At 42.6% G+C, this 288,358-nt stretch overlaps 15 protein-coding genes across 28 annotated transcripts in view; 8 read left to right on the forward strand and 7 right to left on the reverse strand.

Moving 5' to 3' along the window:
* Window positions 1-5,604: 5,604 nt before the first annotated feature.
* laptm4a (lysosomal protein transmembrane 4 alpha) lies at window positions 5,605-24,292 on the forward strand. Its single transcript, XM_079527007.1, has 7 exons — window positions 5,605-5,813; window positions 8,195-8,315; window positions 12,099-12,175; window positions 18,030-18,152; window positions 18,494-18,589; window positions 19,730-19,828; window positions 23,414-24,292. Exons 1-7 carry the CDS (start codon window positions 5,685-5,687, stop codon window positions 23,486-23,488), a joined length of 720 nt encoding a protein of 239 aa, XP_079383133.1. The 5' UTR covers window positions 5,605-5,684; the 3' UTR covers window positions 23,489-24,292.
* Window positions 24,293-25,310: 1,018 nt separating this feature from the next.
* On the forward strand, window positions 25,311-31,745 carry LOC306940702 (uncharacterized protein). The gene is made up of 7 exons (XM_079525829.1): window positions 25,311-25,674; window positions 26,512-27,015; window positions 27,745-28,320; window positions 29,695-29,826; window positions 30,499-30,591; window positions 30,993-31,062; window positions 31,165-31,745. Exons 1-6 carry the CDS (start codon window positions 25,377-25,379, stop codon window positions 31,046-31,048), a joined length of 1,659 nt encoding a protein of 552 aa, XP_079381955.1. The 5' UTR covers window positions 25,311-25,376; the 3' UTR covers window positions 31,049-31,062; window positions 31,165-31,745.
* Window positions 31,746-38,021: 6,276 nt separating this feature from the next.
* On the forward strand, window positions 38,022-38,950 carry ttc32 (tetratricopeptide repeat domain 32). The gene is made up of 3 exons (XM_079526810.1): window positions 38,022-38,176; window positions 38,359-38,525; window positions 38,742-38,950. The coding sequence occupies exons 1-3, from the start codon at window positions 38,058-38,060 to the stop codon at window positions 38,867-38,869; spliced, it is 414 nt and encodes a 137-aa protein (XP_079382936.1). The 5' UTR covers window positions 38,022-38,057; the 3' UTR covers window positions 38,870-38,950.
* A 1,268-nt stretch (window positions 38,951-40,218) lies between these two features.
* On the forward strand, window positions 40,219-231,019 carry zpax1 (zona pellucida protein AX 1). 2 transcript variants are annotated; one of them, XM_079526634.1, is made up of 22 exons: window positions 40,219-40,357; window positions 40,444-40,520; window positions 40,703-40,798; window positions 40,887-41,011; window positions 41,158-41,301; window positions 41,406-41,498; window positions 41,632-41,796; window positions 41,885-41,981; window positions 42,059-42,276; window positions 42,366-42,522; window positions 43,212-43,432; window positions 43,840-43,957; window positions 44,305-44,504; window positions 44,585-44,699; window positions 44,775-44,944; window positions 45,583-45,695; window positions 45,779-45,909; window positions 46,153-46,339; window positions 46,486-46,624; window positions 46,745-46,868; window positions 47,450-47,527; window positions 231,009-231,019. In XM_079526634.1, coding segments are annotated over exons 1-22 (2,790 nt in total). In that variant the 5' UTR covers window positions 40,219-40,337; the 3' UTR covers window positions 231,011-231,019. The 2 variants fall into 2 exon arrangements, with proteins under 2 accessions (XP_079382760.1, XP_079382759.1); XM_079526633.1 differs by lacking the exon at window positions 231,009-231,019 and having other exon boundaries at window positions 47,450-47,572.
* LOC306941373 (uncharacterized protein) lies at window positions 117,699-123,893 on the reverse strand. Its single transcript, XM_079526807.1, has 21 exons — window positions 123,744-123,893; window positions 123,600-123,658; window positions 123,407-123,493; window positions 123,201-123,322; window positions 122,939-123,082; window positions 122,697-122,801; window positions 122,433-122,612; window positions 121,941-122,040; window positions 121,627-121,850; window positions 121,231-121,393; window positions 120,919-121,124; window positions 120,698-120,812; window positions 120,172-120,371; window positions 119,965-120,082; window positions 119,712-119,881; window positions 119,533-119,639; window positions 119,315-119,445; window positions 118,765-118,951; window positions 118,282-118,426; window positions 117,869-117,965; window positions 117,699-117,793 (listed from the first exon to the last, which is right to left on the reverse strand). The coding sequence occupies exons 1-21, from the start codon at window positions 123,764-123,766 to the stop codon at window positions 117,717-117,719; spliced, it is 2,760 nt and encodes a 919-aa protein (XP_079382933.1). The 5' UTR covers window positions 123,767-123,893; the 3' UTR covers window positions 117,699-117,716.
* Window positions 126,260-127,762, forward strand: LOC306940500 (delayed-rectifier potassium channel regulatory subunit KCNS3-like; the record flags this gene model as incomplete). The annotated part of the gene is made up of 1 exon (XM_079525598.1): window positions 126,260-127,762. One exon carries the CDS (start codon window positions 126,260-126,262, stop codon window positions 127,760-127,762), a length of 1,503 nt encoding a protein of 500 aa, XP_079381724.1.
* Window positions 149,889-163,738, reverse strand: mideasa (mitotic deacetylase associated SANT domain protein a). 2 transcript variants are annotated; one of them, XM_079526902.1, is made up of 13 exons: window positions 163,220-163,738; window positions 160,972-162,718; window positions 158,535-158,696; window positions 157,783-158,101; window positions 157,509-157,575; window positions 156,863-157,005; window positions 156,439-156,542; window positions 156,270-156,345; window positions 155,206-155,282; window positions 154,127-154,270; window positions 153,561-153,683; window positions 151,437-151,606; window positions 149,889-151,015 (listed from the first exon to the last, which is right to left on the reverse strand). In XM_079526902.1, the coding sequence occupies exons 2-13, from the start codon at window positions 162,457-162,459 to the stop codon at window positions 150,742-150,744; spliced, it is 3,147 nt and encodes a 1,048-aa protein (XP_079383028.1). In that variant the 5' UTR covers window positions 162,460-162,718; window positions 163,220-163,738; the 3' UTR covers window positions 149,889-150,741. The 2 variants fall into 2 exon arrangements, with proteins under 2 accessions (XP_079383028.1, XP_079383027.1); XM_079526901.1 differs by having other exon boundaries at window positions 155,194-155,282.
* On the reverse strand, window positions 168,868-176,782 carry LOC306941196 (uncharacterized protein). 2 transcript variants are annotated; one of them, XR_013792106.1, is made up of 9 exons: window positions 176,527-176,782; window positions 173,989-174,174; window positions 173,812-173,895; window positions 173,380-173,477; window positions 172,285-172,562; window positions 171,782-171,865; window positions 170,416-170,523; window positions 169,716-170,171; window positions 168,868-169,242 (listed from the first exon to the last, which is right to left on the reverse strand). XR_013792106.1 is itself a non-coding variant. In XM_079526511.1 (8 exons), exons 1-8 carry the CDS (start codon window positions 176,699-176,701, stop codon window positions 169,772-169,774), a joined length of 1,413 nt encoding a protein of 470 aa, XP_079382637.1. In that variant the 5' UTR covers window positions 176,702-176,782; the 3' UTR covers window positions 169,595-169,771. The 2 variants fall into 2 exon arrangements, 1 of the variants encoding a protein (XP_079382637.1); XM_079526511.1 differs by lacking the exon at window positions 168,868-169,242 and having other exon boundaries at window positions 169,595-170,171.
* LOC306941268 (tyrosine-protein phosphatase non-receptor type 14-like) lies at window positions 177,664-230,619 on the reverse strand. 3 transcript variants are annotated; one of them, XM_079526622.1, is made up of 20 exons: window positions 230,206-230,619; window positions 214,702-215,173; window positions 209,456-209,604; window positions 197,682-197,779; window positions 196,556-196,623; window positions 195,403-195,473; window positions 195,013-195,100; window positions 194,539-194,627; window positions 194,308-194,395; window positions 193,937-194,019; window positions 193,450-193,510; window positions 192,484-192,562; window positions 191,346-191,821; window positions 189,251-190,540; window positions 186,805-186,945; window positions 185,648-185,866; window positions 183,040-183,180; window positions 181,534-181,768; window positions 180,167-180,330; window positions 177,664-179,637 (listed from the first exon to the last, which is right to left on the reverse strand). In XM_079526622.1, exons 2-20 carry the CDS (start codon window positions 214,873-214,875, stop codon window positions 179,509-179,511), a joined length of 3,843 nt encoding a protein of 1,280 aa, XP_079382748.1. In that variant the 5' UTR covers window positions 214,876-215,173; window positions 230,206-230,619; the 3' UTR covers window positions 177,664-179,508. The 3 variants fall into 3 exon arrangements, with proteins under 3 accessions (XP_079382748.1, XP_079382746.1, XP_079382747.1); XM_079526620.1 differs by having other exon boundaries at window positions 209,456-209,631; window positions 230,206-230,618; XM_079526621.1 differs by having other exon boundaries at window positions 183,052-183,180; window positions 209,456-209,631; window positions 230,206-230,617.
* A 1,297-nt stretch (window positions 231,020-232,316) lies between the features above and the next one.
* On the forward strand, window positions 232,317-233,345 carry LOC306940995 (outer mitochondrial transmembrane helix translocase-like; the record flags this gene model as incomplete). The annotated part of the gene is made up of 1 exon (XM_079526299.1): window positions 232,317-233,345. One exon carries the CDS (start codon window positions 232,317-232,319, stop codon window positions 233,343-233,345), a length of 1,029 nt encoding a protein of 342 aa, XP_079382425.1.
* A 12,848-nt stretch (window positions 233,346-246,193) lies between these two features.
* LOC306941287 (eukaryotic translation initiation factor 2 subunit 1) lies at window positions 246,194-251,888 on the reverse strand. Of its 2 annotated transcripts, none has more exons than XM_079526664.1 (8): window positions 251,708-251,888; window positions 250,856-251,098; window positions 249,264-249,343; window positions 248,738-248,889; window positions 247,939-248,045; window positions 247,603-247,700; window positions 247,369-247,512; window positions 246,194-246,826 (listed from the first exon to the last, which is right to left on the reverse strand). In XM_079526664.1, the coding sequence occupies exons 2-8, from the start codon at window positions 251,094-251,096 to the stop codon at window positions 246,701-246,703; spliced, it is 948 nt and encodes a 315-aa protein (XP_079382790.1). In that variant the 5' UTR covers window positions 251,097-251,098; window positions 251,708-251,888; the 3' UTR covers window positions 246,194-246,700. The 2 variants fall into 2 exon arrangements, with proteins under 2 accessions (XP_079382790.1, XP_079382791.1); XM_079526665.1 differs by lacking the exon at window positions 251,708-251,888 and adding an exon at window positions 251,553-251,631.
* Window positions 251,889-252,415: 527 nt separating this feature from the next.
* On the forward strand, window positions 252,416-257,699 carry atp6v1d (ATPase H+ transporting V1 subunit D). Its single transcript, XM_079526669.1, has 9 exons — window positions 252,416-252,683; window positions 253,442-253,559; window positions 253,659-253,738; window positions 255,729-255,796; window positions 255,887-255,931; window positions 256,122-256,225; window positions 256,491-256,557; window positions 256,682-256,760; window positions 257,058-257,699. The coding sequence occupies exons 1-9, from the start codon at window positions 252,643-252,645 to the stop codon at window positions 257,200-257,202; spliced, it is 747 nt and encodes a 248-aa protein (XP_079382795.1). The 5' UTR covers window positions 252,416-252,642; the 3' UTR covers window positions 257,203-257,699.
* Window positions 257,700-258,342: 643 nt separating this feature from the next.
* Window positions 258,343-277,346, reverse strand: rbm25b (RNA binding motif protein 25b). Of its 7 annotated transcripts, none has more exons than XM_079526636.1 (18): window positions 277,083-277,346; window positions 274,071-274,170; window positions 273,765-273,982; window positions 273,132-273,189; window positions 272,102-272,262; window positions 271,282-271,458; window positions 270,869-270,955; window positions 267,882-268,156; window positions 267,165-267,282; window positions 265,724-265,813; window positions 265,228-265,301; window positions 264,651-264,801; window positions 263,992-264,445; window positions 263,248-263,543; window positions 262,641-262,739; window positions 262,496-262,543; window positions 260,426-260,523; window positions 258,343-258,618 (listed from the first exon to the last, which is right to left on the reverse strand). In XM_079526636.1, exons 1-17 carry the CDS (start codon window positions 277,167-277,169, stop codon window positions 260,431-260,433), a joined length of 2,586 nt encoding a protein of 861 aa, XP_079382762.1. In that variant the 5' UTR covers window positions 277,170-277,346; the 3' UTR covers window positions 258,343-258,618; window positions 260,426-260,430. The 7 variants fall into 7 exon arrangements, with proteins under 7 accessions (XP_079382762.1, XP_079382761.1, XP_079382765.1 ...); XM_079526635.1 differs by having other exon boundaries at window positions 271,282-271,461; window positions 277,083-277,343; XM_079526639.1 differs by lacking the exon at window positions 277,083-277,346 and adding an exon at window positions 274,804-274,912 and having other exon boundaries at window positions 271,282-271,461.
* Window positions 276,260-284,136, forward strand: hsp90ab1 (heat shock protein 90, alpha (cytosolic), class B member 1). The gene is made up of 12 exons (XM_079526647.1): window positions 276,260-276,419; window positions 277,694-277,837; window positions 278,036-278,242; window positions 278,423-278,582; window positions 279,269-279,402; window positions 279,511-279,816; window positions 280,142-280,307; window positions 280,802-280,992; window positions 281,180-281,327; window positions 281,491-281,759; window positions 282,982-283,315; window positions 283,552-284,136. The coding sequence occupies exons 2-12, from the start codon at window positions 277,694-277,696 to the stop codon at window positions 283,665-283,667; spliced, it is 2,175 nt and encodes a 724-aa protein (XP_079382773.1). The 5' UTR covers window positions 276,260-276,419; the 3' UTR covers window positions 283,668-284,136.
* A 3,092-nt stretch (window positions 284,137-287,228) lies between these two features.
* Window positions 287,229-288,358, reverse strand: part of slc35b2 (solute carrier family 35 member B2) — an 8,353-nt gene continuing 7,223 nt past the window's right edge. The window contains exon 5 of one of the 2 annotated variants that reach the window (XR_013792120.1): window positions 287,229-287,389. The gene's annotated coding sequence lies outside the window, so the exon portion shown is untranslated. Of the gene's footprint in view, window positions 287,390-287,731 lie in introns of those variants that run through there. The other variant, XM_079526660.1, reaches the window with a different exon arrangement.

Here is a 288,358-nt window from a genome sequence, read left to right on the forward strand (position 1 = left end):
AAATCTAACCCTATTCTATCCTAAACTTAAACTATGCCTAACCTTAAACTTATGTCTAATCGTTAAAAAAAAAAAAAAAAAAGGGGTGAGCGCGTTTTGGGGTGATCTTATTATTTACACAGGGCATTTTATTGGTAGACAAAGGCTTATGTGTGCCAACCTGTCAGTCCATGTCACACAATGGTTCTATTAAGTACTCTTGTATTGGCCTATAATAGTTTCCATAGAAATGGACTTTGTACCTTGAGTCAGGAATGATTCTACAATTTACAATTTAGGCATTTAGTATAATATGTAGAGAAACTATTACTGCATACCACTTATGCCAGGCAGGGACGCCATACAAGATTTGTGGTGTTAAAACGTTTAAAATATATTCCACTTTATTCACATTTTCTTCAAAAAATTGTTTTGAAAATAAGCAGAACTACAAGCTCACAACGTGTTGCGATGTGATGCGTTGTGAGCTTGAAGGTTGGCTATTCTCAAATATTTAAAAGAAATCTGACTTGAAGGGCTCATGTGGCCCTAGTCGCTTATTTTGGGCTTGTTTTCATAGACCTCTTTCTCTCGCAAAACCTGGCAACACTGATAAGATACAGAACCTTGCCATGGAAAAAGGTCCGTTTTAGTAGGAGCTTTGTCCCCTCAGCCATCGGGGCTTTAAACAAACTGCCCCGCCGATAGGATGGTTATGTACATAGTGGGGACCTCATGTTTTGTTTTTGTATTGTCTTGGTGTTATGTGCTCTGTGTTGTTTTTGATGTGGGTGTTGAACAGATTGTGAAGACAAATATCCTTCGGGACAATAAAGATTATTATTATTATTATTATACCCACAAAACTGCACTGTAGTGATGCTGTCCAACTGTTATTTTTCTCTCCTTTTTATCAGTCTATCACTATAAATCCAGAGCACTTGGATGGATCAGGAGTCTCAGGACATTATCTCCCAGATAGTTCTGGTTCTGGATCGGGGGACTGGTCAGGAGAAGGTAACAGACATTGTGTTTATATGTATGTTTGTGGCTTGATCAAATTTCTCATGGTGCCAAACATGGGCTACATGGACGTACACTCATACGTCTCATTTCATCTCTATAAGGCAGCGGTTCCACAGTGAGATTCAACTCGAATACAATTAAAATGACCAAGGAAGGCAACAGGAAGAGTGAAGAAGTGGAAGGTGCAAACGGGAATACGTTTCATGTATGGCATATCACATTTTCCTGGAGTCTCAAGTCGCAACTATATTTTCCTATATTCCTTGTATCCTAAATAAGGGGGACAGTTAAGATAATGATATGCAAGTGTCCCTGCTTATGTCTTAATTAGGATGACACAGACCTCATCTTTGACATTACACCTTGGCCAGCAGATGACACTGGATCAACTGTTGAAGATGCTATGAAAAGCAAAGGTTTCCTGGAGAACAAAGAAATTATTGCAGGTGGTGTGCATACTGTATATACACGTGCATAAATAACACTGAATCTGAAAATGGAATGCATTGTTACTGTTGTGTTCTAACTTTGTGTCCTATATCCTGTTTTCAGGCATCATTGCAGGAGGAAGTGTAGGACTCATATTTGCAGTTGCACTGGCAGCAATTATTATCTATAACAGGAAGCGGAAACATGGAGCATATATATATTAGGCCAAAGGACGGTTTCCATGGAGTATGTCGGAAAAACCTGCTGCAATATTCTAAAATGATTAGACCTATCATTGCTTAAACTAAGTAGAATGTAATTGTGCATTCGTAATTTTCCCACAAACATTTTGAAGTAAGTCTGGTGCATAGGAACTAATTATTTAAGTGCTGTCGCCCAGTACCAACGTCTCAACACCCACATTGCACCCTACCACCCAATACCCCCTTCTAATTATCCATACCAAGCAATCCCTACCTAAAAGCCCCTACACACACCACCCCATTTACGGGGGCCAGTTTCAAATTGCAGCCATCCGTAGGTGCTCTTTGAGAGCGGTTTTGAAGGAGTCGAGGGATTCACATGTCTTAATGCCTGTTGGTAGGGCGTTCCACATTTTTGTGGCATAGGAGCTAAATCAATTTAATCCCTTGTCTACTAGTTTGTTGAACTCCCTCTGGTGTTGTGAGTGTGGACTTTGTTGACATTAAGAAAGACAGGTGCATGGGTGGTGGTGTAGCAAATCTTGTAGACCAGACCCATTGCAAGATGCTGTACTCTGTCATGAATGATGCACTTGGATGGAAGGAACTGGGTGGTTTATTGTGTTGTTTATGTTGTTTGACTATAGGAATGCGCTGGGAGATTATGTTGAGGGACTTTATTTGTAGTGTTGTTGAATGTGATGTGTATCTGTTCTGAACAAACCCTATTGTGTGCATTTGCCACAACAAAGACTTTATTTATGCTTTGACATAGGATGAGGATGGTATTGTGTGATGGGAGTAGCTGATCTACAAGCTCACACATGATGTGTTGTGTAAAAATACACTAAATTAACAAATAGCAGCTAGGAGACATGGTTTTATTTGTGATGTATGTGCCCCAAATGTATCCATCCACGGCGAATTTGACAAACTGCAACGATCTGTGCTAAATATCTTGTGCATGCTGCAGTATGTCAAGGAAATCCCCAAAATGTCTTAAACATTTTATGAATATTTGTGTGAATATTTTATCTAAATTTATAAATGCACAAAATCCATGTCTCCCACATACCCAAAAACCGGTTGACCGATTAAATTAAAATTTGCTGCATGTCTCACCAAGGACTAGAGGAAGTGATGAGCCGACTGGGAAGTCGGTCAGATCGGCTGTCTAGAAATGTCTTTGAATCCACAAATCGATGTATTTTTTCTGTCTGTGTACCTGATGAAGCCCTAAACGGGCAAAACGTTCTGATTATTGATTGAATTAAAACAAGTAGTAAATCATGTGTGAATTTTCGAATATTTTATTTATATACTGTATTTAATAAATATCCTTTTTTTTCTCCCCTAGTTTTCAAATAGGTTTTTTTAAAAGAACCAAATGTTTTATGGTCATGATTCACAAAGAGCCCGGCTTGGTTCCAGGCTTGAATAGCAGAAAAAAGGGAGAGTTCCACACACTGTCTTCACTTACAAAAATGTTTCGGTCATTCGATCGGACCTTCATCACGTACGTGTTTTTAGGAGTATTAAATCCAAATCTGCTGTAAGGCTAGATAAAACATGGCTGCTAAATGCCTCAAAATTGATCATTTGAACTTTAAAGATGGCAGCCACCACTACGCTTATATTAAAAACACATATTTTGACTAAACAAGGTAGAAACTTGATTGAATTTAGCTTATATTGGTTTTTATTCTGAGTTGAGATCAAATGTGAGGAAAGTGCTTAAAATTCATCTATATTGTGAAAAGTATACACATTCCTTTAACACAAAATGTCTTCACCAATGTGTTCCTAAAGGTGTCTAGCAAGAAAGGAAGGAATTCAACTCCCCTAAGTCAGTGTTTCGACTGTTTCTTAAACAATGGGTTGACTTGAGACACATTTTGGGTCACTTGCAGACCCATTTTATGAGTCTCAAGTAAAGATTTGCAATTATTTCACAAGATAAAAAGTTTTCAGATTTTTCAAAATAATTTCAGTTACAAAATGATGCATGGAAAGATTTTCAGACTCTGAAAATAGCAGATTTAAAAGGTCACAATGCATCATGATGTGACGCATTTTCCACTTTTCCTGCTCATCACAAACCATTTTTTGTGAAATATTATATATATATATATATGCTCTCTAGGTCGTCCTCAGACGAGCCCTCCATTGCTGCTTCCGGTCATCCCAGTTTTCCATACATCTGGCCAGCTCGTTGGTGCTTTACGCTCCTGCGTCGTTCTTGAGTACATCCACATATGTTCATGTAGGACATGATCCTAGTGACCGGTGCCCGTGTGTTGGTTCCCACAGCACCAGTTTGGCTGTCTGGCAGTGTCTTTGGGAGTGTCCTGCTAGTCTCATTCTCCTGGCTGCTATTTGGCATTCCATCATACAGATTGTTGGTAATGTGTACTCTTGCTGACGTTTAGTACTGCATGCAGCATTTTGGTGTAGCACCCATCTAGAGACTTCTGTAGGGTTGGCTTCAGGGTCCAGCATTCACTGCCGTATAGGAAAACAGACTCAGGAGGACTAATGTGGGGTGTCGTCTCGTCTTTGTGTAGAGTAAGGCTGGGTGCATGTAAAAGTAGCTTTATTAGTTTATTTAAATGGAGAAACGAGATACTACTACTACCTCTGTAGGTGAGGGGTGGGTGCTGGTGTGGAGGTCAGGCCGTATTCTGCATAAGTGTTGTAGGGCTGGGGTGGCCCTCAGGTGGGTAGAGGGGAGTTGGACAGTGTAGAACTGTCCTCTCCCTATAATGCTAAGTCTCTTGTGACCCCTGTTAATATTATATTCTAAAAATACCAAATGGAAACAGGCTCTTCTTTGAGAAAGTCTGACACAGGAATATCCCTGTTTGCCTGACACCACCTAGGGGACCGATTCTGTTTGTCTACGAGCACCTATATCTTGGGCATAGGAGGAAGCAGACTGGTGTGTGTGGAGGTCCACTTGGGACCAGCGAGAGCAGTGAGACATACAGTAGGGACACACCGCTGTTGTTCAAATGCATAGCCATGCAAGATCTTAGAACCACCATCACTGGAGACTGACTCTCCACACACTCTCTAACATATGCACTCCACCTGGGCTCAGAAGTGCCCCACATAGCCTTGATGGGACATGGCTATACCAGGGTTTCATGTCAGACATGGGATTGATTGATTGATTGATTGATTGATTGATTGATTGATTGATTGATTGATTGATTGATTGATTAACAGTTTGCAGAATTACAAGTGCAACTCAATACAAAAACTGTTAACTGTGAGTGGACGACACCAGCATTACACTTGTTTACAATAGGGTCCACCATTTTCAATCCATCAAAACATTTAGAGACTACAAATATACACAACTATATAGTCAAAACAGAAAATCATAGAAGGCTAGAAGGATTTTCTTGAAATTCTTGGTCCCCATAACTTTGCTCTACCATGCTCCAAGTGCCCAAGGAGCTAGTATCCAGTAGCAGTGAGTAGTGACCCTCATACCCCATACTCCCCTCTTCCCACCTGAGGGGCATCTTAGGCAAACTCTAGTCTAGATAAAGCTCTTACTCACTCACCCACTGCCCATACCCCCTCTACCCACCTCCATAGCCCTGCTACAGACGTCCTTCTCCACCTCTGCCCACCAGGTACCCAGTAAGTAGACATTTAGGTTCTGACTTTTGATCAGCTCTTCCGTCTGCAGTGCACTGTCCTCCAAAAGTAATACCAAACTTGCATGTCATTGATTTATTTGGTAATGGTAAGCTATAGCAGGTTTCTGAATTGGGACACAGACCAAAAGACTAGAAAAAGCATTCTATTTTCATTTACCAAGCAAGCTGTTTGTCAGAATGTAATGTGATATTATTATTATTACTGTATAATAAATTAATAATCCTTATGTTAAAAAACAAATGCGGACTGGTCCTTTAACAGCCGTCGTGGTCAGGTTGGGTGGGGGGGATCCAAAGTGGGCGTGGCGTTCAGTTCGTGGTGGTTGTTGTCGATCGTGAGAGCTTTTCCTCCTCGCGCAGCGCACCTCATCTCCTAATGTTTGTGCCAACGACATTAGAGGACATGCATCATTTCAAACCCAGCCGAGACAGGCTGTACACCACACGATGCTGTGGATGTTGCCATGTGCGGACAGGCACCATCATACTGGGAACATGGTACATGGTACGTTACGTACATGTTCGCTGCTGCTGCTGGCTAGCTTAGCCAACGACCTCGGTTACTTGCATACAGCGCTGAGTTGGCTAGGTTAGGTTGGGTTGCGCTAGTAAAAAAGCAGAAGCTAAGTTCTCGAACGTCACCTACGATAGAATTACAAATAAATGTCGTATGTTCGGCTGAATAAAGTGTCGACACGACGCGCATTGGCACTTTATTCTGTTGTCGAAAAGACGTCATTTTTGTCGAGCCAAAGAGTCGCGCGATGAATTGTAAATTAGCTTTAAGTTACAAACGGCCCACATACATTGCATACACACACACACACGCACACACACACAACCATAACACTATCGTTTGCCACTGTATTGCCAGCATCATACAGCTGGCGTCCAGCACCTGGATTAATAATATGGAATCTCTCAATGCTTGTCACATTGAGAGATGCATGCATATTGCTGTGCGGGAACCCTTTAAGTTGCGTGGCTAACGGTTTGTATGTGGCAGAGGTGATTCATTCATGGTAGATTTCGATAACTGTGATGTTGCTTTGCTGCTCTTTCGTTATGAATCCCCTCCCTGGAAATTGTGTCTATCCCTCATGCAGTTGCGTTAATCCCTTCTCGCTGTCTCACATTACGTAACAATTCTTGTTTTATTTAGTCGTAATATTGAAACCCATGCCAGACCAACTATCAGGCTAACCTCATGTCTCATCTCATGACTCATGAGCCACGCGATGCTCTTGCCAATGATGTGGTATCAAAGTACAAATCACCAAACTAAAAGTGTAATTGTATTTGTAATCAATTATAGGTTAAGGTTTTTGACCTATCCCAGTATCTGTACATACTCTTATTTTATAGCACTACTTATACAAATCGTTAAGCTGTGTATTTATATAGTTAAATTGGCTTGCTTATGTACTTTCTCTTTATCACTTACTTCCTGTCATGTCATGTCTAGTTTACCCCTATCGATGAGTCAAGTGCACAATCTTCTGCCTGGGGCTGCACGATTATGGCCAAAATGGTTATCCATTGACTTTAGTGACAAAAATATTTGTATTGGACACAATGGACAGTGCTGCTGTCACATAAACATAACACTGCTTTCACTTTCATTTAGTGCTACTCCTGACCTCCTTATTCACCTACTGTAAATGATGTGCATCTTGGAATCAATACCAAAACTTTTCTCTATAAATGGTAAATGGTGCATTTATATAGCGCCTTTATCCAAGGCGCTTTACAGAGATTGTGCATTACATTCACCCATTCACACGCCGATGGCGGCGGAAACCATGCAAGGCACCAACCAGCACATCAGGAGCAATTAGGGGTTCAGTGTCTTGCTCAAGGACACTTCGACACCAACTCTGGGGGAGCCCGGGTTCGAACTGGCAACCTTGCGGTTACCATCCAGCCACTCTACCCCTGAGCCACCGCCGCCCCCGTCTATAAATTAAACAGAGCACTGCTTTCACTTTTACATTGTGCTAAGTTGCTACACATCAATACTTGTCCATCAGACTATAATTTGTATTTAGTTGTGGGAAGTCAAAATCATGATCATGATTGAAACGTGTTTAATTTTGCAGCCGTACTTCCGACCGGCGGCCACACGTATGTTACCTCTGCAGTCTGCAAATGCATATTCTCTGTATGTGCTTATTGGTTAATAAACTTAAGAACATGTCATGTGACAATGTTGCTGTCATCTGCTTGCGCTTGCCTGAGGGGTCAACTGACAAGTCACCAGTCACTACGCCCTCACTAGAGGATATCTTTTAGAATCACAACATAGCAGATGTCTACAATGGTAGCTAAATAGTTGTCTTCCCAATCGGTGTGTACACCGTGGTAGTTTGAATGCATCAAGAAAGACTCAAATTGATTAGTTTGTATTTGACATTTAATAGAATAATTGAGCTCTTGTACTTTCTTATTTTGCATTCTGACTCTGGGTCAAGTATCACACCAATGCCTTCAAGGCATCCAACAACAGGTGGTGTGAGAGCTAGCTAGTCTTCCTGAGACAATTTTAATTCTATTTTTGCACATTCTTTTTCACACCTTAAGCTAAGTAGAGTAGTCTTACATGAATGACAGAACCATACTGATTCCTGTTTGGTGTATTATAATCTGCATTATAATTCCACCCTATAGGACTAACACTGGACATGCTTTACTGAACTGAGTTCTAGGCGTGTTCATTATTTAAAGTACAGTTCACCTACAGTACATAACAACAAGCTTAACAATATCTACAAAACGTGTTCCTTCTTATTCCAGTCCTATATTCCATTGCATTAAGCCTTGATATCTAAAACATTGCCATTTCATCTTGGCTCAAAGGTATCCATGCTTGTGTTCCATCTATTCCAGGTAGTGAACCTGTTGATGGGCATCCTGCTGACGGTGGCCGTGACCCATCCAGAGAATGTGCCCACCATTGATCTGCAGTATGAGGTCATTGATAATTGCTTTGCCTCAGACCGGATGTCTGGTAAGCATTGGCACTTGTTATTTGGCATCTATGTCTTAAATTTCTTTCCAGGGGCGGACGGGGGGGGGGGTAAACCCAGTAAATGGTATTATCACTGAATGTATTGAAATTACCTGTAAAGTTGCTGTTATTACTAAAACACAGAGTAGTCCAAATCATTTGCACACTCAACTCAAAAGACTTGGATTAATGACGGGTGCAGATTATAAAGCCCTACCCTAACCCCACCAAAGGGTCAAGAGAGACGGTTTTAGCTTTGTCCCTGCGGTGTGATATGTCTTGTTGCACGTTGACCCAAGTTGACACTAGTGATTCAACGCATGGAATTCAATGGCCCAAACCACACAAAGGGTCGAGATGGTTTTAGCGTTGACTCCTTGCAACCGGTTTGACCCAAGGAGTTGCATGGTGAACCTTTGGTGTGGTTAGGGCTTAAAAAAGGCCCTATAGCGTTTCATGAAATACTAGGCAAAACGGCCAAATGTGTTCAACTTATTGAATGCCATAACGGATTGTTTTGTGCCATAATTGTCATTTTGCTTCATTATGCAAGGTTTGCTTTTTTGGCCTTTCTATGGTAATGCTGAGTGTCCTCTAACAGTGTGGAGAATAAGTTTGTGAAGACAGCAGATCTGTGCTGCACTGTGTTAATGCTGGTGTCTGAAAAAGGTTTCTTATTTTTTAATTCACTGCACTGACTGCAGTGAAACTGGCCCACTTGGCCAGTTGGATGGTGAGGCTTGACAGGCGATACTAGGCTTTCTCATGTTGTCCTCCCAGAGCCAAACACTAACTCACTGATAACAAAGCCCCAAATGCCACATTCCACCGTTGTATTATTCGGACACATTAAGTGCATTTAAGGCAGGGGCTGCTTTAACCTAGGATTAAGATGCCAGGGGGGCTTCTAAAGACAGCGGCTGTGTTGCTCTTCGTTTTCTGACCTTGTGCTTTGTTGGCTGAGACTTGCTCTTCATTTTCTGTGAGAGATAGGGCTGGATACCGAAATTCGATACCTTTATGTTACCGACCGAACTGCTTCGATACCATGGAGTACTGGAAAATAGTGTCATTTGGTACCATCTTTCAAAATCCAGTTTGCAAATGGAGAGCTCCGTCGTTGTGGTGGGGAGCGTTTTTTTTAAAACATCCATGATGAGTGTAAAATGTTTTGTTTTTTTTCTTGGATAAGACCACATCATTTAATAATTCAATTATTAAAACTATGGCAGTGCATGTTTGGACTAACGGGACTTCGGATCTATGGGCAGTTCCCTTCTACTCTAGGTGCAACCACAATAAGAGACGCATGCTTCAATGTTCTTAATAATAGTATCCTACTGTTATGTATTATGTATTCTATAATATTAAATTATTGGAAACACTTCATAATAATGACCCATTATAAAACATTTATAGAAGTTATCAGATGATGTTAAATATTGCCTTTTGTTTAAATCAAAATGGTTTAAATCAGGCAAGTCGTGGGAATGCTTGCCAGTGAAGCAGCAGAAATATGTTCGGGCAGATTCACACTGAGTCCATTTGATTCAAACTGTTCCCGAATACGAATGCCTGGTCCCCGCTGGCCATGATTCACATTGGCCTTGATTCTTCTGCACCCGGGTATACTTTCACATTGCAGCGATCTGTATCCGACTAATCCGAGTACACTTCAACCGGTCCCGAGACTACCTCAATGTGGTTCCGGGAACGGTTGGGTGATCCGCTCCTGGGAACGGTACGCAGCATTCACACTACCACAACATCTGCCAGGTGGTCCCGAGTGTGCATCCAGAACCATTGTGTGAATCTGCCCTTAAAGTCCAAACCGCCAACTAGTCGCACTTGCAACTGAACTCCTTGCAACAAAACCGTTTTAAGGCCACTCCACACGATGCAATAAGGGCCTTTCTCGGCCCCACCCCTTTCCAATTTTTCTATATTGTGTTTAGTTTCCCAGATGGCTGCAGCACCAGGAGGGGGTGGGCTGAGGTGAGTGTTTGTCTTGTAACACCTCCGCCCCACCCCCTCCTGGTGTTGCGGCCATCTTGAAATCTAACCACAATATAAACTGTGAGAGAGGTGTGGGGCCGAGAAAGGCCCTTTTTCCTTGCAACTGCCATTGGAGATAATGGTTGCAAGTAGTTGCATTGGTGTGGACTGGCCTTTAGGGAATGGATGTTGTTTGTATTTAATCCTGTTTACCGCCTGGAGTCTGGAGCTCTCTGGTGGAGCTGTTGCCCCGCGACCTGACTACGGATAAGCGGTCGAAGATGGATGGATGGACCCGATGGATACCCTGAATGTTTTCCTAAACTAAAATTAATATACAGTTACTAGTTCATTTTTAATATATAACATACTGTGTAATGCAATTTTGGAAATGTATCACTCCGGAACCGGTATCGAAGTCCATGTATCTGCATCGGTATCAAACAGTTTTTGAACAATGCTCAGCCCTAGTGGGGGAGAAGAGAACAAAGGTTGTGGTCATCTGACCACAACACTGTTGTGGTCACACAACAGACCGATGCCAACAGACAGGACTGGATGTTGTCTACAGCCAACTGAGACAATGTCGGCATTCACAGAGACTGTTTGGGCTGACATTATGGCCAACAATTAGTGTAGCTCTATTTGATGTGGGTTGTATTTATCTTCACGATTAAGGCCATGTTCAAATTACATTAGTGACAGATAAAACATGGGATTGATGTTTGAACCCTGGCCTCTTTTAATACAGATGACATCTGAGATCTCAAATTAATGAAAAGGGTAAATTTCCAACAAGATGTCTCCTACCACCTGATGAAGAGATGATAAACGACATGTAGTTATATAAAGTACATGATTCAGATGTTAATTGCCTCAAAGTGCAGGGTTTATTTTTTCACAGCTCAGTCAATTACCCCACTTACATGACAACTTAATTATCTGGGCAATACACTTTAAATAGTGGCTGAACTATTAAGTACTCAAATAATAATTATGTTATTATATTATGTTAATATTATGTTCAAAATAGAGAAGAGAAATGAAAATCAATACAAATGCTGAAACCTCAAACCTTGTTCAGTAAATCAATATCGACACAATACTGTATGTCCATGTCATAATCTTTCAGATTGGTAGTAGCAAATGGCTCTTTTCACTATAGTGCAACATTGCTCTATAACATCCTTTTTGCACACCGACTCAGAAACTCCTTTGATGACGTGATGAATGGCATAACCACAAGCCTACGGAATGGTACTATATAGGATCCACAATTTACGTCACAACTCCAGCCTGCAGATTACGCCTGTAGTTAGCATCGTACTGTATGATGTAAAGTAGAACAGCATCCTGCTCATACCCATAAATAATGTAAGGCTCCCCAGCATTGTCCAACATTCCTCCATTAACTCACTCATGTGCGAACCTCGACAGTGCAACAGGCAGAACAGTCGGAAGCATTTGGCTGAAACACGAGGAGGGTGCAAAAAGGCAGGCCTTTTAATTATCCCAGCCTGTGTTTCAGTGTGTCTTTTACTTGATGCTGAGACAGAGCAGCTAAAGGGCTCCCTTGAGCAGGCCTTTAAAAGAGCTAGCAAAGCAGCACTGTAACGCTGGAGTCTCTCCAGTACTCCTACGTGCAAATCAATGCTCCCTCTCAGAGATGAGGCCAACACTCATTGTCCTGCAGTCCTGCAATTGCATACATTACATTAATTGTCAAATATCCAATTGACTATTCTTCTTATTTGTTTTTCGTATTTGTTCTCATTTTGTTGCACACAGAGAATGCCTATGTTGGATTTGCCATCTCTCTACTGATGCTCACAATCAGTGCCATGATGGTCTATGGAGCCATTACAGTAAGTGTGTGTGTGTGTGTGTGTGTGTGTGTGTGTGTGGGGGGGGGGGGGGGGGGTTGCGTGCGCGCATGTGTGTTGTATACTACAGATTTGTTGACTCGACCGTGTGTGTGTGTGTGTGTGTGTGTGTGTGTGTGTGTGTGTGTGTGTGTGTGTGTGTGTGTGTGTGTGTGTGTGTGTGTGTGTGTGTGTGTGTGTGTGTGTGTGTGTGTGTGTGTGTGTGTGTGTGTGTGTGTGTGTGTGTGTGTGTGTGTGTGTGTGTGTGTGTGTGTGTGTGTGTGTGTGTGTGTGTGTGTGTCTAAAATTTGGAGACTGCCAAGAATATTCAGAAATTAGAATTTTGGATGGCATCCCTAATATGTATCGGATGCCATTTCCTTGACAGCAAGCATAAGGTGCTCTGAAATGCATCTCTGTAGTGTTTGTTATGCAAATGTATGGTCTAAAAAACTCCTGTTCAGTCTCTAGCCTAATAATAGCACTATTTATCCACAGAGACCTAGATAGAAGAAGAGTAAAACAGAGTAAAAAGAAACTGCCACTTCAAAATCTGCCACTTCAAAAGAAATTCGAATTCATAGGATTTCATTTTTTTCTATGTGAAAGTTTGGTACATAATGTTTTGTTCTTACTCCTATCATCTTCACCTCACAGACTTGCCTCATTGCATCAGGATGAAAAGGTTTGTTAGCCTTTTGATGTGGACCCGAGTTAAGACCCTAGTTTGGAGGACTGTGTGCACAGCTAAAGTGTGAGCTGCAGCTGTAGCACACTGTAGCTGTGCACATCAGCGGTCTGTAGAATATGCTTTAGCTGTGCAAGAACATGGTCATAGACGGCCCTGGTACTGTAGATGCCCTGTTTTAGTACAGTGTTGCAGTGCATCATATCTGTTGTCATCTTATCCTGCTGTAACCTGGCGTCACCACACTTTCCACCTCGGAGGAAAGACTGGTATTCGTTCTAAAACTAGCCGTGTGATCCAGTTTAGAAAAAAGACGAAATAAATAAAACATTGTAGTTCCGGTTGGTGTCGCTTTTTTTCTCTCCACATAATGCGAAATAATTTGTTTATTCTCGCTAATCACACTACGAGTTAGAATAAAATATGAACATACCAAGTGATTATTATATCAAAAGAAACAAAACGATTATACCAATTTAATCCAATTTTAAACTAGGGGAATCATTTTGGAGGTGCACGGCACTGGAGGTTCCCGTCGTTGGTTCCGGCTGCCTGATGGAGTAAAGCTCCGACTGGATCAGAAACCCGAAAATGGTATTGATCCCAGGCTAATCCTGCTGTCATTCTTGCTGATATTGAACACTTTGGTCATGTTACAGAAATATATTCCCTATATTCTGCAATATTGTTAAATCAGTTTTTATAACTGCAGTCTCTCTACTGATATTCAGTTGAGAGTACCCTGTGCCTAATATTATCCCTTGTGATCTGACGGTGTAAAGATTTTGCTCGCTAATGTTATAAGTTTCACTGTCGTAAACCACCGGCGAAGATGTCACCGTTGTCAGTTGACTGCATAGGTTGTCATTCCACGCCCACTCAACTGTCAGACAAAGCTACAGTAGCTATATGGAACAAACACTGAACCTAAGATACTTGTGCTGCCACTATTCAATTTAGTGGAGCAGATTAAGTCAATATATCATAAGAATCGTTCACTTGATCATACAAGCACCAAAATTGGCACACAAGTGCTTCGGAACCTACTCTCTCAGAAAAGTACGTTGTCCACTTGAAAAAACAAAATGGACACCATTTTTCAAGATGGCCGCCATTTGAGGTGGTTTTAAACAGTGTTTGAGCTATATTGAGCTTTAAAATCCTATTTTGATGGCCTATACATCAAAATATATGTTTCTGAGTATGAGAAATCCAATTCTTAATTTAGAACATCAAAATTATTATATTATGATGATACAATGGGAATTAAACGATAAGGTGGGGCAGATTAAGTCCATATTCCATTATAAACCTTCACTTGGTGGTACAAGCACCATATTTGGCACAAATGATGTCCAGGATGTACTTTATAAGAAAAGTACATTATACAGCTGAAAATCCAAGATGGCTGCCAGTTTTCAAGATGGCCACCTCGTCAAATGAATAAGTAAAACTTTAATGAACAGAAATGTGTGATCCACACATTGATCCAAACATCAAAATGAATGTATTCTGACTGTAAGAACTGTAAGAATGGTGTCAATTTAATTCCAATATGGCCGCCAGTTTTCAAGATGGCGGCTATTACGCAACTCAAAATTAGCGTTTTCGGAAGCTGTCTGATCGAAGATATTGTTGAAGGGCAACATCAATGCTGTGATCAAGCTCTATTGTAATTTTGTATATAAGAGTGATGTCAAAGCACAACCAGGACACACTGGTGACATCACTGCTGTGAGACTCAGCATGGGGTTCAGTGTCTGCTTGTAGCGTACTAGCTGTAGTTGTGGTTTACTATCTGTTGTAGTGGTGTACTCACTGTAGTTTGTTGTATACTTTAGTGTCCTAAATGCTATCTAATAAGCCCCTGTATATATCTCAACTAGAAGTTTAGTTAGTTGTAGCATTGTTGTTGATAGCTGCACCTGAATTGACAGGATGTGTCAGCGTGGGAGAACTGAGACAAGGGTAACAGGGATTCAGTTACTTGGATGTTGTACAGATCGCACAGGACTTGCAATGGATGAATGGTCGGGCTAGGTGTAGGGCACCAGATGCTTGAACATATTTCAATGTGCTTTGATGTTTTGTATGGTTGGGTGGTAAAAGGATATAGCCCTTGGCCTTTAACCGTATAACACAAGATGTTCTGCTACTAAAACTGATTGGAGGAAGTGTTTCCTCTGTCAAACAGATACGAAAGAGGAGTTGAAGTCTCCCCGTATTTGAGGCAATGCACCTGTTGCCCATCATGTTAGACTCATCCAGATTGGATGATGGAGGTGGCAGTGAGGATACATTGAGGCAAAACAGTACAAAGTATCACCAAAATTGTCGGGCAAATGTTTAGCAACTGAAACTCCAGCGTTCCACGATGATGATGATCCTGGTGAAGGACACGCACAAATTCAAAGAGTGCAGTGCAGCGGATGTGATCTCCCCCCCATCAAAGCCCTGTATGACGATCGTTGTGTCGGCAAAGCTCGTGGAATTATGAGGGACCCAAGCCATCCCAACCACAGACTGTTTGAGATGCTGCCACATCTGGAAAACGTTTTCACAGTCTCAAAGCCACTGGAAACAGACAGCTTCTTTCCCCAAACAATCAGATACATGAACGAACTGATAAGAACCAGCTAGGGCGAAAGTTTACCTAACTTTGCTACTACAGGGAAACATGCACATGTGTTACTATTTTTCTAGTATTCTTTATTCTATCCCTTTGTTTGCTGTGCTTGCAGTGTTTTTTGTTGTTTGAATATTATGCTATCTATGCTGCTGCATCGTCTGTAAGGAGGCCAAACAAAAATAGGTTTTACTCGTATGTACCTGTACACAAGATGTAACAATAAAGTCCAACCTTGAACCTTGATCTAGGTTCAAGCATCTGGTGCCCTACACCTAGCACGACCGTTCATCCAGTGCCATTTAAGTCCTGTGCGATCTGTACACCATCCAGGTAACTGAATCCCTGTTACCCTTGTCTCAGCTCTCCCACGCTGGCACATCTTGTCAATTCAGGTGCGGCTATCAACTACAATGCTACAACTAACTAAACTTCTAGTGGAGATATATACAGGGGCTAATTAGCATAGTATACTACAAACTACAATGAGTAAACCACTACAACAGTTAGTAAACCACAACTACAGCTATACGCTACAAGCAGACACTGAACCCCATGCTGAGTCTCACAGCAGTGATGTAACCAGTGTGTCCTGGTTGTGCTTTGACATCACTCTTATATACAAAATTACAAACCAATAGAGCTTGATCACAGCATTTCAATGCATGATGATGTTGCCCTTCAACAATATCTGTGGTCAGACAGCTTCCGAAAACGCAAATTTTGAGTCACGTAATAGCTGCATCTTGCAAACTGGCGGCCATATTGGAACACCATTGAGTTCTTACAGTCAGAATAAATTCATTTTGATGTTTGAATCATTAACACATTTAAATTCTACTTTGAAAACCTTTTTGTTTTGTTTTTTGCATTTGACGAGGCAGCCATCTTGAAAACTGGCAGCCATCTTGGATTATCAGCTGGATAATGTGCTTTTCATAGAAAGTACATCCTGGACATAATGGGCAGTATTATGCGTGTCTTAAGTACCAGGTCTTATTACTTAACTTAAGACCTGGAGCGTGATCAATGCCATTTGGCTATTCTGAGTGGCCAAACAGCATTGACCACGCCTCCAGGTCTTAAGTTAAGTCATAAGACCTGGTACTTAAGACACGCATAATACTGCCCAATGTGTGCCAATTCTGGTGCTTGTACCACCAAGTGAAAGATTCTTATGAAATATTGACTTAATCTGCCCCAGCTTTTCGTTTAATTCCCATTGTATCATCATAATATTCAATAATTTTGATTTGCTAAATGCGGAATTGGATTTCTCATACTCAGAAACATACATTTCGATGTATAGGCCATCACAATAGGATTATTCAATCAAACTATAGTTCAAACACTGTTTAAAACCATTTTGAAAGGCGGCCATCTTGAAAAATTGTGGCCATTTTGTTTTTTCAAGTGGACAACGTACTTTTCTGAGAGAGTAGGTTCTGAAGCACTTGTGTGCCAAATTTGGTGCTTGTATGATCAAGTGAACGATCGTTTCAGTAATCTGCTCCACTAATTGGGGGGAGTACAAAATTAAAAATAAACAGGTAAATGGTAAATGGTGCATTTATATAGCGCCTTTATCCAAGGCAGGCTTAGACAGGCTACTAACCACATGATTTCACCAGCATATTTTAACACCATATAAGGCTTATTGTTATAATCCTCATCTTGTAGCAGGGTAGCCATCAGAAAATTGCAATCTCCCAAGTGACCACAAGATAAGACAGCACTGAGCACTGTTATATTGTTAACATAATTAGCAAAAAGGAGTACATTTAATTAGCATTACTTCAAAATGTTGTCCTGCGTGATTGATCATGTGAGCAGATCCATGCCGTCCTGCAATATTCCTCAAAGCTTTTCATCTTGAGTTGAGTCGCAACCATAAGCTGAATTCCAATACCAAAACTCTCGGCCACTCGCTCACATACTCGCTCACTCCAGCATGGCGGTGTTAGGGTGAACTTGAACTGCTGAAATGTGTGACACTCGTGTGTAGAGTAGACCTCACATGACGTCAATGTCCGAACGTAATCATTGATCATTGATTGGTTTGTTTGTTTGTTTGTTTAGCTTCAACCTAGCGGTATTTAAGACCTCCATGTCAGATCTGGAGGTCACATATTTCGGTGGGTCACCAATTGGTCACCTTAACACCGCCATGCTGGAGTGACTGAGTGTGAGTGAGGGAGTGGCTGAGATTTTGGGTATTGGAATTTGGCTGTTGTGTTAGAATTCTATGGTAAGTATGGCTAAGATGTGGTCGCCATACAGGCCACTGAATGGCCTACATGAATGTTGAAACCTTGTAATCGTGATTCGTGATGCAACTAACCATATGATTTGGTACAATATTGAGAGGGGGCGTCATCTGGAAGCCTGAGCAGAGCACACCACACCAGGAGAAGGCAAAATACTGTATTTTTGCTCTTTAGTGTTCTAAATGTTCTAATACTTGTTATTGAGTATAATACGGTCCTCAGTCCTAATATTGACCTTGCAATACCTGTTTCCTCCTTCCTTCCAACCCATCTCAGCATCGTGACGGCTGGCTCATTCCATTCTTCTGCTACCAGCTGTTTGACTTTGCCCTGAGCTGTCTGGTTGCCATCAGTTCCCTCACCTACCTGCCAAGGATTAAGGACTACCTGGACCAGTTGGTTAGTCTTATTCTTAAAACGATTTCTTAAAATGAAAGAAAGGAAAAGAACCTGGTCAAACTTTCTGTTCGCCAGCTATGAATATCCACCTGCACATATTTAAGTGTGTGAATTGAGTGTTGCAGAACATGGTCGTATGTAACTAGTGGGGCTGTAAAGTGGTGTTCTGTATACAGTACGTGTTGATGTAGACAAATAAATCAAACAAACAAACATAGAAACCGAAAAAATGTCTTAATACAATTATAAGAAAAATAAATGCATGGAAGGAGAGGCGATGGATTTTGGTTAACTTGTTTCTCATTTGAAAAATGTATTAAGCTCAATCTGTTACTTCTCAGCCGGATTTCCCCTACAAGGACAACCTACTGTCCCTGGATTCCAGCTGTCTGCTGCTGTTTGTGCTGGTCTTCTTTGCTTTCCTAATCATCCTCAAGGTAATGCTGTCTGTCATGTCTAAATATATAAGACTAAGGTCGCCTTCGTTTGGCAGGTGTGAAGGCTCATTCGAGTTCTGGTGCGCATCAAACAAGCACATTCTAGTAAAAAAAACTGGGATTTCGCTTCGCTTCCAAGCGCACCTGACTTTGATTCACTGCAGGTGTGAATGCAATCCGCATCAAATAAAGGAAATGAAGCAAACAATGTGGCGGATGTCTGTCTGTCTGCGTCTGTGCCGTGCGTAAACATGGATGTCACTGTGTGTCGGGAATGGGGATATCGTTTAAATATAAATACTTCACGTTTAGCTCAGCATGATCTATGTAACTGTAGCTAACATGTAATCTGCATAATAATTGTATGATGATGATGGGAGTACATATTGTAAACGTCGGGTTTGTTTTGCGCTGCCGTCTCCGCTGTGCCTCCACCATATGGAAAATAGGGGAGGGTTATTATGCCTTTCTAATCTCAGTCACTTTGAGTCCAATGGAGCGTCATACATATTTGAATTCATAAAATAGTCAAACAATCTCCGCCACAGGAGTCAACCCGCCCCAATCTGCCCGCAAAACAATATGAAATCAACCACCTGCCCTACTGACCGGCTTTTCAACACCCAGCAACTCCTGTCAATTCAATTGCTTTCGAGAGAGAGAGGGGGTGGACTGGGCCATTTTCCCAAAAGATTACATCTGTGCAGCATTTCGTTCATAATATTCTGATTGTTATTAGGCCTACTCACACTATGGGCCCTTACGGAAGCATTGCAGGTAAAATCCAAGTTCATGTTCAATACCATCTGTTTCCAAGTCATATTAGTATAGGCTACAGTCAACAGTATAGCCTGCTTCCCTGTGAAACGATCGATTGTGCCCTGCTGTGATTTTTGATCCAGGGCATCCTTTAGTCATTTGAGTTTATTTATTGGTTATTTCATTGTTTTGAACATAGTTCATCTTTTTTTATCCTATTAATGATTAATCAGGCCCATCCCTAATAATTTCCAATGTATTCTATGTATTGCGCTTTAGGCGCTGGATAAACTGCCAGCCTACATGAAACATGTCTGAATGAAGCATTACAGTGTGGTCTTGGCAGTTGGCACTGAACTTCCTTTTCGTTTTTTGGTCCAGGCTTACCTGATCAACTGTGTGTGGAACTGCTACAAGTACATCAACAACAGGAACATGCCCGAGATTGCAATCTACCCTGCTTTCGAGGCTCCACCCCAGGTATGTCGGCTAACAGGATTCGGCTAGAAAGTCCTGGGTTCAATTCCCGCTGGGGATGCTGTGGGCGCTGGGGGTATGTTCTCTGCTCCGTGTCATCAGTGCCCATACCCGAGGCAGGGTTCGCGAAACGGCCTTTTTGTGTGTAGTTTGCATGTTCTTCCCGTGTCCCCTAGGGTAGGTACCCTCACAAAAAACATGCAGTAATCCTGGTCTGGATCCTGGAACTGGTCGGAATAACGTGTTCCTACCACACGCTATGTCCGACTGGGGAAACTCCCCCCTGTCAGGTGAAAAGAAGCAGCTTGGACACGTCCAGAATTACATTCGATAATTGACACTGGGTGAAAACTTGGGTTGCAAAATTCTCAGCTAAAAATATATATATAAACAAAAAGGATAATCTAGTTCCCCATAATTTAATACGATTTAATTTCTTTGAAAGCACCATTCATTTATTATGTATGTTAAAGGAGCATTCAGTGATTTGGGTGATTTGGAAAACCACCCAGTCCGCCCCGGTAACAAAATGTGCACATGCACACGCTCTACAGTGGGGGGTGGTGCAACAGGCCAACAGGATGTGCCCCCACTCGATCATGATTGGAGGAAGGCCCCTCTCATCCTGATTGGATGAAGGCTTTGCCACCAAAACTGAAACTAGGGTTTTTTGACCCCAGGGGCTCACTGGGGACAGGGAGGAACTCCTTATATGGTCAGCACACTCTATGGTAGGGAGGATTATTCAAAAAAAGTGATATTTGAATGAAGTGAAATCACTGAATATACCTTTAAACTGTTGTGATATGTAGTGTTGTCTGTCATAACAAGACTATCAAATTAACTCAACATAAACAACTCAGGCAAGGAGAGGATGCTAACTGATGCTATAGTGAACGTACACAAACTTCAGGAAAAAGGGTTGCACATGAGGGCGCATTTAATCGACTAAAATCATATCATATTTCGTCGACTAAAACTAAACCTTTTCAGATATGACTTACACTAAATGAAGTTTTATTCAAAAGACTGACAAACAAAATCAAGATTTGCTGTCAAAATCAACACTGCAGTATAGTTGTTAGGGTGTTTAAATTGTATTGCCTTTACATTTGCCCATTGTATTATTTTTGTATGGGATCATGTTATTTTGAATGGAAAGCATGTCAACTTCTGTTGTTTTTTTAAATGTGGTATACATGTAAATGTGACAGTATTGCACCAGTTCCTATTCAATGAGTCTCGGATATTTCGGCGCTTGAGCGGTTCAGTATGCCCCCTGGTGCTTCAAAGCAGACATTACAGGCAACAGAGCCTATAACTGCACCACACAAACAACACTGCTCTCTAACAGCAGGAATGTAGACTACCATAGCTTGTTAGCTTAAAACACGGTTAACACCAGAACATGCAACATGTACAACAAGGGGGGACACGGGATCAAGTTTATTGAAGCATCTAGCAATGTATGGAACACACTAAAATTGTGATTGATGCACAAATTATGCCATGCAAAGTTTTTCTCTGCTAAAGAATTGCTGAAGTTTGAAGCTGGAGTTATCCAATCCAAACTACTTTATTTATAAATTACATTTAATACAACAGAGTTGAAACAAAGTGCTGTACAGAAAAAATACTAAAGTACCAAGGGCAAAAACAACAGCAGCAAAAACAGGGCAACATAATGCAGGGGAAACAGCATCTCTTAATCAGCATGTTCAAACTCCAGGGAGTACAAGTGAGTTTTTAGACGGGTTTAAACACAGGCAAGGTTTGAGAAGCTCTAACATGAGGTGGAAGTTCATTCCAAAGTGTTGGCGCTACAACGGAAAATTACCTATCCCCCCAGTATTTCAGCTTTGATTTAGGACTCTTAAGACGTGACTGGTCAGTCGAACTGACCCTTGTCGATTCTTTGGGAGCTACAAGGTCCGATATGTAGACTGGTGCCAACCCATTTACAGACTTAAAATCAAACATTAAAATCTTAAACTGGATCCTGTAGCGCACAGGGAGCCAGTGTATAGGGAGGCGAGAATCAGGGAGATGTGGTCATACTGCCGTGCCCCTGTTAAAGGGATAGTTCAGATTTTTTTAACTTAAGTTGTATGAAATACTTGCCATTAATATAGTGGTTGCAACTGTATTAATTGATTGCCCGAGTCCCGTGGTGGGAGTTCTGCTCTGGTTTTGGTGAAATATCAAGTAGTTCCGGTCATTTTGTGGGGGGCACTGGGGGCCACGCAGTAAAAGTAAATTAATCCACAAAACTAACATAATTTGTATTGTTGACCTATTTCTAAAATATTAGTGCAACTTCCGTTCTTTTTTTACCCCTCTATCACACAGAACTATGTTTTTTGTGTCCATATCACTACGCCCAAAAAATAGTTCCATGTGATGGAGGGGTTAAAGTTGAACGAAAGTCGCGCTAATATTTTAGAAATAGGTCAACAATACAAATTACGTTCGTTTTGTGGATTCATTTACTTTTACTGCGTGGCCCCAGTGCCCCCCACAAAATGACCGGAACTACTTAATATTGACCAAAACCAGAGCAGAACTCCCACCATGGGACTCGGGCAATCAATTAATACAGTTACAACCACTATATTAATGGCAAGTATTTCATACAACTTAAGTTAAAAAAATCTGAACTATCCCTTTAACACTCAGATTGCCCAGGGTTATTTAATCTATTAAATCATAGCGCCCAAGCAATTTATAGCAACTGAGCACTTTTACCGACGGACCGGAAGTTATACCGGATGTGGCTGGAGCAGCTAAATGTAGCCAAAATAACAGCGATCGACAAAGGGAGGCATGATTAAATATACCGCGACTAGCGACTGGACAGCGGGGGACCGTCTAACACAGGATCTTTTCTTAGAATTGGATGGGATGATTTAGATCGCGAGTTATTAACACTTTGACGCCATACCCCGCGGAACCCACATTTTAATCAAATATCCAACGCTGCCGACATTGTTTTATTACCTTTGGAGCATACGCTGAAGTATTTGCAGCTTTCAACCACGAAAATCCGGTAAAGAATGGTCGTTCGTCTTGTTATGATCAGATGCACCAGCGGCCATGACAATGCGAAACGAAACCAAAGTGCAGAGCAAGTTGTAGTCCAAACAAACCCCCCGTGCATTGGGCTCAATTTCCCAGAAGCCCTAGCAGCCCAGATGATGACTTGATTTCCGGTTTCGTCATCATAACGCGACGGCCTCGTCATCAGGTCCCGGATAAATGCGCTGTTATTTTTAATTATTTTAAAACAGAATTAAACACATTAAACAAATAGCGGGAATAGCGTATTATGCAGCGGCGGAACACTGGATCAAACAATTAGCGGCACTAGAACTGTTAACGTTTTAAGATTTTCGTTGTCTTCTGCTAAACGAGGGGAACATTTTCGATGATGTCCCACTGTCCCACATCGCGCAACAGGCGCTCTTAGGCTGTGGCGAGTGGCCGCGTTTAGGATTAACTACAGTCGCATAATAACTGTATAGGAAGCAGAATTCAACCTCAGAATTTATACTGTGATTATGTATTGATATTCTTTTCTGTTCCCTCTAGTACATCCTGCCCACCTACGAGATGGCAATGAAGATGCCAGAGAAGGAACCGCCCCCACCCTACATGCCAGCTTAAATAACCCCTAGTCACTTGTGCAGTCCTTGATTAACATTTCCCAGCATCATTACCACCACCACACACCCTTCATCCCCACTGTGTTAGTGAATGACCACTCAAACGTCATATTTGGCCCTACTCCATGCAATTTTGTAGATAAATTAAAGGATTAAGGAGGGACAGGTTGAGTGCTCTGTAGAAAAAATATTTAAGGTTTTTAACAAGGTGGCGAAAGACGTCAACCTATCTTCCCTGTGTCTTTAATGTCTTAGCAAAATGGGATAATTGTGAAACATTTTCATCGCTTGACATTGCTCATCAATCCAACATCATCCTCTACCTACAGACTGATATATGAAATGTAAATTGATTAACATGGGGGGGGGGGGGGGGGGGGACTCTGACAATCCACTGATGACACTTCTCTTATTCATTGTTGAACTGTGTTCCCCCCCCTTAGTACTTATTCCATCTTAAATCTTTGATGGGGAAGCTTGTAGAACATTTGTCTCCTGTTATTTATTTAGCCTTGCTGTGGGTCAGTACAACACCCAGTGTGCCATGCTCATCAATCTCCTTTGTGATACTGCCTTGTATTTAGCAAAACTAGGAATTGGTTTTCCAGCAGAGACCATGAAGTTGAAGGAGAGAAAGACGGGGCAATGTTGAGACGTTTCTGATATTTTCTCACCTGGCGTCTCTTGTGAACATTAGTAGATGCATGTTACCTTTCCTTTATCCCTCTCCTTAATTTTCAGAATGTTTCAAACCTAGTGTTAAGCATATTGACTTAAATAAAAGTTTCAAAACATTTTTATCCACTATTTGACTCAGTTTGGTTTTTATTATGTTTTTGCATGTTTTAAGAAAACACTGACAATCCCATCCCATAATTAGGGCGTTTTGTTTTCACACTGCATTGTTTTGTTGCAATTGCAACACTAATCCTACTTTATCTCCCAAAATGTAACATTCTACTCTATAAATGGATTGTTATTTTTGAGGGGCGCTAGCTAGTAATTTGTGCCAGCCAAGTCTATGGACTTTACTGTTTGTTTAGGCCGTAAATATGGTATAAGACGTCAGCTATAAATACACCTTGTAATACATTTATTTCATTTTTCATGGACATGAGAACATCATGCCTCTTGCTCAGTTATTTCTGATTACTTTGGCATGCTGTAGCCTATTTTAAAGTTTTACTCATTTGCAAGTCTGCTGAAATACGCTGATATAGGGGACGTCTCAATCGGATAGTCAGAACTGTACAGCTTTGCAGGTGCGTGCTTAATTTAATTGGTTAATCTATGTTCCGCCGTATGAAGGTGTCGCGCGCCGAAAATAGCGGATCTAAAAGCTGCGAACACTTCGCATCAGCAATTGGAGCTTGTACATCCCCTAATCTATGCGGACTGTGGGTAGTAACATTTTTAAATCACATGGGTCAAATAGAAAATATGTAGGCTGTAGCCTAAATATCATACAAAAAGGAGTATTTTATTTGTACCCACTCCCACGGATCGAGTTCCTGCTCCGAAAGAGCCACAACCCTGCACGGTATCTCTCGTAGGCTTCCATTAACAAACGATAAAACTAAGGTACATACAATTTAAATATACATGATATTCACGTGAAACATAAACGGTTGGAAAAAGGTGTAGGCTACATATTTGATATTATAGATTAAACCACTCAAAGGAGAACGGATACCTAGATTCGGAGTGATCCGTGATTCACTTCCAACTGTAGGCCTAGAGTGGGTATGTTATTGACATGACATCGTGGAATGACAGGCTATTCGCTCCGCCTTTGGATTGGACAAAATGTTGACGTAGCCAATTTGAGTCAAGTCTCGAGACAGACTGTTGACTCGAAAAAGAGGGCGCTGTTTTTCCTTTATTTGCCGATGGGTTCTCAGATTGATGTTCCTCAAATGTGGCTCCGCTCCGCGGTTCAAGCTGAGAGCATTATAGACTTTGTCAGGCGAAGGCTGGTTGTGCTGAACAGATTAGGCTACTATACTGCCATAATGAAGTCTATATTCTGGAGTCTGTGCTACTGCGTCTCGCTCCTGTTGCCTGATGTATTGGCAACATACATGCTTAACGGAATGGACCATCAGCAGCAGCAACTATCTGCTCAAAGCTTTGCACAAACCAGAAATATTGCAAAACCACCGCACCGGACTCTGAACCCTGCATCCAGTAAGTTTTACTGTAGGCTGGCTCTCCCTACAGATTTATACTTTTCTATCACTTTTTCAGCTGTAACCTTTTTCATTTTCAAGCTATTGCATGCTTTATGTCAAAGCGAAGCAAATATAATTTCCATGAAATATTTGTAGCATTTACAGTATTTTGACCTTTAACCACTTTTAGGACTGAGGCCGATTCTACAAATGCCTTCTAAATCCTAATAAATACTTATACTAAATACTAATAAATAATTTGTACATAGCAACAAGAACCCCAAAATGGGTTCCCGCTTGAATGGTAAAACCTCCAAAAGGGGTTCCCCCTAAATGGGTTAAACCTGCTGTTACCCTATAGTCTTTGTAAAACGGACCAGAGACGCAAGTGTAGGCTATACTTGCTTTTTTCCATCTACACAAAATAAATGTGCCTCTTCCCTCCCAGAATATGGATGCTGGGGTTCAAGTGGTTAATGGTTTTTGAAGAAGTTGCAAAGCTATGGAAATTACTAAAAACTATGGAAGTTTGAAAATTGCCCAAAATCTAAGGCTGGCCTAACATCTTTCAGAATTTTTGGCTAACTTAACTATTGATTCGGGCATTCGGCTTTAATATAAGTTCACAATACTTTTACCAAGAATACGCATGAAATCAGCTTGTATTAAACGACACACAGGTGGCTCAAATATACTAATGCTTCGACCTAATCATTTGTCTCTGCCCTTAAAAATGTGCACAGACCACTTACTAAAATTGAGTAAGCTGTAGTATATTATACACAAAAGACAACTTACACTCCTTTCAACATACTAATGTGCTCATTCGCTTCTCCTCCCTGGTGGCCCATAGTTCATGGCAGTGATTACAGGTATAGAGGGTATCATTTCCACCACCACCAGCAACCAAGGATGCCACCACTGCTGGCGTATCAACCCATCCCTCTATCTCCACCAGCAACTTACCACAGACCTTTAGTCCCTATGCCACCATACCACCATCAGTTCAAGGGGCCACTGCAGCCACATATGTACAACGTATTTAAAGGGCCATCTCCACCAGTAGCCCACCACCAAAGAGTCAAAGGCCCATTTCCTGCAGTGGGTCATTACAAATTTAAAGGTCCATGCCTATCTACACCACTGGTTAAGCCAGAAGTGCCAACTACCCCTGTGGTATACCTCCCCACCATCTTATCAAGTCTACCAACAACAACTGAGGTATACCAGTCCACTGTTCCACCAACTCTACCAGTGACTACATTGGCACCCACCACTGTGCCACCAGTGGATACCACCACTCCCCTGATGCTACCGGTCAGTACCCAAAGCGGCATCATCACCACCATCAGTCCAGGTAGAATATCCCTAGTCAGGTTTATTTTGCAACCCAACTGATGTACCTCACTGCTTTCAAGTTCAGCTTTATTGACTTAATTTGACAAACGATAGTGATGTGCAATCAACATTATTGAAGAGAGCACATTAATTCGGTCGATTAAATGCTTTCAACTTTGACAGGGAGGTGACATTAAAATTAAGAAAACCACCAGGAATAGCCTACACTTAAAACTATAACAATGCTCAATGGGCCTGAGAAATAGGACATATAGTTCAAAATAACAACCTAAAAAAAGAACAGAATAGTCTAACTTGCTGATGTATGAAGCTGTGAGGAAAGTAGAGAAGGGAACCAGAGGAGAGATCATTGGGGGATCTCACCTGAGGCTAGCCGGTCATCTTTTGCTTTTGCTTTTAAATGAGAAACAAACTTGATCTATGAAAAGTCTGTGGTGAACTGTTTACCGCAGAAGATACAGTATGTACAGTTCTCTTGTATGACATACTATATCATTTCACTAGAAGTTAACCTGTCTGTCATTTTACCACTGCAGCGATGCACAACCGTATGTTATGCATCCCAAATCAATTTGAACAAACTTTCACAAAATTCAGCTCTGGATTTTATAACAGAACCATTCTAACTGAAAGATGTCAACAAATAAACTAAAATAATATTGTTCATTGAATAACACGTTTGGCTTTTAGTGTGAAAGGAACTAAAGTGCCTTTCATTGATCATCAGAACCAGACTCTCAGTGCATGAGCCGCCCACTGGATCTGGTATTCATCATTGACAGTTCTCGGAGTGTGCGTCCCGGTGAGTTCGAGAAGGTGAAGATATTCCTGGCTGACATGGTCGACACACTGGATGTTGGAGCAGATGCCACTAGAGTGGCTGTAGTCAACTACGCCAGCACGGTCAAGATAGAGTTCCTGCTTAAAGACCACCTGAATGTGCTCGACATGAAGAAAGCCATCTCCAACATTGAGCCCCTAGCAGCCGGCACCATGACAGGACTTGCCATTAAGACGGCCATGAATGACGCCTTCACAGTGCCGTCTGGCGCCCGGCCCCGTACCAGAAACATCTCTAAGGTGGCGATCATCGTGACTGATGGAAGACCTCAAGACCAGGTGGAGGAAGTGTCTGCTGCTGCCCGTGGTTCAGGCATTGAGATCTATGCTGTTGGGGTAGACCGCGCAGACATGCGCTCCCTGCAGCAGATGGCGAGCATTCCTCTAGAGGATCATGTCTTCTACGTGGAGACCTATGGCGTTATTGAGAAGCTCACCTCCAAGTTTCGGGAGACCCTGTGTGGTAGGCCTAAGAGGAGCCGAGGAGACCTTTCTCCTGCTAACATAGGTTCTAGGTCCTCAGTATAGTGGACATCTTCAGTCTACAGGGGGCGATGAACATCATTTTTTTTTAAATAAAAAAAAAACAATCATTTTTCAAATGATTTAGTGATTAAAAACAAAAGTATGTGGTCAAGTGTATACCACATTCTGTATGTATGTATGTAAAATGTGGACAAATATAAAACTAAATAGAATTATAATAAATAATACAATAATAAGATCCCCCACCCCCACATGGACTGCAGATGTGTTAATAGTATAGCTTCTAGTAGCTAATTTAAGCCCATTGTAATGTATACAGTTCACAAAGCATCATCAATGCTTTGAACTTGTTATATTTATTGTTTTTAATGTGATATTATGAAATAATTCCAGTGATAATCATGCAGTAGAGCCTCACCAATAATCACTCAGGAGTCAGGAATGCAAGTTGACTGAAATAAATTGAAATAGCTGACTATAGCTTATTACTTATACTACGGATTTGATGCTGCGCCATTTATCTGATTGTAGAAGTTCACACAAATGAGGCTCAACTACATTTTTCCACGTGTGTCTGAAGTTTGACTTGCCCTGTCCTTATTTGTTCATGTAACATTGTTATGTTGTAGTTGGTAGTTTCATTTAGTTTCGTTTATTCGTCGTACAACCCATGGTGCATTAATGACTAATCCATATGCAAATGACCATGGCTGAGTTGGCGTGAGCCATGAAGGTGTATGATTGCATCAGATTGACTACCTGACATCATGTGACATGAAATGCAAAGCTGTCAACATGGCCCACGTCTGAGTACATACACCTTTACACAATATTGCCCACCAAACTCAGACAAAAGTGTCCTTTGTATCTACAATTTCATCGAAACTGGCTATGGAAAAATGTTAGGTAAATAAATCAGTAATAATCCAAATAGGGTTCTTTGTCTTTTGCCAGGGCCGGCCCTCCCATCAGGCAGAACAGGCAGTTGCCTAGGGCATCACGAGGGGAGGGGGGGCATCCACCAAGCAAAAACAAGAAAACACAGTGCTTTAGAACACAAGGGGACCATGGTCATTTTTCAAGGTGGCATCACGAAAAATTCTGCCTAGGGCACCAAATTGCTCAGGGCCGGCAGTCTTTTGCCATCCATTGAAAGTGAGAATTTAAACAAATCATAATCCAATTTTAAACATATATATATGTTTGAAACATTGTGGTTCTATAAGTGCAGAAGCCTTTAATATTGTCAATTATTTTAGTGTTCCACCTAGAGATGCCTAACAACATGCCATCCTATGAAATTGTACCCATGCTTCCGGCTTTGCTATCCCTTAACCTTGGCTTGTTCTAGGTTTGGACCCCTGTGCCAGGGGACATGACTGCGAGCACATATGTGTCAACAGCAACGCTTCGTATTACTGCAAGTGCCGGAATGGTTATATCTTGAACGAGGACAAGAAAACATGTTCCCTGAAACCTAAAGGTTAGAACATAAAGGTTACTGTGGTTCTGACTTTGACTTTTGCTACTCTGACCAGTGTGCAACAAATAACAGTTTGGGGAGATATAATGGCTGGTCAGAAGATGTCTTTTGTAGAGAGTTGTGAAGAAATATACGTAGTATGTATTTGGCTTTTAAGCGGTGCACCAATGACAATGTTTGTCACAAACATCTGAACCAACTGTTGCATAATCCTTGACTCTTACATTCACTGTTGGTTTGTTGGACAATGAGCTGGTAACACTGGCGGAGTTGCTTCAACGTTGTTGCAACGTTGTCACAGCATGTGTTACTTATCACAGCCTTTCCACGTGGTACATACCTCATTATTTGTTTCACCAATCAGAGAACATAGTGAAACGGTAAGATGTCGGTGGTATGTATCAGTATGGCTGCTCCTTCAAGGCCAATGGCAGAACTTTCATAATAATGAATGTGTTTGTGGATCTGGTTTGTAAATGAGTAGAGTAGAACATTCCCATCTATCTATCTATTAACATCGTCAGTGTTAATTTAACTTTGAGAGTGTAATAATGGGTCAAGTTTTTGAGTCAAATTAACAGTGATGATGTATTCTTCATAGTTTATTTTTTCCCCATGTGATCTGCTGCACTAAATGTGAATTTCACTTTCATGCCGGTGAAGAGGTGAAAGTGGTGGTGGTGGTGGAGGACCCCTGCAAATGCGAGGCCCGCTTGGCTTTCCAGAAGCAGACACAAGCTGCCATCCTGCAACTCACAGCAAAATATATCCTTTCTGTTGTCATATCAATGAAGCATTCCCTTAGGACGGCATACAGTAGCCAGCGCATATAGCATTTTGGATAATCTCTGTTGTGCACGCGCACGCACACACACACACACACACACACACACACACACACACACACACACACACACACACACACACACACACACACACACACACACACACACTTAACGTTAACGTGTGTTACACTTGATAACAAATCCGTTTGTAACATGATGCCAAAGACAATGAGTTTTTACAGATGTCCAGAATTACCTTCACATAGTGAAGATGACAGGGCAAACATTTAAAATGTTGAAACGAGTTAACATGAGCAATAATTTCTCCATAAATGTTTAAGCAAACTGCCTCATTAAATGAATTTCCTTCACTGTTCTCACTAGCTGATGTGACAAGCAGAGTGGAGCAGATTGAGAACATGGTGGGTCGTGCGTAAAGGCAGACACAGTGGTAAGGATTGATACATCCTCTTACAGATGATTGGTGTTAAAATGCTTCCACACGCCGTCGCCATAGATTGACATTGACTTCTTGTTTATTTATCCTCTGCAGAGCCTTTCAGTGTCAGCTTCGGAGCTTCCTGTCAGCGTCACAGCCACGGACTACTGCAAAACAGGCCTTCTACCTCTAATGGTGTTCAACCACAGATCATCTGGAGCTGTGACGCACAAAATCTATGTGGCACAATTTGGTAACACTCCATGAAAAATAAACTCCCTGGAACATCAGATCAGTTTGAATATATAGCCTAATGACTGAAAGCGCACCATTGTCTGATATTGTTCAATCGGCTGTCAGATATACAGTATTTACAATATATCCTCCAAATACCTAATATCAATTGTAATAAGCAATGATGATGTATGTTTCTATTGGTTTGCCGCAAGCCTCTTAGATAAGTGTATCATGAAGAAATTAAAGTCCTGTATTGACAGGTTTATATTTGTATTTTGTTTACTATGTGAAAATGTGTGTTGTATTAAAATGTCTCAAAGTGAACCTCTCTGCATGAGATGTCATAAAAAAATGCTAAATTATTTTCGTATTCTTTTTGTATAAGCTCTTGCAATCAATTTGTATGTACTTTATCCCATGCTCTTCCTAAATACATGGATAATTGGAATTAATTTGGTAATCATGTACAGAACTGAATAAATTTGAACAACAGAAAAGTCACAGACATGCTTCTTGTGTATGTTTATTAGCCCACAGAGGTGAGTTACCGTGAGGCGTGAGCTTTTCTCTATGACTGGAGAAATGAGGAAATATTCTAAATATTGCACACAGTGGAGAATATTAAATTTTCACACATTGTAAAGACCCAACCTGTATTTTTATTATCCAATGATAATAAAAATGAAATGCATTGCCCAACATGTATTGTTGGGCTGCCAACATTTTCTTTTCAACATCTGCAATGTTTTTAACCCTGACAAGTACTGTTTTGAAGTACTGCGTTTTACTGTTCACAAACATAGCTTAATCCATCTACAGGATTCTGAGGATATTTCAGTTATGTCAAACTCCCCATAACCTACAGTAGATGTATGGGATGCATACTGTAATGTCACAGGGGTCATTTCCCCTTAGAAGAAATGTACAGTAGTGCCAACAGCATTAGCTTACTATCAGGGCTTTGGGAGATTCAACACATTGGTCCAAAAAAATGTATGTGATGATACAAAAGAGATATTATATCCATGTATTTTATATAACTCTGAAATCCTATGACTCTGTGCCAGTATAGAAAAGTAAATATCTTAGTGAGGCACTGACATTTCTATTAACAATGTGTTAAAGCAGGGATGTCCAAACTTAGAAAAAATATATGAAAACATCAAAGGGCCAACTACCTACCTACAGTACATATCATAATGTACTTTCAGACCATATTAAAGTCATGTACAAATGCATTGCATTTCATCAAGCTGTGAATAAAACACAAATAATTTTCAGCCTTATTTAATATTACCAAATATTATGAGATGTGCAAGGCATTTGTAATGCAGCTACCAACAATCCTGATACAGTAGTATCAGGATTGATAGTATGAGGTAGGCTACATCTCTCTTTCCTTTGCATTACAATGACAGTCATTTATGACTGGGCCCATATTAAACCAGAGATCTCAAATCCTGCCATAAATAAATAAACAATCTGCGTTTAATGGCCATTATCAAGATGTTTGGGCCATTAGCCTATCTCTGGAACAGAATCAATCAATCTGCTCAGTTTAAAGCTTGTAGGACGCGTGACTTTGAGAACATTAAGCACATTGATTGGGGGCCAGTCGAAATTGTGCCGTGGACCGCAATTGGCGAGCAGGCCGGACTTTGGAGTACCATGACTTTACAGAAATAGTGAACGTTTGAGAGATCGAAATAACATTTTATTAAAACCACCATATCCATAGATGAGGATGAATAACTTTCAAATCTGTGTGAGTGGCAAGCACCCGGACCTGATTTACTAATGTAGGTACTACAGAATGCTACTGGTTTTACCACAACTTCCTTTTCGCCCCTCAATTATTGTCCAAAAAAACATAAATCCAAAGGAAGAAAGAAAAGCACTGTGTTTGCCCTGGAATGAGTTTACTCTTTTATCTGAAACACCACTGACAACCTGTCTGCTATGCCTGTGTGAGGTAGTCAGTCAACAGTCCAACATTTACTTCTAGTCTGGTTTGGATCCTCTCCCTTCCTTTTACCACCCAGCTGTTTTCTGGTTGTTTGCCATTCCACTGGCTTTCATGGATACCACACACAGGCACACACACACACGCACACACACACGCGTGCGCGCACCCACCCATACACGCACGCACTCACGCACGCACGCACGCACGCACGCACACAAGCACGCACGCACGCACGCACGCACGCACGCACGCACGCACGCACGCACGCACACACACACACACACACACACACAAACACAGACACAGGCATTTGAAAAGGGACAGTATGTCCTGGTATATGCATGGTACTGACATAGCATTGGTATGTTACTACTAAAAGTTATTGAGGAGTTGGAGGAAAGGATTTGTGAGGCTGTTGCTAAATGTGCTTTTTTTGGAGGGAGGTGGAAATATATATTTGCCTTTGGATATTGTGTTTTTATTTATTTTGATTTACTTTCTGTTTTGTCTTCTACAAACTATTTAAAGGCCACACATTACATCAATAAGAATTTGTATATTATCACTGAGGCATCTGCCTTTGATTTTTTTTCTTTAAAAAAAATAAAACAGAGTTGAAACATTATAGTTTCATTATTATATGGGCATGGCCACGTAGCCTTTGGTGTGGTCAATTTGTTAGAGCTATGGAAAAGAAAATGTTTAGGGTAAATTACGATGTCAATAATTCTTGCCAGCCAAGTCTATGGACTTTAATGTTTGTTTAGGGTAAATAATGATGAAATTTGTGCCAGCCAAGTCTATGGACTTTAATGTTTGTTTAGGGTGAATTATGATGTAATTCGTCTTTTTAAACAAACAAACTTAAATCTTTAGGTTTTTTTTAAAGGTTACACTTTTTATTCTGACAGCAGCCATTGCTATAGACTAGAGTGTTTGTTCAGTAACATCCCATCTCTCCAGTTCTTTAGTAAACAGAAAATACATTTTCAGTTCGGAATTCCAATTTTGTCCACTCAGGAGAGAGAATGCCACAAACATAATCTATCAACTTTAATAGTGGTCCAGTTCCAATATTGTCTGCCCATTTGTTTTTATTATGATCATTATTGCATTTCATCACTTCCAATATATCCAGCTATATATGCACTTAGAGTCAGAAAGTCAATCAGTTTATGAAATCCCAAAATCGATCAGTGAATAAATCAGTTTATGAAATCCCAGCATCGATCAGTGAATAAATCATGACAAATGAGAACCCCCCAACCCCCCCATACATTTACACCATTAAAAGGTTTACAACAAACATGCTATTATTTGTGTGAAATAATTAATATTATTACACTTTACTGATATTATTATAAAAGCCTTCTGAAAATGTCTTTCTCAATGTTGAAACATTCATTATCTGAAAATAAAAGTGACCTTTTAAGGATTAGCACAACACTGTGGTTTCGCTGGCGGTTTACTGTCATTGAAGAGGTTACATGAGGTGGCTTTGATGGATGTTTGGCCTGTTTCTGCCAGACCACGAGTGGATTTTGATACTCTCTGGTAATTCTCTCAGCAAACAGCAATATTTGGGGTGCTAGAAGAAACACCAACTCCTGGGTCACTGAACACAAGCTTTTTTATGTACGTCAGCGGTGCCAAAGAAAGCCTTCCCAGTCATTGCTCCTAAACTCTGGAACCAGCTACCTAGCCCTGTCAGGCTTGCTACAACACTACCTGTTTTAAAACACATCTTAAAACTATTTTTTATTCATTGGCTTTTAAACTGTGATTGATCTTTGTACTCTTGTTTAACTGCATTGTGTGTTCTTTTTGTATTGCATTTTGTTTTTATTATTGTTATTATGCCTAACCTTACAGCACTTTGGTCAGCAACTCTGTTGTTTTTAAATGTGCTTTATAAATAAAGTTAGATTGGATACATTATTTTGACCCTCGGTTAGGGTTCGGGTTCTTGGTAAATGAAATAGTAATAATAATAATTATATTAATAATACAGTTACAAAATGATCTACGAGACTAATCAGAATAATAGAAAATCACACCCGTGTGAAGTGACTGGTGCAACTCCGTGTGGGGGTCCCGGGGGGGTCCCCGGAAGTTCCAGACCCACAGGAACGTGTCCAGGGTGCCGGCCCTGTTTCGGTGAGCCGCGCCGCATCCGAAACGGTAGAGAAATGAGAGAGTTACCATGTAGGGGTCCCCGGGGAGGGGGGGGGGGTCCCTGGCTGGGGGAGGTCCCCGGAAGGCCGGCCCGGTTCCGGCAAGCCACCCCGCGTCCGAAATGGTTGAGAAATGTCCGCCCCACGTCCGATACGGTTGAGAAATGAGTTACTGTGTGGGACTGAGTTAGCCTGGCTAATAAGCCAGACCGAATCAGCCTAATACCACACGACAGTGTGATTTGAGTCTGGACTGAGTTACCGTGTGGGGGTCCCCAGGGGATCCCTCTACTGTACTGTATACTCACACCCGAATTCATCATACAGTTAATGTGTGTGTGTGTGTGTGTGTGTGTGTGTGTGTGTGTGTGTGTGTGTGTGTGTGTGTGTGTGTGTGTGTGTGTGTGTGTGTGTGTGTGTGTGTGTGTGTGTGTGTGTGTGTGTGTGTGTGTGTGTGTTAGGCTGCACAACAGTGACACTTGGTTGTGTAAACCAACCAAACGGACGGACACACATAGCTCCTTAATGGAGTGGTTGCACCACTCAAAAAAACAAGTAGTAAATGAAAACAGTAAAGAATTAAGTATAGAACCTACATAAAGTGTGTTTGGAGGAAAACGCAAAAGGGGGACCCCAGCCCTCCTATAGATCCTGTAAACAGATCTCTATTATGTGCTTTCTTGACCCACAAATGCCTTACAACCTGAGTGCTGTGTTTGCATGCCCACCGACTGCCCATTCTGGGTGGTGTGGGGGGGACCTCAAAGATAATTGGCCCAGTGGCCCCTGCTAGTCTTATTCCGTTCCTGGGTTTCGTGCAAGATTGAAATACTGCATGTGTATAGTGATTTAGACCCAGGCTGGGATCAAACCCCAGTCTCCCACTCGACATAACCAACGCACAACCTACCGTGTCAATAGACCTGACCCGAGTTGTTGTGCCGGGTCTTGTCTGGGGCACTCCACACGGTTGGAATGTAATTTGTGCAAAGTACAGATTAATTGCGATAGGAAAGCAAAGACAGAGAAGATGGGATGACATGCAGGTCCCAAGCCAGGAATCAGATCGGGGACATCACGTTGTAAACGACAAAATCCATAATGGTAATTTCAGAGTTAAATTACAGTAACCCTCCAGGTTTTACTGTGTGGTTATATGGTCAGTGCTTTTATTGGCTGAGCCACTGACTACTAGACTGTTGAAATGTCTACACTCGAATACCAACCCCTACATATAGTCTACTTTATTTTGTTACTTACTGTTATTTTGCACCATTTTACACGACTTGTGGACGTCTTCATGTGAGTCCTGAACTTGTGATGTACTATGACACGCTCAAGAGTTCTAACCACTTGTGCATCATTGTGCATGGCTGCGTTGTCTGTGTGCCTCGCCTTCAACTGCTTCCTCCTCCACTGGGTCAGAGGGTTTGACCTGCTAGAACCTGACCACACAGTCCAGAGATGAATGGGGCATAAAGGAAGTGTCTAATTCCTTGAGGTGTCATTTTCCACCAGGGCAACTGACCCCTCGCTTGGGAGGTCACCCATGAAGGAATTTCTCACCACTTTGCTCACTGGATTTCTTTTTGTTTTCCTGCAACACACAAGTCACTGAGAATATTGAAGCATTCCCTCTCAAATTGAGAAACATCTGTAGCCTATAATTAAGGTTGCCACCTTTGAGATCTTGAAAGGGACACTCTTTACGCCTGTGTGGCAAAGCCACACAGGCGTTTTGGGGTTATGCATTCTGAAATGCATAGACATTTATGCATTTCGGAACACATAGGCCTATGAGCGTCGCAGACCCGGAAAAGAATTCCCCGTTCATTTTCCTCATAGACTTAAGTATTTATTTAAAGACATTTACACCGCGGACAAAGCCAACTCTTGTCGTGACAAATCATGACAATAAAAACAATGTTTTGGGCCGAACAAATAATTAGAAAGAAGAAAAAAACGGAAGGTTACAACACTTTTTTTGTTGTTTTTCTTCTTTGTAATTATTTGTTTGGTCCAAAATATTGTGTTTGTTGTCATGATTTGTCACGACTCGAGTTGGCTTCTTACGACGCTTAAAAGGTCTTTAAATAAATACTTTTTGAAATGTCTATGGGAAAAATGCATTGGGAATTATTTCCTGGGCCTGGCATCATTATGAAAGGGGGCAGGACTGCATTGTCTGCATATGTCTGTTTTGCAGTTTGAAATTAGAAACGGTTACATGAATAAAGTAAAGTAAATACAATTATGCTTTGGAAAGTTTTATGAAATAATATAAATTATGTATGATTTGAACCTTGATTTAATACATTAATAAACAATCAACCATATTTGTCTACTGAAATAGTCTAGGCTATATGTCCACATCAGAAGCCAGGTAAACACATCTTGTATAAACACAGATAAATGCCGATAATAATACTGTAAGTTTAGGGAACTTTACAAATGAGCGCTTTTTTTTAACCAAGGCTCTGTCCGGACTTGTATAACGGTACGATCCCTCTAATGAGCGCATTAAAACCTGATTGGATAGTCTTTCCAATGTCACTCGATCATGACATGTCGTCATTTCCTTCCTGGGTTAAAGACAGAAAGTAAACAAACATACCGCAACACTTAAGTTCATGGAAGGAGAAGATCTTTCTAAAACTATCGAAAAGGCTCACGCCGAGTTTAAGAAACAGAATTTCCAACCGGCAGAAGAACTTTACACAACATTTATCTCATCCTGCTTGCACATGGGGTATATACCGTATATGCGTTGCTACTTGCGCAGCTTTATCACTCTGCAGTGGGGTTATAGTTAGCCACTAGTAGCCACCAGCTAACTGGACAGAAAGCTGCTGCACAGTATAGTTTTAACTTTTATATTGTATGGCATTTACACTATAGTTGTATTAACCTCAGGCTCTCCCTTATTTACAGAAAATGTCAAGCTAGCAAGCTGGCTCATGCTTTCAACAATCGCGGGCAAATAAAATACTTCAGGGTGGATTTCTACGAGGCAATGGAAGACTATACTAAAGCAATGCAGGCTGATGGTCAATTCGAGGTGCCATACTACAACAGAGGACTAATTCGTTATAGATTGGGTATGGGTAATGTCTGACACACTGTGACTTTGACATTTGAAAGGGCATTTATTACAGACTGGAGTGACATAAGCTGCTATCCTTTTTTTTAGACACTAGATGGAGCTGTATACACACCCAATTAATTCAAATGCTCACAGTATCTTAAACAGTGAAGTCAACACACTGTGTTGAAGACAGTACTGTATATTCACATTTAAATTGTGTCTTTTGCAGGTTTTTTCGAAGATGCCAAGAGCGACTTTCAGCAGGCCCTACAGCTTGATCCAGATTTCCAAGATGCCAAAATTAGCCTACAGCAAACATTGCTGGACCAGCAGCACAAGATCAATAGAGGATACTGAATGTAATAGAAATAGACCAAAGACTTAACTTTTCAATGTTTTCAATCTAAAAATGAGCAAATTAAATGTTTAATATCTGTTCGTCATGGGGCGCTGATACAAATTAATATATTTCAGCTGCACAGAAATGTAAGAATTTATTTTAAAAATGACTTGAACAATAATCATGACAAAAAGGTTCCATGCTAATAACACGCAAAAAATATACATAAGCAATAATTAATTGAAACCTATTTATTCTCGAAAATCATTGAGATTGATCCTTGTTTGCAGTGCTGTTGAGAATACACACGGCTAATAATTCTTACAAGAATTATATTTAATAATGAAAACACAAGATCTACAGTATACTATTATAGGCTACGTATGCACATTGCAGTATCATCACACCCTTTAATAGTTTGTGGCCAAGTGTAGACCGTTCCTTGTCACATAACTCACCAGCTTCAGTTTTCAAAATCTACCCACAGAACTCATCTCTGCAGTAAAACCTAGTAAATGTGGTACCGTAACAATAAGGTGTGGGCTATTTCTTGAGTTTGTAAATAAATGGTAAATGGTGCATTTATATAGCGCCTTAATCCAAGGCGCTTTACATAGATGTCTTGCTCAAGGACACTTCGACACTAACTCTGGGGGAGCCTGGGTTCAAACTGGCAACCTTGCAGTTACCATCCGGCCACTCTACCCCTGAGCCACCGCCGGCGCCTAAATACAGCAATAAAAGTGTTTTTGATGACAGTGTCCTATTTATTTGCATGGGTTTATAAGACGCCAAAAGTACAGTTTCAGTGGTCAGACCTTAAGTAATTTTACAAGTCTTAAACAAAATATTCTGTCTTAATATCTCTAGATGCAAAGTATGCATAACATCTGCAAAAGCCTAAAGCATTCCTAAAGCATTTAATAATTTACAGTAGACTTCAATAGAATCAATCATCTAGAAATAGGACACTTCACTAAAGAGTTGATCCCTTACAATCTTACATACATTACATACTTGCATAATAAAACAAAAAATAACCTAATCTCAATTTCTCTTAAGTAGCATACTAGCATTATTCATGCAGTTTCTTGGGCTAATGATTATGTTGACGAAGTATGCACATATAGCCAGGGATGTTTATCCTTTGTAAATAATTATACTTCCCATACCCGGCCGGTAGGTACACCGGTACACACCTTAGTGTGTATATACTCTAAGGTACACACACATACAAACTGTCCCAATTAAGTAGACTTGCAGTGATAGGGCTACTCAAGGAGTAACCTTGCGTCACCAGGCTTCCCACCTCTCAGAGGAGGCTTGTGTAGCGGCTAGCCTATCACTGATCTTTGTCACCTGTGCATTGTGAATCACTGAAACATAAAACAGCTGTTGAGGAATTAGCGATTTCACCAAGCACTGTGTAAGGCTCTGCCAGTGCTTTTTATTCACTTTGTGGGACTAGGCCTACTTATCTTTATTATGAGGAGAATTGGGAGTGTGTAAGTGTTTGTGAAGAATTTAGCATACGTTTTTCCACAAGCCATTGTAACATCATTGTAGACTTGATGTGTCTTTTTTATTTTAGCATGTCGTGGATTTTGATTGCTGCAGTAGTCCTCTTGCTTCAAGCAAGGCCAAGTATAAGTTCAAAATCACAGCCAAGTAAGTGCTTAATTCATACTAAACATGTATTTTAATACCTCAAGTCATTTTATGTATGAGCTAATAAATCACTTGAATCATACCTCAAGTTTAATATGAGCTAACAAATCACTCCTATCATACCTTTTTTGATGGGAGTGTTTTCATGGTATCTGAGTTAATCATCCGTTTCCTCAAAACAGGCAGTGGTTTAAAGTCTGACTGTGTGGGAAATGTCATGAGGTTGACATTAGACAAGGCTCTTGCTGCGGGGAACCAATTAGAAGTTGGAGCCGTCAGTGAGTGTCTTCATTCTTAATATCTGGGTCACCAAAACCAATCCTTGTAATGTTTATTAATGCTTTCCAATTCCCCACTCCCTCCCAGATGGTTCTCAACGCATGCATTTAACACCAATCATGGCTGCTCAATGTGGATATAGCATGGAATCTGACCCATGGGGTAACACCAGAATCTATGCATCCTTGATGGGCTGTTATGTGGACAATCATGTATGTAAAAAAACCAAGAATACAAGTTTTGTATAATTTTATATCACTGACTCATGGAGGGGTGTGTGTCGGGGTGGAAGGGTGGAGTAACGCACCTGAAGAGCTAAACCTGCTGCATTTTGTTTTCTGCATTTCTGTTTTCCTAGGAAGATGAGACATTTAATGTTCGCTTGAGACTCCAAATGTACAACACAACTACATCAGATGTCGTTACTCATAACATTTCTAAAATTTGTAAAGAACCGCGTTGGCGCTCGGAGGAGATTCTTTGTGATAGAAATTATATGGAAGTAAGTCACTCAACAATGGGATCAGATATTAAGATGCAAAACCATATTTAAAATATCTAAAATGGTGAGTTTAATGATTTATTTTTTGTTTTTGTTTTTTTAAGGTGTCAAACCTCGTGCCTGACATTACAGATGAGGGCCAGGAAGCCCAGGATATGAAACTTCAAGATGACTCTAAACTCAAAGCAGTTCCTGGTGTAGGCTACTAGTTTGAGGCTTTGTATTATTTAGATATCTTTATTTATTTTGTGTCTCAAAGGAGTCAAAAACCACTGATTTGGGGGTTGTAAAATATATATATATATATATATATAATTTTTTCTCCTGCAGACAACTGGTGCTGCTCATGGTATCTGGAAGATGACATTTCACACTCCTGAGCCAGTGGGGATGTTGCTGAAGGACGCTCAAGAAGCTGGCGTTGGCGCCATGACCACCCCTAGCCGCTTGGTTTTACGAAGCGCATACAACACAGCAAGGACTTACACTGAGACTGTAAGCATTGAGCAACCAAGCCTCCTCCCTGCACTCAGTCTCTGCATGTTTTCTTTTCTTATAAAGTCACTTTAAATGTACTCTTTAGGTGGCTGGAGTTCCCATGGAGGTTTTCAAAGTGAGCACATATTATAAATTGCCAAATGATATCATAGTTATCAACTCGGCAGCTGCATGTCCTGTAGGTGAGTCTTTTACAATAAACTGAGTTTTATCAATTTAACAAGGTGTACTGCAGTACTAACCTTTTTTTCTGCAATAGGTGGTGTGCTCTTTACTGAGAATATGATCTCCTGGCATGTACCTCGGAGTATAACACCACTAATCAATGGTCTCATCAAAATCGTTGAAATGCACATGGGAATTAATGGTCAGAGACTCGCTAAAACTCAGATGGCTGCCCGCCGCTACACGCTGTCTGCTACAGAATCTCACATCATCACAGAGCTTCCAATTGGATCACCGGATGGTTACTACAAGGTTCAGACACTGTGGATAGACTGTTGATGTGGCTCATTCTAGGGTATGTCTATTTGCATGTTTTATTAATGTGACATGAATTATTGCAGAGTCATGCCCCAGATAACCAGTACCACATCACCTACACGGTTGAACCAATGCTGGAGTTGCTCTGGTGGTCGGAAGACACCCAGGCTGATACCAAATATAAGGTGCTGTACCCCATTACCACCCCTATGATGCCCCGGCCTCTGCACTTCTATGACAGTAAGTCTCTTGGTAGAGAAATACCCATTTTTAATCGCATGAATGCTAGCATCCCACTAATGACAGATTTGCAAACTAGCAATGCATCTGGAGATTGTAGGTCTGCTATTTTCTGCAGATTTGGTGTAGAGGGGAAATGCTAGCAGACCTAGTATAGAGCCATGGGGGTCCTCGGTCGTATATAAGGTTTAAGTGGTTAAGCTCAACCCTTGGCAAATGGTATAAACAAATGTTCAATTTTACAAATGTAGTCTTTAATAAAAAAAAAATGTGGCCATATCGTGATAAACATTCACTTTTACTCAAAGTAATAGTTTACTTACAAATTGGCTTTGATTTCAACCCACCACTTTGCTGCTGTTAGTCTACTGGAAGCTCCCATAAGTCCCATGTTAGACCCAGAAATGTTGGTTAGTATAAACTTGTATGATTCAAATGTCATCTATAGGCTTAGAAAATGAGATTAAGCTTGGTTGCTAAAAGGTGCATGTTGAGTAATTAGCATAATATGTGACTTGCCCATTAGCCACTTTCCAAAATGTGCTGACCTCATCACATTTGTGATGACGGCTATGGCAGTTTTTAGCCCAAGGAGTTTCTTTTTATTATCGATTAAGCCTATACATAACATTTAAGTTATTTATTCAAGTTTATACTAATCACCATTTCTGGGTTTATGAAAATTCCAGTAGACTATGTTCCAGATACCATCCCTGAGGGAGTGTTTAGGATCACCTTGGGGAACTTTCTCCATGATGTGGAGCTGGTGAACATCACCTTTTCCAGTGGGTTGCTCACTGTTGATGAGTGCAATGACAAGGGTTTCCATGTCCATTACCACACACACTCCAATGGCTCCAAGACCTTCTCTCTTCAAGTGCCCTTCTCTGACCATGCCGTCCTGAAACATGTATGTACAGTTGATGACTTGTGTAACTGTGTATAAGACCCTTAATTAGAGAACAACTTCCCCCATTTTCAACTTATGTTCATATAATTGGTCCTCATTAATGCTCATATGGTACACTTTTCTTCTACTCGTTCTGTCAAGAGTAGGGCTGTGGACAGTTCAGAAACCTTCATAGCAGTGACCTCATCAACAAGATTTTGAGGGGTGCCAGCCCCTCCTATATCCAGCTTTTAGTATATGTTCACAAACTTTGTCATACACAAACATTAGATTCCCATTGACAATGAATGGAGAATTTTACGTCATACGTTAAAGTACAACATCACTTTTATTTAATTTATTTTTAATCTGAGGATTTTACTCTTATGTATGGTTACATTTTGTATACATTTTTATTTCTCTCACAGAACCCTGAACCCTGGTTTACAGTCTACTTCCTGTCGCTGACATACGGGCTTGTCATTCAGCCTGAGCAAACTCCCTTCTCTTACACAGTAGAGGTGGAGCGATCTCTGCGGGATGTTGGTGAGCTCATGTGGCTTCTGTCTACCTTTTGGGAATTACTAATGTGATATGTATGTATTTCTCATGCAGCTAATGCCATGAGTTTTCATGAGTGTTCCTGATGACCTCCCAATATTGATTTCTTTAAATTGTATATTTCTGTGTAGCAGTGTACATCTCTTCATCAAAGTGTTAATTTAGCTCATTTAGAGTTTGGGCTTATTAGTGCTTATTGCCATTTCTTTAGTGAGCTGCACTGTAATAACTATTGTGGTTGATGACAAATATTAACTTAAAAAACAACCGTGAAGAGCAGGTCTTTGGTTAACATGATTATGTACAATGCAATGTGTCCTACTTGTTTTTAGTTCTACCTAGCGTCACTGGCACCTGTGACCAGAACATGTTTTACATCAGTGTGAAATATGGGAGTCAGGGCCACAACTTCCAGGCCATTCTTGGCAATCGGGAGCTGACTCTTGAGCTGGCAGAGATCTACAAACGCACTGAAAATGGCACACACTTCAGTCTTGTGGTGCCATACAACTCCTCTGACATAGCATTTGAGGTAGGTTGAGGCTATAGCGCAGTGTGAGAGATTATAACATGACCTTGATGATGGCACTGGCTATAAATCTTTGTTTACAGCTGATCGAGTCCTCATCAGTCAAAGCCAGAGTTGACTTGCTTCTGTGGGAGCCCAACAAGGAGTGGAATCTTGCTGATTTCTCTCTGGCCTGCAACTTCCCTTTGACCACAACTGGTAATGTGTCAAATCAAATTTGTTGCATTTTTGTTTGCTGGTCTAGGAAATTGCTGACTAATAGACTCTTTTCAGAGTGTCACGCTAATGGAACTGTGACTGCGCTGGCTGTGAAAGTGGAATCTGCCCATACGCTAATCCCTAGTTGGCTGACATTGAAGGACCCATCCTGCAAACCAGTTTTCAGTGATGACCGCTTTGCATATTTCTCTTTCACTGTTGATTCCTGTAGGACCACTAGAAAGGTACGAGTCCCCCAAATAGTTTTTACTTTTCATTTTGGTTTATCCGGTACACGATTCATATAAACTCTAAATATGGGAGTTTAGGTCACTCATTATCATTGTAAGATCTTACCAGATCTTACTGACTAACTACTGCAAACCTTACCAGATCTTACTGACCTTAACCACTGCAAACCATACCTATCGTTAACCATTTATCTAATCCCTAACTAAAACGCTACCTTTTTTTATTAATATATTTAACCATCTCTGACCTAATTCCTACATTGAATCATATCTAACCCCACTTGATGCCTACATTTAACCCAACTGAATGGCTGGACAATGGAAAGTAAGAGTTTACATAGTACACGTAGTGCATGCATAAACGTTCCTTAATGATTATATCTGTTTTCAGTATTTATTTATGATGTATTTTCTCTATTATGGTTATTGTAGAGGTCAATTTGTATTGGTGGTGGGGTGGGGGTCGCGAGACATGGCCAAAGCATTTCCGGGGGTCCCCAGCCAAAAACGTTGAGAACCCCTGCGCTAAACCACAACGTCACTTTGGCTCTGGCTGTTGCACATGTATTATGAATACTGTTGGTTCAGGAGACAATACCTTATTTTTTTCATTTTATTCCTCTCACGTGTAGTTCTCTGACAACTACGTACTGTATGAGAATGAAATTGGCCTTGATGAGAAGAGCATGCATCGTTCATCCAAATCTCAATCCAAATCTCAAACGTTTCCACCAGTTGAGTACAGGTATAAAGACTCCTATCCTGTTTGTAATCTGTGTCAATCTGTGAGTTCCTGCTGTAGACCTTAAATACCCTTTGCACTTACAGGCACACAATTTCCTGCTTCTATTTGGTCCATGATACGAAGACGATGGCATTCCACTATAGACCACGGGATACTGAACCTACAGCAGAGCCTGGGTCAGGACAGCTGTCGGTACAAATGAGACTTGCTCAGGGTAAGAACTTGAAACTATAGTATACAAATTGACCTCATATCCAGCTGTTTTGTATACTCTGGATGTAAAGGTCCAAGTGATCTTGTCCCAATGTAGTTATGAACTACAAAATGTAGATGCATGTAAGTCCAAGTTACTGAGCAAATGCATTTTACTTGGTAAATATTCTACACCACTTTACCAGTGATCCAACTTTATTTACTCTTGCCACTATATCAGTGATTATCTTTATTTTGACCTCAGATTCATCATATGAACACTTCTACCAAACACATGATTACCCAGTAGTGAAGTACCTAAGGGAGTCATTGTATTTTGAGGTGGAACTGGAGTCTGCTGAACCTCAGTTAGAGCTCATCTTGGAGAACTGCTGGGCTACTCTACATGAAAACAGGACTTCTTTACCAAGTTGGGACATCATTGTAGATGGGTAAAGCAATAACTATTGATATGAATACTTGGAAGACATGGCATGCTACTATTGCTTTCTGATCATAATGTTGAATGTTTTTAAACTTGTAAACCTCTCTACATTTTATATACATGCTTGTGTTCATGATTTTCTCAATTAACTAGGTGTGGGAACCTTGACGACAGCTATGTGACAGTCTTTCACCCCATTAAGAGTCACACAAGGGCTGCATTCCCTGGCCATGTAAAACGCTTCTCTATGAAGATGTTTACCTTTACTAAGAGTGATGTTCTGGAAGACCAGGTATACTGAACAGCTGTTTTGTTTTCTCGTGCAACATAAAATCCAAGCCAGGTTAATCTGTAGATGCTCACAAGAGTCTAACAGCTTGAGATGCCTGTGTATTCAATTCTCGAACTGCAGATTTATGTTCACTGTGACGCAGTGATTTGTGAGACTAACAACCGGGTAGATGGCATCTGCAGTGGCCAGTGTGGAAGCCTTGCAAACGTGAGAAACGCCAAGTCGCAAAGTGGACTAAAAAGGGGTAAGGACAAGAAACTGCAGCATAACTGTTACTATGATGCATGCCCCAGCTGATCCTAATCCTGTATGCCACAATGCTCAAAGGCACATTCCTTTATGATTATGTAGATTTGTGGTCTAATATAGCATGACAAGCACAGCATTTATGCATGCTAGTACCAGTGGTCATCAATACTGTATGTCCGTACAAGGACAAATGTGTCCGTGGCAAAGACTTGGTCTTGTCTGTGGCAAATTTTGGATATTTTTTTAATTTTTGCATATTGGGAGTCAAACTAGTTCTAGTGGTTCTCAAATGTCATTTGCAAGGACCCCATAACTCAAATGGAACCAAATGGGTCAATTTGGTTCCATTTTACAGTTATGTAGCCATTCAGGGCTAGCTCTTTGTGTTTCTGCTGATATTATTGTTCACTCTTTGTATGTTTACAATTAAATGTTGACAAATGTCCACCACAAGCCAGCATGGCGATAAACCCTGGCTAGTACTTGTGAAACACTATCCGTTTGTCTGTGCAAAGAACTCTGCTAATTGTATTACTTTTATTGCGTACAGTGAGTGACCAAAGTACTTTGTTCCAGGGCGCAGAAGTAACCGCTCAACCCAGCATCAAACGGAGCAGATCTCTTCTGGACCAATTCACTGGACCAATTCCCTGTTCAAAAAATAGAATCTTCTTAATAAATGTCTTGATCTTAATTTTTTTTCTTTGTCTGCCTGAAGTTTATTGTAATGAAAGGCTGGCCCAAAATCCTGTGTCTGAATTCTAAAAGGCTGCTGTGTTTACCAGAAGGCACAATGGGTTATGAATTTGTCTTAGAAACTTGTGGCGGAAAGCATTTCCACATGCTTGGAGTAGGCTAATGGTAGTGTCTAACATGACTTGAGAAGCATTCCATTTCCTTTTATGGGGAAGTGTTGCCCATTCCCAAATGATTAACGAACGGCTGGTTTTTGTATACAGAAGGAAATGCATGTGGAACTACTAGGCCAATTGTAAACTGTGAGGTTCAATGTTGCCATGAAATGCATTCCCTGAGCTTAGAGCCTCAACAGAATCAAAGATTTGGCCTGATATGTACATTTGCCATTATGTGCTGCAAAACGAAACATTGGAAGTCAAGATTTTTTTAAGTAAGAAGGTGAAATTCAATATTGATGTTAACCCATTTAGACCTGTTTTTAAAGGACAACTTTGGGGGGGTTTTTTTCAACCAAGGTTCATGTTTTAGGTTATTAGAGAATGTAAAAGGTGAAGTTTTCATTTTAGTGATTTGACAGGGTGGGGGCATTCAAACATGGGGCTAAATATGCATTTCTTTACTACAATTTATAGTTTCTTTTTTTTAATTATTTACTATAATCCTCCTAGACCCCAGGAAATTATATCTGGCCACAAAAGATCATGGGATCTACTGGTGTAGAGGTACCTGGGGCTCCCATACTGTGTTGTAGGCTCAATTTGTCAGTTTGTCATCTCCTTCACACCAGTAGTTCCCGTGATCTTTTGTGGCCAGATGGGGGTCTAGTAGGACTATTCAATAAAAAAAGAAATGCATATTTAGCCTCATGTTCGAATGCCCCCTACCCCCTGTCAATCGCCAAAACTAAAGAAGGCAGCAAATGGAAAAAAAATGAACACCCATCTTTTACTTTCTCTAAAACATGACCCTTGGTTGAAAAAAAAAACAAAGTTATCCTAACTATACGTTGTTCAATCCGGGAGCTACCTCTGACTCATTAGTTGTTGCTAGACATGTAGCAACATAATTCTTTTTAATTATATTTAATTTTTAAAATAATTTGAAGGTTCCTGTTTTGTTTGAGGATCTGCCTCGGGTCTAAATGGGTTAAAATATTGTACTTTCAGCTTGCAGAGCTGATCAATGATCGGACTGTAGTCACATGATCTAATGGTGAGATTTTCATGATTGGCTGGCCTCTAAGCCAATGGGCGACTAGTCCTATACGGCCAATGGGACACTAAGCCTGCTCTCATCTCCTCCACCGCACCATGACTAGAGACTGCAAACGTGACTACAGAAAGCCCCACTAAGGTACAATATGCAAGCTGATATAATGATTTGAGTCTACAGCTGCAGTTTCATACTTGGACTTTAGTTATAGCAAGGCTTGGTTTAACCCATTAAGACCATGACGCCTATTCTACAAATGCTTACTAAATCAGTATTTCTCACTTTTCAAAATGTTAAACTTGTTGATCTGCAATTTTTGAGTGGTGTAAACCACTCCTACAACTGGCTTTGTTAGTTTACTTGTCTGTCTGTCTGTCTGTTCGTACCAAAAAATGAGCATGGTTGCTATGGTCACCCAGTTCACACGGGTGTGATTTCATTACGTCAGACCACAGCTGATCAGTCTATATAAGACCTTACACCACTCAGTTCACACGGGTGTGATTTTTTTAATAGCCAAAGCAATAGTCTAAAATGTAACGGCTGCTTTCCCAGTTTAATGAGTTTCAATCACCTTTATCTCCAAAGGTGTCCCAAGTGGCATTTCTGGTCAAAACAAGCTTTATTCCTCGAGCCACGGCCCATAGTCGCTGCGGTAGTCCTTTCTGATCGTCCAGCGGGAGACCAGAAATGATGTGATATAATGGATTGCATTTGTATAGCACCTTTCTATGCACTACAGTACGTGCTTACTCAAAGCACTTCACAATGGTGTTGTGTTGTGGCAGCGGTGGCCGAACGGATAGCGGCGCGGTCTAGATACCGGAAGGTTCCCAGTTCGAACCAGCCGTCCGACACGTTAAAATTACCACCGCTGAAATGCCCTTGAACAAGGCATCAACCACTACGATGAAATGTGTTCTATGAGCAGGGCCTGGCTGGAAACAAGTTCTTGAGCTTAGCCCAGATACCCTGGGTAAATATAGATTTCATTTCATTTCATTTCATGTTAAAGGGGGTACAGTACATGCTCAGAAGGACAATACATTAATGAGGCAAGACAAGAATTTAGACTGAGCGTTTTTACTCTGGTAAGGAGCCAAACTTACATGACCTGTCATTGTGAATTTAATTGAATTGTAATAGAAAACCCAGGCTGACTCAAGGAACAGTACAAGTAGGAGAGCTTATAGGCCTATAGCCTACACTGCTACCACCACCACGGATATACGACACTTTCAGCCCATCCCCAGGAACCACAGGTCAAATGTCAAAAGAGATAACAATGGGACAGAAAACAGCTGCTCATAGAGTGATTTGATGTCCTTAAATGTAAAACAGCTTAGTACATTCCAAACTTCCTCAACATTTCCCCCATTTATTCATTTAAAAACTCAAACACCCATAACATCACAGAACAAAGAAGGTCCATTCATTGGGAGGTGAAATGGCAAACAGTCAACGCCAGCCACTTCACCAGTCACTTTCCACATTCACAGTATGTCGTTTTTTTTCATGATTTCCATCACTGGGGAAGCACTGGGAGGGCACTGGGGAGGCCCCCCAGTGTCCCCCCAGTGCATCCACAGTGTCCCCCCAGTGCATTCCCAGTGTCCCTCCAGTGCTCCAACAGTGTCCCCCCAGTGCCTCCCCAGTATCCCCCAAGTGCCTCCCCAGTGTCCCCCCCAGTGTCCCCCCAGTGCCTCCCCAGTGCCTACCCAGTGTCTGCCCAGTGTCCCCAGCCCCTTGTAATGTTAGAAATTAATAAAATAAATAAAGAAAATAACATATTGGTTAAATAAATGTGCTGTGTTTCTTTTATTCTATTACAGTGTTCATAGAACAATATCTAAAGTCAGTGCAGTATATGAATGTGGTGAGCCTGAACAGTCTGCCAAACACATAATTAACACCTGTCCCCTGTGCAGACCATCTAAAAAACAATCTATTTTGAGAGATGATACCCAAAACCAGGACACACGTGATTGTTATTAAAAACACTGAATGATGTTGCTGTTTACAACTGATTGTGTCCAGATAGCTCAGCTGTTAGAGCTCTTGCCTTTGTACCACAAGGTCATGGGTTCAGATCTTTTTAAAAAAAAAAGACGAAAATGACTCCGAGACGATGGGCTATAGCCCATGGTCTCGGAGTGATTTTCGTCTTTTTTTCAAATCCTCAAAAATGATGCAAAACGGCATGCTATAGTATGCCGTTCGAGACCATGGGCTATAGCCCATCGTCTCGGAGTGATTTTCGTCTTTTTTTCAAATCCTCAAAAATGATGAAAAACTGCATGCTATAGTATGCCGTCCGATATGGGCTATAGCCCATGGTCATAAATGATGAAAAACGAGGATTTGAAAAAAAGACGAAAATGACTCCGAGACAATGGGCTATAGCCCATGGACTCGGAGTGATTTTCGTCTTTTTTTCAAATCCTCAAAAATGATGAAAAACGGCATGCTATAGTATGCCGTTCGAGACCATGGGCTATAGCCCATCGTCTCGGAGTGATTTTCGTCTTTTTTTCAAATCCTCAAAAATGATGAAATACGGCATGCTAAAACTATGAAACATTTAAAAGATTCCTTTTCAGGCAAACATGTCCACCGTAAGATGAACCTAAATAGGTTTGAATGGGGTTTCTAGGTGTAAGTATGTAGGACTAGTAGCATGCCAAAGTTATAATTTTTTTCGGACGGCATACTATAGCATGTCGTTTTTCGTGATTTTGGAGGATTTGAAAAAAATATGAAAATCATGAAAAAACTACATACTATAGTCCATGGTTTGGAACGGCATAATATAATATGTCAAATTTTCATGATTTTGGGACACCATGTCAGAGCCAGGACTTGAACCTGCAGCCTCCTGATTCCCAGGCAGGCTCTGTACCCAGTGAGCCACTGTGCATGCTGGTCTTAAAAGGCTGAATAGCTGACAGAAGAGCCAGAGAGACTTGTTTTCATTGTGGTGCATAAACATTCGAATGTCTAGAGATAAACAACAGCAAAAGAAACAATAGACAAATCTCCTGTTATTTTATTTTTTGTATTTTATTTTTGTATCAATGTTGTACTCAAAGGGAACAGCAGACTGCATTGTGGCAGGTAGCAAGTAGATCAGTAGTAGATCAGTGACTTAGCACACTGGCTGCATGATCTGGAGATTGTGGGTTCAAACCCCACTCAAATCTTTACTTGCCAAAATATGCCATTGACCCCCATTCTGAATTTCTCAAATTTAAAAGCACTATATTTCTAAAACGATGAAACATTTCAAAGATTCCTTTTCAGGCAAACATGTCCACCGTAAGATGAACCTAAATAGGTTTGAATGGGGTTTCTAGGTGTAAGTATGTAGGACTAGTAGCATGCCAAAGTTATAATTTTTTTCGGACGGCATACTATAGCATGTCGTTTTTCGTGATTTTGGAGGATTTGAAAAAAATATGAAAATCATGAAAAAACTACATACTCTAGTCCATGGTTTGGAACGGCATAATATAATATGTCAAATTTTCATGATTTTGGGACACCATGTCAGAGCCAGGACTTGAACCTGCAGCCTCCTGATTCCCAGGCAGGCTCTGTACCCAGTGAGCCACTGTGCATGCTGGTCTTAAAAGGCTGAATAGCTGACAGAAGAGCCAGAGAGACTTGTTTTCATTGTGGTGCATAAACATTCGAATGTCTAGAGATAAACAACAGCAAAAGAAACAATAGACAAATCTCCTGTTATTTTATTTTTTGTATTTTATTTTTGTATCAATGTTGTACTCAAAGGGAACAGCAGACTGCATTGTGGCAGGTAGCAAGTAGATCAGTAGTAGATCAGTGACTTAGCACACTGGCTGCATGATCTGGAGATTGTGGGTTCAAACCCCACTCAAATCTTTACTTGCCAAAATATGCCATTGACCCCCATTCTGAATTTCTCAAATTTAAAAGCACTATATTTCTAAAACGATGAAACATTTCAAAGATTCCTTTTCAGGCAAACATGTCCACCGTAAGATGAACCTAAATAGGTTTGAATGGGGTTTCTAGGTGTAAGTATGTAGGACTAGTAGCATGCCAAAGTTTGTGCTATTGCCATTGAGAATGCATTGGGCGTTTAAGTTAAATAACTCAGAAACTACAAAACATTTCAAAGTAAAAAGTTCCAGCATGTGTCTCCACAGTAAGCTGAATTTGAAACAGTGTGAATGCAGTTTCTAGGTGAAAGTGCTTTTTTGAGTGCCAATGTCTGCCATTGAGCCCCATTGTAGATTTCTCAAATTTGAAAGCACTATATTTCTAAAACTATGAAACATTTCAAAGATTCCTTTTCAGGCAAACATGTCCACCGTAAGATGAACCTAAGTAGGTTTGAATGGGCTTTCTAGGTGTAAGTATGTAGGACTAGTAGCGTGACGACGAGTATAATGAACTGGAAGAAAAGTAACGAGTGTGTGTTCTGGTCCTGTTGATTGAGCAGAGCAGGACCTATAAACCTTGAAGGTTTATAGGTCCTTCTCAGCTCAATCAACAGGACCAGAACACACCTGGGCTGGCTGCCAGGATCACATCCACCAATGGGGAGGCTGTCTGTGTCCTGTCATGGTTTCTCCTCTGTATTATCTGATTAACATCCACGATAACACTTAAAAGCACTAAAGACACCTTTGATGCACAGCACCATTCAAATGCTCTGTACATGATCCCAAGGCCCCATTTGAAAAGTGAAACCAAGAAGAACAACTTACAACCTGAAAATCACCCTTGTTAAGATGACGTCCATGCGAGCCAGAGGTTGTGAGTTCAAATCCAGCTGAGTTCCTCCTACTTTCGCTCTGCAGCATGTTTTGGAGAATAACTTCCAGAAGAGAACTGGAAAGAGATGGAAAGCTGATGAGATTCTCAGAGAGCATGGTGGCACTCTGTGATAAGCTGCTGTCTATGTGAGCCACAGGTCGTCGGTTCAAGTTCAGCCCATGGACTCAGACGGCATACTATAGCATGCAATTTTTCATCATTTTTGAGGATTAAAAAAAAATAGACAAAAATCACTCTGAGACCATGGGCTATAGACCATGGTCTCGGAGTGATTTTCGTCTTTTTTTGTCAAATCCTCAAAAATTATGGAAAACGGCATGCTATAGTATGCCGTCCGATATGGGCTATAGCCCATGGTCATAAATGATGAAAAACGAGGATTTGAAAAAAAGACGAAAATGACTCCGAGACGATGGGCTATAGCCCATGGTCTCGGAGTGATTTTCGTCTTTTTTTCAAATCCTCAAAAATGATGAAAAACGGCATGCTATAGTATGCCGTCCGATATGGGCTATAGCCCATGGTCATAAATGATGAATAACGAGGATTTGAAAAAAAGACGAAAATGACTCCTAGACGATGGGCTATAGCCCATGGTCTCGGAGTGATTTTCGTCTTTTTTTCAAATCCTCAAAAATGATGGAAAACGGCATGCTATAGTATGCCGTCCGATATGGGCTATAGCCCATGGTCATAAATGATGAAAAACGAGGATTTGAAAAAAAGACGAAAATGACTCCGAGACGATGGGCTATAGCCCATGGTCTCGGAGTGATTTTCGTCTTTTTTTCAAATCCTCAAAAATTATGAAAAACGGCATGCTATAGTATGCCGTCCGATATGGGCTATAGCCCATGGTCATAAATGATGAAAAACTAGGATTTGAAAAAAAGACGAAAATGACTCCGAGACGATGGGCTATAGCCCATGGTCTCGGAGTGATTTTCGTCTTTTTTTCAAATCCTCAAAAATGATGGAAAACGGCATGCTATAGTATGCCGTTCGAGACCATGGGTTATAGCCCATCGTCTCAGAGTGATTTTCGTCTTTTTTTCAAATCCTCAAAAATGATGAAAAACGGCATGCTATAGTATGCCGTCCGATATGGGCTATAGCCCATGGTCATAAATGATGAAAAACGAGGATTTGAAAAAAAGACGAAAATGACTCCGAGACGATGGGCTATAGCCCATCGTCTTGGAGTGATTTTCGTCATTTTTTCAAATCCTCGTTTTCGTCTTTTTTTCAAATCCTCAAAAATGATGAAATACGGCATGCTAAAACTATGAAACATTTCAAAGATTCCTTTTCAGGCAAACATGTCCACCGTAAGATGAACCTAAATAGGTTTGAATGGGGTTTCTAGGTGTAAGTATGTAGGACTAGTAACATGCCAAAGTTTGTGCTATTGCCATTGAGAATGCATTGGGCGTTTAAGTTAAATAACTCAGAAACTACAAAACATTTCAAAGTAAAAAGTTCCAGCATGTGTCTCCACAGTAAGCTGAATTTGAAACAGTGTGAATGCAGTTTCTAGGTGAAAGTGCTTTTTGGTGCCAATATCTGCTATTGAGCCCCATTGTAGATTTCTCAAATTTGAAAGCACTATATTTCTAAAACTATGAAACATTTCAAAGATTCCTTTTCAGGCAAACATGTCCACCGTAAGATGAACCTAAGTAGGTTTGAATGGGCTTTCTAGGTGTAAGTATGTAGGACTAGTAGCGTGACGACGAGTATAATAAACTGGAAGAAAAGTAACGAGTGTGTGTTCTGGTCCTGTTGATTGAGCAGAGCAGGACCTATAAACCTTGAAGGTTTATAGGTCCTTCTCAGCTCAATCAACAGGACCAGAACACACCTGGGCTGGCTGCCAGGATCACATCCACCAATGGGGAGGCTGTCTGTGTCCTGTCATGGTTTCTCCTCTGTATTATCTGATTAACATCCACGATAACACTTAAAAGCACTAAAGACACCTTTGATGCACAGCACCATTCAAATGCTCTGTACATGATCCCAAGGCCCCATTTGAAAAGTGAAACCAAGAAGAACAACTTACAACCTGAAAATCACTGAGAGCTCAGTGGCACCCTTGTTAAGATGACGTCCATGCGAGCCAGAGGTTGTGAGTTCAAATCCAGCTGAGTTCCTCCTACTTTCACTCTGCAGCATGTTTTGGAGAATAACTTCCAGAAGAGAACTGGAAAGAGATGGAAAGCTGATGAGATTCTCAGAGAGCATGGTGGCACTCTGTGATAAGCTGCTGTCTATGTGAGCCACAGGTCGTCGGTTCAAGTTCAGCCCATGGACTCAGACGGCATACTATAGCATGCAATTTTTCATCATTTTTGAGGATTAAAAAAAAAAGACAAAAATCACTCTGAGACCATGGGCTATAGCCCATCGTCTCGGAGTCATTTTCGTCTTTTTTTCAAATCCTCAAAAATGATGCAAAACGACATGCTATAGTATGCCATTCGAGACCATGGGCTATAGCCCATCGTCTCGGAGTCATTTTCGTCTTTTTTTCAAATCCTCAAAAATGATGCAAAACGACATGCTATAGTATGCCATTCGAGACCATGGGCTATAGCCCATGGTCTCGGAGTGATTTTCGTCTTTTTTTCAAATCCTCAAAAATGATGAAAAACGGCATGCTATAGTATGCCGTCCGATATGGGCTATAGCCCATGGTCATAAATGATGAAAAACGAGGATTTGAAAAAAAGACGAAAATGACTCCGAGACGATGGGCTATAGCCCATGGTCTCGGAGTGATTTTCGGTTTTTTTCAAATCTTCAAAAATGATGAAAAACGGCATGCTATAGTATGCCGTCCGATATGGGCTATAGCCCATGGTCATAAATGATGAAAAACGAGGATTTGAAAAAAATACGAAAATGACTCCGAGACGATGGGCTATAGCCCATGGTCTCGGAGTGATTTTCGTATTTTTTTCAAATCCTCAAAAATGATGGAAAACGGCATGCTATAGTATGCCGTTCGAGACCATGGGCTATAGCCCATCGTCTCGGAGTGATTTTCGTCTTTTTTTCAAATCCTCGTTTTCGTCTTTTTTTCAAATCCTCGTTTTCGTCTTTTTTTCAAATCCTCAAAAATGATGAAATACGGCATGCTAAAACTATGAAACATTTCAAAGATACCTTTTCAGGCAAACATGTCCACCGTAAGATGAACCTAAATAGGTTTGAATGGGGTTTCTAGGTGTAAGTATGTAGGACTAGTAACATGCCAAAGTTTGTGCTATTGCCATTGAGAATGCATTGGGCGTTTAAGTTAAATAACTCAGAAACTACAAAACATTTCAAAGTAAAAAGTTCCAGCATGTGGCTCCACAGTAAGCTGAATTTGAAACAGTGTGAATGCAGTTTCTAGGTGAAAGTGCTTTTTGGTGCCAATATCTGCTATTGAGCCCCATTGTAGATTTCTCAAATTTGAAAGCACTATATTTCTAAAACTATGAAACATTTCAAAGATTCCTTTTCAGGCAAACATGTCCACCGTAAGATGAACCTAAGTAGGTTTGAATGGGCTTTCTAGGTGTAAGTATGTAGGACTAGTAGCGTGACGACGAGTATAATAAACTGGAAGAAAAGTAACGAGTGTGTGTTCTGGTCCTGTTGATTGAGCTGAGAAGGACCTATAAACAAGGTTTATAGGTCCTTCTCAGCTCAATCAACAGGACCAGAACACACCTGGGCTGGCTGCCAGGATCACATCCACCAATGGGGAGGCTGTCTGTGTCCTGTCATGGTTTCTCCTCTGTATTATCTGATTAACATCCACGATAACACTTAAAAGCACTAAAGACACCTTTGATGCACAGCACCATTCAAATGCTCTGTACATGATCCCAAGGCCCCATTTGAAAAGTGAAACCAAGAAGAACAACTTACAACCTGAAAATCACTGAGAGCTCAGTGGCACCCTTGTTAAGATGACGTCCATGCGAGCCAGAGGTTGTGAGTTCAAATCCAGCTGAGTTCCTCCTACTTTCACTCTGCAGCATGTTTTGGAGAATAACTTCCAGAAGAGAACTGGAAAGAGATGGAAAGCTGATGAGATTCTCAGAGAGCATGGTGGCACTCTGTGATAAGCTGCTGTCTATGTGAGCCACAGGTCGTCGGTTCAAGTTCAGCCCATGGACTCAGACGGCATACTATAGCATGCAATTTTTCATCATTTTTGAGGATTAAAAAAAAAAGACAAAAATCACTCTGAGACCATGGGCTATAGCCCATCGTCTCGGAGTCATTTTCGTCTTTTTTTCAAATCCTCAAAAATGATGCAAAACGACATGCTATAGTATGCCATTCGAGACCATGGGCTATAGCCCATCGTCTCGGAGTCATTTTCGTCTTTTTTTCAAATCCTCAAAAATGATGCAAAACGACATGCTATAGTATGCCATTCGAGACCATGGGCTATAGCCCATGGTCTCGGAGTGATTTTCGTCTTTTTTTCAAATCCTCAAAAATGATGAAAAACGGCATGCTATAGTATGCCGTCCGATATGGGCTATAGCCCATGGTCATAAATGATGAAAAACGAGGATTTGAAAAAAAGACGAAAATGACTCCGAGACGATGGGCTATAGCCCATGGTCTCGGAGTGATTTTCGGTTTTTTTCAAATCCTCAAAAATGATGAAAAACGGCATGCTATAGTATGCCGTCCGATATGGGCTATAGCCCATGGTCATAAATGATGAAAAACGAGGATTTGAAAAAAATACGAAAATGACTCCGAGACGATGGGCTATAGCCCATGGTCTCGGAGTGATTTTCGTATTTTTTTCAAATCCTCAAAAATGATGGAAAACGGCATGCTATAGTATGCCGTTCGAGACCATGGGCTATAGCCCATCGTCTCGGAGTGATTTTCGTCTTTTTTTCAAATCCTCGTTTTCGTCTTTTTTTCAAATCCTCGTTTTCGTCTTTTTTTCAAATCCTCAAAAATGATGAAATACGGCATGCTAAAACTATGAAACATTTCAAAGATACCTTTTCAGGCAAACATGTCCACCGTAAGATGAACCTAAATAGGTTTGAATGGGGTTTCTAGGTGTAAGTATGTAGGACTAGTAACATGCCAAAGTTTGTGCTATTGCCATTGAGAATGCATTGGGCGTTTAAGTTAAATAACTCAGAAACTACAAAACATTTCAAAGTAAAAAGTTCCAGCATGTGGCTCCACAGTAAGCTGAATTTGAAACAGTGTGAATGCAGTTTCTAGGTGAAAGTGCTTTTTGGTGCCAATATCTGCTATTGAGCCCCATTGTAGATTTCTCAAATTTGAAAGCACTATATTTCTAAAACTATGAAACATTTCAAAGATTCCTTTTCAGGCAAACATGTCCACCGTAAGATGAACCTAAGTAGGTTTGAATGGGCTTTCTAGGTGTAAGTATGTAGGACTAGTAGCGTGACGACGAGTATAATAAACTGGAAGAAAAGTAACGAGTGTGTGTTCTGGTCCTGTTGATTGAGCTGAGAAGGACCTATAAACAAGGTTTATAGGTCCTTCTCAGCTCAATCAACAGGACCAGAACACACCTGGGCTGGCTGCCAGGATCACATCCACCAATGGGGAGGCTGTCTGTGTCCTGTCATGGTTTCTCCTCTGTATTATCTGATTAACATCCACGATAACACTTAAAAGCACTAAAGACACCTTTGATGCACAGCACCATTCAAATGCTCTGTACATGATCCCAAGGCCCCATTTGAAAAGTGAAACCAAGAAGAACAACTTACAACCTGAAAATCACTGAGAGCTCAGTGGCACCCTTGTTAAGATGACGTCCATGCGAGCCAGAGGTTGTGAGTTCAAATCCAGCTGAGTTCCTCCTACTTTCACTCTGCAGCATGTTTTGGAGAATAACTTCCAGAAGAGAACTGGAAAGAGATGGAAAGCTGATGAGCTTCTCAGAGAGCATGGTGGCACTCTGTGATAAGCTGCTGTCTATGTGAGCCACAGGTCGTCGGTTCAAGTTCAGCCCATGGACTCAGACGGCATACTATAGCATGCAATTTTTCATCATTTTTGAGGATTAAAAAAAAAAGACAAAAATCACTCTGAGACCATGGGCTATAGCCCATCGTCTCGGAGTCATTTTCGTCTTTTTTTCAAATCCTCAAAAATGATGCAAAACGACATGCTATAGTATGCCATTCGAGACCATGGGCTATAGCCCATCGTCTCGGAGTCATTTTCGTCTTTTTTTCAAATCCTCAAAAATGATGCAAAACGACATGCTATAGTATGCCATTCGAGACCATGGGCTATAGCCCATGGTCTCGGAGTGATTTTCGTCTTTTTTTCAAATCCTCAAAAGTGATGAAAAACGGCATGCTATAGTATGCCGTCCGATATGGGCTATAGCCCATGGTCATAAATGATGAAAAACGAGGATTTGAAAAAAATACGAAAATGACTCCGAGACGATGGGCTATAGCCCATGGTCTCGGAGTGATTTTCGTATTTTTTTCAAATCCTCAAAAATGATGGAAAACGGCATGCTATAGTATGCCGTTCGAGACCATGGGCTATAGCCCATCGTCTCGGAGTGATTTTCGTCTTTTTTTCAAATCCTCGTTTTCGTCTTTTTTTCAAATCCTCGTTTTCGTCTTTTTTTCAAATCCTCAAAAATGATGAAATACGGCATGCTAAAACTATGAAACATTTCAAAGATACCTTTTCAGGCAAACATGTCCACCGTAAGATGAACCTCTAGGTGTAAGTATGTAGGACTAGTAACATGCCAAAGTTTGTGCTATTGCCATTGAGAATGCATTGGGCGTTTAAGTTAAATAACTCAGAAACTACAAAACATTTCAAAGTAAAAAGTTCCAGCATGTGTCTCCACAGTAAGCTGAATTTGAAACAGTGTGAATGCAGTTTCTAGGTGAAAGTGCTTTTTGGTGCCAATATCTGCTATTGAGCCCCATTGTAGATTTCTCAAATTTGAAAGCACTATATTTCTAAAACTATGAAACATTTCAAAGATTCCTTTTCAGGCAAACATGTCCACCGTAAGATGAACCTAAGTAGGTTTGAATGGGCTTTCTAGGTGTAAGTATGTAGGACTAGTAGCGTGACGATGAGTATAATATAATAAACTTGAAGAAAAGTAACGAGTGTGTGTTCTGGTCCTGTTGATTGAGCAGAGCAGGACCTATAAACCTTCAGGTTTATAGGTCCTTCTCAGCTCAATCAACAGGACCAGAACACACCTGGGCTGGCTGCCAGGATCACATCCACCAATGGGGAGGCTGTCTGTGTCCTGTCATGGTTTCCCCTCTGTATTATCTGATTAACATCCACGATAACACTTAAAAGCACTAAAGACACCTTTGATGCACAGCACCATTCAAATGCTCTGTACATGATCCCAAGGCCCCATTTGAAAAGTGAAACCAAGAAGAACAACTTACAACCTGAAAGTCACTGAGAGCTCAGTGGCACCCTTGTTAAGATGACGTCCATGCGAGCCAGAGGTTGTGAGTTCAAATCCAGCTGAGTTCCTCCTACTTTCACTCTGCAGCATGTTTTGGAGAATAACATCCAGAAGAGAACTGGAAAGAGATGGAAAGCTGATGAGATTCTCAGAGAGCATGGTGGCACTCTGTGATAAGCTGCTGTCTATGTGAGCCACAGCTCGTGGGTTCAAGTTCAGCCCATGGACTCAGACGGCATACTATAGCATGCAATTTTTCATCATTTTTGAGGATTAAAAAAAAAAGACGAAAATGACTCCGAGACCATGGGCTATAGCCCATGGTCTCGGAGTGATTTTCGTCTTTTTTTCAAATCCTCAAAAATGATGAAAAACTGCATGCTATAGTATGCCGTCCGATATGGGCTATAGCCCATGGTCATAAATGATGAAAAACGAGGATTTAAAAAAAGACGAAAATTACTCCGAGACGATGGGCTATAGCCCATGGTCTCGGAGTTATTTTCGTCTTTTTTTCAAATCCTCAAAAATGATGAAAAACGGCATGCTATAGTATGCCGTTCGAGACCATGGGCTATAGCCCATCGTCTCGGAGTGATTTTCGTCTTTTTTTCAAATCCTCAAAAATGATGAAAAACGGCATGCTATAGTATGCCGTCCGATATGGGCTATAGCCCATGGTCATAAATGATGAATAACGAGGATTTGAAAAAAAGACGAAAATGACTCCGAGACGATGGGCTATAGCCCATGGTCTCGGAGTGATTTTCGTCTTTTTTTCAAATCCTCAAAAATGATGGAAAACGGCATGCTATAGTATGCCGTCCGATATGGGCTATAGCCCATGGTCATAAATGATGAAAAACGAGGATTTGAAAAAAAGACGAAAATCACTCCGAGACGATGGGCTATAGCCCATGGTCTCGGAGTGATTTTCGTCTTTTTTTCAAATCCTCAAAAATGATGAAAAACGGCATGCTATAGTATGCCGTCCGATATGGGCTATAGCCCATGGTCATAAATGATGAAAAACGAGGATTTGAAAATAAGACGAAAATGACTCCGAGACGATGGGCTATAGCCCATGGTCTCGGAGTGATTTTCGTCTTTTTTCAAATCCTCAAAAATGATGGAAAACGGCATGCTATAGTATGCCGTTCGAGACCATGGGCTATAGCCCATCGTTTCAGAGTGATTTTCGTCTTTTTTTCAAATCCTCAAAAATGATGGAAAACGGCATGCTATAGTATGCCGTTCGAGACCATGGGCTATAGCCCATCGTCTCGGAGTGATTTTCGTCTTTTTTTCAAATCCTCGTTTTCGTCTTTTTTTCAAATCCTCAAAAATGATGAAATACGGCATGCTAAAACTATGAAACATTTCAAAGATTCCTTTTCAGGCAAACATGTCCACCGTAAGATGAACCTAAATAGGTTTGAATGGGGTTTCTAGGTGTAAGTATGTAGGACTAGTAGCATGCCAAAGTTTGTGCTATTGCCATTGAGAATGCATTGGGCGTTTAAGTTAAATAACTCAGAAACTACAAAACATTTCAAAGTAAAAAGTTCCAGCATGTGTCTCCACAGTAAGCTGAATTTGAAACAGTGTGAATGCAGTTTCTAGGTGAAAGTGCTTTTTTGAGTGCCAATATCTGCCATTGAGCCCCATTGTAGATTTCTCAAATTTGAAAGCACTATATTTCTAAAACTATGAAACATTTCAAAGATTCCTTTTCAGGCAAACATGTCCACCGTAAGATGAACCTAAGTAGGTTTGAATGGGCTTTCTAGGTGTAAGTATGTAGGACTAGTAGCGTGACGACGAGTATAATAAACTGGAAGAAAAGTAACGAGTGTGTGTTCTGGTCCTGTTGATTGAGCAGAGCAGGACCTATAAACCTTGAAGGTTTATAGGTCCTTCTCAGCTCAATCAACAGGACCAGAACACACCTGGGCTGGCTGCCAGGATCACATCCACCAATGGGGAGGCTGTCTGTGTCCTGTCATGGTTTCTCCTCTGTATTATCTGATTAACATCCACGATAACACTTAAAAGCACTAAAGACACCTTTGATGCACAGCACCATTCAAATGCTCTGTACATGATCCCAAGGCCCCATTTGAAAAGTGAAACCAAGAAGAACAACTTACAACCTGAAAATCACTGAGAGCTCAGTGGCACCCTTGTTAAGATGACGTCCATGCGAGCCAGAGGTTGTGAGTTCAAATCCAGCTGAGTTCCTCCTACTTTCACTCTGCAGCATGTTTTGGAGAATAACTTCCAGAAGAGAACTGGAAAGAGATGGAAAGCTGATGAGATTCTCAGAGAGCATGGTGGCACTCTGTGATAAGCTGCTGTCTATGTGAGCCACAGGTCGTCGGTTCAAGTTCAGCCCATGGACTCAGACGGCATACTATAGCATGCAATTTTTCATCATTTTTGAGGATTAAAAAAAAATAGACAAAAATCACTCTGAGACCATGGGCTATAGCCCATCGTCTCGGAGTCATTTTCGTCTTTTTTTCAAATCCTCAAAAATGATGCAAAACGACATGCTATAGTATGCCATTCGAGACCATGGGCTATAGCCCATCGTCTCGGAGTGATTTTCGTCTTTTTTTCAAATCCTCAAAAATGATGAAAAACGGCATGCTATAGTATGCCGTCCGATATGGGCTATAGCCCATGGTCATAAATGATGAAAAACGAGGATTTGAAAAAAAGACGAAAATGACTCCGAGACAATGGGCTATAGCCCATGGTCTCGGAGTGATTTTCGTCTTTTTTTCAAATCCTCAAAAATGATGAAAAACGGCATGCTATAGTATGCCGTCCGATATGGGCTATAGCCCATGGTCATAAATGATGAAAAACGAGGATTTGAAAAAAAGACGAAAATGACTCCGAGACGATGGGCTATAGCCCATGGTCTCGGAGTGATTTTCGTCTTTTTTCAAATCCTCAAAAATGATGAAAAACGGCATGCTATAGTATGCCGTCCGATATGGGCTATAGCCCATGGTCATAAATGATGAAAAACGAGGATTTGAAAAAAAGACGAAAATGACTCCGAGACAATGGGCTATAGCCCATGGTCTCGGAGTGATTTTCGTATTTTTTTCAAATCCTCAAAAATGATGGAAAACGGCATGCTATAGTATGCCGTTCGAGACCATGGGCTATAGCCCATCGTCTCGGAGTGATTTTCGTCTTTTTTTCAAATCCTCGTTTTCGTCTTTTTTTCAAATCCTCGTTTTCGTCTTTTTTTCAAATCCTCAAAAATGATGAAATACGGCATGCTAAAACTATGAAACATTTCAAAGATACCTTTTCAGGCAAACATGTCCACCGTAAGATGAACCTAAATAGGTTTGAATGGGGTTTCTAGGTGTAAGTATGTAGGACTAGTAACATGCCAAAGTTTGTGCTATTGCCATTGAGAATGCATTGGGCGTTTAAGTTAAATAACTCAGAAACTACAAAACATTTCAAAGTAAAAAGTTCCAGCATGTGTCTCCACAGTAAGCTGAATTTGAAACAGTGTGAATGCAGTTTCTAGGTGAAAGTGCTTTTTGGTGCCAATATCTGCTATTGAGCCCCATTGTAGATTTCTCAAATTTGAAAGCACTATATTTCTAAAACTATGAAACATTTCAAAGATTCCTTTTCAGGCAAACATGTCCACCGTAAGATGAACCTAAGTAGGTTTGAATGGGCTTTCTAGGTGTAAGTATGTAGGACTAGTAGCGTGACGACGAGTATAATAAACTGGAAGAAAAGTAACGAGTGTGTGTTCTGGTCCTGTTGATTGAGCAGAGCAGGACCTATAAACCTTGAAGGTTTATAGGTCCTTCTCAGCTCAATCAACAGGACCAGAACACACCTGGGCTGGCTGCCAGGATCACATCCACCAATGGGGAGGCTGTCTGTGTCCTGTCATGGTTTCTCCTCTGTATTATCTGATTAACATCCACGATAACACTTAAAAGCACTAAAGACACCTTTGATGCACAGCACCATTCAAATGCTCTGTACATGATCCCAAGGCCCCATTTGAAAAGTGAAACCAAGAAGAACAACTTACAACCTGAAAATCACTGAGAGCTCAGTGGCACCCTTGTTAAGATGACGTCCATGCGAGCCAGAGGTTGTGAGTTCAAATCCAGCTGAGTTCCTCCTACTTTCACTCTGCAGCATGTTTTGGAGAATAACTTCCAGAAGAGAACTGGAAAGAGATGGAAAGCTGATGAGATTCTCAGAGAGCATGGTGGCACTCTGTGATAAGCTGCTGTCTATGTGAGCCACAGGTCGTCGGTTCAAGTTCAGCCCATGGACTCAGACGGCATACTATAGCATGCAATTTTTCATCATTTTTGAGGATTAAAAAAAAAAGACAAAAATCACTCTGAGACCATGGGCTATAGCCCATCGTCTCGGAGTCATTTTCGTCTTTTTTTCAAATCCTCAAAAATGATGCAAAACGACATGCTATAGTATGCCATTCGAGACCATGGGCTATAGCCCATCGTCTCGGAGTCATTTTCGTCTTTTTTTCAAATCCTCAAAAATGATGCAAAACGACATGCTATAGTATGCCATTCGAGACCATGGGCTATAGCCCATGGTCTCGGAGTGATTTTCGTCTTTTTTTCAAATCCTCAAAAATGATGAAAAACGGCATGCTATAGTATGCCGTCCGATATGGGCTATAGCCCATGGTCATAAATGATGAAAAACGAGGATTTGAAAAAAAGACGAAAATGACTCCGAGACGATGGGCTATAGCCCATGGTCTCGGAGTGATTTTCGTCTTTTTTTCAAATCCTCAAAAATGATGAAAAACGGCATGCTATAGTATGCCGTCCGATATGGGCTATAGCCCATGGTCATAAATGATGAAAAACGAGGATTTGAAAAAAAGACGAAAATGACTCCGAGACGATGGGCTATAGCCCATGGTCTCGGAGTGATTTTCGTCTTTTTTCAAATCCTCAAAAATGATGAAAAACGGCATGCTATAGTATGCCGTCCGATATGGGCTATAGCCCATGGTCATAAATGATGAAAAACGAGGATTTGAAAAAAATACGAAAATGACTCCGAGACGATGGGCTATAGCCCATGGTCTCGGAGTGATTTTCGTATTTTTTTTCAAATCCTCAAAAATGATGGAAAACGGCATGCTATAGTATGCCGTTCGAGACCATGGGCTATAGCCCATCGTCTCGGAGTGATTTTCGTCTTTTTTTCAAATCCTCGCTTTCGTCTTTTTTTCAAATCCTCGTTTTCGTCTTTTTTTCAAATCCTCAAAAATGATGAAATACGGCATGCTAAAACTATGAAACATTTCAAAGATACCTTTTCAGGCAAACATGTCCACCGTAAGATGAACCTAAATAGGTTTGAATGGGGTTTCTAGGTGTAAGTATGTAGGACTAGTAACATGCCAAAGTTTGTGCTATTGCCATTGAGAATGCATTGGGCGTTTAAGTTAAATAACTCAGAAACTACAAAACATTTCAAAGTAAAAAGTTCCAGCATGTGTCTCCACAGTAAGCTGAATTTGAAACAGTGTGAATGCAGTTTCTAGGTGAAAGTGCTTTTTGGTGCCAATATCTGCTATTGAGCCCCATTGTAGATTTCTCAAATTTGAAAGCACTATATTTCTAAAACTATGAAACATTTCAAAGATTCCTTTTCAGGCAAACATGTCCACCGTAAGATGAACCTAAGTAGGTTTGAATGGGCTTTCTAGGTGTAAGTATGTAGGACTAGTAGCGTGACGACGAGTATAATAAACTGGAAGAAAAGTAACGAGTGTGTGTTCTGGTCCTGTTGATTGAGCTGAGAAGGACCTATAAACAAGGTTTATAGGTCCTTCTCAGCTCAATCAACAGGACCAGAACACACCTGGGCTGGCTGCCAGGATCACATCCACCAATGGGGAGGCTGTCTGTGTCCTGTCATGGTTTCTCCTCTGTATTATCTGATTAACATCCACGATAACACTTAAAAGCACTAAAGACACCTTTGATGCACAGCACCATTCAAATGCTCTGTACATGATCCCAAGGCCCCATTTGAAAAGTGAAACCAAGAAGAACAACTTACAACCTGAAAATCACTGAGAGCTCAGTGGCACCCTTGTTAAGATGACGTCCATGCGAGCCAGAGGTTGTGAGTTCAAATCCAGCTGAGTTCCTCCTACTTTCACTCTGCAGCATGTTTTGGAGAATAACTTCCAGAAGAGAACTGGAAAGAGATGGAAAGCTGATGAGATTCTCAGAGAGCATGGTGGCACTCTGTGATAAGCTGCTGTCTATGTGAGCCACAGGTCGTCGGTTCAAGTTCAGCCCATGGACTCAGACGGCATACTATAGCATGCAATTTTTCATCATTTTTGAGGATTAAAAAAAAAAGACAAAAATCACTCTGAGACCATGGGCTATAGCCCATCGTCTCGGAGTCATTTTCGTCTTTTTTTCAAATCCTCAAAAATGATGCAAAACGACATGCTATAGTATGCCATTCGAGACCATGGGCTATAGCCCATCGTCTCGGAGTCATTTTCGTCTTTTTTTCAAATCCTCAAAAATGATGCAAAACGACATGCTATAGTATGCCATTCGAGACCATGGGCTATAGCCCATGGTCTCGGAGTGATTTTCGTCTTTTTTTCAAATCCTCAAAAGTGATGAAAAACGGCATGCTATAGTATGCCGTCCGATATGGGCTATAGCCCATGGTCATAAATGATGAAAAACGAGGATTTGAAAAAAATACGAAAATGACTCCGAGACGATGGGCTATAGCCCATGGTCTCGGAGTGATTTTCGTATTTTTTTCAAATCCTCAAAAATGATGGAAAACGGCATGCTATAGTATGCCGTTCGAGACCATGGGCTATAGCCCATCGTCTCGGAGTGATTTTCGTCTTTTTTTCAAATCCTCGTTTTCGTCTTTTTTTCAAATCCTCGTTTTCGTCTTTTTTTCAAATCCTCAAAAATGATGAAATACGGCATGCTAAAACTATGAAACATTTCAAAGATACCTTTTCAGGCAAACATGTCCACCGTAAGATGAACCTAAATAGGTTTGAATGGGGTTTCTAGGTGTAAGTATGTAGGACTAGTAACATGCCAAAGTTTGTGCTATTGCCATTGAGAATGCATTGGGCGTTTAAGTTAAATAACTCAGAAACTACAAAACATTTCAAAGTAAAAAGTTCCAGCATGTGTCTCCACAGTAAGCTGAATTTGAAACAGTGTGAATGCAGTTTCTAGGTGAAAGTGCTTTTTGGTGCCAATATCTGCTATTGAGCCCCATTGTAGATTTCTCAAATTTGAAAGCACTATATTTCTAAAACTATGAAACATTTCAAAGATTCCTTTTCAGGCAAACATGTCCACCGTAAGATGAACCTAAGTAGGTTTGAATGGGCTTTCTAGGTGTAAGTATGTAGGACTAGTAGCGTGACGATGAGTATAATATAATAAACTTGAAGAAAAGTAACGAGTGTGTGTTCTGGTCCTGTTGATTGAGCAGAGCAGGACCTATAAACCTTCAGGTTTATAGGTCCTTCTCAGCTCAATCAACAGGACCAGAACACACCTGGGCTGGCTGCCAGGATCACATCCACCAATGGGGAGGCTGTCTGTGTCCTGTCATGGATTATCTGATTAACATCCACGATAACACTTAAAAGCACTAAAGACACCTTTGATGCACAGCACCATTCAAATGCTCTGTACATGATCCCAAGGCCCCATTTGAAAAGTGAAACCAAGAAGAACAACTTACAACCTGAAAATCACTGAGAGCTCAGTGGCACCCTTGTTAAGATGACGTCCATGCGAGCCAGAGGTTGTGAGTTCAAATCCAGCTGAGTTCCTCCTACTTTCACTCTGCAGCATGTTTTGGAGAATAACTTCCAGAAGAGAACTGGAAAGAGATGGAAAGCTGATGAGATTCTCAGAGAGCATGGTGGCACTCTGTGATAAGCTGCTGTCTATGTGAGCCACAGGTCGTCGGTTCAAGTTCAGCCCATGGACTCAGACGGCATACTATAGCATGCAATTTTTCATCATTTTTGAGGATTAAAAAAAAAAGACAAAAATCACTCTGAGACCATGGGCTATAGCCCATCGTCTCGGAGTCATTTTCGTCTTTTTTTCAAATCCTCAAAAATGATGCAAAACGACATGCTATAGTATGCCATTCGAGACCATGGGCTATAGCCCATCGTCTCGGAGTCATTTTCGTCTTTTTTTCAAATCCTCAAAAATGATGCAAAACGACATGCTATAGTATGCCATTCGAGACCATGGGCTATAGCCCATGGTCTCGGAGTGATTTTCGTCTTTTTTTCAAATCCTCAAAAATGATGAAAAACGGCATGCTATAGTATGCCGTCCGATATGGGCTATAGCCCATGGTCATAAATGATGAAAAACGAGGATTTGAAAAAAAGATGAAAATGACTCCGAGACGATGGGCTATAGCCCATGGTCTCGGAGTGATTTTCGTCTTTTTTCAAATCCTCAAAAATGATGAAAAACGGCATGCTATAGTATGCCGTCCGATATGGGCTATAGCCCATGGTCATAAATGATGAAAAACGAGGATTTGAAAAAAATACGAAAATGACTCCGAGACGATGGGCTATAGCCCATGGTCTCGGAGTGATTTTCGTATTTTTTTCAAATCCTCAAAAATGATGGAAAACGGCATGCTATATATAGTATGCCGTTCGAGACCATGGGCTATAGCCCATCGTCTCGGAGTGATTTTCGTCTTTTTTTCAAATCCTCGTTTTCGTCTTTTTTTCAAATCCTCGTTTTCGTCTTTTTTTCAAATCCTCAAAAATGATGAAATACGGCATGCTAAAACTATGAAACATTTCAAAGATACCTTTTCAGGCAAACATGTCCACCGTAAGATGAACCTAAATAGGTTTGAATGGGGTTTCTAGGTGTAAGTATGTAGGACTAGTAACATGCCAAAGTTTGTGCTATTGCCATTGAGAATGCATTGGGCGTTTAAGTTAAATAACTCAGAAACTACAAAACATTTCAAAGTAAAAAGTTCCAGCATGTGTCTCCACAGTAAGCTGAATTTGAAACAGTGTGAATGCAGTTTCTAGGTGAAAGTGCTTTTTGGTGCCAATATCTGCTATTGAGCCCCATTGTAGATTTCTCAAATTTGAAAGCACTATATTTCTAAAACTATGAAACATTTCAAAGATTCCTTTTCAGGCAAACATGTCCACCGTAAGATGAACCTAAGTAGGTTTGAATGGGCTTTCTAGGTGTAAGTATGTAGGACTAGTAGCGTGACGATGAGTATAATATAATAAACTTGAAGAAAAGTAACGAGTGTGTGTTCTGGTCCTGTTGATTGAGCAGAGCAGGACCTATAAACCTTGAAGGTTTATAGGTCCTTCTCAGCTCAATCAACAGGACCAGAACACACCTGGGCTGGCTGCCAGGATCACATCCACCAATGGGGAGGCTGTCTGTGTCCTGTCATGGTTTCTCCTCTGTATTATCTGATTAACATCCACGATAACACTTAAAAGCACTAAAGACACCTTTGATGCACAGCACCATTCAAATGCTCTGTACATGATCCCAAGGCCCCATTTGAAAAGTGAAACCAAGAAGAACAACTTACAACCTGAAAATCACTGAGAGCTCAGTGGCACCCTTGTTAAGATGACGTCCATGCGAGCCAGAGGTTGTGAGTTCAAATCCAGCTGAGTTCCTCCTACTTTCACTCTGCAGCATGTTTTGGAGAATAACTTCCAGAAGAGAACTGGAAAGAGATGGAAAGCTGATGAGATTCTCAGAGAGCATGGTGGCACTCTGTGATAAGCTGCTGTCTATGTGAGCCACAGGTCGTCGGTTCAAGTTCAGCCCATGGACTCAGACGGCATACTATAGCATGCAATTTTTCATCATTTTTGAGGATTAAAAAAAAATAGACAAAAATCACTCTGAGACCATGGGCTATAGCCCATCGTCTCGGAGTCATTTTCGTCTTTTTTTCAAATCCTCAAAAATGATGCAAAACGACATGCTATAGTATGCCATTCGAGACCATGGGCTATAGCCCATCGTCTCGGAGTGATTTTCGTCTTTTTTTCAAATCCTCAAAAATGATGAAAAACGGCATGCTATAGTATGCCGTCCGATATGGGCTATAGCCCATGGTCATAAATGATGAAAAACGAGGATTTGAAAAAAAGACGAAAATGACTCCGAGACAATGGGCTATAGCCCATGGTCTCGGAGTGATTTTCGTCTTTTTTTCAAATCCTCAAAAATGATGAAAAACGGCATGCTATAGTATGCCGTCCGATATGGGCTATAGCCCATGGTCATAAATGATGAAAAACGAGGATTTGAAAAAAAGACGAAAATGACTCCGAGACGATGGGCTATAGCCCATGGTCTCGGAGTGATTTTCGTCTTTTTTCAAATCCTCAAAAATGATGAAAAACGGCATGCTATAGTATGCCGTCCGATATGGGCTATAGCCCATGGTCATAAATGATGAAAAACGAGGATTTGAAAAAAATACGAAAATGACTCCGAGACGATGGGCTATAGCCCATGGTCTCGGAGTGATTTTCGTATTTTTTTCAAATCCTCAAAAATGATGGAAAACGGCATGCTATAGTATGCCGTTCGAGACCATGGGCTATAGCCCATCGTCTCGGAGTGATTTTCGTCTTTTTTTCAAATCCTCGTTTTCGTCTTTTTTTCAAATCCTCGTTTTCGTCTTTTTTTCAAATCCTCAAAAATGATGAAATACGGCATGCTAAAACTATGAAACATTTCAAAGATACCTTTTCAGGCAAACATGTCCACCGTAAGATGAACCTAAATAGGTTTGAATGGGGTTTCTAGGTGTAAGTATGTAGGACTAGTAACATGCCAAAGTTTGTGCTATTGCCATTGAGAATGCATTGGGCGTTTAAGTTAAATAACTCAGAAACTACAAAACATTTCAAAGTAAAAAGTTCCAGCATGTGTCTCCACAGTAAGCTGAATTTGAAACAGTGTGAATGCAGTTTCTAGGTGAAAGTGCTTTTTGGTGCCAATATCTGCTATTGAGCCCCATTGTAGATTTCTCAAATTTGAAAGCACTATATTTCTAAAACTATGAAACATTTCAAAGATTCCTTTTCAGGCAAACATGTCCACCGTAAGATGAACCTAAGTAGGTTTGAATGGGCTTTCTAGGTGTAAGTATGTAGGACTAGTAGCGTGACGACGAGTATAATAAACTGGAAGAAAAGTAACGAGTGTGTGTTCTGGTCCTGTTGATTGAGCAGAGCAGGACCTATAAACCTTGAAGGTTTATAGGTCCTTCTCAGCTCAATCAACAGGACCAGAACACACCTGGGCTGGCTGCCAGGATCACATCCACCAATGGGGAGGCTGTCTGTGTCCTGTCATGGTTTCTCCTCTGTATTATCTGATTAACATCCACGATAACACTTAAAAGCACTAAAGACACCTTTGATGCACAGCACCATTCAAATGCTCTGTACATGATCCCAAGGCCCCATTTGAAAAGTGAAACCAAGAAGAACAACTTACAACCTGAAAATCACTGAGAGCTCAGTGGCACCCTTGTTAAGATGACGTCCATGCGAGCCAGAGGTTGTGAGTTCAAATCCAGCTGAGTTCCTCCTACTTTCACTCTGCAGCATGTTTTGGAGAATAACTTCCAGAAGAGAACTGGAAAGAGATGGAAAGCTGATGAGATTCTCAGAGAGCATGGTGGCACTCTGTGATAAGCTGCTGTCTATGTGAGCCACAGGTCGTCGGTTCAAGTTCAGCCCATGGACTCAGACGGCATACTATAGCATGCAATTTTTCATCATTTTTGAGGATTAAAAAAAAAAGACAAAAATCACTCTGAGACCATGGGCTATAGCCCATCGTCTCGGAGTCATTTTCGTCTTTTTTTCAAATCCTCAAAAATGATGCAAAACGACATGCTATAGTATGCCATTCGAGACCATGGGCTATAGCCCATCGTCTCGGAGTCATTTTCGTCTTTTTTTCAAATCCTCAAAAATGATGCAAAACGACATGCTATAGTATGCCATTCGAGACCATGGGCTATAGCCCATGGTCTCGGAGTGATTTTCGTCTTTTTTTCAAATCCTCAAAAATGATGAAAAACGGCATGCTATAGTATGCCGTCCGATATGGGCTATAGCCCATGGTCATAAATGATGAAAAACGAGGATTTGAAAAAAAGACGAAAATGACTCCGAGACGATGGGCTATAGCCCATGGTCTCGGAGTGATTTTCGTCTTTTTTTCAAATCCTCAAAAATGATGAAAAACGGCATGCTATAGTATGCCGTCCGATATGGGCTATAGCCCATGGTCATAAATGATGAAAAACGAGGATTTGAAAAAAAGACGAAAATGACTCCGAGACGATGGGCTATAGCCCATGGTCTCGGAGTGATTTTCGTCTTTTTTCAAATCCTCAAAAATGATGAAAAACGGCATGCTATAGTATGCCGTCCGATATGGGCTATAGCCCATGGTCATAAATGATGAAAAACGAGGATTTGAAAAAAATATGAAAATGACTCCGAGACGATGGGCTATAGCCCATGGTCTCGGAGTGATTTTCGTATTTTTTTTCAAATCCTCAAAAATGATGGAAAACGGCATGCTATAGTATGCCGTTCGAGACCATGGGCTATAGCCCATCGTCTCGGAGTGATTTTCGTCTTTTTTTCAAATCCTCGTTTTCGTCTTTTTTTCAAATCCTCGTTTTCGTCTTTTTTTCAAATCCTCAAAAATGATGAAATACGGCATGCTAAAACTATGAAACATTTCAAAGATACCTTTTCAGGCAAACATGTCCACCGTAAGATGAACCTAAATAGGTTTGAATGGGGTTTCTAGGTGTAAGTATGTAGGACTAGTAACATGCCAAAGTTTGTGCTATTGCCATTGAGAATGCATTGGGCGTTTAAGTTAAATAACTCAGAAACTACAAAACATTTCAAAGTAAAAAGTTCCAGCATGTGTCTCCACAGTAAGCTGAATTTGAAACAGTGTGAATGCAGTTTCTAGGTGAAAGTGCTTTTTGGTGCCAATATCTGCTATTGAGCCCCATTGTAGATTTCTCAAATTTGAAAGCACTATATTTCTAAAACTATGAAACATTTCAAAGATTCCTTTTCAGGCAAACATGTCCACCGTAAGATGAACCTAAGTAGGTTTGAATGGGCTTTCTAGGTGTAAGTATGTAGGACTAGTAGCGTGACGATGAGTATAATATAATAAACTTGAAGAAAAGTAACGAGTGTGTGTTCTGGTCCTGTTGATTGAGCAGAGCAGGACCTATAAACCTTCAGGTTTATAGGTCCTTCTCAGCTCAATCAACAGGACCAGAACACACCTGGGCTGGCTGCCAGGATCACATCCACCAATGGGGAGGCTGTCTGTGTCCTGTCATGGTTTCCCCTCTGTATTATCTGATTAACATCCACGATAACACTTAAAAGCACTAAAGACACCTTTGATGCACAGCACCATTCAAATGCTCTGTACATGATCCCAAGGCCCCATTTGAAAAGTGAAACCAAGAAGAACAACTTACAACCTGAAAGTCACTGAGAGCTCAGTGGCACCCTTGTTAAGATGACGTCCATGCGAGCCAGAGGTTGTGAGTTCAAATCCAGCTGAGTTCCTCCTACTTTCACTCTGCAGCATGTTTTGGAGAATAACATCCAGAAGAGAACTGGAAAGAGATGGAAAGCTGATGAGATTCTCAGAGAGCATGGTGGCACTCTGTGATAAGCTGCTGTCTATGTGAGCCACAGGTCGTGGGTTCAAGTTCAGCCCATGGACTCAGACGGCATACTATAGCATGCAATTTTTCATCATTTTTGAGGATTAAAAAAAAAAGACGAAAATGACTCCGAGACCATGGGCTATAGCCCATGGTCTCGGAGTGATTTTCGTCTTTTTTTCAAATCCTCAAAAATGATGAAAAACTGCATGCTATAGTATGCCGTCCGATATGGGCTATAGCCCATGGTCATAAATGATGAAAAACGAGGATTTGAAAAAAAGACGAAAATGACTCCGAGACGATGGGCTATAGCCCATGGTCTCGGAGTGATTTTCGTCTTTTTTTCAAATCCTCAAAAATGATGAAAAACGGCATGCTATAGTATGCCGTCCGATATGGGCTATAGCCCATGGTCATAAATGATGAAAAATGAGGATTTGAAAAAAAGACGAAAATTACTCCGAGACGATGGGCTATAGCCCATGGTCTCGGAGTGATTTTCGTCTTTTTTTCAAATCCTCAAAAATGATGGAAAACGGCATGCTATAGTATGCCGTTCGAGACCATGGGCTATAGCCCATCGTCTCGGAGTGATTTTCGTCTTTTTTTCAAATCCTCAAAAATGATGAAAAACGGCATGCTATAGTATGCCGTCCGATATGGGCTATAGCCCATGGTCATAAATGATGAATAACGAGGATTTGAAAAAAAGACGAAAATGACTCCTAGACGATGGGCTATAGCCCATGGTCTCGGAGTGATTTTCGTCTTTTTTTCAAATCCTCAAAAATGATGGAAAACGGCATGCTATAGTATGCCGTCCGATATGGGCTATAGCCCATGGTCATAAATGATGAAAAACGAGGATTTGAAAAAAAGACGAAAATGACTCCGAGACGATGGGCTATAGCCCATGGTCTCGGAGTGATTTTCGTCTTTTTTTCAAATCCTCAAAAATGATGAAAAACGGCATGCTATAGTATGCCGTCCGATATGGGCTATAGCCCATGGTCATAAATGATGAAAAACTAGGATTTGAAAAAAAGACGAAAATGACTCCGAGACGATGGGCTATAGCCCATGGTCTCGGAGTGATTTTCGTCTTTTTTTCAAATCCTAGTTTTTCATCAAAAAAAGACGAAAATGACTCCGAGACGATGGGCTATAGCCCATGGTCTCGGAGTGATTTTCGTCTTTTTTTCAAATCCTCAAAAATGATGGAAAACGGCATGCTATAGTATGCCGTTCGAGACCATGGGCTATAGCCCATCGTCTCAGAGTGATTTTCGTCTTTTTTTCAAATCCTCAAAAATGATGAAAAACGGCATGCTATAGTATGCCGTCCGATATGGGCTATAGCCCATGGTCATAAATGATGAAAAACGAGGATTTGAAAAAAAGACGAAAATGACTCCGAGACGATGGGCTATAGCCCACGATGGGCTATAGCCCATCGTCTTGGAGTGATTTTCGTCATTTTTTCAAATCCTCGTTTTCGTCTTTTTTTCAAATCCTCAAAAATGATGAAATACGGCATGCTAAAACTATGAAACATTTCAAAGATTCCTTTTCAGGCAAACATGTCCACCGTAAGATGAACCTAAATAGGTTTGAATGGGGTTTCTAGGTGTAAGTATGTAGGACTAGTAGCATGCCAAAGTTTGTGCTATTGCCATTGAGAATGCATTGGGCGTTTAAGTTAAATAACTCAGAAACTACAAAACATTTCAAAGTAAAAAGTTCCAGCATGTGTCTCCACAGTAAGCTGAATTTGAAACAGTGTGAATGCAGTTTCTAGGTGAAAGTGCTTTTTTGACGTGCCAATATCTGCCATTGAGCCCCATTGTAGATTTCTCAAATTTGAAAGCACTATATTTCTAAAACTATGAAACATTTCAAAGATTCTTTTTCAGGCAAACATGTCCACCGTAAGATGAACCTAAGTAGGTTTGAATGGGCTTTCTAGGTGTAAGTATGTAGGACTAGTAGCGTGACGATGAGTATAATATAATATTGATTGATTGATTGATTGAAGAATTTATTAACAGTTTGCAGAATTACAGTACATTTCAAGCACAAACTCAATACAAAGGCTGTTAACTGTGAGTGGACGACCCAATTAAGCATTACACTTGTTTCCAATAGGGTCCACCATGTTCAAATCATCAAAACATTTAGAGACGTACAAATAGACACTTCTATAGACAGAACAGGAATTCATCATAAAGGAGGTAAAAAGGGAAAAGAAATATATACAGTGAGGGGAAAAAAGGGGGGGGCGGTGGGGGGGGATTCAGATTTTACGGGGGCCAGTTTCGAATTGCAGCCATCCGTAGGTGCCCTTTGAGAGCGGTTTTGAAGGAGTCAAGGGATTCGCATGTCTTAATGACATGGAAGAAAAGTAACGAGTGTGTGTTCTGGTCCTGTTGATTGAGCAGAGCAGGACCTATAAACCTTCAGTCAATCAACAGGACCAGAACACACCTGGGCTGGCTGCCAGGATCACATCCACCAATGGGGAGGCTGTCTGTGTCCTGTCATGGTTTCCCCTCTGTATTATCTGATTAACATCCACGATAACACTTAAAAGCACTAAAGACACCTTTGATGCACAGCACCATTCAAATGCTCTGTACATGATCCCAAGGCCCCATTTGAAAAGTGAAACCAAGAAGAACAACTTACAACCTGAAAGTCACTGAGAGCTCAGTGGCACCCTTGTTAAGATGACGTCCATGCGAGCCAGAGGTTGTGAGTTCAAATCCAGCTGAGTTCCTCCTACTTTCACTCTGCAGCATGTTTTGGAGAATAACATCAAGAAGAGAACTGGAAAGAGATGGAAAGCTGATGAGATTCTCAGAGAGCATGGTGGCACTCTGTGATAAGCTGCTGTCTATGTGAGCCACAGGTCGTGGGTTCAAGTTCAGCCCATGGACTCAGACGGCATACTATAGCATGCCATTTTTCATCATTTTTGAGGATTTGAAAAAAAGACGAAAATCACTCCGAGACCATGGGCTATAGCCCATCGTCTCGGAGTCATTTTCGTCTTTTTTTCAAATCCTCAAAAATGATGCAAAACGACATGCTATAGTATGCCATTCGAGACCATGGGCTATAGCCCATCGTCTCGGAGTCATTTTCGTCTTTTTTTCAAATCCTCAAAAATGATGCAAAACGACATGCTATAGTATGCCATTCGAGACCATGGGCTATAGCCCATGGTCTCGGAGTGATTTTCGTCTTTTTTTCAAATCCTCAAAAATGATGAAAAACGGCATGCTATAGTATGCCGTCCGATATGGGCTATAGCCCATGGTCATAAATGATGAAAAACGAGGATTTGAAAAAAAGACGAAAATGACTCCGAGACGATGGGCTATAGCCCATGGTCTCGGAGTGATTTTCGTCTTTTTTTCAAATCCTCAAAAATGATGAAAAACGGCATGCTATAGTATGCCGTCCGATATGGGCTATAGCCCATGGTCATAAATGATGAAAAACGAGGATTTGAAAAAAAGACGAAAATGACTCCGAGACGATGGGCTATAGCCCATGGTCTCGGAGTGATTTTCGTCTTTTTTCAAATCCTCAAAAATGATGAAAAACGGCATGCTATAGTATGCCGTCCGATATGGGCTATAGCCCATGGTCATAAATGATGAAAAACGAGGATTTGAAAAAAATATGAAAATGACTCCGAGACGATGGGCTATAGCCCATGGTCTCGGAGTGATTTTCGTATTTTTTTTCAAATCCTCAAAAATGATGGAAAACGGCATGCTATAGTATGCCGTTCGAGACCATGGGCTATAGCCCATCGTCTCGGAGTGATTTTCGTCTTTTTTTCAAATCCTCGTTTTCGTCTTTTTTTCAAATCCTCGTTTTCGTCTTTTTTTCAAATCCTCAAAAATGATGAAATACGGCATGCTAAAACTATGAAACATTTCAAAGATACCTTTTCAGGCAAACATGTCCACCGTAAGATGAACCTAAATAGGTTTGAATGGGGTTTCTAGGTGTAAGTATGTAGGACTAGTAACATGCCAAAGTTTGTGCTATTGCCATTGAGAATGCATTGGGCGTTTAAGTTAAATAACTCAGAAACTACAAAACATTTCAAAGTAAAAAGTTCCAGCATGTGTCTCCACAGTAAGCTGAATTTGAAACAGTGTGAATGCAGTTTCTAGGTGAAAGTGCTTTTTGGTGCCAATATCTGCTATTGAGCCCCATTGTAGATTTCTCAAATTTGAAAGCACTATATTTCTAAAACTATGAAACATTTCAAAGATTCCTTTTCAGGCAAACATGTCCACCGTAAGATGAACCTAAGTAGGTTTGAATGGGCTTTCTAGGTGTAAGTATGTAGGACTAGTAGCGTGACGATGAGTATAATATAATAAACTTGAAGAAAAGTAACGAGTGTGTGTTCTGGTCCTGTTGATTGAGCAGAGCAGGACCTATAAACCTTCAGGTTTATAGGTCCTTCTCAGCTCAATCAACAGGACCAGAACACACCTGGGCTGGCTGCCAGGATCACATCCACCAATGGGGAGGCTGTCTGTGTCCTGTCATGGTTTCCCCTCTGTATTATCTGATTAACATCCACGATAACACTTAAAAGCACTAAAGACACCTTTGATGCACAGCACCATTCAAATGCTCTGTACATGATCCCAAGGCCCCATTTGAAAAGTGAAACCAAGAAGAACAACTTACAACCTGAAAGTCACTGAGAGCTCAGTGGCACCCTTGTTAAGATGACGTCCATGCGAGCCAGAGGTTGTGAGTTCAAATCCAGCTGAGTTCCTCCTACTTTCACTCTGCAGCATGTTTTGGAGAATAACATCCAGAAGAGAACTGGAAAGAGATGGAAAGCTGATGAGATTCTCAGAGAGCATGGTGGCACTCTGTGATAAGCTGCTGTCTATGTGAGCCACAGGTCGTGGGTTCAAGTTCAGCCCATGGACTCAGACGGCATACTATAGCATGCAATTTTTCATCATTTTTGAGGATTAAAAAAAAAAGACGAAAATGACTCCGAGACCATGGGCTATAGCCCATGGTCTCGGAGTGATTTTCGTCTTTTTTTCAAATCCTCAAAAATGATGAAAAACTGCATGCTATAGTATGCCGTCCGATATGGGCTATAGCCCATGGTCATAAATGATGAAAAACGAGGATTTGAAAAAAAGACGAAAATGACTCCGAGACGATGGGCTATAGCCCATGGTCTCGGAGTGATTTTCGTCTTTTTTTCAAATCCTCAAAAAGGATGAAAAACGGCATGCTATAGTATGCCGTCCGATATGGGCTATAGCCCATGGTCATAAATGATGAAAAATGAGGATTTGAAAAAAAGACGAAAATTACTCCGAGACGATGGGCTATAGCCCATGGTCTCGGAGTGATTTTCGTCTTTTTTTCAAATCCTCAAAAATGATGGAAAACGGCATGCTATAGTATGCCGTTCGAGACCATGGGCTATAGCCCATCGTCTCGGAGTGATTTTCGTCTTTTTTTCAAATCCTCAAAAATGATGAAAAACGGCATGCTATAGTATGCCGTCCGATATGGGCTATAGCCCATGGTCATAAATGATGAATAACGAGGATTTGAAAAAAAGACGAAAATGACTCCTAGACGATGGGCTATAGCCCATGGTCTCGGAGTGATTTTCGTCTTTTTTTCAAATCCTCAAAAATGATGGAAAACGGCATGCTATAGTATGCCGTCCGATATGGGCTATAGCCCATGGTCATAAATGATGAAAAACGAGGATTTGAAAAAAAGACGAAAATGACTCCGAGACGATGGGCTATAGCCCATGGTCTCGGAGTGATTTTCGTCTTTTTTTCAAATCCTCAAAAATGATGAAAAACGGCATGCTATAGTATGCCGTCCGATATGGGCTATAGCCCATGGTCATAAATGATGAAAAACTAGGATTTGAAAAAAAGACGAAAATGACTCCGAGACGATGGGCTATAGCCCATGGTCTCGGAGTGATTTTCGTCTTTTTTTCAAATCCTAGTTTTTCATCAAAAAAAGACGAAAATGACTCCGAGACGATGGGCTATAGCCCATGGTCTCGGAGTGATTTTCGTCTTTTTTTCAAATCCTCAAAAATGATGGAAAACGGCATGCTATAGTATGCCGTTCGAGACCATGGGCTATAGCCCATCGTCTCAGAGTGATTTTCGTCTTTTTTTCAAATCCTCAAAAATGATGAAAAACGGCATGCTATAGTATGCCGTCCGATATGGGCTATAGCCCATGGTCATAAATGATGAAAAACGAGGATTTGAAAAAAAGACGAAAATGACTCCGAGACGATGGGCTATAGCCCACGATGGGCTATAGCCCATCGTCTTGGAGTGATTTTCGTCATTTTTTCAAATCCTCGTTTTCGTCTTTTTTTCAAATCCTCAAAAATGATGAAATACGGCATGCTAAAACTATGAAACATTTCAAAGATTCCTTTTCAGGCAAACATGTCCACCGTAAGATGAACCTAAATAGGTTTGAATGGGGTTTCTAGGTGTAAGTATGTAGGACTAGTAGCATGCCAAAGTTTGTGCTATTGCCATTGAGAATGCATTGGGCGTTTCACTTAGTAAGAGACCACACCTTCGCTCAAGTTCAACCGTTTATTGAATATGAAAAATGGGGGGAGGAGGGGAACCCGGGATGGGTGAGACTCAGGGTGGGGGAGTAGTCTCTGGAGAGGACGCCGTGTATGCGCGCTCGGAGAGCGGACGTCTCTGCTCCGGTACTGCCCCCGGGTTCCTGGAAGAGAAGGAGAGAAGTGTGATTATAGAGATTTGGAGATGGAGGTGGATGGGGTGGATGGAGGGTTTGTTCTTGATCACGTATGCAGTGAGAACAGGTAGTTGACGGCGCACAGGTGTATTTATACTGTGGTGATTGTGGCAGGATTGGCCAGGAGATAATGGAAGGCAGGTGAGTTTGATAAGGAAGGAGGAGTGATTGATAAGGAGGGGGGAGTGGTTAAGGTCGAGCGGAAGGAGGTCTCTTCTCCCGAAACTGCGTTGTATAAAGACAACTTCCCTTCACTTAGTAAGAGACCACACCTTCGCTCAAGTTCAACCGTTTATTGAATATGAAAAATGGGGGGAGGAGGGGAACCCGGGATGGGTGAGACTCAGGGTGGGGGAGTAGTCTCTGGAGAGGACGCCGTGTATGCGCGCTCGGAGAGCGGACGTCTCTGCTCCGGTACTGCCCCAAAAAGAGCTGACTGGGAGACGAGTGCGGGACTGGAGGAAGGGACGCGAGTGAGGATCCTTGAGAACGGGGAGAGGGTTTTACAGGCGGCCTAGGTGAAGGTGGGCGTTTTGGACGTCGGTGATGTTAGTCCTGATGTAGGACTGGTAGGCTTGGGAGGACCAGCGGCCGAGGATTCGGATGAGCTGGTCCGAGAGGCCTCGTCTAGACGCGGTGGTGGCTGCGCCGATACGGAACGAGTGGCCGGAGTAGAGCTGGGAGGGGAGGCCGGACAGCGTGAGGATTTGGCGGAGGTGTTTGTGAAACCAGGAGCGGGTGGCGATGGAACCCGTCTCTGTGATGAAGAGTGGGTCGTGTGGTGAGGCGTTGAGGGAGCGTCTCGTGGAGATGTAGCGGAGAATGGGTTCGTAGGGGCTGAGAGGAGGATCGGTTCGGAAGAGGTGGATCACTGAGGAACGCCCGAGCTGGTCTGTCTTGCTGTGTTTGAGGGTGAAGGTGAGGGAGTTGGAGGAGTGGAAGGTGACGTCGGAGAGGCTAGGATGACGGGAAGGGTCGTAGCGGGCGGAGGAAGCCGTGAATTCTGCGCAGCGCAGGAACCCGAAGAAGGCGAGGAGGAACATGCTTTCGAGGGTTAGGTCGACCAGGGGGGACAGGTACCCGGCGCGGAGCGTGGCCAGGCACTTGAGTAGTGAGTCGGAGGCAAGAGGCTGGCGGCCAGCGGGGGCCGGGGCTTCGGCACGGCGAAGGCCTCGGAGTAGCAGGATGATGTGGGGGTGAGTGACGGACGGGCATGGGGACCCGTGGAGGAGTTTGAAGAAGAAGTTGAGGCCACTCAGGTAGACTTGCATGGTGGAGGTGCGAAGGCGGAGGTGGGAGTGGGCGTAGGTGACGAAGGCTGCGATGACCGGGAGGTGTGTGGAAGGGAAGGTGATGCTGGAGATGGTGTGGAAACGCTTGTAGGCGTTCCAGGCGGAGAGGTAGGTTGAGAGGGTAGCCGGCGAGAATCCGTTGAGGATGTGATGTTGGGCTTGGGTGATGAGGTGACGGATGTGGGGGTTCAGGTGAAGATGGTTGCAGAAAAGGGAGGAACTGGCGTGGGTTGGGGGTCCGCCTCCGGAGCGAGCAGCCGAAATCTCTGGAGGGAGAGACGAGAGAGGGAGTCAGCATGATGTTGTGGTGACCTGGGATGTGTGCAGCACGGAGGATGAAGTTGTGTGTGACGGAAGTCCAGGTGAGACGGCGGAGGAGGGGCGAGATGTCGGGGGAGTTGGAACGACCTTTGTTGATGATGGCGACGGTGGCAGTGTTGTCGGAGTGGATGAGGATGCTCCTTCGGGACCATTCGTGGCCCCAAAGAAGCGTGGCGATTACGACTGGGTAAAGTTCGTGAAGGGCGGAGGAGGGGTGGGTGGCGGAGTGGGATAGGGTGGTGAATTCCGGTGGCCATGCCGAGGCGAACCAACGGCCTTGGTAGTAGCCACCGAAGCCAATGGAGGGGGCTGCGTCGGTGTACAGCTGGATGTCGTCGGGGTGGGTGGTGAGGGTGTTATAGAAGAGGGTGATGCCGTTCCATTTGGAGAGGAGGTGGTACCAAAGGCGGAGGTCAGTGCGGCATGGGTCGGTGATGGTGATGAGGTCGTGCAGGGAGCGTGCGGAGGATGCTGTGGTGAGGAGGTGAGATAGGAAGGGGCGGCCTTGGGGGATGATGCGGAGGGCAAAATTGAGGTGGCCGAGGAGGGACAGGAGTTGGCGTTTAGTGCAGCGGGGCGTGACCAGGTAGTTCTGTAGGAGGAGGGTGAGTCGGTTGAGTTTATCTTGAGGGAGGGAGGCTTTGAATGCCACGGTGTCCAGGGTGATGCCGAGGAATTCCAGGGAGGTGGCGGGGCCGATGGTCTTTTCCTCCGAGAGGGGGACTCCAATGTCTGTGAATACAGACCTGAGGATGGAGAGGCCGTGTGCGGGGGGGGGGGGGAGGGGGCTCCACTATGAGGAAGTCGTCCAGGAGGTGCACGAGGTGGGCTATGGGGTGGTTGTTGATTAGGATCCAGCATAGGGCGTCGGAGAGTGAATTGAATATTTTTGGGCTGCTCTTGCATCCAAATGTGAGGCGGGTGGCAAAGTAGGAGGAGTCCTTCCACTGGACTCCGAAGAGGTGCCAGTAGTCGGGGTGGATGGGGAGGACTTTAAATGCCTGTGTGATGTCGGCTTTGGAGAGGAGGGATCCGCGGCCTGTGAGATGGATGAGGTTGATGGCGTGGTTGACGGTGTGGTAGTGCATGGAGAAGTCGTGACTGGGGATGAGGCTGTTGATGCTGGGGATGTGTGAGTTGTGGGGGGAAGAGAGGTCCATGATGAGGCGCTTCTTCCCTGAATACTTTCGCGTGGCAATGCCGATCGGGTTGATGCGGTATACCGGGAAGGGAGGCTCTGGGAAGGGCCCCATCATGAACCCCTCCTTGACTTCGTTGGTGAGGAGGGTGTCGACCGTTGCTGGGTCTTGGGTGGCTGACAGGAGGTTGTGGGAGGTGTGGGAAGTGGTGGGGATGGCTAGCAAGCCGGGGTGAAAACCATTGGTGAAGCCGTTGAGGAGGAAGTGGACGAACTGTCGGTCAGGGTGATTGCGTAGGGCGTGGGAGAGGGCTGGGATTTTGACGGGGGTGTTGAAGTGGCGGCGGGCTAGTCAGGAAGTGGGGTTGTGAAGACAGGTGGTGCGGCTGTGCGCTCCTCCACAGAAGGAGCAGGCATGCAGCAACCTGCATGAGGATTGGGAGCAGCCGAGGTGGTTGAAGTTGTTGCAGATCATTCTTCCGGATTGGTAAAAGATGGGTCTTCCCTGCTTGTCAGTGGCGCTGGAGGGAGAGATGAGGCTGTCCGGGTCTTGTTTGGGGACTATGGGGGGAGGGGGGGCTGCGGAGCGGAAGCGGGGGGGTTGGGCTGGAGGGCGGGCGGCAGAGGTGGATGGGGGTTTGGGGCGGGGCTTCTGGACGGCCGTGGTGCAGGCGGAGGCCGGGTGGGAGGGAGCTCCGCAGACCTCGCAGGACAGGGAGGCCCTGGACGCGAAGACCCTGCAGTAGAGCTCGTGGTCCAGGACCCCCCAGTACGAGGCCTGGTTGAGCTGTTGAATACAGGCGGCCGCCTGGGTGGCAAATAGAACGTGGTAGGTGTAGTACCCTGTGCCGCCGAACCGAATTGCCAACTCGAGGACCAGGTTGAGGTACTGGTCCAGTTCGGCTCGGCGGCTAGGGTACAGGGAGCACACCACGTCCCTGTAGAGGGAGAATGCGAATGCAAATTCGGTGGGGGTCAGGTCCCGGGACCGTGTGGGGAGGGGTTGGCGGAGCTGCGCGAGGCAGCCAAGGGGGGTGGTGAGTTCCCTGTTGCGGAGGGGGTCTGTGATGGATGGTTGAATGAGTTCTGCCAGGTCTACGTACGTACCATTGAGTATCAGTGTGCGGAGGTGAGTCGGGACTGGGGATGGCCTGGAGACTGCAGACTGCGGGAGGGTGGCCGGGGTGGCTGAGGCGAGAGTGAAGATGGGGGCCGGAGGCTGGCCGGAGTTGAGGGCAGCGGGCATCTGGAAGGTGGGTGGAGTTGCCTGGGGGGTTCCGAGGAGCAGGGAGGAAAGCAAGGAGAGGACTTGTGCTGGGTCGGGAGGAGGCGTGGCCTGGGTGGTCGCCGTGGTGGCGGGGAGGGCTTGAGGAGCTGGGGTGGTGCTCGTAGCAGGCCATGCAGGAGGGGGCGGAGCCTGACCGGGGGCTGTGGGGGGATGCTGGGGTGGCGGGGGGGGCGCCCTGAGCCCGGTGGCGTGCTGAACGGCGGGTGGAGTGGTGGACGAAGTCGTCGCGAGCCCGCTGGCGCTGGGTGCGCTCAGGGAGGGGCGAGTGGAAGCGAGCCTGGCGCTGTGGGGGCTCCAGGTGGGCGGGAGGGGGGGGAGGAGGGCGAGCGGCGTCGAGCCTGGCGCCGAGCTTGGCGCTGGGTGGGCTCCGGATCGGTGGGGGGGGAGGAGGGTGGTGAGTGGCGGTGAGCCTGGCGACGGGTCTGGTGCTGGGTGTGGTCCGGGTGGGAATGTGGCAAGCGGCGGTGAGCCTGGCGGCGGGTCTGGCGCTGGGTGGGCTCCGGGTGGGAAGGTGGCGGGCGGCGGTCTCTGTGAGCTTGGCGGGTGGGGGGAGGAGACGGGGAGGTGGGGGTCGAACGCTCGCTTGGCGGTGCTAAGGAGGACGAAGATGGGGAGGAGGAAGGGGAGCGTTTCCGGGTTACTTGTCTAGATCGACCACGACGGGGGGACGGGGGGGGGGAGGGGGAGATGGTGTGGTCCTGGGGTGCGCGGCGTCGGGCTTGAGGGGGAGGAGGCATTTGCTGACCTGAGGGAAGAAAACGGGAGGGGGGGGGGGGGGTTGGAAGAGGGCGAGGTGCGTTGCCGCGACCGCCGACGTGACGCGTTGCCGCGATTGTCAGCGTGGCGCGTTGGCGCACCTGCCAGCGTGCTCGTAGGGAAGGGAGGGGGGTGTTGGGAAGATCCTTGTCTAAGTGCGGAGGGGGAGGGGGGGGAGGTTGGAAGTGGGCGGGACGCGTTGCCGCGACCGCCAGCGTGCAGGGGGGGGGGGGAGGTTGGAAGTGGGCGAGGTGCGACGCCGCGACCATCTGTGTGACGCGTTGCCGCGACCACCAGTGTGGTGCATTGCCACGCCTGCCAGCGTGCTTGTGGGGGGGGGATGGGGGAGAGAGGAGGAGGAGGGAAGGAGGTTTGTTGCAGGCGACGTGTGCACCGGCCGGTGTGTTGGTGAGGGGGGGGGGGAGGAGGGAAGTGGGCCGGGCACTTGCCTGTTGGTGCTGGTGGGCGGAGATGGCGAGAGGCGTGGCCCGGGTGGGCGGGGCTGCGTCACGTCCGGGACGGCCTGATGAGGTGGACAGCCATGCAGCGAATAGTGCCGCCTTTCGGTCAGTGCGCAAGAATGGTATGCCTCTGGCCGTGAGGAGGCGCTGGAGGCCGGCCACCGTCCAGTCGGCAACCGACAGCTGGAGTGAGCCGAGGCTGGCGGCGACCGGGGTGGAGGAGCGGGAAGACCGAGAGGAGGACGGAGTGCGGCTGCTGCTGTGGCTGCTGTCAGGTTGTCTGCCTGGCTGAGCCGGCGGGACGGAACGCTCGGAGCGGGAGCCTGACATGTCAGTGTCCGGGACAAAGGAGGTGGAGGCACGGCTAGGGCTTGCGTTGGAAAAGAGCTCCTCGCTGTCAGAAGCGTAGAGCTCCAGCTGGTGGCGTGCATCCATTGTGGGTGTGACTATATAGAATATCTATGTATATATAGTGATCGTTCTTGATTAATCACATATATAGTCCACAATTAATATAATATGTGGAGATATCTATATGTATATATATATATATAGTGATCGGTCTTAATTAATCACTTAGTATAGTCCACAATCAATATAATATATGGATATATCTATGTATATATATATATGTATGTACAGAGTAGATCGGTCTCGATTAATCACTTATATATATAGTCCACAATCAGTGTAATATATGGAGATATCTATATATATATATAAAGTAGATTAATTAATCACTCTATATCCAGCTCACGATGAGTATGTATATATATATATAATATCTGAGTATATAGTCGATCAGTATCAATGATCACTTATACTATATATACTATATATATACACTCTATATTCTTACTCTATATCTAGTCCACATATAATATATAGGAGTAGCTATATATAGTATAGTAGGCTATAGAGAAAAAACCGCGGCGCTGATGCCGTGGTGGTTTAGTTTCTCCCTCTCTCTTTAGTTGTAGGACGGAGCGAGAGAGATGGAAACAGGGAGACAGCCCGCGCCGCTGTTAAGCGGCGCTTCGGGTGTTCGTGGGAACACGGACAATGGTGGTGTGATGTTTACGAACAAATGAGTGACTGAGGAGTTGTAACGAACACGGATTGAGCTGAATGAGTACGACTGTCAAGGGTGACGCTTACGTGTTGATTTGATCGCTGAGGATTGCTGAGGACTGTCACTTCGGTGTCGGAAAACGAAGACGGTTGTTTGGTTTGTTCTTGATCACGTATGCAGTGAGAACAGGTAGTTGACGGCGCACAGGTGTATTTATACTGTGGTGATTGTGGCAGGATTGGCCAGGAGATAATGGAAGGCAGGTGAGTTTGATAAGGAAGGAGGAGTGATTGATAAGGAGGGGGGAGTGGTTAAGGTCGAGCGGAAGGAGGTCTCTTCTCCCGAAACTGCGTTGTATAAAGACAACTTCCCTTAAGTTAAATAACTCAGAAACTACAAAACATTTCAAAGTAAAAAGTTCCAGCATGTGTCTCCACAGTAAGCTGAATTTGAAACAGTGTGAATGCAGTTTCTAGGTGAAAGTGCTTTTTTGACGTGCCAATATCTGCCATTGAGCCCCATTGTAGATTTCTCAAATTTGAAAGCACTATATTTCTAAAACTATGAAACATTTCAAAGATTCTTTTTCAGGCAAACATGTCCACCGTAAGATGAACCTAAGTAGGTTTGAATGGGCTTTCTAGGTGTAAGTATGTAGGACTAGTAGCGTGACGATGAGTATAATATAATATTGATTGATTGATTGATTGAAGAATTTATTAACAGTTTGCAGAATTACAGTACATTTCAAGCACAAACTCAATACAAAGGCTGTTAACTGTGAGTGGACGACCCAATTAAGCATTACACTTGTTTCCAATAGGGTCCACCATGTTCAAATCATCAAAACATTTAGAGACGTACAAATAGACACTTCTATAGACAGAACAGGAATTCATCATAAAGGAGGTAAAAAGGGAAAAGAAATATATACAGTGAGGGGAAAAAAGGGGGGGGCGGTGGGGGGGGATTCAGATTTTACGGGGGCCAGTTTCGAATTGCAGCCATCCGTAGGTGCCCTTTGAGAGCGGTTTTGAAGGAGTCAAGGGATTCGCATGTCTTAATGACATGGAAGAAAAGTAACGAGTGTGTGTTCTGGTCCTGTTGATTGAGCAGAGCAGGACCTATAAACCTTCAGTCAATCAACAGGACCAGAACACACCTGGGCTGGCTGCCAGGATCACATCCACCAATGGGGAGGCTGTCTGTGTCCTGTCATGGTTTCCCCTCTGTATTATCTGATTAACATCCACGATAACACTTAAAAGCACTAAAGACACCTTTGATGCACAGCACCATTCAAATGCTCTGTACATGATCCCAAGGCCCCATTTGAAAAGTGAAACCAAGAAGAACAACTTACAACCTGAAAGTCACTGAGAGCTCAGTGGCACCCTTGTTAAGATGACGTCCATGCGAGCCAGAGGTTGTGAGTTCAAATCCAGCTGAGTTCCTCCTACTTTCACTCTGCAGCATGTTTTGGAGAATAACATCAAGAAGAGAACTGGAAAGAGATGGAAAGCTGATGAGATTCTCAGAGAGCATGGTGGCACTCTGTGATAAGCTGCTGTCTATGTGAGCCACAGGTCGTGGGTTCAAGTTCAGCCCATGGACTCAGACGGCATACTATAGCATGCCATTTTTCATCATTTTTGAGGATTTGAAAAAAAGACGAAAATCACTCCGAGACCATGGGCTATGCTATAGTATGCCGTCCGATATGGGCTATAGCCCATGGTCATAAATGATGAAAAACGAGGATTTGAAAATAAGACGAAAATGACTCCGAGACGATGGGCTATAGCCCATGGTCTCGGAGTGATTTTCGTCTTTTTTCAAATCCTCAAAAATGATGGAAAACGGCATGCTATAGTATGCCGTTCGAGACCATGGGCTATAGCCCATCGTTTCAGAGTGATTTTCGTCTTTTTTTCAAATCCTCAAAAATGATGGAAAACGGCATGCTATAGTATGCCGTTCGAGACCATGGGCTATAGCCCATCGTCTCGGAGTGATTTTCGTCTTTTTTTCAAATCCTCGTTTTCGTCTTTTTTTCAAATCCTCAAAAATGATGAAATACGGCATGCTAAAACTATGAAACATTTCAAAGATTCCTTTTCAGGCAAACATGTCCACCGTAAGATGAACCTAAATAGGTTTGAATGGGGTTTCTAGGTGTAAGTATGTAGGACTAGTAGCATGCCAAAGTTTGTGCTATTGCCATTGAGAATGCATTGGGCGTTTAAGTTAAATAACTCAGAAACTACAAAACATTTCAAAGTAAAAAGTTCCAGCATGTGTCTCCACAGTAAGCTGAATTTGAAACGGTGTGAATGCAGTTTCTAGGTGAAAGTGCTTTTTTGAGTGCCAATATCTGCCATTGAGCCCCATTGTAGATTTCTCAAATTTGAAAGCACTATATTTCTAAAACTATGAAACATTTCAAAGATTCCTTTTCAGGCAAACATGTCCACCGTAAGATGAACCTAAGTAGGTTTGAATGGGCTTTCTAGGTGTAAGTATGTAGGACTAGTAGCGTGACGACGAGTATAATAAACTGGAAGAAAAGTAACGAGTGTGTGTTCTGGTCCTGTTGATTGAGCAGAGCAGGACCTATAAACATTGAAGGTTTATAGGTCCTTCTCAGCTCAATCAACAGGACCAGAACACACCTGGGCTGGCTGCCAGGATCACATCCACCAATGGGGAGGCTGTCTGTGTCCTGTCATGGTTTCTCCTCTGTATTATCTGATTAACATCCACGATAACACTTAAAAGCACTAAAGACACCTTTGATGCACAGCACCATTCAAATGCTCTGTACATGATCCCAAGGCCCCATTTGAAAAGTGAAACCAAGAAGAACAACTTACAACCTGAAAATCACTGAGAGCTCAGTGGCACCCTTGTTAAGATGACGTCCATGCGAGCCAGAGGTTGTGAGTTCAAATCCAGCTGAGTTCCTCCTACTTTCACTCTGCAGCATGTTTTGGAGAATAACTTCCAGAAGAGAACTGGAAAGAGATGGAAAGCTGATGAGATTCTCAGAGAGCATGGTGGCACTCTGTGATAAGCTGCTGTCTATGTGAGCCACAGGTCGTCGGTTCAAGTTCAGCCCATGGACTCAGACGGCATACTATAGCATGCAATTTTTCATCATTTTTGAGGATTAAAAAAAAAAGACAAAAATCACTCTGAGACCATGGGCTATAGCCCATCGTCTCGGAGTCATTTTCGTCTTTTTTTCAAATCCTCAAAAATGATGCAAAACGACATGCTATAGTATGCCATTCGAGACCATGGGCTATAGCCCATCGTCTCGGAGTCATTTTCGTCTTTTTTTCAAATCCTCAAAAATGATGCAAAACGACATGCTATAGTATGCCATTCGAGACCATGGGCTATAGCCCATGGTCTCGGAGTGATTTTCGTCTTTTTTTCAAATCCTCAAAAATGTAGAAAAACGGCATGCTATAGTATGCCGTCCGATATGGGCTATAGCCCATGGTCATAAATGATGAAAAACGAGGATTTGAAAAAAAGATGAAAATGACTCCGAGACGATGGGCTATAGCCCATGGTCTCGGAGTGATTTTCGTCTTTTTTCAAATCCTCAAAAATGATGAAAAACGGCATGCTATAGTATGCCGTCCGATATGGGCTATAGCCCATGGTCATAAATGATGAAAAACGAGGATTTGAAAAAAATACGAAAATGACTCCGAGACGATGGGCTATAGCCCATGGTCTCGGAGTGATTTTCGTATTTTTTTCAAATCCTCAAAAATGATGGAAAACGGCATGCTATATATAGTATGCCGTTCGAGACCATGGGCTATAGCCCATCGTCTCGGAGTGATTTTCGTCTTTTTTTCAAATCCTCGTTTTCGTCTTTTTTTCAAATCCTCGTTTTCGTCTTTTTTTCAAATCCTCAAAAATGATGAAATACGGCATGCTAAAACTATGAAACATTTCAAAGATACCTTTTCAGGCAAACATGTCCACCGTAAGATGAACCTAAATAGGTTTGAATGGGGTTTCTAGGTGTAAGTATGTAGGACTAGTAACATGCCAAAGTTTGTGCTATTGCCATTGAGAATGCATTGGGCGTTTAAGTTAAATAACTCAGAAACTACAAAACATTTCAAAGTAAAAAGTTCCAGCATGTGTCTCCACAGTAAGCTGAATTTGAAACAGTGTGAATGCAGTTTCTAGGTGAAAGTGCTTTTTGGTGCCAATATCTGCTATTGAGCCCCATTGTAGATTTCTCAAATTTGAAAGCACTATATTTCTAAAACTATGAAACATTTCAAAGCTTCCTTTTCAGGCAAACATGTCCACCGTAAGATGAACCTAAGTAGGTTTGAATGGGCTTTCTAGGTGTAAGTATGTAGGACTAGTAGCGTGACGATGAGTATAATATAATAAACTTGAAGAAAAGTAACGAGTGTGTGTTCTGGTCCTGTTGATTGAGCAGAGCAGGACCTATAAACCTTCAGGTTTATAGGTCCTTCTCAGCTCAATCAACAGGACCAGAACACACCTGGGCTGGCTGCCAGGATCACATCCACCAATGGGGAGGCTGTCTGTGTCCTGTCATGGTTTCCCCTCTGTATTATCTGATTAACATCCACGATAACACTTAAAAGCACTAAAGACACCTTTGATGCACAGCACCATTCAAATGCTCTGTACATGATCCCAAGGCCCCATTTGAAAAGTGAAACCAAGAAGAACAACTTACAACCTGAAAGTCACTGAGAGCTCAGTGGCACCCTTGTTAAGATGACGTCCATGCGAGCCAGAGGTTGTGAGTTCAAATCCAGCTGAGTTCCTCCTACTTTCACTCTGCAGCATGTTTTGGAGAATAACATCCAGAAGAGAACTGGAAAGAGATGGAAAGCTGATGAGATTCTCAGAGAGCATGGTGGCACTCTGTGATAAGCTGCTGTCTATGTGAGCCACAGGTCGTGGGTTCAAGTTCAGCCCATGGACTCAGACGGCATACTATAGCATGCAATTTTTCATCATTTTTGAGGATTAAAAAAAAAAGACGAAAATGACTCCGAGACCATGGGCTATAGCCCATGGTCTCGGAGTGATTTTCGTCTTTTTTTCAAATCCTCAAAAATGATGAAAAACTGCATGCTATAGTATGCCGTCCGATATGGGCTATAGCCCATGGTCATAAATGATGAAAAACGAGGATTTGAAAAAAAGACGAAAATTACTCCGAGACGATGGGCTATAGCCCATGGTCTCGGAGTGATTTTCGCCTTTTTTTCAAATCCTCAAAAATGATGAAAAACGGCATGCTATAGTATGCCGTTCGAGACCATGGGCTATAGCCCATCGTCTCGGAGTGATTTTCGTCTTTTTTTCAAATCCTCAAAAATGATTAAAAACGGCATGCTATAGTATGCCGTCCGATATGGGCTATAGCCCATGGTCATAAATGATGAATAACAAGGATTTGAAAAAAAGACGAAAATGACTCCGAGACGATGGGCTATAGACCATGGTCTCGGAGTGATTTTCGTCTTTTTTTGTCAAATCCTCAAAAAATTTGGAAAACGGCATGCTATAGTATGCCGTCCGATATGGGCTATAGCCCATGGTCATAAATGATGAAAAACGAGGATTTGAAAAAAAGACGAAAATGACTCCGAGACGATGGGCTATAGCCCATGGTCTCGGAGTGATTTTCGTCTTTTTTTCAAATCCTCAAAAATGATGAAAAACGGCATGCTATAGTATGCCGTCCGATATGGGCTATAGCCCATGGTCATAAATGATGAAAAACGAGGATTTGAAAAAAAGACGAAAATTACTCCGAGACGATGGGCTATAGCCCATGGTCTCAGAGTGATTTTCGTCTTTTTTTCAAATCCTCAAAAATGATGGAAAACGGCATGCTATAGTATGCCGTTCGAGACCATGGGCTATAGCCCATCGTCTCGGAGTGATTTTCGTCTTTTTTTCAAATCCTCAAAAATGATGAAAAACGGCATGCTATAGTATGCCGTCCGATATGGGCTATAGCCCATGGTCATAAATGATGAATAACGAGGATTTGAAAAAAAGACGAAAATGACTCCTAGACGATGGGCTATAGACCATGGTCTCGGAGTGATTTTCGTCTTTTTTTGTCAAATCCTCAAAAATTTTGGAAAACGGCATGCTATAGTATGCCGTCCGATATGGGCTATAGCCCATGGTCATAAATGATGAAAAACGAGGATTTGAAAAAAAGACGAAAATGACTCCGAGACGATGGGCTATAGCCCATGGTCTCGGAGTGATTTTCGTCTTTTTTTCAAATCCTCAAAAATGATGAAAAACGGCATGCTATAGTATGCCGTCCGATATGGGCTATAGCCCATGGTCATAAATGATGAAAAACGAGGATTTGAAAAAAAGACGAAAATTACTCCGAGACGATGGGCTATAGCCCATGGTCTCGGAGTGATTTTCGTCTTTTTTTCAAATCCTCAAAAATGATGGAAAACGGCATGCTATAGTATGCCGTTCGAGACCATGGGCTATAGCCCATCGTCTCGGAGTGATTTTCGTCTTTTTTTCAAATCCTCAAAAATGATGAAAAACGGCATGCTATAGTATGCCGTCCGATATGGGCTATAGCCCATGGTCATAAATGATGAAAAACGAGGATTTGAAAAAAAGACGAAAATGACTCCGAGACGATGGGCTAAGCCTATAGCAGACGATGGGCTATAGCCCATCGTCTTGGAGTGATTTTCGTCATTTTTTCAAATCCTCGTTTTCGTCTTTTTTTCAAATCCTCAAAAATGATGAAATACGGCATGCTAAAACTATGAAACATTTCAAAGATTCCTTTTCAGGCAAACATGTCCACCGTAAGATGAACCTAAATAGGTTTGAATGGGGTTTCTAGGTGTAAGTATGTAGGACTAGTAGCATGCCAAAGTTTGTGCTATTGCCATTGAGAATGCATTGGGCGTTTAAGTTAAATAACTCAGAAACTACAAAACATTTCAAAGTAAAAAGTTCCAGCATGTGTCTCCACAGTAAGCTGAATTTGAAACAGTGTGAATGCAGTTTCTAGGTGAAAGTGCTTTTTTGACGTGCCAATATCTGCCATTGAGCCACATTGTAGATTTCTCAAATTTGAAAGCACTATATTTCTAAAACTATGAAACATTTCAAAGATTCTTTTTCAGGCAAACATGTCCACCGTAAGATGAACCTAAGTAGGTTTGAATGGGCTTTCTAGGTGTAAGTATGTAGGACTAGTAGCGTGACGATGAGTATAATATAATATTGATTGATTGATTGATTGAAGAATTACAGTACATTTCAAGCACAAACTCAATACAAAGGCTGTTAACTGTGAGTGGACGACCCAATTAAGCATTACACTTGTTTCCAATAGGGTCCACCATGTTCAAATCATCAAAACATTTAGAGACGTACAAATAGACACTTCTATAGACAGAACAGGAATTCATCATAAAGGAGGTAAAAAGGGAAAAGAAATATATACAGTGAGGGGAAAAAAGGGGGGGGCGGTGGGGGGGGATTCAGATTTTACGGGGGCCAGTTTCGAATTGCAGCCATCCGTAGGTGCCCTTTGAGAGCGGTTTTGAAGGAGTCAAGGGATTCGCATGTCTTAATGACATGGAAGAAAAGTAACGAGTGTGTGTTCTGGTCCTGTTGATTGAGCAGAGCAGGACCTATAAACCTTCAGGTTTATAGGTCCTTCTCAGCTCAATCAACAGGACCAGAACACACCTGGGCTGGCTGCCAGGATCACATCCACCAATGGGGAGGCTGTCTGTGTCCTGTCATGGTTTCCCCTCTGTATTATCTGATTAACATCCACGATAACACTTAAAAGCACTAAAGACACCTTTGATGCACAGCACCATTCAAATGCTCTGTACATGATCCCAAGGCCCCATTTGAAAAGTGAAACCAAGAAGAACAACTTACAACCTGAAAGTCACTGAGAGCTCAGTGGCACCCTTGTTAAGATGACGTCCATGCGAGCCAGAGGTTGTGAGTTCAAATCCAGCTGAGTTCCTCCTACTTTCACTCTGCAGCATGTTTTGGAGAATAACATCAAGAAGAGAACTGGAAAGAGATGGAAAGCTGATGAGATTCTCAGAGAGCATGGTGGCACTCTGTGATAAGCTGCTGTCTATGTGAGCCACAGGTCGTGGGTTCAAGTTCAGCCCATGGACTCAGACGGCATACTATAGCATGCCATTTTTCATCATTTTTGAGGATTTGAAAAAAAGACGAAAATCACTCCGAGACCATGGGCTATAGCCCATGGTCTCGGAGTCATTTTCGTCTTTTTTTTTTAATCCTCAAAAATGATGAAAAACGGCATGCTATAGTATGCCGTCCGATATGGGCTATAGCCCATGGTCATAAATGATGAAAAACGAGGATTTGAAAAAAAGACGAAAATTACTCCGAGACGATGGGCTATAGCCCATGGTCTCGGAGTTATTTTCGTCTTTTTTTCAAATCCTCAAAAATGATGAAAAACGGCATGCTATAGTATGCCGTTCGAGACCATGGGCTATAGCCCATGGTCTCGGAGTGATTTTCGTCTTTTTTTCAAATCCTCAAAAATGATGGAAAACGGCATGCTATAGTATGCCGTCCGATATGGGCTATAGCCCATGGTCATAAATGATGAAAAACGAGGATTTGAAAAAAAGACGAAAATGACTCCGAGACGATGGGCTATAGCCCATGGTCTCGGAGTGATTTTCGTCTTTTTTTCAAATCCTCAAAAATGATGGAAAACGGCATGCTATAGTATGCCGTCCGATATGGGCTATAGCCCATGGTCATAAATGATGAAAAACGAGGATTTGAAAAAAAGACGAAAATGACTCCGAGACGATGGGCTATAGCCCATGGTCTCGGAGTGATTTTCGTCTTTTTTTCAAATCCTCAAAAATGATGAAAAACGGCATGCTATAGTATGCCGTCCGATATTGGCTATAGCCCATGGTCATAAATGATGAAAAACTAGGATTTGAAAAAAAGACGAAAATGACTCCGAGACGATGGGCTATAGCCCATGGTCTCGGAGTGATTTTCGTCTTTTTTTCAAATCCTCAAAAATGATGGAAAACGGCATGCTATAGTATGCCGTTCGAGACCATGGGCTATAGCCCATCGTCTCAGAGTGATTTTCGTCTTTTTTTCAAATCCTCAAAAATGATGAAAAACGGCATGCTATAGTATGCCGTCCGATATGGGCTATAGCCCATGGTCATAAATGATGAAAAACGAGGATTTGAAAAAAAGACGAAAATGACTCCGAGACGATGGGCTATAGCCCATCGTCTTGGAGTGATTTTCGTCATTTTTTCAAATCCTCGTTTTCATCTTTTTTTCAAATCCTCAAAAATGATGAAATACGGCATGCTAAAACTATGAAACATTTCAAAGATTCCTTTTCAGGCAAACATGTCCACCGTAAGATGAACCTAAATAGGTTTGAATGGGGTTTCTAGGTGTACGTATGTAGGACTAGTAGCATGCCAAAGTTTGTGCTATTGCCATTGAGAATGCATTGGGCGTTTAAGTTAAATAACTCAGAAACTACAAAACATTTCAAAGTAAAAAGTTCCAGCATGTGTTTCCACAGTAAGCTGAATTTGAAACAGTGTGAATGCAGTTTCTAGGTGAAAGTGCTTTTTTGACGTGCCAATATCTGCCATTGAGCCCCATTGTAGATTTCTCAAATTTGAAAGCACTATATTTCTAAAACTATGAAACATTTCAAAGATTCTTTTTCAGGCAAACATGTCCACCGTAAGATGAACCTAAGTAGGTTTGAATGGGCTTTCTAGGTGTAAGTATGTAGGACTAGTAGCGTGACGATGAGTATAATATAATATTGATTGATTGATTGATTGAAGAATTTATTAACAGTTTGCAGAATTACAGTACATTTCAAGCACAAACTCAATACAAAGGCTGTTAACTGTGAGTGGACGACCCAATTAAGCATTACACTTGTTTCCAATAGGGTCCACCATGTTCAAATCATCAAAACATTTAGAGACGTACAAATAGACACTTCTATAGACAGAACAGGAATTCATCATAAAGGAGGTAAAAAGGGAAAATAAATATATACAGTGAGGGGAAAAAGGGGGGGGGGGGGGGGCGGTGGGGGGGGATTCAGATTTTACGGGGGCCAGTTTCGAATTGCAGCCATCCGTAGGTGCCCTTTGAGAGCGGTTTTGAAGGAGTCAAGGGATTCGCATGTCTTAATGACATGGAAGAAAAGTAACGAGTGTGTGTTCTGGTCCTGTTGATTGAGCAGAGCAGGACCTATAAACCTTCAGGTTTATAGGTCCTTCTCAGCTCAATCAACAGGACCAGAACACACCTGGGCTGGCTGCCAGGATCACATCCACCAATGGGGAGGCTGTCTGTGTCCTGTCATGGTTTCCCCTCTGTATTATCTGATTAACATCCACGATAACACTTAAAAGCACTAAAGACACCTTTGATGCACAGCACCATTCAAATGCTCTGTACATGATCCCAAGGCCCCATTTGAAAAGTGAAACCAAGAAGAACAACTTACAACCTGAAAGTCACTGAGAGCTCAGTGGCACCCTTGTTAAGATGACGTCCATGCGAGCCAGAGGTTGTGAGTTCAAATCCAGCTGAGTTCCTCCTACTTTCACTCTGCAGCATGTTTTGGAGAATAACATCAAGAAGAGAACTGGAAAGAGATGGAAAGCTGATGAGATTCTCAGAGAGCATGGTGGCACTCTGTGATAAGCTGCTGTCTATGTGAGCCACAGGTCGTGGGTTCAAGTTCAGCCCATGGACTCAGACGGCATACTATAGCATGCCATTTTTCATCATTTTTGAGGATTTGAAAAAAAGACGGAAATCACTCCGAGACCATGGGCTATAGCCCATGGTCTCGGAGTCATTTTCGTCTTTTTTTTTTAATCCTCAAAAATGATGAAAAACGGCATGCTATAGTATGCCGTCCGATATGGGCTATAGCCCATGGTCATAAATGATGAAAAACGAGGATTTGAAAAAAAGACGAAAATTACTCCGAGACGATGGGCTATAGCCCATGGTCTCGGAGTTATTTTCGTCTTTTTTTCAAATCCTCAAAAATGATGAAAAACGGCATGCTATAGTATGCCGTTCGAGACCATGGGCTATAGCCCATCGTCTCGGAGTGATTTTCGTCTTTTTTTCAAATCCTCAAAAATGATGAAAAACGGCATGCTATAGTATGCCGTCCGATATGGGCTATAGCCCATGGTCATAAATGATGAATAACGAGGATTTGAAAAAAAGACGAAAATGACTCCGAGACGATGGGCTATAGCCCATGGTCTCGGAGTGATTTTCGTCTTTTTTTCAAATCCTCGTTTTCGTCTTTTTTTCAAATCCTCAAAAATGATGAAATACGGCATGCTAAAACTATGAAACATTTCAAAGATTCCTTTTCAGGCAAACATGTCCACCGTAAGATGAACCTAAATAGGTTTGAATGGGGTTTCTAGGTGTAAGTATGTAGGACTAGTAGCATGCCAAAGTTTGTGCTATTGCCATTGAGAATGCATTGGGCGTTTAAGTTAAATAACTCAGAAACTACAAAACATTTCAAAGTAAAAAGTTCCAGCATGTGTCTCCACAGTAAGCTGAATTTGAAACAGTGTGAATGCAGTTTCTAGGTGAAAGTGCTTTTTTGAGTGCCAATATCTGCCATTGAGCCCCATTGTAGATTTCTCAAATTTGAAAGCACTATATTTCTAAAACTATGAAACATTTCAAAGATTCCTTTTCAGGCAAACATGTCCACCGTAAGATGAACCTAAGTAGGTTTGAATGGGCTTTCTAGGTGTAAGTATGTAGGACTAGTAGCGTGACGACGAGTATAATAAACTGGAAGAAAAGTAACGAGTGTGTGTTCTGGTCCTGTTGATTGAGCAGAGCAGGACCTATAAACATTGAAGGTTTATAGGTCCTTCTCAGCTCAATCAACAGGACCAGAACACACCTGGGCTGGCTGCCAGGATCACATCCACCAATGGGGAGGCTGTCTGTGTCCTGTCATGGTTTCTCCTCTGTATTATCTGATTAACATCCACGATAACACTTAAAAGCACTAAAGACACCTTTGATGCACAGCACCATTCAAATGCTCTGTACATGATCCCAAGGCCCCATTTGAAAAGTGAAACCAAGAAGAACAACTTACAACCTGAAAATCACTGAGAGCTCAGTGGCACCCTTGTTAAGATGACGTCCATGCGAGCCAGAGGTTGTGAGTTCAAATCCAGCTGAGTTCCTCCTACTTTCACTCTGCAGCATGTTTTGGAGAATAACTTCCAGAAGAGAACTGGAAAGAGATGGAAAGCTGATGAGATTCTCAGAGAGCATGGTGGCACTCTGTGATAAGCTGCTGTCTATGTGAGCCACAGGTCGTCGGTTCAAGTTCAGCCCATGGACTCAGACGGCATACTATAGCATGCAATTTTTCATCATTTTTGAGGATTAAAAAAAAAAGACAAAAATCACTCTGAGACCATGGGCTATAGCCCATCGTCTCGGAGTCATTTTCGTCTTTTTTTCAAATCCTCAAAAATGATGCAAAACGACATGCTATAGTATGCCATTCGAGACCATGGGCTATAGCCCATGGTCTCGGAGTGATTTTCGTCTTTTTTTCAAATCCTCAAAAATGATGAAAAACTGCATGCTATAGTATGCCGTCCGATATGGGCTATAGCCCATGGTCATAAATGATGAAAAACGAGGATTTGAAAAAAAGACGAAAATTACTCCGAGACGATGGGCTATAGCCCATGGTCTCGGAGTGATTTTCGCCTTTTTTTCAAATCCTCAAAAATGATGAAAAACGGCATGCTATAGTATGCCGTTCGAGACCATGGGCTATAGCCCATCGTCTCGGAGTGATTTTCGTCTTTTTTTCAAATCCTCAAAAATGATTAAAAACGGCATGCTATAGTATGCCGTCCGATATGGGCTATAGCCCATGGTCATAAATGATGAATAACAAGGATTTGAAAAAAAGACGAAAATGACTCCGAGACGATGGGCTATAGACCATGGTCTCGGAGTGATTTTCGTCTTTTTTTGTCAAATCCTCAAAAAATTTGGAAAACGGCATGCTATAGTATGCCGTCCGATATGGGCTATAGCCCATGGTCATAAATGATGAAAAACGAGGATTTGAAAAAAAGACGAAAATGACTCCGAGACGATGGGCTATAGCCCATGGTCTCGGAGTGATTTTCGTCTTTTTTTCAAATCCTCAAAAATGATGAAAAACGGCATGCTATAGTATGCCGTCCGATATGGGCTATAGCCCATGGTCATAAATGATGAAAAACGAGGATTTGAAAAAAAGACGAAAATTACTCCGAGACGATGGGCTATAGCCCATGGTCTCGGAGTGATTTTCGTCTTTTTTTCAAATCCTCAAAAATGATGGAAAACGGCATGCTATAGTATGCCGTTCGAGACCATGGGCTATAGCCCATCGTCTCGGAGTGATTTTCGTCTTTTTTTCAAATCCTCAAAAATGATGAAAAACGGCATGCTATAGTATGCCGTCCGATATGGGCTATAGCCCATGGTCATAAATGATGAATAACGAGGATTTGAAAAAAAGACGAAAATGACTCCTAGACGATGGGCTATAGACCATGGTCTCGGAGTGATTTTCGTCTTTTTTTGTCAAATCCTCAAAAATTTTGGAAAACGGCATGCTATAGTATGCCGTCCGATATGGGCTATAGCCCATGGTCATAAATGATGAAAAACGAGGATTTGAAAAAAAGACGAAAATGACTCCGAGACGATGGGCTATAGCCCATGGTCTCGGAGTGATTTTCGTCTTTTTTTCAAATCCTCAAAAATGATGAAAAACGGCATGCTATAGTATGCCGTCCGATATGGGCTATAGCCCATGGTCATAAATGATGAAAAACGAGGATTTGAAAAAAAGACGAAAATTACTCCGAGACGATGGGCTATAGCCCATGGTCTCGGAGTGATTTTCGTCTTTTTTTCAAATCCTCAAAAATGATGGAAAACGGCATGCTATAGTATGCCGTTCGAGACCATGGGCTATAGCCCATCGTCTCGGAGTGATTTTCGTCTTTTTTTCAAATCCTCAAAAATGATGAAAAACGGCATGCTATAGTATGCCGTCCGATATGGGCTATAGCCCATGGTCATAAATGATGAATAACGAGGATTTGAAAAAAAGACGAAAATGACTCCTAGACGATGGGCTATAGCCCATGGTCTCGGAGTGATTTTCGTCTTTTTTTCAAATCCTCAAAAATGATGGAAAACGGCATGCTATAGTATGCCGTCCGATATGGGCTATAGCCCATGGTCATAAATGATGAAAAACGAGGATTTGAAAAAAAGACGAAAATGACTCCGAGACGATGGGCTATAGCCCATGGTCTCGGAGTGATTTTCGTCTTTTTTTCAAATCCTCAAAAATGATGAAAAACGGCATGCTATAGTATGCCGTCCGATATGGGCTATAGCCCATGGTCATAAATGATGAAAAACTAGGATTTGAAAAAAAGACGAAAATGACTCCGAGACGATGGGCTATAGCCCATGGTCTCGGAGTGATTTTCGTCTTTTTTTCAAATCCTCAAAAATGATGGAAAACGGCATGCTATAGTATGCCGTTCGAGACCATGGGCTATAGCCCATCGTCTCAGAGTGATTTTCGTCTTTTTTTCAAATCCTCAAAAATGATGAAAAACGGCATGCTATAGTATGCCGTCCGATATGGGCTATAGCCCATGGTCATAAATGATGAAAAACGAGGATTTGAAAAAAAGACGAAAATGACTCCGAGACGATGGGCTAAGCCTATAGCACACGATGGGCTATAGCCCATCGTCTTGGAGTGATTTTCGTCATTTTTTCAAATCCTCGTTTTCGTCTTTTTTTCAAATCCTCAAAAATGATGAAATACGGCATGCTAAAACTATGAAACATTTCAAAGATTCCTTTTCAGGCAAACATGTCCACCGTAAGATGAACCTAAATAGGTTTGAATGGGGTTTCTAGGTGTAAGTATGTAGGACTAGTAGCATGCCAAAGTTTGTGCTATTGCCATTGAGAATGCATTGGGCGTTTAAGTTAAATAACTCAGAAACTACAAAACATTTCAAAGTAAAAAGTTCCAGCATGTGTCTCCACAGTAAGCTGAATTTGAAACAGTGTGAATGCAGTTTCTAGGTGAAAGTGCTTTTTTGACGTGCCAATATCTGCCATTGAGCCACATTGTAGATTTCTCAAATTTGAAAGCACTATATTTCTAAAACTATGAAACATTTCAAAGATTCTTTTTCAGGCAAACATGTCCACCGTAAGATGAACCTAAGTAGGTTTGAATGGGCTTTCTAGGTGTAAGTATGTAGGACTAGTAGCGTGACGATGAGTATAATATAATATTGATTGATTGATTGATTGAAGAATTTATTAACAGTTTGCAGAATTACAGTACATTTCAAGCACAAACTCAATACAAAGGCTGTTAACTGTGAGTGGACGACCCAATTAAGCATTACACTTGTTTCCAATAGGGTCCACCATGTTCAAATCATCAAAACATTTAGAGACGTACAAATAGACACTTCTATAGACAGAACAGGAATTCATCATAAAGGAGGTAAAAAGGGAAAATAAATATATACAGTGAGGGGAAAAAAGGGGGGGGCGGTGGGGGGGGATTCAGATTTTACGGGGGCCAGTTTCGAATTGCAGCCATCCGTAGGTGCCCTTTGAGAGCGGTTTTGAAGGAGTCAAGGGATTCGCATGTCTTAATGACATGGAAGAAAAGTAACGAGTGTGTGTTCTGGTCCTGTTGATTGAGCAGAGCAGGACCTATAAACCTTCAGGTTTATAGGTCCTTCTCAGCTCAATCAACAGGACCAGAACACACCTGGGCTGGCTGCCAGGATCACATCCACCAATGGGGAGGCTGTCTGTGTCCTGTCATGGTTTCCCCTCTGTATTATCTGATTAACATCCACGATAACACTTAAAAGCACTAAAGACACCTTTGATGCACAGCACCATTCAAATGCTCTGTACATGATCCCAAGGCTCCATTTGAAAAGTGAAACCAAGAAGAACAACTTACAACCTGAAAGTCACTGAGAGCTCAGTGGCACCCTTGTTAAGATGACGTCCATGCGAGCCAGAGGTTGTGAGTTCAAATCCAGCTGAGTTCCTCCTACTTTCACTCTGCAGCATGTTTTGGAGAATAACATCAAGAAGAGAACTGGAAAGAGATGGAAAGCTGATGAGATTCTCAGAGAGCATGGTGGCACTCTGTGATAAGCTGCTGTCTATGTGAGCCACAGGTCGTGGGTTCAAGTTCAGCCCATGGACTCAGACGGCATACTATAGCATGCCATTTTTCATCATTTTTGAGGATTTGAAAAAAAGACGAAAATCACTCCGAGACCATGGGCTATAGCCCATGGTCTCGGAGTCATTTTCGTCTTTTTTTTTTAATCCTCAAAAATGATGAAAAACGGCATGCTATAGTATGCCGTCCGATATGGGCTATAGCCCATGGTCATAAATGATGAAAAACGAGGATTTGAAAAAAAGACGAAAATTACTCCGAGACGATGGGCTATAGCCCATGGTCTCGGAGTTATTTTCGTCTTTTTTTCAAATCCTCAAAAATGATGAAAAACGGCATGCTATAGTATGCCGTTCGAGACCATGGGCTATAGCCCATCGTCTCGGAGTGATTTTCGTCTTTTTTTCAAATCCTCAAAAATGATGAAAAACGGCATGCTATAGTATGCCGTCCGATATGGGCTATAGCCCATGGTCATAAATGATGAATAACGAGGATTTGAAAAAAAGACGAAAATGACTCCGAGACGATGGGCTATAGCCCATGGTCTCGGAGTGATTTTCGTCTTTTTTTCAAATCCTCAAAAATGATGGAAAACGGCATGCTATAGTATGCCGTCCGATATGGGCTATAGCCCATGGTCATAAATGATGAAAAACGAGGATTTGAAAAAAAGACGAAAATGACTCCGAGACGATGGGCTATAGCCCATGGTCTCGGAGTGATTTTCGTCTTTTTTTCAAATCCTCAAAAATGATGAAAAACGGCATGCTATAGTATGCCGTCCGATATGGGCTATAGCCCATGGTCATAAATGATGAAAAACTAGGATTTGAAAAAAAGACGAAAATGACTCCGAGACGATGGGCTATAGCCCATGGTCTCGGAGTGATTTTCGTCTTTTTTTCAAATCCTCAAAAATGATGGAAAACGGCATGCTATAGTATGCCGTTCGAGACCATGGGCTATAGCCCATCGTCTCAGAGTGATTTTCGTCTTTTTTTCAAATCCTCAAAAATGATGAAAAACGGCATGCTATAGTATGCCGTCCGATATGGGCTATAGCCCATGGTCATAAATGATGAAAAACGAGGATTTGAAAAAAAGACGAAAATGACTCCGAGACGATGGGCTATAGCCCATCGTCTTGGAGTGATTTTCGTCATTTTTTCAAATCCTCGTTTTCATCTTTTTTTCAAATCCTCAAAAATGATGAAATACGGCATGCTAAAACTATGAAACATTTCAAAGATTCCTTTTCAGGCAAACATGTCCACCGTAAGATGAACCTAAATAGGTTTGAATGGGGTTTCTAGGTGTACGTATGTAGGACTAGTAGCATGCCAAAGTTTGTGCTATTGCCATTGAGAATGCATTGGGCGTTTAAGTTAAATAACTCAGAAACTACAAAACATTTCAAAGTAAAAAGTTCCAGCATGTGTTTCCACAGTAAGCTGAATTTGAAACAGTGTGAATGCAGTTTCTAGGTGAAAGTGCTTTTTTGACGTGCCAATATCTGCCATTGAGCCCCATTGTAGATTTCTCAAATTTGAAAGCACTATATTTCTAAAACTATGAAACATTTCAAAGATTCTTTTTCAGGCAAACATGTCCACCGTAAGATGAACCTAAGTAGGTTTGAATGGGCTTTCTAGGTGTAAGTATGTAGGACTAGTAGCGTGACGATGAGTATAATATAATATTGATTGATTGATTGATTGAAGAATTTATTAACAGTTTGCAGAATTACAGTACATTTCAAGCACAAACTCAATACAAAGGCTGTTAACTGTGAGTGGACGACCCAATTAAGCATTACACTTGTTTCCAATAGGGTCCACCATGTTCAAATCATCAAAACATTTAGAGACGTACAAATAGACACTTCTATAGACAGAACAGGAATTCATCATAAAGGAGGTAAAAAGGGAAAATAAATATATACAGTGAGGGGAAAAAGGGGGGGGGGGGCGGTGGGGGGGGATTCAGATTTTACGGGGGCCAGTTTCGAATTGCAGCCATCCGTAGGTGCCCTTTGAGAGCGGTTTTGAAGGAGTCAAGGGATTCGCATGTCTTAATGACATGGAAGAAAAGTAACGAGTGTGTGTTCTGGTCCTGTTGATTGAGCAGAGCAGGACCTATAAACCTTCAGGTTTATAGGTCCTTCTCAGCTCAATCAACAGGACCAGAACACACCTGGGCTGGCTGCCAGGATCACATCCACCAATGGGGAGGCTGTCTGTGTCCTGTCATGGTTTCCCCTCTGTATTATCTGATTAACATCCACGATAACACTTAAAAGCACTAAAGACACCTTTGATGCACAGCACCATTCAAATGCTCTGTACATGATCCCAAGGCCCCATTTGAAAAGTGAAACCAAGAAGAACAACTTACAACCTGAAAGTCACTGAGAGCTCAGTGGCACCCTTGTTAAGATGACGACCATGCGAGCCAGAGGTTGTGAGTTCAAATCCAGCTGAGTTCCTCCTACTTTCACTCTGCAGCATGTTTTGGAGAATAACATCAAGAAGAGAACTGGAAAGAGATGGAAAGCTGATGAGATTCTCAGAGAGCATGGTGGCACTCTGTGATAAGCTGCTGTCTATGTGAGCCACAGGTCGTGGGTTCAAGTTCAGCCCATGGACTCAGACGGCATACTATAGCATGCCATTTTTCATCATTTTTGAGGATTTGAAAAAAAGACGGAAATCACTCCGAGACCATGGGCTATAGCCCATGGTCTCGGAGTCATTTTCGTCTTTTTTTTTTAATCCTCAAAAATGATGAAAAACGGCATGCTATAGTATGCCGTCCGATATGGGCTATAGCCCATGGTCATAAATGATGAAAAACGAGGATTTGAAAAAAAGACGAAAATTACTCCGAGACGATGGGCTATAGCCCATGGTCTCGGAGTTATTTTCGTCTTTTTTTCAAATCCTCAAAAATGATGAAAAACGGCATGCTATAGTATGCCGTTCGAGACCATGGGCTATAGCCCATGGTCTCGGAGTGATTTTCGTCTTTTTTTCAAATCCTCAAAAATGATGGAAAACGGCATGCTATAGTATGCCGTCCGATATGGGCTATAGCCCATGGTCATAAATGATGAAAAACGAGGATTTGAAAAAAAGACGAAAATGACTCCGAGACGATGGGCTATAGCCCATGGTCTCGGAGTGATTTTCGTCTTTTTTTCAAATCCTCAAAAATGATGAAAAACGGCATGCTATAGTATGCCGTCCGATATGGGCTATAGCCCATGGTCATAAATGATGAAAAACGAGGATTTGAAAATAAGACGAAAATGACTCCGAGACGATGGGCTATAGCCCATGGTCTCGGAGTGATTTTCGTCTTTTTTCAAATCCTCAAAAATGGTGGAAAACGGCATGCTATAGTATGCCGTTCGAGACCATGGGCTATAGCCCATCGTTTCAGAGTGATTTTCGTCTTTTTTTCAAATCCTCAAAAATGATGGAAAACGGCATGCTATAGTATGCCGTTCGAGACCATGGGCTATAGCCCATCGTCTCGGAGTGATTTTCGTCTTTTTTTCAAATCCTCGTTTTCGTCTTTTTTTCAAATCCTCAAAAATGATGAAATACGGCATGCTAAAACTATGAAACATTTCAAAGATTCCTTTTCAGGCAAACATGTCCACCGTAAGATGAACCTAAATAGGTTTGAATGGGGTTTCTAGGTGTAAGTATGTAGGACTAGTAGCATGCCAAAGTTTGTGCTATTGCCATTGAGAATGCATTGGGCGTTTAAGTTAAATAACTCAGAAACTACAAAACATTTCAAAGTAAAAAGTTCCAGCATGTGTCTCCACAGTAAGTTGGATTCGAAACAGTGTGAATGCAGTTTCTAGGTGAAAGTGCTTTTTTGACGTGCCAATATCTGCCATTGAGCCCCATTGTAGATTTCTCAAATTTGAAAGCACTATATTTCTAAAACTATGAAACATTTCAAAGATTCCTTTTCAGGCAAACATGTCCACCGTAAGATGAACCTAAGTAGGTTTGAATGGGCTTTCTAGGTGTAAGTATGTAGGACTAGTAGCGTGACGACGAGTATAATAAACTGGAAGAAAAGTAACGAGTGTGTGTTCTGGTCCTGTTGATTGAGCAGAGCAGGACCTATAAACCTTCAGGTTTATAGGTCCTTCTCAGCTCAATCAACAGGACCAGAACACACCTGGGCTGGCTGCCAGGATCACATCCACCAATGGGGAGGCTGTCTGTGTCCTGTCATGGTTTCCCCTCTGTATTATCTGATTAACATCCACGATAACACTTAAAAGCACTAAAGACACCTTTGATGCACAGCACCATTCAAATGCTCTGTACATGATCCCAAGGCCCCATTTGAAAAGTGAAACCAAGAAGAACAACTTTCAACCTGAAAATCACTGAGAGCTCAGTGGCACCCTTGTTAAGATGACGTCCATGCGAGCCAGAGGTTGTGAGTTCAAATCCAGCTGAGTTCCTCCTACTTTAACTCTGCAGCATATTTTGGAGAATAACATCCAGAAGAGAACTGGAAAGAGATGGAAAGCTGATGAGATTCTCAGAGAGCATGGTGGCACTCTGTGATAAGCTGCTGTCTATGTGAGCCACAGGTCGTCGGTTCAAGTTCAGCCCATGGACTCATACGGCTGCTATAGTATGCCGTCCGATATGGGCTATAGCCCATGGTCATAAATGATGAAAAACGAGGATTTGAAAAAAAGACGAAAATTACTCCGAGACAATGGGCTATAGCCCATGGTCTCGGAGTGATTTTCGTCTTTTTTTCAAATCCTCAAAAATGATGAAAAACGGCATGCTATAGTATGCCGTCCGATATGGGCTATAGCCCATGGTCTCGGAGTGATTTTCGTCTTTTTTTCAAATCCTCAAAAATGATGAAAAACGTCATGCTATAGTATGCCGTCCGATATGGGCTATAGCCCATGGTCATAAATGATGAAAAACGAGGATTTGAAAAAAAGACGAAAATGACTCCGAGACAATGGGCTATAGCCCATGGTCTTGGAGTGATTTTCGTCTTTTTTTCAAATCCTCAAAAATGATGAAAAACGGCATGCTATAGTATGCCGTCCAATATGGGCTATAGCCCATGGTCATAAATGATGAAAAACGAGGATTTGAAAAAAAGACGAAAATGACTCCGAGACGATGGGCTATAGCCCATGGTCTCGGAGTGATTTTCGTCTTTTTTTCAAATCCTCAAAAATGATGGAAAACGGCATGCTATAGTATGCCGTTCGAGACCATGGGCTATAGCCCATCGTCTCGGAGTGATTTTCGTCTTTTTTTCAAATCCTCAAAAATGATGAAAAACGGCATGCTATAGTATGCCGTCCGATATGGGCTATAGCCCATGGTCATAAATGATGAAAACGAGGATTTGAAAAAAAGACGAAAATGACTCAGAGACGATGGGCTATAGCCCATGGTCTCGGAGTGATTTTCGTCTTTTTTTAAAATCCTCAAAAATGATGCAAAACGACATGCTATAGTATGCCGTTCGAGACCATGGGCTATAGCCCATCGTCTCGGAGTGATTTTCGTCTTTTTTTCAAATCCTCAAAAATGATGAAAAACGGCATGCTATAGTATGCCGTCCGATATGGGGTATAGCCCATGGTCATAAACGAGGATTTGAAAAAAAGACGAAAATGACTCCGAGACGATGGGCTATAGCCCATGGTCTCGGAGTGATTTTCGTCTTTTTTTCAAATCCTCGTTTTTCATCATTTATGACCATGGGCTATAGCCCACATCGGACGGCATACTATAGCATGCCGTTTTTCATCATTTTTGAGGATTTGAAAAAAAGGCGAAAATCACTCCGAGACCATGGGCTATAGCCCATCGTCTCGGAGTCATTTTCGTCTTTTCTTTTAATCCTCAAAAATGATGAAAGATTGCATGCTATAGTATGCCGTCTGAGTCCATGGGCTGAACTTGAACCCACGACCTGTGGCTCACATAGACAGCAGCTTATCACAGAGTGCCACCATGCTCTCTGAGAATCTCATCAGCTTTCCATCTCTTTCCAGTTCTCTTCTGGATGTTATTCTCCAAAACATGCTGCAGAGTGAAAGTAGGAGGAACTCAGCTGGATCTGAACTCACAACCTCTGGCTCGCATGGACGTCATCTTAACAAGGGTGCCACTGAGCTCTCAGTGATTTTCAGGTTGTAAATTGTTCTTCTTGGTTTCACTTTTCAAATGGGGCCTTGGGATCATGTACAGAGCATTTGAATGGTGCTGTGCATCAAAGGTGTCTTTAGTGCTTTTAAGTGTTATCGTGGATGTTAATCAGATAATACAGAGGAGAAACCATGACAGGACACAGACAGCCTCCCCATTGATGGATGTGATCCTGGCAGCCAGCCCAGGTGTGTTCTGGTCCTGTTGATTGAGCTGAGAAGGACCTATAAACCTGGTTTATAGGTCCTTCTCAGCTCAATCAACAGGACCAGAACACACACTCGTTACTTTTCTTCCAGTTTATTATATTATACTCATCGTCACGCTACTAGTCCTACATACTTACACCTAGAAAGCCCATTCAAACCTACTTAGGTTCATCTTACGGTGGACATGCCTGAAAAGGAATCTTTGAAATGTTTCATAGTTTTAGAAATATAGTGCTTTCAAATTTGAGAAATCTACAATGGGGCTCAATAGCAGATATTGGCATGTCAAAAAAGCACTTTCACCTAGAAACGAAAATCACTCTGAGACGATGGGCTATAGCCCATGGTCTCGAACGGCATACTATAGCATGCCGTTTTCCATCATTTTTGAGGATTTGAAAAAAAGACGAAAATCACTCCGAGACCATGGGCTATAGCCCATCGTCTCGGAGTCATTTTCGTCTTTTTTTCAAATCCTCGTTTTTCATCATTTATGACCATGGGCTATAGCCCATATCGGACGGCATACTATAGCATGCCGTTTTTCATCATTTTTGAGGATTTGAAAAAAAGACGAAAATCACTCCGAGACGATGGGCTATAGCCCATGGTCTCGAACGGCATACTATAGCATGCCGTTTTCCATCATTTTTGAGGATTTGAAAAAAAGACGAAAATCACTCCGAGACCATGGGCTATAGCCCATCGTCTCGGAGTCATTTTCGTCTTTTTTTCAAATCCTCGTTTTTCATCATTTATGACCATGGGCTATAGCCCATATTGGACGGCATACTATAGCATGCCGTTTTTCATCATTTTTGAGGATTTGAAAAAAAGACGAAAATCACTCCAAGACCATGGGCTATAGCCCATTGTCTCGGAGTCATTTTCGTCTTTTTTTCAAATCCTCGTTTTTCATCATTTATGACCATGGGCTATAGCCCATATCGGACGGCATACTATAGCATGACGTTTTTCATCATTTTTGAGGATTTGAAAAAAAGACGAAAATCACTCCGAGACCATGGGCTATAGCCCATCGTCTCGGAGTCACTTTCGTCTTTTTTTCAAATCCTCGTTTTTCATCATTTATGACCATGGGCTATAGCCCATATCGGACGGCATACTATAGCATGCCGTTTTTCATCATTTTTGAGGATTTGAAAAAAAGACGAAAATCACTCCGAGACCATGGGCTATAGCCCATTGTCTCGGAGTCATTTTCGTCTTTTTTTCAAATCCTCGTTTTTCATCATTTATGACCATGGGCTATAGCCCATATCGGACGGCATACTATAGCAGCCGTATGAGTCCATGGGCTGAACTTGAACCCACGACCTGTGGCTCACATAGACAGCAGCTTATCACAGAGTGCCACCATGCTCTCTGAGAATCTCATCAGCTTTCCATCTCTTTCCAGTTCTCTTCTGGATGTTATTCTCCAAAACATGCGGCAGAGTGAAAGTAGGAGGAACTCAGCTGGATTTGAACTCACAACCTCTGGCTCGCATGGACGTCATCTTAACAAGGGTGCCACTGAGCTCTCAGTGATTTTCAGGTTGTAAGTTGTTCTTCTTGGTTTCACTTTTCAAATGGGGCCTTGGGATCATGTACAGAGCATTTGAATGGTGCTGTGCATCAAAGGTGTCTTTAGTGCTTTTAAGTGTTATCGTGGATGTTAATCAGATAATACAGAGGAGAAACCATGACAGGACACAGACAGCCTCCCCATTGATGGATGTGATCCTGGCAGCCAGCCCAGGTGTGTTCTGGTCCTGTTGATTGAGCTGAGAAGGACCTATAAACCTTCAAGGTTTATAGGTCCTGCTCTGCTCAATCAACAGGACCAGAACACACACTCGTTACTTTTCTTCCAGTTTATTATACTCGTAGTCACGCTACTAGTCCTACATACTTACACCTAGAAAGCCCATTCAAACCTACTTAGGTTCATCTTACGGTGGACATGTTTGCCTGAAAAGGAATCTTTGAAATGTTTCATAGTTTTAGAAATATAGTGCTTTCAAATTTGAGAAATCTACAATGGGGCTCAATAGCAGATATTGGCACCAAAAAGCACTTTCACCTAGAAACTGCATTCACACTGTTTCAAATTCAGCTTACTGTGGAGACACATGCTGGAACTTTTTACTTTGAAATGTTTTGTAGTTTCTGAGTTATTTAACTTAAACGCCCAATGCATTCTCAATGGCAATAGCACAAACTTTGGCATGCTACTAGTCCTACATACTTACACCTAGAAACCCCATTCAAACCTATTTAGGTTCATCTTACGGTGGACATGTTTGCCTGAAAAGGAATCTTTGAAATGTTTCATAGTTTTAGCATGCCGTATTTCATCATTTTTGAGGATTTGAAAAAAAGACGAAAACGAGGATTTGAAAAAAAGACGAAAATCACTCCGAGACGATGGGATATAGCCCATGGTCTCGAACGGCATACTATAGCATGCCGTTTTCCATCATTTTTGAGGATTTGAAAAAAAGACGAAAATCTCTCCGAGACCATGGGCTATAGCCCATCGTCTCGGAGTCATTTTCGTCTTTTTTTCAAATCCTCGTTTTTCATCATTTATGACCATGGGATATAGCCCATATCGGACGGCATACTATAGCATGCCGTTTTTCATCATTTTTGAGGATTTGAAAAAAAGACGAAAATCACTCCGAGACGATGGGCTATAGCCCATGGTCTCGAACGGCATACTATAGCATGCCATTTCCATCATTTTTGAGGATTTGAAAAAAAGACGAAAATCACTCCGAGACCATGGGCTATAGCCCATCGTCTCGGAGTCATTTTCGTCTTTTTTTCAAATCCTCGTTTTTCATCATTTATGACCATGGGCTATAGCCCATATCGGACGGCATACTATAGCATGCCGTTTTTCATCACTTTTGAGGATTTGAAAAAAAGACGAAAATCACTCCGAGACGATGGGCTATAGCCCATGGTCTCGAACGGCATACTATAGCATGCCGTTTTCCATCATTTTTGAGGATTTGAAAAAAAGACGAAAATCACTCCGAGACCATGGGCTATAGCCCATCGTCTCGGAGTCATTTTCGTCTTTTTTTCAAATCCTCGTTTTTCATCATTTATGACCATGGGCTATAGCCCATATCGGACGGCATACTATAGCATGCCGTTTTTCATCATTTTTGAGGATTTGAAAAAAAGACGAAAATCACTCCAAGACCATGGGCTATAGCCCATTGTCTCGGAGTCATTTTCGTCTTTTTTTCAAATCCTCGTTTTTCATCATTTATGACCATGGGCTATAGCCCATATCGGACGGCATACTATAGCATGCCGTTTTTCATCATTTTTGAGGATTTGAAAAAAAGACGAAAATCACTCCGAGACAATGGGCTATTGCCCATGGTCTCGAACGGCATACTATAGCATGCCGTTTTCCATCATTTTTGAGGATTTGAAAAAAAGACGAAAATCACTCCGAGACCATGGGCTATAGCCCACCGTCTCGGAGTCATTTTCGTCTTTTTTTCAAATCCTCGTTTTTCATCATTTATGACCATGGGCTATAGCCCATATCGGACGGCATACTATAGCATGCCGTTTTTCATCATTTTTGAGGATTTGAAAAAAAGACGAAAATCACTCCGAGACGATGGGCTATAGCCCATGGTCTCGAACGGCATACTATAGCATGCCGTTTTCCATCATTTTTGAGGATTTGAAAAAAAGACGAAAATCACTCCGAGACCATGGGCTATAGCCCATCGTCTCGGAGTCATTTTCTTCAAATCCTCGTTTTTCATCATTTATGACCATGGGCTATAGCCCATATCGGACGGCATACTATAGCATGCCGTTTTTCATCATTTTTGAGGATTTGAAAAAAAGACGAAAATCACTCCGCGACCATGGGCTATAGCCCATCGTCTCGGAGTCATTTTCGTCTTTTTTTCAAATCCTCGTTTTTCATCATTTATGACCATGGGCTATAGCCCATATCGGACGGCATACTATAGCATGCCGTTTTTTCTTTTTGCCGATTTTCGTCTTTTTTGAAAAAAAGACGAAAATCACTCCGAGACCATGGGCTATAGCCCATGGTCTCGGAGTGATTTTCGTCTTTTTTTCAAATCCTCAAAAATGATGAAAAACGGCATGCTATAGTATGCCGTTCGAGACCATGGGCTATAGCCCATCGTCTCGGAGTGATTTTCGTCTTTTTTTCAAATCCTCAAAAATGATGAAAAACGGCATGCTATAGTATGCCGTCCGATATGGGCTATAGCCCATGGTCATAAATGATGAAAAACAAGGATTTGAAAAAAAGACGAAAATGACTCCGAGACGATGGGCTATAGCCCATGGTCTCGGAGTGATTTTCGTCTTTTTTTCAAATCCTCAAAAATGATGAAAAACGGCATGCTATAGTATGCCGTCCGATATGGGCTATAGCCCATGGTCATAAATGATGAAAAACGAGGATTTGAAAAAAAGACGAAAATGACTCCGAGACGAAGGGCTATAGCCCATGGTCTCGGAGTGATTTTCGTCTTTTTTTCAAATCCTCAAAAATGATGGAAAACGGCATTCTATAGTATGCCGTTCGAGACCATGGGCTATAGCCCATCGTCTCAGAGTGATTTTCGTCTTTTTTTCAAATCCTCAAAAATGATGAAAAACGGCATGCTAAAACTATGAAACATTTCAAAGATTCCTTTTCAGGCAAACATGTCCACCGTAAGATGAACCTAAATAGGTTTGAATGGGGTTTCTAGGTGTAAGTATGTAGGACTAGTAGCATGCCAAAGTTATATTTTTTTTCGGACGGCATACTATAGCATGTCGTTTTTCGTGATTTTGGAGGATTTGAAAAAAATATGAAAATCATGAAAAAACTACATACTATAGTCCATGGTTTGGGACGGCATAATATAATATGTAAAATTTTCATGATTTTGGGACACTATGTCAGAACCAGGACTTGAACCTGCAGCCTCCTGATTCCCAGGCAGGCTCTGTACCCAGTGAGCCACTGTGCATGCTGGTCTTAAAAGGCCGAATAGATGACAGAAGAGCCAGAGACTTGTTTCCATTGTGGTGCATAAACATTCGAATGTCTAGAGATAAACAACAGCAAAAAAAACAATAGACAAATCTTGTTATTTTATTTTTTGTATTTTATTTTTGTATCAATGTTGTACTCAAAGGGAACAGCAGACTTTATTGTGGCAGGTAGCAAGTAGATCAGTAGTAGATCAGTGACTTAGCACACTGGCTGCATGATCTGGAGATTGTGGGTTCAAACCCCACTCAAATCTTTACTTGCCAAAATCTGCCATTGACCCCCATTCTGAATTTCTCAGATTTAAAAGCACTATATTTCTAAAACTATGAAACATTTCAAAGATTCCTTTTCAGGCAACAAAACATTTCAAAGTAAAAAGTTCCAGCATGTGTCTCCACAGTAAGCTGAATTATAAAAAGTGTGAATGGAGTTTCTAGGTGAAAGTGCTTTTTTGACGTGCCAATATCTGCCATTGAGCCCCATTGTAAATTTCTCAAATTTGAAAACACTATATTTCTAAAACTATGGAACATTTCAAAGATTCATTTTCAGGCAAACATGACCACCGTAAGATGAACCTAAATAGGTTTGAATGGGGTTTCTAGGTGTAAGTATGTAGGACTATAGTAGCATGCCAAAGTTTGTGCTATTGCCATTGAGAATGCATTGGGCGTTTAAGTTAAATAACTCATAAACTACAAAACATTTCTAGGTGAAAGTGATTTTGACATGCCAAAACCTGCCATTGACCCCCTTAATAAATTTCTCAAATTTGAAAGCACTACATTTCTAAAACTATGGAACATTTCAAAGATTCCTTTTCAGGAGATTTCCTTTTGGAGTTTGGCGATCTCTCATTATAGTCCAGCGCATTGATGATGAGGAATCGGGATGGTGTAGCAACGTAGAATTAATCTCCTTGGTCCCGCACATTGATGTCGCTTTGAGCCGGGAAAGCGTGCAAGCTGGCGTTGCTATGGAAACCTGCTGATAAACTTTCCCTGCAGCTGTGAACTCTAACAGAGAAAAGCTCTCCCTGACTCACTATAGCCAAGGTCACACTAGACTGATAACACGGGAGCTGCATGTAGAATTAGAAACAGCGCCTACAGTACTATAACTTAGTGACTGAGAAGAGACAGTATGGAGACTGAACAAGGAGTCAACAAGATATTAAATGGGGCCGAGATGAAAACATATGTCATAAACAGGATGACATGACATTGTATGGATAAGATGAACAACGCTGTGTAAACAGGCAGTAGGCCAGGGAGTAAAATTATGATATGAAAGAGTAAGGTGACAAAATATGAATGACACAGCCTGGGCCAAAGTTCAGGATGATATGGTAAAGTGACCAAATGGACATTAGTTTGTAAACAAGAATTTATCTATCAATCGCCCTCCTTGAACACATTAATTAAAGCGAACCAATGCTTAGATAGCGCACCTTGTCTAGTAATCCATGTTCTGGTCCATCTCAAAGTATCTGTCCTCTAGTTTAGCGCACCTTGTCTAATCTGTGTTCTGGTCCATCTCAAAGTATCTATCCTCTAGTTTAGGCCACAAAGTTATACATTCAAGTTCAGTACCAATACAAGGATTGAAAGACTGATTCACTGATTGTAGTCTGTTACATCGAGCACGTGATGATTATTACCTTGATCCGACATGTAAGAAAATGACTGCACAAATTGTCATAAAACATGCATTTATTTGGCTTGCAAAAACAGTATGGGTCCAAACACTACAGGCACATGTTTGAAGTTATCCGCCGATCGCTTCCAACCTATTGAGGAAATGAGAAATACAATCAGTCAACATGATGAATGCATTTACCATTTCAGATTGACTCAGTCCAAACCTTTTATCCTTTTAGTTTCGGTAGAGCACTGTATGTCACATGGTCCACCCCCTGGATTCTCCACATCACAGATCACCACATCACAGTGGACATATATCTACAAGATTTGGAACAGAACAGACTTGGTAGAGGCTGAACAAAGATTTGGGCTTTTGACTAAATGCATAGTGTACATCTGCTCCCTTACACCCATTTCAGTTATTAAGTCAATAAGGCTGGGAACAATATATGTAAATAACTTTACATTATGGTCATATTCCAAAAACATGGGAAAGCATTTTAAGCATGCAATGTAAAGTATTGCCTCCACAAATATACATGGATCATGTATGTGCATGGAACTTATGGATCAAAGAGTTTAACAATGGATCATCTGAACTCTATAATGCATTTCTACTGTTCAATGACGTTACCTGTCCTTTGATATTATCTTCCTCTGTGGAAAAGGCAAACATCGGGACTGCAAAGCGCTTGAAGTGAGCTGGATTCTGTATTCTAGCATCAGCCCCGACAGTGTAGAACACTACATGGTATGGATCAACTATTGGGTTGGGACAGCTGACAGAGGAAATAACAGTTAAAAACATTTTTTTTAAAGTAAAAAATGAAACTTTAGGTGTGGAATTCCAATCCCCAATTCAGTATATCCCAAAACAAGACAACCTAGAGGTGTGCAGAGTTGAGCCAAATGGCTGCAACTAAACTACAAACAGAGTTTTTGGCATTTCCAGCACCCTCTGGTGGACAAGGCAATACAGTGAGAAACACTGACAGACTACAATAGCTCAGCTCAGTCAGCTGTGCTGCTTAACTAGTATGAATGAGAACCTGGAAGCTCTGCAGGTAAAAAGAAAAGAAAAAGATAACAGTGTGTACACACATACACAGCATATTACCCCCTAATGATGAGGTTCCATCTGGGCAGGGATGTTCCATCATTACCAAGTGTTGCCCAGCAGTTCTCCAACTTCAGCTCCACTTTGGGACTGGCAGACCTTAGCTCCACTTCAAAATATAAAGGTTGACGCAGGTATGTTGATACAGGGTACCGATCATCTTCATGAAAGTCAACGTAGGACTCATCTAGCAGAGAGAAAAGCATGATTTAACCAGTATTATTGAACTGGCCGACGTGGTGGTCCGGGCACCCTAGGCTGCAATGCCAGCGTGTCGCTGGTTCGAATCCCGATCCAGATGACCTTTTTTGTGTCACTCCACATTTCCTGTCAGTCTACTGTCCTATAAATAAAGAATAGAAGCCCCAAAATAAATCTAAAAAATATATATCTATTCATTACGTTTTAGAGTATTCCGTTTAACAAGGGCTTGAATTAATTTCCATTTGCCTGAAAGCCTACTCATTGCCGTCAAACTCATCTCATTATTAATCAGAACTGACAAGGATTACTAATACTACAAGGTAAATATTATGGATTGGATCCTTACCCCGAGCAAGTCTCATTACAACTTCTAGTTGTCCTTTTGCAGGTTCAGCATAAGGTTCATTGTCGCGTGGCCTTACGAGGAAGGCAACAGAGTAGGTGGTATTGACATTATAGTAACAGGTGACCTTTAACCTATAGAGGATAGTAGAAAATGACATCATCATCCATAGCAGACATAATTGAAACAATAGGAGACCAATTCCATCATAATATTCATACTCATATTCAGGGTCATCCGACTTTGATTCCGTTTTCCCTCTTGATTCCACTCCAAGGTCAACTGGCAGGGAGATTTCATTTTCATACACCATCACATCAGAGAAAAACTAGGGAAGAGAGATATTTTATCTTCTAGTCAAAAGGCAACTTGTTCCATTCATCGATTTCAAGCGTTTTACCTTCCGGGTTGTTCCACAAGAGCTGCCAGTGAAGACAAAGGAAGCAAATCGGTCATCACTGGAAACTGGACCACATCTAGGGTCTCGTAGGGTCAGCTGGCTTGGGTTCAGATTTGGAACGGTTTCCAACTTCACTGCCATGGCAGTGATTGTTCCATTAGAGAAGCATTCTTATTAAAAAAAAAAAAAGGACAGTCAATCATTTACTAGGTAATATCATGGATCATGTCATAGTGCAAACCTGTGTGCAAACCTGTTAGTGTTTTTGAAATGAAAGTGCAAGCTACAGAGAAGTCTTCGACATAAGCGTTGGTTTCTGGATTCCTCAGAGCAACATCCAGTCTGGTCCTGATGGATGAAGACTTAACTGCCTGAGAGGAATTGCACAAAAATAGTTCCCAGAAACATGTATACAGTGCATTCATTATGCTATATACCATTACTTTACATTTTATTGTACCTCAAATGCTACATCAGTGGCTGAAGATGGTACGGCAAAACTGAAGTGTGTTCCATTTTCAGTGAAGCGGTACTCCTCAGCCAGTGCTGCGGTTAAAATTCGCTTTCCTACTTTGGTCTGAAAGTTGAATCCTTGGGAGCCATATTTCACAGTGATGTAGAACTTCTCATCATCACATCCTCCAGAGACAGAAGGAGGGACTGCATAGAAAAATAGAACCAAAATAGTTATTTGAACAAAGAGTGATGTATAGGCAGAATAGAGAAGCCAGAAGGAATTTGCCACTAGACTGGACAAGTTTTCTTGGGGCCAACTGTGACCAACTACTACTAAAGAATATGAACTTCCATTAATATTTTGAATTACAGACCTCTGTATAACCCAACTATTGTTAATTTGCTTGATACAATAATAACTTCAATTGCTTCACAGTAAACCCAAGCTTATAAGCAATGTCCATCTGTTCGTAATGTGCTATAGAAATATTATTGTCAGGTTGTGAATTGCTTTAGTAAAAAACACATACTTAGATCTACTACTGCAGCTTTCAGAAAAACAGAATGAGCGAATGGCGAGAACTCCGGCAAGACGATTAAGCCGAACATCATGTGAAGCGAGTATGATGTAACACCCAAGTAATTCTGTTGAGGAGATTGATTAGGAGTTTGCTTTTATAAGAGGTTAAAATGGATCAATAATACAATAGGCTATATTGCTTTTGGTTCCCAAATTGACAATGGCACATACCTGTTTGAGGACAACAGGGTCTGTGAAGGGCACTTCAAGTGAGAAGGCCTTGGAGTCATTATGGGACTGTTCCTGGATGTTATAGCCTCTGATGTTACACTCTGCCACAGACAGAACCTGAGTGGAGAAAGAAATGTTCACCAATTCTACATCAGAGCCTAACGGCCCAAGCAGCACCTTGAAGATCCTCTCTGCATGAACAGTGTCTGTGGAACAAAAAGAATAAGACAGCTCAGTAGAATAAATCATACTACATGGTAAGCCCCTTGTGTTCATTTCAAACAGAGGATTTAACTGTGTGACAACACTCACTGTCAAGAACTTCTAGTGGCCTGGAAATGAACGGTGTTGTGATAGGGAAGAGAACTTTGTAACTTGTCTCCTCGTGAGCCTCATCTTCATCTTCAAGCCACTTAATCTCCACCATTGGCTCTATAGTGTATGTAATGAGGTACTGGTCATCTTCCACATGGCTCTGAAAAAGTGAGTCCACATTTTTTAAACTGTACCTATCTATCAAGGTGCCCACAAACAGGACATCTAACTACCAATGTCTACTTAGTTGTCAAGTTGTAAAGGACTGGTTTTACGGTGTCGTTTTTGGCTTTCAAATTCAAACATGCATGTGGCTGTATCAAATGAGGCAGGGTGTTAGCAGAATACTTAACATACAAAGCAATTCCTCAGAAATGAAACGATTGCACTGACCTTAAAGTAGCCACCAACTGCCCCAACTGGAATTTCAATAATGATATACATTTCTTTGACAGACATGGTATACTGTCTGGCAGCCATCTCAGAGGCGGCTAGTCTCTGGCCATCAATGCCCATGTGCACCTCCAACAGTCTGAATTTCTTTGAGGAGACAAGTGGGTCAATGTGCCAGGGCAAGGTCCAAGTGATGAGATGTGGAGTGTAGAAGGAAACACTTCCTTAAAAAGAAATTCCAAACACTGCAGATTAGAAGAGGAAAATACTATACTGAGTTCGTAAATATATTTAGCAAACATCTCAACCATCACCTGTTGTTGGACAAGCAACTGCTGTATCAATTTGAGTTACCAACCACTTCCTTTCAAAGATGGTTGAGGTTCTAAGCACCGTCATGGGAACCCCTGCCACCTAAGGGACAACGTTTGGTGTACTGTAAGTAGTATTGTATTAATCCAATACAAAGAAGCTACAACTAAACTAGAAACTAAATAGTTAAGTCTGATTTATATTGAATTGCGTACAAGTGTTGTGCTGATTTACAGAATGCCCGCAGCACTACATGCTGTGAGCTTGTACTGTAGATCAGCTATTTTCGATGCACAAAACCCTCATGTAAAAAAAGTGTAAACCAATCCTTGGTTTCTGTATAAACACAGTATTCAGGTGAAAGGGTGATTATTGGTTGAAACTCCAAAGCATGCTTGAAGCATTGCATTCATAAGCAACCATTATAGCCAAGAACTTTGATCACACCACACCAGTATGAATTAAGGGGAAAAAGATACATTTAACCAACTTACATTCTGGGTGTATGTTTCCGGTGCATTGTGAGGGCTTCTGAGAACCAAACGTGTGGGGGTGTTGGTTAGTCCATAACCTCTTCTTTGAGCCTGATCCACTGTCATAACAGACGTTTCCGTTGTGTCAGGAGCATAGAACACAATTCTTGAGACTTTGAATCCTGAAGCGCCCATGCGTTTCTGTAAACGGAATGCCATATCAGCACTGAAGTGAAAACCTTTCTATAATATAAAAGGAAAAAGGTTCACAATAGCCATCCTAACCTCTGCATTAGCAGCTCGACGGGGGTCACCCGACTTCATGATTGTCCTAGGGACAGGATGATCCGGCAGGGTATAATCATCTGGAACTGCTCTTCTCACAGACACCTAAAGACAAGGTCATTCCTTTGTTAAGTGGCAATCCATCCCCTTCAAATGACATTAAGTATATACTCGGTGTTCATGGGGATGAGAAACCCACAATATTAAATGTAGCAATAGCAAATCTTCCTGCATTTACTTGCCTCCATATAATTGCGGTCACAGAGGATTTCTCTGGAGGCCCAGGTGGTGTATTGGCAGGTTTCTGCGACCCGATAGAGCTCGTCCTCTACCATATGGTTCCCATGTAGACGGAACCATATGGTAGAGGTAAAGATGTTATCTTTCTATAACCACATGGGGAAAATGTATACAATCACAAATTCAACGATAAAAAGAAAGAAACGCATCACAGTAGACATTTGATCATATATTTTGAAGAGGATAGCACGAGTTTCACATTACCACATTTTGAGCAAAACAGCTTTGAAGAGATGCATAGATGGTGGCATTCCCCAGTGGGTGTAGCTTCATGCTAAATCCACATTGTGCAGCCAAACGTGGTGTAAGGGGAATGGCAGTGTTATCTGAGGGCAGAATGAAAGTCATAATCTAATATCATAGAAGTTTGCATTATTTAAAAGTGGATAAATGCAGAAAGTTCAACTCACTGATCCCAGCAGAAACTTCAAGAAGATTTCCCCCAAGAGGGCTAGTGTCCACACGCATTACATTCCCCAGGCATTTTGAACTAAGACCTGACATAAGACATTTTATTTTTGAGAAATCAAGACATATATATATATATATATAGTCATCATTATAGTGGCAATGACATATGACCAATGGTCAAAGGTTGCTTACTAAAAGAGGCCTTCTTTTGTGCTTGTATGCTTACAACCATTATCAGGAGAATGAGACACCTAAAAGAGAGAGATATTTTGAATATATAAAAGAAAACATTAGCCTATATGAAATCCAGCAAACGATAACAATAAAACTACAAACCCTGATCCCAAAAAATGTCCCATGGCTTTGAAGAAGCGCAGTTGATATTTTATCTGTTAAAGTTTAGTGACACACACACCAGCAGCCTGGTGGTGTAGGTGAGGGTTCACCACACCCAAATACAGGTGAAATCTATTAGTCTCTAATGAAGCTAATTCTGATAGGCTGCATAGCCAGTATAACCTCAAGTCACCATAGTACAGCAGTGGAGGGGAACCCCATGACTCTCAAAGGTTAATTTTAAGGGTCAGTTTGGACCCTGCTGAAGAATCTCAGAGGTTATAACTTATAAGTTACATACAGTTTAAAATATATTTTAAATATAGCTTAATGTGCATTCAGGCGGCCTTAGGAATCTGGAGGCCCGTTTCAAGACCAAATATGAGGCCCCCATATATACCTATGACATCATTATTCTGTTGATTCAAATTGTTTTCTGTTCAAAACGGAGGCCCGTTTCAATTGAAATTGGTGAAACATAGCAAATGCTTCCTATATGTGCATTAGTTCTGCAATTTCATATAGCCAGTATGATTCACAAATTTCACACAATGTATTTTACAAATTCAACCTTCAAGGAATATGCGGGGCAGTGCCCCTACTGGTTCAATGCACAGGCATCGACCACAATCACATTTCTCCAGCTGCTCTCACTTTCTTTCTCCACATAAACTTTAGTTCGTAGCCAAAATGGCAAAAAATGAAACAAAGAATTGGTGAAGTGGACGTACTATTTCATTACAATTTTATGGAACACGTGTTTCATGTAAAATAGGTGGCATGGTGAACTCACAAGAAATGGGACTAAGCCTATTTAAGCAAGAAAAAATGTGTTCTTTCTTCCTCGATCACTACTGTATCTTGCTTTTGATTGATTGATTGATTGATTTATTAACAGTTTGCAGAATTACAGTACATTTCAAGTATACAACTCAATTAACTGTGAGTGGACGTAAAGCATTACACTTGTTTACAATAGGGCCCACCATTTTCAATTCATCAAATGTGTGTTAACATAGCCTAAGCTATAGGTGTACATGTTCTACTTTCAAGTTTTATTAGATTTGCAAGAAGGAACCGATGATTAACTCCACTGGATAATTAACAATTTATGCTCCATCTAAACATTAACAAAACGACCAAATTGACCAATCAATATAGGCTATAATTAAATTGATTGAATACTTTATTAGCAGTTTGGAGGGGGGGAAACAGGAAGGGAAAGTATAGGCCTACAGTTCGAAAAGGTCTAAGAGGATTTTAACCCCAAGAAACATCGAAGCATTTATGACAAAATAATGTACAGTAGGCCTATGCAAAAACATCATGTTTATGTATATATTTGCAATATTATAATGCTCGCATGAACAAGCAGCAGCATTAAATGGAAACAACACGTTTTCATCTTGTAAACAAGTGTAGTGCTTTATTGGGTCGTCCACAACAGTTTTTTGTATTGAGTTGTGCTTGAAATGTACTTAATAAATACTTCAATCAATCAATCAATACATTTGCGGCATAATTTACAAAAAGTATGGCAGGATAATTTACAAAACATTGAAATTGAAAAAAAAAATCCAACGTATGCTATGATAAATACTGCTTATATTGTTTTGTGCCTGTAGTTTCCACATACGGTAGACAACTAGACATCTCCCACTCTGCCAGTTCTTTCCGCTAGCCCCTCCCTGTTAACATTAGAGGAAAAACAGCGCTCTGCACAACGACCCTGTTAGAGCTCTGCTTGCCCCGTTGATGGAAGCGCGTCCGTCCGTGGAGTGGACTCACACTGGCAGAGAGCGCCACAGCACATCGACTGGCTTTGTCGTGTGAAAGCTTTTGAAGGATGGAACAGCGGTTGGATCTGGTATTCAGAAGAATGTGAAAACTATAAAAACTTAAAAGTTATTTTAATGGAAAGAAAGGCTACAGGTCCAGGTACGTTAGAACTTTACTCTCTTGACTACAAAATGTACATAATTTTACCAAGATAAAACCAAATCAACTGAAAAGGGGGGGAAAAAGCTTAGATAAAGCAAATTAACTGAAAAAGAAAAACGCTTAGAGCATTATGGTTGCATATGTGGAAGCCTTAGATTTAAAAATAAATAAATAGAATGTATATGTTTAATGTAATAATAATAATTTCACGACTTCCAGTAAACAGAATTAGGTTAAGAACTATACCTTTATTTGAATAACTATGGTTGGGGTAATTTGTTAGAGTTAGACAGCCTGTTCTGAAATTTGATTATCATGGTGTTAATCCTGTAGCCTTCTGACAGTGCCTTGTATAGGTCTTCAAAATGTCATATTGATGCTGTATTGGAATTTTCTCCAGTAAACAATTGCGTTTTATAAGTAATCTGTTCAATTTGTTTTTATGGGCAACTACAAATACACAACCTTGATATTTTCCTAAAAACTTGTGTGATATATCCCCCCACCCCCCACCAGCCCATTAATTCTCATCATCGTTTCTCTGCCAATGCACGTTATGGGAAACCAGCAGCACCATGGGGTACGGGCAAATCCTCCACCGGCGTGGAAACGAGGCGGACTGGGTCCACCTCAATGTGGGAGGTGTACGACATGTGGTGGACCGCGACACACTGCTCCGCTTCCCTCACACACGGCTGGCCTGTCTGCTGCACTGCCAGAGCGAGGCGGCGATCCTGGAGCTGTGCGATGACTACAGCCCCGCGGAGAAAGAGTACTACTTTGATAGGAATCCCCGGGTCTTCCTTAGTGTGATGAACTTCTACAACACGGGACGCATCCATATGATGGAGGAGCTGTGTGTGTACTCCTTCAACCAGGAGATCGAATATTGGGGCGTTCTGGAGTTGTACCTGAGCCCGTGCTGCAGCAACTGGTACCACGAGCGTAAGGAGTACATTGAGGACAGAGACTGGGACGTCCTTAGTGACGAACAGGAGCCCAGCTTCGATTCCTCATTCGAGGAGCTCTCTGCCATTGACAAAGACCTGCACAAGTTCAAAGGCAGATGGTGTGCAGAGGTGAGGAGCTATGTGTGGCTAAGGCTGGAGGACCCAGGGCACTCACGAGGGTCAAAGGTCATTGCTGTGGCATCGCTGAGTGTGGTGCTGACCTCCATAGTTGCTATGTGTGTCCACAGCATGCCCGAGTTCCAGCAGCTGGATGACAATGACAAGCCCATCGAGGACCCCGTCCTGGCTATCCTGGAGGTGATCTGCATCGTTTGCTTCTCGACTGAGTTCATCCTCAGGCTCATTGTAGCGCCCTCTCCCAGGAAGTTCCTGGCGAACCCCTTGAACATCATAGACGTGGCCTCCATCTTACCATTTTACGCCACCTTAGCTTTTGAGACCGTGGATAAGGAGGCAGCAGAGGAGAACGAGGACCTGCAGAATGTGGGGAAAGTGGTGCAGGTCCTGCGTTTGATGAGAATTTTCCGGATCCTCAAACTGGCTCGTCACTCTATTGGGCTTAGAGCGCTTGGTGCCACGGTGCGTCACAGCTACCATGAGGTGGGCTTGCTTCTTCTCTTCCTCTCCGTGGGCATCTCCATATTTTCTGCCCTCATTTACTTTGCTGAGAAGGAAGAGGCTGACACGGATTTGGGCACCATCCCTGTAGGCTGGTGGTGGGCAACTATCACCATGACCACAGTAGGCTATGGTGACACCTGCCCAGTGACGTTGGCAGGGAAGATTGTGGCCACCCTGTGTATTGTATGCGGCCTGTTGGTGGTGGCCCTGCCCATCACCATCATTTTCAATAAGTTTTCGAGGTACTACCAGAGAAACAAAGCTATAGAGAAGTGTCTGAGCCAAGCTGCACTACAAGATGTCCCTTATTATGACCTTAGAGACCTGTACACTCACAGCATGTACCCTTTCATGGGAGGTATCGCCTTCGGGAACAGTGATGGCAGTGGCGGGGATGAAACAAATGCCTCCAGTCTTCAAGACGTAGAAGTGTATGATAGTGACAGTCTTGAAAATAGGCCAGCAAATGAGATTCCTGCCACCTGACTGTTTACTGGGTGTTGCTCTGTTACAAGCACAGTGCACACCGCAAAGCACTTAGGGGAGAATGGGGTAAGTCGAGCCATTGGGTAAGATGAGCCAAGGAATCCAAAAACAATATCCAGTATGCACTAGTACCAGTTAGGTTGATCTTCACATTACAGTAGCCATGTGATGTTTGGATCATACAGTGTACATATAGAATGAACTAGAGCCAAAATGGTATTTTTTAAAGTGATTTAATTGAGCTCCTGAAAATATTCCTGTGTCTGAGGGGGAATAAATAAGTGTAAGGTGGTATCTAGTACACATCAGGAATTTTTTATGCTAGTTACCACATGAACTTATGTCGGATGTGATATCTGGGCTGTCCTTCTGTTTACCATTTATTCGTTCAGATTGTGGAAGTTGAGGCTACATTAAGTCATTGAGAAAAGTATATATTTCTTAAAAACTGATTGTACACCACATATTATTTAATACATATAGTCTGTGAAGAGAGACAGTTTTTTTGTTTGTTTTTTATCGTTAATTGTGATACAATCTTATTCTATGAAGATTATAGAATTGGAATATCGTGTAAGCTTTTATGCATGATCAACTTACCCCACTCTGTCTGGGGCCAAAGTTGTGCCAAAGGAACACTTTTTTTCAGTGATCAGCTGATTTAGCACTATTATTACTATATTATCTAGTGCTAGGCAAATGTTTTTTGTTTCTGGGGTGCCCAAGAACCTGAAGTATTGTATTGAATTGTATTTTATGGCTGTTATAATGCAAAATCTAAAAAAGTGGCTCATATTACCCCACTGGCTCTCAGGGCAAAGCTGTCCATCACTTACTCTGCCTCCTGTATACTGTCTTCCTTTCAGAGTTGAATAATCATGGCCATGGAATTGTTTTTTACTAAGACATATCTCCGTAAATACAATATATCAGTCAAATGTGAAGTTTCCTATTGGAACCTTGCTCAGAGGTTAGAATGCCCATTTTCTGCTTGAGAAAATTGCAATGATGCATGTACAGTAGACCACAATATTAATGTTTTGCAAGGTAATGGTCTGTATTGATTCGTTTGCTTGCTGAGAGTTCAGGCAAGGTTTACATAAAGCAGTTGCGTGTAAGGAGTGTGGCGGTGACAGGTGCCTGACAACATACATGATATATAGAAAACGAAGAAGTTAATTCATATTTTGAGTTGACTGAGGTTGTATAGTGTGCATGAACAAAAGGTACAGAAAGAAAATAGTATTTTGTTTCCTGAAAGATCGATACTGCTTAGGATGAAACTGATCATTATTCTTTATAATATATGTTTTGGGTCACATATCCATTTTAAAGAACTCATGTGCCAGATATGTTCACATTTTGGCATGCTGGCCCATAGGGGCACATGGAATAAAATATGACTAAACAAATGAGAAGATGCCCTTTATTTGTGATATTGTGTTAGTCCAGATGAGGTTGCACAGTGAGATTCAATACACTCATTTATCTTAAGTCACAAGAGTAAGATTATCAGGTACATAATGTACAAGATTATATGGGAACAAATTGGGACAAACGACAGAGCCAAAATGTGATTTATAGTCTACCTACCTACAGTATAATAAACAACAAGTATTAGGTTATTAATCTTTTCTGACATTGTGGTTGAATGCACAAAAATAAAAAAGAAGCTAAAACAGCCAGGATACAAGGATAGACATATTTGGCCCTGCATGCTTGTAGTTTTCTCCATCCTGAAATGTATTGATTTACTGTCCTCTGTCATCATCTCTGGTTGAGCAGGCTGCAGTCTCTCAGTAGAGAGAGAGAGGGTAATCTCTCCAAATCTTGTCAGAGCCTCAGAGGTGGCCATGTCATAAACTCAGTAATGGGGCATGAGCCATTCAACAAGATCAAAATGTAATCTTTGTTTTAGTAAATAAACATGTCACTGTAATTTAGTGCTTTGCTTTTTGATGCTTGTATCAAATGATACAAGCATGATTAGTAACTTTAAATTACCCTTTCTGTGGTATCTGTTTAAAAGCTATGTGGAATTTGTTCTAACGCTATTTCAATGAGAAAATTAGCATTACATTTCTTCCCTTTCTTCCCTACTACAACACACAGCTTAAATAAGCTAAACAGATAAGACAATTTAGTCTTTGATTATCCGTTAACTCTAGTAATTGAGTTTCGATTGGCTGGCATCTCATGTCTGGTACACATCGGATAGAGAATTACCATATTGCTTTATCTCCATTTTGTGTTTTTGCTTTTGTCAGCTTTCACAGAGTATATCCACAAACACAAACCATTGATACAGTATGTATTGATTGCAGTAAGTGTTGCAGTTTTGGATTATGTATAGGCTGAGAGTAACAGTACAGATAACCATAACATCTTAACATGGCACGAAGGCATGCTTCTACATGACATGTGCCTTGAAGTATAAATTATATAAAATGATACTGTATAATTAATTTATATAATAAATACCCTTGAAAGGATAAGTGGATGTTCATTCACAAAGTGTGGTTCAACCCATTCTGGACGGGAACGCCTTTTGGTGTTTCAAACATGTTATACTTGAGCTATTGAAAAATAGCAGATCTACAAGCTTGTAGATTTGCTATTTTTTAATAATCGTTAAAATGTGGCACAAATCTTTGAATATATATTCTTTCAGAGCGAACGTTTTAAACTCAAATCTTTGCATCTGGGAGGTCCCTGGAACAACATATTTTCAGATGGGGTCGGTGGCCAATTACATATATTTTGGGGGGGTCGTTGACATGAAAATGTTTGAGAACGACTGACATAGAAACATGGGTTTTTCAGAAAACTGTCACGATTTAGAAGGCATTTGTAGAATCGTCCTCAGCTCTAAATGGGTTAACACATTTTGTGCCCAAGACGTCTGTGGACGTCTTTGGTATTACCGCACGGGCATAGCCCAAGACGTCTGTGGACGTCTTTTTAAAAAAAAGAAGAAAAAAAAAGAAATATTTCTATTATTTTTTTATTAAAATCAAAACAATGATTTTTTTTTTTTAAATACGTGGTGCCAAAGTTTGTGTTTTCGCCATTGAGAATGCATTTGGCGTTTAAATTAAATAACTCAGAAACTATAAAACATTTCAAAGTAAAAAGTTCCAGCATGTGTCTCCACAGTCAGCTGAATTATAAAAAATGTGAATGGATTTTCTAGGTGAAAGTGATTTTTGGGCAGTTTTGCGTGGGCTCTCAATGTAGCAACACACAAAATAAATAAAAATAATACAATACAAAAAAACAGGATTAATTATAGACTGTCCTTCCCCCTTGCACGCTAAACTGAAGTGACAAGCAACTTCAAAGTTTACTTTTCCAGGTGCCTACGAACATAACATGGTAATCATTCAATGATGTTAACTCAATGACTGTGTTATAAGCTAACATTTCATATCACACACACTACCATATGCACTAACCATCTAAATATAATAATAAATGACAATAAATACATACATTCTGAATTGATCGTTTTGTTAAACTAAATTGATTACATTGATTAGTTTAACTGCTGCAGCCCTACATTGGGGTTAATTGATTATTTAAACATGTGTAGCCTATGTTAACATATTTACCTGCAGGGAAGAAGACTTCATTGAGAAGAATGCATTACAGTTTAAAATGACTTGTTTGTCTAAATTGGGATCATATAGATTGTTTGTTTGATTTTTATTTGATTTTATGTACACGTACAACTGGGTGCTCAAATCAAGTGACTGAACTGTTTCTGTTAAATAGTCAGCTATGCAACCCGCATCAACAACTGCTGAATAAACACATTTCATAAATCTTTCCACCCACCAGTCATCTTCCAATTATTGCATTTTTCAATTATTTAGTATTGTAAGTCATGATGAGCTAGCACTCCGAGTACTCTTCATCTAGTGTCTGTTTTTAGCATAAATTAAGCACTGACTTTTTACCCATGTGACAGGAAGAGTAACTAGATAGGTATGCTCTGTGGAGTGCAAATCTCTGCGAGGAGGCACAGCTCTCCCCCCTCCATCATTTTGTCTGTGTGTTGTGTGTCATTTTCTGGTCTGGGCATTGTGCGCATCAGCGCATGTATGGCAAGGCAAAGGACAATGGGGGGAAAAGCCATAAAGGATGGTGATCATCATTAGTGCTTTGGGTCAATTATGTTTGTAAATGATCAGACTGTGTGTGAACACAAATCAGGTCAGGAATATAAATGATAGTTGCCCTCATGTCTATCCAAACGGACATAAAAAGAAAATAGAGCAGTCAGCCAGAGCTCAGCAACCAGACGAACAGTACAATACACTATAAAAGTAATACAAATGATACAATTTAGAGAAATTTTAACATGTGGTTTCCCCAATACAAATCATGGGTCGCAGCCGTCAGGACCAAGGCCCCAGTGAGGCTCTTCAACGTTGAAGCACTGGGCCCTAGTGGTAAGAGGAGGGACTGACCGTGGATTCATGACCAGGAAACCCCATGCAGCTGGGCTTTAACATTGACCACTTCCGCATTTGACCACCAAAGTTTGGTGGTCAAATGCGGAAGTGCTCAAAACATGTTTAGAAAAGGAGGAAATGACAGCTAAAATAAAGCAAATCCCACTATCAGATTCCACAGCAACCAGAAGTACTGAATTACTGGATGGTGATTTGTCCAAACAGCTTTGTGGGAATACAAAATGCAGAATGCATTTCCCCAGCAGTGGACAAGTCCACTGACACCAGTGATAATGGTCAGTTGGTGGTGTTTGTGAGGTATTATTATGATACCAGTGATAATGGTCAGTTGGTGGTGTTTGTGAGGCATTATGATGATACCAGTGATAATGGTCAGTTGGTGGTGTTTGTGAGGCATTATGATGATACCAGTGATAATGGTCAGTTGGTGGTGTTTGTGAGGTATTATGATGAGGCAAAGGGGGAGTTTATTGAGTATTAATTTAGTGTTTGAGTGGTGCAACCACTATAGACAGCTATGTGTGTGTCCCTCCTTGTGTCCGAGCACGAAAATAGCGTTTTTTCAGTTCCAAGTATTTTGTAGTTGCAGATATCATGATATATCGTTGATGAAATTTCATACAATATATCGATATATCGCAAATATCGCAATATATCGAATATCATGATATTATCGTTATCGAGGGCCTAATATCGCGATATATATCGTATCGTGAGGTACCCATATCGTCCCACCCCTATTAACCACCTACCTGAGTTGAACCGTTAACACCGCACCTGTGGGAGAGAAACCTAAAGATAATCCTGAAGCTAATATACCATACTCACCTCTGGAACACCTACCGAAGTCCTCTGTGAAAGTAATCCGTTACTTACCGATGACGTCCAGTGACGAGGTCCAGCGACGATCCTTCTTTATCCTGGAAATTAACTTTATGTTGAACACCTACCTTTGACTGCTTTTCCCCCTGAAAGAAAGAAAGAAAGAAAAGTTCATTTCTGATTTGAATTTTCTGTTCAATAAAATACGAAGTCCACACTAATTATCCATAATGTATAAATGATGGATAAGGGGTCAGGACATCGAGGCCTATTCACGGAGGGGTCAGAATAAAATTTGGACTTAACCTGTTATTCGTCTATAGTACTCAAATGCCTCTGTGAATAGGCAACCCTAATCTTTGCTCCTGAGTTGTGATTCAGTCGCCACAATAGTTACTAATAGATTTAGAGAAAGGAGACCCTTGATACTGAACGAACGCTGAACAATTTAACACATTGCATGTACACAGTACATGCCTACATGGTAAATATAGGCTTATGAAATGATATTAGGCTGTTTAAAAAGTCTCCTGTGCTTATTGATGTGCGCAAAGCACTCACTCAGCAGCAAACATCCAAAGGCCTTATGCTGCGGTCACTGTGGTCACAATGGACGCTAGCGACATGAAGCTACAAGCGACCTGAAGCTACAAAGCAAATCCGACGTTTGTAGCATCTACAAAAGATACAAAGCTACAAATGAGTTGAACTGGCATCAACTTCAGATACAAAGCGACAAATATATGCTGTGAATCTTTGTATCTTTGCATCTGCCTGTGTGAACGCAGCATTACAGTATAGGCTCCTTCCACAAACTTTGGAAGCCAATCAATATACCGTAGAATCGGAAATATCTGTATGATTTTTATTTATTTATTTTTAATCAGATGTCTCTTGTCTCTAGTTTGAAGAAAATTCAAAATGGCAAAAAATCTATTTAGGATGAAATGAGCATAGCTTTTATGGTGAGTTGCATTGTGAACAAAGGAATACAGGGAACTGCTGAGGCCAATTTGAAAAATATTCAGTGATTGACTTTCTCGGCCTGCTGACAGCTTGTACAAGAAATGTGGCACTGAACAGTCAAGAAGTTTGCAATACTAGCCACGGACACACACACAGACGCGTGCACACGGACATGGGAGAAAACATAATTTCCAGCCCTGCTTTCGGCCTAGCTGCATGGCAGAGATAACTAATGCATTTTGCTAACAGTGATGCTTACAGTATAAAACAGCCAAGAAAGAGTAGCGCAGCATGTGATTAGTTGTACAATGGTCTCTTCTGTCTTCCTTCCCCATGTCCCCATTTACACAAAGTATATTATCAACTCTACATGTCTGTGGTGGTGCTGCTGTATTTGACTGTATTAGTTTTGGTGCAATCTTTGCTACATGTCAGCATGCTAAACTCTGTAAAGAAGTGCTAAAGACTGACTTAAGACAGCTTGGACCGAGATGAATGTGTGGCGGACATTAAATCTAATAGATTGGCTAGTGGCGAGACATCCCATTAGGCAGAGAGTGACAGATTGTCATGGACTTTACCAGTTAATGACAAATCAGTCAATATGACATTGTTGTCATTGACTGATTTGAGAAATAATTACAGAATGTAGGTCTTGGCCTGCTGTCAGTGTGTCCAAGAAATATGACACTGATCTGCCTACTTTGCAAGATTAGCTGCGGAACACATACATATAATTATTATTATAATCATTATAAATATATTTTCCAGTGTTTGGGGTCTACTATTAGTGTAAGACATAAGTATTAGTTTAATACCATAAATACCTACTTTCCAAAAACGTCTACTCTTACCAAACACTGAAATAAAAGGAATTATGCTCCATTTAAAGGATAGCAGCTATATATCATATTGTCGGTTGGTCTCTTTCCTTTTTTCATTAGAGGCGTTGAATAATGAAAGATGTTCTTAGGGTGTACCCTTTTCCCCAAAAAGGACATTGAAATATAAGCCTCATTCACCCTCTCAGTGAGCTCTTAACTTCCTCCAGGAAATGGGTCAGCAGAGACCCCAGCCTTTATGGATCTCAGAGAGTGCAGTGCAGAGGACACATTGACATTGTGTCATGCTGAATCAGAGGACCTCCTTGGTCTGATGGCCAGGCCAGAGAGAAATGAATGGCACTGCTGCATTTTTGTCAGAGGCACAGTTAGTCTGTGTCAGCACTCTTTTTTTATAGTGTTTTAGAGAATGATTTTACACAAGGACAGAGGGACCATCCTCCAGCCATATTTTAAACTTCCCTGCTAGCCCTTCAGCAAAAGCCTCATTAGCTTGACATTTTGGTGATCGTGCTCTGCTGCATCGCAGTGCATTGGTCCAAAATTCAAATGAAGTCTTAACCGAGAGCAGATTAAATCTAGTAGAGCATTAAATTACTTCAGTAAAAAGTGTCATTGAATTATGAACAAACACACAATGGTGTAAAAGATCAGCATAATACCTAGCCACCTTGTAAAAGGGCAAACACAAACAGTAATTGTCTCCACCAGGCCGAAGGCATGGGGAGAGAGTATGTTTTGCACTCCGTGCGTGTGTGTGTGTGTGTGTGTGTGTGTGTGTGTGTGTGTGTGTGTGTGTGTGTGTGTGTGCGTGCGCGTGTGCGTCCCTCCGTCCGTCCGTCTGTTACCAGCTAATCTCCAGCACCGTTAACTCCCTGGATGCCAACGATGAATCTCTGCCCCAGAATTTCCAGAATGGCCTGTTATAGCGCCACCAGGAGGCCGACTTTTGAAAAACTCCAGATTCTGTCCAAAAATCTAAACAAAATGCCTCAAATCATCCAATTGCCATCCAAGGCGTAAGAAGAAATGGCACCCTTTTCACATTGGCCTATTATAGCACCACCAGGAGGCCACAACCTGACCTGGCCTGGTGGAGACCTGTGCCCCGTGGGGCACTTTATCTAGTTACGTATTGCAGCTACACTGCATTTGCCTGTGACTTATACAGTATATTCCAAACCAAGTAGTCTTTAAATGAAATATAAGTTATATTTTCCAGCAGTCAGTGAGCACATACAGGAGAGTACACCTCTGCTAAAATAAAAAGCATGGCATTGATGTGAACAAGTGGAACACTTGAAAGACCTGACAGTTTGTGACCTTTACTGTCAAAGAAAAGTAGGCTACAAATCCAGCCTTTAGGGGGGAAAATAAATGAAAGAATTCTGGCATTTCTTCTAGGTCTAGAAATAAGAGTTTATACACCACACAGTACCCGAGGGTCTGTAAAGGCAGTTCTCCCTCACCTTTCTTAGATTGCTATAGGAAAAGGTCACTGTTGTGATGGATTTGCAAAGGGGAGCGTTGTGTTGGGTTTTAGTTTTGCCTGAAAGTCTTCATTGAAGCATGCAAGTTTGACTAAATAGACAGTGCCATATATACCACTAGTCCTGGTGATCATTATTTGCATTTAAGAGCACTCAGTAATGGTGGTGATACCTCCTCAATACAATGCAGAGGACTTGGCTCGTACAGTATGTACAGTACTGTATATGCTTTCCTATTTTGTGAGCGTCTCTCAAGGCACACAGTGGTACATTAGAGCTTGTGGCTTAACATATTTTAGATAATGGCCCGAAAAGCACTCAGTCTCTTTATGTTTATGATTTTCTGAAACGTTAATGAGCTAGAAAGGGATTGCATGGTGCTTGTGCCAAATCATCAACAGCGTGTAGTTTTGCTGCGGCTGAAGACAGTAAATGAGGGGAAACAGCTGTGTCTGGTGAAACTGTTTCAGCATTGTCATCGGTTTCTAGATTAATTTGTAATGTTTTGATCCAAGTCATTACACTGCATTGCTCGCTGACTATGGAGCAGAGCCAAGTCGTAACGTAAGTGCAACATCAACCCAACATTGATCCATGTACTTCCGCTCTCGCTATTGCAGCAATATGATTTCTGGTAGAGGCCACTTCAGTAGTATTTTACTCATGCATAATACAAATTGCTAACATTGTGTGCAAACATTACAGTGAGAGTTCAGTCAGATAACTCACGAATAGATTTAACCTTATAGAATGAGAAGTGTTCATATAATATTTTATCTTGGCATTCGGCTCTGCAAAATTTTCTCCCTGATCAGCATAATTAAACAACCATCATTAAAGATGGAGTGCCATGATTTCTTTCCACCCTAAAACATGATCATCAGGTCTGTTATATAAGGAGGAAGATTTTGTGTGCACGCCCACCAGTTCATTAAGTATGCCTGGTTTGCCTGGTTGGTGGTGATCCACCTGAACTGAAGCCGCACCCACAGCTGTAGTTGTATGATAAAAGGGGGAGGGGTTAGGGGAGGGGCTGATAATGTGATGTCACTATATTACAGTTTCTTTCATTGGCATGTTTGACTGTCAAGGGTTCAGCCTCCAGGAAGAAACCCTAAATACAAAGGGAATACATCATTGCACATAAAAACGACCCCAGGGTGTCTAATGAAGTACTGTCACCTCATAGACACATGAAAAACTGGAAAAATACAAAATTTGTGGCACTCCATCTTTAAACATAAGGAGCAAGGAGACAGGAACAGGAATAGCAGAGCCCACCGGTGGTACTGGGGTGGCGGTGGGAGCAAACAGTGCATAACAACACCAGGAAAGCATATGCAGAGGAAGGAACGCAGGAAGAATCCAGTCTTAGGTGAGCTTAAATACCCTGACCAATTGGTCAGCTGATTGCTACGCGAATGACATGTTCATGTGGGTCTTGCATAACACTGAATGAGCCCCTCGAGTTCAGTATATCTGACGGAACTAACTTCGCAAGCTACTGTACGTATCATTTGTATTCTACAGTATAGAGCGTCGCAGTCCCGCCCCCTTTCATGACGACGAGAGACCCGGAAAAGAATTCCCTGTTCATTTTCCTTTCCTACTTTTCAAAAAGTATTTATTTAAAGACGTTTACGCTGCGGACAAAGCCAACTCGAGTTGTGACAAATCATGACAATAAACACAATGTTTTGGGCCGATCAAATAATTTGTAAGAAGAAAAACAAAACAAGTGTTGTATCCTGTCTTTTTTTTTCTTCTTTCTCATTATTATTATTCATTATTCTCATAATAAGTCTACTCCAAGGAAATACCAAGTACCAAGTGCTAACCTGACCTTCACCTCACCTTTGGCCACTGCAGTGTGACTTATCTCATTATAAACAAGAGCATAGAGAGGCATTTTCAATTATCCTGTTGGGCAATGCCTATTGTCCTATTACAGTTATGCCCAGGAAAAGCCTCAGCAATCATGAAGGAGGAGATAAGCGGACAATCCATGACCCCGGGTGAGATTTGCTATTCCTCTCATGGGGCGGAGGGGGGGGGGCATCCGACCCGAACACTTCCGTCTTATGCGCTCATAGCTACTCCTATTCCCTGCTCCCAGAATCCCTTCCATAGGGACTTGGTATTTGTTTACACAGACTGATTGATTTAATAATTATTCATATGAAAAGGTTACCAGGTTGTTCCCCAAACATCACTCACTATGTTCTCATCTAATAGCGATACATGGGACATCAAAACATCTTCACACATTAACCAAAGCAACAATAAATTCAGGGACCCTATAGTTCCTATTGCCTCCTTTGCAGGCACTATTATATTTTCTTCAATGACAAGGAAATAGTACAGCAATAGTACACTAGTTAGAAAAGATATGGATTTCACACACATCTCTCATCCTGCAAACACTGACTCACAACCATACGATTAATTTACACTTCATTAATCTGGTTCAGAAACTGTTCATAGTCACAGTGAATGATAGGAGAAAGATGGCGGGCCACCCGGGTGAGGCTAAAGCGTATCGAATGACAAATGCCTGAGTGGACGGCCCTTAGCACAGATGATGAACCGACACACTCGCGTTCCATGGAGACGCAGGATGAAGAGAGTAAAGGCTTTTATGGGGGTTGTAAAAGGAGGGAGAACCCCAAGCCCAGCTAATGACTCTGATGAAGGGAGGAATAAAAGCTGGAAAGAAGAGGGTGGACCGGTGGAGACATGAACACTACATCTTCTGTTAAGTACCAGTCAGGGATTCTTCTTTGACTGCAGTACAACCTTCATGGGTCAACACTTGTACAGTGGTTTCAAAGTGGGGTCCAACCATCCAGGACTGCCCATGTGCGCCCTGCCAAACTAGGACTAGTGTAATTAAAACAAAGGCCGAAGGGGGAAGATTTTGACTTCACCCCTGTCTGTTTGTCTGTCCAGGGTTAATCTTGTTTAACTGTCCAGAGCTACAGTAATCAACCACTGGACCAATGCAGCACCAAATTTCTTGTGCACTGCCAGTAGGGTAGGCAAAGGAAGCAATACATCTTCCTTGAGATGATGTCTTTCTGTAGAGGACAAGAGAATCATTTCATCATTTTGGAACAGCCGTTAAACATTTAATGGCATTTAAAACTCATAAAAGTTCATGTTATATTACGTTTAAAGTGCTTTAAAAATGGAAATCGAATGAGCCATTAAAGTGATGAATCTAACAAAGTGCAAGATCAGAGCATGAACCCAGAGCATGAACCCAATCAAAAGGCGACAGGGTAAATGCCATAGAGTAATAAAAGGATAGAGACCGAACCGGAGTGCTAGCCCCGCCCCCAAACTATTAATTTCAATAGAAGTTACGCGTTTTGAAGCACCCGGAAGACTGCCGGAAGTACAATTATAACTCAATGGCTCGAGCGAGCGGAAGTTTAGCCTAGCCATGACGTCATGGCTGACACACATGACGTCATGAACGTCCGTCCACCTCCATGAAAGTACTGCAGTTCCACATTTCGCCAGTAGGTAGTGGCAGCTTCAACGTTGGATAGCCTTACTGGGGGCTTGGTAAATGCTCATGTAAAGAGAGTGCAAAGGAAAGGGGAGGGTGCCAACACAAAAAAGCGGTACATCCTATTGGTTCACCGATAGGATGCAGATCTAGGTGATGATCCATTCTTCTCCACTCCATGTATGGTTATCCCAAGCCCCCAGTAAGGCTATCCAACGTTGAAGATGCCACTACCTACTGGCGAAATGTGGAATTGCAGCACTTAATGGAAGTGGACGGACGTTCATGACGTCACGTGAAAAGCCCGGACCTCAAAATTGAGGTCCGGGGCTAGACTAGGCTAAACTTCTGCTCACTCGAGCCATTGAGTTATAATTATACTTCCGGAAGTCTTCGGGGTGCTTCAAAACGCCACTGAGCAACTTCCACTGAAATGAATAGCGGGGGGCGGGGCTAACGCTCCAGATCGGTCTCGGTCTTTATATACTCTATGGGTTATCCAGGCTTAGATGAGGTCAGTGTCGTGATCTTCATATATGGAGATGACCATATATGGTGCCGTGATGTGTCACCATGACCATATATGGAGGTGTGATGTCACGAGGCGTGACCATATATGGAGGTGTGATTTCACGAGGCGTGACCATATATGGAGGCGTGGGGTGACTAACTAACTGACGGACGGGAGATGCACGTATAAAATGCACTTTTTGGCCAGAAAGGTTTTATTTGTTTACCGGAAGGAAACATCTTGTCAATGGGATTTTCTCTTGGCAATATATGTAGAGGGCACAGTGGAGTAACTAAAAGTATTTTTTTAGTATATAAAGTATAATATGGCCAAAAAGTGCATTTTATACGTGTGGTGGGGGGCTCAGTGTTAGATGATGTAGTGGAAAAGTGGAAAGTGGAAAGGGGTGTATGTCCCAATTGACTGCTGTGCCTACGAGTGTTTTCAATTGGATATGAGCAGAAGCCAGAATGAACACTGTGACAAATCCAGCCACTGAGTATGATTAATATGGTACTATGTTATATTTCAGTCCTATCCATAAATCATAGCTGAGGGAAAGTGAATGGACCAAATAACTTCAGTGTGACAAGTTATGCGGGTAGGATGAAATTACACGCCCATGGCTATGCGTGTTAAATAATAATCTTAAAACGGAAGCACTTCTACTTTAACCTTTCCTCAAACAACCTCCAAAACTAATTTTCTGTATCATCAAAGTTTGTCACACATTGACACCTGCCACATGATTAATGCTGTTGCTGTGTGTTCTTGAATTGTTTGGCATTAATACTCCGATGATGCCTCTGGGGGTAAAACATCAGCTGTTCCTTATCGGCGGGAGTCTTCCTGTTTTGCAGACTGTTATGACACAGCAAGCCCTTGAGATTCTTTAACCAGATGATGTTACAGGGCGTCAGTGTCACTTACAAGCAGTGGTGTAAGTACAATTACTTCAGTACTGTCCTTAAGTACAATTTTGAGGAATTTGTACCAGTACTTTTACTTCAACTCCACTACATCTCAGAGGCACATTTTGTGCTTTTACTCCACTACAATGATTTCAAAACTTTAGTTACTAGTTACTTTGTAGATTTTGATTATTATTACAAAAGATGCATTAACCACTTCAGCCCTATATATTTCGGCCATTTGAAAATAGCCGATCTACAAGCTTACAATCTGTCGCAATGTGACAGATTTTGAGCTTGTAGATCTGCCATTTTAAAAAGATTCGTAGCCTATGCATTTGAAAACTTGAAATGGGACATTCTGCTAATGAGTACTTTTACTTTTCCTACTTTAAGTACATTTTGAAGCCAATACTTTTGTACTTTTTGAATTCCGGACTTTCTACACTGAGTATTTCTACACTGCAGTACTGATACTTTTACTTACGTAAAATATGTGAGTACTTTTCCCACCACTGGTCACTTGCTTTTTGTTTATATTGAAATGCAAATGTAAAAGAAAAGTTGGGAGGATAAATCATTGGCGTTATTTTGACAGAAACTGTGTTCTGGCCTGGGTATTCAAATGAATATTCTAACAAATGTATTTAATTAACATCTTGTCAAAATATTTCATCCATCTAATTGTACTTTCTCATAAAGATTGGCTTTGGCGTCTTGCCACGCTGAAGTGCAGCACAACAGCATCTCTGTGTGATCCACAGTGACAGTGTGTTTACATGAAAACGTAAACAGACAAACTGAAGAATCTGGAACCGCTATTGGTTTGTCTAAAAAGTAATAATACACATGAAGGCAAAATGCAAGTGGGCGCTGTCGGGCAGAAATCTTGTCCAAAAGTGTTATTTTTCAGGAAATAGAAGAAAAAAACCTGTGTTTCAATGGATCCAATGTAGTATTTAGTCACAAGCTCTTGTCAATTATTTTCATTAGTTTGATATGAATAATACCAAAATAACAGACACCACTTTCAAAATGGCAAAAAATACCAGATCAACAAGCCCCGAACACGTTACATTGTAACACATTGTGAGCTTGTAGATAAGCTATTTTTGCTACTTTTGTGTGATACTGTAGTATGACAAAGTAGGGCATTCATTTACAAAAATGTAAAAAGCTAAAATATGGAGATACAAGGTTTCTGTCCGACAGCAAGTGTAACCGCAAGGCAGAGAGGGACATAACAACTCACTGTAGTGTGCAGTCATTAAGTCACAATAACCAGACCAGTCTGATACAGCAGATAAAATGGTCCCTGTGATCTAATGAACAACAAAGAAAAGACTCTTTATATGGTAACATCTTCATTTCTGGAAATTAAAGTGGCAGGTCAAACATGGGAGCAGTTACGTTACAGTTAAGGGATATTTACTCTTCTTTGCATTTTGTCGAAATAGATCGAATTGATAGAATGTTGAGTAGAATGAATAGAATGTTGAGTAGAATGAATAGAATGTTGAGTAGAATGAATAGAATGTTGAGTATGTGGAATAGAATGTTGAGTAGTTGAGTGTCTAGAGTTGAGGTATAATCACTATAATGCACTAGTGTGATGACAAGTAATCTGTAAACATCTTATGCTGGCCAGCTGCATGGCAAAGTGCGGTCACTTTGACAGAGGAATGTGCATAGAGCCAGGCACTTTGGCCACAATTGTGTTAGTTCCGTCTTTTTCCACTCTATGCTTTACCAAACAAACTCATTCTGAACAGTGAAGCAGTCTCGATCCAATTTTAAACGGTTTGGACATATTACTCAATAACACTGGACTTGGCAGTCTTCTCTCCTGTCTAGTGAGATATTTCTTTGGATTGAATACAGTGCATTTTAGGATACAGTCCCCAAATTTGAACGGGGAGATGTTTAGAAAGTCGTGAGCTTAGAAAAATAATTCTGGGGTTCATTACATGCTTTTCAACACATTAATTAGTTTATCTATGGCTAGTTACTTCACCTGTACACTATTGTTTGCTATTTGGATCTGTGTCTGTCGGTCCTAAAAATATATATATCTTGAAAACTACTACTTTTTTTTAACTTTAACTTTAAAGCTATTAAAACTATTAATAATCATGGATGCAGCGGCGACCAGGCCCCGGGCGCTCTGCCTGAGGTCCCATGCCACTTGCCTCTGGAGTCTTATTTTGAAGACTGGAGTTCAGTATTTTGTCACTTTGTTATCTTCGATTAGACCCTCGCCATCATGGATTTTTTTACAGCAATAAGTTACCATATTTGGACAAGAGGGTGGAGCTGGTCATAAAAACATGCTGTGCATTTATGCTGATTGCCATGCTAGCAAATTGGCAATCACAACATAGCCACGCCCTAAAGCATACCTACTTCATCATCTATTTTACTCTAAATATAACCATCATTTATAATGTTGTACTGAAGAAGACTTGAAACTAGTGATTGAGAACATAAACTAATCAGGGAAATGTTCACTGAGGTAATAAATCAAGTCAGAAGTATTCATTTTCTCACAGAAGTCAATGCAATAACTCTTCTTTTTGCAACCAGTGGAGTCAGTCACCCCTGCTGGCCATTAGAGAGAAATCAAGTTTAAGTCACTTCTGCATTGGCTTCATTTTTCGCACCAGGACCTTCCAGACAGGGTTTTCCCCTTCTGCTACTCCGATGTTCCTTGTCACCGCACCTCATTTCCATGCTCAATCAATCATGCCCAGCCATTCCTGCATATCTCCAACGTACTGCTTTATTTTGCCTGATAAATTATTTGTATTGAACCTAGCTCTGCCTCTGGTCATCTGCATTGGGTCCTCTCCCCTGACACATAGTGTCACATCCATCACACCTGGGTGCACCAGCACTGCTTAATCATGGCCTGCTGGGTACATAGTGTGTTGAAATGGGCGGGCAGGTGACGCAGGGCGAAACAGCAGGGACAGTGAATCATGGACATAAATCAGGGCATCCCAGCCGCTACATCACCTCTCCTCTGAGAGGAGAAGGCTGTATGCTGATGGCTTTATGATGGATGACTGATTCACAATCCATCAGACCTGGAGATGAATCATTGCAAGGTGGACCAGGACTTTGCTCCGGCTAAAAATGTTGGCTCAGGGATTTCAGTAAAGCATTGTGTCGCAGATGAAGCTGTTGCAGCGGGGATCTATACTGGTGTTTTATGTATCCTCTGTGAGTTTAGATGGGTCTCTGTTTTGCCTTGGGCAGTGGCGGAGTACATTTACTCAAGTAAAGTAACATTCTTGGGTATTTTTTACTCTAATGTAGTATTTTCAATGTTCTTTTACTTCTACTCCACTACATATACATATGAGAGTGGAATATTGTACTTTTACTCCACTGCAATTATTTGAAAACTTCAGATAATAGTTAGTAGTTAGTACTTTTGATTATTATTATTACAAAATAAATGAACCACTTCAGCCTATACTAATAGCAGATCTACAAAACGTGTATGTTTTTGAGTGATGCAACCAATCCCTTACAGAGCTATGTGTGTGGGTGGGTGGCTGGCTGGGTGGGTGCGTCTGAGCACGAAAACAGCATGGTTGTTTTTCACCACCTGTGCGCAACATAACACACACACAAACACACACGAACATATTAACTGTATATATGGTGATTTCGGGTGTGACAGTACAGTAGTACAGTACAGTACAGTAGAGGGACGGGCCGGCACCCTGGGTGCGTTCCTGTGGGTCTGGAACTTCCGCCCCACATTGTAACTGTATCTATCAGCAAGAAACCACCTTACTCCAAAATGTTCATTTTTCAGGAAATGCATAAAACCTTATATTTTTTTAACAATGCAATACTGTCTCATCAAAGTTGATATTGTGACTTTATATATTTTCAATTACTTGCACAAGAGGAGGAGCAGTGGTGGAGTTAGCTGCTATATATATATATAATATAAATGTTTAACTGGTATTTTATTTTATCTTTCCCATTTACAACTGAACCCTGTTTTGATAGAATGTCCCTGTTACAGAATGTCTGAATGTCTTTCTTAAAGACTTGGTATAAAATGTCTTTGTTAAAGCAATGACTCAGGAAATATACTGTACAAAAGAAATTGCTCTCTTCTGGGCAGGAGTCAGGAAATGAGAATTGAATTGGGGGCACTTAGAGTGAGTGCATTTGGCAGTGGCCCAAATAATGAGGTCTAAATTACAGTCACCAATGCTATTTAATCATCTCAGTCACGGACAGGCCTATAATGTAAAATATAAGCAAGCTAGCTCAGTGAGCTGCTTAGACTAATTATTTTTCAGATCAGTCAAAGTCAACATGATAGAAATTTATTTTAATTAATTAAAGGAGTGACTTTATATTGGCGAGGAAGAGGAGAAAATAGGTTCAGTGCCCTGTTATTGTTTGTGGCAATTTCAATCCATCTATTTAATCAATTTTGTCTTGGTTAACATTTCTAGTCCGATTAAGTTTCCATTTTCTTGCCCTACACACCTCACGGTTACATTATATGATTAAAGTGTCAAGTTCACCTCTCTCACCAGGAACATCACATTACACCACTTAACTTCCAGAAACAATGTGTTACTTAACCCGCAGGATGTGCAAACAACATATTTGTGGGGAGGGTGGTTATGCAGCCTACTTGGCTGAGTTCAGAGCAGTAAAGCCTAACTTATACTTCACCGTACTTAATGGTGGCAGTCAGAAAATAATGGGTTTTGTTTTGGTGAGCATTCCACTTTTCCAGACAGCAGGTTATATAGGCTGCACTCCACGCATTCTGCACGGAAACACATAAGCCATTATACATCTCACTCCAGTGCCAGGCAAGATGACAAGCCTGTCCCCCACGACGGCACTCGGTCGTATTTCTTACATATCACAGCTGAGCTAACGTTACATCGCACATGAGATGAATGTGGAAAAATACCCTTCAGTCAGGGGGCCATTTGCATAACCGTGTGTGAGAGTTATGCTGCTGATGTCGGCTAAAATACTGATAGATGGGTTTGATTCCCCAGAGTGAGTTAGTGTGTAAGGAAGGATAGAGGCACAGTGGCAAGCAAGAGCTAATACAGCCCAGGGTTCCTTGTGTAACTGTGCAACAACCACATTGCAAGGTGCTTCATACTGGATGAGATGTGAATGTGGATTACAGCCAAAGAGCCAATCAAAGTGAGGAGAGGGGAGTCAGGTCAAGAGGTCAGCTGTTAGATTGCATCCCTCAAGGCCATTGACTCCTGGTTTGAAATTGAACTGAGTGATTTTTCAATTATATGGATATAGCCATTATAACAAATTATTCTGGTTTAGCCTCAAGGACAGTTGAATGTATGCATTATATTATAGATAAGTTGTGCACTGAATACACACCATTTAGTGAATATATTATATATATTCACTAAATGTCATGTATTCATTGCACAACAGTGTGTGTGAAAATAATACACAGACACATCTATGTTTGTGTATATTGTATGGTCTTTAACGGTGCCCCTACAACAAGCATGACATTGACATTTCCTCTCACAGGTCACATGAAGAAAACAATCTACTTTTTATGGTTGACCCTGTCAAGGATATAGGTGTCCAAACATAAATAACACATGCTTCCACTTTAGTTTTGACCTCAGTCATGCTGAAGAAGAACCACTGATTCTCACATTTGTCTTCCAGACATTTAGTGACATTGATCCACCGGTGTGCCCACGTCCCCATCTCTAAGTCTCTGGACCATACTGTCTGCATCATCTTCATCCCTAGCCCATCTCACAGCCTCCATAACTGGGGTTCTTAATGGTGCTATATTAGCAGCCTAGTACTCTACTACTCACAGATGACATTTGATCCTCACTCAAGCTTCATTGCCTCATCACTACCCATAGGGGAATAGGACCAGTGCTCCAGTTCTGAATCCCTCAGAGTGGGACAATGTGCAAAAAGAAGGCACGTTGATGCTTTTTACAGCGTAGCTCTGTAGGAGACTAACCGTCTAAAAGAGGGTCTGTCTGTGTATCTGTATCTGGGGGTAATCTGGCAATCCACTGGACCGAACAGTGCCAGATTTCAGCCTACCTGTGCTATTATTTTAAAGATGGAGTGCCACAATTTTTGTATTTTTCACGTGTCTATGAGGTGACCGTACTTCATTAGACACCCTGGAGTCGTTTTTATGTGCAATGGTGTATTAACTTTGTATTTTCCTGGAGGCTGAACCCTTGACAGTCAAACGGGCCAATGAAATAAACAGTAATATAGTGACATCACACTATCAGCCCCTCCCCTAACCCCTCCCCCTTTATCATACAACTACAGCTGTGGGTGCGGCTTCAGTTCAGGTGGATCACCACCCACCAGGCAAACCAGGCATACTTAATGAACTGGTGGACGTGCCCACATAAAAACAACATTTTAACAAATACTGTACACTTTTTTGAAAAAATTATACCTCCTTATATAACAATAAGACCTGATGATCATGTTTTAGGTGGAAATAAATCACGGCACTCCATTTAACATATTTTACACATTTTGAACAATGTAACTTTCATTTCATAAGGGAAGTCGATCTCATCGGGCTGAAACCTTGCCCAAATGTGGATTGATTGATTGAATACTTAATTACTAGACAGAAATGCAAACAGTACGGGTACAGCCATACACTTAGGCTAAAAGAATAACACGAATACGTCCTGAGGACTTGTTTCCATTGCGGTCCTGTGTATTCAATTCAATGTATCCAATTCATAGTGACATTTAGTCACTGGAATTATGCGTCATAGATAGTGTCATAGACACTGATGTCATACTGATGTTACAGAATACACAGGAAGTCTAGATCCCCACTGGAGCCATGCTACTCCCAAGGGGATCCTAAGATTTGTTTTCCACTAAAAAATAACTGATTGATTGTGATTGGGTTCTCTGTTGCATCACAGAACTCTGCTGTGTGTGTTTGTAAATACAGCAAGTGCATACATTTGTACTGAGTCATCATGGAAGGGAAATCACTTCAATTCCATCACCCTTTGAAAGAACTTGCATGCCAGGATAGCATTATTTTACCATCTCCAAGCCATACAAAAAAGCAGCTACTGCTTTAAACTAGCTAGTTCTCTATAGTTAGCACATGTTCAACTTGAAATGTTCTGCATATCTGTAACTGTGTTTTATGATTGAGGCAAAAGTTATTATTGAAGTATGAATTATGACTTGTTATTGTTGTGCCGTAAGCACTTTGAATTACATGCATGTATAAAAGGTGCAATACAAATAAAGTTTGTATTATTATTATTATACAGAGCCATGGCAGAAGAATAGGCCTAAAGAAAAAACATGCTGTGCTCTGCCAGCATGGGCAGAAAGACTTGCATTGCCAGTCGCATCAGTGCTGTGTGGTGAAAACTTTGCTTATCTGAAATGACAGCTTTTCAGGATTAATAACCACGTTTTGTTTGGAATTAATTCCTCCATGAGGTCATAGAATCACCGTTACTAGAACTGCATAATCACTTTCAACCTGGCAGTTATTTTGGGCATGCATTTATAAGCACACAAAAAATAAACTAAACAAGCAAAAACGAGGGATAAAATAGAAATTGTGAACTATTTTCTCCATTTGTGTTGCAGCGAAGTATATAAGCTTAAGTAGTTAACCAAGTAGCCTATAAATTATATAATGTATATAATTAATAAATAAGTTGCACTTGTTCTTTCACTGAAATACGCTCACTGACCTCTAAAGATGTCCCCCATGTTGCGTCAATAATGACGTTTATGATGGATTTTTGAACCCTATTAAGGCACCTCAAAAATTGTGCAACTCAGTATTGCGTCCTCCTAGTACTTTTGTTCACCTTTTCGTGACCAGCCCAGTCAAAACGGCCCACGTTTTTAAATTTAGAGTAGTTATGGTGTCCAAGCCTCTCCCTCCTCTGTCCTTCCAGTTCAGCTATTCAGGAAAGGTAATTATTGCTGTCACAGTCCGACTTATGGGGTGATGAGTGTGAGATGGAGCCTGGGGCACTCTGTTCTCTTCAGGGCCAGGGCGTACAGTATGCCTCATCTCTCATCTCTTAAGTGCAGCATGCAGGCTGCCCACCACTGCCCATTACTGAGCAGGCTTTTAAAGGCCTGGGTTATGTCACCAATAATCAGGGCCATATATCACCACACCCTCCAATCTGAAGATGTGGTGGTGGGGGGGGGGGGGGGGGTGTTCAGCAGAAAAGGCCTGTTCCTTAATTGTATTTAAAATAAGTGAAAATAGAAAATAGGCCACCCAGAGTAGATTATCGGATGTAGTCATGTCGATACAGATCTATGCCAACACACCATTTGACTGATGGCTGTGTGTGTGTACACTACACGCATATCTACACAGATATGTGTATATATGTATAGGCAAAAGCAATGGAATGGTGAAGTAAAATACAGCCTATAAATTATACATCACCATTAAGTGAAATTCCCTGAAACACTTTGAACCACTACCCGGGCACCACCTACTGGCAAAAGTCATGAACTGCTTACATTTTCAAACAAATTATGATTTACACTCAAGAGAACAGCTGGACTTTTTAATACTCTTCCAAGTCACAATAGACAAAAAAAAGATTGTATACGACCGAAATCATTGCAATTGCAGTATAATATAAATATATGAAATGTCATATATACTTTTCTTTTTATACACAATAAATTCATTGTAAAGGTCCCTCAAATGAAAAACAAACATGCAACTGACCTAAAGATTAAATGACAATCCGTAAATAATATCAATATCATAATATAATTTTCTTTAGAAAAGTAAACAATTTAAATGTGTTGTTATACAATCTCCATTTTAAAAAGGCTGTTGGTATAAAGTTGAAAGACTGCTTTGATCGAGACATGATATTGCAAAACAGACACCCTCTGATTATAGATACTTACAGATTATATACAGAATATCAAAGAACCATCAAAGTGTATCCATACAGTGAAAAAGTATATTATTTCGATGTTCAATTAAATAAGCAATACAAAAAAATGCCAAAAATAGCAAACAGTAGCATACATACAGTAGATGTGCATTTACAAAATATAAATATATATATTTTTTGTTGTTGTAAAAGCTAAAACATACAAATCTGTCTAAAAATCTGGAGTGTGATTCCCTGGCAGACGTAAGAAAAGCAGACAGGGACCCGCAGACACACCTGTCACATGACACCAGCCTGGTGACAAAGCGTGAACTATTAACTGGAAGACGCAAGAAGCTGAAAAATGAGATTCCACTTTTTAGTGCCGATTCTCGTGGTCATTCTGTTGTACGGAGGAGGGCGGGACGACATCTCTCATCTCACTCTCCAATTCAGTATCTCCACCCCCCCTACCCCCATCCTTTATCCCCCCCAGACAGCTTCTGTTTATTTTCTCAGTGCCAGTCCTCATCATTTTCATCTTCCTCCTCTGAGGATTCGTCCTGGCTACTGCCTTCCGCCGCCTCCGTCACTCCGTTTCCATTACCGCCGTTCCCATCGGCCCCTATGGCTGCCTCCTTCAGTTTCCTGGCCCGAGCCGCGGCTGCGGCTGCCTCCGCGGCCACCGCAAGCTCCTCCTGCTCTTTCTGGCGCAGCGCTGCGGCCTTCTTCTCTTGTTCAGCGTGGCTCTTCATGTGGGCGCTGCGGCTCTTCACTTTGTAGAACACCCTAGAGTTTGGGGGATGAATTACAGTACACAGATTAATAAAAAGGAACATTCAATCCACATTATATTTTTTTATTATACCATTTGTTATTTGTATAGCATTTGTTCTTGAAATTATGAATTAAAAGGAAGGCATATTCACAATTTAAAAAAAACTGGTGAATCCAGTGCTGCCTGTATTTAAAAAAAAGTTACTTCACAGTTCACACATGTAAACAGTAAAGTTTAAATTTGAAACTTTAAAAATAAGACCTTTTTTATTAAAAAGGTCCACTTTTACACCTTCAGGATTAATTTAATTTATTACTTTACTGTGTATATAATGTAATCAGATACATCAGTCTATTTATTATTAATTTAATTATTACATTTAATTCATTATGCTGCTCTAACAAAGTCACCAATGCTTAAAAACACACAAACCTGCTACACTTCTTGCATGGAAACACTCCCTCAGGGTTCTGTGAGGGCTTCGGTGGGGCTTTGATCTTCTTTCCTGCAGATTCGGGACGAGGCTTACGAGGTGCCGAGAGGGCCGTTGACTCCTTATTTGCAGAACTCTTCTGTTCTTTCAGCACTGGCGCTGGTCCGGCCTACAGCATCAGACATGTTTCATTTCGGCACACCAACTAGACTAAAAACTTTTAACAGCGTAGCATAGCTTAGCTTTATTTTATCCTCCTCATTTTTATCCCACGATTTTGCAACCCATTTTTCCCCCAATGTCAATTATCTAATGTGATCCTGGGCTCTACACACCCTCCGCCAACCTGGGGAGAGCAACCGACTGACCTCATGCCTCCTTCAATGCATGAGCGTCCAAGCCGGTTCTTTGCACCCGACAGGGGGGAGTTTCCCCGGTTGGACGTAGCACATGGAAGGAACACGTTATTCCTACCAGTTCCTTTCCCCTCCATCAGGCACCCCGGCTGGCCAGGTTAGGCAGTTTAGCGACCAGGATTACTGCATGTTTTTTGTGAGGGTACGTACCCTAGGGGACACGGGGAGAACATGCAAACTCCACACAGAAAGGCCCTTTCGCCAACCAGCTTAGCTTTATTAATGGGGTGCACCTGGTAAAGCACAAACTCAAACTCACTCCTTGCTGCGGCCGTCCTATGCAAATCTGACCCGAAGTCCTCTGCTGCCATGTCCTTCCCCATCTCTCTATCCTTACCTCTCCACTGTCGCTACCAAACAAAGACTTTCAAATTCCCCCCAAAATAACTTTTAAAAACATCATAGCGTTATTACTACCATACCAGACATTAGTCAAAGCAGTTCTTTAGGGAGTTTTAACAGTTCTACTGCAAAATACGCGTTAACCGCTATTTAATCAAATATTCTACGCTGCCGAGATTGTTTTATTACCTTTAGAGCATACGCTGAAGTATTTTGATCATTTGATGAAGGGCTTTTGATCCGCGGAAATCCGGCGAAGAATGGTCCCTCGGCATGTTATGATCATCCACACCAGCGGCCATTACAATGCGGTACAGGATCCGCCTCTATGAGGCATTGTAGTCCAAACAAACCCCCCGTCCACTAACATTGAGCTCAATTTCCCAGAAGCCCTAGCAGCCCAGATGATGACTTGATTTCCGGTTTCGTCATCATAACGCGACGGCCTCGTCATCAGGTCCCGGATAAATGCGCTGTTTTTTTAATTATTTTAAAACAGCGAATTAAACGCATTACGCATTACGTATTACGCGTGGTGGAACCCGTCAAAACTGTTAACCAGTAGATTTCTGACTGAGGTGGTATTTATGGCTCCACGGAAAATCAGCAAATCAATAAAATGGTAAAAAAATTACAAATCACTCACAAATATATAATGCAAGTTATGACAATAACTCCCATTGTGTAACAATACATTTTAGTAGTCTTTTTGGTGATACCTCGGTTGCTCCATTGTCATTACAATTTTGATTGGACATGTTATTTGCTTTAACTTTGTTTGCTGTTGTGAGCAATTTTTTAAATGACTCAATACTTGTGTACGCATTTATCTTATGTTGTCCAACCTACTGTGCTTCTTGAGAATTAATAATTGTATCTACAATTGATTATAGTTGCATAACATGCAACTATATTGCAGCATATTTTATACACGCTACCTTTTCTTGTATTACGGTGCAATATAGCCCTTTCTCAATACAATAGACCCGTGTCTCCCTCTCCCGTGCAGACATTATTCCAACCCAAAATGAAAGTCCTGGCTACGCCATTGGTATGACTTTGCATTATCTGTTGTATTTTGACAGTAAGTAGAGACAGGAAAGGCAGGAGAGCGAGAGGATGACATGGAGCAAAAGGCCTCAGGTTGTATTTGAACACAGGCCAGCTGTAGCAAGGTAAAATAAAATAAACATTATCTGAGAAATACATAGCTGTGAGTGTGTTCGGAATTCTGGTTTTAAAACATGTGCAAGTAATTTACTCATGGCCATTGTGGCCAGATGTCAACTATGAGATACAAATAATTGTCTCCCAGTGTAAATTGGTCCAATAACAAACATTTACCGGTCAAGGTGAAATACTTACATAGTCATGAACCTTTAGTGAATGAGTCACACTGGCCAAGTTGACATCTTGGTTCTGGTCACCTGAATCCTCCTTCTTATCATCTCCCTCCACCTCTCCTTGGGTCAATTTTGATTGAGAACTCTGTGACAGAACATTTTGGAAAACATAAATCTTTATTCAGTAAACAAAATATATGGTCGCAACAAATTCCTTTTGGAAAGGGTAGTAGTAGGTAGTAGCCCTGGGGGTATCCACAGTAGTCGAGGTCTAGAGATTTAGTTACCCACATTTGGGAGAAAATGGGTTGAAATCCAGGTGGTTATACGAATTTAATTAATTGTTTAAATAATTCCCATCTATTGATATTTCAACTTCGTAGTATTTTAAAAGGCTGAGCACCGGCTCATAGTTTTGAAACTAAAATTCACCCGTTTAGTTAAGAGTATTTGATGGTAAAATATACAGACACTTACGGTATGTAGTCACATTTTGGATCAAAATTATAAAGCATAACCACCGTCCACCAGTAATAATAATCAATTGTGGTAACAATTGTGAAGATAAAACCAACAAAACGAATCTACCTTGATATCCACCATTGCCTCTGTGCTCTTCTCCTCAAGTGAATCTGGAGGGCCGTAAGTCAGAGTCCCACTGCGACCGATCTTCAACTGTTTCTTATATGTGTAGTAGAATTCTACACACTGAGCCACAGTCTTGGTCTGCACCTAAGTTTGAATAACAAAACAAAAATTAACACTAGATTTGACTGTATGCTAATGTAGAGTTTTCTTGCTCTTAAAATAATGTTAAGTGCCGTGTTAATAGGAGAATTCCAGACCAACCGTTTTCTTAGCTTGATTGGTACAGGTGAAAAATTACATAACTCCTTCCCGAGCCCACCGCAGCGCCGATGGTGCACTGTGCGCTTAACGCTGAATCGCTTATTTTGATCGCTTGAAATTTATTTTTGTCTTTGTATTCATAATGCCACACAACTCTCCATAGTGTTTTTTGTCCCAACTCCCAAATGGGCTGCCGTTGTGGACGATCTGTTGTTAAACCCATTGCACACACACTCAGAGCTGCGGTGGGCTGGGGATGGAGTTATGATTTTTTTCACCTGTACCACTCGTTCTCGGATAGAACATCAGATTAAAGCACTAACCACACCAAAGGGTCACCATGCAACTCCTTGGGTCAAAACGGATGCAAGGAGTTAACGCTAAAACCATCTCGACCCTTTGGTGTGGTTTGGGCCATTGAATTCCATGTGTTGACTCACTAGGGTCAACGTGGGTCAACGTGCAACAAGACATATCACGCCGCAGGGACAACGCTAAAACAGTCTTGACCCTTTGGTGTGGTTAGGGCTTACGGTAAGAAAACAGCTTGTCCGGAACGCTAAAACAGTCTTGACCCTTTGGTGTGGTTAGGGCTTACGGTAAGAAAACGCTTGTCCGGAACGCTAAAACAGTCTTGACCCTTTGGTGTGGTTAGGGCTTATGGTAAGAAAACAGCTTGTCCGGAATTCTCCTTTAAAGATGCGTTTTATGATCTTGACTTATGACTGCATCTACATTTTACATGAAAACAACAATGCATGGGCAGAAGTATCAGTAAGGTACTTTCAAGTAAGGAATCAGCGTACCAATTTCTGCACCTTAATGAAGTCCTTCCTGTAGGCAGAGATGCCTTTGTTGAAGTAGCGCTTCTCTGATGGAGTCCAACAATCTGAACCTGAGTGTAAATCAGACACAAACTTCTGTGTCAGCATGCATAAGTGCGGGAACTATAGGGAAGGCCTGGCTGAAGCCCCCTTATTGGCTGGTGGCTGAATAGTATTTGTCCAAGTAATCCAAAAAATGTAGTTGAAACAGATCGAATACAAAGATTTGACCAAGAGGGGCTGCACAGAGGGAAGCCACTCGCATTGCTGCTGCTAACCTCGCATCCATTTACAGCATAGCGCTCATATCCAGCTGCTTACTGAATCCATTAATTTCAGCACACACATTTCGGTATCCATTCTAGACAGGATATACAAACTGCAAAGTGAAATCCTGCCAGTATGCTGGCAAACCAAACTTTTCGACACTGAATGCGATTCAACTCCATAAACAGCTCACGCCTGGAATTACAGCTGACAGGATTGCATGCACAAGCGAGGAGGCCTTTCAAAGAGGTTAAGATATTTGATGAATGTTGTTTATGCCTGTGCCTTCCTGCGTCATCTGCCTTGTCAGAAGAAATCATTCTACTGTTTATATCATAAAACCTGATGATCCAGAAGGGGATGGTTGACACATCTAACTGTAAATCATGTGTAAAGTAATAGTACCATGTGAGACATTTGAGGGGGCGCTAGCCCCTCCTATATCCAGCTTTGAGGGTTTGGGCACTAATCCAGCCAGGTACAGTAAGACATGGCTTTATTAAACACTGTTGCTGTGCAGTTAAAACCAAAAAAATGATTTTTTTGGTTTTGGTTGTTCAGGCTATCATGGGCTTCTTGAGGTATACATTTATTCTACACCTGGCTTTGTTGTAAACAGTGCACCTCATGGAGGTATAAGGGGCACCTGCTGTGTGATGCATGTGGGCAAAAGAAAGAGGGAAAGGGGTCTGGATGACTGGTTACAAGGGTGAATATATAAAGCCACAACATGGCAAATTTACAAACAGTAAATTCATGTTCAACATTTAAAAGTGTTAATTGTCCCTCACCTGAGTAGTGATAATTTGCCAGGTGATGACCTTTGGGGAAGACACGTTCTCCAATCATCAAAAGTCTCAATGTCTCCTAGAAATCAACATGATTCCGTACAGTGAACAAACAGAGTGCCAAAAAGGCTAGTAGTAATTGACCGACTGAACTTTGAGTCAGTATACTCACCAGGATGTCACCCCCACATGTATGCATACAGTGTAGAACCAGCTCCTGATTGGTTCCTCCACCATGGAGCACACTGGAACAAGCCAAGCTCATCATATGCTCCACTACAGTATGTAGAGAAAATAAAGATATTTTTAAGGAATATTAAGTATTAAGTTCAGAAGACAGTTAAAGAGTTCTGTTATACAAACCACCACCGCCTTGTTTTATTCTTTAATTGATTGTCTCAGCTAAAGATAGGACTAAACATTAAACAATAGACAACAGCTCTTAATTATTATTACATAGTATTTGCTGTAATTGGGGCAGACACTCATACCGGTATCTACAAATGATTGAAAATCATTGCTCAATACAATCTCAGATTAGGCCTTTAAGAGAAATAGTAGCACACTAAGTGGTTAATGAAATACAAGACACTCACTGTTCTGCTGGTCTCCGCCCTTGAGATGGGATTCCTCCAAAGGCAACCACACCATGTCGGCCTTGTGCAGGTCAAACTGAGTGGCATCACGCCCCCGCAGCTCTGGAACCTCGGCCTGGTACTGCAGGCCAATGTTGATCCGCCTGGTCGAGTCCAAATCCAAGACAAATATTAAAAAGGATGAAGAGATTTTATTATATTTGATTTGATTCATGAACTAATTCAGGTGCAACATTACAATTTGCAACTCCCAACTCAAAGCACAAAAAAAGAATCACACCCGTGCAACTCCGTGTGGGGGTCCCCGGAACTTCCAGGCCCACAGGAACGCGCCCAGGGTGCCGGCCCGTTTCTGGCGAGCCGCCCTGTGTCCGAAACGGTCGAGAAATGGCAGAGTAAAGGTCCCTGCACGGGTTTTTCTGATTTTTAGCGACGTTTTTCTGTCGGTTTTCCGAAAAACGAGTCCAGTGTGCAACCACCTTTACCGTGTGGGGGTCCCCAGTGGATTATTACATGGTGCAGAATTGCGATCAGATAATGTACAGTAACAAGTCAATGTCTTAATTTTACTCTGTGTATCCAGTCACTTTATGAGTGTCCAGGAGGACATTTTCAACCACAGAAAACAAGTGTGGATAGTACTCACGGTTCAAAACACACAGTGTGTGCATCAGTGATCAAGGGCAGGACTGGAGGTTCGATGTCTGAACTGGCTGAAAAAGACACAAGAACAGAGCCCTTTTAGAGACACTCTCCAAGAACATTTAAGTAATATGCACAATTGCACATGCACCGTAAAATCCTGAGTCTTAATTTAACGTTGAATGCATACAACAGAATGTAAACTCTTAGAATTCAATTAACATTGAGGATTTGACTGCATAGCCATGATATACAAGAAGGGCGACGGTGACACCTACTGGAGCGCAGGAGGCTACGCACAGCAGACTTCGGCGTAGCTGGTGGTGGCAGGCTCTGGTTGCCTGCAGCTATGTTAGACAAGAAGGTGGAGAAGAAGAGTCCTGAGCCTTCACGCACAGGAGACAGGATTGGCGGAGGTGTATAGGGGATGAGGGGATGATCCGGAAGGCGCACCGGAGAGCGCAGGTGGCTCTGGTAGTGAGTGATGTTGGAGTAGACTGAGGGAGCGATGAACGATGATGGTTTTGGCGGAGGGATGAAGAGGGGCTCAGGTCGTGGCCGGCGCTTGAATTTGGACCTTCCATCATCATCCTTGTCCTAGTGCAGAGTAAGAGATGTTTCAAAGAATGTCAAGTAGGCAAATAATCCCCCCCACAAACACAAGCATTTCTGAGGAAGACAAAACTTATCAGACTTAGGGGCAGGAGATAAACTGATTTCCTGGCGACTCTAAATCAACCTTTTAAAAACATGTGTTAGTAGAAAACATTGAAAACATGTCAATAGCCAAATAGATAACAAAAATCACACCCATGTGAAGTGAGGGGCACTCTTATCATCATACATCATCTCATTCTGGCCAATCACAATTTGCGTCCTCAATTCACACAGCCTTCACTTTTCTGCCCTCACTTTTATCTTCAATATATACTTGTTTGTGTTACTTTACACAAACCCGGAAAGCTGGGCATAGGAGGGGCTAGCGCCCTACAAAATGTTCATCTCTTGATCTTGTCCTTATAGAACCAACCTGGCCAATGTTGTCCGAAGAGGGGTTTTTAAGTGAACGGCGACGAGCCACAATGACGGAGGGTTTGTGGTCATGCTGAGCAGGAAGATGCTCACTCTGAGGGCAGGGACCTGGTGGACTCCCATGCACTGGCACAGACACTGGTATAACCAGGGGCTCCTCCTGCACGTACACAGATGTGGACAAAGAAAGGAAGACGAGATTACATGGGTCACTGAGTTGAGAAAGAAAATGGCGATGTACAAAGGAAAATTCAGTAAACATTGTTTATTTAAAATTATATTGAATCAGCACCAGGGCTATTTGACATGTCACTCAGCTGATTTTGGAGTGGATTGAATTATTTATTTATTTTTAAATAAATGTGGGCGGCAACTCAAAATCTCAAACTACACCTTTATTCATAGCGAAAATACAAATAGATGCTTAAAATGTGAGATTGTAGATCTGACATTTATATATTTGAGGGTATGGAATACTACTACTCCTACTGTACCGGTATTTTGAAATGAGGGCACACAAATGACTGATATAGTAATAAATATAATGACTGATAAAGACCGCAAGGTCGAAACGTTAGTCGTTCTGTATACTTAATAAACCTAATAAAAGGCTCTAAATGTCCGTGCTGCTCCAGTGTCCTCTCCTCCTTCAGTAATAAATATAACTTTTAAGACCAGGGCAGTAATTCTATTTTTAAATTCTGCAGTGTAATAGCTTTGTTATAATAAAACGGACTTAACTGTTGCTCTGATTAAAATGACAGTATTAGTATTTCTACCTTGAATGGCTATGGTCATAATTACTGTTCGTTATATTATTCGATTGATTTCAGGTGTCCGTTTCCTAGGGGGATTTTTTTTTAATATCTATATATATATATATATATATATATATATATAGGTTTTTTTATGCTATAAAGCCGTTCTTGCTAAAATAAATGGAGGGGGGAAAAAAAGAGAAACGGAGGTGGAGAGTTGCCTAGTATAACCCTAAATTGAACTAATTGTAAACAAACTATACATTTTAATAAAATAAGCTCAACAGAACTGAAAACTATCATAGGATTTAGCCAAGCTTCAGAGCTTTGATGAAGCAGTCTGTTGGAGATTCAGGATCAGATAGTGACAGTTATCCAAGCTGTGCTTCTGATTTAACCACATGAACGCAAGAGTCCCTATTCTGGGGTGGACATGAGGTGAAAATAGCAGATCTACAAGCTGACAAATTTGACAATGCATTGCGAGACTGTTGTGAGCTTGTAGATCGGCTATTTTCGGCAAAGAGATTTGGTGTAGAATAGAATGAAAAAGGAGCTGACAAATTAAAAAGCAATGGGGGACCCCGGTCAACTATGTGGTTTAAGGTGGTGTTAATTCATACACACCTATTCTGTCACAGATCGAATTGATTCTATAATGGCCATCGTAGTAAACGTTGGGAATTCCGTTTGTGCGTGAGTGTTAGAATTATTATTATGAAACTATATAGATCCATTTAATAATCAATTAATCAGTATACTGTAATGTTATTGCCCAACTAAGTGTGCTACTGGTGACTAAAATACAACAGCTTGGGATTGTGAATACCAGTCTGTTTAGAGCCAGCTGACCAGTGTGGGAGTGAGAGTGTGCAGCCCCTCCCTAGTTCTGCTGAATGACTTGGTAGAGCCTGAGGAATGTGGAGGTGTGCAGACTTGCAGTGGCTTCAACAGTACACCCAGCATGGACGCTCTGCTGTTACTGCACATGAAAAGCCTTATTTTGTCAAGAGTGCTGCATGTTCAAATACAAAAAAAAAACCAAATGGAACATATTTGACTTAATTTGCCTACTTTAGTACTTTGCTCAGTTTGCTGTCTTTATGTCGGTCTTCTCAGTCATAAGTTGAACTATTGTGGAAACATATGCAGCCATTTCTTAAGTTTCTATTGGGTGTGCCACTCTAAACATCAACATAAATCATGAGAGAAACGAGGTTACAAATATCACATTTCTCCCACGAGTAAAATGAGAGCAATATATGCAAAAATGAAGTATCTTCAATAATAGCCGTTTTTCAGGTTATACCAGTATCTATTGCATGCCGTACAGGGGAAACCATGTGTATACACATGAAACAGTGAGACAATAGCAGTTGCAACGTGACAGCTGCAGATAATTAAATGTAGAATTTAAAAATCTATTTAACGGATTTAGGAAAGGGCAAGCAATAGGGAAGTTCTGCATAGAAACCAATCTCTTCCTCTTTGTATAGGAGCATGGCAACTATGTAAATGACATAATCAGCTCCCCATGGCAGTTCACACCTGCTAACTAGCTAACATGGCCATTCCTTTTCAAATAAATTATAGTCAAACTTGGATTGCTATTGCACTGAGTAGGCACATATTAGACAGTGAGCAGTAGTATTAGTGGTATATGATGATTTTGTTAACCTTGGAAGCCTTAGGAAGGGCATTAGGAAGGGTCTCCATTTCTGATGCCTTCTGGGCCAGAGTCTCCAGGTTGACCTCTTTGGATGTGCGCCTCCTCCTGCGGGTGCTCTGGATAACCCCTCCTGTTGTCACTTGGGCCTCTACTCCTCCTAGTCCATTCTGGGAGGACAGGGGCTCCTTTGAGGCCTGAGCCCAAGGGGTGATGTTTGGGGGGCCCAGTGGAGACTGCCCGTCCCTTGAAAGGCGACGCGAGCGCCGGGGGACGACAGCCGGTGCCTCGGAGTGCTCCGGGGGATTTGAAGAGGCCTTCTCTGTGCACAGGTCTGACATGGCTGATGGATCATCAAGTTGGCTCTGTGCTTGATGTTGCTGTGCCGTAGTGCCCACCGACTGAATGTTTTCCTTCTGAGGGCTGGTGTCAGTTGGAGAGGGTTCAGGCGTTTGGTAAGTCGGCATGTTTTGGCTTTGCTGCTGCTTTTGTTGCAGTTGAAGTTGTGTCGTATCTTGTTGCTGCAAGTTTTGCGAGTGCAGTTGTTGCATTTGATGCATTTGTTGCCTCCGTTCCTGTAGCTGTTGCTGGTGGTGATATTGTTGCTGCTGCAGCTGCTGCAGCTGCTGCTGCTGCTGGATTTTATGTTGTTGCATTTGGTGTTGCTGTTGTTGCTGCTGCTGCAAATGCTGCTGCTGTTGTAGTTGATGGTGGTGCTGTTGCTGCAGTTGCTGTTGATGGTGCATTTGGTGTGGCTGCATCTGGTGTAGTAGCTGGTGCTGAGTTTTAGGCTGCTCGTTGTAGCCCAGGTTGGGCATGGCCTTGTTGCTCTGGAACACAGGGTAATACCCAGGAGGGAGCTGCTGTTGTTTAGTGGGCCCAAACGCCAACGGAAACGTTTGCAACATGGACCCAGGCATAGTGTGGGAAGGGGCATGGGGCTGACCCGGGAGGTCAACACCTTTATGACCCTGCTGCTGATAGGCCTGGAGCTGAGCCTGCCGCATTGCAGCTGCAGCATGCTGGTCCCACTCGAGGCCACCCCTCACCGGAGCCTGGCCATGGGCCTGAGGGGCCTCCCTGTAAACCTCCACCGATCCTAGTGGCTGATTTTCTCCCCCCATTTGCAGTACTCCAACATCGTGGCCTCCTTTATGGAATGGCATTTGGCCTCTGATGTTGTTGACCCCACCCATATAGGGGCCGAAGTTCTGCCCCCAGGCTGGTCCAGGGGTTTCCTGAGACCATCCAGGGGCCTGTATGGGTTCCTGGTGCATCCACTTCCCTGCAGCCTGCTGATACTGAACCCGACTTTGGGGCCCTTTCTCTGGATTAAAAACACCAGAGCTGTTACCAGCATCACTGTGACTGGAGTCTAAAGTCTGAGGTCCCGTGTCATAATAAACCTCACCAGAATGCTGCACAGGCTCCTTCATGGCTGAAGTCCTAGGTTTGCCACTCTTGTCTGTGTTAACTTTCTGTTGAGGAGTAAGACTCATAGTACTAATAACAATAACAATAATCTTTGAGTCGCAGCAAACTGTCTTTATCCCAGCAAACAATGCAAAACAGTGTGACTACACTGTCTCTGACTGGTTGACAACTTCTACTCTGCCGTGTTTAATTGTGTGAGCAGAGGTATTTGGGAGGAAATATAAATCCTAAAGGAAAAGTCAGAGGGTGGGGGGCACACACACCCCTCCTTCCACAGTCAGATCCGAGGATTGCTGTTCTTCATCGTTCTCTGATCCTCAGGACCTTGTAAGAGAAAGGAGGTGTTAGAAACCGTTTCATTCCCCTCTCTCTCCAGGGTTTCAAGACTGTCTGACCTCTGTGGCTAATAGGAAATGGCAGCTTACATAAACAAATAACTCAAAAGGAAAGTACAAGTCAGAAGGCATGACGCATCCCTGGCACACAGCAGCGCCCCCACGACAATGTGCACGTTAGACATCTATGATCGAAAATGTAGGCCTACTGTATCATTTTCGGCCGTATACATGCATAGTTAGAGTTGTATTACAGGACGAGTCACAAGCTCTCCACATCTAAGCAGCCAACAAGGCGTGTGCTGCTGTGCAAGGCTGCCATTTGGCACAACAAGAAATACAGGAAACGAGTCGAGGGGGGACTTGTGCATGCGTTCACCAGCGTGATAGCCAGTTATCTGCAATATTTACTATTATTAGGAAGCTTCTAGCTATGAGTAATGTAGTTCGATGAATGCACAATTTTACTTAGCTGTAACTGCCAGTGTACCTTATCAATGTTGCTCAAAGATAACCACGCACGACGAGTTCCAGGGAAGCGCTTAAGTTGCGATCAAAGTCGACTAGTACGTGCACATCCATGTCGAGATGTGCGCAACAAATCATACTTGTGATCGCTGCAACTTTTCCATCGACTTCCAACGTTAGATCACGCTATTATATGGCGCCCACGTGGGCGAGGTTCACATTTCCACGGAAAAAATATCCCAGAGTCGTGACAGATGCAATAGTACAAACTGTGTTTAGAGTTGCAATGGTCCATTCTGTATCTGTAAAGTTGAAAACTTCCAGGAAAACATGTCCACAACTTTCTCTCTCCGTAATAAAACACAGAAACGTCAAATGTGCAAAAACGCGGCCGGTTTGTGTTTTCGCAGATATATATATCGTACAAAACAAACTTCTACGGCGCTACGGATCCTGGTTGGTACATCCAGAGTGCTTAAAACGCTGCAAAACTGCTCAAACACGCAGAACTTTTTGCATCAACGAACGAATGTATTGCATATTCGCCTCACCCAAAAACAGCTCAATTCACATCCTGTTATCCAATCCGATTGTTCGACCACGCCCATCTCCATATCCGTGTGCGTTTGTTTTTCTTTCCATGGTCGCCCGGTAAAACCGCAGGCGGGAGGTCAACTTCAAGCTCTCTAAACCAGTGGTTTCACAAGAACCCGCAAAATAACATGTATTTGGAACACCACCATCGTTTTTTTTTCAAGGTGATAAGATCTACAAGCTCACAACGCACATATGGTGTCTGTGAGCTTGTAGATCGGCTATTTTCAAATAGCCTACATAGGGTTAAAGCTGCACTGCGTAACTTTCCACTCGTACCCATAGATAGATAGAGATAGAGCTATATCATAGACATATAGAGCTATATCATAGCTCTATCTATGGGTAGAAGTGGAAAGTTACGCATGTTTGTTATATTTGGAAATGCTTGGCATTATAGCAATGGTTATATGACTATTTAGAGTAAAAATGGAAGTCCTGTCCTGTGCATTAAAGGTGGTGTGATTGTTACAATATCAATATAACAATAGACTCGAGAACTCCCTACACTACAGGATAACAACAGTTATGATGAAAAAAATGAGCAGACTAAATTGGAACCTGATATAAAATTGAAGCTGATAAATGATCTTTGTGGGGGTTTCTCTCCTGATTGGATAAAAATGGTTTACTGATCTGATTGGGAGATCCCTGTTACTGAACAAACACACAGTTAGCAATTATTATTATCAAAATATAGAGATATTCTTTTTTAACAAATAATAATATCTACCACATAAAATATATAATTTTTTAAAATACATTTTTCACATGAAGGCCCTTCAACAGCATAGCCTAGAGATGTTCCCTGATTAACATCTGCAGCAGCCAGAAAAACAATGAAAGCTCAAACAAAACAAAACAAAACAAAACAAAACAAAACAAAACAAAACAAAACCAAAAACAAAGGGGGATATGTCCCCTGCTATGTTCCTTTACTTTACATACTGAAACCTTTACTGTTACTAATATATGTATGTAAAGGACATGACATCAGTATGTGACTGCAATTTGCAGATGACTCGGCCCCCTGCTGGTCTCTGACAACGACAAATTGCAGGTTGAAAAAGCTTAGTTCTGAACTCAGTAGAATTGCACCTGACTCACAAACTATCATTACACCTGGGTAAAACAGAATCCAGTCTCTTTCTGATAACACACTATCATTATACCTGGGTAAAACTGTACACATATGACTGCACAGCCACATGTGACTCCAACACCATCATAAAGTATGCAGACGACACAACAGTGATAGGCGGGCCAAATCGTCGACAACGACGAGTCTGACTACATAAGAGATCAAAACACTGCCACTCCGGTGGAAGGATAAAGGAAGGCACTGGAGCAACTCATACAGTTTAAGCCCTTATTTAATGATCAGGGTGCAAGTAAAAAAGAGACAGCGTTTCGATGTATCAGTCACATCTTTGTCAGGTCATAGCCCGGGGGGGGGGCACGTAAGGCTTAAGGCACATAGTAAGGCTTAAGTGCACACATGGTACAGGGGCAGGCCCTTCAATTAACCAATGTCACACAGCCAGCAGTCATTAGTTATTTTTCATGTGGAGCATTCGAGTAAGGAATTATCCAGAAGATTTTTTTTTTTACAATTTAGGTATTTAGCAGACGCTCTTAATCCAGAGCGATTTACATTTAGCAAGAACAAAAGCATGGGAATACATCACATATATAAAAAGCATTTATCAAGAAACATGCGTAAGCTAAGAACGTAGCTAGAACATATCTATATAATGACACTGTACATATAAACTATACATATATACTATACTATGCTGTACATATATACTATGAAGTGCTATGACTACATACAATGCAATTATTGTGCTGTCTACATAACATGCTATAAGTCTGTATCAAATGCTATCTAAGTCTAAAAAGTGCTGTCTAAGGGGGTAGGGTAAGTGCTATGGGCCATGGTGGAGTCTGAAAAGGTGGGTTTTCAGACTACGGCGGAAGATTGGGAGTGATGCTGCAGTTCTGACTGCAACGGGGAGTGCATTCCACAGTTTTGGAGCCAGAAGGGAGAAGAGTTTGGGACGTGTTTTTACATTTTATAAATATATTAAAACCAAATATGAGGCAGAAGACCAAACATAGTTTGGGAATAGACTGCTTTGGGGGCCAAAAACCTAGGTAAATGGCCAAAGACATGCACAACAAACAATAATAGGGCCCAGGGGGAGGGCAACAGAAAAGTAGCCTGCATGAGTGGTCGTCTGGTGGTGACACTGTTGTCAGGAGAACAACCTCTCGCTCAAAATCGACAAGTCACAAGACCAAGGAGCTGATCGTGGACTTCAGGAGGCCGCAGAGAGATCATGCGCCCATCCTCATCGATGGCACTGCAGTGGAAAGGGTCAGCTAGTTCAAGTTCCTTGGAGCACACATCCAAGAGGATCTCAAATGGGACTTACACACCACACAGCACACACGTGAGGAAAAAGACCCAACAGTGACTGCACTTGCTCTGACACCTGAAGAAGTTTGGCGTAAGACACCGCACCCTCAGGCTGTATTACACCAGCTCTGTTGAAGGTATCCTATCAGGCTGTGTTACGGCCTGGTACGGAAACTGTACTGCCCGAGAAAAGACCAGTCTACAGCAAATAAGTGCGTTCGGCGGAGCGCATAATGGGAGGCAAGCTCCCCGAGCTCCAGGGACTGTGCAACAATTTCATGAAGAAATCAAAGAAAAAACTAAGAAATCCCATAAATTAGAAAACAAATGTTTAAAAAGTAGTGAAAATTAGCTGATCTACAAGCTCACAACATTGCCAAAGTGTGTGTGTGTGACTGTGAGATTGATTGATTTAATACTTTAATCAGAAATATAAATAGCATGTAAAGCCCTGGGGACTTGTTTCCATTGTAGTATACAAATTAACACAATAATACATCAACAAATACAAACACTATAGGCCCATGTACAAAGGAGATAAGTGAAAAATGGCAGCAGTGAATGATACCTCCTTTCAGAGGCATTTTTACTCCACTTGGTGTGGTTTTGTGAAAGACAATTTCGAAATAGAGGGTTAGGGTTATGGTGTCAAAGTAGTAGACTGAGAATTTTCCCACGTTTGTTCTAAATGTGGGTATCAGATCATGGTTCCTCCCTCTAGTGCTGTGGCTGCGGGTGTCACTCACTTTGGAGAAGTAGTTAGCCAAGTATGAGGGTATTGAGGGCACTGTCCCTTTGACTATCTTAAATACCAATCCCATCTTCTACCCTGAGCCATTCCAAACTAGCTAAGTGTGTTGGAATTAGGTGGGTCATGGGCTTAAGGCTGAGAAGTAGCCGTATCTGTTTGTTTTGGGAGGTATGAAGCAAATGTTTAGTGACATTGAGGTGGGGAAACAGCTTTTTGGAAAAGGTGGGTTGTCAAAATGTAATGTATAGCGGTACAAGTAGGCTTCTGGAGACAGACTGCAACAAACCTTTCAGCAACCTGCCGTCTGCCTTTGCCCTGATAGCAGAGGCAATGAACCAGATGGATGCGGTGAGGATGGATTGATGATAGTCGTGTACATCATTTTCTACAGTTGGTTGAAATTCTTCATGTGCCACTTCAGGAAGAACATCCTTGGCCCTTTTGGTGATGGAGGTGTGATATTCTCACATTTGAGTTCCTGTGATCTTACTGTAACTAATTCAAGTCCATGGGGACAATATAACACCACAGCAACTAAAGTCTTGAATCACCCCATGGTGTTAAATGGGAGCCCTACTATACAACCCTGTTACAGGGGCCGGACACAACCACCATTTGACAGTCTATGCATTGAGCTCCATGTTGGCATGTGCCAGCGGGCCAGGTGGTCAACCTCACATCTGTAGGCACACTTGATTTGACAGATAAGTGGATGATTTTAAATTGTAGGCCATTCAAGTTTTAATTGTATTTTATTTTGGCTACTATGAGCAATACTAGCCTCGCGTTGCGATACTAATATACCACTACGCTTTCCTAATATACCACTACGCTTTCTGATGCATACGGGGTGCAGTACGCAGACCAGGAGGATAAGCCTGTATAAATTTGCCTATATTTTATTTAAGAAATCCTGGTATAAAGAGGATTTTTAGTATGACTCAGGGAGAGGCCCCTTGATCAGTCCCGGTCGGTAGTTGCAGTTGCCGAAAAGCAGTGAGAAAGTACAGGCCTCTGGGTCCCGTTCCCGTCCCCTGCTCCCACTTCCTTCGGGGCAGAGAGAGGGCAACTTGCCCCAGCAAGTGTCCAGGCGAGGAGGCCCCTCGGATGGGCTCGGGGGAGAGGGTACAGTGCCCTGGAGGAGCTCTGGAGGAAAAAGTTGGAAAAGGTGTCGGAGTCCCTGCCTACAATGGGAGGGGTTGACTGTTTAACCCTACCCAATGTACCCATAGTCAGCCCCACCCCGATCTGTGGTCTCCAGTGAGGGATACTTGATAGACTTGGCTGCCATATGACGTAATTTCAAAAGACAGGCGTTGGAGGGGCTAGCGCCCTCAAAAAAATAAAAGAAATAATAACAAACCTACCTTCTATGATGTCACTGAGCGACATGAAGGCACTGAAAGACCCACCCACTTCAGACATCAGCAACATTATGAAAATTACAAAAATGTATTACACTGGTTGAATGATTCTGATTAGTTAATCGCTGAATTAAGCTCCGCTCTATAACGGACCGCTGCCGTAGGCTCAGAGCACCTGGCTGTGCTGCTTGAATAAAGTTGTAAACAAACATACAATGTCATTTAACTAAACATTGCTCAAAAGAATGTTTTTGAAAACATTTGAAGCGAGAAATAGTCAATAGAAATGCAGTACCCGAAAATTGATCGCTTTTGATCAACACTCACTTCCTTGTTTCCGAGGCGACTCGTGAGTCGGTGCGCTCTGCAGTGTTTAGCGTTCTAGGGGTTAACTCTGAGAGCGTACAAATGGAACCAAATGTGTCTTTACAGTTTCTTATCTTTACAGTGTCTTCAGTGTCTTATTAAAATAAGATCTGGTTGTAAAAGGGGTGAAGTGGCGTTTTAACACCTGTAATGGTGATGTCATGACAATGCTATATGACTGCAGTAAGCAGAACTTGGATGAACTTTTTTTATCATGAATAAACAACATGGTGATTGAGAAGTTTCATACCAGAATAAATACATGCTGTTGTACTTTGTATCAAAGTACTAAAATTATCAGAATAATACATGCTGTAGTAGTTTGTATCAGAGTACTTTGTATCAAAGTACTAATGTATTAGAATAAACACATTACTTTAGAACTTTCTGCCCAAATTTGTGCATGTACAACTTCCTGGTCTCAACTGCGCATGTTTCTTTCCTTCCATGGAGCAACATGGAGTCCACTGTACGGTCTTCGCTTCTCGTCCTCTTTAGATAGTCCTTGGGCCTGGCGTCGTCATGAAAGGGGGCGGGACTGCGACGCTCTATAAATACATACTGTATTACTTTGTATGAAAGTACTAACATATATCAGAATACTTTGTATCAAAGTACTACAGTATTATCAGAATAAACACATTCTTTGTATTATGAGAATAAGCACATTGTAGTGCTTTGGATCAAAGTACTAAATTATTACGACAGAATAAATACATGCTGAAATACTTTGTATCAAAGTACTACAGTATTATCAGTATTATCTTTGTATTATGAGAATCAGACATATCAGACATATTTATTGTTGTCTCACAGAGGCACCGTCTCGGTACTTTGAATCAACAGGGACTGTTTCATGTCTCAGTCAAATGAACTCTTCTATTTACAGGGAAACGGAGGTCGAAACATTTGTTTTATTTTGACAGTGAATTGCCCCACAATACGAATACATTTTGACGCGTCTTGTTTTGTTGGTAACTGTTGTATAATCTCAATATTACACTCCATGGGTGTGCTTTACCGTGATTTTTGGCACACAGTGATGCTTGCAGAACTTGACTACGTCTCGTTCCTGAACTAGGGCTTCTCTCCCGCGTGAACCCTTGTCATGTGCACCTTCAGGCCCTCCCTCAGGCCGAAGCCCTTCCCACAGAGCGAACACACGAAGGGCTTCTCCCCCGTGTGACTCCTCATGTGTCCCTTCAGAGTCTCGCTGTTGGCGAAGCGCTTGGCGCAGACGGAGCAGCCGAAGGGTTTCTCTCCCATGTGCCTCCTCAGGTGGATCTTCAGGTACTGGCTCCGACAGAAGCGCTTGTCGCACAGCGCGCACACAAAGGGCTTCTCCCCAGTGTGCACGCGGACGTGCGTGTTGAGGTTGGCCTGGCGGCTGAAGGCTTTGCCGCAGAACTTGCAGTCGAACGGCCTCTCGCCTGTGTGTCCGCGCATGTGGATCTTCAGCGTTCCGCTCTCGGTGAACCTTCAAGTTCAAGTTTATCGGTCATTTCGGTCATCAAACACATTTATACAATGCCTACCTTTTAATATTTAAATAACTATCAAGGTTAGAATATACAACAAGAAAACAAAACAAAAAAACATACGGACAGACAGACAAAACAGACAGACGTGGGAAGTTCCTTCTCCCCAATCGAGATACACGTATGTTAAATGACGGGGATTTCTGAAAAACAAATACACTTTTATTTTATTTTAATAAATACCTCTGCTGACAGATGGTACAGGTGTAGGGTTTCTCTCCTGTGTGGGTCCTCAAGTGCTTGTCCAGGGAGTGGTTGGTGGGGAAGGCCTTCCCACACGCGGTGCACGTCCTGTGTTAGAGTTTAGAGTTTTATTAGGATCCCCTATCCCGAAATAGTCTGTTGCTGTGCACAATGGACAATGATATATAATATAAATAAAATAAATATATTTGACGAAGTCAATTTCCTTCTAACAATGTCATCATCCAGCTTTCTCTGATTCCCCATTTTCTTGGAAAAGAGAAAAAAACAAAACTAGAAAAAGTGCCCTTCTGGGCACAGGTCTCCACCAGGAGGATAGGAGTGTGTGTGATGTTTGGCAAAATGTTTAGGAGTAATAAACATGTTTTTTTGTTTGTTTGTTTCTTGCAACACTTTTCTTCATTTTGTTGAGGAAATGCAGAGCCAGATCACTCAGAGCATCTCTGAGGATAGAATTCTGGAGGAGCAGGACATGTGCAGCATTTTGTACAAAACGGGCTACTCCTGAAAACTTTGGAAGGCAATCTTAGCTAATCAGTGTAGAATCTGAGAAATCCAACAGGCTCGTCTTGATCACATGACTACAGAGATCATGTGTACCGATTTGCGTGAGATTTGGATGAAATCTGTGTGACTAACATAAACAATGTGTTTTGCAGAAATCGGCCTCATGGTGGCGCTATAACCACCAGATGTGGAGGGATGCAGGAAAAATGTTTTTCCATGGCCTCTAGGGAGTGCGCATACATAAGTTGTCGATGCAGTTATAGGTAAAAACAGAAATTGGACTGTTATAGCACCACCGTGAGGCTGATTTGGGAAAAAAATAGTGGCATGTCGTCCTCGGCCTAGTGGAAATGTGCGTGTATAATTTCATGGAAATTGGACACTGTGTTTGTGATTTGTGGCATTTTGTTCGAAACGGACCAATCATGTGAGCTTTGGAAGCCAATCTTAGCCAATCAGGATGGAAGATCATGGGAAATTGTGCAGATCTGTGTTGATCACATGACTATGGAGATAGTGTATACCGAATTGTGTGATGTATGGATACAATGTGTACGAGTTATCTACAGAAATGTGTTTTGCCTAAATCGGCCTCATGGTGGCGCTATAACAGGCCGTTAAGGAATATTTGGGGCAGAGGTTCGTCGTTGGCATCCAGGGAGTGTGTGTGCACAGTTTGGCATGGATCGGGCCAACGGTGCCGGAGATTAGCTCATAATGGACGAACGGAAGGACGGCCGGACGGAAGGACACACACACACACGGACAGAGTGCAAAACATACTCTCTCCCCATGCCTTCGGCCTGGTGGAGACAATAATTATATCTACATAAATTACCTGTGGACCTGAAGGTGGACTTTCAGGTTCTCCGTGCCAGGCTCCAGGTGTTTCCCACACAGGCCGCAGTCGTTGTAGTGCAACCTGACGTGCAGTGGTGGTGGAAAAAGTACTCACAATTTACTTGAGTAAAAGTACAAAAGTATTGGAATCAAAATGTACTTAAAGTACCAAAAGTAGAAAGTACTCACTATGCAGAATGTCCCATTTGAAGTTTTCAAATGTCTAAAAATATTTTGAAAATTGCCAAAATGTATATAGGGCTGAAGTGCATAATGTTTTTTAATAGTAATCAAAGTAACTAGTAAGTAACTAAAGTTTTTAAATAAATGTAGTGGAGTAAAAAGTACAACATTTGGATCAGAGAAGTACCGGTAGTTAAGAGTAAAGTTAAAAGTATTGTAAGTTGGAATTGCTCAAGTAAAGTACGCAAATACCTCAAACTTGTACTTAAGTTACAGTACGTAAGTAAATGTACTTAGCTACTTTAACCACCACTGTACCTGACGTGTCTCCGTAAGGACGTGGCGTCAGGGAACGTCTGTCTGCACACTTTACAACACCTCGATTCCGTCGCGTCGACGTTGTCGTCTGTCGATTTCGGTCCGACTGTGGCGACGGGAGATCCTGCCGTCGTCTGGCTGTCATCGTCGCTGAGGACAGGCGGAGGGCGAGGTGCTCCCGGCCTCGTCGTGACGCTCTTGGTTTTTGCGGCTTTCCGATGCCGTGACTGAGCCACTTCCTCGTCTGCGTCCTCTTCGCTCTCTGCCTCAGAGCAGGGCTGTCACCATGACGAAATTCAAGTAGACGATTCATTGTCACACAAATAATTAACAATTGAATTGTGTGTTTATAGGCATTGGAACAAATATGATCTTGATCTGCTATTTCAGCTATTTTTGGGGGGGAAACGTTCAAAAACGTGTGGACATTTTTCCGACATGGAAAACGATTACGATGATTATGTGAAATAATTAGCCCTTCGCTAAACCCCACCCCGAAAGCTGTTGTCCAATGCCAATCCAAATAGTTATAGCAACCGTTGCTATGCTGGGCAACCTTTCGTCACCTTATAGCTGTAATTCCTGTCATATTTATTATTTATAGTTATTTTGCATGGCACATACAATACAATACAATACAATACGGGAAAATTACACGACTCACCCACCAAGGTGATGGCAATAATACCATAGTCTTACCGTGCATTACATGAAAACACCCGTCGGACGGTCGTTAAAGTTGATTGAGTTGGATACTGTTTCTCCCTCATTTCCTCGTATTTCTAGTTTATTGAATTAACGTCATGCACATTTGTCCAGTGCATAGCCTACTGCAGGCCTGGCTGACCAGATTTAGAAGACATTTTGAAGCTCTTGCAACTGAAATGATCGATTATTTATTTATATGGAGAAATCCCCGTCATTTAACATGTATCTCAATGGGGGAGAAGGAACTTGCCCACGCCTCCTCTTAGTAACCGTTGCTAAGTACCCGTCCAATAGGCACATTGGACGGGGTGGGGAGGGACTTAGTGAAAAGGCTAAATGCGATCATCTCAAATCTTTTCACGTACCGATTACGACAGGCAGGCCTACCTCTGAGCATTCTGACGAGAAGAGGTGCTCGTCCAACGTGGATTCAAAATGGCCGGCCGGTTGAGACGCTGCACCAAACACAATCTCCTCCTCACACTCTGTTTTTATCAGTGGTGGAAAGTAACAAAGTACATTTACTCAAGTACTGTACTTAAGTGACATTTTGAGGTATTTGCAATTTATTTGAGTATTTCCGATTTCCAATAATTTTACTTGTACATCTCGGATCCAAATATTGCACTTTTAGTCCACTACAATCTACAGTTACTTTGTAGATTGAATATTATTACAAAACTACAATAACCACTTCAACACTATATACGATCTACAAACTACTTTTACTCAAGTACATTTTAAATTCCGTACTTTTACTTGTAACAAAGTATATATATGCAGTATTGATACTTTTACATAAGTAAAGAATTTGAGTACTTTTTCCACCGCTGGTTTTCGTGATGCGTCCTTCTGTGGAGGAGCTGGCTAGAGGAGGCTCTGTCTCCTCCTCCTGTCCTCCTTCTGTGGAGGAGATAAAGATAAATGTAAAGAAAACTTTAAAATGGAAATGTAAGTCATTGTTTAAGTCATTTAGTCATTGTAAATCTGAATTGCCTTTTTGGTTATGGAGCGGTTGTATATGTCCTGAAGTTGCAATTGTTTGTCTCCAATGACATTCTGGGTCCTCCTTCTCCTGGGACAGACTGGAGCTCCTCCTCTCGTCCTCCCAGCGCTCTGAAGGACGTGGAGCCTCCTCCTCCTCCACCTCCTCCTCCTCCTCCTCAGGGAGACGATGGAAGTCTAGGAGGAGGAAAAGACTGATGTCAGCGGTGCGGTGGGCATCATTGTACCAAAACATGAAAGACAGTTGACTGGCAGACTAAAGTCAATGACTCAAGTACCTGGCCGTTGCATGATGTTATATCATTGACCTAAATGGCATTATATCAACAAGGATAGGATGATTTCAAAAAAGGTTATGTCTGTAGAAGTGCAGTGCTGCAGCCTCCAGGCTATCAGAAATGACTTTGGACAGATGGAAACAACTTTAGTTAAACTTGCAGTGACAGATTACTTTACCTGGGTTACAAGCGCAGCGGTTGCACCATCGATATTTACGCCACTGTTGCTAATGTAGTGTTGATGATATCTTACCGTATATGTCTCTATGAATTGAATATATAGAGGACCACAATGGAAACAATAGAGGGTATGCACAGGCATAAAGTGAGTGGCAAATCGAGTAGCAAAGTGAGTTTAACGTTATTTTACGCAATCAGATAGGACTTTTCTTTTTTGTTTGGATGTATGCACTGTCAATCAGATAGAACTTTTCCGTTTGGATGTATGGGCTGTCAATCAAGGACTTTTCTGTTTGGATGTATGGGCTGTCAATTAGATAGGACTTTTCTGTTTGGATGTATGGACTGTCAAGGCCAGAAAGTCGTTTTTTGACACACATTAGGCGTTCCAGCATAACTTCCGGGTATGATGATGATGCCACACGGATACCCTCTATAGGGATTTTTGTGTTAACCTTTTAGCACCATTTGTATAATCCAGTGGTTTAGGTTTTCAACCCTTTTTGTAATAAGGCTCATTATTTGTTTGTCATTTCAGCCACAGACCACCATTTCATGTAATTTAGCCTCTCAGACACAAAACTAAAGAATATTTTGTTGCCGTTGGATAAGATTTTGTCCATAATTCCTATCCCTAGAATGTCTGTGATCAATTCATATACTTCGTATATTCTGTAATCTGTATACACAGACAGATCGGTTGCACCCGCTCCTGGTTGCAATGAAACATGCGCGGCATAAATGTGATCGGCACTCCGTTTGTACTCACCCAATAAATAATTCCAAAGACGTGGAGTGAGATAGTGTCCTCTAGTTTCACATCCATGTAGAAAACAGAAAACGTTTGTTTAGTCAAATATCTCCACTTTGTAACGAGCTGCACACAGACAACATTTTCTCCGGGCGAGAGGCCCGGAATGACCGATGGCCCGAATTTAACAAAACTTCCTTTGGGTAGCACAAACGTCATCACCAATTGACATGGGAAACACAAATGTTTGGAGCACACAATTGACAGGTGCGTTGCGATAGGTGCTTGGTAATTAATCACACCAACTGCCAATTGTGTGCCCCAAACTTTTGTCTTTCCCTGATGATGTTTGTGATGATCAGAGGAAGTAGTGTTGGGTAAATTCAGTCCATCGACCATTCTGGGCCCCTCGCCCGGAGAGAAAGTCGTCTGTGTGCAGCTCGTGAAAAAGTGAAGATATTTGACTAAATATAAGTTTTGTGCCAGAACTTTCACATGGATATGAAAGCACTCCCAAGTAATATTTATTGAGCGAGTACACACTACACGGAGTGCTGACCACATTTATGCCGCCTTTCTGCCGCTGCAACCGCAAGTCTACGGCAGTGTTCTATGGCTCTGGTACGTGAAATACTTGCAATGTATGAAACAACAGAAACATTCTAGGGCTACACAATTACATGCTGTATTGATGTTGGTGCCATAGGAGATAACAGGCAAACGTTGATTAAAATAACAATTCTTCTACATTCTCTTAAATGTGTAGACTTCTTAAATGAACTTATGTATATTTTTAGCAATAATTGTACTTTTGAGAGCATAAAATCTTTTTACGCTCTCAAGAGTTACGTTCTATAAGGGTCCATTTATGAACACGCAATCATTTCGCTGGGGACCACCTGGAACCCGACCAGTTGACCACCATGGTGGTCCTCGGCCGGACCAGTGGTAGCCTATAAATTAATCGTACCACTGTACTGTTTGCAAACTGTTAATAAGGTATGTAATAAATCAATCAATTATACAACATAATTATGTTGCATTGCATGAACAAGAACATTGTTCTTGTTCATGCAACTAATTTCTGTTTTGTTGCGTTCACGGGCAGATGCAAAGATGCAGTCTACAATTCACTGTCAATGGTAGCAAGCTCCAAATCAACTCGTACCCGTGTGAACGCGCCACCAATATAGTGTGTCTTTCCCGTTTTACCTAAGGTCAACCACACCAATGCAACTCCTTGCAACACAACTCAAGGACTTTGCAACTCGTGTGTGGTTTCGGCTTTAGACGATGTACAGATGTGACAGTGACACAAACCTGATGGCTGAGGTTTGACGTCATTCAACAACAGCAGCTCCAGCTGTTTCCTCTGCTGCGCTATCTGTCTCTGATACTGTAGTACTGTTTTAACGAACTCATTTAAAATGTCCTCAGCCACGGCACACATCCGCTCACTGACGAACTGCCTCAATGTCTGGATGTCACACATCATTTATACAACAATGGAATCGTATCTCTTTACTTGTTTGATCTTTGATTCAAAGAGCTGATTTGATTGTAGCTGCGACGCCGGATGCAATCATGAATGTAGCCTTGTTATGTTCTGTCAGCGGCCAATAAGAAGGGAGCAGCAATAAGACTTCCGGTGGCCGATCTCTTCAGAATAAAAGTAAACTGAAAGGATTCACTCATTTTCACATTAAAACAAATTTTAAAGGAAAATATACAACACAATGTTTGTGTGTAAACAAAAAAAATCACACCCATGTGAAGTGAGGGGCGCTATTGCATGCATCATCTCATTCTGATTCCGGCCAATCACAATTTGCCACAATTTTTGTCTTCAGTGTTTTGTGTTTACAGTTTACACAATGTAACAATGTTTGTGTTTACACAAACACTCAAAACTGGCCATTCATTGTCAATGGCATTCAATGTGTGTGTTTGCACAAACACTCAAAGCTGGCCATTCATTGTCAATGGCATTCAATGTGTGCGTTTGCACAAACATTCAAAACTGGCCATTCATTATCAATGGTATGCCAAACATTATGAAGGCAAGAAGCAACCTAGGTCACGCTGAAACAACAGAGCTTCTTAATACGGCAGTAACGGGCCGGCACAGTTGACAAGCAGGAGTTAAACTATTAATCTAGTAGCCTGGCATATATCATGTCTCCATATATGGAGCGTGTCACGAGGTGTGATGTAACGAGGCGTGATGTCACAAGGCGTGACTCACAACATTCCCATATATGGGCTTAATATTGATGACATCAGGGATCTCCAGATATGGGCATAACAGGGATTGGAGGCGTGACATCACAAGGCGTAATGGACTGGCAAGTTGCAACCATATATGGAGGCGTGACCAACTGAACGACAAGTTTTGTAAGTTTTCATAGTAAGCTGCGACCTTCGATCAATAATAATAATAATAATCTTAGCCGCCTGTAGAGAAAATAGGCTTTATTGCATAATGAGCAAGTACGATAGCTTCATACATGTCTGGGGGAGAGAAAAAAAGGCTTGCACTGAAAAAGCATATACAAAACATCTGTACACAACATACTTTGAAAGGTATTCATGATTTATGCCAAAAATTGGGAGGGGCAAAAAAAAAATACCAGTGGAATGCAATGTGAGAAAATACTGTCACAAACAGAACAGAAGTGCAATAGAACACTTAATACAGTATGTCGAGAGAGGGTAAAGCTTATACTTATCTGAGAATATATATATATATATATATACACAAGAATATAAAAAAGCATGCATAGTTTATTATCTTGCGGTATTTTACGGGTACCAAGTCAAAAAAAAAAAAAAAACATTCGTACAATTTCTTTTCTGGCATGCCCAATTGCCCATTATGTACATGTACGTTACTTTGGACATGGCTGGCTTTGCATTACAATTCAGAGAAATACAAAAAGAAGAAGAAAAACAAATCTACAGAATGCAGGCATTTTGTAGATAGATTTAGGTGCATGATAATACTACTTGAACTAGTTTGTTTGGATCAGAGGATTAATGAAAATGACATGTCATTGGTCCAAAGAAATGCCCCCAAAATCTGAGTATGCTTCCAAATACAGCCATTGGACAGTAAGGCAAGTAATACTACATGTCAACTTAAAATCTTTCATTGCCAAAATCCCACCGTTAGAATGCCAATTATGGGATTTGCCCTTTGGAAATTAGTTTAGTTTATGTAAACACATTTAAAAAACAAATGAGTCATAACTTTATTATTACTAATTACTTTAAGGCTTATCAGCAAGGAGGCTTAATGCTACGTTTCATTGATCGGTAAGGCACAATTACAGTGATGCCCGTGTCAACCCTCACCGTCATGGAGGGTCAGAGATCCTGTATGAATACAAGAGTTGTCTATTTACTGCACTGGGCAAAAGGAATGTATTAAGAATCTAGAATATGTTCAATTCTATTTTTCTTAAAATATACTTGATTGGGCAATCAAGACTTAATGTTACTCAAAGCTCATTTTCTCTGGTAATAAAAGCAAAGATGCACTCCTTTAGAAATTACAATGTTAAGGACTCAAATAAATAACAAACAAAAAAGGTGTTTTTCCTTTCAAAGCAAAACTCTATATTTAAACGTTGCGGCAAATATTTGCTGTATTAATCAGTTAAATATCAAGGATTCTCTTTTTAAGAAAGGTATTAAATACTTTTTGTTTGGCAAACTTTCATAGTGAAATAGAAATTATTTAATAACACTGCTGCCATCTAGTGTTCACTGCAGCATATTGGCATTTTAATAAAGGCTTTCAATAGTGAAATGTTGATTCCAAAGTTGATCTTTCTCGAGAAATGTTCTATGCAGCAGTGGTTCATCCTAACATTGTTGTTCAGCTGATAAGGTTGTCTTCATTTTGAAGTGATAGTGAACAAAAAGATATCCAAATATCTCAAATGGGGAAAAGAACATTTAGGGGGGAAAAATGCATTTGCTAGCCATTAGCACATTTTGTACCGTTTCAACAATCATTCGGTTTCCTCATTGGTCAGGAATGCTCTGGCTTGACAGGCTAATGCTATTGCTAACATCAAAATAAATGTGATCATAGGTGTACACTACTCTGGATAAATACATGTTAATTTCTGTACAGGCTTACACTAAACATATTTTTCTTTTCCATCGAATTTGTATTCAATATTTGCTACAAATGCCTTTCAACAATGGACGCATAAGGAATTGTGATTTTTGTTTTGTTATAAAGGAGTTCAAATCCAAGGGGAAACTGACGGGACAGGGAGGACCCCCTTCAGTTCAGATGAGGCGGGAGTTCTTGAGGAACTGGATGAGGACCTGATAGACAAACTTGTACTGGGATATGGTCTGCACCATAAGCATCCTCTGCTGCCTCAGCCCCGACAACATGGTGGGAACCTCCACCCCCTGATGAGGACAAAGAATCAACAAGGTTTTATTTGAAACTTATAGTATAAAGTACAAGCAGCCTCTGCAATGTTGTAATGTTCCGCAAAATTGTGCCAACATAATAATACAAGCATAATAAAAAATATATATATCTCTGCTGTCGGGAAGAAACCACCTAAATGTTCATTTTTCAGGAAATGAAAAGGGGGGCGAGGTGGTGGAGTTAGTTGCTTTAGCAGACAGTTTGAGGGTCCAATGGAGTTAAGAGGTTTTTACTACTTTCCATTGGTTCAATATTTACAAAACAACACACAGATGTAAAGAGTGTTCAATAGCACTGATTTATGCAGAAAAATCTAAAACCTAAATGGAGTTACGAGGTTTCCTCCCGACAGCAACGATATATATACAATAAAGATAAAGAGACAGGAAGCAGAAAATCAGACATAGATAGGGAGAAGAGAGCAGAACAGAAGAACGAAAGAGGGAAAACAGAGGAAAAGAGAACACACTAAAAAAAAGATCATCTGAGGTGGTCATCACAGACCTCATTGTGCTCCAGGCAGCTGATCATGAGCTCGGTGAGGATCACCACTCCGGTGCGGCCCACCCCGGCACTACAGTGGACCACCACAGGAGGGTTGAGGCTCTTGGAGGTGTCCAGCATGGAGTTGGTGTGCCTTCTCACCGACTGGATCTCTTCTAGGTAGGCTGAGGAGAGGAGAGGAGGAGGAGCAGGGAAACAGTAGATGAGAACGCTATAGTTCTGAATGGTGGCTATTGGCTGAATGTGTTTAAAGGAATACCAAACGACTCGCCCCTTTACCAACTCGCCCCAGGCGTACACCCGGCGGAACTCCACGGCCTGGCATTCCTAAAGTAACCTAAGTAGATTATGCTTAAACGGTTAAACCTAACCCTATTCCTAACCTTAACCTCAGTAAAACTATGCCTAAACCTAACCCTATACCTAAACTTAACCCCAGTAAAACTATGCCTAACCCTAAACTTATTTCTAACCTTATTCTCAGTAAAACTAAATAAAGAATACAAGAACCGCGGCACAGAGCTGTCGACGTGAGGTCGGCGGAAAAATCGAGGGACGAGATGGTTTAGGGGCGACGGTACCTGATACCATTTAAAGGGGTGCTCTGATTTGACACATCAGAATCAGTGGAGTATATTGTAGTATGTGAGTGAGCGAGTCAATTACCCTAAGTGACGTCACATTGGTCATTGCCTCTGCTTTCCATTGCTCAGACTATATGCCTTCATGGAAAGAACACGTAAAAAAAAGTGAATAGAATGTGATGATTGCAATGTTGCCCTTTAAAGATCCTTTCTTTATGTCCCCATGTGTGGTTGAAATCTTTAAATCTTTTAAGGGTTTCTCCCCATAAAAATGTCCCTACAGGCACTTCAGAGGACAGTACCTTCTTAATGTAATGCTAGGATCTACGAATAGCTAATAGAGGCACTATTGTTACTCAACATCTGTTTTTGGCAGCGGTTGCAGAGCATGCTTTTCTTACTGCCAACGTTCAAACACAATTGTTTTCTGCATTAGTTGTATATCACTACAGCAGTGGTTCTCAAATAATTTCAAGTCAAGGATTTTGGCTGCTGTCAGCCTTTTTGAAAAGGTGTAGTGCCAGGGATTCCATAAGAGATGTCAAGATTTGTCAGTGTTTTTCCCCCAAAAAATAAAATAGGGCTCAAGTGTTTACTTTAAACTGTATAAACAATTTCTGGGGACCCCCTGGAACCCCCTCAAGTACCCCTGGGGGTCTCCGGACCCCAGTTTGAGAACCGCTGAACTAAAGCAGCGACAAACAGACTAACAAATGTACCACATGAACTAATGGATGTGGTCTCTCAAGAGGTGAACGACAGGGGTCAACCAACCCTACTCACAGAGGAATCCCTGGACGTATTCGGGGCAGCCATGCTCGGGCCAGTCGGTGTACTGCAGGTGCCAGACGGTCCTCTCCTGACCGGACAGGAGGTGCTTGACCTTCAGCCCTGTGGTCGCGTAGCAGCCCGAGTCAGTGCGGAACTTGGAGGTGACCTTGAACTTGCCATGAGTGGCCGAGTTGTGCTTGGAGCCCAGCTTCGGCCAGTAGCGGTGGCTCTTTGACCTGCCGCCCTCCTGCATGATTGATGGATATGGATGAATGGATGGATGGATGGATGGATGGAGGAGTGAACAAACATGAAGTTAGATATGGACTGAAATGTTAACAAAGTCAAAGTCGTACGATTTGTCACACACGTTACCGCAGTGAAATTTGTTCTCCGCATTTGACCCATCTCTTGGAGCGGTGAGCCGCAACCATGGAGTGGTGAGCTGCAGCCGTGCCGCGCTCGGGAATCATTTGATTAGTTGATTTGACCCCCCAATCCAACCCATTGATGTTTAGTGCCAAGCAGGGGGTCCCATTTTTACAGTCTTTGGTATGACCCGGTTTCAGGGCTCTAACCACAAGGCCACTGTCTGGTTATTACACCTGACTCCGTCAGATGGAAGAGACGCTTGCTTCACAATCACATTTGTTGTTTCACAACGTATTTCCATCTGGGATCTCTGTAGGCCAATCGCTGAAGAAAGCCGCCCCTTGTTCAAGCTACTTGACAGGTCCCTGAGCATCCCAGATGGAGGCTGTATATTGTGAACTTGTGAACTCAATACCACCCCCATCTGGCGGAGTCAGGTTACTGAAACGTTTCCTACAGCCACATACAGTATACACACAAAGACATTTTAATTGATAGACACTGAGTACACACACACACACACACACACACACACACACACACACACACACACACACACACACACACACACACACACACACACACACACACACACACACACACACACACACACACACACACACACACACACACACACACACACACACACACACACACACACACACACACACACCTATTATTGGTATCCGGAGAACTCGCCAGTTTACCAAGTCGCTGCGATTTAGTGCATTTTTGTTTTACTTCACCTTCATTTAAATTGAGTTAACACTAATTCATTAGTAAACAATTCCTGAAATGGTAGGCCTACTTATCATTGGTATTCACATACTCACCTTTTTATCATCATCTAGCTGACCATTTAATTGCACAAAATAATTTGATCACTTTGGAAATTAACTATAACATCTGTGAGTTTGACATACTACACTGATGAAGACAGTATGTTAGCATAACGATGAAGACATTGATGAAGAATTGTCACCATGGCGACTTGGTAAACTGGCGAGTTCTCTGGTATTCCTATTATTCACACACAACCTAGACATACAACAGCTGTTGTCCAGTGAAAAATATATCCATGTCCATGCTTGCGCTCGTGCATGGGTGTTTGTGTGTGTGTGTGTGTGTGTGGGGGGGGGGTCTCACGCTCAGCTGTACCTCCTCGGCAGTAACCATGGCGATGACGTTGACCCCCTGTTCCCACACCATCTGCCAGAAGTCTGCGCAGGTGTTGGCCAGCGGGCCCTGGGTGGCGATGTAGTGCCACTCCTCACCACTGATTGTCACCTGGGAACGCGCACACACACACACACACACACACACACACACACACACACACACACACACACACACACACACACACACACACACACACACACACACACACACACACACACACACACACACACACACACACACACACACACACACACACACACACACACACACACACACACACACACACACACACACACACACACACACACACACACACACACACACACACACACACACACACACACACACACACACACACACACGAAATGTTACGAAGTGCTTTAGAATCAATTAGGTTCAAATGACAGAGACTGCAGTTCAAACAAGAGTCTGCCTACAATACATGCACACAGGGAAATACTGTAGTCGCTCACCGGAGAACAAAACTAGAACAGATAAACATTAAAAAAAACAATATTAAAACATAACATTTATAAAACATAAAGCCAAACACCCCACACGTTCGAATGATAAGAAAATATATACATTTGTGTACCACTCATTTAGACAAAAACGACAATACATTTATCCACCACTAGAGGGCAGTATTAATATGCGTTTTCCATTCATAGCAGCAACTATCCTCCCTTATCATGACAACCCTTTCTCTCCACTCTACAGCTGTCCTTCAGCAGCAATCACAGGCCCACAACAGAGCAGTGGTTCTCAAACGTTTTCCATGTCAAGGACTCACAAAGTGACACATATTAGCACGCAGACCCTCATTTGAAAAGATATGACAGGGACACCCATAAGAAGATTTTCTCAATTTTTCTCAGCCATTTTTTATTTCAAGGACGCACAGTTTGACATGTATTAGGCTATGGACCCCCGTGGCATTTCTATCTCTGGGACTCCATTTTAAATTGTAAAAATAGTAAAAATCAATGTTAATTTAACTCTGAGAGTGTACAAATGGAACCAAACGTGTCCGTTTGGTTCCATTTGTACTATATCATTTAGCTGGGGACCCCCTGGAACTCCCTCAAGGACCCCTGAGGGTCCCCGGACACCACTTTGAGGACCACTGCCATAGAGCAGCACACGCAGTACGAAAGAAACCTAGCTGCCCCGTGTGTGTGCGTGTGTGTGTGCAACTCACTCGGCCCGTAATGAGACGGTGGAATGCCATTATGTAACGAGCATGTTTCAGCTGATTTTGCGGGTCACCTCGTGACTGTAAACACTGTATTAGGAGGTGGATAGGAAATAAACAAGCTCTGTTGTCCTGCAGCAGTCACCTCAGATGACGGGAGGAGTGGGGGGGGGGGGGGGGGGGGGGGGGGCTAAGTAAGAGAGTTAACCACTTAAGCCCTATTTTATACCTCGGCTGTTCGAAAATAGGCAATGTACAAGCTCACAAAGCGTTGAGATGTGACATGTTGTGAGCTTGTAGATCTGCTATTTTTAGAAGAATTGAGAAAAGATGAGAAATATTTTGAAAAACATTTTGATCCCCCGCCCCCACACACACACACACACACACACACACACACACACACACACACACACACACACACACACACACACACACACACACACACACACACACACACACACACACACACACACACACACACACACACACACACACACACACACACACACACACACACACACACACACACACACACACACACACACACAAAATGTTCGCCTTTAATGCCCAAAATAAGGACACCATGGTTAGTGTCATTAACATGGTGGTAGGTCATGATTCAACATTGCCTCTGTGCAAGTGCACGCTGCACACACACATGCGGTACAGACACACACTAAACATGAATAAACTGCACATGCATACGCACGTGTACACCTGCGCGCACACACACACACACGCACGCGCGCACGCGCGCGCGCGCGCGCGCGCACGCACGCACGCACGCACGCACACACACATACACACACACACAGATAACCACAAACAAACACAGTGCTTAATAGTTAAAAGCTGAGAATGAACAGAGTTGTGGAGGGATCAGCTCAGGTTGACTTAAGAGGGTTTGGAGTTTGGACTGCATTCCTAGGGAATTCCACCAGCTCTGTGAGCTTAAAGGCACAAACAGCCTTCAATGGCTGCCTTTCATCCTTTCCTTATGACCTTCCCTTCTTAAAAATGGCCACAACTTAAAAATAATAAAAAATAAAACACACCAGGGAGCTCATTACATTGTGTTGGTGCTCTACATCTACAAAGCTGTTTACAACAAACCCACATTGTTGTGGAGGATATTTATTCACCTTTAATGATCACATGACATAAAAATTCCAGGACCGAACTAGCCCAAACCAAATGATCTTGCTTCTGGCTACACCTTGGGGTGTAACTGAGGGGTTATGACACCACTGCCCAGTCTCTCCATCTGGACACCTATAGCACAGCTACTGTGTTAGGTGGTCAGATGGGTGGGCCGCAAACAATTTCTCAAGTGGGCCCTGATCCACAAAAGGTGTCCCCACTGGTCCCCAGGCCCACCTTGATGTGTGAGGCGTTGATGTATCCCGTGTTGTTCTCCTTGTTCGGTACAAGCTCGACCCGGTTCTCCTCGTATGGGACGACGTCGCGGAAGCGGTTGCGCTCTGCGTTGTCGGGCAGCGTTGCCGTGGTGAGGGTGCCATCGGCCCTCTTTTTGGGCACCTGCTCGTACTCGGTGAAGACCCGCTCCTCCTCGAGCTTCAGCTCCAGCGTCTTACACTGTGGAGAGGGGGGGGGGGGGGAAGAGAGAGAGAGAGAGAGAGAGAGAGAAGAGGGAGAGAAGAGGGAGAAGAGGGAGAAGGAGAAAAACAGAGAAACATTACTCCACTCTGAATTCCAAAGTGACACATCGCTGAGAGGTCTCGCATTCAATGCCCAGATGAGCTCTTATCCATTTGCATTCCTCTATACCTGAGAGACGCCTCACACGAGAAACACTACAAATCTGTTTACAATATAGTGCTGCATCACATTCCATCACGTCAGCCATCACTCATCTGACTTCAGGCTTTGATGTCAGCTCCCCAGTAATCTGCCCGTGTATAATGTCTCAATGTGAATACAATAGGAAATGATGCAGTGTGGTACCATACCTCACTGGTATGTGTTTGTTAGGCTAGACATGACAGAGGGTTATCCAGCACAGGGGAGTCTCTCTCTCTCTGTTTCTATTTCTCTTTCTGCCTAGCTCTCTCTCTCGGGTCACATTCTTAACATACCATCGGGCCCAGAGGTGATAAGCACCACCATGACACGCGTTCCACAGCCCACTTAGGGCTTGCCCCTGTTAGCCTAGCAACAGCCTGGACAAAGGGTTGGCTGAAAAGGCCTCAGACAGATAGTACATTGCCGGCGGAATGTGTTCGTTATCATCCTCAAGCTTTGCTTTTTTTATTTGTCAAATAAAGGCAGCGGTACAGTTCAGAAATTTCAGCCAATTAGCCTGGTTGCCATTGTTAATGTTAACCAGTTTGAGATTTCTAACATGAAATAAAGTAATTTAAAATGGAAATTCACTCATATCTGTCCATATTGTGCCACAGTGGGAGAGACAAAAGTTTATTTTACATCTATTGTTAAAAGCCACATACTATACATGAAATGATGAGCATTGCCAACTACATCTGGAGGCTGCTAGGATGGACCCATAAACTTACCCTCTCGTCGCTGGCAGCCTTGGCGCCCTCCTCAGCATGACTCTCAGGGACAGGCATGCGGGCCACATACAGGCCGTTGAGGGCAGCCATCATCAATGGCCTCTTCATGGAGTCCACAGACATCTTCTGTCTCTCCAGCGTCTTCAAGAGAGAGGACAGACCCGCTGTCATGGTTACAGGTACTAGGAGGCAGATCAGCACTTACTGAGCTGCCTCGGTGTGCGCCTGCGCCCCTGGTCTGATGTGTGTCTGTATGCTGCTGAGGTTTGTGGGTGGGGAGATTTTTGTGTGTGCGTGCATATATCCATGAGTGTAAGTGAGTGCCTGCTTGCACGCACACACATGCACGCGTGTGTGGATTGGATTCCTTTGAGGCAGAATTTGTGGAATCAATCCCTTAGACTAGAGTCCTGTCCAAAGACTTGTTATGGTCTGTGTTGCCCAAGCTTAGTGATTAACTCAGTGAGCTGTGCCATCGCACCATGGACCAAATCTTACAACCTGTATAACATTCCATGCTACCATCCATCTCTCCTGTCTCTCCTATCTGCCTCCCTCACTTCCTATTCTCCATCTCTCCTGTCTCTCCTATCTGCCTCCCTCACTTCCTATTCTCCTATTCCATGCTACCATCCATCTCTCCTGTCTCTCCTATCTGCCTCCCTCACTTCCTATTCTCCTCGCATCCCTTTTTTGCGTTTGCTTTCTTTGAGTCCATCACTCAAGTGTACCTCTTTGACGCTTATGTTGCTGTGTGAGAAAAGTAACTATGTTGCCTTGGCTCTCTCCCAGTATGTCTTACTGTCTCTCTCTTGCATGCCAGACAAACTCTGACCCACATTGCGTGGTGCCCCCCTCCCTCTGAGGATTACCTCTCCCTAATCTCTGTTGGTGCTAAAGCTCTGGGTCCCAACCTTAACACCTTCGCCCCTACACCCGCACCATTCAGCTCCACTCCTTCTGGGACAGCCCAAACAACAGATTTCCCCTTTTCTTCTTTTTTTAGGGGGTGGGGGTCACCAGGGGCACCTGCTGGGTTTGAGACTAAATCAGTTGGTTAGGGTGGAGGCTGACCTTGGCTGGAAGGTCTGTCCACAGTAAAAACCTTGGTTTTCATTTAACTAATTTAAGAAGTGACCAAAATGGTCCACAGATAATTTGACTGTGTAGTTAAGAGAAAAGACGAAGATGTTGACTTTGTTCAGTTACATAGCAAACATGACGGCATGCTCCTCGTTTGAACGCACACAATCTCAAACACTCATGCACACGTGGCTTCTTCCTTTCCTCGCACAGTAATTTGCTTGTATGTATTGTTTCTATATTTTTAACAATGTGCTGTGACACACGCACGCACACTAAAAAGTGAGCTTGAATTAAGTGGGGGTATCGCAAGTAAGTGCTGCGATTTATGCATTTCAACTACAGACCCACATACTGGTACTTGTGCAGCACCGAGCTGCACAAGGTGCTAATCAAGAGTTGTGAAACTACTAGTCAACAAAATACTAAGCTGCAACATTCAATGTTACGACAGCTCGGCTGTTTGTTTACTGTGAAAGGCAAACATTTGCAACCATAATGTAAACTCATGCAAAAAAGGCTAAAAGTAAGATGTTTATGTTGACATGTGCATATTATATATGGGTCCTCACTTTAACACTCACTATCAGTGGTTCTCGAACTTTTTTTGGCTCAGGTCACCCCTGTAAATAATGTTTTCATCCACCCCTGAATTACATTGTTACCTTGTAGCACCTTTTGCCATATTAACGGTACGTAAATATGTAAATCTTTCCCCCAAAGATACAGTATGTCACAGGGAAAACTGAAGAGAATATTTGTTTCCATTATAGCACAGAATGAAAATAGCTTTTATACTTGGCATTTAACCACTTAAACGCCAGCATTCCTCTTCTGTGGGGAACATTCACCACAAATAGCAGATCTACAAGCTTGCAGATCTGCTATTTTTGGTGAAGAGACTTGGTGTACTGTATGCTGGAAAAGATCGCACCAAGTACAGTGCAACTCAGGTCCGTTTCACAGGGGGGTCTAAGCGGTTAAACTGAATTGACATTGATAAATTCCAAGTATTATCAAAGTATTCTGAGGCACCCCTGGATGTGTGTGGCACCCACCACTGCACTGCATACTGTAGGACTGGAACATCCACACCCCACCTCTGAGACAGAAATGGTACCATCTTACAGTGAGCATTAGTGCAGAACAGATAAGGTAGAGGTAGAGATAAGGTGGAGAAAAGGTGAGGCGTTCTTTTACATGTGTTGGCAGTTCGATGTGATGGTGATAAGATTCATAGTATTTTTCAAAAAGCACATCATTATGAACTTATAAATATGTATATAGATTGATTACAATAAAAAATCAAGAATCAAGCCATGAGTCAAGTTTGTCATAGTTGAGAAACGTAAGGTGGTCTTACCCTCTGAGCAATTTCCCTCTCCACTATGCTGTCCTCCAGGGAGAACATCTCTGAAACCGGTCTCTCTTTCACCGGCTCTTTCCTCACCCTCTCCTTCACACTGGTGAGGTCGGGTTCCGAGATGGATGGTCCCAGAATGGCCCCGTTCATCCCAGCCTGGTCCCCTCGGGTCAGCGTTCCACCACCCCCACCCCCACCCCCTCCACAGCCACTCACAGGTCCACCACCTCCACCACCGCCGCCTTGGCCCTGCCCGGCTTTGAGCATTCTGGCCTGGGCTTGAGTCGGGTCCATTGGTCCCTGATTGTTCTGTGGTCCTTGAGTGTGGTTAGCATGGTGGTGACTGTGGTTGTGGTTGTGGGTGCGGAGGTGGCCGTTGCCAGAAGGCCTGGGGGGGCCAGGATACTCGGGAGGAGGCTTGTTTGGCAGCTTGGCCAGAGCGGCCTGGAGCTGAGCGCTGATGCTGATGTCCTCGTTGAGGCCCGGGATCTGAACGTCCAACTCAGGCCTCTCCTCTTCCTCCTCCTCCTCCTCCTCGCTCTCACTACTGTGAATGAGCATGGTGGCATTAGAGAGAGTCTTCTGATGCTGGTAAGCGACCGGCAGAGCCGGCGGCACAGGAGCCTCGGGTGATTTCTGCACAGGCATCGGCACGGACAGCTCCTTGGGCTGCTGAGGTGGAGGCTGCGGGCTTTGGGGTTGAGGAATGGCCTGGGGGGGCATGGCCTGCTCCCTCAGAGTATTCCTCCGATGGAGGGGGGCGTTTATCCCCTTCATCACCAAGCCGTCCATCCCTCCTCCTCCTCGCATGATAACCTCCATGCTGTGTCTCTTGCCCAGGGTGGAGCGGTGCTTCGCTGCCGACGTCAGTGGCTCACTGACCTCCTGCAGCGATTGGTGCACCACGGCCGAACTGTCCGGCTGGAAAGTCTTGACGGACAGCTGCACCATGCGGGTGACCAGCTCGGGGCTGCTGCCTCCGATGCACCGGTGGCGGTGGCTGGCCAGGTCTGGCGTGCTGGTGGCCGGGCGGAAGGAGCCAGACGGGTAAGGCGGGGGCGGCCGAGACATGTGGTTCCTCAGCATGTTGGCCGTGGCGGCATAACATCCCGTGTTGGCCCCCTGCTGTTTGGTGTTGGCCAGCTCGGGCGTGCTGACGGTGTGGGAGATGGAGCTTCCCACACCTCCGGCACCTCCGTTTCCGTTACCGCAGGCTGACTGGCAGGGGCCCTGGCTGCTGGCTGGCCCACCCTGATGGGGGCCATGAGACACTGGCTTACTGTAGCTGATCTGCGGGACCAAACAGAATGACACATAAAACTGATGCAAATGCAAAAAGAACAGGCAACAATGGTCGACTCATATATATTATATAATTCACCCAGTACTACACCAGGGATTCTCAAGGGGTCCTGGAGGGGGTTCCAGGCGGTTCCAGGGCTGTTCCCAGCTAAATGAGTTAATATAGCATAAAAATCAGTTTTAACCACTTTAACCCTATACTCAGCTAAGTCAGCTGTTATAGCCGATCTACAAACTCTTCGTAATCTGCTATTTTTACAAAATCTTGTAATATCTTTGTATCTTGTATGCAGGTCCCCGGCAAAAAAACATTTCCAGATGGGGGTCCGCAGCCAGATTAATGAATTTGAGGGCCCTTGGCGTGAAAACCACATAACTAAAAAACATCACAAGGATGCACCTGGGACGTATCCTCAGTGATGTATCCCAAGGTCCTCGGGGTTTCGGGTCTCTCAACATCATACCCCTCACTCGGGTGACCCAGCCGGGGTGATCAAGTCCCGACTTACGTCCCAGTACCTACCCTCGATCAGTCCAATTATGGAAAAACCAGGGACACACAATCTGCTGCTCCAGAACTACTCTGCCGGTACTGGGCGGGCCATCCGGTACTGGGCTGGTACCGGGCGGGCCATCCGGCGTGTGGAGGGACTAGGCACTGTGGGTTGACTCCTGGCCGGGCACCTCCTACGCCTCACGAGGTCCACTACTGCTCTCACCAGGTGCAGCCAGGACCTGTGCATTGCACCAGATTCCCACAGTGAGTGAATTTGAGGGCCATGTCGACCCATACCTGTGTGTGCGTGTAGGGTCCCGGGCTAGGCCCCAGTCCATGATAAGGGCCCCTCTCCCTCATCTCGGGCTGACTGTACACCAGGGCCTCGGGCTGGCGGTAGGCGTAGGCGTTGCTGATGTTCAGACTGCGCAGCGACTGGCTGTGGAGGTCGTGGTGGGTGGGCAGCATGCTGCGACGCTTCTGCCTCATGACGGCGTCGTACTCGGGTGTGGGCCGGTAGGACGGGGCGATGATGGCACTGTGCCGGTGGCTGGGGATGTAGTCGGGTCGCATCAGCTCGCTGCCCGGGATGCTGAGGTTGGAGGAGATGGGCGACGGCTGGACAAAGGTCTGGGAGTGGTTGAGGGAGCTCAGGCTGGGGCTGCTGTACATGCTGCCGTTGGGCACGGTACCATTGCGGAATCCAAAGTCCACCGGGCAGCGGTCCAGGCTGGTCTCCGACTTGTAGTACGGGTCATCGTGGAAGATGCTGTCTGCAGGAGGAGGGGAAGAGAGAAATGGGAACTATGCGGTCGGGGGTTCCGTGCACAGCAACAGGAAAAACGCAGTGGTATGCATGTTTTTCCCCCTCTCTATTAGATTACAGGAATAGCAGTCTCTCATGTGAAATTATCTCAAACCCACACACGCTAGCACACGCATGGGACACACAAACGAAGTATGGTGATTGATGTCACACTCCACAATGATCTCACACCCACACAGAGTAGCACACCCAGAATGTTTTTTTCCCCTCGCTGTTTTTTAAGTGTCGAGCCGTCACGACGGAGGCCCTCTGGATTACAAGGCGGAGTGAGTGTGTGAACGAAAGTGAATGAAAGACTGGGGGCACTGCGCCGCCGCGCCTGATGCTCTCAGAATGGCTGGGAAATCGTTAAAACACAAATAGGCTGTGAGTCACTTTCCTGATGGGAAATACAAAATTAGGTCTATTCAATTATCTCAAACTGCTACTACAGCGACCTCTTGGCTCAATCAAGTTGTGGTTTAAAGCAGTGAGGGGGAAGGGCTGAAACTTTCTCTTTCTCTCGTGTGTGTGTGTGTGTGTGTGTGTGTGAGTGTGAGTGTGAGTGTGAGTGTGAGTGAGTGTGAGTGTGAGTGTGAGTGTGTGTGTGTGTGTGTGTGAGTGACATACCTTGAGAGCTCTGTGTGTCCTGGTAATGCTCTCCATACTGGGAATGTAGGGCCGCAAAGTTACAGGATTGGGGCCGTGGCTGAATGAAGGGACGTACACAGAGTTGAAGACGTACATATTTACGTTACGTATAAGTCATATAATGAATATTACATGAGCCATCTTTTGTGCTTTGTCTATTATTATCCACACTTTTGAGGAAGCTAGAAGTACAATAATTTCACTGCCTTCAATGAGTCTTGATCATTATAATTATTCTCACAAGATGAGCAATTAGTTCTATTTTATTCAAATTTCCTCAATTGCATTTCTGTGTGATTTAGTGCCAGTGTATGTGTATGTGTGTGTGTATATATATATATATATATATATATATATATGTTTTTTTTTTACTGGCAACATGACTTTTTACAATTACACAGTAAACTGAAATAAAAACAACTCCCTTTTGAATTTGAGCTGTTCTCTCTGCAGCCATCTAGCCAGAGGGTGAATGGTAACTGTCCAGCCATAATGTGGGGTCATTGTGGCGTCTCAACCACTAAGGGCTGTGGTTCTCCAGAGATACCTCTAAGCACTCCAGGGTGACTGAAGAGCCATTGTGCCACATTTAGCCTTGCCATTGTCTAGCCAGTCGGGAGGGAGACGCACAAATCATGGCCTTCATTGTCACACCGGAAGTCAAAGCATACAACACCCTTACACTTTCCAGCAACACCCACACCACCACCCACGGGCACTAAACCCATGACTCTGAGACACAACAAAGAGCTGCCCTGAGCGGGCAAACGAGGTTAAGTCCCTGACCACAGCAATTCTTGTTTGCCCTCCGGACGTGGCCCTCTGCCCTTGGCTTTCTGGTCTGGTTCATGAAGGTCAGTGGGAATAATATGAAGGTTTTGAAGAGGGGAGAGTTGTTGTGCCACATAAGAAACACAGCTAATCGTTCAGAAAGACTGACAGTACCAGAGATAGGCGGGGGGTCCAGGTGGGTCGCCGCCTGATTGGTGCAGGTGAGTGGGCGGGCCTAGCGAGAAACAGACACACAAAGTGACCAATCATGATGACCACCGGAGGCACAGCGATTCACAAACAAACGAGCATCAGAAACACTAAACCGTTCATGTCAAGAACAGTATCACAGTACATACTGTAGATGAGGGATTAGTATCTCTACTAGCAGTGTAAACAAAAATAGAGGGGGGATATTTACTTCACCATTTAAGACCTAAGACCTATAAGACCTTCTTTGTGTGATAAATAAAAAAAAATAGCCCTATAGTCTATGTGACACGTTGTGAAAAAAACATTGTTAAGTGTAATAAGTGATATTATTATACATAAATATCAAACATATCAGACTTCCAGAGGGGGGTATCAAAAACAGAGCACCCCCCCCCCCCCAGCAATGTCCCCTGGATGTAAGCTCAGTGACTTTATGTATGACACTCACTCTGCACAGATCTTGTTCTGTTTGTAGAACTTGTGTCTGGCCGTGAAGAGACGAGCGATGTACTTGGACATTTCCATATCCTCCTGAAGGCGAAGAGGAAAAACAATTGATATTTCGAAAATAACACACCTGTTATATTTATAGACTATGAGGATAATGTGCTCAAGTGTTTGTCTGTGTGCACAAATGTTTGCCAATGTGTCGGTCTTTGTTTAGATTCCATGTTTTACTTCCCACAACAAGATAACCTTGTGCAATGTGTTTGCGTGAGTGTGAGTGTGTGAGTGTGTGAGTGTGTGAGTGTGTGTGTGTGTGTGTGTGTGTGTGCTCCGTGGCCCTGGCGAAAGACCACGGACAGACACAACATTTACCGTGTGAAAGATGATAGTGTCGTCTTTACTGGTTATCTCCACTGTGATGGCTGACTTGTTGTGTGCTATGGTACCAATGTCCTTCCATCTGTAAAACACAAACTCAATGACTTATTGTGTGCTATGGTACCAATGTCCTTCCATCTGTAAAACACAAACTCAATGAACTCTCAGGATTGTAATATGAGCTCATTTCTCAAGGAAAGGGGTGAAGGTGGTACAAGGACTGACCTGTGGAGCATGATGGACCTTCCATTCCGGTGTTTGACAAACACTCCGATGAACGACACGCCAATGAAGATGTCATTGGTGTAGTTGTCCTGTGTGGAGAGGTAGTACCAACACACACTTCGGTTCACAATAAGGCACGTAGTACGTACTCTGCATGTGGTCTGTACCCTATTTGGCAAGTCCCCAGCTAACCCGCTTGAATAAGAACACACATGGCCAGAATTGCACCAAATAATGTGAACTTTCTCACTCTGGTGGACCTCCTTGCCGAGCTTGACCCAGTGATGAGCGAACACATCAGACAAGCAATGAAAAACATATACATAAAATAATATACCATGACATTGCTGACCACGACATGGACAAAACTATGTAACTTTTATTATTAATTATTATTAATAGTTTTACAGTACACATAATGCATTGTAGTGTGTGTGTGTGTGTGTGTGTGTGTGTGTGTGATGGAGGTTCTACCTTAGCAGCAAAGCTCTCCTGGCCAAAGCCATCCAATTTCTCCACTTCCTTGATGTAGAACAGCTCTGCTTCAGCAGTCTGCATTCGACTGGAAACCACAGGCAGAGATTCAACACTCAACACAGTTTTCCCCCCTTTTTTACTTTCTTAAACTACTGTATATATATATGATGATTTCCTTATTTTCCATAGAAGTGTATATTTGTACTGTACGTTTTTAAATGTTCTAATGAAAAATGGAGGACCCTGATGTAAACAAGTCTTAGTGCTTTTTATGGTTTTATCCTCGTAGCAGTTTTTGTATTGACCCATTCTACATACTGTGAATACAATTTTCAATCAATCAATCAATCAATCAATCATAGGCGAGCATTAAACCGGGAGGCCTACCAGTGACTCTTGTGTTCCTCAGCCACCTTCTGAGTCCACTCCTCCAACACCTCATCCCCATGCTGCCAGTTCTGCGATGATGGTGTCAGAAAGGGAAACAAATTGAAAAATGGAGAATGCGGTGAAGGGTCAGAGAGGAGAGGAGAGCAGAGAAAGAGAGGAATTAGGAGAAGCACGACAAAGAATGGAGTGAGTGTGTGTGTGTGTGTGTGTGTGTGTGTGTGTGTGTGTGTGTGTGTGTGTGTGTGTGTGTGTGTGCGTGTGCGTGTGTGTGTTTGGGGGGGGTAGGTTTACATTGAGAACGATGAGGCCAGATGGAGGTAAAAAGAGCAGAGAGGAGTGAGAGGGGAGGGGTGGCAAGGTGAGAGAGTGAAAGTTACATCTCTGCGGGCTGAGCAAGTTGTATCAGGTGACACTCCCTCAGCAACACCCACTCACTGCAGCCCTCCATTAAAACACTCTATCACTTTTGACAGAGAGATGGAGAAAGATTGGCTGCGAATTACATTCAAGCACTTTCAGTGTCTCTGCCACCCTCTCTTCTCTTCCCTTCTCCTCTCCTCTCCTGTATTGTATTCTCGTCTCCTGTCCTCTCTTCCTCTCTCCACACCTACTCTTAGTTGGCGTTGTGGATAACCCAGACTGCTAACTACACACTTTATACTGTAGTTGTTAGCAGTCTGGGTTAAACTCCCCAGTGAGCCACAACACAAACCCAACAACTACTAAAGTAAACAATAGATATTAGTAATTTAATACATACATAATGCAAGACAACACGTCAAACATTTTCAGTTTGTTTCATTGCCGTTTTGTTTTTGTAACTAGTCATCTGCTTATTGTAAATGTACAGCACAATATTTAGCTCAAAGTAAATATTAAATATTTAACATCTGGTGTGCAATACATCTCTCACTATCAGTGCTCTCATTTGCCTTTCATTCTCTCCTCCCTACTCATCACTCTGTTGATGTTTTCTCAAACACTTTGCTATGTACCTCCCTTTCTCTCATCCTGTCAGTCAGGTATGCAGGTGGAACATGGAGGGAGGGAGGTGACACCGGAATGTGTGCCTTTAGGCTATATGCACACACACACGCGTGCGCGCACGGATCACACGCGCATACACAGAAGAGCAAGTATTGGGACTTACCACTGGGAAGAGCACGTACTCCCTGAGGAAGTCCTGAGACAGGAACTGTGTAAAGTCTCCAAAGTCAGCTGGGATGATACGCGCACACGCACAGCACACGCACACGCACACACACACACACACACACACACACACACACACACATATTTTAACTTTTTGGGGAAACATTTGATATACAACCTAACAACGTGTCACACAGGGAGCCTGTAGATCTGCTATTTTGTAAAACAAGTAAGTAGCCCTGCCGAGCCATGAGGCCCATAGGGGCAGGAGCCTATCTCCTGTTTCTGTAGCGTGAAGCAGCTTGATGTACAAGTACACCCCCTGGACATGACGCTAGTATGTCGCAGGGACTTACCCCCAATCCAACCCTTGATGCTGAGTGTCAAGCAGGGAGGCACTGGGTCCCATTTTTTTAGAGTCTTTGGTATGACCCGGTCGGGGATCGAACGCCGACCTCCCAGTATCAGGGCGGACACTCTAACCACAAGGCCACTGAGCTGGTATTTGTAAAACAAGTATCACCTATAATATCGTACCCAAAATAGAGACGTCAGGGTTGAAGTGCTTATAGGGTACAAAACCCATTTGAGATGACTGATGTCTTCGAATCCCATTAAGTACAGTACATTTCAGTAAATGACATCGGCCCAGACCTGCAGATAGGGCCGTTAAGTGCACCGTTTAAGTGTCGTGGTGCCGTCTGTCAGTGCAGTGGAGCATCCAAGCTTCCCCACAGATAGGGGCCTTCCTGCTGCTGCTAAGGCTAACCTTGGAGCTAAGTGATAAGCTAACTGTTTACATTCCCCCAGACAGGACTGTGGAGGTGGAGTGAGAGTGAGCATGTGCGTGTGCGTGTGTGCGTGTGTGTGTGTGTGTGTGTGTGTGTGTGCGTGTGTGTTTTAAAGGATCGTGATACCGTAGGAACTCAAGTGGACTAGGCCTCTGCCAATGGTATGCAGCCATATTAGGTAGTGAAGTCAAGATGACCCAAGAAAGGGCTATTCGTGTGTGTGTGTGTGTGTGTGTGTGTGTGTGTGTGTGTGTGTGTGTGTGTGTGTGTGTGCGTGTGTGCGTGCGTGCGTGCGTGCGTGCGTGCGTGCGTGCGTGCGCATGTGTGTTTTACCTTGTACTGCTAGGCCGGCTAGTCTGATCCCCTGCTCTACTGTGCAGTGGAGACGTCCATCCAACACCTCCTTCTTCACCTGCAGGTAATACTGATACCTAGACAGACAGACAGACAGACAGACAGACAGACAGATTTATCCAGACATGTAAGTCCAGTGTTACACACACACACACACACACACACACACACCAAACACACACACACACACACACACACGGACACACAGGGACACACACGGACACACACACACGTCACACAGACGCACGCACACACCCAGGTCCCCAGCGATTAAGACGTTGCAGCAATTAAATATGACGGAGCGCCATGTTGGTCTGCCTTTGGTTTGGGCAAGAAGACAGCACTGGCGATGGCAGTTCCAGTAAAAACAATGCCACAGAACCTTGTTACAAAATCAGGAATGAGTGAATCATCCCCGGCTACAATACCACTGACTCATCATTGACTTGAGGAGAGGAAATTCAAATGTGTTCCAATAGGGACTGAATAGTGTGATTTTACAGCGTTGCAATAAATGTAGATACTTGGCCGGAAACGGCGGAATCCGGGAGTGTTAAATAAACACTCCCAGATTGTATTGCGTGGGGTTGGATTTTAAGCTCACGTTTACATGGACTGGATATTGGCTAACGCATTCCAACGTATGTCTAACACCAGCTAAACAAACAATAGCGCTGGGTATAGCAGCATAATTGCATATTGCTAATGTGAGGCTAGCTGGGGCTCGGCGGTGCGGTCCTTTTGGGCTGTGTTTCACCATGCAGTGTTAAGTTGATACGACGCCGTTCGTAGGGCGACCTAGCTTCACACAGTGTGGTTCACGGTCCCCAAACCCCAAGTGGCTGAAATATACAACATTTGTTCAGAACGTTTGAGTTGCTTTTGTCCACTTTTAGCTTTGGTCCAATTTTGGTGTTTTTCTTTTGAGGAATGATTTCGCCACAGAGAGGCCACACAGAAGGAGAGAGAGAGAGAGAGAGAGAGAGAGAACAAGAGGGAAATAAGGAGTGAAAAGAGAGCCAGAGCTGTCGGGGCGACCGGGCTCAGCTGCATAAAACGCACACGCCGTTTCCTGTTTGTTGCCATGGCGACCACAGAGTGAGTCTTTCCAATGTGGGCTGTGAGACACCTTTCCACACACACACACACACACACACACACACACACACACACACACACACACACACACACACACACACACACACACACACACACACACACACACACACACACACACACACACACACACACACACACACACACACACACACACACACACACACACACACACACACACACACACACACACACACACACACACACACACACACACACACACACACACACACACACACACACACACACACAGACAGAGAATTCCCATGCTTAGTCATTCCTTCTATACACAGCATAGCACTGCTTGTCACACGGACGCACAGATTTTCCTCCAATGCAAGAAAAAACCCTCTTAAAAAAGGTCCACATATCTCTCGGAATTAATGATTTTCCATTCATTACCGAACAGAAATTTCACTTGACATTTTAAACTGAATGAACTGGAGGGACCTGACCCAATACCTGGCACCAGGAATCACACAGAGAGAAGTGGTCATGGAAAAAAGAGTCATAAGAAACACAAAGAAGGGCAGAAAGGAGACTGAAGCTACACTGTATTATTCTCAGAGTCAGTTTAACTCTGATAAATGTAACCAAATAGACCCATCTGGTTACATTTATACACTATCACAGTTGACAAAGGAGAAGAGCACACTGCTTGTTCTCACTCACTCTGCAGTCGGCACACTTCTTCTGCAAGCATCATAACCGGAAAGCTCAAAATAAATGTGGATACATGCACACTTTGCACAGTATAGTCAGTGGTTTAGTAATTTTAGTTCACTTTTCATTTCACACTCAGAGTTTCAAATGAATGAAATGACAGTTTTCTGAAAAACCTATGTTTCTATGCCAGTGGTGCTCAACCTTTTTCACGTCAAGGACCCCTAGAATTATCTGAATTTGGCTGCGGACCCCCATCTGAAAATATGTAGTTCCAGGGACCCCCGCAGAAGCAAAGATTTGAGCTAATAACGCTCTGAAAGATTCAAAGATTTCCACCACATTTTCAAGATTTTTCAAAAATAGCAGATCTACAAGCTCGTAGCGTGGCACTTGTAGATCTGCTATTTTTCAATAGCTTAAAGTATAACATAATGCTTAAAACACCAAAAGGGGTTCCCGTCCTGAATGGAGGGGATGGGTTAATTCACTTTTCCTTTCACACTCAGAGTTTCAAATGAATGAATTAACACTGGGGATGTTGTCCAACTGCATCACGCGGCTCCATCCTTTTCAACAGTGGTGTTTAAAGTACTCTGCAGTAGCTCAGGGGTAGAGTGACCGGATCAGTTCCAACCCGGGCTCCCCCAGAGTTGGTGTCCTTGATATGAGCAAGACTCTGAACCCCTAATTGCTCCTGATCTGCAGGTTGGTGCCTTGCATGGTTTCTGAATGCGTTTGTGAATGGGTGAATGTAATGCACAATCCCTGAAAAAGCGCCTTGGATAAAAGGCGCTATATAAATGCACCATTTACCATTTACTCAAATGTTTTACGTAAGTAAAAGTATCAATACTGCAATGTAGAAGTACTCTGTTACAAGTAAAAGTCCGGAATTCAAAATTGTACTTGAAAAATAAAAATGCCAAAATGCCAAAGTACCAAAAGTATTATGCAGAATGTCCCATTTCAAGTTTTTATCTACAAGCTCACATTGTGTCGCATCGCCACGCATTGTGAGCTTGTAGATCGGTTATTTTCAAATGCCCAAAATGTATGAAAAGCTGAAGTGGTTAATGTATGTTCTATAATAATAACCCAAATCTACAAAGTAACTAGTAACTTCAAATAAACGTAGTGGAGTGAAAGCACAATATTTGTCTCTGAGATGTAGTGGAGTAGAAGTAAAAGTACAGTACTTAGTTACTTTAGTAGAAGTAAAAGTACAGTACTTAGTTACTTTGTCTCTGAGATGTAGTGGAGTAGAAGTAAAAGTACAGTACTTAGTTACTTTAAAGTACAGTACTTAGTTACTTTCCACCACTGCTTTTCAATCGTCTGTCATCAGTACATTTTGAGTACTTAATCTTGCATGTTGGGATTTTGCCGTTTGTTTCACCTTCTAACATCTCACTTCTTCACTCCCCATCTTTCTCTCTCGTTTCCTCCCCCTCTCTTCCTCTTACTCTCTCTCTCGGTCTCTCTCTCTTTCCCTCTCCTGCTCTCTCCCTCTCCCTCCCTCCCTCCCTCTCTCTCTCTCTCTCTCTCTCTCTCTCTCTCTCTCTCTCTTTCCCTCTCCCTCTCTCTCCCTCTCGCTCTCTCCTCTCTCTCTCGTTCTTTTTTGAGCTTCACTCCGTGCGTGTTCTGGGCCTATAATCTGACCCCGCCCTCCTCCCCTCACCCTGTCATTACACTGGTTGGCTGAGCCGCCATTCCGTTCCCGTGGCAACCCTGTAATTTGCCAACCCCAGTCACCGCCACTGTAGGGAGGGGGAGGAGCTTGATGCGGTCTGGAGGGAGGAGCCAAGTAACCCTGATATAGTTGTGAAAAAAGGAAATATATACATTAAAAATATATACCTGTGTGTGTGTGTGTGTGTGTGTGTGTGTGTGTGTGTGTGTGTGTGTGTGTGGAGGTTGGACAACACACTCCAAGTTTGGGCATAGATGCATTGGGAACTCCTTATATGGTTATGGCTGAAACATGTGTGTGACCGATGTGGTCCGTCGGCCAGTCCTCCCTTTCATGTTAATGTTACACTTGAGTAAAATTGTGAGAGTTAGATTGGTGGGCTGATATGTATTGAATATGAATTTAACAATACCTGCAAATAAACTAAAATGACAAAAGAATGGAAAAATGTTTTGCTCTATTACGGTGTGTGCATCGTGCAGAATGTGTGGCAAAACATGAAAGGCCATGACGCAAAATCAGCAAGTCAACATGATCAATAATATATAACTTTTGCCCCGATTACGAATTATTAATGAACGATTATTAAATAATGTGAAAATACCTGTAGCCAATCTACAAGCTCTACATAACTTGTGGATCAATTATTTTCACACCATCATTGTACAACAAAGTATAATACAGGGCTACAGGGTTAATCACACAATTCAGTTGAAAATCTATTCACATTTCTGTGTTGATTCACAGATTTTTGAGAAATAACAAGAAATGTTCAAAAGAAAGTGAGAAAAATGAAGAAAAAAAAATGAGACAAATAACAGTCTAAGTCTATAATTTATTCTGACCCCTCCCCGAAAAGGCCTAGCTGTCCTGACCCCTTATCCATCACGTATACATTATGGATAATTAGTGTGGACTTAAGACTGTTATTCGTCTCAACTGCTCGAGCAAGATAAATTCGATTAGAGGTTCTATCTAAAAAAAGGTTTTGATCAACTCGGCAAATGCAGGGCTTCTCAAAGTGGGTGCCGTGGCACCCTCGAGTGCCTTGATGCAAGTCCAGGCCAGGTTAACCACTTGGAGCAGGGATGTCGAACTCATTTTGGGGTGAGGGCCACATTGGCGACAGGAGCCAACCAATCATATCAACTCTTGAGGGGTACTACCCGGAAGACTTTGTAGTTCTTCTATGGCTTCAAAACGCCCCTGAGCAACTTCCATTGAAGTGAATAGCGGCAGGCGGGGCTTTCGCTCCTCTCTCCCTCAATCTGTTCTCTAGATAACTCTATGGGTGCAACCAGTCGCGGACAGCATGCACGCTTGCAAACGTTTACGTACACAGCCGTCACTTGGCTTTTTGTTTTTCTTCCTGTTGTCTCAGTAACTTCTATAGCTACAGTATGTCACTTTACAAATAGTGTTTATTATTAAAAAAGAGTAGCTACTTTCATTATTGACTTTCAATATTGGCATTACACTTTGTTTAAAAGCGCCAAGAAACCATTTGAAAAAGAAATAATTCAATTCTAAATACTGACTTTAATTTATAGCTAGTTGGCTACACAACCTTTTGTTTTATGCAGGTCTGCTTCTAACTACCGGTATATTCTATACGTCACATGTTATATTATTGCCTTTCCTTCCTTTTGCTTTCCTCTGTCTTATCTTCTTTTTCTCTATTTGCCTCTTTGGGTCGACCCTGGTCGCTGGAAATGTGCTATATAAATAATGTTTGATTTGATTTGATATACTTAGTAAAACGCCTTTATTATTAATATGTTTCGGAATCACTGCTAGAGCCATACAAATCCTCTCTTATCAGGGACCCTGGCATATCTTTAGAAACGGGGGTCCGCAGCCTAATAAATGTCGATTTGGGGGTCCTTTACATGAAAATGTATGGGAACCACTGCTATAAGGTGTAATTCAGGGGTGCCGTGGATGAAAGGGTGATTTACCGGGGTGACCCGAGGCAAAACATGTTTGAGAACCACAGAGCTAAAATGGCCCAAACCTATGTGGTATACACACCTGGCCAGGATGTCATGTGAGTGACATCATGGCGCTGTAATAACAGGTGAGCTACAATAACAGACATCCTCTCAGACCAGACGACTTCATCTTTGACTTGTATCACGCCTTGTAAAAATCCTCAGTGACTCTCAGTGTGAAAAAACGAAGGCACCCAAACGGACCCGCAAGTTCACACTGAGGATTGTACTGTGTGGCAGACAGACTAGACTGTACCCTGGGCTGACATCACTGGCATTCCACATGGCCCCACATGACTCGCACAAAGACCCCCTTTATATGCCCACGCATGTTCAGAGACATGCTCAAGACAGGCTACCAGATGTCCAAATAGCTAACACAACAAGTGTGTGTGTGTGTGTGTGTGTGTGTGTGTGTGTGTGTGTGTGTGTGTGTGTGTGTGTGTGTGTGTGTGTGTGTGTGTGTGTGTGTGTGTGTGTGCTCCCCCAGTGGTATGACCCCTGTACACCCCCTTAGCCCCAGATGGGTCCAGACGGCTGTGTGGGAGTTTGGGGGTTTCACTACAACAAAGTTGTTGAATCAGCAAGGGGCGGAACGAGTACATCTGTGTGTGTGTGTGTGTGTGTGTGTGTGTGTGTGTGTGTGTGTGTGTGTGTGTGTGTGTGTCTTCATGCACGTCCACGTGTGCATGCATGTGCGCGAGTGTGAGTGAGTGAGTCAGTCAATATGAGTACATATGTGCGTACAGTAGGTATACATGCATACCATGTTTTGCTATCTTTGTAGGAACCAATTGTTCCCGTGAGGACAGTCAAACCATGCGTGCACTCTGTTCATCCTAACACACTGCGGGCAAAAGGTTCCTGTACACACTAAGAAAATATAATAAATAACACATTCCTGTTTACTCCTAGACCTGAAATCAGCAGCCTATGTTACCCCTCATGTGCCAGACATGTGGCATTGCACAGGCAAAAACTATTTTTACCGCAGAAATGGGGAAATAGTAGTATGGGAGAAGTATTGTGTGACTACAAGCACTGTTTCATGGCTGTTTTTATCAAATGGCTGTCAAATGTCTAAATGCGATAAGCCTGAGCATGCCCAGTGTACATGACTGGTCATGTGATATGCGTTTTCAGGCTTGGAGTATGGACGGAGATTAACCCTCACAGGGTGATAATTGAACCAAAGCATCCCTATTCTGGAGGGAACATTTGCCAAAAATAGCCGATCTACAAGCTCACAACACATCACAACGGGACTGTGGCCACTAGTATGGAGCCCTTTGGAATCCACTCAACTAAGGATAGGGTTTAACAATTCTTTCACTATAAGAACAGTACACAAGGACAAACATTACAGGTGCAGTTTAGATTGCATTCACAAAGTCTTGGCACATGTCTTGCCTTCACGAGACAACATGAACGTCACTCAGTGTCTCCACCATATATGGCGACCTTCAAAAGGTAGCAGAGACAGTACAAAACTTTGCCAGTCCTTCTGCCTGGCCTATGGACATCCTAAACTGTGGAAACGCTCCTTGCAACAACCAGTCTTTGGACATGTCCCAGGCTGGACGCACACACACACACACACACACACACACACACACACACACACACGCACACGCACACACACACACACACACACACAACATGAAAGTAACACCCTGCACAAACTAGCACACTCCAATCACACTGTGGTGACCCTGCAGGACCCGGACTGCATGCCCCCTTCACTAACCCTGGTCCTTTTCACAGCTGCACAGTAGGAGGAGCATTGAGGGAAAGATGAATGAACGGAGGTGCAGAGAGGGAGAGAGAGAGACAGAGAGAAGGAGGGAGATCTGGTGTCAGGTCACACGTCATTCAAACACTAAACTTCAAAGCCCTCACTCTGACCACAGTATAAAACACATTACTTTCTCCGTCTCGCTTAGATTAACAGAGTGGAGAAAGAGATATACCCCGACCGCCCTGCCCCCCCCCCCCCTCCCCCCTGATTCCTCCCAGGCCAGGTGTGCTGGCACAGGGATGATACACAGGGATGATACACAGGCCGTTGCTATGGGAGACACTGCACATTAATTGAACTCTGAGGGAGCACAAAAACTACAAATGCAAACAAATGCGTCGGTACAGATCTATTTGGTTACATTTGTACACTCTCTGACTTACAAATGGATAAATGGACAGTGTGGATTGTATTTGGTGCTTCTGACCTCGTATCCTTTTCAAACTGTTTCACAGATAGAGGCGTTGAGAGACTCGAGACAAGGGCAGAAGGACTATTACTTTTCTTTTCTTGGTGACAGTGTAAAAAGATTGACTGAGCCTTGGTGAAAGAAAGGCATGTTTTGATCTTTAAAATAAGTTTTTTTTAAGTGACTAAAAGTAAAATGAGCATGTTAATACTCTCATTGTAGCACAGCTGCAGTGGTTGGAGGTGGTCTTCCTACTCTTCTATTTAGATATTTAGAACCTATGGCCGGGTGGGAACTGATACTAATTGTAAACAAAGTTTGAAAGTTATATTCCAAGATGTTGGCTTGATGGCCCGGGTATCGGAGGAGACCCGAGGCTTTCTTCACCCTCCCAATGACTGATTGTGGGGGTTAGCAGAGATGGAGTACCTGTAGAGAGGCTGGGGAATTGGGAATTGGCTATACTAAATTGGGACTAGAAGGGGAGAAAATGTTTTTCTTTTATCTTGAAGGGGCATGTTTTGCACTAACAGTCTTTTCATTATGTCTGCCCACGATCTCTGTGATTTATACAGTACGTTTGTTTACCTCAGTCACTGATACTAAAATCTGATATTTTATTTTTATTTTTTCTATGAACCTGTGACCACCCATACTGTTATAAAAAGGAAATAAAAAGATTTTGAAAAGAAAGTTATATTCCTCACTTTTCCAACAAACTCTCCAGAATAGCTCACTACAGTAAAAGTTTAGATGGTGGAAAGTAACTAATTACATTATACTTATTACAAGTACTGTACTTCAAAGTACAATTTTGATGTACTTTTACTTTAGGCAAATATTGTACTATTACTTTTACCCACTTCAGCCCTACATACATTTCACCCATTTGAAAATAGCCAATCTACAAGCTCATATATGAAGATCTGCTATTTTCAAAAGATTTGTATACATTTCCTACATTTGTAAACGCGTGAAACTGTACATTCTGCATATTGAGTGCTTTCTACTTTTAAGTACTTTAAGTATATTTTGATACCAATACTTTTGTACTTAATTTTGAATTCCTGATTATTACTAGTTGTAACAGAGTATTTCTACATTGCATTATTGATACTTTTTTAAAACAATTACGAGTACTTTTTCCAGCACTGTTTAGATTCCTGGGTAGGACATGAAAGTTATTGATGTATTTGAAAAATGAATGGCTTTAGAAAACGCCTGCCTCTGGGGCTGTGTGTGTGTGTGTGTGTGTGTGTGTGTGTGTGTGTGTGTGTGTGTGTGTGTGTGTGTGTGTGTGTGTGTGTGTGTGTGTGTGAGAGCATGTCGTACAATGTAGTGCATTGTGACTAACGCCTCTGACAGAGCTGCAGCTGGCTTCTGGGTAGATTCTTGGGGGGCACAGGGTGAGCGTGTAGTCAGTGTGTGTGTGCACGCGTGCGTGTGTATGCGCGCGCGCGTGTGTGTGTGTGTGTGTGTGTGTGTGTGTGTGTGTGTGAGTGTGAGCCAGACTTCCCCCTCCCCTTTAGCACTTCTTCTGAGAGGAATGTGCGGTCCACCTCCTCCTACACTGGAAGACTAGTGCCAACATTCCAGAGCAGTGTTTCCCAAACAGTGGTTTGTAGACCCATTTTTGGGTCGCGGACCCATTTTCATGGGTCGCAAGTAAATGTCCCCATTTCTTTTATATATATATATATATATAATTTTTGTATTGCCTTTATTGATCACAGTAGGTAGACAGGAAATGGGGAGAGAGATGGGGGGGGGAGACACAGCAAAGTTCATCTGGATCGGGACTCGAACCCGCGACACACTGTCATGCTGGATTACCAGCCAAGGTGCCTGGACCGCTGGCCAAATCAAAATCTAATTTAAATAAAAATCAGAAATGTAAAAAACAACCATATTGTAAAAGAATTCCATACATTTTCAAACAATCGAAGACATTCCATAGGCCTACATTGAAAAGAAAGAAGAAAAAAAAAACTACGCAGTGTGAGCTTGTAGAATGTAGATGTTCTATTTTCACTTGTTTGGGTTCCAGGGAGAAATCACATTTCCCAATTGGGTCTCAAGCTAAAAGGTTTGGGAACAACGGTGACTGTCCTACACTGGAAGACTGTGCCAAACATTCCAGAGTGAGAGGGAGGAAGAGAGAAGAGAGAGAGAGAGAGAGAGAGAGAGAGAGAGAGAGAGAGAGAGAGAGAGAGAGAGAGAGAGAGAGAGAGAGAGAGAGAGAGAGAGAGAGAGAGAGAGAGAGAGAGAGAAGAGAGAAGAGAGAAGAGAGAGAGAGAGAGAGAGAGAGAGAGAGAGAGAGAGAGAAGAGAGAGAGAGAGAGAGAGAGAGAGAGAGAGAGAGAGAGAGAGAGAGAGGTTAGACATGAGGGCTTTTGTTCCCTGAACTTGCTCCTAAGGCCCGCCCGCCATAACCCCCTAACCCTGTGTGTGCGCGCGCACACACACACACACACACACACACACACACACACACACACACACACACACACACACACACACAGTGTAAAAGCCAGCAGGGGATTCCTGGAATACTGACCTATCTACCAGAGCAGACCATGGCCTGTGTCTAATGAACCTTCACACATGCACACACACACACGTGCACACACACACACGTGCACACACACACGTGCACACACACACGTGCACACACACACACACACACACACACACACACACACACACACACACACACACACACAAAATATGCCTAATATGTCTGCTTCCGTCAGAGATGCAATGGCACAGATTCAATAGAGCAGCGCAGCTTCAACCATTTGCACAATTTCAGATTTACAGACCTGGAAAACCTTCTGGCTATCCACAGTCACACTCTGCTTTGACTGCCACTGGCACAACGCATAGAGAGGAACGAATCCTATACTACTACCACGCTATCCCCATTTAAGGAACACCCTGAAATCTTCGCATTGGTTCTGTTATAGTATTTCCTCTCTAAATTCCAATAGTTTCAAGACAGCTTTAGCCCATTGGCTGCATGTAGATGTCACGCGACATCGCATAAATGCTCTCAGAGTTACAGACCCACTGGAACTCCCTCAGGGACTCCTGGGGGTCCCCAACCGTGGACTACAGGAGATGCTAGTGCAGTGACAGAGAGAATGCCCTCCTCCCTCCACACACCAACATGGTTGGAGCAGCCGACCGAGTCAGAGTGGTACCATGGAGGAATCCAACCCCCCCCCCCCCCCCCCCCCCCCCCCTGCACCACCCGGACAGCACGTTCAATACTTCAGGATCAATGGTTAACAGATTCTCACACACACACACACACACACACACACACCACACACACACACACACACACACACACACACACACACACACACACACACACACACACACACACACACACACACACACACACACACACACACACACACACACACACACACACACACACACACACACACACACAAATGCCCTGAGTCAAACGTCAAACTCTGACCTGCAAATGACCTTTCCCACATCCAGCCAAGCAGCAGCAGCAAATTCACCAGCTTAGTGCTAGCAGACTCACGGTGGGAACATGGTGTGTGTGTGTGTGTGTGTGTGTGTGTGTGAGAGAGAGGGAATCTGAGATGGCAGACACTGCTGCCGATCTACACACTGACCCCTGGATGCCCTTTTCACAGCTAGCCAACACGCTCACTCTCTCTGCTCTTTCTCACACTCACACACACAAAAACATGCACGCGCGCGCGCGCGCGCACACACACACACACACACACACACACACACACACACACACACACACACACACACACACACACACACACACACACACACACACACACACACACACACACACACACACACACACACACACACACACACACACACACACACACACACACACACACACACACACACACACACACACACACACACACACACACAGTACAAATGTGAAAAGTGTGGTGTGTGTGTGTGTGTGTGTGTGTGTGTGTGTGTGTCTAACCATATCAATATATATGGTGTACAGTACACAACACTCACAGCACAATTCATGGATGTCTCCCATGGTTACAACAACATGTACCTGGTGGCCTCTTGCTCCAGACGGGACACGTTGGGCACGTAGAACATCACGCCAAAGAAGAGCAGCGGCTCGTTGCCAAACTTATCCAGCTGTTTCTTCAAGGGCTTCTCCAGTTCCACCCAGCGCTGGGCCGGAGTCTGGGTCTTTCCCTGGAACCACAGGCCAAAGTAGTGGGTCTGGAGCCCCGGGAACAGGGACGAGAGGGGGTGAGAGGGCACGGGAATGGAGTTGGGTTATTAAAGTTCAGTCAGGACAACTCATGAATGTATTAAATATATATTTATTGAATATAAAATGAGCAACATATTTATTATAGTTTGGCGATTAATTGGATCTGCTTTTTAGGTACTCTGATCAAGCGCATCAGTCCCAACCATAGGGACTCTGAATCCCCCGTACCCAAACAGCAGATCCAAAACGACAGGTGGTAGCTGGGGTGGAGGAGGGTGAGCAGCAAAGGTTTAAGCAGACAGCAGCGCAGCAGAATCAGTGTGTGCAGCAGCAAGCAAGATGAGCAGTGCAAACTTCCTGTTTAAATAGCCGGAATGAAGATGGAATGAGTGTGTGATTGATGAAGTGAATCATGTGAATGAGAATGTGATGCTGATGCGGCCCAATGAACGGCCGGCAGCAACAACTGCACTGAGTTTCCTGACTGAACTTATTTTGCACATGGCTGTGACAGGCACGATGTAACTAAAACTAATAAAATAGCAATAACAAAATAATTAACTGAAATAAAAATATGTTTTGATAAAAAATCAATTATAAAACTACAACCAGGGCCTCATTCACTATTCACATATTTTTGCACATATTTATGCATTTATGCGCCACAGTTTTGCCTATTGGACTTTCATGCCAACTCCAATGTTGCGCTTTTCATTTATAATATTGACCACATCACATGAACGCAGGCTTATCATCTGATGAAGATGATACAGTATGGATGAAATCTAGCTGTGACCGTTATACTCCATTTTCAATCTGATGTAGGACAGTGGAGGATATGTTCGTCCAAAGGACAAATTCTCCTCAGTAATCAATAAAGCCCTGATCAAACATTATTGGATATCATCAGATTCCAGCATTATTTTTTTTACCTCTGCAAAGGTGAGCAGTAGAAAGGGCTTACGCCTTACAGTATATAGCCTTTGGTCTTGACGTTAAACTTTTTAAAATTCATATTCTCATTATCCGTGAGAGTAGGCGGTTATACTAACTTATTTCATTAACGAAGGACTCGCTTGTCAAGATACACTGATCTACAAGTTGTCAAGGAGTACGTAACATCCCATAATATGCACTGTATATAACACTGTATCAATGTTTAACACGTCAGAAGAACATAATCTGGAACTATGCCTTTCCTACGCTTGTAAAATCTCTTCTCTGGAATAAACCCAAATAATATTATAACAAGACATTTCCTCTCGGTTATTGATTTGGTCTATAATTGATATACTGTCAGATAGATATGAACCGGGACTTACAAGGTTACATTAAGCTATCATGCGTCTCTGACTTTCAGACAAACATAAGATACACCTGTGATCCACACAAATCAGGGCTCTGCACCACCTTTCATGAATCACATGCCAGAACTGACTTATCCCAAAAATATACACAAACTTTACCAGGATATAATAACCAGGTTATTTACGACCAAGTTAATGGATGAGGCCCATGTCCTTAGTCTTTGTCAATAGTTACATGAGCCTAGTATTTTGGGTGGATATGAAATCTTGCAATATTTACAAAAATCAACAAATGAAAAATGCAAAACTATGACGAGTGGTTGAAAAAAAAGGTTAGGACAAGGTGAGGAAATGAAAGGAAAAGAAGAGGAAATGGAAGTGGACAAAGGGAGGTTGAGACAGAAGAGGGATACATATACGGTGAGAGATGGAGAAGAAGGAATGAGTGGGAGAAAGAGGCGAGAGATTGAGCAGGAAAGGGAGAGGCAAAGAATGATTATGGGGAAATGGTGAGACAAGGAAAGAAAGACAGAGGAACGGAGAGACAAAGACAAACAAGCGGCGGAAGAGGCGAGATCAGAGGAGAGATTAGGATACCAGACAAAACACTCAGCAAGCAAATATTCCTCCTTCAAATCTGATCTAAATTAATGTCTGACAGCAGCTGGGGAACTCTATTAGACAGAACTAAGCCAGACAAAATACCACAGAAATTACCCACAGGGTAAATAAGTGTCATTTTATCTCATCTGCATCAAGAAATCAACTCATTCTGATCTTGTGGTGTACAAAACTGTGCTTTAAGTGAATGACTCCTCCTCTCGTCGACAGTCACCCGTTCGAAAGCTGCAAACTGCAACTGACTCACAGAGACTAAAACGCTTAATCTGCTGAATTTATCGTCAGTTTGGGTTAAATGTGGTTTGAGGTGAGTAAGCAGGAAAGTGATTCAGGGCCAGGGTGTGCAACTGTGTGACGTTGAGTTTAACTTGTCTTTGCCGCTCTGGGGTCTCCTCTTCACTGTTCCAGCTTTTAACTACTTAAGCCCTGTTTTATACATTAGAAAGTTTTGAAAATGTTGAAAAAACAAGCACAAATCCTATTATGTCAGGCCCAAAATAGGCGACGCGAGATTGAAAGTGACCAAACTGTTTATCTGACTAAAGACATTATGTACACAGTACACAAACAATCCGGACACAGTGTGCATGTAACGGGGCAGACAGAGGCAGAGGTGGGGGTGTCTGGGGAGCGCTCCCTATAATATATGACTATCACTGACACCTGGCAAATATCACAACACACTGCGAGCATGGACAACTCCACCGCCCCCTCTCTCTACTGTTTTACAGCCTCTAGTCTGAGGGTGAAGACAAGCACTTGAACGAGCACATGCGTAAAACATGCAAATACAGCCCAAACTGTCCAATGTCTCCCTTTGATCCTGTGCACAAGCTGGCCACACAAAGAACACATATTGGGGAAGAAAACACAGTGAAGGATGGTGGTTGCACAAAATCGGAGACACAGAAATTGATTACACAGAGACACACAGAAATTGATTTAACCGATTATACAAAATAATCGATAATGCAATAAAATAGTAATCGATCCCTATTTTGGTCATGTCATTATAGGTGACATTTTTTTAAAGGTAACAACAATTTGAAAATAGCCAACCTATAATTTTTTGGGAATGTGTAGATCTGCTATTTTCACAAATTTTGCACGTCACCGTCGTGCGACAAAATATAAAGTAAGGCTTAAGTGGTTAATTGATTTGTTGATATATACGGGAAAAATATAAAAACAATTGGTCCCATGTGCTCTTGTGCATATATTGGACCCACCGACTTCAAACTCGGCGAGCGCAGCTGCAAGGACTCGAGGGGGTGTGGTGCCCCGCCGTTGTGTAGTTGAGAACAAGGAAGCTCACGAAAGGAAAGGACATGAGTCATGTGACTGGACGCCGGGGATGTGCCACCATGACGCTCATGGGTGGCAAACCTTGCACCGGAAGTTTGATGAAATACATGGTAGGTTGGCAGTGAATGGAGCCGGCTGGACCAGCTCATGAACAAACACTAACGATTGCGACATAAAAGAAGACATGTTGTTTTCTAATAACTTGCTTTTCAATGTGCACAGTACATCATTTTATTGGGGCATCTAAAAAGCGGCAGGTATCGTTTCTGTCTTGGAGGTATCGTGAGATTTGGCTGCCAGACAGGAGACGGTGGACAGTCTTGAGATACTTGGCACGTTCAGAAACGTACTTTGTGCATTTTTGATACCTCTATAAAATGACACAGTGTATACATCTAAAAGCAACACAGCAGACAATAATGTGTTATATGTCTTCTGTTATCCAGAGGCGATTATTGTGTTTGTTCATGCTTGTCCACTGAGCACCATTGACTCCAATGTATTCCACCAGAGTTTCAGCAGCTGATTGCCACCGAGTGTGACGAATCTGCCGGCTGGAATTGACCTATAGCAAAGCCCCTCCCCAAACTGTTATGGTCCAATCACAGCTAAGCATAACATGGGTTAGACAAACCTCTCCACCAATAGTTTTCCTATATGATAAAACAAAATAAAAAAAAAAAGAAATGTCATGCACATATTCTTCCAGTACATATGGCAGGCCTTGTTGACGGATTTGGAAGACATTTTGAAGGTCTGGTTCCAAAAATGAACCAGTATTTAATGTGTAAAATCCATGTATTTACATTAGAATGAATGAGCCCGGCTGGAAAGTGTCCATCCAAGTGGGAGTGTCTAAGTGGAAGAGGCCGGGGCTTAGCTATAGCTGAATTGCAGGGTAGAGAAGATTACGTTGGCGAGCGACCTTTCCTCGTAAGCTTCCTTGGTTGAGATATCCAGTTGTCCAGAACCACCCATTCAATCAATATGCCCATATATGGGCATAATGACATCAGGAATCTCCATTATATGAACATAAAAGGGACAAGGACTGACAAGATAGAGAGATCTCCATATATGGGCACAAAAGGGACACGGTACCAACGGGTATACTCTGACAAAGCCCCTGAGACTATTCCGAAACCTCAGACATATTGGTTGGATCGGCGGTGCCAGAGCCATAGAGTGAGACAGAGTTACGACATTGAGGGGGCAGAAAACAGCCAAAGTGACTGTTGGGGAATTGGGATATATATATATATATATATATACACATATATAAAATCTGAAAATAGCAGATCTACAAGCTTGTAGAACACCTATATTCACTATCCGTCATGTGATGAAGTACGGTACAGTATATAGGGCATAAATGGTTAAACGACACTGATTTGATACAAGCGGGTAGAAAAAAGTGGATCATTCCTCAACAGGAGTGACATAAACAGATTAAAAGACGGGGCGGGCGAAACACAAAGTGAGAATGTTGAGGGCGGGTGGGGGGTCGGGGGGGTCGGACGGACAGTGGGAGAGGCGGATGAGCAGTATCTCTTTCTCCGTCAGTGAAAAGAGGACAGGGGGACGCCACGCTTCGTTAGAGACAGACAAGAGCCCTGCAGGGGACAGAGAGCAGAGGGCACGCACACACACACATGGTCTGGAGGGAGACGCGTGGCACTAGCGCACACACACACACACACACGCACATGGCCTCCCAAACTTCATGGCCACGTGTGTGTGTGTGTGTGTGTGTGTGTGCGCGTGCGTGCGTGCGTGCGTGCGTGCGTGCGTGCGTGCGTGCGTGTGCGTGCGCGTATGTGTGTGTGAATGGGTTCTTCTCACCTCCCGTAGCTCCAGCCTCTGTGCCACCGCCTCCAGACATTCCTGTCCCGTACTCTCCACTGACAGAGTGCACTCGATCACATTGCTGTCCAACAGACGAATCCGCGTCACAAAGTAGTTCTTGCTGAGGACATTGTAGCGCCTCGTGCGCCGTAGCTTCAGCCGGAAAGGCATGGCTCAGCGGGAGGGGGGGTTCGCGGCCGGGTTAGCGGCTGAGTCAAAGGTCAAAAGTCACACGAGAGAAAGTAAGAGAGAGAGAGAGAGAGAGAGAGAGAGAGAGAGAGAGAGAGAGAGAAAGAGAGGGGGGTGGGGGCCGTGGGTGTTAGGACCACGCTGCTGCCCTCCTCACCCTCACATGGCGCCAGCCACACCACCGGGTGGAGAAATGCACACCGGGGAGGCGCTGGCCCATTCCCCAAGATGTCCGGAGAGCAGGAGGAAGGTCCCAGGAGGAAGGGAGGATCGACGGATGCTGCAGGGAGACAGATGTGAAAGAGTAACATTAGTTGACATCATGGCACGGCAACCTGTGGAAATGTAATGTCTACAATCCTGAGTGATCATTTAGCATTCGGTTACATTTTGTACACTCTCAGAGTTACAAATAGATTAGACTCCACTGTTGGACAGATGTTAGGTTATTAGGTCACGTATGATTCTTGATGACTAATTTTATGTATTTGATGCATTTATACCATCCATGTGTTGTTGCTGCTTACTGTAAATCGCTCTGGATTAAGAGCGTCTGCTAAATGGCTAAATTGTAATTGAAATTGTAATTGTTTTACTGAGGATAAGGTTGGAAATGAGTTTAGGGTTGGGCATAGTTATGAGGTTAAGTTTAGCAATAAGGTTAGGTTTAGGCATACCGTAGTTTACGTGTAGGAATAGATGATTTAAATGTAGATGGGCTATTTCTTATAGTGTTTGTATAGGCCGGGGCCGGGCTACATTGCTGCTGATACGGATGTCATCCAAAAAGTAATGGCCGATATACATATATATACTAGTATATGGACCAATATCGGTCTGACTCGATACTAGACTTGGCAGCTGTGCTCCCTCCAGCTGTATGTGGCCCAGTGTCGGGACAGGGGAGCTGCAGGAGACAGTCAGACCTCCAGCTGTATGTGGCCCAGTGTCGGGGCAGGGGAGCTGCAGGAGACAGTCAGACCTCCAGCTGTATGTGGCCCAGTGTCGGGACAGGGGAGCTGCAGGAGACAGTCAGACCTCCAGCTGTATGTGGCCCAGTGTCGGGGCAGGGGAGCTGCAGGAGACAGTCAGACCTCCAGCTGTATGTGGCCCAGTGTCGGGGCAGGGGAGCTGCAGGAGACAGTCAGACCTCCAGCTGTATGTGGCCCAGTGTCGGGGCAGGGGAGCTGCAGGAGACAGTCAGACCTCCAGCTGTATGTGGCCCAGTGTCGGGACAGGGGAGCTGCAGGAGACAGTCAGACCTCCAGCTGTATGTGGCCCAGTGTCGGGGAGCTGCAGGAGACAGTCAGACAGGGGCTGGGATGTAAGGCCACGGATGACTGGACATCAAACAGCAGAATGCAGACATCCATTTGAGCCCAGCAGCTGGCTTTGAGGAGCTAATGGAGCCTCTAAAGTCTCATATCTGCCTGTGTGGGAGGCCTTTCCGTGCCTTTTTATCTCCCCTCTCCCTCTCTTATGTCCCGACAAGACCACAGAGGCAGACATTGAACAGTGTAGCCATATGTCCACACGAATACATACAGTACCGGTAGATATAAGAGGACAGTAGTATAGTGCAGTCAGATAATGCGGCACACACACACACACAGACCCCCCCCCCCCACACACACACACACACACACACACACACACACACAGTGGTTTGTAAGTATGAGTCTTTGGGGGAGTCATATGAATGCCATACCTGGGTTAACCATCAGATTCAAGCTTTTATGTAGTCTACAGAAGTCTGATGAACAGAATGGCTTTGAAGTGGAGCAACACCCCATTCCCCCCCCCCACCCCCCCCGCCCTCCCCCACCCCCACACACACACACACACACACACACACACACACGTCTATGTATGCATGTATGCATAGACGTGCATGGACTAACACACGCCAAAGAAATACCTGGCTGTCAGTCACCTACACAGCAGAAAATATTAGCTTTGAACAGAGTGATATACAGTATACCCCCATTCCAGCGTGCACGGTCGCTCTTAACATCACATTGTTATTGATAGTGGGAATACATTAGCATGGCAGAAAGGTGGTGTTATGTTTGTGGCCTCTTCCAGCTTTGTTAGGCAGGAAACAGACCCAAAAAACCACAAGTCAAAATGCTCCCCGCCTCCTCGGCAGGGGGATAATAACAACAACCTCTCCTCCATACTAAAACGGAGCTCATTGACAGAACTGGCAAACCCTCAAGCTGCAACCCTTAAACAAAAGATGAAGGAGAAAGTTCAGGGCAAGAGAGAGAGAGAGAGAGAGAGAGAGAGAGAGAGAGAGAGAGAGAGAGAGAGAGAGAGAGAGAGAGAGAGAGATGGAAGCAAAATGAGAAGTGCAGAGAAAATAAGAAATTTAGAGTATGGAGAATCAAAATGTCTTACAAAAGTATCAAGAGATTGTGTGTGGGGACTTAGGAGAGAGAGAGAGATAGAAAGAGAGAGAGAGAGAGAGAGACTGGAACACATGGCACTTAAAAGAGAGAAAAACACTATGACAAGCAGAGGAGAGGAGGGCACGGAAGGGGGTGTGTAGAAAAAGGAGAGCGAGAGAGGACGGAGAGGAGGGGAGGAGAGAAGAGAAGAGAAGGAGGGATGTGTTGCTTCTTGTCCAGGGCTCTGGCAGGGTGCTGCTGATAGTCACCTTGGACCTGAGCCCAGATTCCTCTCTACCCCAACTGGAAAAACAGAGCACACCTGACACAAGTATGTACCACAAGGAGAGAGCGTGTGCATGCGTGCGTGCCTGTCTGTGTGTGTCTGGGAGAGTGTGTGTGAGAGAGAGAGAGAAAGGAGAATGCCTCTTCAATGAACAAGGGAGAGCAGCAGCAAACGTCTGTATTACGACCATAGCGTTACATTTAGTACACAATAAAATCCCCACTGTACTTAGTTGACCGGTGTCCCCCAGGGGTCTATACTTGGCCCTTCCCTTTTCCTTATACTCCAAATCTCATCCCCATGTACATAGCCGATCTATTTTGACCTGCCCCGAATAGGGATGGGGTTCATGCGGCTAATTTAACTAGTGTACAAAATGGAACCAAACACACCCTTGTTCTCATTCTCAGAGTTTAAACTAAAAAGCCTGCTTGCACCCTGAGATGAACCGTGTGTGTGTGTGTGTGTGTGTGTGTGTGTGAGAACCAACCCAGTAGTACATTCCATGCTCCTGAATCCCTCTGAGAAATTACTATAGCATCATCTTAGTCATGTGTTTTCTGCTGGGCATGCAGTCACAACACGCGCACGCACGCACGCACGCACGCACGCACGCACGCACGCACGCACGCACGCACGCACGCACGCACGCACACACGCACACACGCACACACGCACACACGCACACACGCACACACGCACACACGCACACACACACACACACACACACACACACACACACACACACACACACACACACAGTGAATCATTAATTACTATGGGTGAGATGGGTGAGTAAATCTTTGTTTTGTGATTGGACGACTTTTTGAGCCCAGCAATCACCCGACGCTGAGCCAAGGGGGCTTTGAGCCCGCCCCTTTTTGCCCAAGCTCTTAGGGGAAGTGACATCATGATGGAACCCACGGTAAAGAAAGAAATTAGGTGTGGGGGGGGGGGGGGGACCCCAGAAAATGTTCTCACGCACACATGTGCTAAATCACGTCAACAAATACACAGAGACAGACGAACACACACACACACACAAATAAAGATGCATACTTTCACCGTGTGGTGTACAAACATAGACATGCATGAACAGAGCACACCGCACACACAACAAACACGCACGCACGCATGCGCATGCTTGCGCACACACGCACACACACACACAAACACACACACACACAAGAGCACAGCACAAACAAGAGCACGGCACTACACAACCAACACACCCACCAAGTTCTACAGAGGTTAGCCAAGGGACCAGACAGCAGTTAGTGCAACTCTAAACTAGCAATCAGCGATGTGGTGCGGAGTGTGTGGTTGGGTGAAACCCAGACAGACAGACAATAGGTTGGGACTAAACCTTCTCTGGGGTGGAAGAAGTACTCATATTTTATTTGTTACTTAAGTAAAAGTAGCAAATACCACAAAATACTCTTTAAAGGCCTGTATTCAAAATTTGACTTGAGTGAAAGTACAAATGCATTGGCATACATCTCAAAATGTTACTGTACACTACTTATAAGTTATAGCGCTACTTAGTAGTAGTGCTATAAGCCCACAACACGTATCAAATAGCCGGAGTATAAAATAGGGTGGTTACTGTATGTGTTGTAATAACTGTATGTGTATGTGTTGTGAATATGCAAAGTAACTTGCAACTAAAGATATCAAATAATCGCAGTGGAGTAAAAAAGTGCAATATTTACCTCTGAGATATAGTGGAGAAGTATAAAGTATCGAAAATGTACAGTACAAAAAGTAAATTTACTTAAGTTACATTCCACCCCTGCCAGCAGGAGGACTGTTCTACAGAATGCTGCCGCAAACGCTCACCCCGGCCTGCGTGTTTATTTCCAGCGCGCAAAAACAGCGTATACATTTACAAAGTTGCACATTGTAATTTTGTGGCGTGAGGGAAGAGAGAGAGAAGGGGGGACGAGCGAGGGAGAGGGGGACGAGTGACTGGAGGGATGGGAAGGCATTTGTTTTTCATTTTCAATGCAGCAGGCTGGGCCTATACGTGAAACCATTCTCAGCCCCTCCAACCCTGGCCGTGGTCCAGTGGATGGTGGACAGCTGCGGGTGTCTCTCTGTGGCCACGTGCCAGCTAGGGTCTGAAGGAGAGAGAAAGACCTTTTTTCCTTCTTCTCCCCTTCCTCTCAAGCCTGTACGTTTTGTTGGCTTATCGAGTTCTCTCGTGGCGTTTGCAAGTCACCTCAGCCAGACAAAGGATGCTTCTGACATCCCATAATATGTGAACATACTCTACTCATCTTTCCTTGAAAATGTATAGCTGAATGCCAATTTTGGTGTCAAATTTGGTGCCACTCTCTTTTTGTTGTTGTTGTTGCAGAGGCGGGGTTGTTTCAAACCCCAGTTAAGCCTAACGCTAACAAGCTAACAGTTGACAAAAGGATAAAGCTAGTAGAGACCAGTGCAGCTCAACGTTCCCTTTCCCCGACACCCGTGATGTTTTCACCTTGCTGCCTCCTCAGGTGGGGATAATCAATACAGGGTCATCTCTATCATTGACAATTACAAACCACAACGTGCTGTGACAAACAGCACTACCAGCTAGTGTAACAGAACATACCCACTGACTGACAGAGCCCCACCAAAGACACTCAGTTAAATTAACACTGAGGACTTTGCTGTGCATCACCATACTCCATAGACGTGAAAACACAAGCAGTCCACAAAACGGCACCACAAGCCCAAGAGTTGCTGAATAGGTGGTGTGTGTCTGTGTGTGTGTGTGTGTGTGCATGCCTGCGTGTGTGTGTGTGTATGCATGCCTGCGTGTGTGTGGGTGTGTGTTCTCCCCAAGCAGTCCTAGTGCTTCGCTCCATTCACAGCCACACAATAGCGGTAACAAAACAGCACTTTGTCACCTACTGTTAAAACCATTAGACGCAGGCCACCGAGAGCTGAGGACGCCGAGGACGCAAGTGTAGCGTGTGTAACTCAATCAATCTGATCTCTGTTGCTTGTCTTTCTCTCTCAACCCCCCCCCCCCCCCCCCCAACACACACACCCTGTCTCCCCACCACACACACACACACACACACACACACACACACACACACACACACACACACACACACACACACACACACACACACACACACACACACACACACACACACACACACACACACACACACACACACACACACACACACAATCCTCTCCTGCCCCCTAGTCCCTCTCTCTCGTTACACATGAGCACTGTAGCAAAACAAACGGGTTAAGTGCTTTACAGCCCGTAGCTGTTCTTCCTCTAGTGTTCCTCTTTTTACCACATGGTCAACATTCCTCACCAGCCCTGGCTCATCAAATATTTGCAAATATTGCCCACAACATTTGGCTATGCCAAGCACGTTCAAACAAACACCGGGAATTAGCAAATACTTTTCTTTCTTTTTTAACACTTTGATACGCCAAAAATAGCAGATCTAACTAGCTCTCAAACATGTTACGACGTGTTGTATTGCGTTGTGTGCTTGCACGTCAGCTATTTTTGGAGAAGATATTTGTTGTGGAGGGGAGAAAAAAAGAGCATACCAAGCGCAGTTGCAACTCTTTTTACTAATATGTAAGACGTCAGAGGGTTAGTGGTTACTTTCTACAAGCTCCTCGTTTGTCTCACTGGTTTATCATGGAAGCAGACAGCTCAGCACTCAGCAGTAGTGAGACCGTTTGGGAGGAAATGAGGCCTTGATGTGACTCCAGAGAGCAGGCTATGAGGCCATACTGACACAGCCTGTCAAAGCAGCAGCACTGATTATGAGGTAAGATTTTAGTCCCCTTAACCACTTAAACCCCATATAATATACTTTGTTGGCCGGGGTCACGCCGGGGTCTACTCTATACTTTATTTTTTCCCCCTCTACCAAAATCCATTTGCCGAACATAGTCGGTCTACAAGCTCACAACATTGCCTATTTTCACAGAATATTTGTGTATTTGTGACATGCCCAGAATAGACTCTCATATTCTGGGAGACACAGCATTAGTTGGACAATGGACATCACTGGCTAAACTGTGTTTAGTTTATCCTCAGTGTTCCATAGAGCCCCATACTAACCCTATCCCCAAACGCTACCAAGAGTTCCATTAGTACTCTCTCAGCGTTAAATTAACACTGATAATTTTACTGTGTTGTTTTTTTCAGGGGACTTGAAAATGGGACACTCCAAAGAATTTGTACTTGAGCAAAACAAAAATAGGCTTTTTTCTTATGTGGTACTGGGTAGAGTAGACACTATACTAGTAGAGACGATAAGCTCACGCGTAGCTACGCTTGCCTTGTGTGCACGACACGTAAGCGTCCATGTAGCCTACACACAGGCACACGTGCACAAACAGTGCACTGTCATGCTGCCCCTGTAGGGGTTAGTTGGCACTTTGGACAACACTCCATCAAGACCCCCTTTGTTACCCGACACTCTTGACATGTGCGTTACTGTCTCACTCAAAATACTCTGTGTGAGTGTGTGTGTGTGTGCATAGACACATCCAGAGCATTACTGGTGTTGCATTCTTCAAAAAGAATAGCCAGAGTCTACTTCAATTCAAAGCTAATTAAACAGCGCGCACGCACACACATGCACGCACGCGCACACACGACTGTTAATAAAGTATTCAATCAATCAATCAAACCAGTGTGCCTCTTACAAGCACGGTGACTTTGCATCACTCTTCATTCTCTCTCTCTGACAAACATGCATTCCTCCTGTGGTCAGGGAGAGGACAGAGACACCCATGCAGAGCACGCACGCCACACACACACACACACACACACACACACACACACACACACACACACACACACACACACACACACACACACACACACACACACACACACACACACACACACACACACACACACACACACACACACACACACACACACACACACACACACACACACACACACACACACACACACACACACACACACACACACACACACACACACCTCTGTGTGTGAGAGGGGGGGGGGGTCCCAATAGCACTAGCTCTGCGTTCACAGTTCATTTAACTCTGAAAGTGAGCAAATAGAACACTTTACACACATTTTCAGGATTTTACAGTAATAGATTAAAATCCTCTTGGTACATGTATATAGTGCCTTTATCCAAGGCACTTTACATAGATTGTGCATTACATTCACCCATTCACACACCCATTCAACCATGCAAGCCACCAACCAGCACATCAGGAGCAATTCAGTGTCTTGCTCAAGGACACTTCGACACTAACTCTGAGGGAGCCCGGGTTCGAACTGGCAGTCTTGAGCCAACACCTCCCCTTTTATGGTACTTATATGACTCGTCACTGAAGTACACACGTGAGTGCTGACTATGTTTACAAACGATTCTTGGCACACACACACACACACACACACACTCACCATGCTATACCTTTCAGTATGTGAGGAGCGACAAGTTCTGTACAATGGTTAACCCATTTAGACCTGAGGTTGATTCTAAAAAAAAAAAATCTTCTAAATCCTAAAAGTTGTCTGAAAAATGTCAGTGGTGCTCAATCTTTTTCATGTCAAGAACCCCCAGAATTATCTGTATTTGGCCGCGGACCCCCGTTTGAAAATATGATGTTCCAGGGCCCCCACCAGAAGCAAAGATTTGAGTTAAAAACGTTCGCTCTGAAAGAATATATATTTCAAAAATAGCAGATCTACAAGCTTGTAGCGCGGCCCTCGGTGCTATTTTTCAATAGCTAAAGTATAACATAATGCTGAAAACACCAAAACACACGTCCAGAATGGGTTAACTTTGGTTAACTAAGTTACAGTACAGTACATGTGTGAAAGATGCCTGGCACAATATATAATCGTGCACGCTTGCAAAGAGAGGACCAACCCATGTGTTTTATTATGTGTAGAGCTTGTGCCGTATTGACGGTTTATGGGACACACGGATGCCAACATTCCAGCCTGGCTGGCATGGATATCCAAACACTGTCGCTTTAACGCAGAGAGAAGGAAGAGATCAAAGACGGGCACATCCAGTGACACAGGCCAGAGACCCATTTTCCAAACTGGAAAAGATGCGATTCTGTCGACTCATCCCGTGGCACAGGAAACAGAAGCTTGATGTCATGGAGAGAGAGTAGGACCAAACTACAAGCGCAGGGGGACATGGTAACTGCATGTGTATGTTTGTGTGTGCAGTGGGGGACAAAGTGGGTCTACTCAACCACAGTTTTTATTTATTAATTTTATATGTACATAATATTTATCCCACGTCACCCAGTGTCAATTGTCTAATCTAATGTAATCCTGAGCAACCTCGGGAGAGCAACGGACCTCATGCATCCTTCTATGCATGAGGAGTCCAAGCCGCTTCTTTTCACCTGACAGTGGAGCGTCAAGGAACACGTTATTCCATTTCCAACCAATTCCTTTCAGGGCGCCCCGGCTAGCCAGGGGAGGCAGTATAGAGACCAGGATTACTGCATGTTTTTTGTGAGGGGACCTACCCTAGGGCAGGTGTTCTAAACCTGTGGGTCGCCAAATTATTTTGGAGGGTCCCCAAATTATAAAAAATATATATCTTTTTTTTTGCAACTTAATGGCTGGAAAATGGAAATTAAGAGTTTACATACGGTAGTACACGACACGTAGTGCATGCATAAACTTTCCTTAATGATTATATCTGGTTTCAGTATTCATTTATGATATATTTTCTCTATTATTAAGGTTATTTTTGCAGTCAGTTTGTATTGGTGGTGGGGATGGGGGTGGGGCTCGCGAGACATGGCCAAAGCATTTCCAGGGGTCCCCAGCCAAAAACGTTGAGAACCCCTGCCCTAGGGGACACATAGAATATGCAAACTACACACAGAAAGGCCCTTTTGCCAAGCCCACCTAGGAGAGAACACGACCCCCAGCGGGAAAAAAAACCCAGCTCATTCTAGCTGTGAGGTGACAGCGCTACCTAAAACCTCAACTCCAGGTCTTTAGTCAAAATATCTACTGGTCAGAGAATTCCACACCCACAATGCAAATTAATTTGTGCCCATGGGGTGCACAGTGCGCCCCAGGTGACCAAGTGCCGTTCACACCTGTACTTTGTGGCCGTCTGTCTGTCTGTCTTTACCTCTGTGTTTACAACCCAGCTTGCCCCTTGGTGGCTCTTAGACAACTGCCCAATCACAGCATGGATTTCATAGAACTGCGGTGATGCTCTCTCTCCCTGTACTTACCCTACCCCTCTCTATCCTTGATCTAATTCACCTCTCTCTCTCTTTCTCTCTTATTCACAGAGAAAAAAACAACAACAACACAGTCAGTGGCCAAAGACACACCGCTGTCTGCCGTCGTTCAAAATGTACGGTTTGATTTGTGTGTGTGTGTCTCACTCAGACACGGAGAATTCACGGAGAAACAACAACAACACGGACGCGCGGCATTAGACGTGAGCGTAGGCGTGCAAGCTTCTACTGGTACTGGTGTGCTTTTAAGAAAAGAATACTTATATTTATATTTGCAACAAGTACAGTACTCAATTTAATGTACTTCGTTAATGTCCAGTGTCCACCATTGTTTGTGTGTGTGCAGGATAAGTTCATGTGTATGCGACTATGCGTGAGGCAATACAGGGTGGTAAACTGCCACCTTCCCACAGTTAGTGGGCAACAGAATGGGAAAATAACTAGCAAGATAAGCGAAGATAGATAGAAGTCGAGAGACCTGCGGGAAAGAAGGGATGTTGACACCGCTGGTTCTCTCTCAGGCTCTTATCATGTTGGTACAGTTGGACAGGGGAAAGAGGGAGGGGGGGGCAGGGGATGATGAGAACGAGGGGCGGATGGAGAGAATGGGTGAATAAACATCGGTGGCGGTGAGGTTGATAGTGGAGTCGCTCCACCTCAACAACAGCAGAACCCCTGGCCTGGGACGGGACAGGCAGCCCACGGCCACCAGCTCTGTTACAGCAAGAGAACAAAATAAAACAGTGTGCTGTGCTTCACATTTTCCATACCCCCGCCCCCCCCCATCCCCCTCCCGGAACCACATCACACAAACGCACACACACACACACACTCACGCAATGCACTGTACTACTTACCCTCGGCCACCAAAAGCCACTGACTCTGCTTTCTAATGCTGAACCCTCAGGCAGTAACACAGTGACTTCAATAAGCACTGGCTTTTATGGAACAATCACAGGAGCAACGCATTTGGTTTGGCTGTCATTTAGGGCAGGCTAATCTCCCCAGATTGATTTTTTTCTTCTGTGACGTGTACTAACTAGACATACTGTAAATTCACATATTTTCACCACCGCAGGGTTCTGAGGCCGCTCACTTGGCTGTTATCCATGTGATGTTCTTTCACAAACATGAAAACAATGTTACGGTGATGCATTCACCATAACCCTCATCGAGATTGAAGGGAATATATTGCACTGCACACTACCATTCCATCGATTTGCTTTGCTCGGTACTACTTGCTCAGTCCTACTTCAAAACAACGTTTTCAGCAAACATCACCCATTCACCTGTGTGTGTGTGTGGGGGGGTAGCCACACGTGAGCATAGCAGCGTGCCTGTGTGTTGTTGGGGTGAGCAAATGGAGGGGGCTGACCTGTTGCGAGGGCGGGCTGAGGAGTGATTGACAGCTCACCTATAGCACCTGGTAGGAGCCTGGGGTAGAGTGTGGGAGAGCGGGGCAGGTTGGGACACGCTCGCTCTCCTCTGTTGTTGTCTGCTAGACTGACAAAGAGCACTGCTCACAAAATGCAAAGATCTCAAAACAGCCATGATCTGCATTCTGCATACACATTCTTTTACAACAATACCACATGATTGCATTATTGCTTACAGGTAACATTACTAAGCTTCCAAATCACTCCCGTTTGTGTTGGGGAAGTTGTGTGAAATGTCATAAGAGTCAGACATACACTTTGAAGGGGGTTATGAATGTCTCAGCCTTATTTTATACAATAAACAAACTTCTTCTTCCCTTGTCATATGGCAGGAGCAATTGCCCAAAATTACAGAAAGGTATGCCCTACTTTTCCTCTTAAAGTTGTAATCAAAAGTCAGAACATTATAATTAAGCAACAGCGGACTACAATAAAATGTCCGCCTTGCCTCTCTTCTCACTTTACATGTTTCAATCTTTCACATTTTGCCTCATGATATGCAGGCTTATGCAGCGGTCACAAACAACGTCAGTATGCCGATATACAGTATACTGTAATATGCCACCATCAGACAAGTAGCTGAGGCTATTGAAGCTATTAAAAACATTTATTTTCAAATAACGTTCATCCTACAAACAAATATAATGTAATGTTAAACTAATCAGATTGATATATAGATATATTCCACTGTTATATTCATAGCTTACGTATGATTCATGATAACTAGTATTTATGTATATGATGTATCGCCATGTTTTGGTCTTGCTTAATGTAAATGCCTAAATTGTAAATTGAAACAGCCTCCACTCCTTCCATTCCCTCTCCTCTCTGCTTTCAGCCAGGTCATTGTAGGCAAAATGTTTCAAAACATTTCAAAAATAGCTATAAAAAGAGCTGCTATTTTTGCAGCGGGACACTAAATCGTATATAGCGCCTTTATCCAAGGCGCTTTACATAGATTGTGCATTACATTCGCCCATTCACTCACACATTCACGGCGGCAGATACCATGCAAGGCACCAACCAGCACATCAGGAGCAATTTGGGGTTCAGAGTCTTGCTCAAGGACACTTCGACACTAACTCTGGGGGAGCCCGGGTTCGAACTGGCAACCTTGTTGGTAGAGTGGCTGGATTACCATCCAGCCACTCTACCACTGAGCCACCGCCACCCCTATCATACAACAAAGTATAACATACTTAAACCACATGACCATCCATATACGGTAGTGGTTCTCAAAGTGGGGTCCAGGGACCCATCTGGGTTCTATCTAAATGGACTCTTATGGGTCTGTAACCAAATGGTCCCTTGCAGGTCCATTTGTACACTCTCAAGAGTTATGGGGGTCCTTGGAATGGAACTGAGAACAACTGGGCTACAGTGATGGGGAGTAGACTACGGGCTAGTTGCTGACTTTCTCATAGAGGCCTCCCCTCTTGGGGGGCACACTTTAGTCCGACATCCCGTTAGTCAGACTACGTGGCCGGTTGAGACTCACCCGTGGCTTCCGCGTGCAGTTAGCGTTTGGGGATAGGGGCTCTATGGTTAGGGTTTGGAGATAGGGTTAGTATGGGCTCTATGGTTAGGGGATAGGGTTAGGGTTAGTATATGGGGCTCTATGGTTAGGGTTAGGGGATAGGGTTAGTATGGGGCTCTATGGTTAGGGTTAGGGGATAGGGTTAGTATGGGGCTCTATGGTTAGGGGATAGGGTTAGTATGGGGCTCTATGGTTAGGGTTAGGGGATAGGGTTAGTATGGGGCTCTATGGTTAGGGGATATGGTTAGTATGGGGCTCTATGGTTAGGGTTTGGGGATAGGGTTAGTATGGGGCTCTATGGTTAGGGTTAGGGGATAGGGTTAGTATGGGGCTCTATGGTTAGGGTTAGGGGATAGGGTTAGTATATGGGGCTCTATGGTTAGGGTTAGTATGGGGCTCTATGGTTAGGGGATAGGGTTAGTATGGGGCTCTATGGTTAGGGGATAGGGTTAGTATGGGGCTCTATGGTTAGGGTTAGGGGATAGGGTTAGTATGGGGCTCTATGGTTAGGGGATATGGTTAGTATGGGGCTCTATGGTTAGGGTTAGGGGATAGGGTTAGTATGGGGCTCTATGGTCGGAATATTCAGTAGTCGGATTATTGGGACGTCAGACTAACGCTGTTACGCTACGCACCCCACTCGCTAATTTATGCTTTGTTGCCTGTTGCTCACTGAAACTCACTCATTTCCACACCATTGTGTCGAAGCATAAATTAGGCTTTTACTTTTTGTCTCCTTCAACTTCTTTACAGTGTTTTAAAGCTGCTGTATGCTCCCCAGCCACTTGCTCTGGCACTATAATTTACACAGCATGCCTCTGAGCTTATAAAGACAGCCAGATGTTTGTGTGTGTGTGTGTGTGTGTGTGTGTGTGTGTGTGTGTGTGTGTGTGTGTACAAGGCGGCCTACGCGCCTCCTGCAGCAATGCTATATTTGCCTTTACGTATACTCTCCCAGTTTACAATGATGGTGTTAATCCTATAGGTGCATGTCCAAACATATATTTACACACTCACGCGCGCACAAACGCAATCGCGCACAGTGTGTGAGCAGACCAAACAGATCAGCAGCAATGTGCTAATGTCATCATTTAGGTGGCAGTGGCAGGCACAGCAGAGGTGAGTGGACAACTAGTGTTAACTGTAGACCAGCAAAAACATCATCTAGCCTAGGCCTACTTACTGTAATGTGTAGCAGGCAGGCCTATCTAGATACCCAAGTCCTTGAGTTCAACGTGCACCACACTGCATTTCTAGCACATTTAACAAGTTAAATGAAACTTGTGTGTGTTCACTTAAAACGCGTATTCGTGTATTTTCAGCATAATTAAATCCATGTGCAACTCTACCTAGATTAGGAAATCCCTACACATAGGCCACCAAAACTGAACCAAGTGAGTGTTATTATTATAATATAAGACTAGTAAAAGAATGTTGCATATTAAAAGTAGGCCTACCTCAGTATTAATTTATCAATTTGTGTACAGAACCGATTTAACCAAATCGACAGCTGGGTAATATAGCTACATGTCTAAGCCTGCACTTTATAATACATGTTCACAGTTAAAGCTGCAATCCGGAACTTATTTGAATTAATAATAAAAATGTAATTAAGGACGAGTGGTGGAAATTTGGTCTCATATGCGGGAGACCCGGGTTAGAATCCCGGGTACAGTTATGGATTGATTTGACAATCTAGCAATAGGCTATAGGCCTACTACTAGTGGTTCTCAACATGTGGATCAGGAGTCAGGACCCCCATGGGGATGGGATCCCACGTCATTTTGGGGGTCCCCAGGTGAAGAACTTTTGAATAGGCTAGCTCAAAAAAGAAAGAAAAGAAAAAAAGACCATCAGGCCTACTGAATCAAAAGTGCAAACTACACTATAAACACATGTAGGTTACTATAGGCTACATGCCAAATAGTCAAATAACATACCGGTAAGAAAGGGGCATACATTGTGAAAATAGTCGACCTAGCTCACAAATAATCATCGCTTATCTGTGGAACCAAGTCAAACTAAATGTAATGCCTCAACACCTACATTCCAAGTGCTTGTCAGGGTTTTGGGGGTCCCCAGTTTAAAGGGGGGGGGGGGGGGGGTCACGGCCTGAGAATGTTGAGAACCACTGGTCTAGCTATGATACAAGCGCAACCCCAGCCGCAGACCCCCGTCACCCCTAATGTTGGCGTCTGCTTGGGCAGAAGGTGCCCTACGTGGACAAGCAGCGCATATGGCCTGCCTGCTGCTCATTGAGACTCTATCACTGCAGCGCAGCCACTCGACTACAAAGTTTTTTGGGGGATAGGCTGGAAACTATTTACACACAGCCAAATATATGCTAAAACAGAGCTCAAAACGCCATTGTTGTAGGTCGACTAGAACAAAAACAAAACAAAAAAGCACACCCACCCTTGATTCTGCGCTACATGACGATTTGTGGTGTTCACTTTTAAAATCCTTCGACGAAGAGTTCGACAGAGGTGAACTTCAAAAATCCTTTAAACGGCGATAATCCTCAAACTGTGTTTTACTTCGCGCTTCCATGCGTCAAAAAACGATCTTCAGTCATTTAGGCGAATAATAGACAGAGACTTGTGTAAAAACTTAACGGCTCCAAAGAGAACTGCTTCTACACAGACCTAAAACAGTCACCAAATATTCCGAACTTGAGTGAGTATTTTTTTTTAAACGACGTGTTGCTCATTCTTTGGGACCCTCGGTGTGTTGTTGCTGTGTGCCCCCCTGGTCGACCACTCTGGTACAACGTAGGTCCAGATGTCTGTGTCCCGTCCCTTCTCTCTCCTGACATCAGAATGGAGGAATGCTAGGAATGCAGGGCTAACGGGAGAAGTGGCGGCTCCTCGTTTAATGGTTTTAGACGGGAGAGAGAGGTGACTAAACGGCAAACAAAGAAGGAGGTCCCCTCAGATATTTATGTCCTTTTGGCCATGGATGAATTAGCTACAGGCTTGGTTTAGCCTCCCCGGGGGAGCCTCCCCCATATTGTGCCACGGCCACATTTACTAAATGCTTTAGGTGGACTTTTTATATCACTATGTGTAGGAGCAGGCCTACAATTCTTGGGTTTAGGCTGTTCAGCCCTCAGCAATATTGCAAGTAATAAAGCAAAAGATAAATATATGCTTATAATAAATACCTATACCTACTGGCAATTGTATTATATAATATCATAAAGCCATCACACTGGCTGAAAAAAACCTCATATCATATGTATTGTGTTAATTGTAATAGCAGGAGGTTAGTGTGTGAATAGCAGAATTAAGATTGTTGTATCAATTGAACCCTAAGGCAAACCCCAAGCCCAGCCAATGTCATATTGACCTCTTTACTCATGGTGGTCTCTGGGATGAGTAAATGTACAGGTATAAGAATAGGGCATACTGTGCAAGCTAATTTGGATTTATGACCAAATTGCAACCTCTTGTGGCCATAGTTCAATTTACATGGTTCCTTCCTTTATGTAGACATAGCACTCTATACTGTATAGTAGTGTGTATATATATATACACAACATGCATATATGCATTGTTTCATTATATAGATATTCCACTGTTTACTGTAAATCGCTCAGGATTAAGAGCGTCTGCTAAATGCCAAATTGTAAATTGTAAACTACTTACATTATCACACTGACAATATTATCACATCAAAAAGATGGTTCCATCCTGGAGGCAAATCTTTCCGGTGATAAAATGGCCACCAACGTAATCAAGGAAGTCAACCAAAGAAGATTCCTTTACACTGTAAATGAATCTTCTTTGGTTGACTTTTTTGATCCTGTAAAGTTTACAGGATCTCCTCACTGGTCAACAAAAACACCTTGAAGACCCTAACAGGAGCCCTCGTACAAGGTTTCTTCGACTATGCATGTACCTCTTGGTACCACGTACAGCACCTCAAAGGCCCTTAAAACTAGGCTCCAGACTTCCCAAAACAAACTGGTCAGGCTACTACTTGGCCTCACTCCCCGAACCCACCTCACCCCTGCCCACTTCGACAGGCTGGGATGGCTTACGGTTGACGACAGAGTACAGCATCTTGCAATGGGTCTGGTCAACAAGATTCGCTATACCACCAAGATACCCATGTACCTCTAAATACCTCTAAATACTTCCTCAATATCACACCCACAACACCACTAAATTAATTTAGCTCCTATGCCACCAAAATTCTAGTCTGTCTACTAATATGGTGTGGTAATCGACCAAGTCAAATGAGGTCAGTGAAAACCTCATAGTAATGACGTAAGCAGGTCAGCATAAAAGTAGACCCACACTGTGTGAAGGGCAGTTTGAGCCAAAAACGTAGTATTCATACCTGAGCCTTTGCCGCTGCTTTTTACAAGGGGAGCCCCTCAACTTTCACAAAGTGTAGTGGGCCAGTTCCCAGTTAAAGTATTTTTCAGATTGTGTGTATTATTACTGACTTTACCACTAACGCAACACGAACGTGACAAGTCATTGTGCGATAGGAGAGGTGCGATTTTCTGCTCAGAAAACATGGCACATCTGGGACGCAATGAGGCCTTCGTGGGCCATCTCTTCATGCTTACCATATGTGGAGCCCTCGCCTATCTCACCTTCAGATGGATAGACAAAATCGATCCCACCAGGAAGAAGAAAGTAGAAGCTCAGAAACAGGCAGAGAAGCTGATGTGTCAGATTGGGGTTGAGAAAGTTAAGCTGTCAGACTATGAGATGATCATTGCAGCTCTTCTGGTGGACCCTCTCAGTATGCATACAACGTGGCATGACATTGCTGGTCTTGATGAGGTCATAACGGAGCTGAAAGGCACAGTCATCCTTCCTGTTCAGAAGAAAGACCTGTTTCAAGGCTCCAAGTTGTTAAAACCACCTAAAGGTGTGTTGCTGTACGGCCCACCTGGCTGTGGTAAGACGCTCATCGCCAAGGCGACAGCCAAGGAGGCAGGGTTTCGCTTCATCAACCTGCAGCCATCTACGTTGACAGACAAGTGGTACGGCGAATCAGAGAAGCTGGCTACTGCTGTGTTCACATTGGCTTTTAAACTACAGCCCTCGATTATATTCATAGACGAGATAGATTCGTTCTTGAGGAATCGTTCCATTTCGGATCACGAGAGCACAGCCTTGATCAAAGCTCTGTTCATGAGTCTGTGGGATGGACTGGATACCGATGACAACCATCAAGTGATTATAATGGGAGCTACTAATCGTCCTCAAGATATAGACGAAGCCATCCTGAGGAGAATGCCCTCTAGGTTTCACATAAAACAGCCTAGTCGGAAGCAGAGAGAACAGATCCTGAAAGTGATCTTGAACAATGAAAGGGTGGATTTGTCTGTGGACCTCTGTGATGTTTCCAAGGAAACTGAGGGATTTTCAGGAAGTGACCTCAAAGAGATATGTCGCGAGGCCGCACTGCTGTGTCTCCAAGACTTTGTACAACCCCTAAATAAAAATGGTTCAGAGGATTCTATCCGTCCCATCCAACAGTCAGACCTGCAGAAAGCCATCAGTAAGATGAGGGAAAATAAAACTTTTTATTAATTTATTGTAAAATTAAAGTTAATTGTTTAGGACCATTAGGTTGTCCTGTTTGTTTCTTTTCAGTAACTTCAAAAAGGTGCTTGATCATTCTGTTACAATTAAATTAACATGAACTGATTAAATGATTAATGCTACAAAAAGCTACAAAAATCTATTGCACATGTCTAGCCATTTATTTTACATTATCTGTTTCTAGTTTTTCAGTTGTCTACATATTACATAATTTACATTTCATTGTAATGTTGCACTGTGACACAGCTCTCATTTCTTTATTCTAGTGTTTTACTTCTTTATTCTAGTGTTTTACATTTCTTAGTTTTGAATGTTTATTTACTATATACTGTATGGACATGTCTTGAGTTTTATTCTTCAGCCTACTAAAAAGGATGCCCTCACTCACTCACTCCCAAATAGTCAACAACAGTAGCTTCGTCACATCCCCGGGCGTCACTTTCCGATATCACCGATTCCCACTATATAGCGTCTCAATTTGGTCCCAGCAGTGTCGGCCACGGTAGTACACAAATGTAATATGGGACAATATCTGTATTTGTTTTAATTTACTAGTTCACCTGCTGTAGGGTTAGGCATCGGAAAATCAGCTTAATTCTTTTTTCTTCTTTTTACTGCAGTCAGACATAGCCACGGAGAGGTTTGTTCAGGGTTCAGTCTGCCAGTTCACGTCATTCCTGCCTGTGTCTTCGTTCAGCCGATAGGGCGAGAGCCCCTGCACCAGAGTTTAGTCCAATGAGCGAGGATATAATGTAATTAAAACTGTATAGCTATCTATGAGCTATACAATTTTGAGGGGGCTAGCCCCTCCTATATTCAGCTGTTAGTGAATTTAGGAAACTTCGTCCTACACAAAAATTAAATTCCCATTGACAATAAATTGTACGATGATAAGAGTGCCCCTCACTTCACACGGGTGTGATTTCTATTACTAGAGTGGTGCCTGTTGTGCACTGACTGGCCTACTTGGAATGGTGCAATTTGGAAATGAATGCCCCACCCAGTTATTATGTATGTGTCCCTATTATGCCCATATATGGAGTTCTTTGTCAGGCATGTACTCCCAGGCATGCCCAAATATGGAGTCTATGCAGATGTCAGAAGTCTGTGGGACGAAACCGGTTCTACTTACAAGACACTCACCGGATACACCACAAGCAGAATACATAAACATGTTAATTGTCCAGACTGTAAGCAGAATACATAAACATGTTAATTGTCCAGACTGTGAGTTATGGATAACCATCGTTCTCCAACTATCATAATTAACCTTGTTTATCAGCTAACAAGATTAATTACGATAGTTGGAGAACGATGTATGTGCGTCCATATTAATTATAATTATAATATTATACAGTGTCCCTATTATACCCATATATGGAGTTCTTTGTCAGGCATGCTCAAATATGGAGTCTAGAAGTCTGTGGGACGAACCCATATATGGAGTTATACTTACAAGACACTCATCGGATACACCACAAACAGAATACATAAACATGTTAATTGTCCACGCTGTGGGTTATGGGTACGTCGTTCTCCAACTATCATAATTAACCTTCAGTTTATCAGCTAACATAAGGCGAGCCGAGCCGGTGACCTGCTTACCAGAAGGCCTCTCCAACACACCCCCTGTGGTTAGAATATGCCCATGAAGAGACTCATTCATCTGTGCTTACCAGAAGGCCTCAGTCTCAACACACCCCTTGTGGTTTGAATCTGCCCATGAAGAGACTCATCTAATTCTAGGCTGGGTTGATCACCATCCACACCACATATGCACTCTGCAGACACATCCAGGGTGTTGTGAAACACCTCCACTGGCCATCGGCTGTCTTTCACTTGAAGGAGTTTGTATGTACCAGTAAGCTGCACCAAAAGATAAAGTAGGCTGATTAAAATTGGAAACTCAAAATGTGTGTGTGCAAGACATTTGCGTTCACACAGACAGCCCACCGATTAATGTCTAAATTCCAGGTTACAGTGCATCCGTTGAAGTAATCAGAATTATGAAAAACACAATATGAAACAATGAGATAAAAAACACAATATATATGATTCAGTTTTTTTTAACACTGGAGGAAGGTTAGATAGCTACTGTACCATTAATGATCCTGCAAGGGGAATTCAGGCACCAGACAGCAGCACAGCAGTAAAATGTATACCTGTAGAGTAGGTAGGTTACAGAAGAATAACATCACAATAAGACATAATAAATATAATTATAAAGACAAATAATTTACACTATATAAATGTATAGTGTATGTCTGTACTTTTATGTTGTGCAGAACAAGACATTGACAATAAATATTAAAGGGATATTTCACTTTCAAAACAACCTTTGGCCATTTCATCATCTACTCAGGCTTATGTGAACACCCCAGACAGTTTTTACTGTGCTTGATTCAGTATTTAGATATTTGATATTAATTTTAGCTATCAATTATAACTTCAAACTCCATTTTAACCATCGAAAACACCTGTCCTAATACGTGAGGGGCCGTGTTTTTTCATTTACAGTTTTCGTTTATTTTTAATAATTATTTTTGATGTTTTAGTCTCCTCTGGCCTGCTCCTGGAGGAGGATCTTTTCCAAAATAATTATTTAAAATAAGTGAAAACAGTAAATGAAAAAAACACGGCCCCCTCACGTATTAGAAGGACAATATCAGTCACCAGAAAAATGTTGGGTGTTTTCGATGAATCTATCATGGTTAAAATGGAGTTTGAAGTTACAATGGGTTTGTATAGGAAGGGGGGCGGGGCAGCTAAAATGAATATCAAATATCTAATTACTGGTGCATCTCAGAAGCAGGACAGGTATAATGAGAGAAGGAGGCACTGGAGCAGATCAGACAATTTAGGCCCTTACTTTATTAACAGGGTACAGGTAAAAAGCGACGTTTCGATGTTCCAGTTACATATTTTTCAGGTCATCTGACGAAGATGTAACTGAAACATCGAAACGTTGTCGCTTTTTACCTGTACCCTACTATACAAGGTCTGTAAGTACGCTTCAGAGGCCAGTGCAGGCTAACTAAACTGTCTTTTCTTCTGTACGAGCTGCTCATTAGAAGGACAACAAAACCAGCACTCTCAGTAATAGTCTTGTTTAATATATGATCCGCAGCAGCAGTCAAACCAAACAGACGTGTTTCGGCGCAGAGGCCGATCGTCAGTGTATGAATGACCCTATATCATTATTAAACAAGACTTCTAACCTAAAGACTATTACTGAGAGTGCGGATTATATTCTCCTCCTACGTATTTTCTGAATCTGCACCCAGCATACGCCTGAACTCTTATACAGACTGTCCTTGAGTTGAGCGAGCCTTTCCTTGAAGAGAGCTCTTTTATTATTCAGCAGATGTAGTGCAGGCAACGGGGGGATTCCTGGCAAAAGATTATGGGGAACTCCACTGTCAACCTGATTAGAAAGGTTAAGAAAGCTGAAGAAGTACCTGCCAGACAGTGCCAGTGGCAGTGCAGCGCAGAGGGTCACAATTACTGACTTCAGTGCAATTAACCGTAGTTTTTTTCAACTGTTCACTCGATATTCGACCAGAAGGGGCACTAGTGCTGCCTCTCCAGCTGCAACGTCCCTGCAAGACATGGCTAAATAAGCGATTTAAACGCTCGCTTCAACCCATAACTTGGATTTTCTTGTCCGGGAATAAAGTAAAATTTGTTTAGCTCATTATTGGACCTTTCTTTTTGGATACGATGTGCAGAAAATGGTAAGAAATGTTCCTAGTTGAAACCATGCGCCCGTTCTGAAACGTGGTGGAAGGCTAAGACGGTGGGACCTCGTCTCGGAGCTACAGAATGAGTGGGCCAGGACAGGTCTTGTTCAAGTCGAAAAACGCTAAGAGAATATATATTAATCCCACCTTAGTGCAAAAAAAAGGAAAAAAGGAAATGTAGTTTATGTACAGTATACTGTAGATTCCATTTAGTTTAGATTGGGTGCAGATCCCACTGGGGTTCATCATTGTATCAAAATTGGTGCAGATCCCACTGGGTTCATCACTGTATCAATATCCTCCTTGTTGTGGTCTGGTGTGGTGTGCTCTGGTGTGGTGTGCTGTGGTGTGGTGTGCTCTGGTGTGGCTGGCCCTTCTGGTGTGGCTGGCTCTGGCAGCCCGTGTTCGTGTATTCTCCTAAGATCATGAGCAGGAGACCGGGCCCTGTCCTGGTGGTGGTTGGATAGACGGGACTCATCAGAACGTCTTCTCTTGACATCTGGATGTCTCTCGTAATGAGATTGATGCCTCGTGTGGTTCCGGTCATTGCCATACTGATCATACGGCCTCTTTCGAGGGGAACTATTGTTGCGATAACTGCTTGAGATGTGGTATCCATGAGATTGAGGACTATCGTTGTGGTAACGGCTTGAGCTGCGGCGAGAGTATTCACGGGATGGAGGAGGACTATCGTGGTAACGCCTTGAGCTGCGCTGAGAGTATCGAGGACTATCGTTGCGGTAACGCCTTGAGCTGCACTGAGAGTATTTACGGGATCGAGGATGACTGTTGTTACGGTAGTGGCTTGAGCTGCGGCGAGAATATGCACGGGATCGAGGACTATTGTTGCGGTAACGGCTTGAACTGCGGAGAGAGTATCCAGGGGATTGAGGAGGACTATTGTTGCGGTGGTAAGAGTCTCCATGGGAACGTCTGTCCCTGTAGGGATGATGACTATCTTGCCGTGTCTGGTTGCTGTTACTTCGGTAGTTGTGTTTGCTGTCCCTCTGCCAATCTCCCCCATCATCATTCCCAAATTGTCGCTCGTTGCTGGGGTTGCTCTGTTTTCTGTGTTGACCATTGGGGTGAGCCATTGACCGGAAGGTCGACAGCTGTGTGCTGCCTGTGGAGTCGCGACTGGAACTAGAGGGTACTGGTCTGACAGGCCTTACCCTCCTAGGGCTCTTCTTTTCCCTCTCCTTCTTTTCCTTCTCTTCCACATGCTGTGGGCGCTTCTGGTGTGCCATCTTGTAAATCTTGTGAAGCTTCCTTGCATCAAACTCTGTAAACTTAGAGACAAAATTCCAGAGATTCCGCCGCCATGTTTTGACATGTTCTGGGTCATTGTAGGTTTTAAGACACTCTGTGATTTGGTCTCCTATCTTTAGCAGGCAGTTGCGCATGTGCTGGATCTGTCTCTGGTCAGACAAGCCCTCAGCAGGCTTATCAAGCTGCTTGAGGGCCTTCCTTACAGGCCTCATGTAATCCTTACAACTGTTGAACGTCTCGTGGTCTAGTTCATCGTCTTCCTCTATGGGAACCACCTCAGAGCCGGCGGCGGTGATGCGTACCTTGCCTGGGGTCTTTTTCCCTTTTCCTCCTTTAGCCCTTTCTTTTTTAGGCTTGGGGACCTTTTTCTCTTTGACGCTTCCCTCTTTCTTCTCCTTTTTTGGCGATTTCTGTTTTTCACCGTTCTTCTTTCTATTCTCCTTTTTCTTCTGCATCATCCTGGTGGATGACTTGTCAATTTCGTCGTCTTTCACTTTGCCCTCCTCAGAGGGGTTGTCTGTCAGACTCTCATCTGTGATGTGGGTCTCCTGCTCATCCTTGAGGACAATGCTCTCCTTTTTTACCTTACGCTTCTTTTTCACTTCGACCTCCTCAGAGGGGCTGTCCAACAGATGAGGGGAAGTGATGTGATGCTCGTCCATGAGGACCATGCTCTCCTTTCCCAACGGAGGTTTCCTTTTTTTCACTTTGGCCACCTCAGAGGGGTTGTCTAACAGAAGAGGGGAAGAGATGTGGTTCCCTTGCTTGTCATTGAGGAGAACCTTGATCTTTTTCACACTGGCCTCCTCCCCTTGTTTGGAGGATTGTTCCCTTTTCAGCAATTTGAGAAGGTAGTTTGCTCTGGCCTGTAGCTCCTTGCTCTGGGGTTTCTTACATGGGTCGTCAGAAAGAATCTTCTCAACCAGCTTAAAGTCAGGATCAGTCTTGATCAGATCCCAGTTACCATAGCCATGCTTATAGATGGCAAGTAAGAGGTTAACATCATCCTGCCGGTTCCAGTCAGTGTCAAAGTGCACAATCTTGACCTGACATGTCAGCTGGAACTTGTTTCTCTTCACTCGGTTGGAGGGTACATATACAGCCTTGTGTAGCGGTTCCAATTTCTCCTCATTCTGAATGATGGACTTTGCGTTGACATGCACTCCAGAGATCTTGATGTTGATACCTCTGCGTTTAGAATCTGTTGCTTCAGACGGGTTCTCTTTGAGGTGCTCTTCATGTGCCTGGACTGCAGTCGCACAGCTGGTGTGGATCAACTCTCCCAGCCTCTTGAGGTCTGCCATAGATTTGTCCACCAGCCCAGAGTCTCTGAAGATGGCCTCTAGCCTGTCAAGTGGAGATCCAAATTTCTTATAGGCCTTAATGAAGCTGCGGATCTCTGCATCGGTGAAGTCCTCCATGTCCCTCTGCTCCTCCTCCTCCTCCTCATCCTCCTCCTCCTCCTCCTCTTCCTCCTCCTGGATGAAGACCTCATCAGACCAGTCTGGGGTGCTCTCTTCCATGCTTGTGAAGTTGACCTCGAATTGAGAGGGAAACTTGTCTGTAGCACTCAAGCCCTGGTCACATTCTCTAGTTGTAACCGACATTGGGATCTCATTGATGTCCTCAACACCAAAATAAAAGATGTCAGTCAGTTCTGTTGAGTACAATCTGACTCCGACACTCTTGTCTTTGTCTCTTCTCTCTCTTGTGGTTTCTCTCAGTTCCCTTTGTCTTTATCTCTCACATGGACAGAATGTATGTTTCTCTCTGGCATTGGCTGAATGTCTCCTTCTCTGGCATGGTCCGTGTGTATCTCTGTCCTTATCTGTCCCTCGCTCTTTCAATATACAGCTCAGGTCTGATGTCACATACTGTAGCTTAAGTATGTGACACGCATGCTTACCGTTGCCAAGCATACATACCACCGATTTGTGCAGGTGCTTTTGCATGTCCATTAATATCTATTTCTAAATGCAAACGGCATGAAGTTAAAACTGTTAATGGTAATCCTTGCCAGCTGTTCTGTGCCATCCTTTGTGATTGCTTTGGCATTGTCCTTTCCATTAAAATAAAGGTTTGAATTCATTCATGCATCATAAACTGGCTACAGTGGAATGATGAGTTTGTGCACCATGGAGCCCTCAATCAGCTCAGGTTTTCATTCTGTTACACTGAAACAGTGCAACTCCAACTGAGTAATTTAGATGTCTATAGCTCAAAAGCATAATGGAGTCACAAAACAAACCAAAACAGCCCCGTAGATTCATGTTGATTCAGATTATCAGAGTGGCATGGCATGGCCGACACCAACTCGGGACTCTTGAATCACTGCTATCCACACCCTCCTGTCTGGTATCAGGACAGGATCTCGAGCTCAGCAGTGTTATTAGCTCTGCACTGTCCGCAGTCGCGCCACAGTATGTGGAGACTTTCTTCACAGGCAGAAAAGAGAATCAGCAAATGCCCAAATATGGATATCCCTGATGTCATTACTCATGATGTCAGTACTCTGACAGTACTCTGACATCATACACTGGCCTCCAAGTATCCTTCTTTTACGCACATCTCTGTGTATGAGTTTTGGTTCCTGGTATGAAGTCGGTCAGATCAGCAGAAGCAAGAACTATGAGAGATCATATGGATGACATCATGGATCTCTATAGCTCTGGTCCATAGCTCTAATGCGTTGCAACACATTAGAGCTATATGGACCAGAGCTAGGATCTCTATAATATATGACGATTCCTTATGTCATCAATATGGAATGAGATGATGTATGATGATAAGAGCGCCCCTCACTTCACACAGGTGTGATTTTTTTAATAAATCAAATTGGCGTTCGGATGGGGCTGAAACAGAGCCCAAGGAGTTTATCCCATATAGATCTGTCCTCCAGCTAGGTCTATGGCCAGTCTACCATGCGGAACTCTGCATTTTGGGCAACATGATGTCATCTATTATACATTTGAAAACATGTCCCCAAGCCCAGGAAAGGAACATAAAGTCACCAGCTACTACGTCACTGACACACTGCAACACGCTGCAACACACACTGCAACAACACACTAACACGACACAGCCTTACCCTCCGCGTCGATCCACGGCTATCTCCTCATGTCGCGCCGCACGCCCACAATCAACAACACCCGCGTAAACACTGTCATTGCACTGACACTACAGCCGCCTCCCGTCCAGACTCACAAACAATATCAATATCAATAATAAACACAAACACGCCACAAGCACCGACACCCCCGCCTAATTTGTTGCCAGGTCTATGAAAACAAGCCCAGAAAAAATGCCATTCAACACGCTACTTACAACTCGCTTACAATTCGCGGACCTGGCAACACTGCATCCTGTTTCCCCATTGGCTACGGTTGCTACAACACGCATTTGCACTGCATCTTGGGAGCAACACAGCTTAATGTAGGGGTCACCGATTGCTGTGCTACATCCCCCTCATGTTCTCACGTTTACTGCCACCTGCTGGACGCAAAGCCAACCTCAGACTGCCGAGGGCTGCGGGGCCGATTTAGAGGGTGAACACACAGCACAGAAACGGATGTTGTGGGCGTCCAGTCCATCTTATGCTAAATAAATAGCGTCAATGCTAGCGAGCTAAACCATAGCCATCCTTGCTCTAGAAAGCGCTAATGTTTCCATCTACACCACCGGATAATCAGCAAAGACCTCTGAACATCGCGCGTTGTATCCAAACCATGCAGAGCTCAGTAGATTAGGAGTTATTCAGCTTTTAGTCAGCCTGTATAATGGGAGGTCGGCGGCAGGGCGGTTGCGCAAACCGGTCTAGGATCGCTAAAGAAGGAAAGGCCGAGCCAAACTAATAATGAAAAAATAGAAATCAGCGATCCGGTTTGATATCAATAATAAAGCTTATCTGACGGATCAATCCGCCAGGAGCGGAAGGTAATTACATTCCTTATGGCAGTAAGTCTGCACGCACACGCGCGCACGCGCTGCAACACAAAACAGCTGCATACAACGCGTGTCACTGTGGACTTCTGTACCTGTGGACTTCTGTCTCGCAACGCGGGGCAACGCAACTCTGGGATGAGCGGGCCGAAGGCCCGCGAAATTCTAGTGAATTACATCAAGATGACATCAGAGATTCAAAGGATAAACTGGTACTAAACACAATTTATAATGTTAATGTTTTGTGAACATATTATGGATTGTCTTGTTGAAGTGTACTAGGGCCTAGTAATGAACTTGTCTTGCAGTGCCAACAGCCCCAAAGCCAAACTGCTGCAGCGCTGTATCAGGGCTCGGAGGAGCCGAGTAACTAGAGACTTCTCCAGAGGAAGAAAAGAGAAATGCTGCATGCTACAGTATTCTGATAGGGAGCAGAATTGAAGCAGGTTGTGAGTTTTTATGTACTTTCAGGAGGACACCATCATCGGCAGTGGTGGCCGAACGGTTTGCGGAGCGGTCTTGATACCAGAAGGTCGCCAGTTCGTATCCCCGGACCGGCACGTTAAAATTACCACCGCTGAAGTGCCCTTGAGCAAGGCATTGAACCACTACCATGAAATGTTCTATGAGCAGGGCCTGGCTGTAAACAAGTATCTGATGCTTAGTCCAGTTACCCTGGGTAAATATAGTAGCTTTGCTTTGCTTCATCAATCATTAGGATGATAAATCAGGCTTATATTCTCAGACCTACATCACATTCCATGTTCAGCCAATCAAATTATCACAAATGTCATTCCGGCCAATCACTTTTGCAGTCTTCACTTTTCTGCCCTCGCTTTTGAGGGGCACTAGCCCCTCCTATATCCAGCTTTTAGTGTATGTTCACAAACTTTGTCCTACACAAACATTAAATCGAATGCCAAATGTGCCGTGCCAGCGCAAGTGGGAACGCATCGGAGATAGTATAGGCTAAGCCAGCCTGCAGCCCACCACCACCACCCCTGTCCAGTGCCACATGAGGCTACGGTTTTGGCTGCAATATTCATATAATTGACAGTTGACAGCAAAGCAATTTAAATAGACTGTCGAACGTGCATGGTCAATTGGTCACGGTGTCACGGACGGACCACAGTGATAGAGAGAGACAGATAGACAGGACAGGAGATGCACCTTGCAAAACAGCAGCGTGTGTGCGTGCCTATTTGTTATATAATTCATGGTTCACAGGTTCAGGTTTTCGTTCACTAATATATCTTGTTGTATATTAAATGAATAAAGACTTTAATAATTTAATATACAACTAACAACACAGTGACAGTTGCTTGCAAATTGCGTTATGTGCGTGCGTGCGGGGGGTGAAGCGGGCAGCAAGGGAAGCGAAGCGAGAGGAGAAACAGACAGGGTAGTCCTACAGCTTTATTTAATTCATGCAGGTTTATTTATTTAAGATACAACAAGTTGCGTGTGCGTGCGTGCGTGCGTCTGTGTGTGTGTGTGTGTGTATGGGAGGGGGCAGCAAGGCAACTTAGGCAAGCGAGTGAAACTTTTTTTCCCCTGTAACCATGGTTTCCAGGTCGTATTGCAGTTGTTCATGTCGCAAAAACGAGGGCGAGGCTTGATTTCATAGGGCGTGCCAGATTGATTTCAGCCGTCACATTTATTACTGCTAGGAATGAAATTAGTTAGGATCAGCTGTTTGCGATCACTTTATAAATGCCGACGCGACGTGGGTGTACTACGAAACCTACACTCAAATTTGGGGCAGAATTTACACTCAATTGATAAATGAGGGCCATAGTGTCTGAGCAAATAGACAAATTTACATCATGATATACGAGCGCCCCTCACTTCACACAGGTGTGATTTTTATTTTATTATTTGCATCTGAACTTGTCATTAGCCTAACTGTAGGCCTAGAATGTGCAATAAATAGGATGGACCACAGTACTGTGGTAGTATATCTCAGTTGAAGTTAGCCTATATACATTTGTGACCAGATTTGACTGAGGGACTGCCAGTTTTTCTTTTTATTATTTTTTCATGTCATGAAAGCAGGGATTGGTTGTTCAAGTTAAATTGATGTGTCGATGTTATTACCATAGGCAATATTGTTATAAACAAAGTTAAAATGACCAGTGAGCACCTGCAACTGTTTAATATTTCATGAGGACTTGGTTTCAATACATGATCCCAGTACATTTTACTGAGTTCCAACTGACACAAAATGTGATTTATGGAATGCTATCTATCACTAAAAAGAGAATATACATTGGCTGAATAAGACCCAAAACTTAGGAAAGCATTGACTAGGTACAGACTCAGTGAACACAGCCTTGCAATAGAGAAAGGCCGCCACAGACAGACCCCGCTCCCAAGGGAAGACAGACTATGCACCCACTGCACAGAAAATGTGGCGGAAACAGAGCTACACTTTCTAACCACCTGCCCACTATACCAAGACATCAGACACATACTTCCCTCAGATTACACACACGCAAGTTTGAAACTATGACCAATGACAAAAAAAAAACATGCCTATTGGTAGAAATACAACTAACTGTGCAAACACAGCAGCAAGATGTGTGAACTGTTGAGACAAAAGGATAGCCAATGGAATACAACCACCTTCTAAGGACTACTATCTGTACCAAGTAGACCGCTGGACCTTGCACATGTAAACAGAGCTGGTACCTTTAAACAGATCTTAAATCTGAGTATTTCCTGTATACTATTTAAAGTCATGAGAAAATAATGCTGCCATTTGTCCCAAAGTGAGAATTGCTGCTATTTGTTTAAAAGAAAAAAGCTTTATACCCCGTTACATATGTACGTATATATTAACGATGCAATGTGACATAGCTCTGTTTACAAAATGCTGTACGCCCTCCAACTGTATATACTTACCCTCATTTTCAACTGTTTTTATTGTATTGTATTTGTGACACTTGCTTTGGCAATGTAAACATTTGTTTTCTCATGCCAATAAAGCTCATTTGAATTGAGACAAATAAAAGCCCGAATTAAGGATTTACGGTAGTAATTCCTGATTTTTGCCTATTTATTTTTTCATTTTCAGTTGCAGATATCGTGATACATCGTTGATGAAATCTCTTGCAATATATCGAATATCGTCCCACCCCTAGTCCCCAGAACAGCCAGACCCCAGGAAGGCGCCCAGGGGGCCAACCCGGTTCCGGTGTGCCGCCCCGCATCCTAAACAGTCGAGAAATGACAGTTACCGTGTGGGGGGTACCTCTACTGTACTGTACTGTCACACCCAAAATCACATAATGGCTGCTAAAAACTCAGCCTCCCATCATGCACCTGTGCACAGGGGTCACCAAATTATTTTAGGGGTCCCCAAATTATTTAAAGTCTTTTGCAACTTAATTGCTGGAAAATTGAAATTAAAAGTTTACATAGTACATGCAAAACTTTCCTTAATGTTTATATCTGGGCCTGGGCCATGGCTCAGTGGTCCAGGCACCTTGGCTGGTAATCCAGTCTGGCAGTGTGCCGCGGGTTCGACTCCCGATCCAGACAGCCTTTACTGCATCCCCATCTCTCTCCCCCCATTTCCTGTCAGCCTACTGTCTGTCCCTCCATAAAAAATATAAAATAAAGGCGAAAGCCACAAAAAACATTACAAAAAAAGAGATTATATCTGGTTTCAGTATTTATGTATGAATTAGGTTATTGTAGCGGTTAAATAACTATTGAGGTGAGACATTGCAGTATGGTTCTTCACCATACTGAATTATTGTATTGTATTATTCTGAATCTCCAGTATACCCAGTCTGAATACCCAGTCATTTAAGGTGTATCGTACAGTGCTGACGCAGCTAGTGAAATTCCACTGCCCTAACTCCAGAAACAGACAAAGACGCGTTGAGATCAAAACTTCCAGATCTTTATTGATGTGAGGTTAATGAGAGCAAAATCCCGTCTGTAAAAACCTTAAACTGGAAGCAGAACATAACAAAAAGTCACCCATGACCGGTGTTAACTTGACACCGACGAGAAACTACATTCTCCTGTTTGAACCACATCCCTGTGTCAAGCCAGAGGTGATGCTGCATGGATACTGAAGACTGGGCTTTTTAGGAAGAAATTAGAGAAGGCCACTGTTTGCGAATGGCTCTATTGTTTAATTGTATCATACGGTGTATTTTAAAAATAAAAGATAAATATGTAATATAAATTGAGAACTGTTTTTGTCTGTCTAGTGTCATCGACTCCTGTGACAAAACAGACTGGGTCGTTAGCCAATGAATAGTTGGGTTAACATTTTGCTAATGTGTAAAGTGAATATCTGGGTGACTGCGTAACCATGACAAGGTCTGTCCACCTTCCTCTCAATTTTCGGCATTCTTTCCACAACGGCCTGAGGATGGGCTAGTCCTCTGCTTTGGCTTCCATCTCCTCAGCATCATCATCTCCGTCCACTTCAGCATTCTCTCTCTCTAGCCTCTCCAGCTGCCGGGCCAACTCTGTCTCATCTGTGTCGGTCACCACCTTGGGCTGAGGGATATGGTTTACAGAACATTTATTTGCATGATGCATACATAACATACATGCATTTCCAGAAGGTACTTATGAACCTTTATTCAAAACATGATTTGGGTGGAATGGGGAAGGTATTTTCCTTTACAGTTAAAGGGTATGTTCAGTGATTTTAGAGCCAATATCTGTAGTGCTTGGGCTTACCAATAATATTCACAGTAGAAAAATACCTCCTGAATAAGCCAATTTGACGGCATTAAGGTGACCAATCAACCACCATCTTTAAATGAACAGCCCAGAAAGCAGCAGCACGATTTTCACTCAGTGTATAGGCTAATGAAAATTACAATCGGACCGGTCAGAGCAACAGCATAGAATTCATCAAATGTGCGTTAAATTACAAGGTTTAATTGATGTACTCTGCAACTCCTTGACACAATTGAGCTCACCAAATCTGACAGATTTCTGGATTTAAAATGCATTGTAGGTAAAAGTTTGTAAGTGGCAAATTATACAAAATTACAAACCAAAAGTAGTTTTCATAAAGTGCTGCCTCTCACCTCCATTTGGATGTTAAAGACCCCCCTCTTCTCCTCGATCCTCTCCTTGATAGCAGCCATGGCCTGGTTGAGGACAGACAGGCCCTCTGTGCGCTCCAGAGTGGTCGTAGTCATCACGTACCGTGGAGGAGCGATCAGGTTGATCTGCCAAGCACAAGTAAACACTGGTTAAATACAGTGTCCATGTCATCTGTGGACTGATGGGTTAATGTTTCAGGTTTCAGCTAATCGCACCTTAATAGGCATGACCTCCGTTGAGCAGCCCAGTCCTGCCCGCAGGGCATCTTTGACAGCATCGATCCCCTCATACCCGTAGCACGCCACTTCAATGTCTGTGAGAGGATAAACATCTTATAGTGAACATAATCCATGAAGAAAAAAAATGACAATTAAAAGAATCTCGGGTTTAGCTGTTGATCGGTAAAGTTGTGTAATGCTAATGGGAATGTCATTGTGGTTAAAACACTGGGCACCTCCCATTATTATTAGGTCCCACTTGTCAATAATGCTAAAATGTATATTCGGGTGTCTTTCTTACAAGTTGGTGGTGACTATGGCAAGGTCGCCCACCTGCTCTGATTTTGACAGCCTGTGGAGTGAGTCGCCTGTTGATGTTGTCAATCAACACAGCCCTCTCTTCCTCCGTCAGCTCCAGGCAATCAAGGATGGCGGGATCTCTGTGGAAGTCAAAAAGGAGTCCAACGATTCTTTATTTTGCCGTTTTCTATGGAAACCCTTCGTGTAAAAGGGGCCTCAGAAGAGAACTGAATGGCAGTTTCATTCTAATAAATCACAGACACCTGCAGTGATTAATGAATTAAAAGTTAATCTCATATTGAGGGAGAAAAAACAACATGTCTAGAGTTTCCAATACTTTTGCCTACCAAATATGTTCGTAAAAAACAAAAAACACACTTGCTCTCTTATCAAATTCCATGCTCAGCCAATCAAATAATCACATTCTGTGGTACACACAAAGCTAGGCATAGGAGGGGCTAGCTAGCGCCCCTCAAAAAACACAAGACACAGTCGCAGTCTTACAACATTGCTTCCATGTGGATCTCAGATGTCATATTGATGCTGTGTGTGATGTCATAGTTACTTTCAAATACAGCGTTATTTTCCTCTCCGGTTTTAAATATTTACAAACATATTCAGGAATTTATGTCGCTCTTCTGTCCAGTGGTTCGCGACTCACGAGAGTAGCCGTAAAGTGCACAAACAGACGGAGACACAGACAAACCTCTTCTAGACAGCCCACCTCCTATTAGGTGCCATGTCATAAAGACATATACAGTATAGATAGAAAGTACAAAGAGCAAAATGGCAGGCATGTGAATATAATCAATAGTCTTAAGGAAGTACTTACGACACAGCCTGTTTGAAGACATCATATGCTCCATATCCTGGTCGCTTGTACTTCTCGTCAAAGACCCAGGCAGTGCGCTGAAACAAGCTCTCTAGCTGTTCGTCCTTGGTGTATTCCAGCACCTCTGCCACGTGTCGAAGGATGCTGTAGACCTGCAATCGTGACAGCCCAGATGGTTGTCAGTGCAACCAACCATTTGTATTAATGGAAATCAACGGGGTTCTGTTAGGGCTGAGAGTCAGTCATACATCATAGATGACTGATGTCACAGCCACCTACAGTCCGAGACCCACATGGGAGCCATCCTATTACCATTTGGACCCTCTACATGATTATATTTTTTATGTTTCCATGTCAAGTATAATAAATCATGTGAGAGCTGACCGGATTGAAAGAGGTGAACTCCAATACCATAAGGTCTGCCTCATGGCTAACAGGATTTAGCCACTTATTATAGAATAAAACTTAAATGTGATCAGTGGGTTACGGGATGAATAATAATGACAAAAGGAATAATTTGACTTACGGTTTTGGATTTGGTGAATTTATCTTCACACTTAATGGCCTCCTCTGGAGAAACTCTTCTTTTTGACAAATCAATGTATCCTAGAGTGTGTTGAGAAGGGAAAACATTACTACAGGCTTTTTAACATGCTGCTGCTTGTTAGGCAGGTCGTTCTGAAGTAAAAACTTCAGAATGTTTACTGTAAAACCTATTTATTTAGCAAACACAATACTGTGGTAGATTTTTGATTAATGTAATAATTTATTAGTTAAAGATGTAAATAACACAGAAGTAAATTCACACATAAGGCCTATTCATAGTTGAGTTTTCGGTACACCAGAACAGACGTTTTGATGGCACTGCTCTGTAGTCCATCACCGTGCTCAAATCTCCTACCCTCCATTGCCAACACTTCCTCAAATTCTACTTAACCTCAGTAAAACTGTCTAACCAAGCGTGTTTTGGTGCGAGCGTTCCGGTTGCCCAGGGATGACACAGCTGGTGGGGGAATAGGCCAATGTATTTTAACTTTTACCGCCAAGATCGCCTTTTGGTCCAAACACCCTCTGCGCCGAGATCGCCTTTTTTAATATAAATTGATTACGGTCCAAGAGGCAAACAGCAAGAGGTGCCATCTTTTCTTTACTTCCCGTGTCTGCATGAAGTGGGTGTACACATTTTTAGGAGACAGGAAGAATGTTGGACTCTACTCATTTCCAATGGGAGAATGAACGTGAACACAGCTTCTGAACCATTTAGCTCCATGGCCACTGAACTAAATACTGGATCCAATCATCACAAGGCACACAATATTTCCAAGATATTCATACTAAAATGGCTTTTTTTTGCCGAGACAAATCAGGAGAAAATCTACTTTATTATCAACCTTTTTCTTTCCCAGAAACAAACTCTCACGGGATCTAGTAACTGGACGTTTGCGGGATTTGCCGTCTGATGCCGGCGCCCACTTAGGAGACCATTTGTAGGATGTGTAGTCCATTGCGCCTCTAGTGACTCCAATGAAGATCGTATATCTTCCTATATTAAAAAGATTTGTTGCAGTTCACTTCACAACTGTGTTCTCTATGCGCTCATAACAGATAAGATAAGATGATGGACAGAAGTTAGACTGGTTATTTAATTATGAAGTATTTAGGACAGCCCAGTTTGTTTCTAGAGCCTGAAGTAGAAGACAATCCCAGCTCTTCAAGTAGGTACATGTGTCTCCTGTCACAGGCCTAATGGTGTATTTTATTTTATGTTATATATTATGTAATCTGCTCGTAAGGATCTGGAGTGTCAGTTTGGTATTCAATTGATCATTGTTTGCAAACCGTCATGTCGGTTTATTGTAATTGTTCATGTAAACTGTAAAAAGTGTCCTGTAAGTCCATATGGGCTGGGCTTCTTCGGAAGCATGACACTTAAATAAAGAATCAATCAATCAATCAATCAATCATAACACTCCGGTTTGGGTGCGATGAAAAAAAAGCACAGAAGTGAACATTTCTATGGGAACGCAGTTTTTAGACAGAAACGTTAACGTAAGTTTACCAGAAAACCGTTAGGAAGATATATAGAAGATATTTGCAGAATCGGTCCTCAGGTCTTACCCTTCTCTTTGTCTACTCTGATGACCACTACACACTCATTGCGACCTATGCGGATGAGCTTATTGATGGAGCGTATACGTCGACGTGACAGCTCACTGAGCAGGATCATGCCCTCAATGTTGTTGTACTCCAAAAGGCTGACATAGGCACCCATCTCCGCGATGGACCTCACGTTCACCATCACAACATCCTCCACCTCTGGGAACCGGTGCTGGTAAAATCGACAGCTGAGTCCTGGCATCTCTGTGAACCAAAATAAAACGAATGAGAAAGGGATCAAATCAACAACAACAATGTAGTTATTAATCCATTATCCAAGTGTAAATTGAATTTAATGGATAAGAACGAGAAGGGGTCAAATGGTTCATCCTTGTTTGAAAAACAGTAACAAATGGATACAACGGAATTTAAAATACAGACTGCACTGACATGGTCTAGGAATGGACAATGTTCATTCACACGTCAATGTCATATATTATCATTATGACAGTTTTGAGATCCAAGGCTATGTCTGATGCAATGCAGCCCAGAATCCAGCTGGCTGCCTTGCCTGCTGGACAAACAAATTCAGCCAATTTAAGAGTAATGACATAAACTGGAGGAAGAACATAAAGTTTGTAGTCGCATTATGATTGTATCATGAGCACTGTCAGTAGATAACACGGCCGAAGAACAAAAAGATAGATTATATATATACTTTGGCTAGTCCGCTTGAGGGCTGCTCCTCAACTCACATGCGGCACATGCACCACTGTGCTAGTGCTAGCAGCTAGCTAGCTATTAGCCTTAATCTACAGGCACTCAGCCGGTAAACAGCTGGTTCATTCATTACAAGTTGACGAAGCGACTCACCTGTGTCATGTGGTTACAGAACGATACAGTGGAATGTTCTGTATTGGAAGTGTTTATTAGTCCAATATTTGCTTTCTCTCTCTTGGATTTGGTAAAAAACTGTTGGCCCGCTAACTCTTCATCGGTGTGCTGTGCAATTTTTTCTGTCGACCCGGAAGAGATCGTTCGTTCTCCGACTCCATTTGACATGCCCATGGCAGTGTTGCCATATTTTGTCAGATAAATAAGCAACTAGGAAAACAAGCCCTTTGTTTAGACCCAGCTCTGTTTAGACCTATCCTATCTGTTGCCTCTCGCAATTTTCAAATGCTATATCTTAGACTAGACTAGTATATACTCTAGATTCTATATAGCATTCGGAGATTGTGGAATAGTTGTCTGGCTACGTGAGACTAGACCTAACCTGATTCCGCCAGATGGGGGCGGTATTGATTCACAACAAATGTGATTGTGACGCAAGCGTCTTTTCCGTCTACCTGCATAGGCTATTTGAAAATAGCAGCTCTAGTACAAGCTTCACAACGCCCGCAGACAGTTACATTGTAGACCTGCTATTTTCACAACTCTTGCAATGAAATGATTTCATGAAAATTAATAAAGCGAACCTAAATAAGCAAAAAAACAACAACTAAACTGTACTGGAAAAAGAAACCCAAACTCGCTTATAATACGCCGAAATGGCAACACTGGCCCATACGCACACTCGACTGGCGTGACAGTCACATGACCAGCACACCAGCTGATTCACGACGAAACTGCAGGACCCCAAGATCACGACTCATCGTCAGCGCATCTTTATTATAATCCTACATGTAGAGTAGATTATTTACTGTTTACTGTTGTGTTATTTGCAGGGACACACTAGCTGGTCAAACATTTCCACCGTCCCACCATTTTGTTCGTAGAAACGGAGCTGCCTTCGACCAAAGGACAAAATGTCAGGAAAAGACAGGATCGACGTATTCCCGTCCAGAATGTAAGCAGCTTGTGTTTAGCTAGCTCCCAAAAAGCCCGACCTCGTCGTACGATGGCGAGGACAATATACGCGCTGTGAACTTGTAGATTGATTGCTCGACACCGTCGTGCGACGGAGCATAAACTCAAGTCATAATAACAGCTTGCTTAATAAATAATAGGACAAGGTGATTTTCTGATGAATTGAAAGAGGACCCTTATGTAAACAAGCCTTAGTGCTTTTTCTGGTTTTATCCTCTTAGCAGATTTTGTATTGACCTGTACTTCCATTGAATTTTATTGTACCCCATTCTACAAACTGTTAATACAATTCAACCAATCTATCAAATTATTGTCTCTCACTAGGCAAGCAGAAAGCAGATGATTACATTTTGACCCATTTTGTGGTTCACTTATTATCTGCAGAAGTTCAGAACGTGAGATATTTAGAGTATTGTTTTATTCTGCATATTGTACCAAGGAAACTTGTGAACTATTATGTCACTGAATTGTTGCCTGTTTCAAAAAGTTGGCTGCATTTGAGGAACTGTGTCATGTGAGGCCTTGTGTACAGTACATGATCCAGCCGTGAGCTGTCAAAATGTGATGCACGTCTGCAGCTATAATTCCATTGACTGTTGACATGGTTGTTTTAAAAACCCCAAACAGATCAGATTCCTGACCCTGATCGTTATAACTTGGTGTTTTCAAAAGCATGATTATTTACTAAATAAACATTAATTAATCCAATCGTGATGTAATTGAACATTTTACTTGCAGGGTACAGACCATCATGAAAGCCAGACTGAAAGGGGCCCAGACTGGTCGTAACCTGCTCAAGAAGAAAGCTGATGCCCTCTCCATGCGCTTCCGCTTGATCCTACGCAAAATAATTGAAGTAGGTCAAAGCAACTGATTATTCGTTCTGTTCTAGTTGTTCTGGTCAGCTCTTGTCCGGACTAAGGTGGAATTACCGTCTTATACTTACCATCCCCAGACCAAGACCCTGATGGGAGAGGTGATGAGAGAGGCTGCCTTCTCTTTGGCCGAAGCCAAATTTGCTGCTGGGGATTTCAGGTAAAGGGTCATTAGGCTATGCCAGTGATTCTCAAACTGTGGATTGGGGCACCACTGATGATATAATAATATAACAATATATAAAAGAAAATGGCATGGTAGTTTTTCTTTACAATCTTGTGATATCGATAAACAGGAACTTAGTTTAGTTTAGTTTATTTCGAACCTTTCACATGTATAACAATACATAATACATTATACACTTGAGTGGCCCGAAAAGGTGTAGGCTGAAGCTAAAAGCTTATAATTGCCTACCCTATTGGTTTACAGAACCAAATAAAAAGGAAATAATAATAATAATGATAATGACAAAACTGTCAGACAGTAAACTAAGAAAATAACATAATAATAGTAATAATAATAGTAATAATAATAATAATGAAATAAGTAAAAAAAAAAGAAGAGTAACAGAAAACTCAAACCACATACATTAATTAGTTGTCAATATGGTCCGTTGCAGCGTGACAATATGGAAGTATTGCCATCTAGCTGCACCAAACCACACCACACTAGCTCCACCACTAGGTGGAGAATCAAGAAGTGGTCATATATGGTTTGCACATTGAGTTTGTGCGGGAACACAATCGATTGATTGATCATTATTAAATGCATGCAGCCCTAGCCTGGCTAATAAGCCAGACCGAATCAGCCGTTGGCAAAAACAAAATTGCCTGCCGGCGGATTACGGTCTGGAGAGGCTCAATTGTACGCCCATTTCCTACACCAGAGAACTGGTGTGGCCAATCGGGACACGGTATGCAATATGGGCGGGCTTTGGTACAGTGACGTTCAATGCTTGGGACCTTTGACTGACAGTAGCTCTGACCAATTGCGTCCAAGAGAAAATGTTTGAACCCGCCCCCCGGGAAACCAGATCCATACACAGCATCTCCAGACTCAAATACCACACGACAGTGTGATTTGAGTCTGGCTTATTAGCCAGGCTAACGCAGCCCACCCATCTGACCAGAGGCAGTTCCAGGGGGTGGCCTTTGGTGACACAGTCCACCCCTGGAATGATGTGCCCATTGAGCCAATATAGACCATCACCATATGCACACGGTAGCCATCTTGCCATTATGTTAATGAGAGGGTGGCAACTAGCCGCAATTTACAATTGACAGCAAACAGAAGAGTCCTATCTGATTGTATTAAAGTAAACAATGTCAAACTCACCAACATTGTAGCTGTACGAAAAGTTTCATAAAAATCCACTGTAGATATGGTATGAGCTACTTTCTGTCAAGAAATTCCTTGCAGGTGATATTTTTCTAAGTGTCAGAGTTTGGAAGCGGTTGCTTTCAGTAAAGCAACATCCTGCTGCCTCCTGCATTATGTGCAATTTCAAAACAGGTGGTACGCAGGGCCGTTGAGTGATATCCAATGACCAGGCCAGATGCCTGGCACCTCAATTGCATTTGTCAGTGTCATTGCAAAATGTGACATGGCTATAGATCAGGGCAAGACCTCGACCTCACGCGTGCGGACTCGGCCCCCAGCCTGGTACCCTAGTCAAAATATGGCCCTCGAGGAAAATTAATTGGGGAACCCTGCTATAGATTATCAACATGCACCATGTAACAAAACCGGTTATAATCTGATCATGTTTATAGTTATACATGAGAAGAATCATTTGAATGCATTTGAAAGGATGACAATGGCAGATTGTAAATGCACTCCACGATGCCAAAGCGCTCTGAAATCAGAGCAAATCACAACATCGGCTATTTACGAATGCACCCAAATATTACATTTGCATGGTGCTAGTGCTACACACTTGTATAACCATGTTCTGTTGTAAGACTGAACATGCAGTCTTGGAATGTTTAGTCTGAAAATAGAAATTAGATCTCTATAAAATTTGGTTAAGTTAAAAAAAACCCACTGAAGACACTTTGTTAGTTCAAGTAGATATAGGCCCTGATCCAGGCTGTCTGATCATGTTTGCTGCTGAAACATCTGTCACTCACATCCATCCTCATTTCTACAGCACTACTGTAATACAGAATGTGAATAAGGCCCAGGTGAAAGTCAGAGCCAAAAAGGACAATGTGGCAGGTTAGTATCAAAGCTATCGGTCATCTTCTCATTACTAGAATCCCTAATTGATCTGATCTGATTCCTTACGTGTCCTTTCTTCTCTTTTAGGTGTCACCTTGCCGGTGTTTGAGCACTACCAGGAAGGCGGGGACAGTAAGTCATTTCTCACAAGGCTATTTATTATTATTACACAGCTGTGTTGAATACTGTGGTCTGTTATTTCTGTATATGTTTATGTTGCTTTGGAAGTAGAAGCTTGTAAGCTTGGTGATGATATGTTTGGAACAAAACATTACTTGTTTGAAACTAATAAATGGCCTGCTATTTTCTCTGTACATGCAAGGTTATGAGCTAACCGGTCTGGCTAGAGGAGGAGAGCAGGTCTCTAGATTGAAAAGAAACTATGCCAAAGCTGTTGAGCTACTTGTGGAGTTGGCCTCCTTACAGGTAGGAGGTGCTATTGCAAACATGTAAGGATAATTGAATTGGTAACTTTGTTGATAAAAATTCTCTGAGGATGACATGAAAATCTAACACACTTCCCTTTGCCCTCTACAATAGAAAATTATATGATTCTAGTTTAACAGAAAAGTTGCCATTTTAAGCACCACCACTTATCAATTATAGCAAAAGGATTTGCTTATGAAAACTCATAATGTATCAGAAAACTGTCAATGAGATTGATGACAGTAGGCTCATATTATGTCAACAGACTTCTTTTGTCACTCTGGATCAAGCCATAAAGATTACCAACCGCCGTGTCAATGCTATTGAGCATGGTAAGTTCATGCTGTGTTAAGTTTGCATCAAGTAGCACCAATGAAACAAATACAGTAAGCAGAACCCCAGCAGTGTGATAGTAGCTGATGGCATATTTACCCTTTCTTTCTACCTCCATAACAGTGATCATCCCTCGTATTGAGCGCACCCTCACCTACATCGTCACAGAACTGGATGAGAGAGAACGAGAAGAGTTCTACAGGTGATGTCAATTAACTGGTATCTTTCATCTAGAACTGAATCAGTTCTGTGCTGGTTATGCCTGCTTATTCACAATAAAGCAATAAAGCTGCTCAGAATGTCCATAGTACTGTTGGTCACTGGGGCAGCTGAACTGGTTATGGGGTGTTTATTTCTGTAGCAATGGGTAGCATTTTCCCTTCACATGGGCAGGCTGGTCCAGCCAGTGTGGGGATTCAATCTACCAAAAGCTATTCTCTCAAAAGCTTCCACATAATGGCACAACACAACATGAAACTTCTGATATTTTCATCTGCAGGCTGAAGAAGATCCAGGAGAAGAAAAAGCAGCTGAGAGAGAGGACAGAGAAGGAGATCGCCGCTCGCCTGGCCAAACTGGGTCCCATCGCTGAGCCCTCTAACATGCTAACGGAAGAGATGGACGAGGACCTGCTCTTTGAGTGACACACTAGCTGCACCTTGCATGTGTCACCGACTCACCCCTCATCCTATTTATTTTGTGCCTCCCAGGCCATGTTAATGTCCATTTGTGCAAATTAGTTATTTTTTGTGTACACGTTGTGAACTATTGTTTTCAGTATTGAAGATACTAGGTGACGAAACGTATTACTGTATTGATCCAAAATGCCCGAAAGATCAACCAATGGCTGCTACTAGCGAGAGCATCTGTTCAGTACATAAACTAGGAAGTGAACTATTGGTGTGTGTGAGATTGAATGAAGGTTGTAAATACTTAATTCTCATCACACAAGTTTGTGCAGTCAATAACGTGGTTGTAGATAATTGTTTTCCCCTGAGTGTGCTTGTTGTAGTATGCTGTGGAGGACCAAGACATGGACCAAGGATGTTCACAGAACCTGTATGTCATCAAAACCCCATTGTGAAAACAAGCCCACAATGCACAACACTTCATCCGAAATAAAGTTGATCCGAGTATATAACCGGTGGCATCTGAATTTTCATTCTTACTTAAGATCTTAAGGGAGATTGTCAACCAGTCAGTGTTTGTTTTAATCAAGGTTTTAGTTCTGGTTATGTTTAACCAACTGAGCAAAGATGCTGTGATTGGATTTGTTATGCGCTGAAAGGCATTGTACTAAATATACATTTGAGTGGTGCAACCACTCCCTTTTTTCACCACCTGTGTGCAACGCACACAAACACGCACATAACTATATATTATGATTTCGGGTGTGCCAGTACAGTACAGTAGAGGGACCAGCACACGGTAACTGTCATGTCTCTGCCGTTTCGGACGCGGGGCGGCTCGCCGGAACCGGGCCGGCACCCTGGGTGCGTTCCTGTGGGTCTGGACCTGGAATTATGGCGTACTAGTGGTTCTCAAATGTATTTTCAAAGACCCCCTTAACTCTGAGAGTGTGGGTCCATTTGAACACTCAGTTACAGACGTTATGGTCATTCAGGGTTATCTACGGTACTCATTTTGTATGTCTGACAAAAGTCCACCACAAGCTAACATGGCGATGACCCCTGCTTACAGGTCTATAAGTGGTTTTCATACTTAATCACTTGTAGATAAGGAATTGCTTTGTATTAAATGTGAACAAATTAAGAGTTCATACATTATGTATAAAAATCAAGTTTATTCAAAACAAATGGCAATGATACAAAAACAAATGGAAGCATTTTTACAACTGCAAATCATTCCTAGCAGCTGTATTTTCCTATAGTGGTTTTGAGGTTGTAGCTACAGGTGTACAACCAGCCATTGTTATGCCAGTCATGTTCAGTAGACAAAGAATAATGCTCCCTTGGTTTATGGATGAGAACATGTTTACCATGAACATGACCAGAAAAAGAAAAAATAACTTCCTCAATAAAAGACATGGGTCCCCAAACCTGAAAAAGTAAAATGAAATACATAAGTACTGTGCATACTCAAAATTTGTATAGAACACTTCAGACATTTCTATTCAGGACAATCCATGGGACCTCAGTGACGCATGGTAACTATGAAGATAAGTGGTCTCCATAGCAATTCATTGGGAACCTCAGAAAAGTAGCTATACTTTCCACTTAAACATGGAGCTGATGACTTGTGGCAACTGCACTCTGTCATAAGTGGGTTTTTTTCACCTCCGACCTACAGGAGGTTTGCTGGGACAAAGTTATTGGCATGAAATCAAATGTGAGGCAGCTTAATTAAGAAGTACGGGGAAATGGCGTAACAGTCTACAGTTTAATCTTGAATCCTATCTGAATATTACATGAGACCAAATTAAGCCAGAAATGTCAACCATCTGAATTGATGCAACACAGATGGCTGTGTTGACTCTGGACTTGATACAACACAGTGGACCAACACCAGCAGATGACAAGGCAGACCAAATCATCACAGACAGTGAAAACGTCACATTGGAGTCAACACAGCCATCTACCAGGAGATTTTAGAGCTTTGTTTTTCCATATGTTGACAAGCTTTTTATGGAGATGCTGATTTTCCTTTCCAGCTGGATTTGGCATCTGCCCACACTGCCCAAACTAATAGTAATTGTGGTGTACTGGCCATGGTAATGGTATTACTGTGCTTAAGTGAACAGCAAACTGGCCTGACCTGAACCCCACAGAGAATGTGCAATACATGGAAAATATATGAAGGTTTCACCATTTTAATTATACTAGACCTTACCCATTCTGAATATATGAACACCAAATTATGTACAGTGTGGGTAATGCGATGTATAGATCACATTACTGATTGGGAAAGAATTGTCCTGTCTCGCTATAGCGCCCGTAGGTTACACTATCACAAACATAGCGGATTTATCCCCAAATAGCATGTTTTTGCAATAAACTAAGCTCTCAGTTGATTAAACCACCCGCGACATGTGAATGACATTTGGGGTGGATTGGACATTCCGTTGGTCATGTGTGTAATTATTATTTGTAAAACAGGCCCTTCCCAGTAACTTCGATTACAGCCGAACGATACAGACTCTGAAAATTCTGCCTGTGTGTTAATCGGATAGGTCCAGAGATCATGTGTACCGTTTTGTAAGATTTGCACAAAAGCTGTAGGTGGAAGAGCAAAAAGTGTTTTGAAGAAAAGTCAAAATGGCGGAAAATCTATCCTTACGACCTACGGTTCAAGAGTTATAAGGCGAAATATAAAGTGGGCTGTTATAGCGCCACCATGAGGCCGACTGATGTAATTATTTATTACATTAATTCGAATTATTATGAACCTCCCCTCCAAGTGTTGTAACTGTAGGTCCGACGGTTTCTGAGGGAAAAATACTTGATGTGGGTTTTCGCATTTGTGGATGGGTAATTTTAATGCACTAATAAATAAATGAATCACTAATTTGTTAAAGTGAAAAAAGGGCTTTGTTAAGACCTCCGTAATATTATGGTCAATGCCTGTGTGAAAGGTCGGAGCGATTGGTGCAGGCAGTGAGGAGCTACGACAGTGTTTCAGACATTCATTAATTCAGACAGACATTGAGTGAATTATAGTATGATGATGATGATGATGATGGTTACAGAAGAAAATGAACTTTTGCACAATATTCTAATTGTGCAAGGATCTGCAGGTGTATAACACCAGACCTCAATGATTAGCGCACGTCGTGGGGATCCTCAATTCTGGCCTGAATGATTTTGGAAAGGTAATATAAAAAATGGTTGATCTTCATTCAGTGCTTACTTTGCTTATTTAACCAGTCCAATCTTCTTCGCCTCGGTTTCGTAAATGAGCAACCTCCACATCTTCACTATGAAGACTTCAGCTTCCTCGTCCAGAACCTGAGCAAGAACAAAGGGCAAGTTTAAAGGAGAATTCCATACTAGAAGGCTTTCTTACCTTTCTTTGTAGTCGTTACGTCCCCACCAAAGAGGTCCAGGTGTTTTTTTGTGCAAAAACTCCTCATTGGCTATTTCCCCTACCATAAGCCCTCAATGAATTGCATTGAATGGGAATTGAATGGGGCTATGGGGTGTTGTGCTAATTCGCTTATTTCCATCGAAATAAGTAGTAAAGTGTGCCGCTTGGGATATTATTTACATTATGAAGAGAGGATATATACAAAAAAATAATCATTTTGAGCGATGGAAATAAGCGAATTAGCACAACACCCCATACTAGCCCCATTCAATTCCCATTAAATTCATTTAGGGCTTATGGTAGGGGAAATAGCCAATAAGGAGCATTTGCACAAAATAACACCTGGACCTCTTTGGTGGGGACGTAATAACTACAAAGAAAGGTAAGAAAGCCTTTTAGTATGGAATCCTCCTTTAATCCAATAGGCTTGAGAAAGGCAGAGGTTAGAAGCACCTCAAATGTAAACATGTTATCTCTCAATCTAATGGTACAACAACTGGAATGATGATGAATTATGGCAGTTGTTAAGAATTTTGAGAACTTAATATCAACCCCCTTATTGTTGGACTCATCAATAGTCCCAACCAAGTACCTACTGTACAGTAGAATGGATATTAGAGTTCTCATTTTCTGCCCGAACCCGGCCCGGCCCGACCCGGCCCGACATTTTCGGGCCGGGCCGGGCCCAAAACATTATGCTAATTAGTCGGGCCGGGCCGAGCCTCGGGCTCTGTGATTTTCCGTGATTTTTTCTTTCTCTTTCTCCTTTTTTCAAGAATGTTATTATAATAAAAATAGCAATTCTGTTATTTGTGTAATGTGTAGGCTATACTGCCTACAAGTATGTATTTATTATAAAGAGGGCTTCACTTAATTGTGACAGGAGGAAGACGGAGGAGTGGAGGCAGGGGGCTTGGATTACTGACTGCGCACAGTGCGCAGGCATGAGCAGAGAGAAGTGAACGGTGGGGTGGTTGTTTATACCGCTGGCTGGCCTCTGGTTTGCGGCGCACCAAATGAGCTTCAGTTCATATGCTAAATGTTTTATAAATCAATCGAATTATCACACGATATCTGATTCAGCTATCGTGTGACTGCAACATGACGAAAACAGTTGCACTGAGCCATCTCGTTAAACCCAGCTGGCTGCGATGAAATGAATAACCTAATCATTAGGCCAGCTAATCAACGTCATATAGTCACCAACCGTTCCATATAATTCTGTAGTGTATGATGACCACGCAATGTTACAGTCCACTGCAGGCTACAGGCTATTTGATTTACAAAATGATTAGTATTATAACCGCCGTCCCTCAGTGCGGCGGCGCTCCTCGTTATATGTGCCCGATTTAAAATAACAGATCTCTAAGCTGTCGAGACACGCCATGAGCGGGTGCGTGGATGGTTTGTAAACTTTGTAGGCTATGTTTGTTCTTTTGGACACCGAACGCAACGGGGACGATACTTGGGGTCTTGGACATAGCTGCTTCACTTCAGAGGAAACTAAGGGGAGCTACTCACCACCACTGGAAATGGAATCCATTAGAATGATATGGAAATGGTACATTAACAGTCTAACGTGAGCTACATAAATCCTTTATTTCGGCGATAAGTCCATTGAACTCCTTTCTCACTCTCACACAGACACACACTGAACCACTGACGGCGCACGCCGCTGCGCTGGCCATGCATTAAAGTGGCGTTCTTTTTTCTTTTTTTTCTCCGGGCTTCATCGGGCTTCGGGCCTAACATTATGGAAATCTTTAGGGTCGGGCCGAGCTTCGGGCTGAACCAGTTAGGGCCGGGCCGTGCCGGGCTTCAAATTTCGGGCCCGATGAGAACTCTAATGGATATGCATGTGTGTGTTCTGTTGGCTATTTAAATGCCACTTACCATAGCAACATCATCTAGAATACGTTGTGGGGTACCATGAGCCATCACCTGGAGGTGGAAATTTCAAAAGTAATCAGTGGTATTCAATACTCATTTTACTTCCTAACTGCAATTTTCCAAAGGTCAACCACTACATATGTATTACCTTGGAGCAGACAAAGTCGACTAATGTTGGCTCTTCCTCTCCAATATACTCAATGATCTTTTTATTGATCCAAGGACGGACTCGTCGCTCCATTAATATCTATGGGGACAGAGACAAAAGAAAAAAATACAAAAAAAAAAAACTGTTTAGAAGGGTAGCAAGCTACAACAGAGGCAGCCTGACGATTAGTGTAGATCAACATTTCCCAAACATTTTCATGGGTCGCGAATGAATAAATAAAGGTTTGAAAAATGATGTGATTGAATGAAAAGTTTGGGAACCAAATGTGCAGACGGTTTGTTACTAAAGGTAGCTGGACATAATCTCCAGGGCATCTGGGGGAATTTAGGCAGAATAAACGCACCCCTCCATTGACAATTACAAAGTTATTTTAAGAGACAGCTTAATGCTTAAAACTATTCAAGAACAGCTCACATTGGCCAACATTAAGTAAATTAAGTGAGTGGTGCAACAGCGTCCCCTGTTGGTACCCTAAGCCTAAACATACATAGGGACACAGCCAGGGACGGACAAAGCTGGGCATTAGAGTGGCTGCACCCTATGGTTGCACCACTCATAAAGCTGGTAGCACTGGGCAGTGTCTCACCGTGTCGACCATGGTCCAATCCAGTGGGTAGGAGAAAAGCTCAGGCTTGCCCGTGGGAATCTTCTCTATCAAGCTCTTGATGTGTTTGCGTTTCTCCTCAGTGTCGGCTCCCTTAACGCTGGCCAGGGCTGCCGCATCCGCCTCCATGCTCTTCTCGTCATCATAGTCCAAGGGAACCAGTTTCCGCTTGCGGGGCCGCTCGTCAGTCTCTTCATCATCAAACCTGTTGAAGACACTTTCTACCGTGGGCTTCTTCCGTTTTGTGGCATTGGGCTGGCTGGGGCTTGGTGCGGCACCTAGACAATCACGAAAAATAATAACTTTAATGAATGATATTGGAAAACAATTGACACTGCAATATGTTTTATTCATTGCTTGGCCAGACTAATACCACTGCGTAGATATTAGGTGGAATCTCTGTGTGAAACCTGCATTTCCCAAAAACAAATGCATATTTGCATACTGGGCATACACGATTGGTCCCTCTCTACTTTTGAGTGAGTGAAATCCAATCACAAATGAGCGGTGCCAGACCAAATCTGCAGAGGGCAGATTTGTCTTTTGCAATGACAGAAGAGTTTTAGCACAACAGCACTGACCAATTTACCACATACTGCACATGTACATTGCAAATTTGCAATATGTCAATGCACAATTGTGTATATTGTGCACTGCAGTACATACAGTATGTATGTTAAAGTGAATTCCCTTGCATAATAAGTCTCCAGGTGTCACTGGTCTTACCCATTTTGAGGCTCAGGCCAATCTTGGGTCTGTGTTCCTCCTGGGGCAGAGCCTCAGGTGGAGAATTCTCATGGGGGATGATGATGCCGCACGGCGAGTCGCCCCCGGGTGTGTTGGGGGATGCATTGCTGCTGACCGAGGACACAGACGGGGCCGCTGTGATTGGCCGCAATGTGGGCTTCAGGCTGGGCTTAGAGTGGGGATTGTCTTCATCCTCATTCTCATAATCTTCTTCCTCACCCTCCTCTACCTCATCGTCCGATTGAGCGACTCGTGGGCGTCCTACGTCCCTTCTGTCTCTATCCCTGTCTCCTCTGTCCCCTCTGTCCACTCTGTCCACTCTGCGGTCCCGGTGGTCTCGAGGGGCCTTGTGGTGCTTCCGTTGCTCCTCGGGCTCTGGCTCCGGCTCCGGGAGGACAGGAGGCTGCCGCAGTCGCTCCTCCTCTTCCTCCATCTAGACCAATGATGAGAGGCAGAAACACAGGGGTGTGACCAATCAGGAGATCACGTCACACAGTGCAGAGGGTATGCTAATGAGAGATTATTAATACAGGGAGATTCTGAGGATCAAGTGACCTTCACAAAGACAATAGTGCCATACTGACTGGCATGCATGCACGCATGCACGCACGCACGCAGACACACACACACACACACACCCTGCGTAGCTCTGCGTCAGGGTCTGGATGTCCCTCTGCCAGCAGCCTCTGTCTGATCTCCTGCAGCTCGTCCTGCTCCCTCTTCCTGTCACGCTCGTCCACCTCTACCTCCTTCTCTCTGTCTCTAAGACGCTTCTGCAGCGCACTGCCCCTAGGGGTCACAGAACAAATTACAACATTAAGGAACAAAGGATGAAACTGCAACACTGCATGCAACTACTCAGAATCGGGCCTGAGTAAAATAGTATTTGTTTTTATTATTTGGAGTTTTATTCATCTTGGCTGCCAGATATAGTGGCCTTTCTGAGATTAATTTACACACCATCTGAATTGTCCACATTCAGAAACATGTAATCTATGATGAGCAGCAACAAGGTCTTGGTTTGCAAACAGAGAGTGCCTGACCAAACGCTTTAAACTAGCTGTGGGGTCCTAGTTAAAAACCCATCTATCTGGTTCACCATGAAACAAAAACTAAAGGTTGTGAACCTATTTAACCATTACAGAACAGCTGCACAACAAATTCCTGGTAAATCTTTTGGCCCTCCCTGATACCATGTTCAGTCCTGAAGCTCACCTGTAATATTTGGGGTCATCCCTGTCATCATCGTAATCTTCAAGGAACTCCTTCAGTCGTTTGCCTTCTTTAACCTGTAGGAATATTTAGAATGATACAAGAGCTCTAATTTATCATGGTATAATATTTACAAACAATACCACAAAATGTAATCCTCTGAAATGATTAAATGAAGCTCATTATCCGTGTTCTGAAACATTTGTACCATGCCACACTGGACTGGAATTCAGATTAAGAATCCCACCACAGCTCTAAAACAGACCTGTCGGATTGGCTCCCAGGCAGGCATAGTTTTACTGAGGTTAGGGTTCAGGTTAGGTTTACGCATAGTTTTACTGAGGTTAGGGTTATGTTTTTTAGACAAAGTTGCAAAAACGAGAACTAGTGTCAATCACAGCAACTACTGGCCAATCACAGCAGGGTTTGCCTAGAGCTGCGGTGGGATCCATAATAAATTACGCCTCTCTGACACAAGTGGGTTAACACTTCCTGTTACCATTTCTCTCCGGCGTTCATCTTCCCTCTCAGTTTCCTTGGCATGGTCTCGAGCCTTCTTCCTCTCCCTGAGCTCCCAGTTTTTGAGACGCTGCAGTCAAAACAGTGTCACATCAGCAACATATTTGTGTATCATTTGGGCCTCTGTATTAGGCGATCTATGGATGAGGCAGGGATTAAAGCTTTATTTTTTAATATATAAAAAACACTTAAGGTTGTTGTCAGGCCATGTTTGTATCATAGAAACTATTAGCACAAGCTTCCGAGCGGGTGGCCTCAAACAATCTCATACAGGTTTTTATACCGGCATATAAGCATGAGTCCAAAAGAGCAGTGTCTAGTGTATACAATGCTTTGGTTTCAGCCAGGACTAACTCCACAGAGTACATTCAAACTAATTGGGAATTATTTAGTCACCACTACAGAGGAATGGGTAAATATGTGCAAAACACAAATTACGTCTACCAACTCAAGAATGTGGAGACAATTCTGTTGGAAGAACCTAATGAGACCTAAAATTAAGTCAAGACAATTGAAAACAGAACAGCCATGCTGGAGACAGTGTGGCCACAAGGAGGCGGGCCAAGCTCATATATTCTGGACTTTAAAAATTCTGAAATACTGGCAGGATATCCACTCCACCTTGGAGACCATTCTTTGTTTTAAGATACCTCAGACTTAAATATCCCTGAAGAGTTTCTTATACATGATAAATATTTAATCAAGATCCTCTTAGCAACAAGTAAGAAAGCGATCACACGACACTGGTACCAACAGGACCCACCAACGAAAGAACATTGGATGGACATTACTGAGGAACTGTATGTTATGGAAAAACTAACATTCATACTTAGACTACAAGAGGATAAGTTCTATAAAAAGTTGGAAAAGTGGGATCTCTTCTTTCAGCCTAGCGATAATGTATGAGGATTTAAATGAATGCATCTTGTAATAAGAATAATGCAGCCTTGTTTTTTTCGTATTGTCTTTGTCTTTTCATCAATAAATATTAAGTGGAAAAAAAAGAAACTATTAGCACAATTTATATTCAGTATTGTTAATGGTGTTCTACATACTGCAACCAGTTGTAGAAAAATCACAGACACATACTGAGACTTAAACCATCCCATTTGAAATTGGTAAATCAATGAGTAAAAAAAAGTTAAGTTATGTAAAATGTCATGAATGAAGGTGCTGTCCCATTCCTTTATACCATTTGGAGCTCAGCTCTTGCAGCCTCTCACCCTCAAGCACTTACCAGCTGACGTCACTTAAGTCAGTGAGGGTGCAGGTCTTGAGGGCAAACATTGAAATTGGGCCACTGAGGAATAGTATCTTAACAGAGACAGACTACTTTCTACTAGTTACTGTAAGTAGACTGAACCTGGTTGATGTTCCAAGTTCCAGGTTTTCTCTGACAATCAGGCCCACCCCCTCCTTACCTCCTGATAGGCAGATTCCTTTTCCCTCAGCTTCCGCTCCACTCTCCTGCGTTCATATACATCCTCTTCATCCTCTTGGTCCCGCTTCTTGTCCTTGTCTCGGTCCCGACTCCTCTCCCTGCCAAACACAGAAAAAGATACTTTGTCATTAGAAAATGTTCCGAGTGCACCTCTGTGCCCTTCTCCATCCCGACCAATCAAATGGCAATAGCTTAGCTACTTTGTAGCACTGTTTTCTTGGCACTCCATTTACTTGATCGCTTGATCCAACCTTGGAGTCTGCTACAGTAAATGCCTACATTTAAAATGATATGTTGAATTCTACGCCAGTTACAGCGAAAGACAGTTTTGACAACCAATTTCTTTCATCATCCTGTTAAACACAACATATGCTGAATGTGAAAGACGCAAGTCAGATACCCTAGCAAAACCACAAAATAGAATGGCCAAAAGCAGGTAGAAAATACAAAAGCAACTGCTTTTCACTGACCATAACATTTGTATTAAAAAAAAATAAAAAAAAAGTACTTGCATATTTTTATTTAGGTCATTTCATTATGTTATCCAATAATATTGTTACTTTGAAATTGGTTATTTTGTGATACCAGAAAGAATAAATCTTATATATTGTTTCCATATTGGCCCACCTTTACTACAAAGCACAGTGATCCCTCAATTTGCCAAACCATACTAGTTTAATATCTATCGTAGCGTTACCTGGATCGACTGCGTTCAATGCTCTTGTCCCTGTTGTCCCAGTCTCTCTCTCGCTCCCGCTCCTTTGTCCGGCGGTCCCGGTCCGCTCTCTCTCGGTCGCGACTTCTATTATCTCTGTCACGCTCCCTCTCCCTCTCTCTGTCGCGCTCCTTCTCTTTCTCCCTCTCATGGTCACGACGCTCTCGCTCCCGTTCTCGCTCTACGGCCCTGTCTTTCCTCTCACGCTCAAACTCTGCCCGCTCTTTCTCCCTCTTGTCCTTCTCCTCCTCCAGTTTCTGCAGAGGAAAAGCAGAAAGGGGGTTCAATGGAGACCCAAACAAGGCAGTAGGGCGTAAGCCGTGTTGAGTACAACAGTTTCAGGAGCGCAATCAATTTGTCTGACCTGACAAATTCTCTAAAGGGTGCAGTGGTTACCAGGCTCTGCAGAGTTATTCTACTGTACGTGTCTTTATTCTATGAAACATGCGGTACTGGGGGAATTTTGTTTTATTAAATAAACCGACCTTTCTTAGGTATTAAAACGTTGGACAAATGTTCCATTTGTACTATTTAAATGTTGAGTTAAAGCACAGCAGCTTCAGGAAACGGAAATACAGAAAAAAGGCGTCAGTCTTTTGTTAAACTAGTTGTTTGTGACTTACAGGTGTTGAACTAGGATTCAGCCCTTCGCTGCCCCTACAAGCCTTTTAAGTTAGGCCTGGGAGGAAAGCAGGTTACACGGTATACAAGGGAAAAAAAGGTTATGGGATTTTGTCTGTGCTCAAGCATCATCATCAAAACAACCTTCATTTAAAGATTACGATGGTTACAATGCCATTTGATACAGTGGCTAAAACAAGACAAATGTGACTTTATGAACATCAGTTACATTTCTGTAAAGATAAATGAAATTGTAGAAGCTGTCTTACCCATATAGTAGTCTTCGGTAGGTCCTTGTGACTCATTACTCAGACACACAGACACCACCTCTCCCTACTGTATATGAATACTATACACAAGTCTATGGAAAGATTACAAACCAGGGTCCAAAGCTGACTGAACACTTTGTGGAGTGGTGCATTATTTTTTTTGGCTAAAACAGTGAGGTCTACAATTGTATAACATTTTAGACATGTAGCACTCGTATGCAGAGTGACATCAAAATTAGGTTAACTTGAGTGGTTAAAAAGGTTAAGTGTGCAAACCTAAAAGCAATCGTAAAACCAGGCATAGCATGCATCATAGCATGTAAACCTTATGCTTAAGACTTGATCATTTCTAAACTTAATACAGTGTGAAACAGACCAGTGGAATTTAATTAATATGCTTTAAGAAGAAGGAAGCTCGTCATATCTCCATACCACTGGATGTCCATCCACATCAATTTGTGGGGTTGGTTCTCGTTTCTTTTTACTTACCTCAATGAAGATTCTACCACGGACTGGACAGTAAATGTCTTGATGTTCATTTTGATCAGAAACCGTTTTGTTTTTGTTGTCGTTTCTGTTCTTACATTCAGATGATTTAAGGCAGAAAGACCATCTACAAACTATTACTTTGTGTTATCGTTATCGATGTTTTGTTCACACTCAATAAGCCAAACAACATTTAAAAGGTTTAGGGGTCGACAAGAGTATAAATGGTTCAGCATGTGGCTATCATCCATGTACTCATGATACTTTTGTTTAATCATTATAATTCAGTTAATTCATACTGGTAATGGCAAATAGGCATTGTAGTGTTGAGTGGTATTAAATACGATCAGTAAAGTGAATCGCATTCTCAGTCTTAGTTCTGTAAAACTTATTTTTCCCTTCTTTTTTTCAGTTTCTGATCCACTTCATTGAAATCTGGGCTGCTACAAATGTATCATAAATTAACTGATTAAAGCATGACTGTGCTAGGTTAGGTGACTGTTTCAAGCTATGGTATGTATTCTTATTATATTACTCTTATAGTCTAGTTGATTGACAAGGATGAATAAAATAAAGCACGATTGATGTAAAATATGACTAAAGATTTAGAGGTAGAGGAAAGGTGAGATAAGGATTTCAGAAACACACGACACACACACACACACACACACACATACAGAAAGTTCATACCTTGCCAGTCTTCAGATCATCATTGCTGCTGTGGAGAGGACGCCCCCCACCCACCCGGACAAAGCCAGAAATCACTGCAGTGGTTATTGATAATAGTCTACGTGCTATAGTATAAACAAATAAACACCATTAATACAGAACATCATTTTACAGAGGGCTTGCACAGGTTCACTGGGCTGTCCAGCTCACAGGGCAGCACTGACGCACGACTCCAAATGGAAATCAGTGTTCTGCCGAATACTCTGTCACTCATACATATCTGGCTGAACAGACAGAGTTCCAAAAGCACGTCAATCAAACACCAAAGTGCCCACGCAGTTGCCCCTGTACAAGTCCTCAAAAGGGGGGCGCCCAGTATATGTATATAGTAAGTAAAAGCTGATACTTACATCCTATCCTCGCAACTTTTTCCAAAGCTCTGAGATTCATCTTGATTTTGTCACCATATGATCACTATCATAATGGTGGGGTTTAATGAATAGATTAGCTTTTAAGTAACTTTACATCGTCTCCATGCATTTTTTGTGTGCGTGATGAATGTCTAATGACTATTATGGTCACACCTAGGTGGGTTCACAAAAAATGTGGTTACACGTGTCAAATTAGGGCTGAGAATGATATCAGAAATACTAACAGTTGGGCAGTGTTAGAGCACATATGATGTAAATGTTTGAAAAAGAATGTGCGACAAAATCAGATGTGTGGCAGCTCAACATTTTAAGGATCTCCAATTCATTGAAGGTGACCAATTTGTAGTGCAGTGTGCATCTTAGCACGATCAAGGAAAATCTTTGTAAATATGTCATCTTTGTAAATATGTGAAATTAAGGGTGAGTGAACTATGTGAGCAGCTGCTGTCCAAAACCTGTAATGTCAATAAGGAGATCAAATGAGTTACTGTACCTTGTGGGTGTCACGGAATTTACTAATCTCTCTGGAAATTAGGTCCCTCTTGTCGTCCTCCAATCCGTCAATAGCGTTGATGTCCTCCTACGGACAAAAGGGGGAAAGTGTAGATGCGCACAGATTACTAGCATTCTGCAATTTGTATTTGTTATCAATCAGAGCATAAATTGACACATAATCAAACAAAATTGCATGCAACTATTTCGTATACTTGCCATTTACAATATCACCAAAATATGAATGTTTTCTTGGTGCCATAGATTATAAAATGAGAATGACTTGGTCTTATTTTATGGTCCTATGAATAAAAAAAAATCATATACTTTATATTGATAGATAATTTAAATAATCGTAAATTGCAGCCATATTTGCATCACAAGAGCTACACAAATTGGGGATTATTTCCATACCTCCTCTTTTTTCTCCTTCTTTCTCCTATTGCGGCGATGGGCGTCGTCATCCAGTGAGGGAGCATTGAGTTCGCTGGAATGCTCTCGTAAAAGCCCGTCGATAGCACCCTTGACAATTTGATCCTTTTTCTTTGTCTCTTCATCCAGCAGCTCCTCCTCATCCAGCCCTCCATCCTTCTGCTACAGCCAGAAAACAACAAGACTGTTATCAAATGTGCAAGTTGAATATATTCATGGTAGTCAACCTATGTAAATTAACTTTCAAGTTTACATTAGGGTGTTTATTTATGCTTTTATTTCAAAGTCCCAACATGGAGCGAGAAAGAAAACATGAGCGAGAACAGAGTGAACACAACATGCCGTAAGGTCACAGCGTTTTTGGTCACTGCACTAGGGACTTCCTACAGGTTTCTGTGTCAGTGGGGGGGTTGAAATATGGGGGCCTTAACAATTTCACAGTACTAATTGTAGGGTTTGTTCTTTTATTTTAAAGATATTTGTGGCTTTCGCCTTCATTTTTATTTATTTTTGTAGAGGGATAGAATCACAGTAGGCTGACAGGAAATGGGGAGAGAGATGGGGGGTGACATGCAGTAAAGGCCGTCAGGATCGGGAGTCGAACCCGCGGCACACTGCCAAACTGGATTACCAGCCAAGGTGCCTGGACCGCTGAGCCACGGCCCAGGCCAGGATCAGTTATTTTATCCATTTAATTAAAACACACTTTTGGCAAATATAAGTTGTGAGACAGGACTCCTCGATATACCAAAAAGGAAGCGAAGCCAAGAGTCACAATCATTACATTAAATAAATACATTACCCCGTTGGTTGTCTTCTTCTTGGCCTTCCACTCATCCAGCTGGGCTTTGGTCTTGGCATCCACTTTCACAAGCAAACCCTTGTCTCCGATCTGCATCTCATGAAGCAGCCGCAGGGCTCGCAGAGTGGAGTCTGGCTCTTTATACTCACAAAAGCCAAAGGCTGCCACACAAACCAGGATGGAAGAAGGTTAAATCACATCATATTTTGTGTGCAATTAGTTAAATGAGAACAGGTTTTCTCGGAGGAAACCATACAGGCACCAAGCTGCACATCAGGAGCAATTAGGGGTTCAGAGTCTTGCTCAAGGACACTTCAAACTCTGGGGTCAGTGGGGGAGCCCGGGATCGAACTGGGTCTGGGAACCTTGCTGTTCCCATCCGGACGCTCTACTGGCCATTCTACACCTGAGCCACTGCTGCTCCATAGAGTATGTTACAATATAGGAGTGGTAGAATTTGGTCTCCCTGCTCTTCTCTTGAGAAATGTACATCCTGTGGTCTGGTTTGAACACTACTGGTTGACAGGTGGTACTGGTAAAATTACATTTCTGCCCTGAATCAGCAGGCAGGTTCTATTAGTTCAATGGAAAATATTCCAGCACTTGCATGGAGGAACTAGATTCAAATCCAAGGCAGGACATGAAAGTTACATGGAGTAGCTTTAACAAAAATAGCAGATCATCTACAAGCTCGCAATTCATAGTTTATTTTGCACAACACGTTAATCAGACTAATCTATTTAGTTGATTTTTTTAATTATATATTTTAAAATAATTTCTGGATTATTCAATTAATCTAAAAAGTAATCAATAGAATAATCACTTATAGACAGTTGCAGCCCTAACTGCAAGTGTACAGTTGTACACATTTACAAAAACAATGTTCAAATTCCCATCCCTCAGAGGGATGGGATCCATCAACAGATATTTCATATGCCAAAATAATTTTGGGTGGTAAATGGTGAAAATATCAGATGTGAAATTGAAACCGCTAGTTTCACAGAGTTGATCATTGTGCATTTTATGTTACCTTGAAGTTTGCCTGAGGCTCCTTGGACTCTCTTCCAGCTCAGGACGATACCACATTTCTAATGAAAAGAATGACAAGAAAAAAGAAACAAGAAATATAAGAGTTCATTAGCCATTACAGTACAGAATAGTGTTGTTTTATGCTTTAGTTTTTAGGCTCAGTTTTTAGGTCAGGCTGACACATGTGGGAACATATTGACCGTGAGGATGTGTGTGTGTGTGTTGTTAACTTGTTATACCTTCAATCCAAGAGCTACCTCTGTGTCTCTCAGTTGTTGCTGTTGTAAGTATCCATGTAGCATCATTATCAATAATATGAATCTGATGGTTTACAGAAACCTTAGGTTTAAATGGGTTAAAGGGGAACTTTGCTGATATAAAACCCATCGTTTCTTTTTGGGGACATTTGAAGATGAACACTTCCCAGTACGTTTGGTGCCAAAAGCTTTTCATCTCTGCGTTGGACAATTTCAGCACATTTCAATAAGTTATGTAGTCTGGTGGTGATTTTCCAACAGGAGCTTGTTTGGAAGTGTCTCGTCACACACATGTTCCACTCACAATACAATGATTCATATCAGCTTAGCTGATATTGAAAAACAGCTAAGTTCCTGTTAAACAAGCTGTCACTTACTGCCAGCAGTTGTCTGATGAGCACATCCGAGGCTTTCTCTGAAATGTTACCCACAAACACTGTGGTGGTGGGGCCACTGTTCTCGTCCTCTTTAGGACGTGCAAGAAGACCCTCCTTCCTGGGGACGGCAGGTTTACTGATCACTGTCATGGGATTCTGCAATAGGACAGCTGGTGTTGAACCCATGAGGCCCATATGCAATGGGATCATCTGGGGTCCTGTGACAGGCAATAAGACTCATGTTACCATTTGCTTTAACATATGTCATTAGAAGTTAAGATGTTGATTACGCACTGTGTGCCTTACCTGAGGGGAACCCTGGATACTGAGGAGGCATCCCTGGCTGGGGTAGCAGCGGTCGGTTAAGATGAGGTGGGAAGGACATCCTTGTTGTGTTGAGACCAACCTGATGAAAACAAAGAGAAGCAATGGTAGTCTTGAAGCAAACCCCACGTGTTTACCTCACATCTCATTACAGTGTTATTACACTCAGCAATAAAGTTGAAGAAATCTAAATTGCTTGGTTACTTTTGCTCAGATGATGACAGAAATAATGCATTAATGGCAGGTAATTCTGAAATCCATTCGCTAAGTTTGTTACGCAGTTGTAACTTCCTATTAATAACTTTATTCAGGTCTGCGAGGCAAAGGCCTACCGTTAAGGTTTGTTTTTTGTTGTTGCATTAAATGTGATAGGCCTATAGAGAGACAAACATTACACAAAAGGATTAAAACTCATTATTAAAGTAACTAAAACCAGCCAGAAGCAAGCAACTCATGTCATGGCTAGCGAGGTCCACCCATAGAGCTATAAAGGAGTTCCACCCGGCACAGTTTAACGTTAAGCTAAGCTAACGTTAACGTTGCGTTATACAAAGTAAAGATTCCCAAGTACCTTTCTAAAGGCCCTTTCAGGCGCAGAATTATACGTACCTTATGTACGTACCCAGAAATAAATGATTTTAAAAAAGTTCGTTATGAACGAGTTATCCTTAATGAAACGCTTAAATTGTGTTTAACGAGCTAGGCGCCTACTAACCGCAGGCCTCAAACCGTTGACGCAAACTCAGAACTTGCGTCTACGAGTGATGACGACAGCAGTGGAGTGCGCTTGTTTTCTGTCTCTGATTTGCGCGATAGTCACTCACTAACACCAAGAAGCAGAGGATCAACCACTATACACTATACATACACTATATATATATATATATATATATATATACACAGTGATATATATATATATATATATATATATATATATATATATATACTGTTACTGTACATGTTTTAACCAAAGGTTTTAACCCCTTTTAACTTTCTTTATATGATGATTTCTTGTTTTCTGTTTTTTATAGAAGTGTATATTTGTAGGTCTCTAAATGTTCTGATGAATTGAAAATGGTGGATCCTGTGTTGTAAACAAGTGTGAGTGCTTAATCATGGATCGTCCACAATCCATTGACTTGTGCGTTTTGTTTGAAATGTAGCCTGCCCTTATGCATACTGTCAAATAAAGAAATTCAAAAATCAATCAATCTATCTATCAATCAATTTAGGATAAAGGTAGTATAACACAAAATAAATCAAACTGGGTTTATCTGTAGGTCCAACTATACCTAGAGGCTAGAACTATTTGTGTGATCTTTATGTATATTTACTTCGTGCACGGTGCAACTGCATCACTCTGTTGAATGAACTTGTCAGTCAGGCTACTGTTCAGTGTTCAATGATTTTGTATTTCTTTATTAATTTATTTTTTACATTACAATGTCATAATATGCTTTTATTTTCCACAGGTTTGTTGTTTTCAGTTGCGGTTTGGTTGCTATAGTATTTTGTACAATGTATGACAGCTGCTGTGTTGTTGCCTGGCTCTGGGGCTGTTGCGAGGGGCTGGGCTGTAATTGACAAGTCAGTGACGTCACTTTTAGGCGGGTTTTTCATGGAAAGTGCTGGAAGGAACGCAGTACACCCGCTTGTCTGAACATATTATTCCGCCGGGTTAAAAAGGAGCCCCACACCATCTACTAATTTTACCACAGATTAAACATTGTGGGCGCAATATCATTTGTAAGAATGTTATCTATTGCGAAACTCCATATTTATCCAACTTTATGACAGTAATCCGGACGGATTTTGAGGTTTGACCAAAATCCAAATATAAGAATGTAAGAATGGGTCATGTTCAAAACTGACCAAAAACCACTTGTTACTTCCCCCACCAACATTTGGTCTTGTTATATTCATACATTCTTTCAAGTTTCTTTCAGGTCTGGTTTTCATCAGACAGACTACATACACTGGTTTCTGTTTATTCCTCAGTTTTCCGATCCGTTGTAGAGCCCGCCTACTGTATTATGATCTGGTGGTCATTTGAATACACATGACAAGCATGCACCACGAGAAGTTTCCGTGTCCGCCCTAGAGCGGATGTGCAACCTGCAGAGTGAGTAGATCCCAGTCAGACTAGCTGCAGGTGGAATGGTACAGTGTGGAGATGTGCGCGGATGGATATGCACATTGAAAACGCACGGCATATAAAGATATCCGTCTTTTAAGAGGAAGTCCCTTTCAATTTCCCTGCGTCAGAGAGCAGAGGGGACTATCAAATTGGTGGCGTTTTATTCAAGAATAGCCAACGGAACGTTTTACAAGGTACGTGGACGATTGTGTGGCTTTGTAAGAGGACATTTTTGTATGCGTTTTGTTTTCGTATGTGTGTGTGTTTATTGTTATAAATCAGGACGAGCCTCGAGGCAAGGAAATCTGTTTTGGGACCAAAGGCCAGTCACAATTATGAACGCATCGTGTTTAACGAGAGCATCAAAATAGCACTTAAAGTTACAATTTACATTAGTCTTCAAATGGTGACTGGCAACTATAATCATCCAAATTTAAGGAATTGGCATGATGCCGCAATGTGCATAGGCCAACGCCAGTGTTGTCTTGCGGCAAGGCAGAGATGGGTGACACTGACGGCACCACAACCTCTCATTTAGCACTTCAAATGCACATTTGACCTCCATATATATCACATCACCTTTACAGACTTGTCAGGATGTGTTCTTACAATGGCCCGCGGAGGGAGGCTGCTTTATATAGCTCATTTCTCGTCCTACATGTGGCCTTGTCGTACCGTCAGCATCGCAGTTTTTGCTTTGAACGTGACAAAAGCCCACCATGTTCTTGACCATTATGGTGTCGTGACTCGTGAATATTGAGACTTACAACTACATTATGTTGTATAATCGTCATCGCACTAAAAACGTCATGTCTCGCCTCGGTACAAAGTCGTTGTGAACGACTGTGCCTTCATACCCTGTCGTACGACGGTGTCGCTCGCTCGCCGAAAAGTGGCTGATCTGCAAGCTCACGACGTCGTGCAGTGCGACCCGACGTGAGCATGTGATTAGTTATTTTCTGTTGGGCAGTTTTGAGAGAGTTAAATCCCACGTCTGCCTCTCCGGAGGACGCCTCTGGTATGCACTGCTTCAGTCGACGAACCCGCACCAAAACCACTTCTCAGAAGTGACTTCGTTTGTGTATTGTTCACCCGACCCTGACCCAACACGTGCTTTCGGCATCCATTGTCTGTATCATCGTCTGTGTAGACGACGCCATGTTGGTTAGTATATTACTTCCGCTGATGGCTTATGGGAGTGCGGTGCAGCCAAGGTTGCGTAATGGGGCGTGGATAAGAGTGAATGATTTAGTTCATCCCGCACACAATGTTGCTCTAGTAGTCACTATTCAGATTAAACTATTCTTATACAACATTTTCTAAAATGGAATTCACACCGACTGAAGTAGTATTTCCCATCAATCCTATCGCCATGTAATGTATTAATAATTAACAGCCTATATATTGGTGGCTCAGATAAGATTTCAACTACCATCTTTTTAACTAAATCATTGTCTTCTGAATTTAGATGCCTGAAGAAATGCGCCAAGAGGAGGAGGCTGAGACCTTTGCCTTCCAGGCAGAGATCGCTCAGCTGATGTCCCTGATTATTAACACCTTCTATTCCAACAAGGAGATCTTCCTTAGGGAGTTGATTTCCAATGCCTCTGATGTAAGTATTGCATGAGTATTTGTATTTTTCCTCAACGCCTGTGTATTTTAGCCAATGTAGGGACTGGTAAGGTTAGCTGTTAATTCTGTATTTACTACTGTGATTTGTAATACACATCGATATCCTTCACTGGAAAACAAAGCGGCAACATGTTTACAAATATTAATATTTTACTCTATTTGGATTTTGTCTTTTTAGGCTTTGGACAAAATCCGCTATGAAAGTCTTACAGACCCCACCAAAATGGACACTGGCAAGGACCTAAAGATCGACGTAATCCCCAACACAGTCGAGCGTACGCTGACCCTCACCGACACCGGTATTGGTATGACCAAAGCTGACCTGATCAACAACCTGGGTACCATCGCAAAATCTGGCACCAAGGCCTTCATGGAGGCCCTACAGGTACATCAGAGTAGCAAACGAGACATAATCCCAGAAAGCGATTGATTTGCAGTAACTAAAAAGCTAGTATAGAATATGCATTGCAGTACAATTTAAAGATTATGCATCATCCTAACATGGCAAGACCATAGTCTGCAATAAAGTGTTATTCACTGGGGTACAATGATATTTGTTTCTTAGGCTGGAGCGGACATCTCCATGATTGGTCAGTTTGGTGTGGGTTTCTACTCTGCTTACCTGGTGGCTGAGAAGGTGACAGTCATCACTAAGCACAATGATGACGAACAGTATATCTGGGAATCCTCTGCTGGGGGCTCATTTACAGTCAAGGTTGACACTGGTACGTATCTTGTATATGTTTGGTTTCTACTACTCTGGACTGACCGGTGCCAAGTTTCTTGTGCATTCTGCCAGTAGGCCAAGGAAGTGAATTATATTAATTCATTTTAAGAAACTAGTGCAGTACCCGTTATCAGTACTTTGAGGCCCGCCTCACATCAATTGTGAGGTCTGGCAGTTGGCGATTAGCGTTACATAGGCTACAGTAAGACAAACACACTTGGAATGGGAAATAGAAGGAAAATGGAATTGGTAGGGTTTTTCTTTCTACAGACAGTGTACTGTAATATTTTGTATGTGGAAAGTGAGTAAACTACCTCGACGCACCCAAGGTCTCCTGTCTTGCTGTTTCCTTACTCCACAGTATATAACTTTGTAATGCTACTGACGTTTGTGCACAACAATCTTGAAAACAAAGTAATACATTGTGGGTTTGAGCTGACAGGCCCTTCTAAATGTCAATCAAGTCACCTTAATTCAAGTGGCAAAATTTAAATTTCATATATATATTTTTTTTTAGGGGCATGTAATGTGATCTACCTGCACAGCCCTTGTGATCTACTGGTAGATCATGATCTACCTTTTGGGCACCCCTGCTCTAGGTCTAGGAGGTGTGGGTAGAGCTTATCCATTGGTGGGTAGCATTGAATGCACATGCTCACAAATGGTTTTCAACTCTGTTCTCAGGTGAGCCCATTGGCCGTGGAACAAGAGTTATCCTGCACCTGAAGGATGACCAGCTAGAGTACATAGAGGAGAAGAAGATCAAGGAGGTTGTCAAGAAGCACTCTCAGTTCATTGGTTACCCCATCACCTTGTTTGTGAGTATCTGACTAAATAGCACGGCCAACGCTTGTCAGCAACAGAACACTTACCAAATGAAATGCAATACAGAGAAGTTTAATGTCTCCTCACTTCTTGCCGTGCAGGTGGAGAAGGAGCGCGACAAGGAGATCAGCGACGACGAGGAAGAGGTGGAGAAGGCTGAGAAAGAAGAGAAGGAAGATGGCGAAGACAAGCCCAAGATCGAAGACGTAGGCTCAGACGATGAGGAAGACTCTAAGGACAAGGACAAGAAGAAGAAAAAGAAGATCAAGGAGAAGTACATCGACCAGGAGGAGCTGAACAAGACCAAGCCCATCTGGACCAGGAACCCTGATGACATCACCAACGAGGAATATGGAGAGTTCTACAAGAGTCTGACCAATGACTGGGAGGACCACCTGGCTGTCAAGGTAATTTGTGTGTGTGTGTGTGTGTGTGTGTGTGTGTGTGTGTGTGTGTGTGTGTGTGTGTGTGTGTGTGTGTGTGTGTGTGTGTGTGTGTGTGTGTGTGTGTGTGTGTGTGTGTGTGTGTGTGTGTGTGTGTGTGTGTGTGTGTGTGTGTGTGTGTGTGTGTGTGTGTGTGTGTGTGTGTGTGTGTGTGTGTGTGTGTGTGTGTGACATTTAAGCTTTCGTCTTCCCCATCCATGTATTCTGTTATTGTTGTCTGACTGTTCAAAGCACTTTGTTTAAAAAAGTGCTATATAAATAAAGTTTTATTATTATTATCCCCTTATAGCACTTCTCTGTGGAGGGCCAGCTGGAGTTCCGAGCCCTGTTGTTCATTCCCCGCCGTGCACCTTTTGACCTCTTCGAGAACAAGAAGAAGAAGAACAACATCAAGCTGTACGTCAGGAGGGTCTTCATCATGGACAGCTGTGAAGAGCTCATTCCCGAGTACCTGAGTAAGTGGATTATCTATCTCTAAAAGAATATCACTCGTGTGAAGTGAGGGGTGCCTGGTAATCTTTTGTGCTTTAAACAAACAAATGTCCATAGAGTAGACTTTGCTGCCTCTGTTTGTGCTCTAAACAAACGGTAAAATTCGACTTGGTTGCCATATAAAGCCAGACGTTGGAGGGTCCAGCTACCCTCAAAACTGGGGTGACGTAGAAAGAAAAGCTGTTTAATACTGTTATTTATGAAGAGCAGACTTCCACACACCCGGTTCTTGTTTAGAGCAGGTGCGTTGGTGACAAGGCAGTAGACATGGGAGGAGGGAGGGAGACCCCTGCACACAAGTGGCAGTGTGTGGGTCTCCTTCCTCCTATAATTCTGTTCTTTGAAACTGAGCAAAAAAATTGGTGGTTCCTCTTGTCACATTTGGGCACAGAAGTGCAGCATTGTTCAGATGTCTTTATTTGGTGTATAATGAGCCTGGTGGTATTCTCCACTCCAGACTTTGTACGTGGTGTGGTGGATTCTGAAGACCTGCCCCTCAACATCTCCAGAGAGATGCTACAACAGAGCAAGATCCTCAAGGTGATCCGTAAGAACATTGTCAAGAAATGCCTGGAGCTCTTTGCTGAACTGGCTGAGGACAAGGAGAACTACAAGAAGTTCTACGATGGCTTCTCCAAAAATCTGAAGGTAAAATTATGTTAATGTATCTGCAATCGATGTCTTCCCATATCACCCCTGGCTTTTGTTTCCAACTGGAGCAAATTATGTGATCTATTGGGGGCACCTACATCTTTTTAATGGCTAATTCAGCTAAAGGAACATGGTGAATAATTATTGGCCTAAAATGCCTGTGTACTCATCGTTTTCTTCTTAGCTGGGCATCCATGAGGACTCTCAAAACCGTAAGAGGCTGTCTGAGCTACTACGCTACCACACCTCCCAGTCTGGTGATGAGATGTCGTCCCTCTCAGAGTACCTCAGTCGCATGAAGGAAAACCAGAAGTCTATCTATTACATCACTGGTTAGTCTTTGCCTTTTGTTCAGCTTTGATATAAACATTGTTTTTCAGCTGTACATTCCTGAACTTAAGAGGAATAAGGGGGAAAATAATATACATACACATGCATATACACAGTCACACACATTGTTTTTGCAAACGTGCTTAATCATTTTTTTCCATCAAGGTGAGAGCAAGGACCAGGTGGCCAACTCTGCCTTTGTGGAGCGTGTGCGCAAACGCGGCTTCGAGGTGTTGTACATGACGGAACCCATCGACGAGTACTGTGTCCAGCAGCTCAAGGAGTTTGACGGCAAGACCCTGGTCTCTGTTACCAAGGAGGGGTTGGAGCTCCCAGAGGACGAGGAGGAGAAGAAGAAAATGGAGGAGGACAAGACCAAGTTTGAGAACCTCTGCAAACTCATGAAGGAGATCCTCGACAAGAAAGTGGAGAAGGTTGGTGATCATATGAGAAGCCATTCATTTTAGATCCGAGTCAAAATTTGTATTTTGATCGATGATTTGAAAAAGGGCAAGATTTTCTAACTACTTTTAAAAACTTAAAATGTCCAAGCCCTAATAGCCGATCTACAAGCTTACAACGTGATGTGTTGGTAAGCCTGTAGATCGTCTATTTTTGAAAACTGACATGCCCAAATGATATAAGATGGAAAGGTTGAAAGATCGGTTGTATATAGAGTCTGGCTCTAATTAATTTGTTATATTACTTGTTACATTTATCCTTCGGGTCTGGTCCTCAACGTCTCAGAATTCAGTACTGCAGTTTAAAGGTTTTTTTCCCCCCTTTTAATTGTTGCTAACAGGTGCCATAATTCAGCCTAAAATAAAATCTGGGTGAGTTGTTGGTGTAGCTTTGAGCATCCCCTATATAGACTCAAATGAATGGCGTTTGTGTGCGCGCGCACCCTGGCTATACCTTAGGTTTGTGAGAAGCAATCCTGCTGTGACTAGTGTGTTCCCAGGACTGTGTGTGTGTGAGATACATGTAGCAAAGTGGTAGAAGACAAGAAATTGTGGAAGTGAAATTGTATGGTTTGTCATGACATTCTAACAAAATGTGTGGGGTGTTTTTGTTTAAACTTGCATCTGGTGAGTTGATTGTGCAAAACTAATGGGTGAACATTTTTGCAGAAATGTAGGAGTGCAAGTTAAATGGACTAACAGATTTTATTTTAAATTAATACATTGAATCGATGCCTATTTGAGGGGTGTCATTTACAGATTCAGTTTCAAAAACTAGTGAACAAGGCCAATCTCTAAACAATGCACTGGTCTATATGCTGTTTTCATTACTTTTGCATGTGTAAAGAATGGAAGGGGAAAACCTGCTCTTCTCGATAATTAATTGAATAATCTCAAAGAGAATCCATTTTTGCAGCTCTACAGAAATATATATATTTTCTTTTCATAGAACCATATTAGATGCCTTAAATTTAGTTGAGTGTGGAATTTGTAAATTCAAACCATTTGCCAGCCAAGTATATAAGCATGTAGCTTTTTGTTAATTTAATATAATAAGGTAATTCAGGTTTGAGATCTAACATGGCCAACCAGCATGATTAAGTTGCCTGTATTTACAAACACTTTGGTCTGTACAAAAGACAATCTGGCGCACAAGTTTATTCCCTCTTGTAAACGTCTCACCTTGTTCTCCCAGGTGACGGTGTCCAACAGACTGGTCTCGTCCCCTTGCTGCATTGTGACCAGCACCTACGGCTGGACAGCAAACATGGAGAGGATCATGAAGGCCCAGGCACTCAGAGACAACTCCACCATGGGCTACATGATGGCCAAGAAGCACTTGGAGATCAACCCAGACCACCCCATCGTGGAGACCCTCAGGCAGAAGGCTGATGTCGACAAGAATGACAAGGCTGTGAAAGACCTGGTCATCCTGCTGTTTGAGACCGCCCTGCTGTCATCAGGCTTCTCCCTGGACGACCCTCAGACACACTCCAACCGCATCTACAGGATGATCAAGCTTGGCCTGGGTAAGCACTGCTTGACTGGGAGAAAAACATGCATGAAGTCTGTCAGTATTTGGACATATTGAGACTGACCCACAGATATTCAGATTCCTGGAATTTAGAGATGTATACAATGAAGATGTGTGTTTTACCTAGTGTATTCCACGCCACTAGATTGTGGTGGTGAATGCAGATTTGTTGAGTTTGGTTGCCGTTCCTAATCAATGCATGCAATTTCTTCCATGCTTATTGACCTGTAGGTATCGACGACGATGATGTGCCTGTGGAGGAGGCCAGTTCTGCAGCCGCGCCAGACGTGATCCCACCGCTAGAGGGTGACGATGATGATGCATCTCGTATGGAAGAAGTAGATTAAGCACCACCTCAGCACTTAGCCTAACCTTTTTTCCAATTGAATTGTACCGGTTTAATTTTCCCTGTTAAAAACCCAGGGAGAAACTATGTTATTGGTTATAAAAAAAGACAAATATTGTACAACATGTCGTCCAGTGGACCAGTGTATGCTCTCTTGTCTAGAGCTTTACTCTGCAAGATTTAGAAAAGGTTTAAATTTTTGCTGTATATTACTTAAAAACAAGTTCATGGTGACCAACGCATTTCCTAAAGTACCCTGTTGCACAATGTAAAATGTTGGGACTGGTAGATGTGAACATGGGGAATGGAACATTCCATGATCAGACTGTCCTGAGGGTTCTGCTGGGTTCTGCTCATGTGCCACATTGCACGCTGCATGGAGTCGACTGCAAGGTTCTGTTGCCTGAGTTCAGGCTTGTCTGTAAGATTTTTTTTTGTTCTGCGAAAAAATTAAAGATGTAATACCGTAACCTCATGTTGTACTTGTCTACTTGAGTTTTGACTGCATAAACCTTGAACATGACATGAGGGAAATGAACACTGTTTTAACAGCTGTGTTCTGAGCACATTTTTGGTGGCCATAAGAACTGAAAGGAAATGTTTTACTTGAGCTAATGGTATATTACAACTGTTTTTGAAAAAATATTCTGCACTCACCATAACCACTAGGAGGCCTCATTGCACCAACAGTACTAGAAAGCCAGTAGTTGACTGCTACAGCTCTCAATGAATTAAAATATTTTGTAACGGTTAATTTGTCTAATTCAAGTAGTATTTAAAACCTTGTTTTAATCTTGATTATGGTGGCCAGCTCATGAAAATCCTATTAATGAATTTGAATATTTTACGAGACCACTAAAAAAAAATGATTCGATTTTTTTACTACGCTACGTTTGAACAAATTATTTCATCAATGGAGGTGATCAGCCTGTGGCACCGTTGAGGCGTTATGCCAGGTTTGTTTGATAACAGCCGTAAATTAATTTGAATTCAGTCTTATGAATCACACCTTCCTCTTGACAATACAAACTAGATTCTCTGTGGGGTTCAGGTCAGTTAAGCGCAGTAATACCGTGGTCAGTGCACCAATTACTAGTAGTTTTGGCAGTAGTTTTTGGAAAGGAAAATTAGCATCTCCATGAAGCTTGTCAACATACTGAAGCACAATTTACTCTAAAAAGATGGCTGTGTTGAGACCATTAAGTTTTCACTGTCAGTGGACCAACACAACACCATGCAGATGACATGGCCTAAATCATCACTGTAGTTTTGGCTCTGTGGGCAGGTGCCAAGTGCTGTTGGAAAAGAAAAATCAGCATCAACATAAAGCTTATCAATGTACGGAGGCACACAGTGCTGTAAAATATAATAGACAGTTGTGTTGAGCCTCTGGACATGACAAAACAGTGATGATTTAGGCCATCCTTACTTGCGTTCTAATCAATCTAATTTGTCCAAATCAGTTGCAATGTGTATTATGAATATGTAAGCAGATACATTTACAAGCAACTTTTGTGGCAAGATATGAAAAGCATGCACATCCTCAACAGAAAAGTCTATGCTGTTTTTTGTTTGTTTTTTCTACAATGAATGACTGGTGTTGCAGTCAACACTCATCTGTCTCAACTAAGGCTTAAAGATGCCATTCCCACACTATCGTACATGGTTTGAACTATGTGAAATACAGAATATCTCACCTGGATTAACATGGTCAGCCTTTTAACAGCTGTAACAGTCTGTAGTACCTGTAACCTGACTCCACCAGGTGGAAGAGACGCTTAATTGCTTCATAATAAATGAATGCCACCCCATCTGGCAGTCAGGTTAGGTCTGTATTGTTGCACACTGTTAGGTGAGATACAGGTACATATGAGATACCGGGTAAGTCAGTTATAGAGGGAGTGCTAAAATTTTTGTATTTTTCATGTGTCTATGAGGTGACAGTACTTTATTAGATCCCCTGGAGTCGTTTTTATGTGCAATGGTGTATTAACTTTGTATTTAGGGTTTCTTCCTGGAGGATGAACCCTCGACAGTCAAACGGGCCAATGAAATAAACAGCAATATAGTGACATCACACTATCAGGGAGGCCCTTTATCATACAACTACAGCTGTGGGTGCGGCTTCAGTTCAGGTGGATCACCACCCATCACCACCCAACAGGCAAACCAGGCATACTTAATGAACTGGTGGGCGTGCCCACATAAAAACAACAATTTAACAAATACTGTACACATTTAAAAAAAAATCACACCCGTGTGAACTGAGTGGTGTAAGGTTTTATATAGCATGATCAGCTGTGGTCTGACGTAATGTCTGACGTCCGATGTGAGGTATTATATAAGGTAAGGTATTATATAGCCTGATCAGCTCTGATCTGACATAATGAAATCACACCCGGATGTGATTTCACAACTGGCTTTTTTTGCGCAGAAAAAATGACCATGGTTGCTACGGTCATCCAGTTCACCCGGGTGTGATTTAATTACGTCAGAAATTATTTTGAACATAGCAACCATGCTCATTTTTTTCTGCACACAAAAGCCAGTTGTAGGAGTGGTTTACACCACTCAAAAAAATATATACCTCCTTATATAACAATAAGACCCGATGATCATGTTTTAGGGTGGAAAAAAACGGCACGCCATCTTTAAACATGTTTTGTTTGTTCACATGATCAAATTGTAGGGCAGAACTGTTCACTATTGTGTAATTTTCTGATGAGCTTGTTTTCCACCCAGGACTGTGTCTAAAGGTTTTTGCTTGCAGGCTTCATGGTGGAGGTTTATGTCATGTACCTCCAACAATGCACCACATGGCAGCAAAGGTCTTAGATCAAATGTTAATCCATTAACCCCTTTAGACCTGAGGACACGTACTGTGTCACCTCATAGTTTTAACCACTTTAAACTTTAGCTGTTGAAAAATAGCAGATCTACAAGCTCATAGCACGGAGCTTGTAGATCTGCTATTTTTTTAAAATCGTGAAAATGATTGCAAATCTTTGAATAGATTCGTTCACAGCAAACATTTTTAACTCTTATACTTGCTTCTGGGAGGTCCCTGAAACAACATATTTTGAGATGGGGGGTCCTCGGCCAAATACATATTATGGGGCTCCTTGACATGAAAAAGTTTATTCTGGGGCTCCTTGACATGAAAAGGTTTGAGAACCACTGCTATACAACAGCGTACCACCCACAGTATATGGAGAGGAAACTAGATCTACAGATAAGAGACACAGAATACTACAAGGACGAAGGTGCACAACCCACTGAAATAATCTTTATGATTAACATATGTGATTGTGAAACACTGTAGATTCTTTTTCTGTTCCACATGCATAGTAAAATAAAATAGAAAGGAAAAAATAAAAATTGCACCAGTGACCTCAAGCTTGGAAGAGCAGGCTTGCAGAAAGCTGATGGTTTTGAACACATGTAAAACGTGAATGAGTGAACAAATCTGCAGTCACTACAAAACCAGTGCCCTTGAGCAAGATGCCACCACAACCACCCATGCTTTGTGTGTGTGTGTGTGTGTGTGTGTGTGTGTGTGTGTGTGTGTGTGTGTGTGTGTGTGTGTGGGGGTTATGTGGTTATAACTTAGGTTAGGTCTTGTCCGAGACTAGATCTGGGGTGGTCATCCTGGCTGGGCTTCCATCTTTTCCAGGATGGCAATCTAGTGGCAACCAGCTCACAGTAGTACTGTTAAATTATAACCTGGGACAAATAAAGCAAAGAAAAACAGGGGCTCAGCCAGTAACAGTAACACCCGACATCCTCTCAGTCAGACTGAGAACACAGAGTGACTAGTGTTCTCGGGCAGAAAGCGGAGAGTTGCCTCTGCAACCTCCTTTAACCCCCACCTCTCTCCATTATTGAAGAGGACTAAGGAACTCTTGCGTCATGACAAATTACAACTTTCTGAAATTAGAGGTATGGGGAAGTTCCCCGCTGAGAACCGTTAACAAGTTAAAGAAAACGCACGCACAAAAAACAAATCCTCAGTTTGATGAACAAAAACAGAATACAAAAGTAAATGAATAAAATCAAACCACTTGAGTTAATTTAAGTTAATTTAATGTATGTCATTAATAAGTGTTTACTAGAGGAAATACAATGATAAAAAAAAGTACCAGAAACATTTCATTTACCTATATGCATTCTGTTAACCCCTCTCACGCAATGCTATATAACATTCTTAAGATACCACTAAGGCATCAACAATTCAACATCACCCACTCCTACAAACATTCACATCAAAGAGCAAAAGTAGACAGGATAGCAGTCTTTTTCAAAGCACTTAATGGACATGAAAATTAGAAGAAAGAATGTCTTTATGGTATACAGTATAGTGAAACAGATTGCTTTTTTGTATGAGGTTTAAATGAAAACATGGATCTGTTTTGAAGATTGTGAATGGAACAAAGCTCATTTGCAATTTTGCATGCCACTGAGGGCAATTATATAATCAAGGTGTCTAATGAAATTTCTGTATTTCATTTTGCTGATGACAAGGCTGGTAATGCCACATTCATTTAGTTGCTGCAGCATTGGTTCCGTCAGTGCAAAAACACCCTTTCAAATGTCCTGACAGACGGCAAGTAATTTATAAGACATTATAGTCATCGTATACAGTACAGTGTATTGCAGACAAAAGGCATCATAATGATGTAAATGTACGTTTTT

The sequence above is a fragment of the Electrona antarctica genome (assembly GCF_951216825.1).
Source record: "Electrona antarctica genome assembly, chromosome: 17".
Classification (NCBI taxonomy): domain Eukaryota; kingdom Metazoa; phylum Chordata; class Actinopteri; order Myctophiformes; family Myctophidae; genus Electrona; species Electrona antarctica.

Bases quoted from the DNA above. Each gene is read 5' to 3' on its own strand.
- LOC306941373 (XM_079526807.1), bottom strand. From the start codon at position 123,766: ATGGGACATTTTTTGGGATCAGG. The intron at 122,802-122,938 runs GCAAGTAAATGC...CCTTGTCTTTAG, and splicing joins GTGACCGCAATTATATGGAG to GTGTCTGTGAGAAGAGCAGT. The intron at 121,394-121,626 runs GTCAGTGCAATC...TCACTTTTTCAG, and splicing joins CAGTTGGTGGCTACTTTAAG to AGCCATGTGGAAGATGACCA.
- LOC306941196 (XM_079526511.1), bottom strand. From the start codon at position 176,701: ATGATGTGTGACATCCAGACATTGAGGCAGTTCGTCAGTGAGCGGATG. The intron at 173,478-173,811 runs GTACTCAAATTC...TGATAAAAACAG, and splicing joins GAAAACCAGCGGTGGAAAAA to AGTGTGAGGAGGAGATTGTG. The intron at 170,524-171,781 runs GTAATTTATGTA...ACTCTAACACAG, and splicing joins GTCCACCTTCAGGTCCACAG to GACGTGCACCGCGTGTGGGA.
- ttc32 (XM_079526810.1), top strand. From the start codon at position 38,058: ATGGAAGGAGAAGATCTTTCTAAAACTATCGAAAAGGCTCACGCCGAG. The intron at 38,177-38,358 runs GTATATACCGTA...CCTTATTTACAG, and splicing joins TCATCCTGCTTGCACATGGG to AAAATGTCAAGCTAGCAAGC. The intron at 38,526-38,741 runs GTATGGGTAATG...TGTCTTTTGCAG, and splicing joins ACTAATTCGTTATAGATTGG to GTTTTTTCGAAGATGCCAAG.
- rbm25b (XM_079526635.1), bottom strand. From the start codon at position 277,169: ATGCTCACGTCGGGTCGCACTGCACGACGTCGTGAGCTTGCAGATCAG. The intron at 264,446-264,650 runs GTGTGTGTGTGT...TCATTGGTCTAG, and splicing joins CTGACGCAGAGCTACGCAGG to ATGGAGGAAGAGGAGGAGCG. The intron at 263,544-263,991 runs GTAAGACCAGTG...GTGATTGTCTAG, and splicing joins TGGCCTGAGCCTCAAAATGG to GTGCCGCACCAAGCCCCAGC.
- LOC306941268 (XM_079526620.1), bottom strand. From the start codon at position 214,875: ATGCCTTTCCGGCTGAAGCTACGGCGCACGAGGCGCTACAATGTCCTC. The intron at 194,020-194,307 runs GTAAATGTTGTG...CTTCGCCTTCAG, and splicing joins ACACTATCATCTTTCACACG to GAGGATATGGAAATGTCCAA. The intron at 192,563-193,449 runs GTACTGTCAGTC...CCCTTCATTCAG, and splicing joins GGACCCCCCGCCTATCTCTG to CCACGGCCCCAATCCTGTAA.
- mideasa (XM_079526901.1), bottom strand. From the start codon at position 162,459: ATGAGTCTTACTCCTCAACAGAAAGTTAACACAGACAAGAGTGGCAAA. The intron at 158,102-158,534 runs GTTGGTTCTATA...ACTCTGCACTAG, and splicing joins CTTCGGACAACATTGGCCAG to GACAAGGATGATGATGGAAG. The intron at 157,006-157,508 runs GTGAGTACTATC...GGACTCGACCAG, and splicing joins CACACTGTGTGTTTTGAACC to GCGGATCAACATTGGCCTGC.
- zpax1 (XM_079526633.1), top strand. From the start codon at position 40,338: ATGAGGAGAATTGGGAGTGT. The intron at 43,433-43,839 runs GTATGTACAGTT...TTTCTCTCACAG, and splicing joins ACCATGCCGTCCTGAAACAT to AACCCTGAACCCTGGTTTAC. The intron at 43,958-44,304 runs GTGAGCTCATGT...ACTTGTTTTTAG, and splicing joins GCGATCTCTGCGGGATGTTG to TTCTACCTAGCGTCACTGGC.
- LOC306941287 (XM_079526664.1), bottom strand. From the start codon at position 251,096: ATGCCAGGACTCAGCTGTCGATTTTACCAGCACCGGTTCCCAGAGGTG. The intron at 248,890-249,263 runs GTAAGTCAAATT...TCACGATTGCAG, and splicing joins AATTCACCAAATCCAAAACC to GTCTACAGCATCCTTCGACA. The intron at 247,513-247,602 runs GTGCGATTAGCT...TGTGCTTGGCAG, and splicing joins CGGAGGTCATGCCTATTAAG to ATCAACCTGATCGCTCCTCC.
- laptm4a (XM_079527007.1), top strand. From the start codon at position 5,685: ATGTTTGTGCCAACGACATTAGAGGACATGCATCATTTCAAACCCAGC. The intron at 12,176-18,029 runs GTAAGTGTGTGT...AACCCATCTCAG, and splicing joins TGGTCTATGGAGCCATTACA to CATCGTGACGGCTGGCTCAT. The intron at 18,590-19,729 runs GTAATGCTGTCT...TTTTTGGTCCAG, and splicing joins CTTTCCTAATCATCCTCAAG to GCTTACCTGATCAACTGTGT.
- LOC306940702 (XM_079525829.1), top strand. From the start codon at position 25,377: ATGGGTTCTCAGATTGATGTTCCTCAAATGTGGCTCCGCTCCGCGGTT. The intron at 25,675-26,511 runs GTAAGTTTTACT...GGTGGCCCATAG, and splicing joins GACTCTGAACCCTGCATCCA to TTCATGGCAGTGATTACAGG. The intron at 29,827-30,498 runs GTTAGAACATAA...AAGAGGTGAAAG, and splicing joins ATGTTCCCTGAAACCTAAAG to TGGTGGTGGTGGTGGAGGAC.
- atp6v1d (XM_079526669.1), top strand. From the start codon at position 252,643: ATGTCAGGAAAAGACAGGATCGACGTATTCCCGTCCAGAAT. The intron at 253,560-253,658 runs GTAGGTCAAAGC...TACCATCCCCAG, and splicing joins TCCTACGCAAAATAATTGAA to ACCAAGACCCTGATGGGAGA. The intron at 255,797-255,886 runs GTTAGTATCAAA...CTTCTCTTTTAG, and splicing joins CAAAAAGGACAATGTGGCAG to GTGTCACCTTGCCGGTGTTT.
- hsp90ab1 (XM_079526647.1), top strand. From the start codon at position 277,694: ATGCCTGAAGAAATGCGCCAAGAGGAGGAGGCTGAGACCTTTGCCTTC. The intron at 278,243-278,422 runs GTACATCAGAGT...TTTGTTTCTTAG, and splicing joins CCTTCATGGAGGCCCTACAG to GCTGGAGCGGACATCTCCAT. The intron at 281,328-281,490 runs GTTAGTCTTTGC...TTTTCCATCAAG, and splicing joins GTCTATCTATTACATCACTG to GTGAGAGCAAGGACCAGGTG.